The sequence below is a fragment of the Mustela nivalis genome (assembly GCF_964662115.1).
Source record: "Mustela nivalis genome assembly, chromosome: 15".
NCBI lineage: Eukaryota > Metazoa > Chordata > Mammalia > Carnivora > Mustelidae > Mustela > Mustela nivalis.
The window spans coordinates 80639820-80928177 of record NC_139034.1 but is presented as its reverse complement, the minus strand read 5'-3'; the positions used below and the strand labels follow the sequence as shown (position 1 = coordinate 80928177).

The 288358-nt window shown below is 41.0% G+C and overlaps 6 protein-coding genes and 2 long non-coding RNA genes across 16 annotated transcripts; 4 read left to right on the top strand and 4 right to left on the bottom strand.

The window, feature by feature from the left end:
- Positions 1-105311: 105311 nt before the first annotated feature.
- On the bottom strand, positions 105312-119668 carry LOC309849128 (protein-lysine methyltransferase METTL21E-like). The gene is made up of 6 exons (XM_082701443.1): positions 119399-119668; positions 119014-119234; positions 118242-118321; positions 108234-108394; positions 107395-107512; positions 105312-106156 (listed from the first exon to the last, which is right to left on the bottom strand). The coding sequence occupies exons 3-6, from the start codon at positions 118309-118311 to the stop codon at positions 105753-105755; spliced, it is 753 nt and encodes a 250-aa protein (XP_082557569.1). The 5' UTR covers positions 118312-118321; positions 119014-119234; positions 119399-119668; the 3' UTR covers positions 105312-105752.
- Positions 119669-123944: 4276 nt separating this feature from the next.
- ERCC5 (ERCC excision repair 5, endonuclease) lies at positions 123945-153088 on the bottom strand. 2 transcript variants are annotated; one of them, XM_082700291.1, is made up of 15 exons: positions 152565-153088; positions 148917-149092; positions 146732-146847; positions 146182-146268; positions 144747-144807; positions 142311-142454; positions 140600-140807; positions 139074-140165; positions 136111-136358; positions 133224-133343; positions 132842-133055; positions 131939-132083; positions 127786-127986; positions 126560-126644; positions 123945-124636 (listed from the first exon to the last, which is right to left on the bottom strand). In XM_082700291.1, the coding sequence occupies exons 1-15, from the start codon at positions 152650-152652 to the stop codon at positions 124034-124036; spliced, it is 3588 nt and encodes a 1195-aa protein (XP_082556417.1). In that variant the 5' UTR covers positions 152653-153088; the 3' UTR covers positions 123945-124033. The 2 variants fall into 2 exon arrangements, with proteins under 2 accessions (XP_082556417.1, XP_082556416.1); XM_082700290.1 differs by having other exon boundaries at positions 126560-126634.
- Positions 153089-153134: 46 nt separating this feature from the next.
- LOC309848563 lies at positions 153135-176056 on the top strand. 2 transcript variants are annotated; one of them, XR_014303124.1, is made up of 3 exons: positions 153135-153386; positions 173406-173498; positions 175020-176056. It is a non-coding gene; the product is annotated as an uncharacterized lncRNA (long non-coding RNA). The 2 variants fall into 2 exon arrangements; XR_014303125.1 differs by lacking the exon at positions 175020-176056 and having other exon boundaries at positions 153301-153386; positions 173406-173696.
- Positions 155877-196782, bottom strand: BIVM (basic, immunoglobulin-like variable motif containing). 6 transcript variants are annotated; one of them, XM_082700296.1, is made up of 10 exons: positions 196695-196782; positions 190248-190847; positions 184305-184431; positions 177553-177648; positions 176836-176940; positions 176519-176613; positions 162904-163036; positions 161241-161327; positions 158526-158622; positions 155877-157542 (listed from the first exon to the last, which is right to left on the bottom strand). In XM_082700296.1, the coding sequence occupies exons 2-10, from the start codon at positions 190723-190725 to the stop codon at positions 157252-157254; spliced, it is 1509 nt and encodes a 502-aa protein (XP_082556422.1). In that variant the 5' UTR covers positions 190726-190847; positions 196695-196782; the 3' UTR covers positions 155877-157251. The 6 variants fall into 6 exon arrangements, with proteins under 6 accessions (XP_082556422.1, XP_082556423.1, XP_082556419.1 ...); XM_082700297.1 differs by lacking the exon at positions 196695-196782 and adding an exon at positions 196228-196637 and having other exon boundaries at positions 161241-161324; XM_082700293.1 differs by lacking the exon at positions 196695-196782 and adding an exon at positions 196228-196636.
- A 292-nt stretch (positions 196783-197074) lies between these two features.
- Positions 197075-208406, top strand: POGLUT2 (protein O-glucosyltransferase 2; the record flags this gene model as incomplete). Its single annotated transcript, XM_082700292.1, has 10 exons — positions 197075-197256; positions 198610-198815; positions 198938-199143; positions 199586-199663; positions 201996-202168; positions 202290-202527; positions 204077-204286; positions 204977-205066; positions 206270-206377; positions 208172-208406. The coding sequence occupies 10 exons, from the start codon at positions 197075-197077 to the stop codon at positions 208187-208189; spliced, it is 1509 nt and encodes a 502-aa protein (XP_082556418.1). The 3' UTR covers positions 208190-208406.
- Positions 202508-208828, bottom strand: LOC309848562. Its single transcript, XR_014303123.1, has 3 exons — positions 208705-208828; positions 204371-204550; positions 202508-202599 (listed from the first exon to the last, which is right to left on the bottom strand). It is a non-coding gene; the product is annotated as an uncharacterized lncRNA (long non-coding RNA).
- A 14529-nt stretch (positions 208829-223357) lies between these two features.
- TEX30 (testis expressed 30) lies at positions 223358-230014 on the top strand. Of its 2 annotated transcripts, XM_082700299.1 has the most exons (6): positions 223358-223511; positions 226653-226726; positions 227204-227434; positions 228198-228249; positions 228733-228938; positions 229542-230014. In XM_082700299.1, the coding sequence occupies exons 2-6, from the start codon at positions 226712-226714 to the stop codon at positions 229713-229715; spliced, it is 678 nt and encodes a 225-aa protein (XP_082556425.1). In that variant the 5' UTR covers positions 223358-223511; positions 226653-226711; the 3' UTR covers positions 229716-230014. The 2 variants fall into 2 exon arrangements, with proteins under 2 accessions (XP_082556425.1, XP_082556426.1); XM_082700300.1 differs by lacking the exon at positions 226653-226726 and having other exon boundaries at positions 223379-223511.
- Positions 230015-235326: 5312 nt separating this feature from the next.
- CCDC168 (coiled-coil domain containing 168) lies at positions 235327-263745 on the top strand. The gene is made up of 5 exons (XM_082700301.1): positions 235327-235784; positions 235915-235948; positions 236047-236080; positions 242106-245525; positions 246717-263745. Exons 1-5 carry the CDS (start codon positions 235557-235559, stop codon positions 263659-263661), a joined length of 20661 nt encoding a protein of 6886 aa, XP_082556427.1. The 5' UTR covers positions 235327-235556; the 3' UTR covers positions 263662-263745.
- Positions 263746-288358: the final 24613 nt, after the last annotated feature.

The window sequence follows — 288358 nt, the reverse complement described above, 5'->3', positions numbered from 1 at the left end:
TCTTTCTATTATTCTCATAAGAAAAATTGTTAATCATGACCAACAACAACAAGCATGACCCATCCACTGCCCATCTTTGTAACCTCATATCCAACTACTGGCATGCGGTACTCAAACGACAATATTCTACTCCCAACTATTCACACTCAGCTCTCACCCTCCTTTCATCCAAATCTCCACCCAAATGCTCCTTTAAAAGACCTTTCCTGGCTACCTCCCTAAACTACCCACCTGCAATCTTTATTCTATTACTCTCTCTGCCTTACCCTCCCTGCTTTGAATATCCTGGTAGCCCTTATCACTATAACACATATATTTGCTACTGTCATCTGTCATTCCTGCTAGGGTGTTAATTCTATGAGTGTAGGATCCTGGTTGTATTCACAGATGTATTCCCAACCTTCCAAGATGGACCCAAACCACAGTGTCCATTCAACAAATATTCACTGAACAAATATTCATTGAAAATCCATACCAATTAATGAAGATAACTACACAAAGTGGGTGAGAACACTGCAAGCTTTACTGTTATCAGCTAAAATCCATTCCACATAGAAGATGTACCTTGATCTAGAAAACATGTGAAAATAAGTACCAAAGACTAAAATGTTTATTATATCAACCTCATTACCTTATGGTCATATACTATAATTTGTGTGTAATGTAATTAATATATACAATGTCAATTGCATTATATTTTCAATATCCGTAGCTATCTCTTTATTTTTTATAATACATTGTGTATGTGCTGGCTCATTTGAGCCAGAAAAATAAATGTTTATTTTCACATTGACATAATGAAATATTTATCCTCCTTAGATTTGGTATTTCAAATTCTGGGAATTTGTCTTAAGGCAACTTTTCAAAACTTGAGCAAAAATGTAAGCATAATGAAAAAAATGTATGAATGATTTTAAAAGAAAATCTAAAAATACCTCAGAGGTTTTAATCTTCATCCTCAACCAGCTAAGATGTCCCAACAGGATATCAGCTGTTTTAACTGGTCAGGGCAGTCCCTACACTGCTAGATCAATCCTTTATCATTCCACTGAACCCAAATTAGGATATCTATGTCTTTCTCCTTTCGAAAGGTATGTATGCATACGTTTAATAGGAAATGAGAAAGTGTTATACCATGAGTTCATGAGGGAGAATTCTAAAGGATTTTGTTGTGGGGTTATTCCTGCTATTAGAAGAAGGAAACAAAAATACAAAAAGATATTAGTGCCTATTCAAGAGAGAAAATGTCACAAATCTTGGGAACAGTTACTAATTGGTAATAACCTATTTCTGATTAAAGGCTAACATGAAAATATATCCAGAACAAAGATATGCAAACAGTTCAATGCAACAGAAGTGAGAATCCAGAAATAAACCCTAACATTTATGGTCAACTGATTCTTGACAAAGATTCCAACCCAGTTCATTGGGGAAAGAACAGTCTTTTCAACAAATAGTACTGGAACAACCATGTGACACATAATAAATTTAGGCCCTTAATTCGCACCCTACACATACATAATTTACACATTTACTATCTACTGATCTTTAACAAGGGCAACAAAACCCACAGTGGGGAAAAGGGAGTCTCTTCAATAATGGAAATGGATATCCACATGTAGAAGAATGAAATTGGTCCCGTAACTTATACCATATATAAAAATTAACTAAAAGTTTATTAAAGACTTAAATGTAAGACCCAAGACTGTAAAACTATTAGAAAAAAAAATAGAGAAAAGGCTTCCTGGCATTGGTCTAGACAATGATCTTTTTGGATATGATCCCAAAAGCACAAGCAACAAAAGCAAACATAGACAAGTGAGATTTCATCAAACTCAAAAACTTCTGCACAACAAAGGAAACAACAATCAAGAGACAACCTGTCTTACAGAATGGGAGAAAATATTTGCAAACCATACATCTGGATAAAGGGTTAATTCCAAGCTACAAAAGGAACTCAACTCAATAAAAAAAAAAAAAAAAAAAAAATTCTATTAAAAAATGGGCAAAATATCTGAATAGACAGTTCTCTAAAGAAGACATACAAATGGCCAAAGGGTATATGAAAGGTGCTCAACATCAATAATCATCAGAAAAATACAAATCAAAATCACATTGAGAGATCAACTTACATCTGTTAAATGACAATTATCTAAAAGACAGGTAAGTGTTGGCAAGGACACAAAGAAACATGTTGTGTACTATTGGTGGGACAGTCATTATGCAAAACAGTACCAAGATTCCTCAAAATATTAGAAATAGAACTAGATCCAACAATCCAACTTTAGGTATATGTTCAAAAGAAATGAAATCACAGAGATACATTCACTCCTACCTTCATTGCAGTACTATTCACAATGACCAAGATATGGAAACAACCTAATTGTTTGTCAGCAGATGGATGGATAAAGGTCACTAAATTTTTAATCCAGTCTTAAAAATAAGGAAATCCTGCCATTTGGGTTAGCATGGTGGAAGCTGGAGAACATTATTCACTTTTATGTGGAATCCAAAAAGTCAAACTCCTAATATCAGGGATAAAACAGTGCTGGCCAAAGGCTGAGAGTAAACGGAAATGGAGTGATATGGGTCAAGGAGTACAAAGTTTCAATTATATAGCATGAGGAAGTTCTGAAGATCTAATGTCCAGAACTAGGACAGTAGTCAATAATGTATTGCATACCAGAAATTTGCTAAGAAAGTAGCTTATATCTTCTCACCACAAAAAAAGAAAAAAAAAAGGCACACACACCTCTGTGAGGTGATACAAGTGTTAATTAGCTTGATTGTGGTGATCATTTCACAATGTGCGCATGAATCAAATCATCACATGTACACTTTAAACATAGACATTTTTATTTGTCAATTATACTTCAATAAAGCTGGGGAAAACAGAAAATGAAATGATCACCAAAAAGTAAAAAAGAAAAAAAAAAAAGTAACAAAAATGATTTCTTTGTGCCAGCTGTCACAGTGCCTCATCTGACTCTCCAAACTTGACTTGGATGTTCCTGTCATGTAGTTAGATACTCCTATCAAGTAGAGTATAAACTAATCATCTCTGTTTGGTTGGTGCTAAAGAAAGAACTAGGGGTCCAGATCTGACAGTCTCTTCCAGAGGGCTTTGCCATATAGCTGCCGGCAGGATGAGAGTGAGAGTAACCCACCCCTTGAAGACTGGAAGTGATGGAATATGTTACTTAGGATCCTGCCAACTCCCCTATCACTTATGTATAATGAATGATAAGGAAACACTCTAATTGTTATGATTATCATTAGTATGTCTCAGATATAATTCTGTGTTTCATTTACAAATAAAAACTTGTCAATTGGTATAATTTACCAAGTACAGATGCTTCCAGTGGAGAGAGCTCAATGCCCTCACAACAGCCACTCCATGTAGTGAGATAACATAGGTAGAACCATAATCATGTAGCCATGTCATAGAGTGACATTATTCATACTTACATGATAGACTAACTCTAGCAAGACACTAGAGGATACAGTTTGCTACCAACATGGCCTGACTCTTTCCTCATACGGCTGAGTCAGGAGCTCAAAACCGTTACAACAGAAAACGTGATGTTGAGGTAGTATTCTAGACTGTGTATCAGGGGAGCCAACCCAGCTTCAGACAGACTGATTAAGTAATATGTGACAGCCTGGTACCCAAGTCAGCACTAGCAAGAATATGAGTTCTGGATCAAAGTAAACTATAGAGTCTCCATAAAACAGAGCAAAAGCAGGGACTGGTCCTAGAACCTTTCTTACCCTAAAGAAAGTCAAGAGGATATTTTTTAATCTATCTTTCTTTATCTAGAGACAAAGCAGAATGCTCTGATGTGGACAATCTGACACAAGCATTTCAATGTTTCCACATTCGTGCAGTTGCATAAAAACGAGCATAACAAAATGTTAAAAGCACTATTTCTTTTTTTACTCAATAATGTAAATCACAGGAATTGAGCTCCCTTCCATCCCTGGCTCTATCCTCAATCCCCACCCCAGGGGACAGATTCAGTAATAGGATAAGGATCAGGGATAGAGTAGGAGGTCTGCTTTGCACATTACTTCAAATAATTTTTTAAGTGGAACATTGCATGAGTTCTTTTAAGGAGCCTGAAGACATTTACAAGTGGCCACACTATACTGGTACATAACCAACCACAGGACACGAGCCACAGCAGTGCCATCAGAAACTGAATCTCAGAATTTCAGGATGCAATATCAAATCAATATATACCTTGTAACCTTGTTCCAGCTTCCTTCCTGACCAAGGGATGAGGCATTTGAATTTGGTGGAATGAATCAGTACTGAAGACAGTATCACCAGAGATGGACGCTTTGTGATTGGATTAAACAATATCACCTGCCATGAGCTAAAATGGCTTATCTGATAAAGCACAAGATTCCGATATTGAAAGATGATTAAGGAAAGCAGCAGCACGTTAAATATTAAGCATTTCTTGGAACGTGATCACTGTGCTAGAGGTTACCGCTCCATAGAAAATGAATCTTAAAAGAACCTCAAGGTCTTTAGCTCTGAGACTCTGTTGAAGGATAAAAATGTATCTAAATGGGTCCAGAACTGATGCGAGAAGGAAACACAACTGCTTGAGGGTGCTTTACTTCTCAGACTCCCAAATATTTTCTTCCCGCCTCCGATGCTGTTACCCTCAAATACCATCAGCTCCTACGGAAATACGGTTAAATGTATCATCTTGGCGACCTTCAAATTATGATACTCTTATGACTTTGTATATTGTTCCTATTTGAACAATTATGTATTGTTCATATTTGAAAATTTGCTCTTCTACCTCTATAAAATCTCTGGCCTTTCATAATGCTACAACAAATGCTCTATTTAGTCTTTAAATACTTATTGAATACCTACTGTGTGCCAAGTTCTGTTTTAGGCATTAGAGAGGTAAATTCATGATTAGCAGGCCTTATCAGCACTTGTGAAATGATTAGAGCCATGATTTCACCAGTATTCTACTTCTCCTGCTTCAAGTCCATATGTCTCCTCAATAACATCAGGGACCATCTAGTAGCCCACCACAAGTTCCCTATAACCCATATTCCTCTAGCCTGCGAGGATCTCCACACCCATAGCACCTGATTGCTTCCCCTCCTCAAACAATAATGGTCAAACTTATCAGTTTCCAATCAGAAATTTCTATTTTCAACTACTAACCAGTATAGCCATCCCCTATCCTATGCAAGGTCCAACTGACTTCCCAATTTCTCAGATGTGCTCATTTCAATTTTCTACCACTGTGATCTCCAAATAATTCATGATTGAATAATATTAGTTTAAGGCACAATTAAAGCTCATAAATTATGTTATTTATAATTGACCCTAATAACACTAATAATATGACCATCCACTTGTGGCTCCATTTATAGAAAAATGTTTGCTCATCATTTTAACAATCCTTCAAGCACTCTCTTCTTTTTCTTCTTTTTCCTCTCTTCTTCTTCCTTCTTCCCCCCACTTCTTCTTTTTCCCTTTCTTCTTCTCCTCTTCCTCCTCCCTTTCTCCTCCCCTTCTTCCCCCTCCCCCTCCTCCTCTCCTCCTCCTCCTCCTCCACCTCCTTCTTCTTCTACTTCGTCATCTTCTTCTTCTTTTCTTCTTCCTCCTCTTCTCTTTCTTCTCCTTCTCCCCCTTCTCCTCCTCCTTCTCTTCCTCCTCCTTCTCCTCCTTCTTCTTGTTCTCGTTCTCCTCTTCCTCCTCCTCTTTCTCATCCTTCTTCCTCTTCCTCTTCCTTCTCTTCTTCTTTTTCCTCTCCTCCTCCTCCTTCTTCTTTTTCTTCTTCTTCTTCTTCTTCTTCTTCTTCTTCTTCTTCTTCTTCTTCTTCTTCTTCTTCTTCTTCTCCTTCTCCTTCTTCTTCTTCTTCTTCTTCTTCTTCTTCTTCTTCTTCATCTTCTTCTTCTTCTTCTTCTCCTTCCCTTTCTCCTCCTCCCCCCTCTTCTCCTTCCCCTCCTCTCCCTTCTCTTCTCCTTCTTTTCCTCCTTCTTTGAGAATATCCTGAAAGTCCAAATTTTCTATAGAAGCTTTTACACTACCTCTAGAATTATTTTTTTAAGATTTTATTTATTTATTTGACAGAGAGCAAAAGGGAGAACACAAGCAGGGGGAGGAGCAGCAAAGAGAGAGGGAGAAGCAGGCTCCCCACTGAGCCGGGGGCCTGATGTGGGACTCAATCCCATGACCCCAGGATCATGACCTGAGCCAAAGGCAGTGACTTAACCAACTGAGCCACTCAGGTGCCCTCTAGAATTATTTTTTAAAAAATAGAATTATTATGGAATCAGCACACTGTCCAACATGCTTAACATTTTGAAAATGCATTTTATGTGTTCATATACATGAAAGAAAGTTCTATGCTTCTGATACTAATTGAAGTGCTTATGTTCATTACTCCACTCTGTATTATTATAGACAGTTTCTTGTAAGATTACATAGTAAGTGGTAATCTATATTCATTACTTTCAGCATGAAAGGTAAGAAAAGGACATAAAGGTAGAAAAGGGCCACTTTCTCCTTACTCTACCACCTCTGTGAACATGATGACTTGGAAGGGAAAAGAGACTCTCCAGAAGAAAAAGAAAAGAAAGTAGCAAGTGAAGATTTCTCATCTTGGGTTCAGTTGGTGTTGGATTGTTGGCTTTAGGGAGAAGGGAGTTGGAGGAATTTCTTGACAAGTGAGAGGTTCTTTTATTTCTATTAGATAAAACACATGACCCAGAAAAGTTGGGTTTAGTCATGGATGATCTGCTAGGACTTGGCACCCTTGAGAAACCACACCATATCTCTGCAACTCAACTCTTTTCACATGCGAAATGAAAGGGTTATGCTAGGCAGTTCTCTGACCCCCTCAGAATAGGGCTATTATTCGTGGTCTCGGGTGAACCGTATATCTTACCTATATAATGACATAGAAAGGTCTGCCTACATCATAATCCCCTCATCTCCAATTGGTACCTATTGATATTCCAGGAGCTGGAAGATGTTCTGAGGCCTTCAGAATACTCTACCGTGATAAGCAGTAACAAAAAGCAGTATGAATAAAGGGTTTTGTTTCACTGCTAAACCTTAGCACATACCTTATGAATCACTTAAGATACTATTGGAAGCTCTACTTAATGGACAATAAATTATATTTCATTCCCTCCCAGGTAACATTAACAATTAACAATGTAGAAAAACAACCAAATATTCAGAATCACAGATATTTGCAGAACAGCACATTAATGCAGTTTAGATTAATCCATATGTAAGTGGACATTGAGGACATTAAAGATTAATTCAAGTTTTCACCTAATTATTACATAGGGTCAAAAAGGCAACCAAGATAAAGAAGAGGGTGGGCAGGTGAAATAAATTACAATCCTTGCTTTAAAGTGCAATTTGGATTTAAAGGTACAAAGGGAGAGAGTAAGATATTTATGTGGAGGATGTATGTGTTGAAAAGATAAAGAAAATGGAGCCAGTCTCATCTAAGGGTATTCTTCAACTGAGAATGTAGTGAAACCCCTCATGTATAGGCACAAACCCCCCACTCCCACATAGAAGAATGCCCAAAATATGGGTCCATACATTCTGCAAGTTTATAGTCAAGTTGGTGAGAAAACGAACTACTACTCAACCCACAGTTAGGAAAACTATAAATGGTAGACCCTTGGAGACTCAAAAATTCATATAAATCGAGAGAGAGAGAAAAGTTGCCTACAGTCTGGAATTATTGGATTCCCTAAAGAGCAGCAGGGTAAGTCAAAGCATCAGTATTGGAACTCTGACTCTAATTGTGCACTTGCCGTTTTAGTGCCCTGGGTTGCCTTTGTGACAGAATGGACACCTTCGAGAAGCCCAGAAAATTTCTATATTGCGAGTGAAGTATATGAATATACAAGTTGAGCACATGAACATTTTAAGTGCTTATGGAAAGAATAATAACATTTTTGGTAATAGAAATGTTGGTAACCAAAGGAGAAAAGGGTCGTCATTTTGCCATGAAGAGTTCCAATTTAGGATGGTTTTAGTCTAGCAATAATGTCAGGCTCTTCCCACAGTTAAAACACAGACTCAATTAGGAATATGCCCTGTGGGCATTAGGTGCAATTGCCATCCTAGGGACAAACTGCTCTCAATCAGCACAGAAAGAATTGCTGCTGTGCATCAAGCTTACAGCTCCATTCACTAACCTAGTAAAAGCTCCATGAGGAGCAGCATCTAAAACACAGGCAGATTCCATTAACAGTTGGATCAGACACATAAAAAGTACTAAACTTTTTAGTTAGTGGTTCTGTGCACAGTCTAATAGAAGAAAGAGAATAGCATTTGCTTTAGAACCATCTTCCAACTATCTCCTTCTACGTCCATTCCCCTGAATAACCAGAATGGTCTCCTATTTGGTCCCCTCTTTCTGACTCACTGTGAGCCCAAACCTTCAGTCTTGCTGTTAGACTGGTCTCCCCAAAACATAGCAGTAATCGTGCTTCCTTACCCTGCTCAAAAGCCTTCCATGATTCCCAGCCCACGCTATGGTATCTAACATACCTTCCATCTGCATTTGCTATCTTGTTTCCCAAATAATTTTAGTTTAAAACTCATGTTCTCTGCATAGATCTCTAAATTTTGACCTTTGCCATGATCTGCTCCCTCCCTCACGTTGGATGCTCTCTCGCCGTCTTCCTCAGTCTCTTTGTGAACGTTTTAGAAATATGTCCACAAATTCTTTGACATTCCTCCCTTTGAGAGGTAGGACCCAATCTCTCTCCTCTTGTATTTAGAATTGACTTAGTGGCTCACTTCCAACAAACAGAATGAAGCAGAAGTGATGGTATGACTCTTGGCCCACCTGCCTAGAAATGTATCTAAAATCATGTAATTTTAGATCCATATCTGTCTTGTAGAATTTCATATCTCTATTATAATGATACATATAACTTGCACAAGTTTTTCCCTTATTAAAGGTTAAACTCCTTGAGGAATTGGCTCCAAATTTTTCCTCTTATAAAAGAAGTTAGGAACACACACACACACACACACGCACACACACAGAGACATGGTAAATATTTGTTGAGAGAACAACCAGCTAGATTCTAATCTAAAGCTTCTTTCTTTACTTGAAAACCTATTTGTGTTTGTTGTTCTGATTTTAATAAGGAGTTATATATAACTGAAGAAGCAAGATACAGTATAAGAAATACTTAATTCTTTTTTTAATTTTATTAACATGTAATGTATTATTTGCTTCAGGGGTACAGGTCTGTGAACTGTCAGTCTTACACAATTCACAGCACTCACCGTAGCACATACTCTCCCTAATGTCCATAACCCAGCCACCCATCCTTCCCGCCTCCTCCAGCAATCCTCAGTTTGTTTCCTGAGATTAAGTGTCTCTTATGGTTACTCTCCCTCCCTGGTCCCATTTTGTTTCATTTCTTTTGCCCCTCCTGTCCCCCCAAACCACCTCCCCCACTTCTCAAATTCCTCATCGTATGATAATTGTCTTTCTCTGATTGACTTCAAGAAATACTTAATTCTTTCATAACTTTGACAAAAGAAGAAAACTGCTCAGAGAGAAATAATTAGCATATTCAAATTTACCAAGCAGATGAGGTAAATGGAGTTAAAATATCACCATTTCGATGTTAGTCCTTGTCCAAAGCAAGGTAGGAACTTAGAGGTACGGAAATCAAGAGACAACCACATTCCTTGCCAAATAACAAAGTGCTCACCAATTTTTCTTTCAAACTGAAGACAGAAACTTTGCTCTTCCACATTGTTTGTGAGCTGACATCATTCCCTAGACCCCTTCCAGCCCCCTTGCTGTGGTGTCCGATTCGCTGTACCATATTAACTGAGAATCAACAGCAACATATGAAAAGTGAATAACCATTTTTGATTGTTTGTAACTAAAATCCAGGCTTCCCCCTTCCTCTGAGTAATGGAAAATGTGAAAACTGATTATGAACTGAGCATAAACTGTTCAGAGCATTTGGCTTTTAAAAATGAAAGCACAAAAATCATTATGCTTTGTTGGAGCTCTCCACACAGAAGTGTATAAAGGGAAGGATTCTTCCTGCCAGCCCTTGTCTTTGCCACTGGTAAGACGACATGCTGTCAGAGCCATCTCTCTGTTTCTTTTGACATATTTCCAAAGTGTCTATTATCAACCAATGTTCAGCCGTCAGGGCAGCACAGATTCGGGCAGTAATAGCCTAAGTAGGCAAACCGTACCTACCTCTTATGCAACTAGATTTGATCCTTGATCTGAGGCAACCACAATAAACCTATTGAGACCTTTTGTACAGGGATAATTGTTTTTATAGTAAATCAGTATCCATTTACAGGTTATTATATACTGTAAAACAAGGAATATGCTGTTTATATGTGGACTATTATGCATTCCTGACGTGTAAGACATCAACTCAGCTGCCTCCCCTTTCCTAAGCAACAGTGACAACAACAACAAAAAAACAGTGAGTTCCTGAGTTTCAGCTGTTTCCAGCTTGCTTTCAAATGTTAAAATAACATTTTTTCAGTTTAAAGGTCTTATAAGGATTTTTTTTTAAGTGTCATTTTCTTAGTTTCCAAACTCTAGTCTATGGTTTTTGACTACCTCTATTCCTACCCTCTGCTCTTGAAGTAGAGGGAGAATTTTAAGAGACTGAAAGCCTTTTGAGTAGCATTGAGTAGCATTATTCCCACTCCCAAGCATCAGACTATAGAGCACCTCTGCATTATTTTCTATACTAAATAAATGAAATAAAGATTTAGGCAATAATTCAGAGAATTTAATCAACATTAGCCGTCAATATGGGTGATTCAAAACAGTGTAATCTTAGACCTTGGTAGTAAAATTTTTAGCCTGGATTTTCCAGATAAATAACACTGTATTTCCCTTGGTCAGTGTGGACAAAGCTTTAAGGTAAAACTTCGCTTTTTGTTTTTTCAGTAGATATACCTGCCTTTCAAATTGTCACTCTCAAAGCAGCATATTCTATCCAAACCAAACTAATGGACTCTAATGCACTGGTTGTTGCTAATTTTCCCTATGGGCAGCGAATATAGGCTCTTCCACATCCAGCATCTTGGCTGTGTTAATCAATCTCACCTTAAGCCCTATTGAATTTTAACCGGCCAGAGAATGACAGTAACAGCATAGCCATAGATTAAAGCAATGCTCATAACACGACCTCCTGAAATGAGAATATGAAGAGCTAGGACAGCAGAGAAACAATCACACAAAGGTAATTCAGGTGGAAGTCAAGAGGAAGAGAAAAGTGGCAGAGGAAACACAAGGAAACAGTGTGGTAATACGAGTTTCCTGTGGGTGTGTGAAAAACACCGTGGGAAAGCAACCATGGGTCCCTAACATACAGAATAACAGATGTGGTTCTGAGGCTGGTTTTTTTTTTTTTTTTTAAACCAGGCTTTGTGGAAATGATAAACCTAAAATATTTTCAGGTTCAGAAGAACTTCAACATCCCATTGATCTGTTGATTGGGGCACACACAGATCCGTCGCTCTCAGAAGAGGCCTAGATATCTTGACTTGCCTGGATCATAGCTGCAGTCCTGAATAATAATAGTGTCCTCTTTCGCCTCAAAAATTATCTGTTTAGAAAATAAATTATCTGATCACCCTAAGTTACCATGGCTTAATATTTAGAGAGAAAGAAAAATGACATACTAAATACATGTATAATCTTAAAATCATCTCATCTACCTTCCTCATTCTCATGTTCCTCAGACTTGGTGAAAATAACCAGTAAATATACTATTTCTCAGAAAGCTTCAACCTGACACTTCTAATCCAGCTAACACACACACACACACACACACACACACACACAGAGTCTTTTTTGGTGGTGCCTCTTTGGAGTTGTCCAAACTATTCCACAAACAAGAATTGGCTCTTGTCTGACAATCAGTGTATCACTTTAGCCAACACCAAGATCGAGACTCACTGACTCATTTTGTTTTACTCACCCCACTTCATTCTACCTCAGTAGAGGCAGATCCTACAAGCAAAAGTACCTTATTTAATGTTCATTATATCAATTTGCTCAGAAATAGCTATAAGTTGGATTGAATAAAGATAAACAGTGACAGAATACGTTGTCCACACCCTGGTGTGCTTGAGAAGACTCTGGCTGTCTGCCAGCAGCTCCACTGCACTGGGCTGCAGAAGCTGGAGAATATCTCCATCCCAGCAGCTCACAATACCCCCACCCCTCCACTTGAAAGGCACTGGAAACTCTCAAGTTACAAAGAAAATTCTTGGCTTCGTTTTTTGCACCTATTTTTAATTTCTTTTCTTTTTCTATAAACTCTTGTGAGTCTAGTGAGTCTTCTTAACTTCTTCTGCCACCATGTGTGAAACATACAAACAACCAAAGATGGTTCTTGCCTGCATAGATCTTAACAGAAACCATGGAGCTATAGTACTGAGCACGATCTAATAACTGATATGAAGTAGAGACAAAGTATTATTACTGTTCAAAAGAAGGAAGAAATCATTTCCATGGCGGGGGGAGGCAACTAAGAGAAGAATTGGCACTGGTTCGTAGCTAGTGCTGGAAATGTTTTGGGGAGTCGTATAATCAGGTTAGAAAATGGCAGAGAACTTGAGGAACAGGGACAGGAGATCGGGTGGGAACAGCATCAATAAAGGACTGGGGGTTGGAAAGTGGACATTAGGATTGAGATAAAACGATAACGCAAACTAGCAGAATGGCTATGTTGGGGTAAGATGTGTCGCATCTAAAGAGGGTAGACTTTTGATATGCCTGTTGCATCTGAGAAGATACAGATCATCAGGGTTGGGGATAGATACCTGTGATGTTATTGAAAATGTACACGATTACTAACTGCTCATACAAGTGCAGGCATGAATCGCCTCCTACGGAATACATTCATTCACACAATGGCTGCTTTTTGCTCAGACAGAGAAAATCAGCCAGGAGCTCCAAGGAGACCCCTCTCCATTACAGCTGCAAACCCTGAGAATCAGAAGACAAACAGCTCCTGTAGAATTCTGTGCTCGTTCAGGCAGCTGTGATGGAGGATCACACATCCCAGCTCGGATCAGCGGCATCTGCAGATCTGGTGCGTAGGAGAGAAGCGGAGGACAGGAACCGCATAGGCTCCCCCAGCCTCAGTGACAGCCCCATTTTCCCCACTCTAGGTCTCCGTCAGTGTGATTGACATACAGAACTGTTCATCTCTCTCCTCCCCGGGGAGGGAAAGGGGGAGACCGTGCAATATTGTAGAGTGAAAAGTGGTTTTATACGCATCATCTTAATTTCCAGTGATGGAGAAAGAAGAAAAAAAAACAAGAATTCTAAGTAGCAGACAAAGGTTCAAGGTTAATTTGATTGGCAATATATGAAATGCCACTTACCTCAGGCCATTTCAAATTGCCCCTCATTCTCTCCACAGTGAATGAAATGATTCTTTCCAAAGACAGGGGCATCAACTGATAATGGCTGCTATTACATATTCATATGCCACTTTACATTCTGTAGCTTACTTGGCAGGAATTCTTACAAGTCCCTCTTCACAGATGCCATGTCAGAGGTGAGGTGGGGATGAGGCGCGCTCCCGCAGGCACTTGCAGCGGACAGAGGAACCAAGCCTGAAGGGCATGTGGGGAAGCGAACCACACCTGGCGTGCTGGTAGCCTCTGCCTCCTCCGCTTGCCCTCCCAGCCCAGCACATACTGGGAGATGGCTTTCAGAGCCCTGGGACTTTATACAACATTAAGGTCCATTGGCAGAACACACAGTTTTAACAACCAAGAGTACTTCTCAGTACTGGGAGGAAGATGAAAAACAGCATTTTGTGCCTTGAAGAATTCTCTTTTTACATGACGGATAATTGCCTCATCCAAGAGAAACTAAGAAAGAAAGTTTGGGGTTTTTTAAGTTTAAAAAAAATAAACAAAGAAGTCATCTCGTGAGTTGCTACGTAGAGTTGAGATCCCCAGTTACGGTGGAACCAACAACACACGCCCCTCGATCCTGAGCCCAGTGAAATAGAGCTAAGTCGGTTCTACACACATTTGCTGTCTAGTGGGCAGGAGGTACAACATTGGCAATTTTCATCCCCGCACAAGCCGGTTTACCCCACACAAAGATACAGCCACAGAGTTCCTAAAAAAGCCCAAGGAAATCTGAAGGGAAAATACGGATGGCTCAGTGCACGCCCATCCCAACGTCAAAAGAAACAAAGCACAGGGAATATTTATACAGAATCATTAGCTTCACATTTTTAAACCATACTATTTCTCTCTGTCTCTTTCTCCATCTCTCTGTCTCTGTCTCTGTCTCTGCCGTCTCTCAGTTATTTAGTGACACGGCCAATTGCTAAATTGCTTTCCGTGATTAACTCTCTTCTTTCAAGGTCAGTGATTGCCCTTAGCGTGATGACAGTGCTCAAGGTTAACGCACAATTCAGATAAACCCTGAAATGTTGACCTATCATAAGCGCAGTGTAATTAAAAGGTGTGCCTATGCCTGAGCCAACTGTTTGAAACATGTTTTCTAGAAACCTAATGTCTCTGAACTTACCCAGAACATCTGTTCCTGAATTTCCTTCACAGGCCCATTGTTCAGAGCAATTTTCATAAAGCACTAAAAATCTGCATAAAATTAAGGACAGCAAATAAGCTTGAGCTTACTTTTTTAACGATCTTTAAATAACAGTTTCTGATTTAAAATTAGGAGGAAAGGACTTTCTATTTACATATGGCTGGAAGAGATAAGGTAGATTTGAATACTTTAGGAGTAAATGACTGCCCTGTTAGTAGACTCTGAGTTTTGACACGCAGTGGCATTTCTTGAAGGATTGTTCCTTAGAGTTATTCTGACCACAACTGTTTTCAGCGTGATTGATTTTTTTATTACTAATGGGACTAGTACTCCCAGATACATAACCTAGAGAGAGAAGATAAGAGAGAAAGAGATATTCCCACTGAAACTGTTCTAGAATAATCTTCCCTCCCTGCCTCTGAGCATCATTCCAGGATGCCAGGATACATTTTTGACCATGAAAGGATCAGGAGGTGCTCAGGGGCATTGCTTAAGGAACAAGAGGCAAAATTCTCATCCTGAGAGAACAGCTGATTCATCCAAGTTCAGCAGTACATCAGAGTGGAATCGTTGAAATTGAAGAAGGAAACATGCTAAGAATGAGAAATCCGTCTGGATAAACTAAACTCATTTTGAAAAACAGCTATCAGCTATAGAAAAACCTAAAATAACCACGTCATCCAGAGTAAAGCCAGGAATTAGTGCCCAAATAGACCTAAGTTCTGAGAGAAAAGCTCGGCCAGCTAGTGACTATGGCAATCTATTCTACGTCTGTCAGATCCAGAGGCAAGGAAGGAAGCGTAATGACAGTCACCAAACCCATTCTGGAACCTCCAATGTGTGAGCTCAATTGCAAAAATAACGTTATCTTTCTGGATGTTCTCCAAATTTTAAAATACTGTTACTCATCTGTAAAATGGAAATCGTCGTAGCAACCTGCTGTGGTCGCCATGGGAATTCTGTGAATAGAAAACGTAATGCCATGCCACTCAGTGAGCCGTCAACAAATGGGTTTGCCACTGCTGTCACACGTCTCACATTTCACTCTTCAGCATTTAACCATGAGAGGATTTTACTTGGAAAGAAGTATGTTTGATCATAGCCCCTTTTTTCCCATTTACCCAAAGAGTATGTGTTTGAGTACCTTCTCTGTTCTAGGCTCTGGGCAAGGCAGAGGGACTGAAGTCCCAGGTGATCAGAGTCAGGCAAGTGTGTGCTTTACCTGGCCAGGCAGCATCAGCTTACAAGTGGGGAGGCCCTGCAGGCCCAACCTTTAGACAAAAGTGGTTCTTTCGGCAAAACATAAATAAATAAAAATTTGATTTTAGTAACCTAAATAAGGTCTCTCTCAAAACCATCCAGGTGTACTCCAAGGAAGTATGCACTGAACAGGAATGAAACCAGTCAGTTTGCGAGAACCTATAAGCCTCTGAAAGTCAGGAAAATGAAAAATATAAACTCACATAATGGAAAGAGAGCCTCAGGCAACACTAAGCCATTAGGACTGATGGTTGTTCCGGTGCCAAAGACTCAGATGATGAAAACGTCATCTTCCAGCCCTGTCCTGTGTTCAGTCACATTGGCCCACAGCCACACCCCTGGTTCTACTCCCAGGCCGGCCTGCAATGCACATTTGGCTCAAATACTGATGCATATGCTGCTTCGCCAAGGCCTTTAAGTACATGTGTGGGTTCTAAGTGATAAGCAAGTGCTTGCATTAGCTTTAGCTAACCCATTAAGCCTTAAAGAAAAAAAATGCAAGACTAGCTTTTGTGGTCTTCAATCCTGACCATGTTTTTCCTTCCTTTAAAACATTCTTTTTGATATCATTCCCTAAAAGAACCCAATTTTATTCACAATAAAAATTTGCTGTGCACAATATCCTTGCTTCCTAATAATTATTCACAATCTTTTGGAAGAATTTTTGTTGCTCTTATCATGAAGCTAAGCCTCCCCAACCTCTCATTTTTGCATTTTGAATATGGTTGCAAATTTTAAATTCATCAAACCACCCATGGCTGAACAGAGCATTGCATTAAAAAGCTTGCACCTCCCCTTTCCATCAGTTTACATGTCCTTGTTTTGTCATTTGTATCCCATACCTTCCTAAATTTCATGCTTCATTTGCATTAGTACTAACTTTTCCACTTAGATTCTGCTTTTGTAAGTACTCAGAAAAAAGAAAAAAAAAAAAAAAACTCCATAGTAACACCAAAGCAGGAGCTCTCTATGAAATGAATGTTACCAATAATGTGGATGAAAAATGAAATCTAATAGTGAATTGTAGGACTTTGTAAGTACCAGGTAGGAAGGAAAGCATTTTATACATCTTACCTTGTTTAATCTCTAAAACAATGCGATAAAAACCTGGTGTCATCACACCCACTTTATAGATGAGAAACTGAGGCTGGGAGACACTAAGCCATTTGACAAAGGTCACAAAACTAAGAAGAGACCAAATTCAGAGTCCCATCTGTCTAGTTCCGCGACCTAGCCTTTTAAGCAATACACCACGTGTAGAAAATTTTATGTGCACTTTTATGCATGTGCTTTCATGCAAAATAATTTTCATTGTTGAGGCAGCCAAAGGAAATCCCTACACAATGGAATAAAGGCTTTGGCACTTTTCAGCCTCTTTAAACTTTCATTTTTTTTTTCCTTCTAATGGACCCCTTGCTATTGCTTGGTTTCCATTCAATCACAGTTAGAATGTCATAAAAGTGGTAATAATACAAATGGTACTGAAGGGACACATGCAGCCCTAACAAAAATCCATGGGGAAAACAGAACAACAGGAAAGTCCAGTCAAAAGGCCCTCACCTCGCAGTGGCTGCTGCCTGCCCGGCACCCTGGCTTTGCAGCCATCCACTGCACACAGCAGAATGAAATTTTCCATCTCGAAGATGTCATTATGGGCCTCCTAGAACAATCTGTGTAAGGTCATATTTGCATAAGTCAAGTGTTCCACAGTCTGTACGGCATCTTTACCTAATGCAGGACTAAATCACTGGCGTAGACCATAATTAACCCTCCAGATTGCCTTAAATGCCAGCCAGCTTTCACTAAAAGAAGTAGCCAGAACATGGAAGGAGTGAGGTGGAGAACAGCAGTCAACACACAAAAGTCACCAGAGCTCAGAAACCATTCAAGAAATCCCCTTCTATGCCCCATACCCTTTTGTTTAGTAAGTTAGTACAAACAAGGGAAAAGTAAGTGTGTGAGCTGGCAACAGAGGACCAGGCATGAAATTGCCAGACTGCCATCAAGGCAACACAGATGTCCTTTAGGCTGGTAGCTTCCCAACTGAACTTCCAGAAGCCCTGGCTTCCTGACTCACAGCTGCCTTAGGAGTAAGAGCAAAAGGTCCAGTTAGGGTGGCAACAGTTCTTCAATGTCTCCCTCAACCAGTGTGATTTCACTTGATTTCACTTCTATCTGTTAGGCATGCTGAGGTTCCATGTATGACCTGACTAGAAAGAGAATCCGATGCTACACATGAAGTTGGAACACCACTAATTCAGGGCAACCTTGACCTCACCTACATGCAGATGGTCCTGGTGAAAGATTTAGTATCCTGCTCATTGAGTGAAAGCTGGAGTGTGGCAAAACCTAGACTGGAAACTAAGTATTTGAATTCCTGCTCCAGTGCTCAACCCACCACACCTTGAATCTTTGGTCCTGCCTTCTGTTCTTTCTACTCCTGCCCTGGGACATCGAGGGTTATCTTTTCCAATTTGGGTAAATGCATAAATGTGAGAAAAAGACAGGTAGTTCCTTCATCAAACCTTTAAAAAGTGGGCAGACCAATGACCCATGAAAGGACATGGTCTTTGGAGCAGGCATACCTTCAGTGAACTATGTGCGCCTCCAAATCCTGTGTTATATGTCTGAGCACACGCATATGAATCCATCTAGCCGTATTCCTTCAGCAACTACATTGTATAGTGCACTAAGCTTTACCAAGCACATGTGCATGTTTTGTCTCTACGTAGAAACTGGCCCTTTTGGGCGCCTGGGTGGCTCAGTGGGTTAAGCCGCTGCCTTCGGCTCGGGTCATGATCTCGGGGTCCTTGGATCCAGTCCCGCATCGGGCTCTCTGCTCGGCAGGGAGCCTGCTTCCCCCTCTCTCTCTGCCTGCCTCTCCATCTACTTGTGATTTCTCTCTGTCAAATAAATAAAAATAAAATCTTTAAAAAAAAAAGAAAGAAAGAAAGAAAGAAACTGGCCCTTTTGCAGAGAAGTGGGGAATTATTTATCCTACCGGGAATGTTGAAATCTACAGTTAGACAGGGCTTTACAGATGACCCAATCCAACTCTTTCAGTCTATTAGTGAGAAAACTGAAACCTAGAGAGGTTAAATGTTAAATTAAATGATGTCATTAGGCCAACACTGAAGACCAGACCAACTGATTCGTAGCACCCTCCCCACTATACATTCCAGTTGTGTGCAGTCATACCTAGAGACTTCAATGGCCTTAGCACTCCTTGAGATCTTGTGGTCCCTTCATAGCTGAACACATTACCTGGCATACAGACACTTGATTGCTCAAAGCAAAGTTATTTGTGTCCTTGTAGGAGTACCTGTAAGGAACTGTGGGAACATTTCCTATAAATTATCATAAATCCTCATGATTTCCCTCATAGTACCTATCACAGTGTTGTGATAGTCATTCCTTCATTATTTAAGTAAATGTATTTATCTCATGCCTGCCTGTCTTCCTTCCTCCCTTCCTTCCATGTCTTTCTCCCACATGAAAATAAAAGTTCCAAAAGGGAAGTTACTAGTTCTGTCTTGTTTATCATTTATTTCCAGACACAATTTCTAACACAATGGCTAGAATATCGTAGAAGCTGAATGAGTGAATGAATGAATGAATGAATTTCACAATGCCATAGAATATTTCTCTTGCTATACTTCTAGTATTTAAGCCATGCATGCATGGTGTTAATAAGTTAGGACCTTCCTGAGGGTTATGTTTGTGCCCTGTTGTGTTGACAATACCTAGCTTATGTCTTATCAAAACAAAGAAGGTTGTCAATAAATATTTGCCAGATAAATTTATTCATCCATCAATAAAATCCAACAGTCTTAGGTAAATAATAGGTACTCAGACACACTTACTGATTGCTAACTGATTAGTTGGTTGGCTATTTGATTGATTGATTGATTGATTGATAAAGATCCATAAAAATCACATGTTTTCAGGGTGGTGTCTTTAGGGAGCCATCTTACCATCACAGAAAAACCTAGTGTTTTCATGAGAACCAAAACATGTTATTTGAAATATGATTCCTCTAAATTTCATTCTTCTATCCTCCCCTTTCTTCTCTACTAGCCAAAACAGAAATATATCCCTTTTGTGGAATAAGTTTTTACTCCTATTCAGGACACTGTACAAAGGTAAATCATTCAAGAGCAGGTTAGAGCAGCCTTCCTCTATAGACGTCACTTCAAGTTCATTGAATCATTACTTTGAAAACCAAAAGGGGGCCAAAGTTCAGGGTAACCACTTATGACTGTGAGCATCATGGCATGTAATAAAATAGTCATAGAGCTACCGTTTATTGGATTTGAGGAGGTCATTCTGAGTAGGGCTCAAGGCTAAGTGCCTAAGTGTATCACAGGTAATGCCTTTGATTTGTCAGTACCTTTTAAGAACATCTTTGCAAAGCAGATGACAGCCATGGAAAAGAGAATACACACATACACACATTCACAGAGACCTTTTCCATGAACATCTTGGCTTTTCTTTTGAAATTTTATGTCTATTCTATAAAATGCAAACATAACAGAGGCAGTTGCTCAGCAGCTACTGAGGAATGAAAAAACAACAGGAGTTGGTCTTTGATCTTTCCACCATATTCCAGGTAGAATGAAAAGAACACACTCTACTTGGAACCTGGTGTGTATGTGGACACACAAGCACATATATTGTATCTGCTATTAGCCCTGCACTCAAGGGAAACTAGGGATCAGTTGGTAATTGAGATCTGCTACCGATTTCAAACATTTCATGTAATCATTTTACCCTCTTCCTTCCCTATAAGTCTTGTTAAAATATTATTTAAGCTGCTTTTTTCCCTGTTTCTCCCCATCTATTGATACAGGAGTTTTAAAGGCATGAACTCACTAAGAGGCAGGCACCATGACATAACACAGCAAAGGATAAATAAAGGTCTACATACTACACAAACCATCCTTCAAAGCCTGCATCATCAAAGGCTACTCATGGCTAGACTTTGATGGCTAGGTCACCTAGTAGATGGGTCAGTCACCTACTAGATGGCTCCTACGTGAAGGGTTCAATATCCAGCATGCTCGATACTCCATGTATTTTGGGTCTCAGCAGGAACCTAAGGTAATAGACAAACGTATCTGGACACATTCAGTGAACTGGTATGGTGAGCCCATCAGGAGCCTATTTGCAAGAGCCACTAAGGTGCTGCCTCTTAGCGACCTCACCAAAGAGAAGAGGAAGCAGGCAGGGTGTGCATGACCTGAAGGAAAGCCTCAGCATCAGAGTGTTTTCAGTTGGACTGAGGCCTGCAGAAAGAAGGCACTGTTGTGGGGAAGGAAGGAAACAGAAAAAAACTGTTTCTCGGGGCGCCTGGGTGGCTCAGTGGGTTAAGCCACTGCCTTCGGCTCAGGTCATGATCTCAGGGTCCTGGAATTGAGCCCCGCATCAGGCTCTCTGCTCAGCAGGGAGCCTGCTTCCTCCTCTCTCTCTGCCTGCCTCTCTGCCTGCTTGTGATCTCTCTCTGTCAAATAAATAAATAAAATCTTAAAAAAAAAAACTGTTTCTCGAAAACTACACTGCTTAGGCAAATACCCCTTTTCCTCCTTCCAGAACTGACAATGATGATGATAAAGATGGGGGAAGAGTGATCCAGAAGCCAGTTGAGAGCTGTCATTTTCTACTTCACAATAAAATGAAATGTGGCTCCCATGACCCCAGAATTCTGATCTGCAAATATAGCAAAGCCCAAAGGCTGCCTTGTTAAAGTGGGGGGGTAGCTTTAGCATCTGGCAGCAACATCTGGGGAATTTCTGAAATAGTCAAAGTCCTGTGTGAGCATCTTGGGACAAGTGAAATTTGGGTCCGCATTCACAGCAAAGTGTTCACATTTGTACCCACAACACAGGGAGGTCGGAGTCGTCTCAGGACATATATATCTCCCTTCATAATACCTTAGAAACGTAAATAACCATCAGATATAGGTGAGTTGAGATCTATAATCAAGATCTCACATGATCAAGTGCAGACTGCATTTTCACAAAGTTTATTAGCTGTCCACTACACATGAGGACACTCAGCTAAGTGCTCTGACGCTGAATCACAGAGTTTAAAAGATTTTTAAAATATGGTACTCTTTGATACCGAACACAATATATTACTGATTGTATATTTGCATACAGTCAAATATAAGAACCCCACCTCCCCAACTTCCACTTTGATGTCTGCCAACTCCAGACCTGCACGTCCCTTCCGTCAACCAAGTAAGTCAGTTACAAAGGAAAATGCTGTTCAGTAAACCTATGCAATTTACTCTCAAGAGGAAGAAATTAAGGTACCCTCAAGGGAGAACTGCAGGCTTAGTATGATAAACAAATTTAGGGTCATTGATTTCAAGTTTAGCTACCTGCTTTCCCCCTAGCAAACAATAGCATAAGATGTGACAACTGACAGCAAAGGGAGACCAAGCTGAGAAACTAAACACTATGACAGTCCCGTGTCCTTGATTGAGGTGATGGGCTAAGGTACCTCCAGGACCCAAGGGCACATGCATGTCAAAACATGTCAGCACAATGTCCTATGTTTGGCCAACATCTCCAAGTCATTCCAAGGAGGGAGGTGGGGTACCTTCTGTCTCTTTTGGTGACCTGCATGACATGTGGACGCACCACCTTTATGATTCTCATCATATCTTAAATAAATAAATAAATAAATATTCTCATCATTTCTCTAAAAATATGTGCAGTAACTTACAGACTAAACCCAGGATTTCTTTCACAAAACTACCGTGACATGCAGAGAAACGAAGACCTAGACCTCCTGGCCTGAGTTAAACAGAAAGTTAGAAATAAAAGCAAATGAGAATCCACGTTCTGATACCTGAGTGGGGCATGAATGGCAGTGACAGTGCTTAGAACCTGAACAAGGTTGTCATCTCCAGCCGCACATTTGGCAAGTGAAATAACTGAGATCTAGAGAGAAACGGGACCTGCTCAAGGTCACAATTCGGTGAACAGTAGAACTGTGATAAGAACGCAGGTCTCCAGAATTCTGGTATTACATCCTCTTCATCAGAATATGCTGTCTCTCTTCTAACAGAGTTTAATAGAACTTCCATTCCACAGGCTAAAAGCTGTCATTCAGGCTCCCTCTCGCAACTGGCATACTATTTGAAGTAGCTACTGCTTCAGCTTGCCTTCATCTAAGTAAAACCAGAGTAAGGAAATTGGCTGGATTGACTCACTATAAGCAAATGTACGGCTTTCAATACCTGAAGCAGATATTTTAAGCAACTGCTTGCCACATATGTCTCAATTTGAGAGATTTAATGAGGAGAAATCATGCCCTACCCACAAACTATGAGAACAAGAGTCTTAAAGGAAATGGGAGACAAGCATATATACGTCTTGCTTTTCCAGTGTTCAAACATTTATCAAGAACCTACTATGTATCAGGGCTCTGCCTATAGTTCAAATACGCTAAGATATTAAATGGAAATGGCTCAGCGTCTCAAAGGGTGACCCCAAGTCTTCTAACAGAGCCTGTGAAATTTAATAATTGGGAGGCTATCACCAAATCTCATTTATTGCTGCTTTAAATGAAATAGATCACAGTTAATAAAGAGTCTGCAAATTAAAGTAACCCAGCAGTCTTAACTAGCAATTAAAATGACTTTTTTTTCCCTATCAAAGGTGAAACCATATGCTGGAGCAGATTTTGTCACGTACAAGATAAATGAGCAGTTTGGCTCAGCGGGGAATAATTCCAGTTCATACTGAAGGATCACTCTCAGTATCAAAATCTTGTTCTCTCAATGTCAGGATCCAGATACTGATTACCTGAAGACACAGGGGCTCAAGGGCCTTCCCTGGGGGAATACAAGCACAGATATGCAATCCCCCTCATTCCTCCTCACACCCTCAGAGCCGTAAAGGGAAAAATGGAAGTCTGATACTATCTAGGTTGTGTTCAGAACCTCAATGCCATCAAAAGCTTCACCTTCCTCACTGCTATCTATGGGAGCACCCAGCGCTGTTCCAGATGTTCATAGGGAATGGGGAGCAAGCTGGGAGGGACACATGCCTGCCAACATCGACGCCACATGGGTGCCCATTTTATTCTGCCAAAAGATCCCTAAGAACATGATGGAGGGAATAAAATGAACTCTGGGAAGTGCTAATCATCTTCTAGGAGAGAAGAAGTTAGAGGCCCATGAAGCTGGACATGATGCACACGTAATATTAACGCAACAACATGCAATACTTTGTGAGCTCAGCTGTTTGGAACATTTCTTCCCAAGAACCTGATTTGCCTCTATGTCTTCACTTTTCCCAGGTAGGAAAGAGAGTAGAAATAATGGAGGTGGCCTGATGGAAAGACAGGAAACGATTGTTGATAGAAGACAAAAAGAAGAGATAAGTAGAAAAAAAAAGATGATAGATAGACAGATGGATGGATGGACATAGAGACAGATTTGTACACATGTACACATAACTGGGATTGGATGGACGGATGGATGGATGGATGGATGGACAGACGGATGGATGGATGGATGGATGGACGGATGGACGGATGGACGGATGGATGGATGGATGGACGGATGGATGGACGGACGGACGGACGGATGGATGGATGGATGGATGGATGGACAGACGGATGGATGGATGGATGGATGGATGGATGGACAGACGGATGGATGGATGGATGGATGGATGGATGGACAGACGGATGGATGGATGGATGGATGGATGGACGGATGGACGGACGGACGGATGGATGGATGGATGGATGGATGGACGGATGGACGGATGGATGGACGGATGGATGGATGGATGGATGGACAGACGGATGGATGGATGGATGGATGGATGGACAGACGGATGGATGGATGGATGGATGGATGGATGGATGGACGGATGGACGGATGGATGGACGGATGGATGGATGGATGGATGGACAGACGGATGGATGGATGGATGGATGGATGGACAGACGGATGGATGGATGGACGGATGGATGGACGGACGGACGGATGGATGGATGGATGGATGGACGGATGGACGGATGGATGGATGGATGGATGGACGGATGGACGGATGGATGGACGGATGGATGGATGGATGGATGGACAGACGGATGGACGGATGGATGGATGGATGGATGGACAGACGGATGGACGAATGGACGGATGGATGGATGGATGGACGGATGGATGGACGGACGGATGGACCAGTGAACAATCAGCATGAAAGAAGATGACACCCTTCTTGGACTCCTACTTGCTTCTGGTCATTGAACACGGAGCTTCCTGTGCATCATCTCATGCAAAGCATCTGTGATGGCACAGCCACTTTACTTATTTCACACATAAACTATCAACACAACTAATAACATTGTCAGGGTTAGAGTTAAAATCTGTCTCTATGTAGCCACAAAACCTTTGGGTTTTCCACTATCCACGTTGCTTCTTATTCAAGGTCAGGCTGAAACTCAGAAGACACTATGTTAGAGAAAAGAATGCAAGCAAGCCCTATAGACTTGTTCTGTGAGTGCATGATCATAAACTAAACTGTCAAGTCGACACAATTATTGGACACGTGCATTCTACTGAACGCCAAGATAAAAAGGCAAGAGAACATAAGAGATTCCTTCCAAACCTCTCCCTACTTGATGGCAAGCAGGTGAGAAGCACATTTCTGTCCAGTATTGTCTTTCACCACCTCTAGCCTCCACACCCTCGCAGTGCCCACACCCCACATCCCCCAGCAGTTTTCACATTTTGATGTATAGGCAAATTGCCCCAGGGTTTTGTTAAAATGCAGATTCTGGTTCAGAAGATTTGGAATCGGAGACCCAGCAGTGCTAACAAGTTCTTAGGTGATGTCAATGCTTCTTGTCTGAGAACCACACTTGAGGTAATTAACCTACACTCTATACATCATTGTTAGAGAAAGGCAACAAGTTAACTATAAAAGGGTATTTAGCATCATTCTCCGGGCACTAACAATATTTAATAAATGTAATAATAAGAAATGTGATGTGGACAGAGATTTGGGATATCCATATACTTAAAGGTAGAGCATCTGTAAGTCATAGAATCCGTCCAACTATTCCCCCAAATTACTCAGCTGCAGTGTTATGTTAGCAAAACCAAGAAATGTACAGTAAAGAAAAGACGCCATCTTGATGCTATTTAAATATATATTTACTTTTTATTCATGATCTTTCACCCATTTAATTTTCTCTGAGAGATTATTCAGGTCACTTTTTAAATGGGTTTCAATGTTTCCAGGGCTGCAGCTCATTATAAAAATGTTCACAGCAGATAGAATCTTGCTTCAGCACAGCACTATTTTCAAGCTGGCAGACACAGAAATCGGTATGCAGATATTGTACCACAAACATTAATTTAGTATTATGTGGAAGGTTGATTGATTAATAAATACATAAGCCAGGAAGCCTAATTTAACTCTTAATTCACTTTTTTTTTTTATTTCACAGAGAGGGAAAAATTAATCTAGAAGTGTTGATTGATTGAGAGTTTTAGTCTCGTCTAGACAGCAATGGAAAATGACTATGAACCTGGGACTTTGCAAACTGCATCATTTGCAAAATAAACCCAATCAACAAATTTCATCACACAGTGATTGATGGTCAGAAAGGAAAGGCTGTAGCGATCATGGAGGAAAAGAATATGTAATCATCCAAAGAAGCAGCTCACCATACAGAGTGGATAAAAGACAAAGAATTAGCAAATATTTTCAGTTTAGAGGTGGACACAAATGAAAGAAAATACACTTGAAGTGTTTTGTTTTTTTTTAATTAATGAGCATTAGAGCACTCCAGTAGGCTAGCAAATTAGAATTAGTACACTGCATTCTTAAGAATGTACAGAACGCAGACGTGTTTTAGCCATTGCGGTCCCACAGCAAAGACTGCATGATGTAAAGAACCAACTTACACTCTTGCTATGATCAAAAGGTCATGTTTAGAATCAAATGTTCTATATCGAGATTTGAATAGCACTGAATTTTTTTCTAAAAACAAGGGAAGCCTGTTCATTGTTCTCTTTTTGGAAGAGTAGCCATTAAGCTGAGCAAGGCAATTGCTTATAAATTAGACCTGCATCTCCTTCCTGTGATTCTGGTTTTCCTTTCCAGCTCCTATTTACACAATGACAGTCAAGGTCAAGTTCCAAGCCCTAAGCCCCAGCAAGCTGACATCAGAATCATCAATACCGTTTGCATTTAGTGGGTCCATGGAAGAAAATGGGAGGAAGGAAAGAAGGCAACATGTGAGGACCGACTATAATAAGAACTGATAAATACTCTACCAGAAACTCTGAACAAAGCGCTCACATCAACATTTTGTTTTGTTGACCCCATTTTACAAATAAGGAAACAAGATCAGGGATGTTAGGAAGATTGGCCAGTGATGCAACCATTCAGGTTGGGCTCTCTACGTGAGAGAGCAATGCATCAGAACGACCCGCAGAGCCTGTTAAAGCACATTGTTGGACCCTATGCTCAGAATTCCTGATTCCGTCAATGTATTTCTTTCCTATTGCTGCTGTAACAAATTACCACAAACCTAGTGACTTTAAAATACAAGTTTGTAAAAAAAAAAAATACAAGTTTGTTAGTCACAGATCTGTGAATCAGCACAGCTCAAGTGGGTCCCCTGTTTAGGGTCTCTGATGACTGAAATCAAATGATGGCTGGACTGAATTCTGTCTTGGGGCCTCGGGAAAGAACCTGGGTCATAGGTCATTCAGGTTATGGGCCAAATTCAGTTCCTTGTGGTGGTAGGAATGAGGTCTACGTGGCCTTGCTGGGAGTCAATCAAGGGCCAAGCTTTACTTTAGAGCATGCCTGCATTCGCTCCTGTGCTTTCCTCGCAGGCCACTCAGCAAGGCCAGTCCCTCTCACACTCTGAACCTCTCTGACTTTTCCTCTTCCAAAACTCTCTAACTTCAGCCAGAGAAACCTCTCTGCTTTTAAGGACTCATTGTGATTAGACTGGGTCCACTGGATAATCCAGAATAAGCTTATCTTAAAAGTTCATAAAACTCAATTGCACATGCAAAGTTCCTCTTGTATGTGATACAGTCACAGGACCCATGGATGAGAGGGTGGACATCTTTGGTGGTCCATTCCATCTATTGTAGTCGGTCTGGGCTAGGGGTCCTTGAATTTCCATTTCTAACACATTGCTAGCTGATGCTGATGCTGCTGGTCTAAGACCATGCTTTGAGAACCCCTGCCCTAGCTTCTTCTACTTCAAGCATGGTCCATAACACCAGCACCATCTAGGAGCTTGCTAGAAATTCAGAATCCTGGGCCTCATCCCAGACTTCATGGATAAGAAGTTACAATTTAACAAGATCCCCAGGTAATTTGTGTGCACATGAAAGTTCGAGAAGCACTGTTGGAGGGCCATGAAAAACAGGGCAGAAAACATGGGAGTAAAGTGTATGTTTTACTTATTCCCAAAACATTTTGGAAATATACAGCTCCCCCCTTGCCCAGTTATTGCCTTTAATCTTTTCTGGGCAGGAATGGAGTGATTTATCTTACCTATGAAGTTACACTTGTAGCGAAGTCCTCCAATTTCTCTCTCAGTGGCTTTAATATGCCTGCCCCTATCCCCAATTTTAATTCAACAGAGGAAAAAACATCTGCCTGTGAACTGAACCCCAGAAATGTTTGGCTACCTGGAAAAATTGCAGGTTGGATTCGACTCTTCATTGGGCAGCCCTGATAGGGACATTCATCCTTAGTTCATATCCACGGTTTGATGGGAATAGATTTCCAGTGGCAACCAGACGGGGTCCAGGAGGGAATGTGGTACCGGCCATCATCCATGATCAGAGACAGGGTGAGCACCGAAAGTCTCAGCATACTCTACTTTTACCATTAATAGGATTTCCACAGTCTTGGGAAAAGATTCAGCAAAATCGCAGGGCCCCAGAGGAGAAGGAAATATCATTAACCCTTTTATTGAGGATGTTATTGGCTTTCTGTGAGTTACCATTAGCAGAAAGTGACTGCAGTTAGAATACATTGAAGAAGACATGGAGTGATGCAGACAGCCTGGGACCAAACACTCAGCTAACTTCTATCTCTGGCTCAAAATGCCTGAATGTAATTACTGGAATCTAATCGTGAGACAGCCAGAGAATAGTGGAATATGTTTCAAGATGTAGACATTAACTGAAAATTAATTATCTCAAACTCCCCTGCTTTTTCTTAATTTAAGGTAAGATAAAGAGAACAAAACAAAAATGGACAGATGTTTGGGAGTGAAAATAAGAATATATGAGTACTGTGAAGTGCTCTTAAGTTAACTCCATTAGTAAACCACAAACTGACTATCTCTCTCCTCCTCCTCCTTCCTCCCCTCCCACATACACACACTATGCTGTTTCTTTTTTAGTGTGCCAAGCTCCAGGTAATAAAGACCCATATTGTCTGCTTAAAATGGCCCTTTATTCCAAAACGAGCATGAAGAATCATGTAAACCATCTCTCATTCCCAGTGCACTCTCTACCCTGGCACACACTCCTCTTTGATCAGATAAGGAGACTGTGGCAGCATTTTCAACACTAAACCAATCCCCTAAAACATTACTAAATTCTCCGGGATACTCAATAATAAAAGTGTCATGTATTGACAAAGGATGTCAGCGGTCCAGAAATGCTTAATGAGATACCTGAAAATGTATGCAAATTATACCAGCAAAGAGTCAATGAGGCAACAGGCCATTCAGGCAAGATACGGGACGAAAGCCAAAGAGATGATAGAAACCTTACAGGCGAAAACAGTTCCCACCTCCCTGATCAACGCCACTCCTCCACCTCCATTTCTGGAAACTATTTACCTCAAGAAGCATTTACAGAAAAAAAAAAAAAAAAAAAAAATCAGTTTCCTGAAATCGGAAGAGTGTTTACCTTTGAAAACCACCTGGCAAAATAGCTTAGCTTTCAGTCCTTCTATGATGTGCTAGTGTTCTTTTTGATCTGTGTTTAACAGGGGTGGGAGAAAAAGTAGGAGAGAGTCCAGATCAAAGGTAGGATCTCTCTGAAGTCACTGGGGGAACACCAGATGACCCTACACTGCATTTCCCACCCCACAGGCAGTCATCAGGGGTTGGAATATAGCCAACGAAACTCTGATTTTTGTCCTGTATGTGAGTTTGGACAATATTCTAATTCTGTTTGACAAATGGTTAGTCTAATGTATCTCTTATTTAAAGCCTAGGACATAATATTTGCATTTGTTTGGGATATTGCTATTCAAAATACTGCTACTCTTAGCCAATTTCTTCTGTATCTTCAACTGTGAGCTTCATTGCAGTGGAGGTCAGCACTGCAGTCTTCCATATAAGCACCATCCTGGGAAGGACTTTCCAGTTCCTATCATGGTCATTCCTCCATTCCTTCCAGCTTTCCCTCAGCCTAATTGTTCTTCCTCTTCCCCTTCGCTTCCCAAGCAGTTGATTCCTGAAGCCATTAGCTGGGGCAGAGCAAGGCGAGAATGTACAAAGAGGGGGACGAGACAGGACCTCGGTAGCCTGAAGTGAACTGTCATAGCCCCAGCAGGGTCAGGAGAGGAGAGTGCTGACCCGGGGTGGGTGAGTCAGCGCAGATGTGGGCATGGGCCATAGGGAAGGAACCTGCAGGGGTGATGGAGATCATTCCGTACCGAGGGGTCGACCCACACACTGATGTACTAAGAGCAAGGGGAGTCGGGTTTCTCACTGTTGGAGAAGGGGATTACAAACGCACAAAGGGAGAAAACGAAAATGAACACTAATGTGGGACTGGAAACGGAAATATTCGCGTTAACTTGTGTTTTCCGTATATAAAGATGGATTTTACAATATGGATGAAAATGTAGAGGGGTGTGTGTGTGCGCGTGTGTGTATATGTTTGTGCATGTGTGTGTGTGTGTGTGTGCGTGTGTATACATTTCCTAGTTCTAACCACTGAGATAGCTCACAAGGAGTAAGAGTCCAGCGGCAATGAGCCTGCTTGGCACCCAGATCCTGATTTCTAAATACCATTCTCCAGGGGCGCCTGGGTGGCTCAGTCCGTTAAGCTTCTGACTCTTGATTTCAGCTCAGGTCATGATCTCAGGGTCATGAGATCAAGCCCTGCACTGGGCTCTGCACTCAGCAGGGAGTCTGCTTGAGATTCTCTCTCTCCCTGTCTTTCCGCCCCTCCCACAACTCATGTTCTCTCTCTCTCTAAAATAAATAAACAAATCCTTAAATGAATAAATAAATAAAATACCATTCTCCACTAACAAAGAAAAACAAAACCCAGGGCTCCTTGAAGTAATGACTAATTCTAGGGCAGGGCCCAGGAAATTACAAGGTGAGCCTCTGCTACTTTATCAGACTAGTGAGCAATGGAGCACTCAAAGAATGCTGGAGCCAGATCAAAAGACCACGAGGAAGCTTGCCTGAGCTACTACCAGCCAAATTAGAGACCCTTTGAGCATCAAAATAAATAATGATAATACCAGATTATAACTCTCTCAATAAAAGAGGAAACCGATGAGTTCATATTGATATAAAGTTAAGACACTGAGGAAAAAGTTTGGTAAGGAATGGGTTATTCCCATGATTTCAAAGTACCTGCCCAAAGTACTTATTCTTTACAAAAGGCAAAACAGTAACTTGACAGTGGGGAAAGTTGGCAGACACAACATTAATCAACTGATCACTGTGAATATTATCAGTAATGGAACATTACAAATCATTCACAGCCTTTGTAAGATGCAAGGAGCAGACAGCACCCCTTCCACAATCCTCTTCCCTGCAGTGTGGAACCTGAATCTGAGGAGAAGCATGGGACAAGCTCACATAGAGGAACATATTACGAAATAGCTGTCTTGCAATCCTCCAGGAGTCAAAGTTATCAAAGCCAAAGAAAGGGTGAAAACTGGCTCCAGAGGAAGGAGAGAACAAAGCCAAGACAACCAGAGTCAACACGTTATTCTACACTGGACAGCTTTTCTGTAGCAGGCATTATGGGGAAAACTGGAAAACTTGAATAGGGTCTAAAGATTTGATGTTTTAAAAAAAAAAAAAAAAAAAGAGGGGCACCTGGGTGGCTCAGTGGGTTAAAAAAAAAAAAAGAAAAGAAAAGAAAAAGAGGGAGAGATTCTTTGTACCATCCTTGCAACTTTTGTAGGAGTTTGGGGTTCTTTTCAAGTAAACAAACAAACAAAAAACCTCTGAAAGAAACTTTAAAATAAATCACTTGAATTGTTATAATTCTCTCCTTTGGTGATTGCATTCACTCTGAAGTCTGCACAGTCTTCCACTACCCCAATAACAAGATGACTTTCTGCATTAGTGACCTGTTCGTACATGACAAACCACCCCAAAATATTGTTGCTCAGAACCACCATCGACTTAGGTCAGTATTCTGTGGTTCAGAAATTTCAGATGGGGTCAGCTGGGATTCTTCAGGGAGTTGGGGCTGGAACTACTCACACGTTTGCAGTCGGCTTCCAGGCCTCCAGGTAGGTGCTCCTGCTTTGTGAAGTTAGTGGGCGTCAGCTGAGATGACAAAGGCAAGCAGACACGTGTGGGTCAGGATCTAGCCAGCTGGGCTGGGCCTGTTTTCCATGGCTACTCCAGGCTCCAGCAAGAACAGGACAGGAAGGATGATTTCCTCCTCTTGGCAATAAAAATAAGAATAAATATTCCATAGGATTTTTATGGAGATTAAACAAGATAATGTACTGTTAACCCTTAACACACAGTAGGCATTCCATAATTTTTTCATACTCTCTACCCCCTCCCTAAGCAAAACCTACTCCCCTCTAGGAATTTCTCTCTTGACATATTCCCAATGGTCCTGGTTTTTGGAAACACTGTGAACATTTCAAATGTTCCTTTTGCTTTATTCCTTTGTATTCAGCCTGCTCACCTAAAGCAAAGGGCTTATATCACAGTCCTCGATAACTATCTTAAGTTTGAAAAAGCTTTTAATCATCAAATTCAGTTCACTCCGTTTCTGCCATCTTATTCAGCAAGCTATGGATGAACGTCTCACCTTTCCAGCCCTGTGCCAGAGCTGCTCGTCTGTGTCCGACCCCTGCACTGGCTTGTCAGCCCACAGCCAGGTCAGCCAGGCCACACACCTGAGCTCTCCTCCTCAGGACGCCGGCCACTCCGCTCCGATGATTCATCTCGAGGTTTTGGCCTGGGGGAATGACCCAGGGCTCCAGCTTACTGGACTGCCTGGATTCAGATCTCCTCTCCAGCACGTCCTGACCATGTGGCCATACACAAGCTCTGCAGTTTCTCTTAATTTGTTCATCTGTAAAACGGGATTGATGGCCACAGTGCTGCTTTATGAGGTGTTGGAGGATAAATGAAAAAACCTACAAAAAGCACTTAGTCTATGCCTGGTACATACCAAGGGCTTTAATAAGGGTTAGCCATGCCTACTGCCTCTTGGCCCAATCCTTTTCTCATCAACTATGCTTGCCCCTCCCTTGGTCCTGATCTCTACCCTCCCCTGGGGCAGCAGCACCATCAGCAGCTAACTGAAACCCAGCCTCTAGCCTGGTCTCCTCGAATCCAGCCTCTCCTACCCCCGCCCTCCCCCCCCCCCAGAGAAACCAGGGCAAGAGAAAAAGGCCCAGGTAACTTCTCCCTACTAAAAGCTTCACCTATCCCTGTCTTCCCAAACTATTTGGGATTAAGAATCAGTGTATTTCCTGAGCGCCTGTGTGGCTCAGTGGGTTAAAGCCTCTGCCTTCGGCTTGGGTCATGATCCTGGGGGCTCTCTGCTCAGCAGGGAGCCTGCTTCCTCCCCTCTCTCTCTGCCTGCCTCTCTGCCTACTTGTGATCTCTGTCTGTCAAATAAATACATAAAATCTTAAAAAAAAAAAATCAGTGTATTTCCTAACCAAAGATCAATAATAGAACATATCTTTGTAAAACACAATAAAAACTAATTATTGGAAAACTTTCATGTAAAAAACAAACAAAAAGTACAAGCCCAAGATTTCTATTATTAGATCTATTTATTAGATTAAGAGGCATAAATGCTCCCTCAAATTGCTTTGACAGTTTCTAAACACTTATTCCCAATTTCATTCATCTCTCTTTGGGCTCATGACAAATAGTTGCTGAACTCAGATGATACTTTCTCTCTTCAGAAGTGCTGTCAGGAGACCTACACCTCTTAGGCTCTGGTTAGTCCCCTGTTGAATTACCCCCAACTCTATATATACATATATAGATATATATATTTATGCACATACATATATATATGTGTGTGTATAAATACACACACACACACACACACCCCTATGTTATATATATATATATATATATATATATATATATATATATATATATAATTCCTTGGGGTTCCCCCAACACACAACGTTCCTATCTCTACTCCTTCCCACATGTGATTCTCTTTCCCATTTTTATATCCAGAAAACTCCTAAACATCTTTTGAGACTCTATGCAATGTAGCATGGCCTGAAGTCTTGCTTATCTGCTGCTGGTGCTGACTGAGGCTCTGTCCCTGGTGCTGTGGCTAATTGACACCACTGTCCTGACCTGCTTCTTGTTTGACGGCCAGCACTCCAGTCACTGGGGTCCCACTCCGTCTTAATAGCTATTGATTGCTAAGTCCTACAACCTCTCCCCAAAGCTGCCACAGTACTACTGTTATATATTAAAGGAAAACCTCCCTCTGAGTGACTAAAGCCATTTGAGGCTTTCAGTGAATCCTCCTTACTCTGTTTATCTGTCCCTTCTCCTAGAATAACTGGGGCAATAAATGTAAAGACCTACTCAGAAAATATTTCAAGGACACCAGCCTGTATATCAGGATCTTTGCCAAATGCCTGCTCTGTACCTGACTGACACCCAGATGGGTGTGGTAAATACAGAAGTAAAGACAAGGTCCCTTCAGAAAAGTAACACATAGAGCAGGTCAAGAAGCGCTATAATCACAAAATGTGGAAGTGGTTACAGTAATTCAAGGGACAGCACATAAGCGGTGATACAGATTTTAGCGCTGGGTCTGCATGAGTCTCATTTGTGCACATCTTCTGCACAGAGGCACTGACAACCTTTCCTCTCTTTTCAAAGATGTTTGTACAGTGAACAACCTTGAAAGAGAGAAACAATGTCTCCTTCTAGAGCAGAGGGAAATGTTTGTTGTGCAGTAGAACAAAAATAGTGTCTCCCTCCTGGGCAAAAGTTGGGCAGGTTTTCTGGCATTCCATTTATTGAAAAGAGGCTTTCTAAGGTCAGGTGTCCTCAGCTCGAAGCAAACCCAGTACATACGCAGCATCTAGGACCATGTGATGCCCCATGGTGACTGGGGGAATGGTGGTAAAAGTAGGTGACATGAGCATGAAGTGCCTGCCGCTTTCTCTGTGGGGAGTAATAAAATCCTGGGTCTCTTACCCAGGAGTGTCACGCTTTCTATCAGATTCATGAAACCATGGTGAACTAACATGTTAGCTTGAAAGTAGGATAAAATCAAAGAGCCTTCAGAGTTCTTGACATTTAGATGGGGTCAGGGAATTATTTCAGGGTCCCAACACCCACTTGAGCTAAAACATGTAGGCTTTGTATAAGTTAACCTCCAGGGCATTCTAGAACACAAATTAAAGACCATATGGAAGGGCAAAAGGGTATATAACCACATAGTGCCTTTAGGAAAATTCAAAAATAACAGGTTGACCAGGTCACCATCAAGGGTTTTACACACAGTCGTGAAAGTAAATCAGCATATTCAATTTAGTCTTAAGGTCCACTTTGAGATAAAACTTCTAATAATATTAACCATAGTCTTTGAACTAGCTAATACAGTACTTCTCAGCAAAACTGATGAAGAAAAACTATTCTGTGTCATGTTAATTGCTGTGCCAATAAAAATAGTCTTTCCCTACACAGTTTAGGGAAATAACATTTCCCTAGATTCTGAACTGCACGCAACTTCGATAGGTTTTGGTGTTTTTGCTTTTGTTTTTGTTTTCACTGAAGCCCTTCTCAATATTTCAATATAGAAAAAAATTTTGAACCACCAAAGGGGAAAGTTAGCATACAGGGTAGGCCCTGCTAATCTGATCAGATATCCTTTGTTTGAGGAACTCTGATTAATGTTTCCCATAATCATTATTCTGTTCCTCCTGATATGAGTAATGTTTGTATAACACATTGAAAAATCACTATGGCATTATAAGCAAACAAATGAAATGATAATTGAAAAAAATTAATCTTTGGCTTGATTTGCTTTAAAATGTGTCTACGGGATTAGGATTCTGTGGTCCTAATCTTTCATAACCTAAAACAAGATAAAATTCTGTAACGGCTTAAGTGCATCTGTTCTCTGCTCCAATGGCCTACAAATTAATAAATCACGCTATTAATTACACAGGGATATTTAAGTATTTTGGTCATACTTACTCATCTCTAGTTGACTATTCCAAGATCAATTCACACCATATATATATATGTCCAATATGCATATTTGAGACCTACCTTATATAATTCAAACATTATCTAGTTTGCCAAAAGAATGCACTTGAGGTTTTATTATGCTCCAGGTCACTGAAAATGAAGCATAACATACTTGCATTATTTCAACGTGGACAGATATACAATATATATCATCCTATGTGTATTATATCATAAATATACATTTCAGAAATACCTATGCAAATTCTTTCAACCTAAAAGTAAAGGGATTAGGAAACCAAGTAAAACCAAGTTGATAACCCTCTGATTATTGACCACTTTATAGCTGAAACAGTGGTTTAACCATTGCTACAAGCACACACTACAATATAAATGTAAGCATCATTTCCTTAAAGTTGTAGGGGAAATTGCTATTTTTCACATTGAAAAGCTCTCTTAGCTAAATATAATTGGAAGGTTTTTCATCATCTATTGCATGGCAAAAATTCAACGTGTTGGCTCTCTGCGGTCTACAAATCCATCCTTGAATCACCCCTAGTATGGAGCTATCATACAGAAAAGTCAATCAATATTTATTAAATAAGTAAATGAACTTTTCACCTTTTAGTTGATATAACTAATATTATACAATTTTAAGTACATTTGCTGATTTCTACAAAATTCTCTACCACCAATCCATTTTATCCAAATGGATTAAAAAGTTCATTAGTAAAAGAGATAAACAATGAAATGTCTAAATGGTTTATCAGACATAACTGCTAAATTACTAAAATCCTGAGGATGACATGAAAAATTAAATAAAACAATACAGTGGACATAGATTATATTCTGCTTATATAAGTTATACGTTTAAGTTGAAATGTAAACATTCGTCATTATAGTTTTTTAGTGAAATCATTAATATGACAATGTTCATTTATTTCGATTTTTTGAGCTTCTTATGGTAAGTAGCATTTATTTCATATAATCCCCTGGATTTTATGAATTTTGAAAGGGGTTGTGGGCTTTTTAAGATTTGATTTATTTATTTGGAGAAAGAGAGAGTGAGCAAGCATGAGTGGGGAAGACACAGAGGCAGAAGGACAAGCAGACTCCACACAGAACACAGAGCCTAACACCCTGAACCCTTGGGACTGGATTCAATCCCAAGGCCCTGCAGTCATGAACAGAGCCAAAATCAAGAGTCAAATGCTCAACCAACTGAGTCACCCAGGTGCCCTAATCCTCTGGATTTTAACAAAGTAGTATTTTGTTATTTAAAGGTCATGCCAAGAAGTTAGAAATTTATACTGGAATCAAGAAGAGAATTTAAACCACATAGGTGACTTTCCTGTCCCCATCTCCAAATGACTTCCATGTCTCTCTGGCTCATGGGCCTAGGTTCTTCATTTGTGTGAGTGTTCGTTTTGGTGTAGCCAGGATAATTAATCCTCAGTGGCAAAGCCCTCTGCACCAGCATGCATGTATGAGGACTGACCACCACACATATCCCTACATTATTGGTGCTTATTAGGCTCACATCTGCCCTACAGAAAGGTGAAAAGCAGCAATTCCCAACCTCAATGAATATATGATTTATATGAAAAGACAGTCCTATACAAAATTAACTGTTCTAGATTCTGGGGATGATGGCAGAGTAGGAGCACCCTAAGCTCACCTTGTCCCACAGATACAAGTGGATGACACCCAAATCAGTGTAAATAATCCAGAGAAAACCCAAGGGCTGGCAGAACAAACTCTCCACAGCTAAATGTAGAGAACAGTTCACACTGATGTAGAACGTTTTTTCACGTGTCTGTTGGCCCATTTGTATGTCTTCTTGGAAGAAATGTCTATTCAGGTCTTCTGCCCATTTCTTGACTGAATGATTGATGGATACCTACCATTTACATCCATGTGAATAGAACTGGAGGATATTATGCTAAGTGAAATAAGCCAATCAGAGAAAGACAATTACCATATGGTTTCACCCACGTGAGGAATATAAGAAATAGCACAGAGAATCATAGGGGAAGGGAAGGAAAATGAATGGGAATAAATCAGAGAGGTAGACAAACCGTGAGAAGCTCTTGTCTCTGAGAAGCGAACTGAGGGTTGTAGAAGGGACGGAGGGGTTGTGTAACTGGGTGATGGACATAAAGAAGGGCACGTGTTGTGATGCGTGCTGGGGGCTATATGCAAATGATGAATCACTGAACACTACATATGTTGACTAATTAAATTTTTTTTTTTTTAAATGTTAACGCAAAAAAGAAAAAAAAAGAACAGGCCACATTTCAAAGGGTAAGAAGGATAGAGGCACAGTCGGAGCTAAGGGGCTTCACAGGACTGTCTGCAGGAGGGAGAAGTGACAGGGTGGAGAGGGAAAGAAACAGATACCCATGCGCCCCAGACACGGGGAAAACCAACCCCATAACATTTGGCTTTGAAAACCAGAGGAGCTGGAATTTCAAGAGTTCTTACAATCAGCAGGTCTTAGCACCTGGAACTTTAAAAATCAGCAGGCTCTTGGAAGAGCCTGGAGGGAGAGAAGAACCTAAGTACCCACCCTTAAAGAGACAGTACAACAAAGAACCCTACAGAGATACAGCAGAGAAGCAGCAGTTTGAAAAATGCAGGTATACAGAAAGGAGAATTGCTTACTAATACCAGAGCAAGTCCTGGAGGGGCAGGGATCTTGGGAGACTTCTCCAGGCACACAGGAGCTGATGAGAGCCATTTCCTTCCCTATACCCCAGCACTGACACACAGACACCAGCCAGAACTAGTCAGCTCTTATACTGGCAACCTAATTTGCTAATAGCCCAACCCATGCCCACATTCTCCTACAGATAATCCCCCTCCAGCCAGACCTCTGCCCCAGGTCCCCTCCCACAGGGACAACACAAACTTTGCTAACACCATGTGTCCCATTCCCCACATAGCTTCTGCAGACCCAACCCCTCCAACCTGGCCCGCCTCAGCCCATAGCATTTTCCTTTCCACAAGCCCACAACTTGCTGGCATCACAGGCCCCAGCACTGGGGTTCTCCTACAGACCTGCCACCTCCAATATGCACGTGGCCAAAACCTATTCAGAGCACAATGCCACAAGCCTGGCAGTGTGTAAGGAACCCCAACAGGGGTCAGCACCACTCCAAAGTAACTCTTGTTCCAGGAGGAAGGAAAGAAAACCACAGACAGAGGTCCCACTGAGGTCCCACCAGGGGGCTGTGAGACAGACATCTGGTCTAAATGTAGACTGGCCTCCCAATGAAAGCTTCTCAGGGGACAGCACAGGGAAAGCACCTTGCAGTTCTGTGTTATTGCATCTCTGCAAACACCTGCCTGACTCAACTCAACCCAGTGTGGTCCCAGACTGGCCCACTAACAACACAGGCAAAGAGAGCCATTGCAGAGGACTGGGCTGAAGAGGAAAGCAGCTCATCCACAACAGCAGGACACATGCAATACACACAGGAGACAACCCTGAAGCACCAGATTCTGGGTAACAGAGGACATCACACTGCAAGGCATAAGGGGCCTCTTCTTTGTAAGGCCATCAAGAGCAAGAGACATAGTTGATGTTCTTAACACAGAGAAACAGACAGAGACTTAGACAAAATGACGAGACAGAAGAATATGTCCCAGATGAAAGAACAGGACAAAATCATAGCGACACAGAAACAAATAATATGCCTGATAGAGAATTTAAAGTAATGATCATAAAGATACTCACTAGACTTGAGAAAAGAATGGAGGACCTCAGTAAGACCCCTAACAAAAAGATAGATAACATAAGAACCAGTCATGGATGAAGAATTCAATAAATGAAATTTAAAATACACTAGATGGAATAAATAATAGACTAGAAGAGGCAGAAGAACAGATCAGTAACCTGGAGAACAGAGTAATGGTAAATATAAGAAGAAAAAAATAAAAATACACTTATGGAATTCAGAGACAACATCAAGAATAATAACATTCATGTTATAGTGATCCTAGAAGATGGGTGGAGGCAAAAAATTTATATGAAGAAATAATAGCTGAAAACTTCCTAAATCTAAAGAAGGAAATAGAAATCCAGGTCCAGGAAGCACAGAAAGCCCTCAACAAAACCCAAGGAGGACCACATCAAGACATATATTAATTAAAATGCCAAAAATGAGTGACAAGGAGAGAATTTAAAAAAGGAGCAAAATAAAAGAAAAACATTACATACATGGGAAACCCGAAAAGGCTATCAGCTAATTCTTCAGCAGAAACTTTGTAGGCCAGAAGGCATGATATATTCAAAGGTGCTGGCTGGGTAGCGGGGACAGCCCACAACCAAGAACACTCTATCCAATAAGTCTAGCATTGAAAATAGAAGGAGAGATAAAGAATTTCCCAGACAAACAAAATTAAAGGAATTCATGACCACTGAGCCAGTCTTATAAGAAATGTTAAAGGGAACTCTGATTGGAAAGGAGAGGCCATAATAAAAGTGACAAACGTAGGAAACACACAAGCAGTAAAAATAAGCATATCTCTAAAAATCAGTCAAAGGATTCACAAAAAAAAAAGTATATAAAGCCTGACAACACATACATAAAATGTATTTTTTGGGAAGGGAGGAGTAAGGAATGGGTTCAAATTTAAGTGACTATCAACTTTATAAAGATCCCAATATGCATAAAAGATGTTATATACAAAGCTGATATCAAAAGCCAGTAATAGATATGCAAAAATTAGAGAGAAAGGTACCAAGTATATCACTGAAAAAGGCCAGCAAACCATAAGAGAAGACAGGACAAGAAGAAAGAAACAGAAAAGGGAAAAAAAGAAAAGAAAAGAAAGAACTACCCTCCCTAAAATAAAACCAAAAAAAGAATGGCAATAAGTACATCTCTATCAATAATCACTTCCAAAAAAATTACTTTCAATGTAAATGAACTCAATGCTCCAATCAAAAGATCTAGGGTGACACAATGTTTAAAAAAGCAAGACCCATCTATATGCTCCTTACAAGGGACTCATTTCACACCTAAGGACACTGCAGATTGAAAGTGAAGGGATAGAAAAACATTTATCATGCAAATGGAAGTAAAAAGAATGCTGGCATAGCAATACTTATATTGGACAAAATAAACCTTAAAACAAAGACTATAAAAAGAGACAAATAACAACACAATATAATCAAAAAGGGAATAATCCAATAAGATGATATAATAATTATAAATATGTATGTATCATCATGGGAGCACCCAAATATATAAAGCAGCTAATTACAAACATAAAGGCAGTAATTGATAGTAATGTGATAATAGTAAGGGACTTCACTACCCCACTTACATCAATGGTCATCCAAATAGAAAATCAATAAGGAAACAGTGGCTTTGAATGGCAAATTGGACCAGTTAGATCTAATAGAAAATCCACAGCCTTCCATCCTGAAACAACAGAATACACGTACTTTTCAACTGTATGTGGAACATTCTCCAGAATAAATCACATATTAGACAACAAAACAAGTCTTGAAAAATTCAAAACGACTGAAGTCAGGACCTACATTTTTTTCTGAACAAAACACTCTAAAACAAGAAATCAATCACAAGGAAAAAAAGTCTAGAAAGAACACAAATACATGAAGGTTAAATAACATGCTACTGAACAATGAATGGGTCAACCAAGAAATCAAACAGGAAATAAAAATATATATATTTGGAGACAAATGAAAATGAAATCTTTGGATGTAGCAAGAGCTGTTTTAAGAGGAAGTTTATAGCAATACAGGCCTACCTCAAGAAGCAAGAAAAATCTCAAAGAAACAATATAACTCTATACCTAAAGGAGCTAGAAAAAGAAGGGGGGGAAATGAAAACTAGAAAGAAGAAAATTTTAAAAATTAAAGTAGAAATAAACAAAATAGAAACTGAAAAAATAATAGAATGAAACCAGGAGATGGTTCTTTCAAAAGATCAACAAAATTGGTAAACCTTTAGCTAGACTCATTTAAAAAAAGGAGAGAGAGATAAAATCAGAAATAAAAGAGGAGAAATAACCAATCCCACAGATATACAAAGGATTATAAGAGAATATTATGAAAAATTATATGCCAACAAATTAGACACTTAGAAGAAATAGATAAATTCCTAGAAATATATAACCTCCCAAAACTGAATCAGGAAGAAATAAAAAATTTGAACAGACGAGCAATGAAATTGAATCAGTAATCAAGAAACTCCCAAGAAACAAAAGTCCAGGACCAGACAGTTTCAGGTAAATTTACTGGTGAATTCTACCAAACATTTAAAGAATAGTTAATACCTATTCTTCTAAAACTATTCCCAAAAATACAAGAGGAAGAAAAGTTTCCAAAGTCATTCTATGAGGTCAGCATTATCCTGACACTAAAGCCAGGTAAAAGGGCACCTGGATGGCTCAGTCAGTTAAGCATCTACCTTTGGCTCAGGTCATTTATCCCAGGGTCCTGGAATTGAGGCTTGCTCCATGTTCAGCAGGGAGCCTGCTTCTCCCACTCCTCTCCACTTGTGCTCTCCTGTGCTAACTCTAGTGCTATCTCTGTCACTATCTCTGTCTCTCTTTCACTCTCAAATAAATAAAATCTTAAATAAATCAATAAATGAATAATAGATAAAGATACTACAAAATGAGAGAATGAGAGAGAACTACAGGCCAATATGTCTGGTAAACATCAATGGGAAAATCCTTGACAAAATATTAGCAAATGAAATCCTGCTAATGGCCAAAGCAATCTTGAAAAAGAACAAAACTGGAGGTATAACCATCCCAGTTTTCAAGATATTCTACAAAGCTATAGTAATCAAAACAGTGTGGCACTGTCACAAAAATAGGCACACAGATCAATGGAACATAATAGAAAGCTCAGAAACAAACCCATAATTATATGGCCAATTTCAACAAAGGAGGAAAGAATATGCGATGGGAAAAGACACAGTCTCTACAACAAACAGTGTTGAGAAAACATGACAGAAATATGCAAGAAAATTAAACTGGACCACTTTCTCCCACCATATACATGAATAACCTCAAAATAATTTAAGAACTTAAATGTGAGATCAGAAACCATAAAAATCTTAGAAAAGAGAACAGGCAGTAATTTCTCTGACATCAGCCATAGCAACATTTTTCTAGATATGTCTCCTTAGGCAAGGGAAACAAAAGCAAAAATAAACTACTGGGACTTTATCAAGATAAAAAGCTCATGCACAGCAAAGGAAACATCAATAAAACTAAAAAATAACATACTGAATGGGAGAAGATATTTGCAAAGATATATCTGATGAAGGGTAAGTATCCAACATATATGAAGAATTTATACAACTCAACACCAAAAAAATAAATAATAAAGATTAGGCAGAAGACCCGAACAAACATTTCTCCCAAGTTGATATACTGATGACCAGCAGACACATGAAAATATGCTCAACCTCACTAATCATCAGGGAAATACAAATCAAATCCACAGTGAAAGATCACCTTATATCTGTCAGAATGGCTACCATCAAAACCATAAGAAAGAACAGGTGTTGGCAAGGATGTGGAAAAAAAGGAAAACATGTGCACTGTTGGTGAGAATGCAAACTGGTGTAGCCACTTTGGAAAACACTGTGGAGGTTTCTTAAAAAGTTAAAAATAGAATTATCATATGATCCAGTAATTGTACTAATGGGTATTTATTTACTCAAAGAAAATTTAAGTATGAATTCAAAAAGATATATATACCTCTATGTTTATTGCAACATTATTTGTAATAACCAAGATTTGGAAGCAAGCCAAGTGTCTGTCAATAGATGGATGGATAAAGAAGAAATGATGTGGTATAAACAGGTAGATGGCAGATGATAGATAGACACAATGGAATATTACTTAGTCATAAAAAAGAATGAAATCTTGCCATTTGCAACAACATGTATGGATCTAGATGGCATAATGCTAGATGAAATAAGTCATCTAGTCATCTAGTCAGAGATAGGAAAATACCACAATATTCCACTTATATGAGAAATTTAAGAAACAAATGAACAAGGAAAAAAAGAGACAAAGCAAAGAACAGCCTTTAAACTCTGGAGAACAAACTGATGGGTACCAGAGGGAAGGTGGGTAGGGGGATGGGTGAAATAGGTGAAAGAGATTAAGGATATGTTTATCATGATGAGCAGTGAGTAGTGTATAGAATTGTTGAATCACTATATCATACACCTGAAATTAATACATAACATTCTATGTTAACTATACTGGATTTTTAATTAACTGGACTACAGAATGGAGTTCATTTACTCATCCATTCACCTAGTCATTATTCATTCACTCAGCAACATTTATTTACCACATATTATGGCCCAGGTCTTGCAGAAGGTATCACAGGTACAGAAACTAATAAAATACTGTAGTCCAGTGTAATGCTTCTTACTCCCCTTACATTACTTACATTACTTCTACCTCACATTTTCCAGGCCCTATAGCTCCTCAACTACCAAAGAAGGCTACTGTCTACAGTTTTCTCCAGAATCCCCAGCCAACAGACAGTGGTTCAATCCTCCTAGTGCACAAATTAGTTTAATTAACTTCCTTCTTCAAAAGCTTTTAGTTGCACCCCCTAACCTATGGAGTAAATGATAAATTCCTTAAATGACAATAATTTAAGGACCTCGCTATCCTGGGCCAAATCTATCTTTCCATTCCTAAGAAACTAATATGCTGAGGAGTGATTTACATTACCCCAGCCTTTCTACATATACTATTTCATACATATATTACCCTAGCCTTTTCACATATATTATCTTCATAATGACACCAGAAATTCACAGAGCACTGTTGTGTACTCCCCTACAACATATCCTTTTCCTCCTGGGCACACCACTGATTTGTAAGCCCCCAAGACCTAGGTGGAGTCACATGACTAGTTCTGACCAATGGAATGAGAACAGATTTCTGAGCCTGGTACTGAACAATCTCTCTTCCTCTCCCTTCCCTTCTGCAGTGAATGTGGGGACCAAATATTAAGGACAATGGCATCCCAAGATGGAATCCCTAACAATCATCCTACATAGAGCATCTATCCCCACCCTGCCTCTCTGCCACCCCCCAAAAACTAAATTGGACTAAAATGTTAGGAAACATTCAATTTTTATTGTTTTAAGTCACTGAGATTTCTGAGTTTACTTGTTGTTACAGCATACGCTATTTTATTCTGACAATGCAGCCAGCATTTGATATCTTTTTAGAAATGAGGAAACTAAGATTCCAAAAGGCAAGTGATATCCAAATTCATGTAGCTAATAAGTAGAACTATAAATTCAGGTCTCTACTTTCTGTAATGGTTTATTTTATATATCCACTTCACTGGACTAAGGAATGCCCACATAGCTAGTAACACATTATTTCTGGGTTTTTCTGTGAGTATGTTTCTGGAAAAGATTAGCATTTGAAGCAGTAGACCAAGTAAAGATTATCCTCACCAGTGCAAGTGGGGACCAGCCAATTTGTCAAGAGTGTGAATAGAACCAAAAGGCAGAGGCAGAGGGAACTTGCTCTCTGTCTGAGCTAAGTCATCTACCCTCTCCTTTTCTTGGGCTTCAGTGCTATACACAGGGTTGGGTTTATATTACCTTGCATATCAGTCACCCAATAATCATGTTGGATGAATAAATGTGATGGTTTAACTGTTTAATCTATCTTCAGTACATACATAGACTTAACAGCAAATGTCAATGAAAGTCGCTTCTGATAATAACAAAGAAGGATAATTTATGCAAAGGATCTTCTGGATAAGATGTCCACTTTGATCTCCTTTTTAAATACAGGACATTAGTTCTGATTTATAAAGTGTACTTTGAAATCCTCTGATCTTCTCTAATGAGCCACTTGATTATATAAGGCTGTGCCTCATGTTTCAGAAATGAATCGGTACTGTGTTAGCCAGAGCTGGGCTTAGGAAATTTGAATAGTGGAGCAGACTATGAAGAAGCAGTTCTTCCTGTGTTACTTTTGTTGCCACAAACCAATTTACTTCAGCAAATTTTACCTACTTAAAACACACACACACACAAATTAAAACATGTCTTTAAAAAAAAAACTGCTTCTAAATAAACCTTAGATGCAATTAGAATTATGATACTTATTATGAAGAGCTATGTCTCCTTCCATGTGGTGCTAGTGACAAAGGTTAAAAATACCCTCCTACAAAATACCACATAATTAAACAAAGCAATTTTGTAATTACCCACTACACAACTGGATAAATTCCAAGTGTCGTAATTGTTTTAACCTATAGATGATCTACTTGTACAAAAAAATAATAATAATAACAAATACGTCCAAATGGTAGAAGAATAGAATTTCTTTTCAGGATTATTTAATTTTGGTTCTATTCTCTCATTTGTTATAAGTTTCTCTTTTTAAAAAAAAAAAATTTAAAAATAGCAAACCATTTCTGCTCCTTGCATCACCCTCCACAAGTAACTATGTATAGATATGGGCATAGAATGTTGAGCTTTTGATCTTGACGAAGTCCCAAAAGTTTATTATTGGTTTTGTTTCCTTTGCCTTTGGAGACATATCCTGAAAGAAGTTGCTGTGGCCGACCAATGTCGAAGAGGTTACTGCCTATGCTCTCCTCTACGATTTTGATAGATTCTTGCCTCATGTTGAAGTCTTTTATCCATTTCGTGTTTATCTTTGTGTATGGTGTAAGAGAATGGTCAAGTTTCATTCTTCTACACATAGCTGTCCAATTTTCCCAGCACCATTTATTCAAGAAACTGCTTTTTTGTACTGTATATTTTTTCCTGCTTTGTTGAAGATTATTTGACCATAGAGTTGAGGGTCAAGAGCTTCTGCACAGCAAAGGAAACAGTCAACAAAACAAAGAGGAAACCCATGGAATGGGAGAAGATATTCACAAATGACACTACAGACAAAGGGGTGATATCCAAGATCTATAAAGAACTCCTCAAACTCAACACACACAAAACAGATAATCACATCAAAAAATGGGCAGAAGACATGAACAGACCTTTCTCCAAAGAAGTCATACAAATGGCTAACAGACACATGAAAAAATGTTCATTAGCCATTAGGGAGATTCAAATCAAAACCACATTGAGATACCACCTTACACCAGTTAGAATGGCCAAAATCAACAAATGTTGGAGAGGATGTGGAGAAAGGGGGACCCTCGTACACTATTGATGGGAATGCAAGTTGGTGCAGCCACTTTGGAAAACTGTGTGGAGATTCCTGAAGAAATTAAAAATAGAGCTACACTGTGACCCTGCAATTGCACTACTGGGTATTTACCCCAAAGGTACAGATGTAGTGAAAAGAAGAGCCATAGGGTACTCCAATGTTCATAGGAGCAATGGCCACAGTCACCAAACTGTGGAAAGAACCAAGATGCCCTTCAATGGATGAATGGATAAGGAAGATGTGGTCCATATACACTATGGAGTATTATACCTCCATCATTCACCCGAAAGGGTGAATACCCAACTTTTGTATCAACATGGATGGGACTGGAGGAGATTATGCTGATTGAAATAAGTCAAGCAGAGAGAGTCAAGTATCATATGGTTTCACTTACTTGTGGAGCATAAGGAATAACACAGAGGATACTGGGAGATGGAGAGAAGTGAGTTGAGGAAAATCAGAGGGGGAGACAAACCATGAGAGACCGTGGACTCTGAGAAACAAACTGAGGGTTTTGGAGGGGATGGGGGTGAGTGTTGGTGAGCCTCGTGGTGGGTATTATGGAGGGCACATATTGCTTGGAGCACTGGGTGTGGTGCATAAACAATGAATTCTGGAACACTGAAAAAAAAATTAAATAAAAAATTTTTTAAAAGAATGTCAAGCTTTCTGCTTGAGGATTTTTAAAACCTAGCACTGGAAATGAGACATATGGTGGAACGTGGCATATTGAAAACTCAAGCCCCACCATCAATAGGTGTAAGAATAATGCCTCAGGACAAGTTGAAGGAACTCATTATAATAATCTGATAGAGACAAAACTCTGTAAAATACAAATCCCTGTTTCCCTAGGATCAAATTACACCATTATGTAGGCAAATCCCCACCATGCCAACTTCCTGTGTTGAGCTTCTAAAAGTTTCAGTCTAAACTGCACGCCATCCCCTCATCTTTCCAAAGTGCCAACGGGGCAGGGTCTTTCACCCAGCTCCAAATAAATGTCCAGTGACCTCACAGTCCACCCCTACTTTCCCTGTCACACTAAGATGAAGGACAGCTTCTGTAGGTAATTTTAGAGAAGGAATCCATTCTGCACAATCCAACACACTCTGAGATGACAAAGGGGAAAAACTCTTTTTTGAAACCATCCTTCAGAATTTCCAGGTCACTGGCTGGATTTTAAAATCACAGTGATGACCAACCACTTTCATCAAATATCCATGATACACCTTAGGCATTTTGCAAAGTACTAATCCTAATACTCTTACCAAATGTCACCATGGAGTACGTACACTTGTTAATTATTTAGTCGTTTTATTTTGAAAGTCGTATTATTGCTTTAGACTCGGACCACTTCCCCACAGTACATTGAGCAAGTGTTCCTGGGGTTCAGGAGGCTGGGTGGAGTTTCTCTAAAAGAAAAGTCTAAAAACTGATGGTATCTGATGAAGTTGCATTCAGCTCTCACTATAAGAGCCTGATAATAACTTTTCTGGAAGACTACTTTTACCTTCTGGAAAAGTGCACAACAGGAGCCCCTGGGTGGCTCAAAAGACTCTTGGTTACAGCTCAAGCCATGATCTCAGAGTTCTGGAATCGAGCCCCACATCAGACTCCGTGCTCAGTGGGGAGTCGGCTTGAGGATTCTCTCTCCCCTCTGACCCTCCCCCACTTGTTCTCTCTCTCTCTCTCTCAAATAAATAAATAAATCTTTTTTTTTTTTTTTAAGTGTACCACAGAACATGTTAACCAATGAGTCACAGGGTCCAAGTTCAATGTTCTTTGGAAACTCATCTCTCAGTTTGAGCATACAGACTGAGGAAGGACAAGGGTCATGAAATGACTACAATGGTCCAGACAAAGTAGCCTGGATTTGTCCCCCAGCCTCTCTTTTTTCTGAACTTTTGTATGAAAATAAATGTCTAAGTTATCTGATCTCCAGATATATTGAGCATTCAGTAGAAAACAACTTGAAGCAATACAAAGAGAGCATACATTTTCATCACCTATGCTAGACACATTGCTAGGTGTATTATAAAAATTATTTTAAGTCCCTATGACAAGGTTTTTTTTTCTGCATGAGAACTCTAAGGTTCTAAGATTTTAAGTGACCTTGTCAAGGTCACCTAATAAGAAAGTAATGTAACAGCATTTGTCTCGGGGCACCTGGGTGGCTCAGTGGGTTAAAGCCTCTGCCTTCGGCTCAGGTCATGATCCCAGGGTCCTGGGATCAAGCCCTGCATCAGGCTCTCTGCTCAGCAGGGAGCATGCTTCCTTCTCTCTCTCTCTGCCTGCCTGTCTGCCTACTTGTGATCTCTGTCTGCCTGTGCTCGCTCTCTCCCCCTCTCTCTCTCTGATAAATAAATAAAATCTTTTAAAAAATTTTTAAAAAAATAAAAATAAAAATATTTTCTAAAAAAAGACAGCATTTGTCTCCATAGCCTACTGTCCTTCTACTATAGCATATTACCTCATTGATTTTAAGTTCAAAATGTTGGGTTTCTGTTTCTTAACCTCTAAATCTTTTTTTTCTATGAAAAAATTGTAATGTTCTTAAAATCACATGGCTTATAATTGATGATGATGGGATTCAAATGTTGGCTTTATGTTTCTCTCCATCATACAGCATTCAAAATAAAATGAACATTTGGTCTTACTCTGTCAATTCTCTTCTTCCTCTGGTCTTCCTCTCCAAACCTGGGATCATCTTGAAAGCGTTTTTCCTCTCAATGACACACATCCTATACCTCAAATGGATCTGGTAATTTTACCTTCAAAATCCTACTCAAACCCCCCACTTCTCTGTATTTCCATCTCTACCTCCAGAACGAGTGTCCACCATCTCCAGCCAAGCACCTGTGCTCGCCCCGATCTAGCCAATCATTCCAATAGAGCCAGAAACATAAAGGAGACCAATATATTATATTATATTCTCAGCACTTAAAACCCTTCAATGATCTCCTAAATTTCACTTAGGATTACCTCTGGTCATTTCTCCCCACATTCCTTACTCATTCTTTCTGTTCTTCACAAATATCAAGCCATTTTCTGTTTCCCCTCCAATAAAATGTTTTGTTTTGTTAATTAAACATGGTCCGAATGTGACTGAACATGACATGGCCAGATACTATTCTGTATCCTATGAGCCAACCATATGATCTTGGTTGGTACAGATCCTCCTAGGAGGTCTCCTATAAAGCATCTTTTTTCCTCTGGCATTTTTAAAGTATCATTGACGTATAACATTCTGTCGATGTCAGGTGTATGATATAATGATTCCATATTTGTATACACTGTGAAATTATTTCCACAATAAGTTTAGGGATCACCTGTCACCAAAGTTATAATATTTTTTTCTCATGATGAGAACTTTTTAGATTTATTCTCTTGGCAACTTTCAAATATGCACTACAATTTTATTAATTCTAGTCACCGTGCTGTACATTCCATCCCCGTGACATTTATTTTGTAACTGGAAGTTTATACCTCTTGACCTCCTTCCCCATCTCACCCACACTCCCACCCCCAGCAACTACCATTCTGTTCTCTCTATCGCTGAGTCTGGTTTTCAAATTTATCGAGTACTTATCCGCTTCAGGGGCTTCGTCCAAGCTGATCCTTCCACCTGGAGCACTCTTACTCTCCATCATCCTGCTCCACAGATACTCCTTCCCTGCCCCTCCCTCTCTCCTCCCCCTTCTCAGTTTCCTGTAGTAAGGCCCTGGCTACGTTGCAGTTAAAAAGGGAGTCCAAGAAACAATGGCTTAAATAAGATGGAAGCTCATTTTCTGTAATTATAATCCACGAGCCCAAGGCTTTAACAGAGATCCTGCCACCTTCAAACTATAGCTTCCATCTTGGGATCAAAGGTTTTCATTTCATTTCTCGTCATTTCCAGCCCACAGAAAGGCAGAAAGGGCCCAGGAATATACATGATTCCTTTTTAGGACACACCCCAAGAGTGGTTAAGAAAAATTCTTCCTGTTTTTATCCCACTGGCCAGAACTTTAGTCAGGTGGACAAGCTATAAGAGATGGTCAGTGTTTGGTGGTGCTTCCAACCAAAACTCAAACACTGTTATCAAAGACAGGCAGAATAGACATTAGAGAAAAACAAGCAGCCTCTATACTTTCTCTTCACAGGACTTACTTCAGTCAATAATTATGTATCTATTTAGTTCCTGATCTGGTCAATGTCTGTCTTCTCTTTTAACCATAAATTTGATGAGAGAGAAACATTGTACCTGTTTGGATCACCACAATGTTTACCATGCCTAATACAGTTCCTGGAGTATACTAGATGAATCATAAATGTTTAGTGATTGAGTGAGTAGACAAGAATTATTTTTTTTAAGACTATTTATTTATTTGACAGAAAGAGATCACAAGCAGGCAGAGAGGCAGGCAGAGAGAGAGAGGAAGAAGCAGGCTCCCTGCTGAGCAGAGAGCCCGATGCGGGGCTCGATCCCAACACTCTGAGACCATGACCTGAGCCGAAGGCAGCAGCTTAACCCACTGAGCCACCCAGGTGCCCCTAGACAATAATTTTGTAAGAGTTGTGTAAATTAATATGCCTACCTTCCTCTGACTATACTTCTCAGAGGACAGAATATACACTCTGTTATGTGAGTATGGGTATCTCCATCAACGCTCCCAACTCCTATGCTGCCTCTGCTCTTCAGAACCCATTTCTTCCTTGTACACCTTCTCTGGAGTTTATTAACACTCCACTGGAACGTTTTACCTGACCTAGTTTGCATTTGTCACTGCTGATCTACTCCCTATGTTTCTTATAATTCTTTCTGTCTTGGATTTCTGTCCTGCGAACCAATGTTACTTCTGACCACCTCTCCAAATCAGAAAGCCAGCTATCTGCTTTTAAGCCTCTACCACAATGAGGCTTTGCTCACTGATACCACTTCCTTCTTTCATTCAACAATTATTTGAATCTCCACTCTGCTTACTATGCTAGTCGCCAAGACCCAACCTATATAATATAACCTCATTTCCCCAAAGAATCTACAAGTCTGTTTCGGAGATAGACTAGAAAATAAACAATTCTAATCTAAAGCAACAAGTACCATAAAAGAGACTTGCTTAAAAAAACAAAGGAACACATTTATTGAGTACCTGCTACTACCCCATTGTGTCTCATATTATTATCGTCAGATCATCCAAGCTTTAAAGATAAGGAAGCTCAGGCTCAGAGAGTTAAAGTAGTTTGCTCAAAGTCAGACATCTCAGAGACATAAAGTAGAACTGCCAGTTCAAGGTGATCTGAGGAAGTCACCATCTTTTCCCCTGGCAAGTTCTAATACAATTCTCCTCTACTATGCTCAGCTCTATTCTAACCTATGCTCTTAACATGGCTCTCAGATGTGCATCTTCTCCTTGTCCCCAAGCATGCAGAGCCAAACAGGCCCCCATGCATCTGGGGTAATGGCCTCTCATGTTCTTTGCCTCAGTCCAGGATCTTGTCAGAACAGTAGGCACGACTGGATGCTAGGCAGTACAGAGAGAAATTACTTTGTTTGTTGAGGTGCCAATTATATCTTGCTGCAAATGACGTTCAAACAACAATGTACTCTTATTTCTTGTGGTTCTGAGGGTTAACAGGGCTCAGGAGGGTATTTCTTGCTCAGGAGCTCTCATGGCATTGCAGTGAGATGCTGGCTGGGACGCGAGTCATCAGACGACCTCCTCGCTCACATTTCAGGTTCCTGGGATAAGATTGCTGGGAAAATGGAGAGTGGGCAGGCCTCCCTATGGTTACCTGAGGTTACCTCACAGCATGGCAGTCTCAGAGCAGCTGGACTTCTCATGTGACAGCAGGCTTCCCCAAAAACATGCATTCCAAGAGGCCTGGGAGAAAGCTTTAGGCTTCTTTTGATCTAGCCTTATAACTTCCAGAATGTCCTTTCCACTGAATTCAGATAAGTGTAATTCAGTCAAAAACCTCAGTCCAGATTCCAGGAGACCGGTTAGACTCTACTTCTCCATGAAGGAAGAAGCAAAAAACTGGTGGCCTTCTTAATCAACTTCATGTGGACTAACACAAATCCGAGTTTAAATCCCAGCTCTGCCACTTACTAGCTGTGCGGCCTTAAGCCAGTGAATGAATCTCTCTGAAACTCAGTGTTCTCACCTGTAAAACACTGAAAACAGTATTTATCTCACCAGGTTGTTGTGAGAACAAAGAGAAATCCAGTGTGTGAAATGCCCTGTGCCAGGCAGACGCTCAGTAGGTGTTCGTCTTCTTTCCCATCATGTTCCACCCTCACTCCCAAGCAGGTGGCAGAACAGGGTTTCCTATTTGAATTCCTAAATGAATGAATGCATGAAACCATGCAATTCGTGGAGCATCCCAAGTATCTTCCGATATGCTATTCCTCATGTCACTCTCACACTTAAGAATACAAAGGATCTTTTAATCACTACAGAGTAACCCCAAGTTCCCTGCTGAGTGTCTAGAACCCTGGGATCTCCTAACCTCTGCTGCCCCATGACTGATCTCAGGGCTTGTCTGGGCAGCCTCCCAGACCTCCTGCTAGCACAGAGCTCAGCACCCACATATAATGTGTGCTTAAGAGTACCCCTTGCTACCACAGAAGCCAAAGGAAAGAGCTCCCACTTGCCAAAGCTAAAGCAATCTAAACAGGAAAATGAGTAAAGTAATATTGGGTCATAACCCAAATTATAAAATAAATATTCTTGAGACCATACAGATATAAATAAATGATTAAATGATTAAATCAATTAATAAATGGGGAGAAGAGAAAAATATCCTGTGCAAAGAATTCCAAATAATTTAAGTAAATACTCCCATCTCAAGAAAGGGAACATTACACCCACCTCCCAATGCCTCAACTGTGGACTGAGCATAGTGACTTCTTTCCAAAGACTATAGTACAGAAAGGAAGAAACTTGACCAGCTCTACCTCAGCCAAGTGATCAAGGTCAGCATCAGTAGTAATCTGTCATGTTGATTGTATGTGGTTGATACGATACGGTGAAAAGGGCACTCCACCTCTGTGATCTTGTTCCAAACATCCATAACCGCAGTCCAACCATGAGGAAAACATTACACAAATCCTGAGATGAGTACTGGACCAGTACTTCTCAAAACTATCAAGGTCCTCAAAAACAAGGAAAATCTGAGAAACCATCACAACCCCAAGAGGAGCCTGAGGAAAGATGACAACTAAATATGATGTGGCATCTTGGATGAGATCTTGGCACAGAAAAAGGATATTAGGTGAAAACTAAAGAAATCTGAATAAATTATGGTATTTAGCAAATAGAATGTATCATTGTTGATTCGTTAATTATAACACATGTATCATACAAATTTAAGAGGTTAATAATTAGAGAAATTGTATTGGGAGTATTGGAAAACCTCTACATTATCTTCCCAATTTTCTATAAATCTGAAATCATTCTAAATACTAAGTTCCTATTGTAGAAAAAAATAGTCCTTGCTGAACACCGAAATGACTGACGCCTTTTGAGGTGCTATGATCTCAGTGGTCCTGCCAGGGGCGGGTCCAATCCCGAAGTCGACATGTTTCTCGATCTAGGTTAAGCTGGAATGCGCGCTCCCCGGTTCGAAACCTCATCTCATACTAACTCAATGCACTTGCTCCCTCCCTTACCTCTGTTCGTGGCACAGCCACCATCCTGCTCCCTAAGTTCAAGACTTCAGAGTCAGTCTTTCATATTTTTTGGTCCCACTTTCTAAATTCAGTTGCTTCCAATGACCTCCAGTTTGTTCTCTATAGTTAAGAGTCTCTAATGATTTGCCTCCCTTTTTTCCCCTTCCAATATGTTCATCTGTTTTGTTTCTTAAATTCACCCAAATGAGTGAAATTGTATGGTATTTGTCTTTCTCTGACTTATTTTGCTTAACAGAATACACTCTAGCTCCTTCCACATCATTGTAAATTGCAAGATTTTGTTCCTTTTGATAAGTAATATTTCTGTGTGCATGTGCATGTGTGTGTGTGTACCACATCTTTATCCATTCATCAGTCAATGGACATTTGGGCTCATTCCATAATTTGGCTATTGTTGATAATGATGCTGTAAACATTGCCCCTTTGAATCATTATTTCTGTAACTTTTCGGTAAATACCTGGTCGTGCAATTGCTGGGTTATAGGGTGATTCTATTTTTAACTTTTGGGGGAAACTCCATACTGTTCTCCAGAGTGACTATAGTGTGCATTCCCACCAACAGTGCAAGAGGGTTCCCAGTTCTCTGTATCCTTATCAACACTTGTTGTTTCCTGTGTTGCTAATTTCTGGATGCTTGTTCTACGATTCAACCCAGCTGTTCTGGGCCACACTCCTTGGGGTCTCCTTGCTCCCATACCCCACCACCACCTCCCACCCCCATTAGAACTCTCTTTCCCAGATGACGATGTCCCTGTTCGTTCAGGTGAGGATCAGCCAGGACTCTGCAGTGAGAATCAGCAGAATGGGAAAAGAATGGGCACCTTGACCTTAATCATGGGCAGAAAACCAGGAGGCGACCCAAATGGTGACAGGCTCTCTCCTCTCCCATGAAATATATTTCCTTGTGTTGTTGTTATATCCTGCTGACTCGAGATGAAGCAGCTGCAGCCATGAAGGGGCAAGGGAGACTGCTTGCTTTTCCTAAAAACTACAGCCTCCCGTCACTGCCTCCCTGCCTAATCAGAGTCTCCGATTCCAACAGAGAGCATGAGAGTGCCTCCTGCCCAGTCCCAAGCCCATAGGCTGGTGTCCCACTAACCTGAATGACATGTTCAAATCTCAGCCTTCAGAATCTGAGAGACACTCTCCTAAAGCTGAGACACCACAGGAACACAGGTGCAAAAAATGAACACTGAGTCGTTAGGAACCAAATTAATAAGACAGAGGAAATTATAAAAATAAATTTCCCTGGGGCACCTGGGTGCTCAGTGGGTTAAGCCTCTGCCTTCAGCTCAGGTCATGATCTCAGTGTCCTGGGATCAAGCCCCGCAGCAGGCTCTCTGCTCAGCAGGGAGCCTGCGTCCCTTCTCTCTCTGCCTGCCTCTCTGCTTACTTGTGATCTCTATCTGTCAAATAAATAAATAAAATCTTTAAAAATAAATAATAAGTAAAAATAAATTTCCTTGCATAAAGCATACAGGAACTCAAACCCATTCACATAAATTAGTATTTAAAAAGTAAGCTGAGGGTGCCTGGGTGGCTCATTCGGTTAAGCATCTGAGTCCTGATTGTGGTCCAAGTCGTGATCTCAGGGTTATGAGATCGAGCCCCATGTTAGGCTCCACACTGGGCATGGAGCCTGCTTAAGATTCTCACTCTCCTTCTCCATCTGCCCCTCCCCCCACACCACATACACACATACATGTGGGTGCATGCTCTCTCTCTAAAATAAATAAATAAATCTTTTTTTTTTTTTTTTTAAGTAAGCTTAAGGGGTACCTGGGTGCCTCAGTGGGTTAAAGCCTCTGCCTTCAGCTCAGGTCATGATCCCAGGGTCATCAGGCTCTCAGCTCACCAGGGAGCCTGCTTCCTCCTCTCTCTCTGCCTGCTTCTCTGCCTACTTGTGATCTCTCTGTCAAATAAATAAATAAAATCTTTTAAATAAATTAATTAATTAAAAGTAAGCTTGAATTTGGACCTCTGGCTACTGAATACCAAATGGATATCAAAGGCTACATCTGGATATTTTCTAAAGTTCCTTTCAAAGAATTCTGTTCTATCACAAGGAAGCCATTTCTACATTTTGGTACAGTGTATCTAATAAATTATAAATCACATGAGCTTTTCCTCTTGTTTTTGTTTGTTTTTCATATATATTATTTCTTCATAAAATCTTGACCTTCAAAACACAATAAGGTCAATGATGAGGGATGGGGTTTGAGGTCTGGCACAAAATTACTGGAGACCAGTGCACCTGTAGTTGGTGCCCAGCTATGCTGCACATTGGTAAACTTCCTCTCTTGCTGAAAAGCATTATTTTTTTTCCCACTGGAAACAGACCTGTTCTCTATGATCCTAACACCAAATGTGGCTCTAGGCCCAAAGCTGAAATTCAACAAATGTTAAAGGTTAGCATTGTTATAGGCTACAATTTTCTTAACAAATCCTTACCCAATTTTATAAATAAGTGAAGAGTAACTAATATACTGATAAGAATCAAAATCACAAAGACCGTAGTTTTTTACCTCAGTAGGTCTATGTTTGATCATTAGCTAGCTGTGATGTAAAAAGGTTCCTTTTTTTTTAAATTCTCCAAACTGATATTTGCATCAGAGTTAGCAGCTGATAACAGAGAGATTATGAAAATTCTGGCTAAAATTAAAATGCCAAAACTGGATCTTCTGGATAATGAGAAACTGATTGCCTCTATTACTGGAGAGGAAATGAAAACAGCAATAGAAAAATTTGCAAGTAGCAAGCCTCCTGTGGTGATGAGTACCAATTGGAATAGGATAAATCTTTTGAGGGAGAATCAAAAGATCTGTTATGCAGGATTTATGAGGACTGTCTACTTATGAGACCCATGAAAGCTCCAACGCAAGAGCCTTTGTTCTTATAAGCTGTCAAAAGTACCAACGTTGGTCCCGTTTGCTTAATTAATTGCACTGGAGAAGGAAAAAAAAAAAAAAGCCTTCCAGGTAGGAACTGGATGAAATAATTCAAGTTGAGATCAGTGGTGGTTTCTTGCATGGTTGCTCTTATTACGCGTGCAAAATTTCTAATTTACAAGTGCCAGTAAATAGATTTAGACCTTTTTATTGCATGGAAAGTCTTTATCATGTAGAAGAGGAATATTTACAAAGGCTTTTAAATAAATTTCGCTTTCAAGAACTTTAGCAAATGACATAGAAGGCATGAACCCCTTTGTGAATACTGCATCTGTTACCAGTGAGAGCGCTTCCTTCTCCAGAGGAAGAAACGTGGGATAGATAAGTGCCTTTTTGCTTCATTTCAGCTGTTCACGAAAGTTGATATTCGATTCAATAGGGAAGTGATTCGAGATAAAAGTTAAAAGCCAACCAGTAACAGAGGACTTCATTTTAAAGTAATGTGTTCAATCTACTTTTCAAATTACTTTACAAACCTCACCTCATCAAAACTTCCAGGATCTACAAGTAAACACTTAACACAATGACCAGAAAAGACAAAGAGACAAAGGAACTGTGTTCAACAGCACCTAGCAAGTGATAAAGAATAAAATCCAAATCTCTCCAGCTCTAAGTAGCTTTTTGACAGATGAATATCCAAACATTCCTTGGAAAGTTTATACTTGGTCACTTGTTTATTCTCTTTGTTTTTTCTCAAACTAGAGCCCCACACTACCTGGAGGAGAAGAGAAACTTTCATGTTGTTTCAGTTATTTGGAAATCATCCGATGAGACCTGAAGGACCTGCTAAGGGAGATACCCAAGCTTCTCCCCCATTTTTCAGCACCTGTTCTTTCTGCTTGACCCAAAAAAATCTTTGATGCACACCATCAGGTTCCACTTAGGGCAAGAATTTCCAGTCTGGTAGCTTATTTGACCCAAAATATTTTCTTTCCCTTCCTTTTCTTACAATTATTAAGTTTTTTTTATGACTTATTTCCTAATAAAGTAAAAGGTAACTATAACATATTAAGGAGTCAGGAGCACCCCCATGTTTCCTGCAGCCTTATTTACAATACGCAAGACATGGAAGCAACCCTAAAATTTCATCAGTGGATTAATGGATAAAGAAAATGTGGTAGAGATACACAAGGAGTCAGCCACAAAAAAGAATGAAACCTTGCCATTTGCAAGAACATGGATGGACCAAGAGGGCTTTATGCGATGTGAAATAAGACAGAGAAAGACAAATACCACAGGATTTTACTTATCTGTGGAATATAAAAAAACAAACAATTAAAAACAAACTCATATATATAGAGAACAAACTGGTGGTTGCCAGAGGTGGAAGGAAGGGATTGGGCAAAAAAAGTGAAGAGAATCCAAAGGTACAGCCTTCCGGTTATAAAATGAATAAGTCTTGGGGCTGTAACATGCAGCACGGTGACTGTCGTCAATACTGTGTTGCATATTTGAAAGTTGCTGAGAAGGGAAATCTTAACAGTTCTCACAATAAGAAAAAAAATCGTAACTATGTGTGGTGATGGATGTTAACTAGACTCCTTGCGGTGATCATTTTGCAATACATACAAATATTGAATCATTACGTTGCACACCTGAAACTAATATAATGTATGTCAATTATATCTCAATAAAAAGAGAGGAATTAGTAACGCTAAGTATACTTAAGGGTCCTTACTGAAAGAATCCTTTAAAACATTAACAACCTTGTTATAACACAGATTTGACTTATAAACTGTTTTTTTGACATTTTCTTATCCTCTGTTTGCATGTGAAATTAATATCTCTACTTTCCAAATATCAAAACCAGGCTAACTAAAGAACCATTGTAGATTGTTATGATTATAGAAATACATTGTTATTTCGCTTTGCCAAAACTATTGCAGGTTCCTGGAGAAGTCATAACAAGAAACAAATTGCTGAGGAAGCTATTAACTATTTAGTATTTCCAGACCATATGGAAATATTCATATTATGTGTCCATGAGGACATGAGAAGCATACTTAGTATAAAATTAATATTCTCTCAGTGCAATGTTTTGGGTCTTGTTTGTTTTTGCTTTTGTTTTCAGTATTTTGGTCAGATTCTCATAAATGCCAGTGCCTTTCAAAGTTAGCACAGTGAGGCCTTTCTCCTGTATACATCTATATTTGGAAGGCTACGTTCCAGAAGAATTTATTACAGTTGTGAGAGCTGTTTCACCTCATCGGCAGACCCATCCGAGAAGGACTTTGCCAGGCACAGAATGGTAACAAGCCATTGTTCAAGGGGTGGCCGGCTTTTTAGGGATTCTCTAGGGTTTTACTGGGCCCCACACTTATGACCCAGAATGACTGGCCTCCAGACCCCAAACCTAGACGCAATCTAACAGGACTCAAGCCAGGCTGACGGTAGAACAAGAGGGCCATCACCAAATGGGAAGTGTTGGAGCGCAGGGCTGCAGGCGTGTGTATGTGTGTACACAGCACTGGTGTCTAAGTCTGTGGGGAAGGTCAGAGAAGGTGACAAGTGAGTAACAGCTTAAAAGATGCCTCGTAGGGCACCTTACAAATAAGGAGGGGAAAGGCATGCTGTAGGAAGGAGGTAAGGAGAAGTATAGAGGCACAGAGGTCTGAGAAAGTCCACGGAGTTAAGGGACAGTGAGATGCTCACTGGGGCTGGATTGTAAGGTGCAAAGCGGGGGAGGTAGCGGTGTCACATGAAGTTGTGGGTCTTCTTGTGGGAGAGCAGAATGAGACTGAAGGAGCACCCTCCAGGACTGGAGCAGAGCCACCAGCGACCATTTAGTTTTCAGAAGGCAACAGCAGAGCTCAGAACGATAGAATGTCAGCCAAGATGGTAGCTCAGATACTGGCGTGTTCTCATCCTGGCTTTGCCCCCTTCCAGCTTTGTGACCTTAGGCATGCTACTTACTCATCTGTAAAATGGGAATAGTCACGACACCTTTGTGTCCTTGTGAGGACGCAATGAGTTAATTATGTGTGAGGCATTTTGCATGCGTCTGGCAAAGAGTAAGCATTACTCATGCGCTAGGTAAACAAAATAATGGCTGTAGCCATTAAAGAATCAGCTCTTTACCAAGAAAACCTGCTCTGGGCTCCAGGCTTAAGGCGAGTTATACTTATTTACAAAAAGATATTCAGAGGATCACCGAGGTCTCCGACTCTGGAATCTTAACCCAATAACTTGCTCTAAGGAAGAAGTCTAGTCCGGCCCCCGGGGTTCATTGAACTGAGTCTTATGTAAGAAGTTATGGGGTTCATCCTAAAGGGGTAGGTACTGAACAGAAATCAAGTATGAGTCTCTTGGTTTGCTTTAGCAGGCAGGGGGAAGAAAGGCAGCAGATGGATGAGTCCCATGCAAAGCCAAGAGAAGAGATTTGTCCCCCTCAGGGCTCTATGATTATCCTTTGCCTCTCTGAAAAGCAATCATTCCTTTTTATAGGTTCTTCAGAAAGAAATACAAGGTTATTACGAACATTTTTTAATTCACATTGCCCAGATATTTTTGGGTAACTGTGTCATAATTATTGAGTTATGTGTCCAGATTGTATATAAAATAAATTGCTGTATATATATGAGCAAATGAAAAATGAACTACAATACTCCTTATAATTGCAGCTACAATCACCTAAATGGATCATTAAAATTTTTACAGGAACATTCCGGGTGTACTGTCTTCAACTTAAGCCTGCATGGTATAAGGGTCATCAAGCCTCATTCATACAGATAGAAATACAATTTGCTTGCTATATTCTTTTAGATTTGGATTGCAAACTACTGACCTCTACTCAAAATAATGAAAGAGAGAATATGCAGTTTCATCAGAATAAAATAAATGCATGTATACATGTATCTAACACAAAAGGCTGACTTTTAAATTCAGTCATACTAATTAATAATATGTCAGGACCAGAGTTTATTAAAAACTAATTATTGTAGTTAACAGTGTTAGAATAAAAATCTCTTTCAAATGGTAACAACTCAGCCACTGAACACTTCTTTAAAATGCAAATCAATTTGAATGCACTGCATATGTCTCCCCCACCACACCATTACCCCTGCCTAAATGTAACTTTATGCATAAAAATAAGGGGCAAGAAAACCTGGGTAAAATATAATTTGTATGTAACTTGGGCTGGATGAGAACCACAAGAGCCTGTTATAGCTTTCTATGGGATTTCTGGAAAAGTAAATGCATCTAAAAATGTTTCATTTAATTAAATAATAAACTTTCTTTAAAAAAAAAAAGAAAATGAAGTTGAGGAAATAAAAAGAAGAATGCTTTCTAAAAGAGACTAACAAAAGGCTTCTGATGTCACAAATTATATGACCTTTCAATACAACTGTGCTCCCTAGTGGGGACTTCTAAAAGGTTTAGTTTAAATTTTTTAGAAGTTTGTTTCATGTAAGCATCACCACATATGCCAAATGATCCATTAAGGATGCTCCATTGTAGCTTAAGGAGGTTTGAGTTAAAGACATAGGGTATCGTGGCCTTAGATGCTAAGAAAGTACATAGCTCAATTTCCATTTGATGTAACTCTGCAGGAAGATATTACCCACGGAACATTTGCTGCATTAAGGCAAGCATTTATACAATGCCTTCAGGACTATTTGGATGCTTCTGACCCCTCCCGACAAAGTCCATCTGTCTTAGGATTGTGGAAAGTTAATCAATTCCCATGATTCCTATACAGGATCTGCATTTACAAAGCATGGATTGCAAACATGCCTAGAGATCTAAATTTTATCTTTGTGTTCTCATGAGGAATTTATTCCACAGAGCTAACCCACTTTCCTGGCCCACACCCCCAAGACCTTCTATCTGGGGTCTTCTTCAAGCTAGCAATTTCAGAGTTTAAAGAAGGGACTGTCCATTTTTCTCTAGTTATCCTGTTGTCACATGTACCATCCCACCAATGGGTAAGTGTCCCAGAAATACCTTTGAGACCAGAATTTCGTAAGTTGTGCCGGCAAACTTAGAAAGAAAACTGATAGCCGCAAGTCACCGAGAATGTCCTGGACTCCAGACCGAGAACATGCCTTAAGAATGTTCTACCACATGAGCCCTTGAAGTCTGTTCAAAGTCAATGGTGCAAAAATATCCCCAGTGGATCTTGAGCAAGCGCCATGTGGAGAGACAGAGCCATCTGATACTCAATACGCCAAAGCAAAGGATGCATGTTCAAAAGTCCTTGTTTCTTGGAGGAAGACTAGATCACTTACTTCAGGAAACTACATTTCTTCCACACTGTCCTTTTATATTTTGCTTTCTCTCTCCCCAGAAATCACTAAACCCAGTTAGATATTATGGAAAGAAATCCAAGAACGCCACTGGTCTGAAAGAGGTTGAAGAGTGGTCGGAGAAGACTGTATGGAACAGGCCGGGTTCCATTTTAGAATTTCGTGTAGGTGGAGGGAGTGAAGGAAGGCATTCTTAGTGGGTGATAGCAAAAGGAATAACTCATAAAGATAGAAATTGCCATGGAGTAGTCAAAGAACAGTGAGCACACTTGCTTCACTGGGTCCCAGATCTGTGTGGTGGATAATGAGGTCGGTTGGGCCAGATGGTAAAGGTTCCTAAATATCAGCCTAAGTGGGTTGGAATCTATCACACAGAAATGAGAAGTCATTAAAGTCTCATCAAGATCATGAAAACCACATTCTAGAAGCTTTATCTGATGATGATGTGCAGAAGAGACCTGAGGGTACAGGATGAGTTATAGAAAACTGGAAAATGGGGCGTATCAGGATTTCCTAGGCCAAATCTTCCCCTTCAGCTCCATATGGTGACTTGATCTCAGAAAGAGAAACCCAACAGAGGAAAAATGAATGAACTGCTCCCCTCATCCAATCTCCCTGTCTCTCCAATTCCCAGAGCTAATCCAGAGACATCTGCTAAAACAACATCTCTGAGAGAATCCCAAGGCCAGCTCTGCACTCCTCCCCTCTTATTCACTTGCTGAAGACACAGAACTAGATAAGGAGAAGCCTTTCCTTTTAAGGGAACTGGATTCTCCTTAGCAGATAAGGGAGCTTTAATACCAGTGAATCTCTACCTGGGACAGAGCCAACGGAATAGATCTGAATTGCCCTGGATGAAAGGCCTTAGTCTACGGAGGCTCCCTTTCAAAGCTACTACTCTTTCTGCATATTCTTCATGCTATTCCATTCCTGTTGGAGCTTTCTGCCACCTGCCTATCAAGTTTTAGGTCCACAATGCTGCCTAATGCAAGACCAGACCTGCCTGTCTGATTCCCAGCATGGCCTGCCCACCTTCTCTCCAGCAAGACCTGTGCTGACCTCAGCTTACTTGACACGAGACTGTCTCTGCAGCACTGCTAGTCGCTAGCTGCCACCAGGGCCCTCAGCCTCTCTCCCATAGGGATGCTGTCACCTCAGGAAGTCAGGGAGGGATTGCAGCCAGTCAGTCAAGAGGGGGTGAGGGTCTAAAACACACTGAGAGCAGTGGAAAGAAACAGGAAGCCATGAGCCAAAGCACTCCTGGTTTGTCCTTTCGTACACTGTGAGAGGGCTATCGGCCAATTTGCTCCAGAAGACAGCACAACATACAGATCATTTCCAAGGCATCTTGTGATGGTAAAAAACACATCAATGAAATTCAATCTCAAAATGCCCTTATGGCAGTGATACTGAGTCCTGAGGCCCAGGCGCTCAGTAATTATCTACAAAGAGGCAGAATGAAAAAGAGACTTACTTCTTTCCTTCTCTTCTTCCGAAGTGATTTAAATCGGGTCACTGAAGAAAAACTCCGGATGCTGGCTCTCAAGCATTCTTCATGGCTAAACCCAGGTCAATTTCATTCCTTTCCTCTAGTACAAACTTGAAATGTTTTTGTCATCATCTGTTTTGTAAAATATTTACATTCTAAATGAAGATGAGAGAAGGGAAAAAAAAAAAAAACAGAGAAATGGAATTGTTAACAGGATGCAATACAAGGTAACACAGTTACTGAGAAACTCTGCTGTGGTCACAAAATGTGCAACATATAAACAGCTTACTACACAGAAGCCCGGCCCAAAGTCCTCAAAACACAGATGTGTCTGGCAGTAGTACCCGGGAATGTACACCACAGGGCCTGAGTTTGTTCTTTCATCAAACAGGTATGAAGTATGTCCAATATAGCGGGGACTTATTAAAGTTTAAGATTATCAAGGGAATTTCTTAAAACTGTTTTTTTAAGAGTAACAAAACAATCTCTTGTGAAAAGTGCAATACACAAAAAATGCCATAGAAAGACCCAGAAATGGCACTGAATTCAAAAGTGGAGTCAGGGCGGACTTCCTGGAAGCAGTGTCTCCCAGGCTGCGATACTGAGGATGAGTGGGAACTGACGGGGCACGTCAGCGGACCCTGCAAGGGAAAGCAGCTGCAGGTGGGAAGACACAGGGCTGTGATCACGCGTGAGACCCACAGGGAATCAGAGATAGTCCTTCTGAGGAGGGCACAGAGGTCAAGGAAGGAAGTGGGAAGAGAAGGGCCGAGGACAAAGTAGACAAGGTCGTGCCTAAAGGATTTGAATTTTGTCCGGAAGGTATGGTTTCGTCATGAAAAACCTTGAAGGGATTTTAGAGGGAACAGACATTATCGGGTTTGCTCTGAGAACCCCTTCATGCAGGCTTCAGAACTGAGGGTAGAGTGGGGGGGGGGGGCCCTTACCATAAGCTTCTGGAAATTACTGAGAATCTTACTGTTTTGATTTCTTAGTCAGAGGAGGGGCGGGACTCATTTCTCCTACTCTTCTTCTAGTTTGTAAAAAATCTCCTGCCCAAGGTACATCTATTTTTAATAGCTTTTTGTACAAAACATTGTCCACAACTTTTTGAAAAGCCCAAATATTGTCTCCTAACATCTAAACTCCTTCAAAATCCTCTAATAAATTACTCAGATAGGATGCTTCTTGACCAAATCCAGGAAGGATTCCTTCCACAGAGCCTATGGAAATGCAGCCAACATGACTGAATTCCTAGCACATCGGGTGTAGGAAGCAGGCTCATGTAAAACAAAGCAAGATTTCAGTCTCAATGGAGCTGATGCATTGTCCTTACCCAAAAAGCCTCCCAAATCATTCCCCATATTAAGACTTTCATAGAAGCATTTCCAGAACATTCCCGGGTCATATGTTTCAGGCCGCATTTGACTAGGATTAGAAAAGCGCCATTCCCTGCACAGTTCTGATGCAAGCCTGGGGTAATGTCTATCGACCGACTTCTCACAGGGCCCATGCTCCCCCCTCTGCCTCCCGCGGGCTCACCGCAGCCTCTCCCCTCCGCCCCCGCTGTTCGCTCATCGACTCTCCACACAGCAGCCAGGGAGCCTCGGATACAACTGAGCCCAATTATATTCCTCCTCTGCCCCCAAACCCTCCAATGGCTCCCTCTCTCATCCAGAGAAAAAGCTAAGTCCTCAAGGGCCTCTGGTGCCCTACAGACCTCCCCCCTTCCTAACTCCTGCACCTTCATCCCCTGCGACGCACCCCCTTGCTCACTCCAGTCCTACTGGCTGCTACACCTTCGAAACAATAGTCCTTCCCTCGGACCTAGCGCTGGCTGTTCCCTCTGCCAGGAATGCAGGTACACCTATGGCTCGTTCACCTCACATTTTCCCTTGACGGTCACCACCTCAGTGGTGGGGTCACCACCAGTGGGGTCTCTCGTGACCCCTCTATTTAAAACATGCATGTACCACTCTTAACCCCGAATTCCCAAAGCCCCTGACACTGCTCTGTTTTTATAACACTTATTTATTTATTTATGGCATTTACTGATTATAAGTGCATAGTAAGTAAATTCTCTATTACCAGCAAGAGTTTCCTGTGTTCAGGTCTTATCCAGAAAGAAAAATCTAAGGTCAGAGAAAGAATGGGTAGGTAGGCTCAGCGACTGTTTTCCAAAACCATGCACCAGCGGCACACGTTGGGGTCCCCACCAGCAACCACACGTCAGATCCCAAGGGAAACCACCTTTCATTCTTCCTTTCAACCATTCACTCATTTCTCATGTGTGCATTTCCGGGAATCTTTGAGTGAAAAGACTTTTTTTTTTTTTTTTAAAGATTTTATTTATTCATTTGACAGAGAGAGATCACAGGTAGGTAGAGAGGCTGGCAGAGAGAGAGAGAGAGAGAAGCAGGCTCCCCACTGAGCAGAGAGCCCGATGCGGGACTCGATCCCAGGACCCTGAGATCATGACCTGAGCCGAAGGCAGCGGCTTAACCCACTGAGCCACCCAGGCGCCCCAGAGTGAAAAGACTTTTAAGTATCATTCACTTTATTGTTGATATTTACTTAAATATAATTTGAAAAAATAAAACACATTAACTTCTTTTGTGCTAGACATCATGCTAGGTGGTACAGAAAGTTTGTTGAAGATGGAAAGTCTAGTTTTGGTGCTCAGGGAAAACCCAGCCTGGGTAGGAAGACCGGAAAGTGATTACATCTGACTAGGGGGTGAGCTAAGAGCCACCTTCACAGAGAAGGAACCTTGCATCTCAGTCTTGAGCATGAGAATGTGTTTGGCAAGTGGAATGTGAGAGGAGAACATTTCAGAGGAAAGAAGAAGCTTTAAGGCCTGAGGCATAAAGAGGCAGGAGTCTCGGTCAAGTTTTCTTAGCCAACTATCTGTGTTTGTTTCAGTGGAGGTAAATGACTTTTGAAAACTACAAAGAAATGAAGAAATGTTAGGAATACTACAATCATTTTCATCCTTTGGAGGCTTGATTTATACAATCTGTATTTCATTCCAGAGATATAAAAACAATTGCATAGGATATTAGGGGCATTTTCCCTTTGGTTGACCATTGAGAAACAGTCTCATTTTTTCCTACTCTTGCCTTCTCTCTCTACAACATTTCTCAATTTTGGTAGGTTCTGGACTCTTCTGAGAATCAGCAAAAGTTGTAGACACTCTCTCCAGGACATTGCACATAGAGACCATTGGTCAGAGCTCCAGTCAAAGAACAGAATCCACTCAGGAATTACAGGTTTTTTCTCTGCCCCCAACACAAGAAGATGTGGTGGAAGGAAGGAAGGAGGAAAAGAGGCATAGAAAATTGGTGGATAGAAAGCAAACACACCTATAAACCGATTCATGGGCTTCAGGCTCAAAACTTCCTAGAAAATAGAGCCCCTAAAGCACCAAGCCAGGCACGAGAGATAAGATGTGTAGCACTCCGCACTGACCCCCGAGGAAAGATAGAAGATGCCTCTTCTCTCACTCAGCCTTTCCAGCTGATAAGGCACCGTGCAAAGGCCAAATCACAAAACCAGCAGGAGACTTCAAAGTCAGAGGATACCATTGTGTAACTTGATCTTCAATTTTCTCATCTGCAAAATGGGTATAAAATCATATCCTACCCACATCCTAGCCTTGCTGTGAAAATCAAAATAGATAGTATATATGGACAAATTCACATGTTCTCAGTGCTTCCAAATGATGGCTATTATTATTATGTCTGATTCAATATGGAGATCGCCCTAAGGAGCGATCGTGGACCTCTCTAACTCACTTGAAAGGAAAGGCTCTTACCTACCGAAGGGCTTTGATCAGTTAATAACAAACTGTGCCTAATGAAATCAGCTGCTTCGATATGAGCCCCCTAAATACCATCTGATTGATCAGGTGACAGTTCCACTAAAAAATGTCTGTCAAACCCAGGTGAGTCTGCAATGTTATCATCATATCCAACGCCAGAAGGGCCAGAATACGACTCACAGAAAACAAGCATGGGCGCTCACATTCAGCTTAGAATACGAGAAATAGAATTCTAGAAGAGTGGAAATGCACCATAAACGTGACAGATCTCACCGAACTCATGCCCTCCCCTCTGCCCAAACACTCCCCTGGCTGCTTTCTGCCGTAACCATTTCTTGCCTTCCTGGCTGGCTTCCACCTCCACATTCTCTCCTCTAGCGCTCATGCTCAGTAAGTAGCAAATCCTATTATGTGAACCCCATTTCTGTCCTCTGGACCCAGTAATACTGCTTTTGTCTAGACCACGTTCATTTCTTGGAGAAATCATTGGAGAGCCTTCCCTGATGTGAGCTATTTATACTGGGAGCAGGGATGTTAGATCAAGATTTTTAGCTTGCTGCTCAAATCCACTATAACCTTACCTATTTTTATATTGTATGATCTAGCAATTACGGACAGGAGTGTGCTACCAATCCCCCACTATGATGCTGGATGTGTCAATTTTGCCTTGTAATTATGTCTGTTTTTGCTGTTGAAATATAAGCTGCATTACTAGGTGATTTACAAGTTTAGAGTTGTTAAATTCTTGTATTTTCCTCCTGAATTGTTCCCTTTTGTCAAAATGTAGTAATCCTCTTTAGCCCTAACAATGCTTTTTGCCTTAAGGCCCATGTTGATTGCTATTAATATAGTTAAACTGGCTTTCTTTCCGCTAGTATTTAGCTGGTACCCTTTAATTTCCAATTGTTGTGCCCTTATGTTTAGACATGTCCCTTACAAATTACACACAGCTGGCTTGGTGTTTTATTTTTGCCTTTTGACTGTAAAGAATTTTTTTTAATATTTATTTATTTATTTGAGAGAGTGAACAAGAACACGAGTGGGAGAGGGGGAGAGAGAGACTCCGCACACAGCTCAGCCTGGCGTGGGGCTCGATCTCATGACCCTGAAATCATGACCTGAGTGGAAATCAAGAGTCAGATGCTCAACGGACCGAGTCACCCCGGTGCCCCACCTGTTAAGAATTTTCTAATCCATTCTGACAAGCTCTGGATAATAAGTGGTAGAAGTAACGTTATTATATTTACTCTGCTCACTTCTGCCATCTCACTGTCCGCTCTTTTCACCTTTTTTCTATATTTTTCCTCCTTCCCTGCTTTTTATTGTTCTCATCAAGTTTTACTTATTCTTTTTCTCTCCTCTACTTGGAAGTCACATGTTCAATTTCTATTCTTTTAGTGTTTAGTGTTTTCGTATTTTCAAAAAACTGGTCCCTCCTTCTGGGTACACAATAACAGGGCAGTTAACTGGAATAAACAGGAATGCTATCCTGACAACGTGTGAGGCGGGAGTGAGGCGGGTGTGAGGCGGACGTGAGGCGGTCCACTGCCAGGTCTGGCCACACTCATCCCGTATGACACCTCAGCCTCTTTCCCTTTCCCAGTGTGCAGAGAAGCCATGTGCTGAACGCAGGGCTGTCCCCAAGTCAAGGAAGGCAGGCTACTGAGTCATCACCTCCCTGGAAATCACCTTGAAATTTCAGGGCTTATTTGTTACCTCAGCAGAGTCAAAAGCATATTTAAGGTCCAAAGATAATCAATATCTCCAACTTCAGACAACATTGGAATGATTTATGTCCAGACACTCCCTCCCCACCTGTAAGGTTATGACTGTGCAGTAATTTCAATCCATCCTGAATCTGAATTCTCTACCCTTCAAATTCATCACCGTGTTTCTTGCTTGTACATATAAGCTTTTTTCTTTCTCTTTTTTCTGTGATGGTGGGGATGGGGGAGTAAGCGCCTGAGCAGAGGTGGGGAGGGGGAGTTGGGCAGAGACACAATCGCTCGCAGACTCCCCACTGAGCCTGTTGCCTGACCTGAGGCTCAATCTCAAACTTTGACCATGACCTGAGTGGAAACCAAGAAACGACTCAGTCTTTCTCTACCTCTAAATATCTTTATTTTGCCCCATCCTTTGAGTACAGAGTTGTTGCTAACCATTATTTTCCCTCAGCACTTTAAAAATATCGTTCCTTTATTCAGCTCAGTACACATTGAATTTCTTAATCTGAAGATACATGTCTTTAGTCGATTCTTCCAAAGTTTCAGTCATCAAATCCTCACACATCTCCTTCCCCCTCATTTCTCTTCTTTCACTCTGGAATTTTTACTAGAAATTCGCTGGACCTTCCCGTTCCGTAGCTCACACCTCTACACTCCCTCTTAGCGTAACTTCGCCTCTTCCTCTTGTGTGGCATCCCTGATAACTTCCTCAGATCAAGCTTCTAGTTCACAAATCCTCTCTTCATAGGATCCCTGCATTTCTTTAGCTCTACTGGACTTTATTTCTCTTACCTGCTGAGACTTTTATCTTGGTAAACTATGTTCTTTCATTTTAAGAAATTCTATTTAGTTCTTTGTCAAATACTTCTGGGCCATTTTGAAAGTATACTGTTCTCATTTTCATCACAAGTTTTAGGCCTTTAACTCTGGCATAATTGCTGTTTGGTACTTTCAGCACCTTACGTGTGTGGAGTTGGAGCCCACTGCTTGTCTTCTTTGTTCACTCCTCAGGATATACTGTTTTCTAACAGGTTTGAGTCCCAGTTCCATAACTGAATAGGCATAAACCTTGAGTTTCATGAATTATTTAACTAAATTCAAATTCCTACTCGGTGAGATAGAATGAAGGGGTAAAGCACCTGTCCCACCGCAGTGTTGCAAGTAGCAAATGAAATAATATGTAGAAAGCTCTACACTCCAAAAACATAACTATTTTTACTAGCACTCAGCTCTGGATTTTCCCTAGTACCTATCACAAGGTCTGCTCAGTAAATGTCTGATGAAATAAAACAAAATGTAGATGAAAAAAAAAAAAAACTTTAAAACATAAAAGCAAAATGTAGATGAAAAAAAAACCTGAAAGTTAAGTCAATTATGGTAAATTTTACTCCAAATGCTAGTACTCCTTGGCCTATAAATGGCTAACTTATAAATATGTCCAACATGCATGCATTCATTCATTCTCTCTACAAGAGCAGCCACTGTTGTCAAGATGAGATAAATGGCAATGAATGATACAAAGTTCCTGCCCTTACAGAGTTTGCATTCCAGGGGGGAGGAACTGATAATGCGTAGATTATCTATCAGGTAAGGAAGGAAATAACAGAGAAGCGAGCTAGGGAGGAAGAGACGAAATAAATTATGATTAAGACTTCGAGAATCTTAACTAAACTGATGGAAAGTCATCGGGTTAACACTTTAGACTGAATGGATTTACTCCACCATGCCACTGAGCTGAGATTTCAAAGAAGGACCAGCTGCTCAAAGATATAAATAACAACATCTAGGCAAACAGGACAATGGATACAAAGGTTCTTAGGGAGCAAGTTCTCTTCTTTCAAAAAGAGCAGAAGCTAGTCGGATTAGAAGACTGATAAGGCTGCGGCCATATCTTGTAGCCCTTTGTAAAACCAGGGTAAGGAGTCTGGGGTTTATCCCACCGGTGCTGGGAAGCCATTGGAGAGTTTTAAAGCCATTGGAGAGTTTTGAGCAAGAAAATGCCCTCATCTGAGTTGCGCTTCTAAAAATCTCTCACACTGGCTGATCCAGTCTCAGGTGGAGAACTCTTTGAGGAGATGTTCAGCACATGCGTACTTTCTGCCTGATCCCAACCTGTCCTAAAACTGTTGTTGCTGCCACTGGCACTGACCTCGCTAGCATCCCTGTAAACACGCACAGCGCTGGTCTCATACTGCCATCTGGTGGCCGTCCTAGGAACTGTCTGGGCCGTCACAGGGTCTCTGGCCTCTGAGGGTATATACCCTGATCTCCCCAGAAAATCCCCCAGTCTTCTAACTTCTCAATCTCTAACCAAATTCTTTCCAGTCCCACTTTTAAAAGCATGTGTTATTCAATTTAGTTCTTTTTTGTTGTTTTTTTTTTTCAAATAAAAAGTCAATATGATCTCTTATTATTTTTCACTGTAAGTAAAAGTCTGAACTGCACTAATAGATTAGGTTATAATCTTATCAGTGGAATTTATTACTAATTAAAATAGGTTTCATGGCAAATGTGAGTATCAAGTTACCCTCCACCTTACGAATCACTAACACTTCTAGAACATAACTATGGGGTAAGTATGATAATTTGTGATGTTACTTTACTCAAGAGATTGGAAGTCAACCTCCTATATACATTTTTAGTTCAGAATTTGGTCCTAGATTTGTAATCTCATAACATCTGGAACAGCTGGTATGAGCTCAAAGAAGTTCACCATTTTTTTTTCTTTCTTTAAGAAAGTAGCAATTTGAAAGATGAGGCTTTGTTTCAAATAGGAAAGCTATTTATAACTGGCAGTTGGCAATTGTTGAAGCTTGCTCGGATATATATATATATGAAACAAACTGCCTTTTTCAGCAGTATAATGGTCAAATCTGAAATCTGAAAACTCTCCACTTTTTCTTGGCTAATACAAAGCAGCTCTTCTTATATTAATTTAAAAATATGACATCAGGGCCACCAATCCCCTTTGAGAGGATTTTCCACTTGCAATAATGTGGCTAATTGCAATGATATAAGGAGACCTACTTCCCTACACTGATATTTTCTTATCCATCAAATTGAAAGATCTTAAAAGCAATGCTTACTCACTCAGCTTTATTCAGGAAACTTTGACACATTATAGCAAGTCTGTTAAACATTTATTTCACTGGGCATAAAGATCTCCTGCTGCTTTGCTAGGCAGAGTTGAGGCCCTGAATTTTTGCCCCAGACATAATTAGATTGACTCTTACTTTGGGGATACTTTTGGGTCCTTCTACATCAAAGTCAGATCTGTATAAGAAGTAGCAAAAATTCCTCTTTCTGGGAAAATTAATTAAAGTGTGATTTCAGTAGCTGTTAGTGTACTGTAATGAGACAGGCCTCTTGAAAACCCCTGTGCTCTTGGTAATGATCTCCTTTTCCCCAGCCCAGCCTTATTGCTGTATTATCCCAAAGTATCTCCTCTCTTGGGCATACTCTATACAAAATGAGTTAGGGGTCTTAGCCCTCTTCTTAGCAGAGACTTGTCGCAGAATCTTTCACCACCATCGACAGCAATTAGCACTAATTGGTACCCTGAGCGGCAGTCGAAGGGAAAGGTCAGTGATGGAGTGAGCGAGCAGAACGAATTACCCTTTCGCCTCTGGAAGTGAACTTCTTGGTTCTGCGCGGAGCTGCTCTCTTCGTGCTACCTCTGCCCGCCGAGGAGGTGGATTAAGGAGGAATTTGTTCTCTGAGGCTGTCAAACAAGACTGTTCGGGAAGGCCAGTTCACTGAGTGGCCAAAACAAAGCTGCTGAGTTATGACCACTGAACAGCCATAAATAGGGACCCCCTCTCCACCCCATGTTACCTCACCCCTTCCTATCTCTCCCTCCTGCTTTCGGTTTCTTCCTGTAGTCCTATAAATCCAATCAAAGCAAGTGCTCTGTCAGCATTTTCCTCTCCCTTACCACGGAGCCCGCACTGTTTATGCCCACTCCTGTGTACCCAGGTCACTCGGGGGCTGCGAAGAGATGTCATTTGTCTTAGCTTTGCTTCTCTATATATTCATCCTACCTACTTCATGAGAGATGAGAGGGATCAGACGAAAATACGTAAAATAAGGCCAGTGCAAAACTTTCTCTTTGTGGAATAGTAATTCTACTAAGTGCCTTTGTGTTTGTCATTCGACTCTCTTTACCGTAGCTACTTTAAGTCAGCGGTTTGAGAAATCCTTGAGAGAATTGTCAGGGAACAATTAATAATCTTTTCCTCTGCTACAAGTAGCCACCACATGACTTGGCATCACTTACAAGACAACAGAAGGCAAAGGAATGTTGGCGCTTGGCCATTTTATAAAACTTGCTCCTCCCGTTCACTTAACTCAGATGCCAGCACTATTCTGAAGGCCGAGCAGACAGGAATATAGAAAAGGGAGTGAGCATTTGATTAACAACATCACAAGTAAACGGGAATATTGGCACATAAGTCAATGCCCTTCTGTCTTCCTAAAAAGGAATCTGAAATTCAACAAAAATTATGCCTTCCCATTTTTGCATTACCTAGGAAATACTTCTTATCCAACTTTTTAAGCGTTCATTTGGAGAAAAGAACCAAGAAATGGTTGACCTAGAAATAATTCAGCCCTGCAGAGATGCCTGAGTTTAGACGTGAGCCAAACCCAATAGGAATCTATCAGGATCATTTATAATGAGATCAGTATGTCAACCAGCCCAGTCCTCAACTCACTCAAGTGTTTGTTGGAATTGGAAGATGAGCCCCAAAACGAAACTACCAGAAGAAGCTCGGAAGGAAACACATTTGTTCCACTTAGTCTTCTGTTCCCTTCCTAGAAACAATCCAAAATGAAGTTAATGAGGTACCTTGTCAGAACATCATTCTGTTCTCAAAGGCTGGCAAACCACCAGAACGTAGAAATGTTCGATACTGTTTGTGATATGAAAGAATGGATACATAACTGGACGGTCACTTAAAAATCTAGTAAGGGAGTAAATTTTATGGCAACTAATTGACTTCATTCCATTCAGCCAAACTGATGTTCTTGGCCAAAGTCCAGATTTAAAGTGCCTGAAGCAAAATGAGAAGTGTGTGGCACTAGCTAGAGAGGTGGCATGCTTTCATTTATTCAATCAACAAACATTTATTAACACTTATGATGTGGCAGACCCTGGGCTAGGCACTTGGGCACAATGATGAAAAGCATGAACTCTGCCCCAGTTTAGCACTCAGTTCATTTGAGAGAGTAGAGACATCAACAAATAATGACAAAGCAAGTGGCGTATCTATTCTCAGCTGCACCAGCAGACAGAGAGAAGCACCAGCTCTGGGGAGTTGATGCAGGAGGGACATTTGAGCTGGGTTTTAGAGAGGGAGCAGGAAACCAAGATGGGAAGGGGAACAGTGTTCTGGGTTGAGGGCAGGCAGAAGAGCAAGGAAAGGACTGTGAGAGATCACGTGACCCTGGGACGTGCAAGCAGTTGGGTGTCGGGTCCATGAGGGAAAGGGAAGAGGGTAGAGAAGAAAGGAGGCAGAAGAGGAGAAAGGAAAGGGAAAGGAACATGGCGGAGACGAGAAGAGTGTGCATGGGAAAGTCTGACAGGAGCCCGCGTGCTACTTAGAAATGAGTCTGGACTATAAGCAGCAGGTGCACAAAAGAGCTAGGTAGGGAAGTGACCTGATCAGATCGGCTGAAGGGCAATTCACCCAGGTTGATCAGTGTTCCTTTGGCTCCCTGTTTACTCCCTGCATGCCCTTCTGGATGTTCTGAATAAATAAATGTTTGCAGAGGAGATACTCTAAGATTCTGGGATTTTTGTTGTTGTTGTTGTTGTTTTTAAGATTTACTTACTTTAGAGAGAGTGCGTGTGTGTGCACGAGTAGGGGCGAGGGGCAGAGGAAGAGGGAGAGAGAATCTCCGGCCAACTCCCCGCTGAGCGTGGGGCCTGACACGGGGCTCAATCTCATGACCCTGAAAGCATGCCTGAGCTGAAATCAAGAGTTGGACGCTTAACTGACTGAGCCACCCAGGTGCCCCTGTAAGATTCTGTTCCTTAAAAACAATACAGTTGAGGAAATCACTTGGGGTTGAAGAAGAAAAATGTCAGGGAGACTGCTGGCTATTTTAAGGGCAGAATTTTGAAGGTAAAATTGATATGCCTTCATGATTAAATGCCCCACAAGTAAGAAGATAGACTAGAAAAGGATCCTGAGGTTTCTGGAGGGACAATGAGGTGGTTGAAGATATGCTTACCAGAAGAAGACCAGAGCCTCTATTTTTAACTCCAAAAAAGAGGCACTTGGCCCTCAAAATAGTCTCAAAATTTCCATCACTATGTTGAAGGACTATATCTTTAAACGCATGAGCAAATGGCATATTTCCTATCAGTGCCGGAAAACAGCAAAAAATACTTTAACCCAGATGAGCCTCATAAAGATCAAGGGGAGTATTATCTTAAAATATTATATTTTAGGAAAGGTACAGTTTGTGCTTCAGGTGCCTATGGTTTATAAGAAAGCAAATGCAACATTTGAAATAAAATGCATTTCAGTGATAAAACCTAGTGTTCGTTCACTCCTAACCTCCTGATTTTAAACGCAATCTCAAATTCATCTCATCTGAGAAGAGGACGCATTCGTTTTCCTATTAAAGTGGGAGATCAGAAACCCGTGCTGCCACCCACAGTCCAGAAGCAACGCATCAAGGATGGAGAGGTGACCCACGCTCGCGGTGCCTATGAGGCCGACTACAGAGGCCCACGCTGAGCCTTTCCCTCAGCCTTGCAGCTGCCTTTGCCTGCTCTGCCTCCTCCCTTCAGAGATCCAGGCCTGTCCATTATTCATGTTGCCTTTGGCACCCAGAGCACACACTTTCATATACTTGGACAGATGGATGGACCAGCTATGCAAATAGTCTCCTCCCTTTTGCAAAATGTACCTGAAAATCACATTTTCCCAAGCTTCCCCTCAGGCGTTTTAAATACTCAAAACCAGATAAATTTACCACTGACTCTGAAGTTCACAAGTCCTTCACTATGCAGGAGTTGTACTCCATTCCAAAAGGAAAAGGTATTTTTTTTTATTAAGATATAAGCCACTTAAGTATGGTTTTGCATGATAAGTTATTTCATTTGGTTTCAAATCTTTATCAAAACTAGGCGGGAAAATTATTACTACTTCCTAGCTGGTGCCAGCAAAGGTTTTATGTTCTGTTCCTTCTCTTCCTTTTCTTCATAGTCCCAGGAAATTAAGGATAAAATGTCTGTTAACAAAGCTCACGTTATAAATGTACACACAGGGAAGTCAGAAAACATTTGAATAAGGTTCTGAAATTCATGTAATTCATCCATGCTGCTTTCATGCAAAATCATATATCCTTGTCCTCTTTTCTAAAGATATACTTTACTGAGGAATGCATATGTGGGGGTAAATCCCTGTTTGCAAAGAAAAATCTTTATTTTTACTTTTGTTGACTTAGATTTGTAATTCAAAGAAACTTAACTACTAAATTGTTTTACCTGTGCTCTCAGGGAAGAGAAAAATTTTCCTGATTGTCTTGGTAACACCTATCAGGACAGTTGATCTAATCAACTGTTCATAATCTACTCTGCCTCTGCAAAGCTATGTTCTTTTTTCCCTCCAATTTACTCTCTGAAACACACGAAAGATTATCTGAAGCATGAGTGAATTTTAATCCCATAAGAATGGTGCCCAGCATCTGTATTGCACCTCTGTTTTCAAGAAGAGCTTTTCCGATGAACTCTCTTATGAGACTTTGAAGAAAACAGAAGCAAGAGGTACCACACTGAGTGCCTACAGAGCCCTCTCTAACAGCGGACCGTGGACGCCGTCTTCTGACTCGGTGCTGCGTGGACAGGATTTGCTAGTGGCAAACGATTTACTCTTCCTGAGCCCTGCATGAAACATTTTAAGGCTCTAACTCCTGAGACAACAGATTATCTAACACCGAATCACAGCTACCTGCTTGTATTGCTGCTAGTCTATTAAAATCCCAAATCAGCTTATTACTGTCTCTGTGTATTTCTTCAGTGAATAGAAACAAGAATTCTTTTTTATTTTTTAAGATTTTTATTTATTTGACAGAGAGAGACACAGAGAGAGAGGAAACACAAGCAGGGGAGCAAGCTCCCTGCTGAGCAGAGAGCCTGATCCAGGATCCTGGGATCATGACCTGAGCCAAAGGCAGGCGCTTAACAACTGAGCCACCCAGGTGCCCCAGAAAGAAGAATTCTAACAGAACTGTCTTTTTAAGTCAATAGCAAAGCTGGAAAACATCAAAATGATAAGGCCCAAAAGCCTGGAGAATTCATTTTAAAAAGGAAAGGAAAATAAAAAATGGAGGTCATGTGACATAACAACCTCTCTCCTAATAAAAAAGAAAACACCATGTGTGCAGACACTGACCAAGACAAAAGAGAAGACTTATGTCTATTAAAGATTTTTCACCCAAGTACCCATTTTCATTTTATCCTGAGCATTGTGAGAAAATTAAGTAGCTTCAAGGCATTGCACTTGTACGTGCCTATTTCCATGAGAGGCTTAAAACAGTTTAAAACAAGATGATGTGGTAAGATGATCTATCAAGACAAATAATTTCTGTGGCACATTGGTGGCTCAGTGGGTTAAAGCCTCTGCCTTTGGCCCGGGTCATGATCCTGGGGTCCTGGGATCGAGACCCACATCAGGCTCTCTGCTCAACAGGGAGCCTGCTTCCTCCTCTCTCTCTGCCTGCCTCTCCAATGAACTATGATCTTTGTCTGTCAAATAGATAAATTAAATCTTAAAAAAAAAAAGACAAATAATTTCTTTAGAAGGAACTGTAGATAGAAAACAAAAGTTGATCTCGGAAGGAGCAAGGTGGCAGAGGAGTAGGAGACTGAGATATCGTCAGGTCCCAGGAGTTCAGCTAGATAGATTTCAAACCATTCTGAACACCTACAAAGTCAACAGGAGATAAGAAAAGAGCAGCAATCCTAGGAACTGAAAAGCCACCACTTTCTGCAAGGTAGGATGTCTGGAGAAGTGAATCAGAGGCTACATACAGGAAGATAGACCACGGGCAGAAGAGCCAGCACCTGGCAAGCAGTAGAGCAGCAGAGCACAAAATCAGAATTTTCAGAAGTCAGCTTCACTGTGGGACATTGCTCCAGAGGCTAAGTGGGGGGTGGAGTCCCGCAGAAGTAGTGTGGTCTCAGGACCTGCGGGGTCACAGAAAGACTGGGGGTGTCTGAGTGTGGCAGAGCTCACAGATATCATAGCGGGGAAGCCAACTACAGAGACAGAGCCAAGGAGTGGGCTCTCATCTCAGGGTACCTTAAATCATGATCCAAGGCACAGTGGGGCCACTGCTCTTTGAGCAGGGACCCCACAAGCAGTAGATCTGCTTGTAGATCAGTAGATCCTTCCTCCTTCAGGAGGAGTGGCACAAGGATGTGGCAGGAATCTGCAGGGTTTGGAGACTCCAAACGGGGCCATGCACAAGAAATAGAAATGCTTGGTCACAGGCCAAGTGAACACGGAGAGTGGCCAGAGACCAGGGAGACAGGAGGGATTGACTGCTTTTCTCTGAGGGTTCACTGAGGAATGGGGCTCCAGGCTCTCGGCTCCTACAGGGCCGGAGATTGGGAGGCCACCATTTGCATTCCCATTCTCCAGACCTCTACCTACGGAAAGCATTCAGGGAACAAAAGCTCCCAAATGAGCAGATTACTTAGCCTGGCCCCTGGCAAGGGAGGTGTAATTCCACCTAGGGCAAAGACATTTGAGGATCACTGCAACAGGCCCCTCCCCCAGAAGATCAGCAAGAACATCCAACCAAGACCAAGTTCACCAATCAACAACACTGCAGAACTCCAGACCTAGGGGAAAGTAACACAGAATTCATGGCTTTTTCCCATGATCCTTTAGTCTTTCAAAGTTAAACTTTTTAAACTTTTTTTTTCATATTTTATTTTTTTCTTATTTTCAAAATTTTTCCTCTTTCCTATTTTAATGTTTTTTTAACTATTTTATCTTATTAATACTTTTTTAAAAATCTTTTTAAATTTTCATTGTTATGGTGGTATTTTATCCCTTCATTATATTTAACCTTATTTCTTGTATACATATAGGGTTTTTTTTTTTCTTTAAAATTTGGGATACAACTTCTTCTAATAGATCAAAATATACCCTAAATCTTGTGCATAGCTTTGTTCTAGTCTCCAGCCTGATCACATTCTCTCCTTTTTTTTTCTTCTTTTTTCAACCAACTTCTTATCTTATCATTCTTTTTTTAGAATCTTGTTTAATTTTCATCTTTATAGTCATATCCATTCATTCATCACGTTTACTCTTATTTTTATATATATGTAAGTTTTTCTTTCTTCAAAATTTTGGGAAGTAATTTCTTCTAACAGACCAAAATACACCCAAAATCAAGTATGTGGCTCTGTTCTATTCACCAGTCTAATCTAATCTGTGTATGTGTGTGTGTGTGTATACACACACACACACACACACACACTTATGTTTTCCCCCCCATCTTCTCCCCCTGGTTTCAGGTGTCTTCCGATTTGGTTAGTGTATATTTTTCTGGAGTTGCTGCTACCCTTTTAGTATTTTGTTCTCTCATTCATCTATTCTTATCTGGATAAAATGACAAGGTGGAAAAACTCACCCCCAAAAAAGAGAGAGAGAGAGAGAGAAAGAGGCAGTACTAATGGCTAGGGACCTAATCAATATGGACAGAATGACAATTATCAAGGTGCTAGCTGGGCTCAAAAAAAGCATGGAAGATATTAGAGAATCCTTTTCTGGAGAAATAAAATCCCTTTCTGGAGAAATAAAAGAACTAAATCTAACCAAATTGAAATCAAAAAAGGTATTAATAAGATGCAATCAAAATGGAGGCTCTTACTGCTAGAATAAGTGAGGCAGAAGAAAGGATTAGTGATATAGAAGACCAAATGATAGAGAATGAAGAAGCTGACCAAAAGAGAGACAAATAACTACTGGACCATGAAGGGAGAATTCGAGAGATAAGTGATACCATAAGATGAAACAGTATTAAAATCATTGGGATCCAAGAAGAAGAGAGAGAGGGGGACAGAAGGTATATTGAAGCAAATTATAGCAGAGAATTTCCTAATTTGGCAAAAGGAACAAGCATGAAAATCCAGGAGGTACAGAGAACCTCCCTCAAAATCAATAAAAATAGGTCCATACCCCATCATCTAATAGTAAAACTTACAAGTCTCAGTGACAGAAAATCCTGAAAGCAGCATGGGACAAGAGGTTTGTAACATACAACAGTAGAAATATTAGAGTGGCAACAGACCTATCCACAGAGATGTGGCAGGCCAAAAAAGACTGGAATAATATATCCAGAAAGGAACAGAAACAATATACAGTCACCTTATAGACAATTCAAAGGCACTAAATTTATATCTTTCAATAGTTGCCCTGAATGTAAATGGGCTAAATGCCCCAATCAAAAGACACAGGGTACCAGAATGGATTTAAAAAAAAAAAAAAAAAAAAGACTCATCAATATGCTGTCTATGAGAAATACATTTTGGACCCAAAGACACCTCCAGATTTAAAGTGAGGAGGTGGAAAACAATTTACCATGCTAATTGACATCAAAAGAAAACTGGAGTGGCAATCCTTATATCAGATAAATTAGATTTTAAGCCAAAGACTATAATAAGTGATGAGGAAGGACACTATATTGAACTTAAAGGGTATGTCCAACAAGAAGATCTAACAATTTTAAATATCTCTGCCACTAACATGGGAGAAGCCAATTATATAAACCAATTAATAACAAAATCAAAGAAACACATCAACAATAATACAGTAATTGTAGGAGACTTTAACTCTCCCTACCCTGAAATAGATCATCTAAGCGAAAGATCAACAAGAAAATAAAGGCCTTAAATGACACACTAGACCAGATGGACATCACAGATATATTTAGAACATTCCATCCCAAAACAAGAGAATACCATTCTTCTCTAGTGCACATGGGACATTCTCCAGAATAGATCACATCCTGGGTCACAAATCAGGTCTCAACTGGTACCAAAAGATTGGGATCATTCCCTGCATATTTTCAGACCACAATGCTCTGAAGCTAGAACTCTATCACAAGAGGAAAGTTGGAAAGAACTCAAATACATGGAGGCTAAAGAGCATCCTACTAAAGAATGACTGGGTCAACCAGGAAATTAAAGAATTAAAGAATTCATGGAAACAAATAAAAATGAAAACACAACTGTTCAAAATCTGTGGGACATAGCAAAGGCAGTCCTCAGAAGAAGGTATAGAGCTATACAAGCGTTTCTCAAGAAATAAGAAAGGTCTCAACTACACAACCTAACCCTACACCTAAAGGAGCTGGAGAAAGAACAGCAAAGAAAGCCTAAACCCAGCAAGAGAAGAGAAAGAATAAAGATCAGAGTAGAAATCAGTGAAATAGAAACCAAAAGAACAATAGAACAAACCAATGAAACTAGGAGCTGGTTCTTCAAGAGAATTAATAAGATTTAATAAGATTAAACCCTTTGGCCAGACCTATCAAAAAGAAAAGAGAAAGGACCCAAATAAATAAAATCATGAATGAAAGAGGAGAGATCCCAGCCAATGCCAAAGAAATACAAACAATTATAAAAACATATTATGAGCAACTATACACCAGAAAATTTGACAGTCTGGAAGAAATGGATTCCTAAAGACATATAAACTACCACAACTGAACCAGGAAGAAATAGAAAACCTGAACAGACCCATAAACAGTAAGAAGATTGAATCAGTCATCAAAAATCTCCCAACAAACAAGAGCCCAGGGCCAAACAGCTTCCCAGGGGAAGTCTACCAAACAATAAAAAAAGAATTAATACCTATTCTCCTGAAACTACTCTAAAATATAGAAATGGAAGGGAAACTTCCAAACTAATTTTATGAGGCCAGCATCACCTTGATCCCAAAACCATACAAAGACCCCATGAAAAAGGAGAATTACAGACCAATATCCTTGATGAATACAGATGCAAAAATTCTCATCAAGATACTAGCCAATAGGATCCAACAGTACATTAAAAGGATTATTCACCACAACCAAGTGAGATTTATTTTAGGACTGCAAGTTTGGTTCAACATTCACAAATCAATCAATGTGATATAATACATTAATAAAAGAAATAACAAGACCCATATGATATTCTCAATAGATGCTGAAAAAGCATCTGACAAAGTACAGCATCCTTTCTTGATCAAAACTCTTCACAGTATAGGCATAGAGTGTACATATCTCAATATCATCAAAGCCATCTATGAAAAACCCACAGAAAGTATCATTCTCAATGGGGAAAAACAGAGCTTTTCCCCACCCATGGAAGGGATGTCCACTATCACTACTGTAATTCAACATAGTACTAGAAGTCCTAGCCTTAGCAATCAGACAATAAAAAGCATCTGAATAGGCAAAGAAGTCAACTATCACTCTTTGCAGATGATATGATACTTTATGTGGAAAACCCAAAAGACTTCACTCCAAAACTTCTAGAACCCATGCAGGAATTCAGTAAAGTGTCAGGATATAAAATCAATGCACAGAAATCAGTTGCATTTCCATACACTAACAGCAACACAGAAGAAAGAGAGATTAAGGAGTCGATCCCATTTACAATTGCACCCCAAACCATAAGATACCTAGAAATAAACCTAATCAAAAAGACAAAGAATCTGTACTCAGAAAGCTATAAAGTACTCATGAAAGAAATTGAGGAAGACACAAAGAAATGGAAAAATATTCCATGCTCATGGATTAGAATAACTAATATTGTGAAAATGTGTATGCTACCTAAAGTAATCTACACATTTAACATAATCCCTATCAAAATACCATCCATTTTTTCAAAGAAATAGAACAAATAATCCTAAAATTTATATGGAACCATAAAAAACCCCGAATAACCAGAGGAATGTTGAAAAAGAAAACCAAAGCTGGTGGCATCACAATTCCAGACTACAAGCTCTATTACAAAGCTGCAATCAATAAGACAGTATGGTACTGGCACAAAAACAGACACGTAGATCAAGAGAATAGAATAGAGAGCCCAGAAATAGATCCTCAACTCTATGGTCAACTAATCTTTGACAAAGTAGGAAAGAATGTCCAATGGAAAAATGACAGTCTCTTCAACAAATGGTGTTAGGAAAATTGGATAGCCACATGCAAAAGAATGACACTGGATCATTTCCTTACACCACACACAAAAATAGACTCAAATGGATGAAACACCTCAATGTGAGACAGGAAGCCATCAAAATCCTTGAAGAGAAAACAGGCAACAACCTCTTTGACCTCAGCCTCAACAACTTCTTCCTAGAAACATCGCCAAAGGCAAGGGAAGCAAGGGCAAAAAATGAATTATTGAGACTTCACCAAGATCAAAACTTTTGCACAGCAAAGAAAACAGTCAACAAAACCAAAAGACAACTGACAGAATGGGAGAAGATATTCGCAAATGATATATCAGATAAAGGTCTAGTATCTAAAATCTATAAAGAAATTATCAAACTCAACACCCAAAGAACAAATAATCCAACTAAAAAGTGGGCAGAAGACATGAACAGACATTTCTACAAAGAAGATATCCACATGGCCAACAGACACACGAAAAAGTGCTCAACATCACTCTGCATCAGGAAAATACACATCAAAACCACAATGAGATACCACCTCACACCAGTCAGAATGGCTAAAATTAAGAAGTCCGTAAATGACAGGTATTGGCGAGGATGTGGAGAAAGGGGAACCCTTCTACAATGTTGGTGGGAATGCAAGTTGGTGCAGCACTCTGGAAAACAGTATGGAGGTCCCTCATAAAGTTGGAAATAGAGTTACCCTACAACCCAGAAATTGCACTACTGGGTATTTACCCTAAAGATACAAATGTAGTGATCCGAAGGGGCACATGCAGCCGAATGTTCATAGCAGCAATGTCCACAATAGCCAAACTATGGAAACTATAGCCACAATAGCCAAAGTATGGAAAGAAGCTAGATGTCCATCAACAAGCAGATGAATGGACAAAGAAGATGTGATATATTTCATATATATATATATATATATACATATATATATATATATATATATACATGCAATGGAATACTATGCAGATATGAAAAGAAACGAAAACTTGTCATTTCCAACAATGTGGATGGAACTAGAGGGTATCATGCTAAGTGAAATAAGTCAATCAGAAAAATAAAATTATCATATGGTCTCTCTGACATGAGGAATTTGAGAGGCAGGGCCAGGGGTTGTGGGGGGTAGGGAGAGAAAAAAGGAAACAAAGTGGGAACAGGAGGGAGACAAACCATAAGAGACTCTTAATCTCACTAAACAAACTGAGGGTTGCTGGGGGGTGGGGGTAGGGATAGGGTGGTGGACTGACAGACATTGGGGAGGGTATGTGCTATGGTGAGTGCTATGAAATGTATAAGCCTGATGATTCACAGACCTGTACCCCTGGAACAAATAATACATTATATGTTAGTTTTCAAAAAAAGAAAGAAAGAAAAGTTTCTCCCCAAGGACATCATGGGGACCTAGGCTCTGCTGGGAAGCTACATTGTCAATAAAAATACAGCTACGAGGGGGGGGAGGAGTCAAGATGGCGGAGAAGTAGCAAGCTGAGACTGCTTCAGCTAGCCGGAGATCAGCTAGATAGCTTATCTAAAGATTGCAAACACCTGAAAATCCATCGGCAGATCGAAGAGAAGAAGAACAGCAATTCTGGAAACAGAAAAACAACCACTTTCTGAAAGGTAGGACCGGCGGAGAAGTGAATCCAAAGCGACGGGAAGATAGACCCCGGGGGGAGGGGCCGGCTCCCGGCAAGCGGCGGAGCAACCGCGCACAAAATCAGGACTTTTAAAAGTCTGTTCCGCTGAGGGACATCGCTCCAGAGGCTAAACCAGAGCGAAGCCCACGCGGGGTCAGCGTGGCCTCAGGTCCCGCAGGGTCACAGAAGGATCGGGGGTGTCTGAGTGTCGCAGAGCTTGCGGGTATTGGAACGGGAAAGCCGGCTACAGAGACAGAGCCGACAGTAAGCTCACAGCTCCGTGTTACCTTGAACCGGTCGCAGGCTCGGTGAGCTCGGAGCGCGGCCGGAGGTCAGGCAGACGGGAGTGACTGGGCGCTGTTCTCTGAGGGCGCACTGAGGAGTGGGGCCCTGGGCTCTCGGCTCCTCCGGGCCGGAGACCAGGAGGCCGCCATTTGTATTCCCGTCCTCCGGAACTCTACGGAAAGCGCTCAGGGAACAAAAGCTCCTGAAAGCAAACCCGAGCGGATTACTCACCCCGGCCCCGGGTAAGGGCGGTGCAATTCCGCCTGGGGCAAAGACACTTGAGAATCACTACAACAGGCCCCTCCCCCAGAAGATCAATAGAAATCCAGCCGAGACCAACTTCACCTACCAAGGAGTGCGGTTTCAATACCAAGGAGAGCAGCAGAATTCCAGAGGAGGAGAAAGCCAAGCACGGAACTCATGGCTTTTTTCCTGTGATTTTTTTAAGTCTTGCAGTTAATTTAATTTTTTCTTTTTCATTTTTTTTTTTTTCTCGCCTTCGGGTAAATTTTTTTTTTTTTTTAACTGTTACCTTTTTCTTTTTTAACGATTTTTTACTAGTTTATCTAATATATATATTTTTTCTTTTTCACATTTTTCTTAGGTGTTTTCTTTTTTTAAAAATTCTTTTCTTGTCTTTTCTTTTTTTTTTCTTTTCTTTTTGTTTTTTTTTTTTTCTTTCTTCCTTTTTGAACCTCTTTTTATCCCCTTTCTCCCCCCTCACGATTTTGGATCTCTTCTAATTTGGTTAAAGCATATTTTCCTGGGATTGTTGCCACCCTTTTAGTATTTTACTTGCCCCTTCATTTACTCTTATCTGGACAAAATGACAAGACGTAAAAATTCAACACAAAAAAAAGAACAAGAGGCAGTACCGAAGGCTAGGGACCTAATCAATACAGACATCGGTAATATGTCAGATCTAGAGTTCAGAATGACAATTCTCAAGGTTCTAGCCGGGCTCGAAAAAGGCATGGAAGATATTAGAGAAACCATCTCGAGAGATATAAAAGCCCTTTCTGGAGAAATAAAAGAACTAAAATCTAACCAAGTTGAAATCAAAAAAGCTATTAATGAGGTGCAATCAAAAATGGAGGCTCTCACTGCTAGGATAAATGAGACAGAAGAAAGAATTAGTGATATAGAAGACCAAATGACAGAGAATAAAGAAGCTGAGCAAAAGAGGGACAAACAGCTACTGGACCACGAGGGGAGAATTCGAGAGATAAGTGACACCATAAGACGAAACAACATTAGAATAATTGGGATTCCAGAAGAAAAAGAAAGAGAGAGGGGAGCAGAAAGTATACTGGAGAGAATTATTGGGGAGAATTTCCCCAATATGGCAAAGGGAACGAGCATCAAAATTCAGGAGGTTCAGAGAACGCCCCTCAAAAGCAATAAGAATAGGCCCACACCCCGTCACCTAATAGTAAAATTTACAAGTCTCAGTGACAAAGAGAAAATCCTGAAAGCAGCCCGGGAAAAGAAGTCTGTAACATACAATGGTAAAAATATTAGATTGGCAGCTGACTTATCCACAGAGACCTGGCAGGCCAGAAAGAGCTGGCATGATATTTTCAGAGCACTAAATGAGAAAAACATGCAGCCCAGAATACTATATCCAGCTAGGCTATCATTGAAAATAGAAGGAGAGATTAAAAGCTTCCAGGACAAACAACAACTGAAAGAATTTGCAAATACCAAACCAGCTCTACAGGAAATATTGAAAGGGGTCCTCTAAGCAAAGAGAGAGCCTACAAGTGGTAGATCAGAAAGGAACAGAGACCATATACAGTAACAGTCACCTTACAGGCAATACAATGGCACTAAATTCATATCTCTCAATAGTTACCCTGAATGTGAATGGGCTAAATGCCCCTGTCAAAAGACACAGGGTATCAGAATGGATAAAAAAACAAAACCCATCTATATGTTGCCTCCAAGAAACACATTTTAAGCCCGAAGACACCTCCAGATTTAAAGTGAGGGGGTGGAAAAGAATTTACCATGCTAATGGACATCAGAAGAAAGCAGGAGTGGCAATCCTTATATCAGATCAATTAGATTTTAAGCCAAAGACTATAATAAGAGATGAGGAAGGACACTATATCATACTCAAAGGGTCTGTCCAACAAGAAGATTTAACAATTTTAAATATCTATGCCCCCAATGTGGGAGCAGCCAACTATATAAACCAATTAATAACAAAATCAAAGAAACACATCAACAATAATACAATAATAGTAGGGGACTTTAACACTCCCCTCACTGAAATGGACAGGTCATCCAAGCAAAAGATCAGCAACCAAATAAAGGCCTTAAACGACACACTGGACCAGATGGACATCACAGATATATTCAGAATATTTCATCCCAAAGCAACAGAATACACATTCTTCTCTAGTGCACATGGAACATTCTCCAGAATAGATCACATCCTCGGTCCTAAATCAGGACTCAACCAGTATCAAAAGATTGGGATCATTCCCTGCATATTTTCAGACCACAATGCTCTAAAGCTAGAACTCAACCACAAAAGGAAGTTTGGAAAGAACCCAAATACATGGAGACTAAACAGTATCCTTCTAAAGAATGAATGGGTCAACCGGGAAATTAAAGAAGAATTGAAAAAAATCATGGAAACAAATGATAATGAAAATACAACGGTTCAAAATCTGTGGGACACAACAAAGGCAGTCCTGAGAGGAAAATATATAGCGGTACAAGCCTTTCTCAAGAAACAAGAAAGGTCTCAGGTACACAACCTAACCCTACACCTAAAGGAGCTGGAGAAAGAACAAGAAAGAAACCCTAAGCCCAGCAGGAGAAGAGAAATCATAAAGATCAGAGCAGAAATCAATGAAATAGAAACAAAAAAAAAAAAAAAACAATAGAACAAATCAACGAAACTAGGAGCTGGTTCTTTGAAAGAATTAATAAAATTGATAAACCCCTGGCCCAACTTATCAAAAAGAAAAGAGAAAGGACCCAAATAAATAAAATCATGAATGAAAGAGGAGAGATCACAACTAACACCAAAGAAATACAAACTATTATAAGAACATACTATGAGCAACTCTACGGCAATAAATTTGACAATCTGGAAGAAATGGATGCATTCCTAGAGACATATAAACTACCACAACTGAACCAGGAAGAAATAGAAAGCCTGAACAGACCCATAACCAGTAAGGAGATTGAAACAGTCATTAAAAATCTCCAAACAAACAAAAGCCCAGGGCCAGACGGCTTTCCGGGGGAATTCTACCAAACATTTAAAGAAGAACTAATTCCTATTCTCCTGAAACTGTTCCAAAAAATAGAAATGGAAGGAAAACTTCCAAACTCATTTTATGAGGCCAGCATCACCTTGATCCCAAAACCAGACAAGGATCCCACCAAAAAAGAGAGCTATAGACCGATATCCTTGATGAACACAGATGCGAAAATACTCAACAAAATACTAGCCAATAGGATTCAACAGTACATTAAAAAGATTATTCACCACGACCAAGTGGGATTTATTCCAGGGCTGCAAGGTTGGTTCAACATCCGCAAATCAGTCAATGTGATACAACACATCAATAAAAGAAAGAACAAGAACCATATGATACTCTCAATAGATGCTGAAAAAGCATTTGACAAAGTACAGCATCCCTTCCTGATCAAAACTCTTCAAAGTGTATGGATAGAGGGCACATACCTCAATATCATCAAAGCCATCTATGAAAAACCCACCGCAAATATCATTCTCAATGGAGAAAAACTGAAAGCTTTTCCACTAAGGTCAGGAACACGGCAGGGATGTCCATTATCACCACTGCTATTCAACATAGTACTAGAGGTCCTAGCCTCAGCAATCAGACAACAAAAGGACATTAAAGGCATCCAAATCGGCAAAGAAGAAGTCAAATTATCACTCTTCGCAGATGATATGATACTATATGTGGAAAACCCAAAAGACTCCACTCCAAAACTGCTAGAACTTATACAGGAATTCAGTAAAGTGTCAGGATATAAAATCAATGCACAGAAATCAGTTGCATTTCTCTACACCAACAGCAAGACAGAAGAAAGAGATATTAAGGAGTCAATCCCATTTACAATTGCATCCAAAACCATCCAAGACCATTCTGTGTCTACAGAATCTATACTCAGAAAACTATAAAGTACTCATGAAAGAAATTGAGGAAGACACAAAGAAATGGAAAAATGTTCCATGCTCCTGGATTGGAAGAATAAATATTGTGAAAATGTCTATGCTACCTAAAGCAATCTACACATTTAATGCAATTCCTATCAAAGTACCATCCATCTTTTTCAAAGAAATGGAACAAATAATGCTAAAATTTATATGGAACCAGAAAAGACCTCGAATAGCCAAAGGGATATTGAAAAAGAAAGCCAACGTTGGTGGCATCACAATTCCGGACTTCAAGCTCTATTACAAAGCTGTCATCATCAAGACAGCATGGTACTGGCACAAAAACAGACACATAGATCAATGGAACAGAATAGAGAGCCCAGAAATAGATCCTCAAATCTATGGTCAACTAATCTTCGACAAAGCAGGAAAGAATGTCCAATGGAAAAAAGACAGCCTCTTCAATAAATGGTGCTGGGAAAATTGGACAGCCACATGCAGAAAAATGAAATTGGACCATTTCCTTACACCACACACAAAAATAGACTCAAAATGGATGAAGGACCTCAATGTGCGAAAGGAATCCATCAAAATCCTTGAGGAGAACACAGGCAGCAACCTCTTTGACCTCTGCCGCAGCAACATCTTCCTAGGAAAAACGCAAAAGGCAAGGGAAGCAAGGGCAACAATGAACTATTGGGATTTCATCAAGATCAAAAGCTTTTGCACAGCAAAGGAAACAGTTAACAAAATCAAAAGACAACTGACAGAATGGGAGAAGATATTTGCAAACGACATATCAGATAAAGGACTAGTGTCCAGAATCTATAAAGAACTTAGCAAACTCAACACCCAAAGAACACATAATCCAATCAAGAAATGGGCAGAGGACATGAACAGACATTTCTGCAAAGAAGACATCCAGATGGCCAACAGACACATGAAAAAGTGCTCCATATCACTCGGCATCAGGGAAATACAAATCAAAACCACAATGAGATATCACCTCACACCAATCAGAATGGCTAAAATCAATAAGTCAGGAAATGACAGATGCTGGCGAGGATGCGGAGAAAGGGGAACCCTCCTACACTGTTGGTGGGAATGCAAGCTGGTGCAGCCACTCTGGGAAACAGCATGGAGGTTCCTCAAAATGTTGAAAATAGAACTGCCCTATGACCCAGCAATTGCACTATTGGGTATTTACCCTAAAGATACAAACGTAGTGATCCAAAGGGGCACATGCACCCGAATGTTTATAGCAGCAATGTCCACAATAGCCAAACTATGGAAAGAACCTAGATGTCCATCAACAGATGAATGGATCAAGAAGATGTGGTATATATACACAATGGAATACTATGCAGCCATCAAAAGAAATGAAATCTTGCCATTTGCAACAACATGGATGGAGCTAGAGCGTATCATGCTTAGCAAAATAAGTCAAGCAGAGAAAGACAACTATCATATGATCTCCCTGATATGAGGAAGTGGTGATGCAACATGGAGGCTTAAGTGTGTTGAAGAAGAATAAATGAAACAAGATGGGATTGGGAGGGAGACAAACCATAAGTGACTCTTAATCTCACAAAACAAACTGAGGATTGCTGGGGGGAGGGGGTTTGGGAGAAGGGGGTGGGATTATGGACATTGGGGAGGGTATGTGATTTGGTGAGTGCTGTGAAGTGTGTAAACCTGGTGATTCACAGACCTGTACCCCTGGGGATAAAAATATATGTTTATAAAAAATAAAAAATTAAAAAAAAAAAAATAAAATCCTTTAAAAAAAAAAAAAAAAGAAATACAGCTACGAGAGGTATCTGCAACAACCGGACATGGATCAGAGACCCCTGGAACCCTGGCCTTACACCAATATTATGCTTCATGTCTGTTCCCTAGTGGAATATAAACAGACCTAGAAAATTCAACTCAAATGAAAAGTTGACATAAATATGCCAACTCTAGTGGTCAGTATGCCTATTTTTGGCTCTATGCTATTTTGAAATGATGAGTCTGTGTTGAATGCTAAGTAGGACTTTTTAAAAGGAAAGTTCCAAAGCAGGTTTATGACTGTGACTTGAGCTTCCTGAAGAAAACAAATAGTTTTAAGAAAATATTGAGTGTGGCTTTCAAATTCCCTGAATATATCTACATAGATAGGAAAAATGCTTCATGTCAAGTATAAGGGTTCTATCTCTTCTTGACCCTTCAGTCGGGAGCCAAGTTCAGGGAGGTACTTGAAATTTCCCAGCTCTTCCAGGACAATAACCACTCCCTCCCACCTATTACTCAACTCCTGCATGGGTTTGGGTAATGTCATCAGTTACTCAAAGGGAAACACTGGACCCTGATCTTGCAAAGCAAGTGATTCTTTGAGTATATAGAGGGTAGGAATTTCCACAGGAAATCCCAGATATCATACTCTCTTGGGTAGACACAGGTATGAACACCAGTGCATTCCAGGACTGTTATTTCCTACAGACTGAAGTCTGATTCCTAGAAGCAAGGGTTCTCCATCCCTACCAGTTCTGTGAATTTCAGCCACTGCTTATATGCCATTGGTACGATATTAAATATGTCTGGAAAAAGTGCTCTCCGTCTTGGTCAGGCCACCCTGTAGCTCTGCCTCAGGTTTGGGGGACCACAATTTAAAAGGAGGTGTTGAGTGACTGGAGTATGCCCCCAAGGGATATACTTAAAATTCTCAAAGTAATGTCGAATGACAGACGATTGAAAAAGGACTACAGATGTTTAGCCTGAAAAAATACAGACTACTACTCTTCTCATTACAATTGTGGAGAAAAGTTTTATTTTGTTTAGGAAAGGCTTACTTTTTTTGTTGGATATAAGAGGCAAGCAGATTTAAGCTCCATATAAGGAAGTACGTTTTTAGAATATACTGCCTTGTCAGAGATTAGGGTCCCCCCCCCGAAAAAATATCCCTTCACCATCTTCTAGCAATACTTTAGAAGACTATTTTGCACTAATTAAGAGGTCATACTCCTAACCTCCAAGGTAGCTTGAAATTCCAAGTTTCTAATAGTTCATATACTTGGTTAGTTCATAATATACTTACAAAAAAAATTTTTTGCAGAATTCTGAATCATTTCTGGAATCAGTAGTTTCTTCTAAAGCAGCTCAATAAACCAAAAACACTTGATATGACGCCAGTGGGTATGATTCACATTACCTTACTGATAGGGTAGGAGATAAAACTGTGAAAGCATAGGCTTCAATATTTGACTTAAGTTCAAATCTCTACTCCACAATTCGTAGACTTTTGTGACCTAAGCAAGTCTCTTAAGCTCACGAAACTTTAATTTCCCTCATCTGTAAAATAGGATAATACTATTTAGCTACAAGATTGTTGTAGGGATTAAGTGGGATAATGAATATAAAGAGCTTAGCAAGGTCCCTGGCCCAAGGAAACTCAATATAAGGCAGCTGTTATTATTAGACAGCTCATATGCCGCTCAATACCCTGGTGCCTGAGCGTTGCTCTGTTTGGAGACTTTCCACCACACCATAGCCCTCCGTGTGCAGAAGAAGGTGAATGGAGCAGGGAGACGACAAAACCTTTTGTGTGCATCGCGCATGTATAAATAAATACACCTTAACATATGTCTCTTTAAACTTTTTATTTTGAGATAATTATGGATTCACAGGAAGTCGTAAGAAATAATACAGAGACATCTCATGTGCTCTGTACAAATTACATGCCATTTTATGTAATGTTATTTTTTTTTTTTTTTTTTTTTTTTTACTGAAGTTGGGCTTTGTTGTCAGGTTTTTTTTCTCCATCCAACTTACTGACACGGAGTAGAAATAATAAATGTTGCTGAAAGCCCAGAGAACCTGGGAGAGCTCCCACCCTTGGGACCTAATGCAGTCGCTTTTGATTTTTCCCTTTAGCTTGACACATCTCACTCCCTGTTCTACGTAACACCTGTCCACAGCTTTGTGAAAAGCAGAACCCCCATTCTGGGAGACTGAACTTGGGATCTTAGAAAATGGTGGTGTTGTGGTTCATTGAGCAAGGATGTAGTTTTTGTTTAACATGGCAATATTCCAATTTCTATTGGTTAGATCAATTAATATTCCAGTGCTGAGGTGAGGTAGTATGTTTTCATTCATAAAGAAACAATTAATTAATTAATCTGTATTGACTGAGCTCCAGGGGAAATGTATCTTAGGATATGTCTGGGGTTGGTTTCAATACAGTTAGAGGCTTTCAGGTGGAAAATTCTGTATTTATCAATTACATGCAATGAGAAAAGTCGAAATTGATAAGTGATTCAGGAACTCAAAAGTCATGAAGAGTGCAGTAAGAGCCAAAGAGGGACAATCTGGGCATGACAGTCAATACACTAAACCAAGAGTTCCCCCGAAATGGCCCATCAACAGGATCTCGTGGGAGGGTTTTTAAAAATACAGATTTCTACAACAAAATGCACCCGCCTCAACCAGTGGGTTGAGGTAGGGCCAAGGAAACATTTCTGATTGACAACCAAGGTTGAGCACTACTGCTCTGAGCAGGCGTATTTCAACAGGACAAGCATGTGCTCATATTAGGAAAGAGAAAATACACTTCTTTCCACCCCCATTTCCAGAATGTTCTGATTGCTTTTATTTTTAAATTATTTTTTACAATGGTGATGATGAAGTTTTTCAAGTTCTTTTATGGACAGTATCTAGTTGGAGGTATTAGTATGCCAATTTCATGGAAGAATAGGACTCTAATTCATCACAAATTTGGGGGAAAAAAAAACTATACCCTACTAACAGAATAATTCACTTGTGGTTTAAAAAAAAAAAAAAAAAATCTGACCAATGCCAACATCTACCTTATCCAGAAGCTGGTAATAGTAGGTTTATGACCAAAGGGGTGCTCAGCCAGGTACACTTCTTTTTAAGATTGTATTTATTTATTTGAGATAGAGAGCAAGAGAGAATGCACCAGGAGGGGAAGGCCCAGAGGGCAGAGGGAGAAGCAGATGCCCCGCTCAACAGGGAGCCCAATGCGGAGCTCAATTCCAGGATCCCGGGATGATGACCTGAGTCAAAGGCAGACTTTAACTGACTGAACCACCCAGGTACCCCGGCAAGGTACAGTCCTACAATGACGAGATCAAGAACTCTTCTTGGCTGAGCTCTCCCCACCCCAACCTCCCCCTGACAAACTGCTTAGCACCACCACAGATCCTGCCCCAAATGCCCTCACTATTTGTGTATATGGAACCTCCCTGTAAAGACAATATAAGGGTTGGGAGTCAAATCTCTAGTATGAGAGCATCAACACATTGTTTAATTAAAAGCCCATCTGAATATGGAGCTATTACATGCGGCAGCAATAAAATTAAACATTGTCACTGTCTGTTCTTTAATAGCTTACAAGCATTTTATATTCAGAGTCCCCAAGCTGGAATTTCAAGAAATATCCCTTTAGTCTTTGACTGTGAAATAATCTGTGTCATTTTTCTCATTCCCTCTTTTCTTCAGTCTATTTATAACTAGGCCTGAAGTGTGCAACTCAAAATGGACATAAATGGTGCATCAACATAAAAGAACAGTAAGCACAAGCAAAAAAGGTTAGTCTGTAATTTGTAATGTTGAATAAATGTGCCCTCCCAACAACTTAGAAAGGAGGGAGCCTCTAGGGATTTACCTAGGGGGTTCATGGAGGGCTTCATGGGGAAGAGGGTTCATTCCGGGAAGAGGGTTTATTCCAGGAAGAGGGTGCATTTTAAGATGTGAATCACCAGGTACAGAAGACGAGTTGAACAGAGGATACACAGAACACCTAGATGGAGGTATCGCCCTCGTATGTCAAAAGGCCCTGGTCTCAGATGAAGACCTCCAAAGGTTGCAGTAGAGTGTATGACAACAGTGATTCTCAGAGTAGGGTCCCCAGACCAGGACCACCAGCATCACCTCGGAAGCTGTTAGAAATGCAGGTTATAGGGGGGAGGGTCGTGTGGGTGGCTCAGTCAGTTAAGTGTTCGACTCGTGATTTCAGCTCAGATTATGATCTCAGGCTCATGACCTTAAGCCCTTCCTTGGGCTCCACATTCAATGGGGAGTCTGCTCGGGATGCTCTCCCTCTGCCCGTCCCCCCACTCCCTCCTTCTCTCTCTCTCTCTCTCCTTCTCTCTTAAATAAATAAATTTTTTTTTTAAAAAAAAGGAAAAAGAAAAAAAGAAATGCAAGTTACCCAGCCCCATTCCAAATCCACGGAGTCAGAAACTCAGAGCCCAGCTAGTTGTGTTGGATCAGCTCACCAGCTGATACAGATGCATGCAGGTTGGAGAACCAAAATGAAATCAAAATCTGGCAAGTCTGGCCAGATATTGCCTCTCCTCGGGCTGCAAGAACCGGAACCTGTCTTCCCGCTGGGGCCCAGTCTCTTTCAGCTCCCTCTCCCCATTCTCATACTCTTCTCCACCCGCTCCTCCCGCCCCCTCGCACACGCACACGCACACACACATGCACACGCAGCCCGGTGAACACCTGTACGGCATTCGAAGACCTGGCAGCCAGCCCTTCCTTTCCTTTCCTTGGAGAGTTTGTTTCCTAACTGTGCACAGCGCTGAGGCGAGGGTGGAATTTAAACAATCCCTAATTAAGGAGGACGGCACCACATATTTATCACATTATACTGTTGTGTATTTACCCCTTGCCGCTCTTAATGCATTTGCATATAATCTTTCATAATTCAATTCACTTGTTTAAATCATTCCTTTTATTTTTACTTCTTTATTTGGCAGGGAATGTTCATTTTACAGAGCACTGGGGCCTCCCAGTGGCAATCTTGGGCAATTTCAGACTCGGCTTTTGTTCTGGAACCTTTGGAGGAATGGCTTCCGAACCCTTAAGTTTTCAGCTACTTGTTAGAACAGGATGGAATCAAAGGCAGCTTTTGATCTGCGGTAGGTTATATCGGCACCCGAGCTGAAATGTCCTCAGATGCTGGCCTCAACTCCTTCCATCGGTCAGACTCCTCGTCCAGCCACTTGCTTACTAGAGACGTCCATCAGCAGGCGTCAGTGCGTCTGGTGGGTGTAAACATCAACCAGGATTACACCCAGCAGAAAGACTACCAGAGACAAAAGTATCCTGCAATTCCTCTTCCTCAATAACCTGAGGTTTGCTCCCTAGAGCTTCTGTTCCTACCATCCTGCCTTTGAAACTAACTGCCCAGGAAGCCCCCACCCACCAGGATGCTCAGATACATCATTTTCCCTCCTCTGGACCCTGGAACGTTCTGTGGCTACCCTGGCTCACATCATTCGTCAGTAGCACTCAGCACAGTCCTCGAGCTCACACGACTGCCTCTGGGAGTGTGCCCTCGCCTCTGACATCAGGGAAACACACACTGAACAGCAGCGGCTCGTGTCCCGGCCCCTGTCCAGGGTTCCAGCCAGGGTGTGAGGCTGGGTCAGCAATCTCAGCCTCCCAGAAGTGAGGTGCCTGTCATCGGATGAACCCCGGGCCATTTCCACTGAGACAAGCACTTTGCCATGGAGATGCTGGTAAACTTCCAGCCTCCCTGTCAGAGTCCCTTTGCCCTCTCTTTGGCTTTAAAAGGCTCCACTGCCTGAGTCAAGCCTGGCCTCACCTTGAAAGATTGCTGAGAGGTGGTTTCTGGGAACTGGTGCGCTCGCATCGCCCCGGGGGTTAGCTCTGTGCTGATGCGGTGAACGTCACCACCTAGTAACAGGCTTGTAAACACCAGCATCACAGACAGACAGATCGGATGATGTTTTAAAGTTCAGCCCCACCCCCTTGGCCTCTCCTGCTGAAAAGTCACCCGAGGGCACCTTCATTCGGCCTGTGCCATCTTGCAAGAACAAGAACACCTTTTGCTTCCTGCTCAAGCTACCTTTTATAAAAGAGGGTCCTTTTTTTTTTGTTTTTAAGATTTTATTTATTTGTCAGAGAGAGAGAGCACACAAGCAGGCAGAGGGAGAAGCAGGCTCCCCGCTGAGCAGGGAGCCTGATGTGAGACTCGATTCCAGTACTCTGGATCGTGACCTGAGCCAAAGGCAGAAGCTTAACCGGCGGAGCCACCCAAGTGTCCAAGAGGGACTTTTCTGACCCCCACACTACATACCTTTAATTAATGTAATATTTGATCAATATTCCTTGCAAAGAATAAATTATTTGCTGGGTATACAAATACATTTATAAAATTAGACTCTTCTTGATATATTGGGAAAGAGAGTTTATCTCGGTAGTGTTCCACTAAAGCTAATTTGTGCTCAGGAGACAAATAAAGACAATATTCAGTAAACTGGATTGCTCTGAATTCACTAGACTAAAATTAAAATTCAGGATTTTCTTGCAGGGCTGAGAGCGGAAAGGGGGCACAAAGCAGTACCCTGAAAAGAGCAGGAGCTTTGGTGCCACGGGACGGGGCGCAGCTATAACCTCTGCGAAGCTGTTCACCCCCACTGAGACTCGGTTTCTTCGTATATAGATTGGGCTAATACCTCTAGGGTATTCAAGGTATCCAGTGAGATGCCACATGTAAACTATCTAAAACACAGCCAGAAACATAAATGCAGTTACTTCATCGAGGGGCAGGAGAGGCAACCATTTTTCCAGCGAGTATTTCACTGTCTCTAAAGCTTCCCACCTGGTGTTCCTTCTGCCCAGAATGTGTCCCCGCTTCCTTCTCTCCAACTCCTTTGTGCAGCTATGCAGTTGTCTTCTCCAGAAGCCCTCGCTGACTCCGTGGTGGTGAATGAGGTCCTCTCCTGCCGGGGTGGTTCGCTTCCCCCATCACACACCGATTTCTCCGTCGGTGCATCACCTAACCGGAGGTCCCCAGGAGGAACGGCCCATGACCCTCAGTCACTATGTGTCTACAGCCCCTCCTTGGCATTTTGTGGGTTTTCAACAAATACCGAATTGATAAGCGAATGAATGACAGCCATCAGATGTCTTCCTAGAGAAGAATAAAATCCAAACAAAGTGAAGTAGTTGCATTAGCTATTTTGCCTTCTTCTAATTGCCTTTAACCCTCCTTGAATTCTTTCAAAAATAGAGAATCTGTTCCCAACCCACAGTAGCAGTTTGTCCTCCCCACCCCAAGAATGTTGTATACTCTTATTATATGCATTTATTATAATAATTGTATAATAGGGGCACCTGGGTAGCTCAGTCATTTAGCATCTGACTCTTGGTTTTGGTTCAGGTCACGATCTCACAGGTTGTGGGATCAAGCCCCTCGTTGGGTTCCATACTCAGTGGGGAGTCCATTGTGACTTTCTCCCTCTGCCCCTCCTCCACTTGCACATGCTCTCTCTCTCTCTCTCTCTCTCTCTAAAATAATCTTTAAAAAATCATAATTGTATTATAAATAATTATAACCTTTGTATAATTAGTCCATAATTCCTTTTTAATACATGATTATGAAATCTGTTTATCATGTTTGACATCTAATTCTTAAATTGACTACCTATAAATCACAGAGATCCTAAGGAAGGAGGAAATCTTTGGTTAGAAAAGTGTTAATAATTTACTAGATGCGAAGTGTACTTTTACCTCTGAACACCAGGTGGGTAGAAAACATTACTCATGTTTTTTAATCTAAGAATTTCTTACATTTTTATGGCCTGTTCTTTGGGCTTATTTATGATGGTTTGTGACAAAGAGACAACCTTTGCTATCATGATTTATATTCTTCCAACAAAGGAAACACAGAAAGAGATAAGAAACCCAAATTAAATCATGGCACTAGATAAGAAAACCCAAATTAAATCATCACACACACACACACACACACACACACACACACACATAAATCCAGTGAAGGTAAGGAGCTACTCATAAATTAAAATTATGGCCAATGAAAATATGAAAATTCTCAAACCCTAAACTACAAATCTAGCATTTACCAAATAAATATTTTCAGAAGCCTTGTGTCCTGTATTTGCAGCATGACGAAATAACATCTGACTATTAAGACATTTTTTAAGAGACTGTTTTAATTTTATGTGGCTGTGCTTTTGTTTGGGACACCAAACAATATTTTTTGGTATGATAACATGTTTGTGGTTAACAGCAGATATCCCGTATTCTTCTATTTTTTTCTATTAATGCCATTTATCACAAAACTGACCTGGACATCTGTTTTCGTTTCTAATGATGCTTTTGAATTCCTAGATGTTCAAGTACCAATTCTAAAACTTGATTGGATTTCAGGGCAAGACAACTGCCTTCGAATCAAGGAAACTAGGAGAACTGAGGAGAAACAATGTCCTGCCTCTCTGAGCCATGCCAATCAAAGCACTGTTCAAGACAGAGGCCAAAGGTTAGTTGGGTAGAAGAGACACGTGGGGTGTATGCCCAGCAATCTAAGCATTACACAGCCATACATGAGCTAAGGACACACCAGTGTCCAGACTGCGCCCTCTTCATAAAGGAATTAATAGGAACTAACTGATACTAGCTAAAGCCACTGCGGACACAACGGCCCCATTAATACAGCCCCATAAGAATACAGGACACTGTCTTTGACCTTGTGTGGAACTTGGAAGAAGAGCAGACATTGAAACTGGGCTTGCAGTAAATATTCTAGACTGACTGTCACATCACAAACTCAAAAATATCAAAACCTGGTTGTAGAAATCATTTGTGAACTATCTCCAGGCTTCATAAAGAAAACCTAAAGAATTAGATATACAAACATACTCACAAATGTCCATGGTTTTTAAATTTACTTTGCCCCGATCCCCTACACTTTGTGAAATTATTTGTCTGTTTCAGGCCCAAATTTGTTTCTTATTATTGCCTTACACTTCAGTGGAGAAAGAAATGCACATATTTGACAACTTGTTTTCCTCTACATGCAGACTTCATTGAAAACCAAGTTGAAATGGAGTTGAAAAGAGGAGGCACAATACATTAATTTCCTTCTAAGCTTCTCAATAAGAATCCTTATGTAGATCAAATACTTTTATTTCTAGACTCCAAGGTTCCCAGTTTGCCTTCAAAATTCATATGTGTAAATATTTTCTTGTATGAAAGTCCTACCCCGTGAACATATTTTAGCTCCAAAGGATATTCAGAAATTATATATCTGTCCCCACAACAACAGCACAGTTTAAAACAAGTGGGAGATGGTCTCTGTCTCTAAAGACCAGGCATTTACAGAGAACACCATGCTCTTCAAAAAACAAAAGAAGATTCCTAAATAAATAAATAAATAGATAGATAGATAAAAGAACATTCTGTCATGCTTCCTCTCTTTTTTCTTCCACAACAGTGGATTTATACTACTGGCTCCAAACCTGTTAGGAAGTTACCCAGTGTCACAATTCTTTACCCAAAAAAGAAACAGAATGTAAATATGGAATAAAAACCAATTTTTAAAAAATTCTGGTTGATAAAAATTGGTACAAGTGAAATAGGATATATTAGTAAATTCTAGGATAGAAGATCTTAATACAGTATTGAGTTTTTTATAGGTGACTGATACAGCCTGGGGCACAACTTTCATGGTTACATGTCTATAACATGGACACTTTAAAAGTACCACTGGCAAGTTGGTACGTCTACCGTGAAGCAAAAACTATTCTGTGATAACCTCTATTAAAACCTTGACAGGGCGCCTGGGTGGCTCAGTCGGTTAAGTGGCTGCCTGCGGCTCAGGTTGTGATCCCGTGGTCCTGGGATGGAGTCCCATATCGGGCTCCCAGGTCCACAGGGAGTCTGCTTCTCCCTCTGACCTTCTCCCCTCTCGTGCTCTCTGTCCCTCTCTCTCTCAAATACATAAATAAAATTTTTAAACAAAAAACAAAAACCCTTGACAATCAGTGTGCTTAGTCTATTAGAAATCTGGGAAGTTACTACAAGAGTTGGGACAGGTTCTCAGTAGCATAGTTTAACCTGTCAACAAAAGAACACACACGCCACACACAGAGAAAAAAGTAGAGTAAAGGCAAATTTCACAGTAAACGCCCTTGCACTAAAGTTAACACATCAACTAGCCATTAAAAAAAAAAAAAAGCCTACTCAAATTGCATCTTTTGAAATTAAACTATTATGAAATTGAATCTAGACAAATGTGGCAAACCTACAGCAAAAAGATAAAAGTAGATGTGCACACAGTGTGTGGGGGTGGGTGTCAAAATCTGCAAGTGAATGCTATAAACAGAATAAAACAATGGCTGTGGAAGCCCTTGTGTTTGACAGATTGACACCTAGAGAAAGAGGAACCATATGGCTGGTTTGGTTCTAACACAGTCTTTGAAAAGGATAGTTTATCTATTCTACCTAAAAATAGCTTAGTAGTGATATTCAAACGTTTAGCAGAGGAGCCACCCGTATTCATTCGTTACCCTTAAAACACCCCCAGAAACCCCCCAGTCGGCTGTAGGGAAATTTAGAACTCTACCGACCAGTTCAAAAACCGCTGTGGTAGTAGTAAATTCAAATCTTTCAAAAGTCAACAGATACTAACATAACTTGTGGGTGAGGGGAAGAACCTCAAAAAACAAGTCTCAAATATACTCGTCTGATCTTAATGCTGGCCAGCCTGGGGGCTCCATCCTCGTCTTATTCTTGTTCCTCTGGCTCCCCCGATGAGCTTTACAAGCCCCTTCTACACCGATGACTCTAACCTGACATCCAGCAGCTGGGATCAAACACAAATTAAGAGTCAGGCTGGACTCCTGAACATGGCGGGAAGGTCTGCTGGCTCTAGCTTCCAAGCGTGCAGAAAGGACGACTTCTCACCACCTCTAGCGCCCACTCCCTGCTGCAGGCTCCTCCTCACCTACCTGGACAGCTGCCACAACCTCCTCACTGGTCCCTTTGGCCCTCTGTAAGTATTCTCAAAGCAGCAGCCAGAGCGGTCCTCACGCAGAGCGAGACTGTTTCACTCAACTCCAAATCATCCGCTGATTCTCCCCTTTGCTGGAGAAAAAGCCAAAGTTCTTTCAATAGCCCTAGGGGCAGTGCTGCACACTGTGATGTTCTGCGCAGATCCCCTTCAGAAAAACTTAGTACCTGGCTGCTGCTGCAAGACGCCCTCCGCTGAAGAGTCACCTCATGCAAGGTCACAGAGCCTTCCCCGGGCAGCCCATATCCAGGGATGGAGTGACATGGGTCCTCAAGGCCAGAAGGCTTACCCCAGCACAGGACCACTCAGAAAGGCCACTCTCAGCTCAGGGCCCCGTGGGGTTGGACCTGCACTGCAGTTCGACCTCTGCCTCTGTCCCCCTCCTCCGCACAGGTCTCCATCCGAGAGGTACTCCCTCCCTGATAAACGACCAGACTCCACCTTAGAGTCTACTTCTGAAGAAGCCAGATAGCAATAAAGATCGGATGTGACCTGGCCCCCTTTGAGACGAACCAGTGTCCCCTGCTCACCCCGCTCCGAGACACACCGGCCTTCGCTGTTTCTGCTAGACGACGGGCCTGCTCCTGGGGCACGGCTGTCCCTTGGCGTGGAGCACACTTCCCGCTTCCCGAGACACACACGCTGCTGCTCCCCTCATCTCCCTCCTGCTCTGCTTACGCGTCACCTTCCCAACGCGTCCGCCCTGACCACCCCGTTAAAGCCAGAAACAAGAGGGAAAGGAGGCGCGATTCGCACTTCTCCGGATGTACTTGCTTTCCTTGGTGGGTACTGACCCCTTTTTGAAGAGAGGACGTCACTCATTTCCAAAAGAGCTTGAGAACTGCTGCTTTAAAAGCCTAAAAGCAGTGCGGTGGTAAGAACACAGGCCCCAGGCCCAGACAAGCCCTGTGCGCCCAGGTGCCCGGGCCCAGCGACCGCCCCCTGAGCCCCAGCAGCGCTGGTCGTGAAGAAGGGGTAGGGATGGATGTTCCCTCAGCTACTTAGAAAGGTCGTAGGGTCACATGCCTTCCTGCAGTACCGGGCTGTGAAAACCGGGCGAGAGCGCGTCAGTGCAGGAGGCACTGGACGGCAGCCCTAGCGCCCACACAACCCGAAACCTGCTGGGCCTACCTCTGCCCCCTCCTCACAGCCCGGGACCTGCGCAGTCATTCTGCCAGCTGTGCTGGACCCCTGAGAACCTCCAGCAAAGCACAGGGCTGGGTTTAGGAGAATAAGCACCGCCCCAGGGCTCTGTGACAGCCTAAGAACACTCCAGGAGTAGCCACCCACCTAGGGAGTCTGAACCACTGGGACGCAATCCTTATTTTTCCCCCTCCTTGCACTGACTTAATTACTTCGGTCTTTGTTCTAATCTCTAAGGTCCATGTGAAGAAAATCACACAGGATTTCAGATATCTCGGTCTATATATGTGCATCACAAAAGCTTTCAACTTTAAAACCAGTCCTATGTCTGGTTATTAGAGATTAGAGGCCTGAATCTTTTCATGGGTATTTTCAACCCAAAGTTTTTATATTTATCTCTGTTTCTGTTATATAACATAGCTGTACTTGGCTTAAAAATAAAACAATAACTCCTCCAAACTCTCAACTGTGTTTATGTTTGCTTCCGTTCATTTTTCATGTACTAGAGTGAAATGTCCTTGCCCATAACCTCAAATCCACAAGCGTGATTGATTTCGGAGGTTGCGCTCAAGGCCCGCCCCACCAAGCAGAGACAACAGACCACCTAAAAACTGGCACTGATGAAAACCACAAAATGTAATCTCACGTTTGCCATCACATTATGCATCTGCCTTTTCAGATTTACTTGCAGATCCCATTATAAGCTCTTTCTTTATTCCTAAAGAGAGAACCAGAGAAGCTTACATTAAAAACAATAAGAATGTTCATTTTAGAGATATTAAAAATTATCCTATAGTTCTACATTAAAAATAACAGTATCATTTATTAGAATGATAACAATAATAATAAACGGTGCTATAGAAGGATAAGGGAAGCAGGCCTTGTCCTGATCAGTCACTACACGCTATGTATGACTGGGCCACCCTCCAGAACCAGGTGCTGTATCTAGGAAACTCCCTGTCTGGGGTGAGGCAAGTTTGGGGGTGCGAGGGGGTACTTGGGAAAGGCAGTGCTATGTCAGATCATCCAGGATCTTCTTTAAAGGAACACTCTACTAGAAATCCCCTTTGCTTTCGAAGCCCTCCTTTGAGGGTATCATGCACTCCTCCGACTTTTCTTCATAGCTTTAAACAACGTAATATTCAGGCTAGGGAAACTGGAAATCTCCTCCAGGTCAAACAACTCCTTAAATCTATCTACAAATTTATTTTCTTTCTCCAGCCTGAACTTCATGACCCAGAGGATGATGGTAGATTCTTTGCACAGATGGTCAAAGGTAATGAGGAGTTCTTCCAGGAAAGGGTGGGCGTAGACCACGTCAGCTGCCAGGAGATAGTCAAAATTGTTGGAAGACCTGGGGAAGTTCTCATCTAAAGCTACACCCCAGGAGAGTTCTTTAACCTGAGGCAAATGCTTACATTTCATTTTGGTGTTTCGGGAAATATTATATTGCAGGTTTCCAAGTAATTCAGGTAAATCTGTGGCGGTCACGTGTGCACCTATGAAACCAAGAACAGTAGGAAAAGTAACCCTTGAGGGATAAGGTAAAGCAATCAGGTTTCAAGCCAGCATGCATCTGCAATTCTGCACAATGGCTAACCCTAAGGAAAGACTGGTCAGTACACACAGGAGGGAAATCCCTTCAAAACAGATGCTAAAGCAGCTTTATGCCTCCCCTTAAAAAAATTTTAGATTCCCATAGCACTTCTTAACTCCCTTGCATTTTTCTGTTCTCCTGGGTTTTCTGTTTGTTTGATTACTGTTGCTGTGGCTATTTGCTATTTATCTACTACCTGCTAACAGAAAAATACGTTAAAGAAAGAGAAAATTTTGGAACCTTCTGTGGAGCAATCAGAAGTCACTGTTGAAAGACGCACCTGTTCTTCACTAAAAGAATTCTGAGCCCAAGTCACATGAGGCCAAGTGAGTGTAGACTGCGCCAGGCAACCTGTTGTTGAACAGGAGGTGCATGGCGTGGAAAGAGGGCTTTTCAGCAGAGTCACACTGGAAGTGTCACGACATCCATATTTATGTCCAAGTTTTCAGCTTGACCCCCTTACAAGTATGAATATTCCCACCAAAAAAATGTTTAAAACCTAGCCACCATGTGAGTGTAGTGTTCCTACAGCCAAAGACCACAGACGCAGGAAAGACTACTTGGACGGAGAAGATATGAACCATCTCTGAATTAAAAGTGAATAATAGAAGGAAGAAATTAGAAGAGGCAAAGTTGTAGAAACCAATAATCAATAAAATTTGGCCCTTAAAGTAAACTATGAACTGTGGCAAAGCCTGAAAATACTGTGTAAATAAATCTAGGATTGGCCAATTCCATGTCATCAGGCAAGAATAGACTGCAGTAGGGGCGCCTGGGTGGCTCAGTGGGTTAAGCCTCTGCCTTCAGCTCAGGTTATGATCTCAGGGTCCTGAAAGAGAAATCCCGGGGAGAGAACTAAGGGGCTCTCTGCTCAGCGGGGAGCCTGCTTCCCCCCCCCCCTCTCTCTCTGCCTCCTTTTCTGCCTACTTGTGATCTCTTTATCTCTCTCTCTCTCTCTCTCTCTGTCAAATAAATAATCTTAAATTAAAAAAACCAAAACTGGTAGTGTTTCTGATGAAGCCCATTCAAACAATTAAGGAGTTAAAAATAGGCCTAGGGTCAGAGTAAACTGGAAAGTAAAAGCAGCTAATAACATCTGTTCGTTGAATTCTCTGACCCTATTGAATCAAAAATACTTACCAAGTAAACTCGCCACGATGGAGACTAGCCCTGTTCCAGCTCCGATTTCAATCACATTTTTGTCAACCATATTATAGTGCTTTGCATTTGTTTCCAGAAAATAGCATAGAACAAGGGCCTATGAAAGTTTTAAAAAAGAAAAGAGTAGTGCTTTGCAAGTAATATCAGAAACTAAAATTAAAGTCTATTAGATAAATCATATACACTAATGTTATGACGTGTACACGTGTGAATATATGCATGAATATGTACACACCACTACAGAAAATTATCAACAGATGCACATCCTCCAACAGGATCAACATTTAGACTAGAAAAAGTCCTTGGGGATTGTGAGATGAGAAAACAGAAACTATGGAACTCAGTTGCTTAAGTTTGATTGTCTTTAAAGAAAGCAACTTCTAAAAATAATCATTTAAAAGAAGTGTGTGGGATTGGGGCAGACAGTGGAGGGAAGGGGGGTTCTGCACCCTTTGGGACAACTGGTAAAGGATTGGTGGCCTTGTAGAACATTTTGCATGTTGAGTGATAGATTTCATTACGATTATTTAACTCAAATGGAACCAGCTGAACGGGAAGTAAAAACGTTTGCTATTCTAAACTACCATCGTCACAAAACACTGGAGGTTTAAACAGCAATCTCTATTAACCCTACAAGTCAAAAATGGGATTCATTGGTGGAAGCATTTTCCCAATTTTGTGATTTACAAGTTTTAGCATTATTTGAATTCACAAAATAGAACCATGGGACCTATTTCTTCCTTCTACATGGTACACAACAAGGAACAAAACTGACTGGAAAACCATTGAAATATAGAAAATTTTGTGTGAAATTATACCGATGGCCAAACAACAGCACCGTAACAATCCATGGCTTCAGTAATCCGAATCTCATGACCGACAAAGTGAAATTCCTCCCAGGGGGTGGTTGTTATTAGGCTTGGGACAAAACATCTTGCCATGATCTCTGCAACCACCTTCTTGTCATCATCTCTCTTCACTGAAAGGAAAAGAAAAGGTCAATGGTTGTGGTTGTGTTGGTAAGAATCGGAAAAAAGAGCCTGGTGGAAAGGTAGCATTTCTACTCATTCTAAGTTACTTCTATTCATTGACTTTAGGTGCAGCGTAAGAGTAAGGTAAACTATTTTAAAATAACTCATACTATAAGCATCCATTTCTTCCAAGCTAAAACCCACAGCTTTCTGATTTTTACCAAAGTGATTTCCATTTCTGCAAAGCCACGTGAAACAAATTATAACTGGTATAACTTTTTAAAAAGCAACGTATTCCAAGGGCTACCAATCTCTTCATCTAGAACAAGAGGAAGATTGATGATGGAACATATTATCTTGACTGTTCAAACTGACTACATAGTATAAGCCGCTATGTCAATAATGTATTGTAGTAAACCCTTTATGATCCACCTTTACCCGGGCTAAAGATATTTAATACCATCTAACATGATATCTTTGTATTATTTTATTATTACTTATTTTTATACTATTACTTTGGGGCAACTCATGGCATCTTAACACCTGTGACATCAAGTCATGTTCATAAGCAAAATTACCAATTACTGAGTATATAGTTAACACACTAGACCATGTTAAATATATTGTATATGATATTTCATTATTACATATTTATTTCAATATGTATTTCATTTTATTTCATGTAATTTTTTAACAGTTTTTGGAGGTAGGCATTATTATTTGCACTTTTATAGGTAACAAAAACTAAGATTCAGTGAGCCTTATTAATTTGACCAAGCTCATGCAACTTATAAATGAAGGAGCCAAAATGTGAGTTCTTTTTTGATTGTTCCAAAACCTCTTCTCTACTCCTAAAAAGCTAGAATGTAATTTTTAAAAACTAGTTGTCTCTAAGAATTACAAACTAGTTATGGAGCAAGATACACATCTTTCTCTAAGTCTCTGTTAACTCCTTTGTAAAATGTGGAAGATAGAAGAAACTCCACCAAATAGTGCTGGAAGATTTAAACAAGATGCTGTATGTAAAGTGCTTCACACCTTGGCTATTACATGGAGCTCAGTAAATCATTATCGTTATTATAATTCATTATATCTTGGTCATGAAACTAAGTAATATAACAAGATCACCATACAAACAAAAATACTGAATTGTGAGGTCCCAGATTGAAAATTCTATACTTATTCATAGAGGCAGAGAGTAGAATGGTGGTTGCCAGGGGCAAGGGTGGAGGAAATGGAGAAATGTTGATCAAAGGGGGCAAGGTTTCATTTACATGAGATTAATAAGTTCTGGACATCCAATCCATAGCATGGTGATTATAGTTAATAATAATGTATACTTGAAATTTGCTAAGAGAAAAAATCTTAACTGTTCTCATCCCAAAAACAAGAAAACAGTAACTCTGTGAAGTGATGGATAATGTCAATTAGCTTGATTGCCGTGTTCATTTCTATGTATCTATACATCTGTCTATATATATCAGAACATAATTCATGCATCTTAAATATAAATAATTCTTACTAGTCGATTATGCCTCTAGAATAAAAGAAAATTTTAGAGCTAAATAAAGAAGGGGGAATGCACGGTGTGAAGGTCAATAAGGAAAGGCTTCAAGAAGGAATTGTGTCTTAAGTTTAAGCTTTGATCAATGATTTGCATTAATAGAGAAGTTATGTACTTCCTATACCAATCCTTAAAGCCCACTGACTTCAAGTCTTGCTTCTGTTCTCTGAGTCTGGCTAGATCCTGCCGGCCACTTCCCCGACCCCGGCACTGAATCCAGGCCCAGTTCTCTTCAGCATGGTTCTCAATACCTAAAAGAGGCTGTAGGGAAGCGCAGGGGAGAAGAGGGAGGAAGGAAGGAGCATGCAGACAGATATACATACAACAGTGGGGTCTTGCCTGATGGGAGTGCATCATGACCTGACGGGGATGGTTAACTCACACCTCAGTCCTGAGATCCAAAAATAAGCAAGTAAATAAACAAATAACAAATACAAGTATTTCCAAGAAATTTGGGAGCAATACCAAAATTTCTCATTCTGGTCTTCATGGGAGAAAAGTTCCTCCTAGAAAACTTATTTCCCAAATCTCAAAAATCAAAAACTTTCAGTTTCCAACGTTGCAATCATCAAAGCTTTAAAACAGATGCACCACTCAAAACTAAAATGTCAGCGAATCCTAGAATGTCAAGGTGGAAAACCCTTCAGGTACCTTCTAGTCTACCCTTGCCCTTCACGTTCATGCTGGGTGTAAACTACATGTCCAGCTTCGTCAGCCTCTTTGGATATTTCCAATGAGGATAAATATGTTATTTCACAAGGTACATTCAGAAAATGATTATTGAAAATTCTTCTCAATACTAAGCCAAAATCTGACACCACTGGTTTTTTGGTCTATCACTCCTAAAAAAAGTAAGCTCCAAGGTGACCAAACTTTCATTTTTAAAACATGTTCCAAAATTTTAGGATAGAGGAAAATGTAGGGGGGGGGAATATATATATATATATATATTTACATTTATATATAAATATATGTATATTTCTCCAGTGCCAGTCTTTTTTTTTTTAAGATTTTATTTATTTATTTGACAGAGAGAGAGATCACATGTAGGCAGAGAGGCAGGCAGAGAAAGAGGGGAAGCAGACTCCCTGCAGAGCAGAGAGCCCGATGCGGGGCTCGATCCCAGGACCCTGAGATCATGACCTGAGCCAAAGGCAGAGACTTAACCCATTGAGCCACCCGGGAGCCCCTCCAGTTCCAGTCTTAAAAATTCTGGACTCAAGAGCATGTGAAAGCCTCAAGAGACTTTCAAACTTTTCCACAGCATTGAGGTAAGAATTAGTGGAAGTGACATCTTAAGTCCTTAAGTCCTAAGAGATGTTATTTTCAACTCTGTCCTAGGAGCTCCGATAATATCATTCCCCAGTATTCAGGGAGCAAAATGGCTAGATGGCGGTAGATCAAGTTTGACACTCAGAGGCCCCAGTCCCAGGGGGGCACTTCCTGTCAACAAGATTTCCTGTCCTGGGTGCCTGGGTGGCTCAGTTGTTAAGCGTCTGCCTTTGGATCAGGTCATGATCCCAGGGTCCTGAGATCGAGGCCCACATCGGGCTCCTTGCTCAGTGGGAAGCCTGCTTCTGCCCCCTCTCTCTCTCTCTCTCTCTCTCTGTCAAATAAGTAAGTAAATAATCTTTAAAAAAAAAAAAAAAAGATTTCCTGTCCTAAATTCTGCGATCCTTCTATAGCATCCTTCTAAGGATCCACACAGAACCAGGTACTCCTCAAAAAAACTCTAACTTGACTTCATGCCATAGGAAGGGACCAGTGTACACCCGCCCCACCACCAGCACAAACACTGACACCGGGCAGAGATACAGGAAAACAAAGAGATGAAAAACTGATCATCTTCAGCAAGAGCCACCTCTTCAAATCTATGTCACTGTACTTCTTCAACTATGGCATCTGTTCACATGCAAGAAGAGCTCTAAGAACCAAATAATATTGGTAATGTGTCTTACTGGAAAGTGAACTTTCATTTCATTCCATTCACAGGCCTTGCTAAGATGAGGTGGGGGAAGGGGGAAGCATTTGCTGTGGAAGTTTTTAAGGGAAGAGCAGGAAACAGTAATTGCTTCCTTGACCTTTCGCTGAATGTGCCCTCTTGGGCCTCCTTGCATACTCTTGGTAAGTGGAGCACTTTTTGACAAGCCACCCAAGGTATCAGGGATTAATAGATGTTAGAGTACACTAAATCCCAGGAGCATCTCCTAAAGTTCCAATCTTTGATATGAAAACTTTGCCAGTGAATATTTACGGCTACAGTCTGACGCCTCTGACTTTGCAGTTTCCTCTAAAGGTTAGTGGACCAGATTAGTGCTATGGTCCTAACAACAGTATAATAACAGACGATTCCTGGGGTTTTTTTACTCTAAAGAAACAAAACCAGCCATAATTTTTAGGATGGCCACATCTTTACCTTTATAAGGAAGTAAGATTTAAAAACATATGAGTGAATATATTATTATATTCAAAAATTACTTATACTATCCTCCCAATAAAGGATCTTTGAAGAGATTTAATGAAACAACAATAGCCACTATTAACTGCAGATACACTTAAAAGAGCAAACTTTATCCATCCATATGTGGTCATTTAAAATTAATTATACACCTAAGATGACTATGTATTATACAGAAAATATGATCAGGTTGAATAAAATTTAATTGATAATGTTTCATATTAATATTTTCTTTTGCATTTAAATACTATATAAACACTACAGGCATTCCTGAAGAAGTCAGTCTGATAAAAAGATAACATCATTTATAACAGGAAACCAAAATGTACCAAACTTGGCGGCTTAAAATAATCTGTCTAGATATAACATGTAGGATTTTAAAAGCAAATACACAAGTGCAGTTATTTCTATCTTAAAGCTTTGCTGCTTTTTCACCATTAACTTTAATTTTAAGATTTTGAGGTAACAGTTTTAACAGTAGTTAGTTATTTACATTGTTAGTTATTTAACAATTTTAACAGTAGTCATTTATTTATGTCAAAAGACATGTTTAATATTAAGTTTTAGCAATATTCGACAAGCACCTCTGAAACGAATCTGTAAGATGCACCATAGAGCCTTATGTGAGCCTCGTAATAAAAAGGAGAAATCTAGTCCCCAAATATTATTCAAAGAATATGTTTCTTAAAATACATGCTTAATTATTTAATGAATATGGGATTGAATCTTGAGAAGATTAATGAATGAGTAGATATTCTTTGACCTTTCATTAAGATTCGAAGAACAATTTCCTGCAAAAATTAATAGCATTATCATACAATGGAATTCTAATTTGCATTTCTAAAGAATATTTTTGCCACACACATATTCTGTCCTTGTTACCTAACACTTAGGCCCTGAGACAAGTAACTAAAACTGAGTAATTTCACACAAAACATTGAATCTTGACTTTCTCATATGAAAAGCAGAAAGCTGATATCTGTATCTTTAGATAAAAGCCATCTACTATAATCTTAGAGCATTATTTTATTAATAAGTTTGATATTAAAACATAAATTTCAAAACAAACTGTAAATAAGGCATAATCAAGACAATATTACAATTACATTGCTGTTTTGGGCTCATCTTATTTTAATGTTCTTTGATACAAGAAAGATTTAACACCATTTTCCTTCAACTAATCTTTGCTGATAGTGAATAAAATCTACCAGGTGTTCTTGTTCTCCCGAGAATTAACAATTTCAAGCATGAAGGGAAAATTAGCAGGATTCTGGTATGTTATGATGATGCTTTTCTTAGAATGAAAATCTAACAGTGAATTCACTTCAGAGGCTAGATTGCCACAAGACTTCAAAAACAGAAGCACTCTCTACATTCTTCTCTTCTATACTTTTAAGGTCAATAACAACAATAATAAATGAAAGGGTCAGATCATAGAAATACACTGAAAAAAAAAATGTCTTTAATAGCTATGACAGGTGAATTTAAGCTTCCATTTGAGGGCTGTCATGGAAAACCTGTCAGCAAAATCTAAAGTAAAATCCCCTCTACTAAATGAAAGAGACTTGTCATTCAACTGAATCTTCTATTCAACGATGAATGTCATGTGCTTCTTAGAAATAGCTAGAGATTAAAAAAAAAAAAAAAAAAAAAAAAAGATGTTAAAGGTATTTTCTGATTAGTAAGTGGTCACAGGCTAACCTGAAAGATAGAATTCTGAATGCCTCAGCAATGTCAAGGCCTTGGGCCTGACGTTAAAACTAATTCCTAAAAAGAGTTCACAAATACTTTTTGTCTGGAGGTCTGCTTAGTTTCAAGAATATACAGAGGCTGTCTCTTTGACCAAGTGAGTCAGACAATGTTACATTTACAGAAGAAAGACAAATCATCTTTTATTGGACTGCTCAGCATCCAAATAGGAAAGAAAAAAAAAATGAGTTGTACTCAGAGTCTGCTGCTGGGATTGTTGTGGGGACAGACACCTAAACAATTGTGAAAGAAGCATGATAAACATCGTCAGAGAAGTATTTCTAAAGTGCTTTGGGAAGCACCACTCGTTGGTGAATCAGGAGAAGCGTTCTTAAGGAGGAGATATTTGAGTATGTGGAAGGTAGAGGGAGGTTGCCAGGCAGAGAAGGGAGATGAACTGACTGCCACCATGGGGAGACGGGCCAGGGGAGTGGTCAAAAGCCCACGGAGCTGGTGTACAAGGTACCTGTTGGGGTGTTGTAGAAAATAAGCCCAAGGAAGCAGATTGGGATTGCACTTGTGGGAACAAACAGAGCAAATGTTGACCCTTGTCCTCCAAGGTGAGGAGTTTGGGCAGGAATTGGCATGAGCAAGTTTGTCATTGAGGCGCTCACCTCTGGGCAGCAGCTAAAGGCTGCTCTTGGAAGACTATTGCAATAGTCCAGGCAAAAGATGCCAGAGCTGAACTAAGGCAGCAGCACTGGGTCTAGAAGCCAAGTATGAATTTCTGAGCATGTGAAATAGTGGTAAGACCTCTCCTCCAGGGCAAGAATCAACATGCAAACTTGACACTCAAACTTGTGTTCTGAAGACCTTTAAGGCAGACTGATATATTTAAGAGTCAATTTATTCAATATGTGGAAAATGTATTAGTTTTTGTAGGTAGTTGTTCAGGTTACTTTTTAAACACATACCATGTGTTGATGAGTGAATCTCACATTAGTAATTAGACATCCTGTAGTCCATCAACTATCACATTAAAATTACTGCCTCAGACTATAGTTTGATATGTCCCTTAAACAGCAACAGAACTACTCAAATAAACTTTCTTCTTCATAACCCAACTCTGTAAAGATATATAAAGATGCTTGAGAAAGATTTTCATCTGATATCCCTAAATAATACGTTATACTAGATGCTGCGAAGAGCCAATGGACTGGGGACAAGAAACGTGAGATCATTATCAATGAACAAATTGCAAGACTAGCCAACAGGCCTCAGTTACAGCTAATTCATTTATTCACTCATTTTATTGAGTATCTGGGCACTATGAATATAAAGATAGAGCAACATAGATAGATAGCAACGAGATAGACTCAAAAGTAGAAAGAGAGAGCTCAGGAAAGAATCACATAAGCCCTGACGATGATGAGTCTGCAAGTCAAATGAGAGGACAGGACACTTCGTGCAGAGAAAACAGCACGGGCAGAAGCCCATTGGCAACAAGACTCTTGACCAGTTTTCCAGTTTGGGAAATTCTGAGAACTAAAATGTAGGATAAGTGGGGGTTGCAGCATGAGGTAAAATACTTATGTCATGCTAAAAAGTCTTGAGTTTGTCTTATTAGAGATAATGAGGCACAGAAGAATTTTAGGCAGAAGGCGAATGTGACCGGATTTGAATTTTTGGAAAGATCATGCAGATACAGAGTCCGACAAAGAGAGGATAAACAAAGAGTGCTGACCCCGAGCGGGGGCAGCCAGGGAGGTAGGAGATACTTACAACAGGCACTAGAAGAGACGATGACGATCTGAAGGAAGACAATGGTGCTGTCAGAGGGAAGGAGGGTCAGAAACACGAGTCGGTAAAAACGCGCGGGATGGAACGATGAATGGCATGAGGAAGAGGGACTAGGATGATTCTAGCCTTCTGGGCAGCCGGAGACATGTAGTTGCCATAAACTGAGACAGAAAATATAGGTTGTGCAGAGGTGTACAACTGCAAAGGGAAATTATTTTTTTAACGTGTGTTACTCTGTGGTATGACGTGCTGGCCACAGAGGTGTGCCGTTCGGATTAAGGGAGGGTACCGCTGGAAGCACAGCTATGCCACGTCTCCAGCTCTGTCCCTTCGGCTCCTCAGAGGCCCTCCCTCCCCGGGGGCTGCCCGCTAATGTCACTTCCCTCCCATTTCACAGATGACACGCAGCTAGCAGGTGACTCGCCCCCTCTCCTCTCTCCCGTGTCAGACCTGCACCGTGATCTGATGGCTCTCCCCGCCCATTTCTGTCCCTTCTTTCTTTATCGTCCACAAGCATTTCCCCCCATAAATCTCCTGCACATATAATCCCACTTGAACATCTGCTTCTAGAGGACTCTGGACAGACGCAAGGTAGTACAGAGGATATTAAGTAAGCAGGGGAAGATCTGGGAGTCATGCACAGAAATCACTGAGCCCGGGGCTCGGAGGAACCTGCTCCAGGGCCCCAGACCCTGTGGAGCTATTTTATAACATGGGCTAATGGCTAGAGAGTAACTGTCACCAGGAGGTCGGCAACACAAGATACTCATAATAGTTAATGTGGATAAGGTTTTAGAAGCTTAGACTCTTAATGCAGGATTAGAAACTATACACAGAGGACTATTTGGTATGTATCATAGTCCTAACATTAATCTGTGTGTAACTTAGTGATGTCGTATAATTCTTGGACCTTCAGGCCAAGGTGGAAATAGAAGAACTGGACTATAAGGCTTGTCGCATCTTTTTCAAGCGCAACATACTAAGTATAAGAGTTAGGAGAGGTAAGGTCAATAGCCTTCAGCACTGAAGAACTGAGTGTTCCTCTGGTTAGTGGAAGTCTTTCCAACAAAAAGCCATCTGATCCTGCCCCAACAGCACACACTTAATCTGCCTGCGAACATATTTTTAAAGCTTTAATTGGCTATCTAGATGATGATGGGGTGTGCTTTCTTGTGTTATAAAATATTTTAATACTAGTTCTGTTTCAACCGTACCTTGAACTTCTTCCATTTCCTTTGTAATCTGCCAAATTATTGTATGCACAGTTGAAATCAAGCATTGTTACTAATGATAATGATAATGGTGAAATTTTATTCATAAACTGCACAGAAACTGAATCTTCATTCAAAGCATCTAAATGGCTGGATTCTCTAAGTGATTACGACTTTAAATGTTTAGGTTTGCAAAAATCACTACAGTAAAACCATTGTGTCGAAGACATGTAGGCTGCCAACACTGGGCATACTCCCAGCTCTCTTGGCCTAAAGATATGCTTACCTAGGTAGAGGCCACCTGGTATGCCTAAAGAAGGAAGCGGGGGGAAAAAGCCAGGACTACATTTCTTAGAAAATGTCCATGTGTGGATAAAGGAAAAAGGAGAAGAAAGAAGCCAAGATAATTAAATTTGTACAACAAATGTTCTACAAAAACGTAGTACCAGCTCTTCAGGCAGTGTGTGTCTGCACTTTTTATCTCAAGACAATGGGGCTAGTTACATAATCCATGCAAAGTCACTCCTGATATTAAAAATGATGTAAAAATGGGAGGTCAGTTTCAAATAACTACAATTAGAGCAGAATTCAAACTTAAATTCTCCTCATACTGAAAGGTCAAGTCACATTATATATTTGTCTCTATTAATACCTCAGAGGAACCGTAAACATAGGCTAAAAACATTTTTATAGTTTAAAAACATCTTAAATGCAGGCATTCATAAAAACTTGTAGCTTTACACAAAACTATTTTTATCTCCCTTCCTATCTTAAAAGAAATATTTTAGAAATCACCGTCATGTATGTAGTGTATAGCACTTGGGGGAAAAAATCTATTCTTTTTCATATTTAAAAAAAAAACTCTACACACTTAGCTAGCAAGTCTATATATTTAATTTGTTGGTCAAAATAATCTCTAACATACCATCAGGACCATAGGTATAGCAGTAGACATTTCACATTATAGATATTTTCAGGTTAGGAAACACAAGCCAAGATACAATATGCAACTGATAAGTCCTAGCTCTGTTTAAGACATTAGGGAACACTGAGAAGGTAAGCACTTATATTCTATTAGTTGTCTGTCTTCTTAGAATTTGTCAAATAATATAAAGAAACATAAAATAATTTACCTTTTTCAGCTCCTGGATCCATTAAGCAGTGAACTAATCGATGGCTATATATTGATGTTTTCTTGATCATTTCTTGAAAACTAAGCGAATAACATATTAAGATGTCAAATGGTAATAATCAATTCAAAAGCACAAGTTTTAAGTGCTTTTACATTTACCTAATAAAGCTTAAGTAACATCAAACATAGCATAGAAAATTCTATCAAAATTTTGTATATTAATAAATCATGATTTAAGATAGACCCCCCAAACACACAAGCTATCCAATACAAACCAAAATTCAGACAAAGGCTTCAGAGTCAGAGGTCTTAAAAGCTACTGGAAGAAGCAAAGACATTATTTCACTCTAGACTACCTCAGCTATCACCAAGAAAGACACCATCTTTATAATGACTGGTCAGATAGCAATCTTCATCTTCACATTTAAGAGGTGTTAAAACATTGGAAGAAAATGAATTTCGTTCAGTGTAGTGAAAAAACCATAGGATTAAACTAAAATACACGCAAAGTTCACTGGTTTCCATCAGCACATCATTAGTGAGTACCCAATGTCTAACAGCCCCACCACCAAATGGCCTTTTGAGGAGCTTTCCCTTTAAAGAACCCATATCATCTCAGCAAATACATTTAAAACTGAAATTATTTTGTCCCTCTCAAATAAAGCATATCATGCAAGTAAGTTTAAATGAGCAGTTATTCCAACATTGGGCAAAAACGATTTGATAATTTACACCTCAGTTTTGGTTCATATTATAAATAATCACAGTACTACCGTGAATTTATATAGCACTCCTTTCTTCCAAGGATCCCAGAACACTTTTCACAGCCACCGCATTGTTCTTTGCAGTATGTCTCAGTAGGTCAGAAGACAAATCATTGTCCCCTGCAGCTTACAAGTGAGGAAAGCGTCAAGTTCAGTAACACCCGGTCCGAGGTCACTGGCTAAACAACAGCAAACGTGGTCACGCGCCTTTTGTTCCCAATTTAGCTCCTCTTCCATTGGTTAAAAAAAAAAAAAAAAAAAAAAAAAGAAGAAAGAAAGAAAAGAAAAGAAAGAAAGACAGAAAGGAACAAAGAAAAAAAGGAAAAAAAAGCAGTCTTCATTACACCTGTCTACCTTAAGGTCAACATTCTTTAAAGGTTAAGTCCAGACATACCTAAATGGGTTAGCTGAGTTTCTAGAAGCTTAAAAAGTGTCATTCACAACTTTTGTTTTGCTGGAGAGACCTCAGAGAGTGCTGGAAAGGTCAGCCCGAAGCATGCCTGCAGTTTACTACTGTACACGCTGGCAGCCGGTCCTCGCAGGAGGGATTAGGATCCTGACAGCTGCGGCTTCCCAGCGTCCGGTGCACAGCAGTGGAGCCGGAATGCCCATCAACGAGGGGGCTGCGAGTGTCTCCTGAATAGACATAGAGCCAGCAAGTGAATATAAACCACCCCTACACGCGAGCGAAGACTATCTGAGCAAAGTGACCCCTTTTTTCACTTCAGTGCCAAGAGTTATTTTGGACTCCACAGCGATGACGTTCAGTGAAATGGAGGCAGCGCACTTTTTATGTCACCTGTCCGGGTATGAATATCATTTTTAAAATCAGGCAGCTGCACCAGTTAGAAAATGTGTGCAATCATGCTCTGGGCACAGGCATCAAATTACAGTTCCTTCTACTAGGACTGGGCCGAGGGTATCTGTTACCTGGACACTGGCACGTATACACACACAGCTGCGTCTCACAGCATGTATAAATCTCCCTGGTCACTGAGAAGGTCCTTAATAAGAACTTATTACAGGTAACAAAATTGAGCAATATTGTAAAGTTAAATAAACTTAGAGGAGGGTAGGTACAGCTTTTAAGAAATACTTTATACAAAGTTGACTTCAGGTCACATTAACATATTGGATGGGACTAGCAGTCTGGGGGCCTGATTTTAAATTTGCTTGTGATTTTAGGCATTTACTTAATGTGCTTCTTGGCTCCCTCATCTATAAACAGGGATATAAAAGGTACTCAATATATATTTGTGGAAGGAATAGGGTAAGTAAAAAAAAAAAAAAATTCTACAAACTGCAAAATCCTAAACAATGAAAACTATTATTCATAGGCAGTTAATTCTGGGAAGAGTACATTCTCTTTATTTTGGCTTTCTTTAAAACAAGAATAAAGAATCATTTAGTGAATAAAAGTTACCTGTCTTTCAAAGGAGTTATTTAAAAGACCATGAAACCTCAGGGCTAGATTTCTTAAGAGGCAGAATCCCCAAATTGATCACTTAAACTGACAAGACAATGATTATTTCAGTTACACTGAACTGTTTGAAAAGTACATAGAGACTTCTGTCTCCACCTGTAAGTAGCTTACAGCACACCTCTGCTTCTGAGAACTAGAAAAGCGTATTATACACACACACTAGAGGTCAGGAGAGAGCTGCCAAGAATTCCATGTTTTTGCTGATTATAGATTTTAAAAAAGAGGCTGAGGGTTGCTGGGGGTGAGGGGTATGGGTAGGGTGGCTGGGTTATGGACATTGCAAAGGGTATGTGCTATGGTAAGTGCTGTGAAATGTGTAAGCCTGATGATCACAGACCTGTACCCCTGGGGCAAATAATACATTATACGTTAATTTAAAAAAAAAAAAAAATTTTTTTTTTTTTTTTTTTTTTTTTAAAGAGGCTGAGAAGCCAAAGGGAAGACAACAAGGAAGGATGCCAGCAGAACTTCAGGTGATCGCACAGAACTGGGAAGACAAAGAACAGGGTTTGGAGCTGGCAAGGCTGCCAGGAATTAGGAGCCCAAGATCCCAGGAAGCAGAGAGAAATAAACCCCACACTCAGCACCAACTCCTCACTCAAGACATTTACTCAATAAGATGTTAGGGCAAGAGGCTGATTTTCCAACGAAGAGTATCTGAAAGCAGAGCAAAGCTCACAGTAAGAAACACCCCAGCTGTCAGCTGGTACCCCTGAAAAACTACTTTTTTTAGTAAGGGGGAGAAACGGGAACATGAAGTCTTACAAAGACTGCCAGCCAGCCTGGAACCCACTTGGTTCCAGTCAGGCGATCTTCCCCTCCACTGCCTGGCAGAGTACCTTCTGGAATCCTCTGCAGAGGAAGAGCCAAAATAGCTACAATCTTTTATATACAATGTCCAGCATTCACTCCCAAGTTTACTAACCACACAAAGAAACAAAACATAAACAAACCCACAGGTAACCCAGATATTGGAATTAACACACACTTTAAAGTAACTGTGATGAAGATACTGAAAGAGTGGATGACAAGAATTACACCAAAGAACTCGAATCTATCAAAATTAGTCAAGAGAATAGAACTGAAAATACATGAAATAAAGAACCCAACAGATGCGTTTAACAGCAAAGGTAGAGAAAACTGAAGATTAGTAAGCTGAAAGATAATTTTATAGAAAAAGTGTATGATGGGCGTCATCCTACATCATACCCATGAGTACCCAACTCTCTTTGAATAGTGATAAATTACTTTGCTGCTGATAGTTTTAAACAGGCAACCTATTTTATGGGTAAAATTGCACCCTGAATTACAGAAGAAGATTTGAGGGGGAAAAAAAAAAAAGACTTGGGTTCAGGTCACGCTTTCCTACTGGATGGGTGAATTTGGTTAAGTCAATTAGTATCTCCAAGCTGGTTTCTTCAATGGTAAAAAAGAATATGCCTTGGTCAGAGGGTTAAGAGAAAAAAAGGACAAATATCAAAATGTTCTATAAGTGCTATATTTATGGCACAAGCTTTGTATCCACTTTTCCTTTTCCTGGGTACATAGCCCAGGTAGAAATTACACTGCAGTGTATTCCTAGCATACTCTGAAGAATATGCTCGGTTCAGTCCAACAGGAGAAATGGTTTTTTAACAAAGGACATTCTGCTTGCTAGGGCTTTGATGCTTTCCTCTCCCAGCAGGTTGAAATGCAGATACAGCAATGACCGAGACATTCAAGCAAGACAGCAGCCTAGGAGATGGCTGAACTCGGGACCCTGAATGACCTCATGGTGGACAGCTGCCTAACCAGCTCAGACTGGCCAACCTGTTGAGTAAGAGATAAATAACGACCCAGCTTATGTAGAACATTGTATATGAACATCTCTTTGTTACAAGCAGCTTAGCCTTTACCCAACTAGTGTAGTGCAAAACAAATGTAAACTGTCTATGAAAGGCAACACAATTCAATCTCAGCAAGAGTATTACTTACAAACATATATGCAGAAAACTCCCAATTATAAGTAGCTTTGAAAAATGAGAATAAGATGAAAAAGTTAATGTCTCCCTACTCCATCCCCCCAAGAAAAGTGTTCTGCTTCAAATACCTCCAGAGAGAAGCAACATTAAAAAAAGATCTGAGTTTATTTACATGGAAGTCATTGTCAACTCTAGAAGCAAGTTGCTAGAGAAGACTGGTACAAACAAAGGAGATATTTCCAATTAGGAAAGAATAAATAAAAAAGCAAAGAAAAGCGCAGCTAGAGACCAAGTATCTGAGAAGTTGGGCTGAAAAGTAAATATAAATGAAAGCCTAAAAAAAGGCATCCAGCAGTCAGTCCAAGGTTGTCTGAAAGGTATCTGCATTTAGTACTCATGGGGGGAGAGGGGCGTACGGAAGATTTTCAATTATTTGGAGGTGGAGGGAAGTAAATCAGTAAAGATGGAAATACCAAAGATGTCAGAAAAGGCACAGACGTGGGTAGACAGTCGCTCTGAAGGCCGAAGAACCCAAGCTCAAGGTAATTGGCAACGAGCTCCTCAGGCTGTCCGTGACTGTAAGCAATCAGAACTTTGGGAATTGCTGTTCTGAGAGTGGGAGCTGGAGGAAGAATAAACTAACCCAGGCTAGGCCACTCGGAATGAACGTCTCCGTTAACAAGAACCAACCCCTGGAAGCCGCTCCTGACAGTGGCCGGCCTGCACTGGTTCAACCATGAGCCCCCCACAGCCATTTACAGAAGTCAGCTCATGACAACTAAAGCATTTTTTTTTTAAGATTTTATTTATTTATTTGACAGAGAGAGATGACAAGCAGGCAGTGAGGCAGGCAGAGAGAGAGGAGGAAGCAGGCTCCCTGCTGAGCAGAGAGCCCGATTTGGGGCTCGATCCCAGGACCCTGGGATCATGACCTGAGTGGAAGACAGTGGCTTAACCCACTGAGCCATCGAGGCATCCCAACTAAAGCATTTTAAAAGACAAACATTACGGTACAGAGGTTCTGTGTTTGGTTAATGCTCACAGGGGAAATCACGCACCCCATCTAGGTTTCCTAATTATCTTGCTAGACCCACAGCAAACATACTCTTCAAGGTCTATTGCGGCAGTGAGCTTCCCTCCTGCTGTCCTTTTAAGTGGACCCTGAGGAAAAATGGGAAGCAGCAGGGGGCAGGACTTCATGTAGGTGTGAGAAACAGCCACTCTTACTGAATAAGAAATTCGGATATATCCCTTCTCATCTGAATCAGAAAGTCAGAGGGAATGCTGATTGACAGTGACTACTGATGAACAGAAATCCTTTTTTCTTTTTGTTAATGCAGAAAGCATCAGACGTTGTACGATAACAGAAACACCAGCAAAGACTAAATACAAGGAAATAGTCAATGACACATAAAACACTAAAGAAGTGTAACACGTGGGAAAATAAATGTCAAATTTTGCATCCATAGTTTAAAAAAACACACAATACAAAAATTGGGCAAATGCTTTTAATTGTATTATTTCCTCACAACAAATTCATTACAAGATGTTAGGTTGCACCAGATGATGGGAGAATACATGATTTTTAAATTAATTGGCTTTTCCCCTTTCTTCCTCTTGTACCTCTCCGCTTCCCCTTTCTCCTCCCAAACACAGATCTGGCAGTCACCAGCACTGGTGCGACTCTCCCGCCGTCATCATCACTAGAGCTGCTGCTGCTGCTGCCTTCTTGGTCCCTGGCAGGAGCAGGGGTCGCTGTGCTCTGCAGACCCGGGCGGCTAGCGGGTACCTCGGGGGCCGCTCTCTCCTGTGGCACGTTCACTGAAGACACACACTCACAGTCCTCCCCCGAAGAGGTCCCAGATGACGGCGAGAGGCAGGCCCCCCCCAAAAATCCGCCACATTTACTCTCTTGCTTAGAATCTGAAAGCCTCTTTCTTTTCAGGCTTGATGACTCTTTCCATTTATTTGCTATGCTTCTCTTCTGGGTTTTTCCTTTTGCCTTATCAGGGAACTCAAAATCGTTCTCCATGGCAACAGACACTGCTTCTATTTCGCTGGCTGCGGCTTCTCTCTCTTTTCTCAGCATACATGTCACAGCTCTGTTAAGTCTCTGGCTCCTAATACCCTTAGCATCTTGTCTCTCCTGTTGAGCTAATCTAAAGAAAGAATCAATTCGGAGCTGAGTCTAAAAAAAATGAAATGAAATAATAAAAAAAAAAAAAGTCAGGCCAGTCAGTCAACTTTCTGAAGCAAATCAAAGAGCACTCCACCTTGAGTCACTAGCTTTGGATAACTCTTTCAGAGAATGTTCATTCCCCATCTCTCAAAAGCCAGATCTCTCCCCCAGGATTTACTGAGAATAAATTTTATTTTCTAGACCAGACTTGAAACCCTGTGTCCACATCTCCAATAAGAACCCCCTTCCCAGGCACTCAGAGAGTCAGTCAGGTGTTTTTCAGTAGACAAATGTGCCATCTTCTTTTGGAGCAGCACAATTTCATGGGGTCTGTTTCTAAATTCCACTCTTCCCTTCTCTTAAAAACACGGTCATCACATGGTACATTGAGAAGGCAAACGCACTGCATGCTGGGACATGGTCATGCCCTTTGTTTAGCAAATCCACTTTAAGCAAGATGTTATTAAAATAATAGTTATATGTGAAGAAAGTTTTATGCCTAATGTTCATCACAGCATTATGTATGAAAACCTGAAAATCAAGGGTCCACGTAAGTGGACTGAACCCATAAGTGAAATCTCTTTGATGCAATGTAATCTGGTCATTTGAAATTATGAAAACCATGCAATATAAAGAAAAAAAAGTCTTAATGTTAATAAGTACGAGAGGGGAGTTAGATCAAATTGTATTTATGTATGATAACAAATATATGTGCAAAGGAGGGGGGAAATAAAAGAAAATAAAGCTAAATGTTAATATCTGTCTCAGAAAAAGTAAATAATGGATCATCTTAATTCACTTTTTTCACTTCCTAATTTTGGGGAAATAAATTTATATTAACTTCTTTAATGTAAAGGAAGAAACATATTACAAAAAAACTTATCTGAAATTCAGGAGTAATCAGTCACGAAGCCAATAAGCTTTCCTTGGCTATTTGTATACAATGGCTACATTATAGAAAGTCATCAAATAAGCAAAGGAGACTTGTTCAGAGAGGCCATCCACCTCAGTTTTATTTTTTTCTAAATTAACAAAACCTAACCATAATAGGTTTAAATATATCTAATTCTATATTTTTACCAAAAAAAAAAAAAAATAAAAATAAATAAATAAATATATCTAATTCATAGGATATGGTCTGCTTTCTACTAAGTGGTTTACCTGTACATACATTTTGGAGTTTGTTCCTGGGGTAGGAACATACTCCTAGATAAAGAAAGACACAATTACCTACACCCACCTCACAGGACAGAGCCATACAAAGGCCTCATCTCTCCTCAAAAATCTCTCCTCAGGGCACCTGGGTGGCTCAGTGGGTTAAATCTCTGCCTTCAGCTCAGGTCAAGATCCCAGGGTCCTGAGATCGAACCCTGCATCAGGCTCTCTGCTCAGCAGGGAGACTGCTTCCCTTCCTCTCTCTCTCTGCCTGCCTCTCTGGCTAATTGTGATCTCTGTCTGTCAAATAAATAAATAAAATCTTAAAAAAAAAATCTCTCCTGCCAATGTGCCATAGTGATGATGATTCATTTATAGAATGAAGGCACATTTGCACTTGAAGAGAATTTAATGATCAGGATTTGCTTTGGACTGGACACTTCCTGAAATTTTTTTAAAGGAAAATAGCTCTGAAAAACTAAAATAGTCAACCATAAACATCTCAGTATGCAATCCATTACTAGCCTGTTTTTTTTCAAAGTCAGAATAAACACTCACAGATCCCGAAGTTCAACCCTAAGAGTGAAATTGAGAAATGGAGACAAAGTGCCATTTCCCCTTCTTCTGTTTTCCTCTGTTCTCTTATCTAAAAGTGTAATAACTTTAAAATGTATGTTATATGCTCTAAAATAAAAGAGTAAAGGATCTTTCATAGCTGCCACTAGCAGTCCTTCTATGTTCACTCCTCACCCTGAACTTAGGAAAAGAGCTGATTACCTGCTGGGCGTTCAGTTGCTTTAATACTGGAAACAGAGACTCATCTGTCTTCGTCCTGTTCCACCCAAAATAACGCTGACAAAATATGCAGGCAGTTAAGGCTTCTACATGTTTTTAAAGATATTTAAACAAGTGATAAATAAAAAGGTGCAAAAAACTCACCCATAATTCCATTCCCTGTATCTCTAAAGATTTTCATATTTATAAAGAATAAAGTGGTAAGAGAACAGAATGACAAAACAAATTACTGCAACATAATCCTGTGGCAGTGTCTCCTGTTCAATGTCCTCTTAAGATGAGACATATTCAACTCTCATTTTAAGATATCATAGACTCGTTACTCTGAGAAAAGGTTAACCTTTTAGAATAAAAACAAGTTTCAGATATCATACATACTTCAAGAGAAAACTGTACTAGGACTAATACTATTGCAAACATTTAAGTATCTATCGAAATGATGATTTAAATATGCATGAAGGAAGATATAAACAATAGTAAAGAATAAAACTAATCATGTCTTCTATCCTTTCAGAATGAGTAATAATTAGTGGTTGTATCTATGCATGCTTATCAATACCTAGTTCAAATAAAGATCCTCTCCACTCTAAAGAGATTATTCATAATAGCTAAAACATGGAAGCAACCCAAGTATCTACCAACAGAGGAATGGATAAGCAAAATGGGGCATATCCACACGATTGAATATTATTCAGCCTTAAAAAGGAAGGACATTCTGACATGTGCTACAGCTTGGATGCGCCTTGAGGACACTGTGCTCAGCGAAATAAACCTGACACAAAAGGACCAATACAGAACGATTCTACTGGAATGAGGTACTCAAGTCTTCAAAACCCTGGAGACAGAAAGTAGACTTGTGGTTGCCAAGGACTGAGGGGAGGGGAGGGGGAGTTGTTGTCAATGGGTCTAGAGCTTCAGTTCTTTTCACATGAAAAGAATGTGGAGGGATGTAGTGACTGGTGATTGTTGCCCAACAATACGCAAATATTTAATGCCACTGAATGGTACACTTAAAAATGTTAAAATGACAAATTTTGTTATGCGTAATTTACCACAAAACAAAACAAAAACAAAAACCCTAAGGAGAGGAAAAAAGGAGCATCTTAAACAAAGTTATTAAGAAAAAACCGATCTAAGTGTTCCCTGATTCAAACAAAGCACATTATTTGGCTCAGTGCTCCTTTATGCTTTAAGGAGTAAAAGGATACTCTCTAATTTTGTCCAAATCCGGCTTCCCCCACAGAAATGCCCCCCTGGACTCATCCACCACAGGTTTGAGGTAAGCGTCTGCAACAGCTGGGTTAGGAAAGCCAGGTGTGAGCTGCAGCTTGCGCAATTTTTTTTTCACTTTGGTGTCATAGGGGTTAGGTCTTATCTTCTTATTTTTTTGAGCTTCGTGCCACCACTCTCTGTAAGGCAAAGGAGATGAGACTTCAGGACATTATGGCAGATGTGCTGCAGATAAACGGCCATTCTTGGAAGGTGTAAACTGAAGCCCCAGAACAAATCCCACGAGCCACAGAGTAACCACGGCAAACACTGACTTACTCCGCGCCTGGCTACGTGTCAGCTGTCATACACCCCGATCATCACCCGAGCTCAGTCCTACCACCGGCCTCACCCCACAGGGAAAGAAACCCACCCCAAGCACAAGTCACCATCTGCTCAAGATTTCACAGCTGGCACTGGCGTGCTCAGACCCTGAGAATCACTCTCACAGCCCACAACTTCTCTGCGGCTCTTTTCTCACCAGGAAAATGAGGTCAAATATCTGTATCATTACCTCAAATCAACTACAACAACAGACCCAAGAATATTTATAATATGTAAAAATACCAAGAACATCATGTCATATCTTAAAAATGCAGAACATGATTCTACAGAAAGTAAAATCTCAATTTTGGAGAAGACGCATATATGTAAAGAAAGAAAAACAGGCAAAGCAATTTAAAATAATAAAAGCAACGACAACTATTATTTTGCTGTGTTAGGCAATGTTCTAAGCAAGAATACAACTGTACATTTTCTTCCTTATATTTTATTACTTTTTCAGTTTTTCCATCGTGAGCAGAAATTACTATGGCAAATTAAAGACAGCCGCACATTCTGTGCTCCTCCCCCCATCCGGAAGTGGGGCCCACGTCCCCTCCCTTGAGCCGGGTGGGCTCTGGGATGGAGGAAGGGAAGCTGTGCCTGGTCTTCAGAGCCTGCGGCTTCCACATCCAGAACCTCGGAATATCTGCCTCGGAAGCAGCTGACATGCTGGGACGAAGCTCCAGCTGGTGAGGGGGTCCAGATGGAGGGGGCCCGAGGCCCCGCCCACAGCTCTGGCTGAGCTCGGGGCTGACGTCAGCGCCCCTGGCCAGACAGGTGGTCCCTCACCAGCGGATCCTCTAGCCCAGCTCAGCGGCCCCCGACAAACACGGAGCCTGACGAGACGTGCCCACGCAGCCTCGCCAAACTGCAGATTCACAGGCAAAACCAATGACTGCTGGAAGCCACTGAGGTTTAAAGTATCTTATAATGTGGCAAGAGATAACCAGAAAAATTAATACAATAGGAAGAATGAAGAGCATAAAGTTAAAAACAAAGAAAACCCTCACTAATCAATGCATTCATGAAACGTTAAAAAGAACAAAACTCTCTCTCTCGTTGCTCTGCTTCACATACTGGGGGGTATCGGACACAGACGGAGGCGCTGGGTCTCCCCTCGCCGATGCAGGAGCGCCACCTAGCATTGGAAAAGACTAACTGCAGTCGTCACGCAGCATCCAAAGGCCAAAAGGAACTCCGATCTACCTTCGGTCAGTTCTACAATACCGTCTCCAGGAGTGCACTAAGAGCACAGCTAGCATTCTCACCTACTCTCTTTTGAATCTCCATCTTCCTGACAAGCAAGCAGGCCTATCAGCGAGGACGACCAGCACAACATGCCCAGCGTTCATGGCACTAAGAGAGTCTCCGCCTCCACAAAGCAGGAGGGCCGGCCACTGCCATAAAGATGACAGACGGCATCTGCCCATCAGCTGAGCGGTGGGGGGCACGACAGGGAGTGGGAGCGACTGTGCTAGGACTGAAGGAGCTGTGCCCTGGCCAGGTCAGTGGGGTGACTGTGTTCTCTGTCCCAGTTCCTTCAGGGTTATCTGAGCAAGTGGGCCCAGTGTTTTCAGATCTCATTTCCCCCAGGAGAACCCAAAATGTTCTACGAAATCTCCCCTAATTTAAAGGTCGGTAGTCAATTCACAGTGAAGGCTCCACAGACGAGCCTGCGCACTGTGCAGGCCTGACCGAACACAGCTGGGCTGAATTCAGCAGGCAGGTCCAGCGCAGCTCCACCTAAAAGGCGGGTGACGAGCCAGAGTCTAGCTAGGGGAAAGGAAAAGCAGAAAAGAAAGCAAGGAAACAGCCTCCATGTCACTGCTCTTCCACCTCCTCCCGCTAACTGTGCGTCAGTCTTCGCGTTCCGGGCCCTGCGCGGCTCGGGCCGCTCGCTCTGCCGGCCGCCAGCTGGCTAAAATGTAAACCACTCGGCTAACAACAAATGAGCAACAACTGTTGAGAGCAAAGAAATATGGCATAAGTAGGCATTCACTCTACCAGAAATGCACATTTTCAACAAACCAGAAAATTTAGGATATCAAATTGAAAATCTAAATACCATTTATCCTAAAATAATAATCAGATAAGAACCCAAAGATACGTCTCTGAAGACACTCAAATCGTGTTTGTTCAGACTTAAAAAACAGAAATAACAATAGGCATATGACTAATTAATCATGATACATCAAAAGACTACTATGGAGTCATTCAAAACTGTTACTCATCTCTACACTGTCGGTAGTATGCCTTGTTCTATCACCACATGAGTTACTGGTAACATAAAAAGCATATGGCTTCATCCCATTCTTAAAAAAAGAAACAATACACACTTGCATGAGTAAAGACGTATACACATATATGTTTAATATAAGCGTATACTATGCATAGAAAAGTCTAAAATTATATAAACCAAAATGTTAACTGTAACCATCTTTTTAATTCATATTTCATAATTTTTCTATTATTATTTATACAATAAAGTTATCTGTAGTTTTTCAAGTTATTTAAATACCATGACCTATGAGCTACCCAATAACTTACTGCCACTGTATTATTTCATCAATAATATGAAAATTATGAGGAGAGAGATAAAGAAAACATAAAATAAATACATTGGTATGTGTGCTACAGCTGGAGAAGAGCAAACATTAAGACCACTTATGCATTTAAGTTTTAATTGTAGTAACTGATTCTTATACCAGAACATCTGAGAATTTTTCAGACACAACTGGAGATACAACTGGAAAGAACTTCAAAGAATCATTAAATCAGCTCCTACCAACTAGTATCTCATGACAAGCTGGTGGTTAAAAAGTGCCATCGCAACCTTGTGAGTAGCCTAAAAACCGCTGAACTGTGAAATATATGGTAGGTGACTTACATTCCAATTTTTTAAAATGCCATGGAGGACCAACCTTAAGACAGAACCCCTCCATAGACATCCTCGTGACTACCACTGTCCCAGAACCTTCCTAACTGAAGTGCACCCCAAGGGCAGCAGAATGGTGGGTTCGGGTGGGATGCACCAGCACTAAACACATCAGAGTACACGCAGCAACAAAGGGACAGCAGGGCACAAGGTAAAGTTCTTAACATTCTATTTCCATGCCCCTTCTGGCCCCTCTTTCAGCCCCTCAACACATAGAAGTACAGGGATGTGTTTGCTTCTCTAGCTCCCCCAAGCGTGAAGCTCCTTGAGAATGCAGCCTATGGCTTAGTCAACTTTCCTCCCCCAGCCTAGCAGGGCGTCTGACACACAGCAGTTACTCACTCGATCTCTGAATGAATGAAATGAGATTTCCATTTGCCTGTGAAATCCTACAGACAAGTCTATGTACCCTTGAACTAGGATAAGCCTAGTGCCTCAGATTGTCTCCGATTTCACTGAAGTCTAGAAAAGGGAAAACAAATTTGGTAACCCTATCAATTCTGGTGATTTGTGACAGTTCATGAGGCAAGTAATAGTTCTGTTTTAAACTGGGTATTTTTTTTAAAGATTTATTTATTTACTAGAAAGAGAGAGAGAGCAATAGAGTGTGCCTGCCTGTTCCAGGGAGAGGAGCAGAGGGAGAAGAGAATTCCAAGCAGACCCCCATGCTGAGCACTAAGCACGACGCCCAATGTGGACTTGATCCCACAACCCCATGACCATGACCTGAGCCAAAACCAAAAGTAAGACACTTAACTGACTGTGCCACCCAGGCACCCTAAATTGGGTATTTACATAAACACCTGAGTTAAAGAAATGAAGAAAGAACTTACGAGAATTTTAGCAGAGGTTCCAGGCCAGGTCCAGGGAATTCATTGAGAATTTCCATGGCTGTAACACAACCTACAGTTGGTATTCCTTCTGTATAATCACTTCCAAGCAAATAGGCCAAATTTATTAATTTGTTTCGGTCTAATCCTAGAAAAGTAAAAACATTTTATATTTTTTAAATTTTTATTAGAACACACCAAGCAAAATTCTGCCTCTGGGCCTTTACACTCTCCAGGCCCTTTGTCTGACATGCTCATCCCTAAGGATGTACAACACTCATTACCTCTTCTCCTTGGGCCCTAGCCCAAAACGACCTATTAGTGAAGACTCTCCTGACCACAGCTCCATATACAACGGCACACACCCATCCTGTGACTGCAGGTCACCCTCTCCTGTTTTCCAGCTTTTTTTTCTATATGGATTATGTTTATTATTTCCTTTTCCTACTAGACTTGTATTCTCCCATTTCCCCACTGCCAAGAACGAGAACTGGCATACAGGAATCACACAATATGTATTTGTTAGATGAATGGGAAAAAAAAGAATCACTGCCAGAAACACCACCACGGGGCCATGGAGCTCGTGACTCCAGCAGGACTGACTCCGCCTGCCTCTTCTCTCCACCACCTTTGGTTTACTCCAGAGATCTAGGATAACTGGTCAAAGTCTAAGCAGGTCAGGTAATTAATTCTGCAGGAAATCCCTACATATTTCTAGGGGTTTAATTTCTTAATTCTAATTTAAAAATCCTATTCCTCTCTAGAAACAAAAGATCACTTACATGAAAACGGTAGAGACCTACCATTTCCCAATTAATACATCAATGAGTTCCTTGGAAAGGAAAAAATTCATAATACATATTCTAAAGGTAAATCTCATAAAGTAATCATACTCTTAAGTCTTACCCAGTTGGTTGTGAAAGTCCACATACTGGTAATACTCTACAAACTTGTTTTTATTAAAAAAGTTTTTATAGACATGCCGTGCTCCAAACAGCCAAATATCACTATCATCAGTGATTGTTCCAGAAGTCTGATCGGTCAGATCCAGGATGGCGCACTGTGCCTCTGCTTCCATGGGAGCTTCAATGTAGGGAATGCCAAACAGGCGAAGAAGTTCCTGGAGAGTCAGAGACACGCTGTGACCCCCGTGAAATGCGGGAAATGGGCCTTGACCAGAAATGGGAGCAGTGTTGCACACATTTCACTGAAGACATGCCGTTGGGGAATCAGATTAAATAAAACCAGCAGTGGGAATTGCAAAAGGAGGCCTGGCCGGTACACCTACCTGGCTTTCCAGGAACATCTGCCCCGTCACAGTAGCAGCAATCCGTTCTTGCTGCTGTTTTTGTGCTTCCAGCGAATTCTGCTGTGTTAACAGGCTGCTTTCCAGAGTTTCCAGCTCCTCCTGCAAAATAAATTTCATCATTATATTAATGATCCAGTTGAACTCATTTGTTACAAAAAGCCTGCATTTAGTCTGACTCAATTACCAAATAAGCGTTCCTCCTTATGAAATTTCCCATTTGCATTTCTGAGCAAGTCTGTAATATCTTCAAAGTTCCCTCACAAAATCACCCATGTTTTAGTTTAAACAAATTGAATTTAAGAAAACAGTGAGGGACACCTGAGTGGCTCAGTCCATTAAGCATCATCTGCCTTCAGCTTAGGTCATGATCCCAGAGTCCTGGGGACTGGGCTCCCTGCTTAGCAGGGAGCCTGCTTCTCCCTCTGCCAGCTGCTCCCCCTGCGTACGCTTTCTCTTACTCACTCTCACTCAAATAAAATCTTTAAACACACACACACAAACACAAAGAGTGAGATACCACTTCCCACCCACTAGAGCGACTAGAATCAAAAGGATAGATACAAATAAGCGTTGATGAGAATGTGAAAAATCGGAACCCTTATATACTATTGGTGGAAATGGTGCAGCCACTTTGGAAAACAGTCTGACAGGGACTCAAAAGGTTAAACACAGCTACCTGTAACCCAGTAATTCTATTCCTAGGTGTATACCAAAGAGAAATGAAGATATATTCCATCCCACAAAAACTTGTACATAGATGTTAATAGCAACATTATTCATAATAGTCAGAAAGTATAAACAACCCAAATGTCCATCAAATGACGATGACTGAATCAAATATGGTACCTATCCATACAATGGAATACTATTTGGCAATAAAAAGAAATAAAGGACTAACACATGTTACAACATGGATGGAGTTGAAAACATTCTGCTAAGTGAAAGGAGCCAGAAAAAAAGGCCACAGGTTGTATTATCCCATTTATATGAAATGTCCAGAAAAGACAAATCCATAGAAACAGAAAGAAGATGAGTCGTCAAAGAGGTGGAGAGGAAGGTACAGGGAGTAACTGCTAATGGGTTCCGGGCTTCTTTTTCAGGTGATGGAAATGTTCTAAGATTGCAATAGTTGTAGGACTCTGTGAATTACACTAAAAGCTATCAATTGTAAAAAATAAAACATCAATTTCTATAGTCTTAAAAATATTAAATACTTGGGGATAAATCTGACAAAGGATGTATAAGATTTGTATAGTGAAAACTGCTAAATACTAAGAAAATTTTAAAAGATCTGAATAAATCAGGACATATCCTGTGTTCAAGGATCAGAAGATAGAGTGTTGCTAAGATTTAATTCTCCCCAAATCGATTTGTATCTTCAGTACAATCTCATCAAAACCTTGGGCATTTTTCATCCAAATTGAGAAACTAATTCTCAAATTCATATGGAAATGCAGAGGATTTATAACAGTGAAACAACTTTGAGAAAAACAAAGTTGGAAGATTCACACTCCTATTGTCTTGTTTCAAGAGTTAACGTAAAACCACAATATGTAATGTGTTTTTTTTTTTTTTAAGATTTTATTTATTTATTTGACAGAGAGAGATCAGGAGTAGGCAGAGAGTGAGAAGGAAGCAGGCTCCCTGCTGAGCAGAGAGCCCGATGCAGGACTTGATCCCAGGACCCTGAGATCATGACCTGAGCCGAAGGCAGCAGCTTAACCCACTGAGCCACCCAGGTGCCCCTGTAATGTGTTTTGAGTTGATTTTGGTGTATCATACACAACACCAAAGTTGCCTTTTTTCCTAGCACCGCTGTAAAGACTCTCCTTCCTCCATCCAACTGCCTTTCTAGCATTGTTGAAAACTTGGTTCTCCATATATGCATGGATCCATTTTTGTACTTTCTATTATGTTCTATTGATCTATTTGTCTATCTTTATGCCCAGAGCAAACTGTCTTGATCACTGTTGTTTGCTTCCGCTGCAGGACTCTTGTTTTGTTCTCGTGATCTATGTATCCATCCTTTAGTCAATATCATACTCTCCTAATTAGTTATATTTATAGTAAATCTCGATATCAGGTAGTATAAGTTCTCTAAATTTTTTCTTTTTCAAATTTGTTTTGACTACTCTAGCTTCCTTGCTTTTCCATGTAAATTTTAGAATCAGCTTGTTAATATCTATCATTGGTTTTTTTATTGGAATTCCATGAATCTATGGATCAGTATGGGGAGAACTGATATCTTAATAATATTGTATCTTCCCACCCAAAACCACATCTACTTAGGTCCTCCCTGATTTCTAGCATCAGTGTTTTGTAGTTTTGAAATACAAATCTTTCACATGTTGTAAACCCTACATATAAGTATTTTATGCTTTTAGGTGGTATTGTATGTGGCTCTTTCTGTGGATTGAATTGAGTTCCCCAAAAATTTCTATGTTAAAACCCTAACCCCAAATGTGATTGCATCTGGAGATGGTGTCTTTAGGAAGTAATTAAGGTTAAATGAGGTCATAAGGGTGGAGCCCTAATCTAATAGGACTATAGCCTTATGAAAGAAAGATACCTCCTTCCTTTCCATCCTACCCTCTCCCCCTCTCTCCCCATCTCCACCCCTCTCCCCAGCACCTGAGGACAGCAGGAGGGCAGCCATCTGCAAGCCAGAAAGCTCTCACCAGGAATCAAATTAGCCTGCACCTTGATCATAGACTTCCCAATCCCCATAATGATGAAAAAATAGCTAAGAAATAAAAAAGCGTGCAAAAAGCTAATACATGTTCAACCAGAAACTCCTTAAAGCTCAAAAGCTATTTAACTTGGCTCTTTTTTAGCAGTAGGTTAAGACTTGATCTCATATTATTACCAAATTAATATCTTGCCATTCATTGAGTGAACTGTCTGTATCTTTTTCAGCTTCTTCACATGGCTCAGCATCCAAAGTCTCTCTTCCAGCGCTGAGTCTTAGGAGGCCCTCAGAGTCACCAGTGGCTTCATCCTTCTTAGTTCCTATCAGTTCTTCTTCATCTTGTCTGGAGGGAGATTTAGAAGCTTCCTGTAATTCAGCTTGAAGTTCTTCATTACTAATTATACTCCGTACTTCGATGAAACTTCCTGTACCAAAATAACAAGGTCACTTTGTTTATAAGTGAAACATTAAAATTATCCCAAAACCACTGAGAGCATTCCAAAGTATCCTGAAAAATGTTTTACCCCCAAAAGATCTGAATTTACTAGAAAACATGTAAGGGTAAAACATTACTATTAAATAAATTTAATATAAATGCCTATAACTTCAAATTAAGACTTTTCCATTAAACTGGCACTACCTTTAAAGTTAGGAAACAAGCTTTCAAAGATTTGCATAAAAGCTTTATACAAATACAATAAATTAACTACTATTGTTTTGGAGTTCAAAAAGGAGAATTATCAGAGGATGTAAACAGTCACGTAGGTTGTTATATGTTCTCATGCTATTTCGCTATGAACATAGCAAAGAATAAAGCAGTGAATTAGTGTAAAGGATCCGAATAAGCACTCGGGAGAAATAGCTCTTCTTTTCCACCTTCCTTCCCTCCTCTCCTGTGTCTTGTCTTTTCTTTAAAAAAAAAAAAAAAAAAATTGATTCCCTTCTTTTGCTTCAGGTGGAGGAGCATGAATTTCAGGATGCAATCATGATGGACAGAGTGGGCTCGAGATCTGAGTGGGACTGGGGCCAAGGAGATAGCCAGGACCAAGGAGAACACCAATGGGATCAGGAGATGGTTACAAATTAAGAAAGAATAAGTAATAAGTCATTATATTAGGACAATGGTAGTAAGGTTTCTCAGTGTTAAGAAGGAAAATTGTAACAAAAGTGGAGGCTAAAAGGAAATCTGTGATGTTGGATTGGAATCAGTATCAGTACGAATTCAATAAATTTTTATATATGAATCATTTATACATAAATATATATTTGTAGAGAAGTAAATACAGGTGGGTGCGTGCACATGTTTGTGGGTATATACATAAATATACTTCCTGGCTCTGTCCCAGAGAGGGCCTGAAGCAATGACACCCCAGTACCAGTGAGCACACTCAGGGTCCAGATCTTGGTTTCTAAACATCATGCTCTATTCCAGGGAACTAAAGCTGGATCCAGGGATGGGGCAGGGCAGGGCAAGAATAAGATAAATCTGGAACATCTTGACCAGAAAGTAAAGAAATACTCAACATATAAGGGGGAATTGTCAAGTCCCAGAAGCCAGCCTGAAGAGGGGCCCCCACTGGCCAAAGCCAGGGCAATTCCAACCATAAAGTACAAAAGCACCATAAATCACTAAATAAAATATGAATTCTTAAATCCACATGATATAAAAAAGTAGTAAACAGGGAAGAGGGGAAGAACTTCCTTATAAGAGGATATAAACTGAAAAATATATAAGGAATAATGGAACTAGAAAACTGCCATTTGGCAACCATCATAGTGATCATTTATTTAGGTAAAAATCATCAATGAATGCTAAAATAAGTGGACAAAGGTTTGCTCAGGAACAACATATTTACACAGCCTTTCCATAAAATACTAATTACAAAGAGGAAAAGGTAACTTTAGAATGGAGAAACTCAGAAGACATCAGGAAAAAAGTTAGCTTGTGTATGTGTACAAGCAATTCTTGTTATTCACAGCAGTGTGTTCTATAAAGTCACTGTGAACAATGAATCCACATCCACATATACATCCTTGTTCATAGAATAAATGTATTCATAATCATAAATCCTACAAACAACCCATCCTGGTAAATTCTAACTTCTTTATCTTATAAAGGAACAAATGAGATTTAGGAGTGTTAAAGAGACTTGCCTGAGGCTGCCCCACCAACAGGTGCCAGAATTGGGATTCAAACCCCATCCAATTAACCTAAGCCAGAGTTTCTTGATCTAGACCACACTGCTCTCTCCCATATTCACCTTCTGGTCACCTCTGTGGGATAGCTAAAACACAAGGCAGACACCTTGCTCAGCCTTAGCTGGGAGCAGTACTGGCAATTCAAACTTCTAGCCACTTTACTCAGGTCCATGAATGACCACAAAGATCCTACTTCTGAGTATTGATTCTGGGGTTATAAATAAATTTCAATAAGTAGGCAATTTCACAAATAAGAATAATCTGAATAATGAGAATCTGAATAATTCTCTGAATTGACTATATAGAAGTCTGTATAGTGGGGTGCCTGGGTGGCTCAGGGGGTTAAAGCCTCTGCCTTCAGCTCAGGACATGATCCCAGAGTCCTGGGATCAAGCCCCACATCAGAATCCCTGCTCTGAGGGGAACCTGTTTCCTCCTCTCTCTCTCTCTCTCTCTCTGCCTGCCCCTCTGCCTACTTGTGATCTCTGTCTGCCAAATAAATAAATAAAATCTTTAACAAGAAAAAAAAAAGGTCTGTATAGATATAAATATACAGTAAACATGTACATGTATATAAATATGTATAAAGAGCTATGATAAAGAAAACGTGGTAAAATGCTAGCCATTGAGGTACTGGGTGAAGGAACCAGAATGTTCTGTAATATTCTTTCAACTTTATTAAATTTGTAATTATTTCAAAACAAAAAGTTAAAAAAACTGGAAGACTCATTTTTACCTTTTCCAACTGATACTTCCCCCTTTTAAAAAAAACAACAACAAAGAACCAGCTGTGTGTCCTTGGGAGAGTCATTTCACCTTTCTGGGCTCCTAGTTCACCATCTGAACAAAACGGGAACTAGACTACACTGAAGGATCTCCGTTCCTGGAGATATGAAACTGTACAGGAAGTTCTGTATCTCTGAAAGAGCACAAGCACCTACCATCAGATTCACTTTCTTCAGAGTCTACTTCCATTGGCTCCATGGACTTTGGAACTGAAATTAAGTCCTGGTCTACAGAGTCCATTCTCTCATGTTCTTGGATGGTTTTCAGGAAATTCTCATGCTCTTTAGAAATAAAGGATACTGCATTTTCCAAGTTACTTACTGCCTCTGAAGGGATACTTTGTGTATTACTCGTTTCTTGCAAACTGACAGTGTCAATGATTTCAGAAACGTGATTTTTTTCACCTTCTGTTTCATCATCAGTTGAAAGAACAGAGGAATCATATTTGCTGCCTGATGGACAAAGGTCCGGTTGTAGCTCAGGCTCTTTGGTGTATGTTTCATTCCTTGATACAGAACTTGAAGTCATCAAAGGTACTGGTGTCAGTTCTCTCCCACTCTGGAGCCCAGGTGCATCGCTGTGCATCACCACTGTGCTTTCTGAAGGAATGGGGTCTTCTCTCCCCTTAACCGGAGACTCACAGCTTTTCTGAAAGGCTTCACTCACCACACGAATAAGTGACATTTCTTCTTTTGGAACACTAGATTCACTGCCTGGACAGAAGACGGGATGGGACAAACGAGCTGAGTCTGCTAGCCTCTTGCCGGTGTCAGGGCTGGTTGCATGAGCAGAGTTCACATGGGTCAGATGGGGTCCTGCTGGCAACAGCATTCCTTCTCCACCTCCTTCTTGAAGGCCTTCAACAGCTTCTTCGTGGCAACTGTTCCCAAGCAGCGTTTTCACTGCTGACCCTCCTATCTGCACGTCATTTCCAGCATGTGCTTCCATGTCTTCATCATCGTCGAGAACCTTCTGAATAGCTAAGAGAGTAAGCGGGGACACAGGTGCGTTCTTCGCATCAGACTGCTTTTGATTCTCACTCTCCGGCTCCTCTTCCGAGCTGCTTCCCAGCATGGCAGCCTGCATAGCCAGGGAAGTTCTTGGAGAAGGAGGGGTAGCGGCAGGCTCCTTCTCTGGCTTCAGTGCCTCACATGGAGATGACTTCGTGTCAGACAACCAGCTGCGCATTTTGCTGGAAGAAGGAAGAGACTCTGAACCCACCTCTGCAACTTTCTTAGCTTGAATACCTTAAGGAAAATTAAAACATTTCTCATTATGCAGTTATATAGTGAGACAACATACTTCTAGTAAGATGAATAAAAGAACACTGGTTCTCATGCAGGAAGTTATAAATTTTCCTTTAAACGGCACTAAGAGTTAATTTGTTATTTAATTTTAAAGTAGGTTTGTACATGAGCACTGAGTAATCTACAGAATTGTTGAATCATTATACTGTAAACTTGAAACTAATATATAACACTATATGTTAATTATACTGGGAGTAAATAAATAAATTTTAAATAAATAAGAAAAACAAAGAGGGTTGGTACAACAGCAGGTAACCCATTAATAGCTATATATAGAGCTTTATTATTACATGAGTAGAGTGGTAGCTCCTAGAATTCAGAGACACAACCTATTTTTGGTTTTTAACCATTAGGTAAGTGATGGTACTAAATACCTCTTATTAAGATGTAATGTGAGGTATCTTCAGAGACTACTCTCCTTGACTCTACCTCCTTCAAAAAGCCCCCTTCTTCTTCATATTGCCTTTGGATTTGTCCTGACTGTTGCTGATTCATTTCCTTTTGGACATTTTCTATGTGCTGGTTTAGGTAGTTTTTTTTAAGCAAGCCTTTGAGCTGATATTGTGAAAAGTCATTAGACTCCTAAAATGAAATAAATGAAATTATTTTTTTGTATTAAATACAGATAATATTCCCACACAGATAACATTCCCAAAGGATGAAGGAACAAAGAGCAACTTATTTTTTTTCCACTGGAGACATTTTCGTATTATAACAGTAAAATCTGAAACTAGGAAAAAACTGTAGCTGCCTTATTAAAAAATAACCTTTAAAACAAAAAGACTTAGGCAAAAGAAATCATGGATAATGTTTGTGACTTAATCATTTACTCAAAAAACATTTATTAGGCAGTAATGCCTACCGGCACTGTGACATTTTGATTGTAGCTTAATAAACGGACAACCTTCTGGAATGCAATATGCAAGTAAAGTGGGGCGCCTAGTGGTCCAGCCGGTTGAGTGTCCGGTTCTTCGTTTCAGCTCCGGTCATGATTTCATGGGTTGTGAAATCTAGACAAGCCCTCGGGGCAGGAAGTCTGCTGGAGGATTCTCTCCCTCTGCCCCTTCCCCCTGCTCATACTCTCCCACACGCACTCTCTAATAAATAAATACATCTTAAGAAAAATATATCCAATAGAAAGGAAAACAAAGCTCATTCACCTGCTAAAAGTAGTAGTAATTAATGGTATAGCAGGAGACAAGGCCTGACCACAACTCTGCACACCACCTGCTCCAAGTTTCTGTGGCTGTAGAGCCAATAGCAGATGCTCCAAGTGGAAGAATTTACCACTCAATCCCCTATGGCCACTGTCTCGAAAGAGGAAGAGAGAAGGTGATGGTCCAACTGCATTTCTAGGTCTGCACCCAAAACAAAGAGACACCTAGAATTTTAAGTTAGATTAGACTCTATATTACTATTAGTAATCTTCAGGCAAGGTATATTATGGGTTAAAAAAAAAAAACTTTCATGAACTAACCTAAGAATTGAACCCCTAAGCATCCACTGAGCACTTACTATGTGAAAGATACTGAACTAGGTGCTGAAAATACAGAAGTGAGAAAAACAGGCACATCTGCATGCTAAGAACCATAGACATTACAGGGTGTTATGAGAACACAGAGCAGGAGTTTTTTTATTATAGTGTTTTTTATTTTTTTTTTTTTAAGACTTATTTATTTTGGAAAGAGAGAGAGAACACACACGCAAGGGAAGAATGAGAGGGAGAGAAAGAATCTCAAGCAGACTCCACGCTAAGCAAGGAGCCTAAAGCAGGGGCTCAATCCCATGACCCCGAGATCATGACCGGAGCTGAAATCAAGAGTCAGAACCTTAACTGAATGAACCACCCAGGCATTCCAAGACCTGGTCTCAAGTGAAAGTCGAAAGACTTCTTTGAAGAAACGTGTAAGGTCAAACTTACAAATATATGATGCCTCTCAGGATCTCTGAGACACAAACGACGTTTACTCAAAACAGAGACCATGTAAGTAATACTTATCGATTTCCTTTTTTCTAATAAAAAATTTTGCTAAAGCTCTAAGCATGAGCACATTCTAAGCATTAATGTGCTGATGTATGTTTCACCTCTGGCATTGCTTCAAATAAGGTTCGTCTTCGCTTGGTAAATTCCTTCATGTCAGTCAAGATTTCGTGCTTTATTTCAAGAGGCAGGCTGCTGAAGTCTTCAGACTCAATATCTATGGCATGAGGATTATGAAAGAACTCTTCCTGCAAAGAGTAAAAACGTAACCATGAAATTTACATTGTGTACACTTACTCTATTTACCCTGATATTTACTACTGATGTAAGTTTATTGAATTTATGATCGTTCTACAAAATCTACAACAGACTAAACCCAGTTGCACATAATCTGCAACAAGTATCAGTGAACAGGCAGATTAGGGAAGAAAGCCATCCATCCACTGGCTCACTCAAAAGAAAAAACACCTATCAGACACCCCAAATGTGCCAGGCACTGTTCTAGATGCTAGGATATCGTGCCAGATCAAGTCCCTACTCTTAGGGGTAGAGTAAGACATAGAATAACCAAATAAATAAACAAATGAACAAGAAAATAAAGCAGGTTAATCTGATAAGAATAAAAAATGACGGTGAGCAGAGACTTGAAAGACACCAGCGAGACTGATCACGACATCCCAGGCTGCAGGAACAGCAAGTACCAGAGCCCTACGGTAGGGATGAGCCTTAGGAATTTGAAAAATATCTGTAATTCTCATAATGAGTTTTGTTTTGCTCTTAACCTATAATCAAAAGTTAAGACAAGTGAGAAATTCACAGGCATGAAAAAGGATAAACTGGGGTGCCTGGGTGGCTCAGTGGGTTAAAGTCTCTTGTCTTTGGCTCAGGTCATGACCCCGCAGTCCTGGGATCAAGCCCACATCGGGTTTTCTGCTCAGCGGGGAGCCTGCTTCCCCCTCTCTCTCTGCCTGCCTCTCTGCCTCCTTGTGATCTCTGTCTGTCAAATAAAATCTTAAAAAAAAAAAAAACAGAAAAAGGAAAAACCTTTTCTAAATTTTGACTAATTACTGAAAGTACTTTAAAACTCTTCATTAGTAATACAATTTGCTTTCCCGTAGGTAGGTATGTTGTATGTATATGGGCAAACCAGCCAGCACTTAGGACAGTCATGCTCAGAACACCCCACGCTTTCGCTATACGAAGGGAACACCTTAATGCTCCATCAGCCCTCTGAGGAAGGCATCATTATGATTTTTGTTTCACAAAAAAAGGAGGTAGGGATGGGAAATAAAGCTTAGAGAAATTAATTTGTCTAAGATCACATGGCTAGTGCACAGGAGAGCCCGTACTTAAAGGCAGGGCTTTCTGACCAAAATGTTCAGAGTCTTTACCATGTTCACAGTCTTTACCATGATTGCTGTCATTTTCTGAATTAATAATGCAGAACCTCTATAAGTTGAAGGATCTTGAGGTTGTAGCTCAAGTCTTTCTCCAGATGCACCAAATTAGGAACATAAAAAAACCAGTTAACTTGGGAATCAAAGAATATTATCCACTATTAAAAAACTTGAAAAAAAAACTCTAAAAACTTGTATATTATAGTACCACCTCAATTTGTACAAATGTCATTCATTAAAATATGTGTGGGGGTTGTTTTAGGACCGCAGGTTCTCTGACCCCTCTTTCCACCTAATCCCCTCCCCTTAATTAAGGGCTGGGCTCACTGACCAGCTTCTCACAGACAGAATGTGTAGGAAGGGGGGCTGTGCTACATCCGAAGCTGGCCGGAAAAGACTACGGGGTCCCGCTGGGCACCTGCTCTCGGGATGCCTGTCCATGGAACACAATACCATGCCCTGAGGGAGCCCAAGACACACGGAAAAGCCACAGGCAGGTGTTCTGACAACCAGTGCCAACCACCAGACGTGGGAGTAAGGAAGCCTTGGAGGGGACTCCAGCCCCAGCTACAACCGGCCTGCATTTACAAGGGAGCCGCGCAGGGACGACTGCCTCACTGAGCCCAACAACCCCCAGAACAGTGAGAGGATGATAACAACCATTTTCATGCCACCACGTGACACAGCAATGGGTAACTGGAACAGAAGCACAGACATACGTTTACATACATATGCATACATGTACTAAAATACACACGTGGATATTCAACCATAAGGGGTGGGGGGAGAATGGGCTAATGCAGACGAAAATGTTACTTGAAGTTATTTATAGGTGGTACGTTTTCTGAATTTTTATAGAAGTACATATTACTATTTATACTTACTTATTGTTTGTTTCGTTGGTTGGTTGTAAAAGATGGCTTGTTCTGGATGTCTAGACACACACAAAGGCAAATGCCATACAAATGTGGATGGGTCCCTGGGTATTTGTACAGATATACACATGCACACACATACACACACAGCACAATAAAGAAGGTGTGTGTCTGTATTTTACCAGGAACTTCATACCACATTTATTCATTTTCATGTTGTTCATTTCAAATAACAATATACTCTGAATTCAAAAATTACGTTAAGTACCTGTAATGCCTGTTTTTGACTCATTCTTTCTTGCCATTCTCTTTCATCTTCTTCTTCTGAACTGAAAGTCAAGCATATATTTACAGTATCTATGACTTAATGACAACTTATAAAAATATCTCTGGAGGCAAGGGGCCACTAGTTCTAGGGGCTACGATGGTGAATCAGATGTTATGAAACACACCCTCGTTATTCCCACAGTTGGGAGGGGAGCTGTGCCAGGGAGCGATTACAATATGTTCTGATGACCTCCATCACAAGGGGGCATCAGCATGCTCAAAAGTAGAGTAAGGGGAGTCACCCCTCTCTAATCGGGGCACAGGGGGAGGTCTGTAAAGTTTCTTGGAATCTCTGGCAATTGCACTGCTTGGACTTAGCTGCAAATGAGAGAGAGGTCTAGCTGTAGGGTCTGAGGAACGTTCATGAAGACAAGTGTTCCAAGCAGAAACAGTGTGTTCCATAAACATCTGGAAACAAGGGAAAGAAAGCCTGCCTGGAGATGGCATAAAGAGGGCCTGATAATGACAAACAGAGGGCTTGGTAAGGCTGGAGAAGCATGGTGAGTAAGGGGCTAAAATTCTATCCTAAAGAAGTTAGAAGCTAGGAAGTATTTCAAGCTCTGAAATGACATGATCAGGTTTGGGTTTTAGCAGATTCTGCACCACAAAGCAGAGACTGAACTTGGTGAGTAGGAGTTCCAGCAAAAGGGGAAGAGCAAAGACAAAGACAGAGAAAGAAGTGTGAAAGCCTTTCTGGTACTTCAAGGTAGCAATGAAAAGAAACAGAACCGGCCTGATTCCGAAGCCACTTGGTGTCTCAGGAGCCCCTGGGAAAGGAATGTGGGCAAGTGGGGGCACACACACACTGCCGGGCCCCGCCTACGTTTCAGCCACGGAAGCAGCTGAGAGTGAACAGTGAACTAGAGAAGAGTCCACAGAGGAGCCTGGGAAAGAGCAGCCAGAGAGGGTCCCAGACAGCCAGACAGCAGGATAACGCAGGTGCCGAGTCACGTGCAGCTAAAAAGTACAGTAAGCTGACGCCTGCCGAGTGTCTACTGGATTTAGCAAGGAGGAAGTTGTGTGTGGTCTCGCCATGTGCTGGTGAGAGACAGAAGACACAGGCTAAGAAACAGGCAGAGACAGCATGTGTAAGCAACGGGGAGGAACGTGAAAATCCATTCGCTTCAGGAATCACACACGAATGGTGCTACCACAGGGCCTGCAGAATGAAGAGACAAAGGAGCAGAAACTACCAAAACACAAGGACAAGGGAGTTACAAAACAATTTAGTGTTTGAAAAACACTCTAAAAGGTGTCGAGAATACATTTGCAAATGCATTAATTCCCACATGCCTTATCATGTAGCTAAAAACACAAAGGTCTGAATCTGTCTGAAAACACAGACAATTACTATTTTTAAATAGTTAAACGTTTACCTGTTTTTTTCTTCCTTTTGTAAAGGTGGCAAAACATAGATGTCATCTTCTCTCTGAACTTGAGTAAGACTGGGGAGCGCTTCACCTCTGAAAAGCACACACAGGGGTAAGCAGAGGTAATGGGAATCAGGACGCTGAGTGAGGAAGACTCCCCTACTCATTACACAAGCCTGCTGAGGGGGTGAGAAGGGGAAAAACACGGGGCTCTAACAGGTTTCTCCCTGCCGCCCGGGCTGCCCAGGCCGCTGCTGTGGGAAGCCAGTGAGGGCTCGAGAGAAACCGGAAGCTCACTGCGGCTCCCCGCACCTCAGCCAGGGCCTCAACTGCAGGCAGGGAGATCCGCCTTACAAAAGTACAGTGTATCTAAGCTGACTCTCACCGAACAGGGAATTTGCACAACTTCCAAGAACTGGGTCAAATGGACAGCCCCTTACCCCTCTGATTTCACTGTGTTTTTTGCAGAGTTAAAATCAGGGAACGGGAACCACAAGAACCCAAGGCAAAAGTTAAAAGCGTTTAATCTTTAAAATGAATGGAATTTGCCTCTTGCCTTTTGCTTTTCAAGGCAGTTTTGATAGCCTGTCTTTTCAAAAATGTTTTCAAAAGCTTCTCTGTAGTTTTTCTGGAGTCAGTGGCTGCCAAATCCTTTCTGTGCCTTCTCTTAGCCTGTGAAAACAAAGGACACAGGATTCTGTTTCAGGGTATTAGTATATTAAAAACATTTCTGTGACTTTTTTCCATAGCATTTGGTTGGTCTGAGTTTTCAGGCTACGACTGCTTTAGTATTTCCTCCCAACTGTCACATCAGTGAGTATGTGCAGGTTTCTGCTACGCAAAGAACATGGAATCTCCATCTGCCTACTACTAAATGGACGGGCTAGGACATGGTATTTGACAAACTATTAATTTACTTTCAGTTTCTTTTAAATAGACTTTCATGTCCCCAAGAAGCCTATAACTTAATAATATGTAATTGAGTAAATGTTTCTTAAAAGGGATTATTAATGTATTCTTTAAAATTGTCACTACTGTGCCAAAACCAATTTCTGATATTGGTCTTTATAAAAGTACATTAGTTGGGGCACCTGGGTGGCTCAGTCAGTTAAGCATCCGATTCTTGACTTCAGCTCAGGTCATGATTTCATGGGTTATGGGATCAAGCCCTATGTCGGGCTCCATGCTTGGCGGGGAGTCTGCTTGAAAATCTCTTTCCCTCTGCCTCTGCCCCTCCCCCTGCTCTTTCTCTAGCTCTCTCTCTCCCACAAAACATAAAAATAAAAATAACAGAATACATTACTTACATGTCACTATGTCCCTCGACATTTAAGATTATATCATAAGAAATTCTCAAATGTATTAGAAGTGTCTTGTAAGAAATGTCCATGTAGGAAAAAATCACTCTCCATGCTGATGGTAGAATATAAGGAAGAAATACCAAAACATTCTTTTCCTTTTTTTAAAAATTAAGATATAACTGACCTATAACACTGTGTACAAGTTAAGGTGTACAACGTGTTGATTTGGTGCATTTACATATCACAAAATGACTACTACAATCATGTTAGCTAACACCTTTTAGGTGGGGCTGGGGAAGTGGGGAGATGTTGCTTCCTTGTTAATAAATGAATTCTGGAGTTCTTTTTTCCTGTCTATTCCTTCCAAGGAGTACCTGATAGAATGTGCCTTTGATAACTTAAAACAGCAACAGGCAAGTCTAGACCTCTTCCTGAGGGAACAAATGTCCCCAAGCATTTACCGATCCTTACTTTTACCTACATCCTCACTTAGTTAGTCAATGTCTATCTGGGACTACGAAGTGATGGGGTGGCATTTTCAACACGTAACAGTCCTACAACCAAATGGGTGCTGTCACTTGGAGGGGGTACACAATTACTCCAAAGTTCACAACTTTGTTCCTACACTGTTTTAACCTACTTTCAGAATAAAGAAACTCAATGTTACTCTTTTATATCCTGGCCATTTTCCTTCCTCAATAATCCACATTAGTCACATCTAGCACCACATAAAATCTAATTACTCTTTAAACAGTGAGGACCCGCGATCTCAGATTCAAGGAGGCGTGCTCTCCAGCAGGCTATCAGCTCGGCAGCGTAGCTGAAACATACATAGGACACCTGAGAAGATAGTCTACAAGGAAAACTCGAACTTCTAAGAATTTTAGTAGGTTTTTTTTTAAGATTTTATTTCTTAGAGAGAGAAAGAGAGAGAAAATTTCAGTAGTTCTATTAAAAGCTGAATTGTATCGGAACGCCTGGGTGGCTCAGTCGGTTAAGCTGCTGCCTTTGGCTCCAGTCACAATCCCAGGGTCCTGGGATGGAGCCCCGCACTGGGCTCCTTGCTTGGCAGGAAACCTGCTTCTCTCTCCACCTCTGCCTGCCACTCTGCCTGCTTATGCGCATGCGCTCTCGCTCTCTCTCTCTCTCTCTCTCTCTCGCTCTGACAAATAAATAAATAAAATCTTTAAAAAAAATAATAAAAATAAAAGCTGAATTGTATCATTGCACCCAGGACATAGTCTCAAAAATAATCCTTTTTTTAAAGGAAAAAGTGTGACTGTTCAAGATAAACTTTAAAAAAGCTGAAATTTAGTTGGATATATGTCAAAATAAGTCTTGGCTTCCAAAATTCTAAAGAGAAAATTAAAATTCTACATGAAGTTTTCCTTCCTTCTAATAACACAGAAAGAAAAATAAACAAACAAACGTGATTCTTACCAAGGTTTGTTTCTTCAACAGCGGAGCATCCCCATCAAACACAAAAATAGGACGAATTCGAAAAAATAAGAGTTTGCAGAGCCGATGAAACAAAGTGAGAAGATGGGCGTTTTCTATTGAGTTTCCATGGCGATCCCGGACTCCTCTTAGTGCCTGGTTTAACCAAATGCTGATATCTGGTAGAATTGTTAAAGGAAACTATTTTGGCATTTCTTCCCTCATCACCATGATTTCAACTTCCCAAAAACTGATATCATCTAAACATTAAAACTAAGTCCTCATCACAGTTCATGTGGAATTGGAAAAATGTTAAGCCCTGACGGAATCTGCCTAAAATCCATTAACATTATTTGAATCCCTGTAACTACTTCACAGACTACAGCGTTACATCAACAGATGTGTCCTTTAAAAAATCGAATTGCAGGGGTGCCTGGGTGGCTCAGTGGGTTAAGCCTCTGCCTTCAGCTCGGGTCATGATCCCACGGTCCTGGGATCGAGCCCCGAATCAGGCTCTCTGCTCAGCGGGGAGCCTACTTCCTCCTCTCTCTCTCTCTCTCTCTGCCTACTTGTCTGTCAAATAAATAAATAAAATCTTTGGAGCGCTTGGGTGGCTCAGTGGGTTAAAGCCTCTGCCTTCAGCTCCGGTCATGATCTCGGGGTCCTGGAATCGAGCCCAGCATTGGGCTCTCTGCTCAGCGGGGAGCCTGCTTCCCCTCCTCTCTCTCTGCCTGTCTTTCTACCTACTTGTGATCTCTCTCTGTCAAATAAATAAATAAAATATTATATATATATATATATAAAATCTTTAAATAAAAATAAAAAATCTAATTGCAAACAGTTGCTTCTTTAAAAAAAAAAAACTAAGACGTCCTACAGAATTTTAGCAAATTATCACAACTCTCTGGAAACTAGTTTGGCAATTCATAGAAAAAAAAATGTAAAAACCAGCATTCTATTTTACTATTTCTATCTCCAGACAATTATCAGAAAATCATCACCAATTTACAAAAAAAGTTACTTCTAAGAATGTTTGCAGTGATGAAAATATGAGAAACGATGTAAAAGTTTTCCAACAGGTCTTTACTTAAACTAAATTGTGATATACCAATTTGCTGGAATATCAAATAGCCCTCATAAAAGGAAGCTACTGAATCATCTATAGTGATAAGAAAGACAGTCACAAAATATTAAAGGGACACAAAACAGGTTACAAAACTATGGAATGCATAATTATGTTTTATAACATGTGATATGTTAAATACAAAAATACTAGAAGTTCAGATGCCAAAATATTAACAACAGTTAGCTCTTCTGTAATTATAAGGAATTAATGTTTCCTTGGAGCTTCCTTATATTTAACTTTTGTAAAAAGTGCTTCTTACCAAATTATTTCATATTTGTCCATAAGAGGAACGTGGCAACACTGGTTCTCCCGCTCTCAGTCTCTTCGTCCCCTCCTCTAACTCACCACTCAAGCGCGACTTCAGCGGAGTTCTCCTGCAGGCCCTCCCCAGCTCCTGCTGTACTGGCTCCCCAGGCTACCTGAGCACCCCACACCACACCTTCCCCATCCGTGCGGGCTGCCCCCCACGGCTCCGTCCTGAGTCCCAGACTAGATGGCCTAGACTGTATAAATAAACAAGGCACTCACCTATAGATGGGTTAAAAAAATATATTTTAGGGATCCAAGAGTAAGTTATAAACCTCGTATATAATGGATAATTTCTTAACAAATAAGGCCAAAAATGGGATATAGATCAGATATTTGAATTCGAATTCCCATGAAAACGAAACAAAGCAAAACCAATTATAAAACAGCAATCAAGTATTTTTACATATATATTTATACAGATAAATACATATGAGATTGTAATTATCACAGGAAGATCTTTGACATCCTCTTTAAATGATTTGTTCTTTCAGAAAAACTTAATAACCTCATGAAAATTACTTCCCGTCCCAAAAGAGCTCCTGAGTCATCTAAAAATAGATAATCTAAATTTTAAATTAAATGCTTTAACTTCCTCACTTTGGACAACTTCCTAAAAAATTAGAATGCTGAAATTCACGCATCACCTTAAAGATTTTTACAAATTACTCATTCTTCATCGGGGTTACAACATAAAATGCCTAAGTCTTTGCTGAGGTCTGAAGGGCTGCTGTTCCTGAACACTGGGCTTGCTCCTTCACGTACAGGTCCATAAAGAAAATCTTTAGAAAGCCGGGATTTGAAGAACCACTAGAGGGCAGCAATAGCACACGTGCCCCGCCCCCCACCCAACACACACACACACACACACACACACACACACACACTCACTCACTCACTTTTCCTCTCCCTACACAAGGTATCACGCATAAAAACTTTCAACCAAGCCAAAACTCATTATAGATGCATTTCAAGATTATTCACACTGAAGAAAATGCCACCACCATGTACACTTTCTTTGAAAAATTACCAGTGTCCCATTATGTGTAAGTCGTCTCCATAGCAAACAGTGGTTCCTCTCAGTGGCTCCCTGCGCAGAAACCCCACCTAGTCTTAAAGTGCATTTACCACCAGCAGCAGTTCCCTGCACGACCCTCTTCCCCACCTCGCTCAGAACTCCTCGGCTCTCAGGTGCGCACGCAGGGAACTGGCCTAAGCTACCACCCGCTTCCAGAACAGCCACTCAAAACAGGAGGAGATGGAGGAGAAGGTTTAATGAATAAAAAATGACCAAATTTCAGAGACAGTATTCACACATGTTGATAAAGGAGAAAAACATTTCATTCCGAAAACACCAAACCAACCAGACGTAGACACAAATGACAGTCCTTTAAAAGTCCATCCCAGGGGCGCCTGGGTGGCTCAGTGGGTTAGGCCGCTGCCTTCGGCTCGGGTCATGATCTCAGGGTCCTGGGATCGAGCCCCGCATCGGGCTCTCTGCTCAGCGGGGAGCCTGCTTCTCTCTCTCTCTCTCTCTCTCTCTCTCTCTCTGCCTGCCTCTCTGCCTACTTGTGATCTCTGTCTGTCAAATAAAAGTCCATCCCAGAGGCTGGGAGGAAACAAAACGAAACACTGTGGACCTTCTGAAATCTTTCCGGTGTGGTACAGCAGTTTCCTATTCCAAAACTCACAATAAATAAATAAATAAATAAGTTACTTTTTAAAAAAGAGAAAAGGTCGAACACCTGCCCGCGCCATCCTCCCAATGAACGCGAGCGGCGCAGGCCTCGGGGCCGCGGGCAGAACGGCCGCTGGGGGTCGGCCTCGCCTTCCCCGAGCTGACCTCCCGGGAGGGAGGACACCTGCAGGCTGGGCGGCGTCAACCGAGCTCCTTTTCCTTACATGACTCCTTTATTCCGCACACCAACCCCGCGCGTAGCGACGACGACCGCCCCCACTTGGCCGACGAGGGAACGAAAGCACAGAGCGGCGTAAAACGCCGCCCCTCGGGCACCAACCGCGGGGACTCCGGCCCAGCGCGGCGTGACCGCAAGCGGGGACCGGCCGACACTCCGAGAGCGACGACGTCGGGAAGGGGCTGCTCCTACCACCCCGAGGGGGACTGTCATCTGACCAAGGCCACTCGGCGCCCAGGGGGCGGCCGCGAGGGAGCAAACGCCCGGCGCGCATCCCGGCGCCCCGGAACACGGGAAGGATACCCACGGCGAGGATCTTCCCTTCCAGCGTCTCCGGGCTCACCTGCCGCCCGGAGCACTCCAGCAGCTTCCACAGCCCGTGCACCCCCATGACGGGCCCGGCGACAGTCGCGGGCGAGGTCGCGCGAGGCCTTCTATTCCAGTTCTACCGCAGCCTGCACCACCGCCGGGCCCGGCAGGGCTCCCCCTGCTCCCGCCCGGGGAAGGCGGACACTAACTCAGAGCCCGCGGTTTTCCAGGGACGCCGGCGCCGGCGAGAACGGTACTTCCCGGCGGCGGACGCTGCCTCCCGGAAGAAAGGCAGGACCAGACAATGGCCGGCGTCGGAAAGGAGCGAGTCCTCCTCAAGCCCAAGCTTTGGCCCAAATGTAAACACTCTTAACGGAAGAGCAGGCTGACAGGACAGCGCAGGCGAGATAAACGGCCGGAAGACGTTCCCCCGACACCGCCTGATTCTTGAGTTAGCGAGTTAACCCACGCGAAATGGGGCCGCTCGGCTTCCGTCAAAGACGAGGCTCGAGCCGGAAGTCCCGCCTCGCGGCGTGACGTATATTCGCTGCGCCTTTCCATTCCGGAGGCGAGGGGGCGGATCGGCCCGTGCGTCTGTGTCCAGTTATTCCCGGGCTCGCTCCACGCTGGCGCTCTGTCGCAGCCACACGCCGCAAGTATACGCAGAGAGCCTTCTTGCTGAGGTGACAGTTTGCGGCGTCTCTTCTGCGTTTCATTCTCTCCGCACCAGCCGCTACTTCTGCACTCTCAATACCCAACGTTTTACGTGAGAGGCGGCGACAGAAAGGTGGATGCTTTGCTGGTGTTTTTAAGTCAGTAAGTGTTTTGTCTGATAACCTGGAGGAGCTAGATGATAATAGGGCATCATCTTAAGTGAAGCCACTTTTAAAAGCCTTTACTCTTGAAGTATAGTTCGGTTTTCTCTGGCGTCCAAATGTAGGATTCCACGGCTTGTAGGTCAGAAATGGCAAGAAACTTCATTACGGGAGTAGCTTTGGGGAAGGCGCCCCAGAACTCTCGGGCGCAGAGTCCGATGGCGGCCACACCACCCCGTCTTAGTGTTCAGTGTTGTTAAGTAACGTTTGTTCCGAACTGGTTTCTTCCTCTGCAAACTGAGCACGAAACCAGTTTGGGCAGACTTTGAGCAAGGTTGGGAGGTGACGTGCAGACCATGCATCACTGCTGTTCATTAAATGACAGCCGTGTCGTACACACGGGTTCGGATTTGAAGTATTGAAACGAAATTCAAGCTCAGTGGAAAGGTCTGATTTAAATGAGGTGGTTTTGTTCAAGGAGCCCTTTATGACAGAATGTCAAATATTCGTTTTTAGCAAAACCATTGCACGAAGTGCTTTTTTGCATTTTCTCCATCTATGGAGTCATTCCCCAAAATAGTTACTAGTTGTATTTTACAGAGTTTAATAAAATTGCTTATTCAGTTTTTGACGGTCCCCGTCCCCGACACATACACACACTCCAGACACTCAGCAGGTATTCCAGAAATACTGCCTAAATGACCTCTTTTAGCCTCTAGTGTAAAGCTGTCCCTTGAATCTCGCACCCTCCTGAAAGAATTTCCTCCCAGCTCAGGCAGCCATTGGTCCAAACGCAGTCTGAGCCACATAATAACCCTGTGTTCGTGGGCTCAACTGCACTCAGCTCCAAAACTGATGTTAAAGCCCTAACCCCAGCACCTCAGAACGTGGTGATAGGAGATGGGCCTTTTAAAACTGATTATTTTAAAATGAGGCTGAGGGTGAACCTAACCCAATCTATTGTCTTTATGAGAGAAAATTTGGGCACGCAGAGGGATGTGTGCACAGAGCAAAGACCCTGTGGGGACATAGCTAGAAGGTGGCCATCTGCAAGCCCAGGAGAAAGGCTCAGGGAAAAACCAAACGGTCAACATTCTGACCTCAGACTTCCAGCCCCCGGAGCTGTGAGAAAATAAATTCGGTTTTTAAGCCCGCCAGTCTGTAGTATTTGTTATAATGGCAAGTTTCTTCTATGATCCTAAGCAAGTTTCTTCACCAATGAGAGTCTGTAAAAAAAAAATGGAGATGCCAACTTCTTCTTGGGGTTGTTCCAAGATCAGTGATTTAATGGTTTCAAACTAGTTTGCTGCGTGAATGACTGAGGGAGAAGATGCTGTGGGTAAAACGGATACACAAACGATGGATCCTAGGGCAACTTGCCTGCGCCCCTTTAGTGTCTGGGAAAAAGCAAGTTTGGATGTGTTTCAGCTGCTGCACCAACCTGGCCTCCTGATGGGCCAGCATAGTAGTGGGGAAAGGAATAGTTTCAGGATTTGATCCAAATGAACATTTTTTTTTTAATGCCTACGAGCTGGGTAAAAACAAATAGCCAATGTAGGCATTTGAGCATTATGAGTGCTTTTAAAGCCAGAGCAACATGTCTTGAATACAAAATATTCTTTTGAAGATGTGTATATGACTTATAGCATCCTTTAGATGCTGCTTAAAGAGCTCTCAAGATTCTGAACAGAAATACACATCTTTTGGAGTAACAGTTCCAAGCACTATCTGGAAAGCACCGTTCTAAACACTGTACATACATTAACTTATTTATTCTTCAAAACACTTTATAAAATATATGCTATTATCCCCACCTTACCAATGAGAAAATAAACACAGAAACATTAATCTTAACTTGCCCAAGTGAAACAGCTAGCAAGTCCAGAGCCAGTATTTGAACCTTCATTGCTTCTATGGAGACTCCTAAGAAGAGTTGACCAAAAAATCAAATATGACAGGAACGTTACTAACCTTGAAAGAAAAGTGTGCAGTAACTTGCACATAATTTTTGGAAAATTAGTCTCTATAAACCTCATTCTGCTCTTAATAACAGCTGAACTTATATGTCAGGTTATTAAGTAATCATATATTTCAAGACTTTTGTAAAAATTATTAATGGCCAATAGGCAATCTCTATAAATTCATCCTCTTTCGTAGGTGTCACTGTATTCTTTGTGTTGCATTTGTCTCCCTTCCTCTTGGTTCTTCCTATCTGCCTCTTCTCTGAAATGTTTCCTTAAACTCTATGAAATTGCTGATAGTCAACTATGTTTGACCTATAAAAATGACAACTTCATTTGGTTCAAACTAATTAAATTTTCTATCTCAGAATCTAAAAGTATAGTCATAATGTGTACTGTTTTGTTGATTATAAAAGTCTGATACATGATAGTTTCTTATAACACACTACTCAGGAGCTGTTGTCACATACTTCACACAGATTTCCAAGGGTAATCCCTACCTAAAATAAACGTTCAAAACATCCACATCATTAAAAGTAGAAAACAAAACTTTATTTGATGAAAACCTCTTAAAAGTTCCAGTGTGAAGTAACAAAATCAACAACCTACAAATCTCTTTCAGTCCTTTGCATTTCACGCAAAATATTCTCTTCAGAAAAATGACCATTTCATAATATATATCCCTGTCTGTAGGCTAGGTATGTCTGAGTGGATAAATGGATATAAAATTCAAAAGAGAAGAAAATGAAAATATTTTAAAAATAAAAATCTGAACCCTCTTCTTGAGGTGTATTGCAATATGGTTACCAACATATTCAGCACCTTGTCATAATCAAGTTACTGATCTGAGTCATGGAACAGCCCCGAAATGAAAGAACAAGTCATAGGTTGGCAGCAGAAGAAAAACTGACATCAACCAGAGAGGAGCTCAAATACATGAAATCCACTCTTTTGGAACTACTTAACACTCACTTCAAACAGCTAATTGTACAGATTTTTAAAAGAAGCAGCTCAGAGTTGGGAATATGGATATTTGCGCTCTGAGTGACATAACATTCCTAATGCATCTTTAATGCTGTTAACAACATAGGACTCCACGCTGAGGGACTAATCAAATATCACAAGATCTCATTTCACAGATTACCTTGGAAGTAGAAACTTTGGATCCCACTTGTTTTTTTTATTCTATCTCAAAACAAGGTTCACTGTAGAAAGAAAGCTCTCAAGACCTGAAAATCTTGCCAATATTGTACACTAAGATACCAAGTCAAAAAAAGTCAAGAATATCCGAATCAATGCACCAATAGAAAAGATGACTTTCTTGAGTCTTCTCTTTTGCCTCTTTATTGAGGATCCTGAGAAAGTTAGTCAGGAAACAAATGAGGCGGGCAAGATACTGCGTACAAGTTAAAGAATTCTAGATTCACTAAATTTTAAATGAGCTTTACCATGAGAGGAAACTAGAAATCAACAGCCCCAATTTTGTTTAAAAGGGCAAATGGTGCCTTACATCTTGAGTTTAGGAATCAAACAGTCTGCAACAAATGTCTGGTGATTAAGTCATAGGAAATAATTTCATGCTTAAGTATTGCAAATCATGATGCTATTAAGTAAATTTGTGTTTGATTTCTTTATATGCAATTTGTTGGATTTTGTAAAATTGTCCATAATGTTTGCATACTCTTAACTTTAAAAGGACAATAATCTGTGCTTATCTGCTTATGTATCTGAAATCTCCCATCATAATCATATACAAGCTTATTTACTGGAGAACTACAAGGGTATGTTTTATACCACAAGATCAGTTCCTATTTAGTGTAGACTTAATAAAACTTCTACTGTCTTAATGCAGTCTTGTATAGACCAGTCATGTGTGTAACACAAAATTTTCAGAACCCAGCATGGTTAATCATTCCCATCATAATCACTGTAACCCTGATAGCCACTGTTCCTTCTCTCATGGATACTGGACATCTTTTTCCATGCTGAGTCCTGATGGAAACTGGCACTGAAAGACCGGCCCAGACGCCCATGCTGCTTCTTGGAGATATTATCTTCACTCTCCGATTTGGCAATGCCCTGGGCATGTGTTGGCTGTGATTCTTGTCTCACTGTTCCAAATGGAAAGTTCCAAAGGCCAAATCTTTGCCAATTAAGTCTCTGGAATGCTATGATGCAATGCAAATTTCCCCCAACCTGAGAAGAAAAAAAAGTTGGGTTAAGAAAATAAAAGGAATTATGCTTATAATGTGGATTTCTATGATTTCCCTTATTTTTCCTCCTTCACCTGCCTCAAAACAGACATCACCAGATCGCCTTAACCTGCATCTTTCTTGACCAGCTGCCTTTACAAAAATGTAACAGTTCCCCTCATATGCCTCTCCACCACTCACACACACTGTTACCTCCCTATTTGCCTAACCCAAACTCCAAAATTTGGGGCGCCTCGGTGGCTCAATCGATCAAGCAGCCAACTCTTGAATTCCGCTCGAGTCATGATCTCAGGGTTGTAAGTCTGAGCCTCACATCTGGCTCTGCACTCAGTGCAGTTTACTCGGGATTCTCTCGCCTTCTGTCCTTCCGCCCTGACTCACGCTCATAAATAAATAAATAAATAAATAAAATCTTAAAACACCAAGATCATTCCTCTTCCAGTCTCTTCTATGTTCTTGATGTTAGTCGTATCATATCAGTGGCATATCAATCCGCAGAATCTACCTTTCCTTGCGAATCTCCCCCAGCTACCTTGTGCACACATGGCTCTGCCTCCTGGCCACAGTTCACAGGGCTCAGGAGGGAACACCTGACCCCAACTACGCCAGAGGCAGGTTGAGTCTCAGTCTAAATGGCTCATCTGAAAGCGAGATAGAAGTTGAAGTTCCTGATCTTTTGGAAGTCAATAATCAGATAAGAATAGCATACAACTCCCAAAAGAATGAGACAAGTTAGCTCCTTGTCCTCTGATAACATTCTTTAAGCTGATACCAGTCTGTTTTGAATCCAGGCTATAGTCTTTGCTTTTCATTCCAAAGATACTCCTCTGTCCTAAAATTAATTCTCGCTTTTCTATCTAAAATAATCTGAAGTGGATTTCCATTATTTACAACCTAAAGAGTGCTGAATAGTATACTGCATACTGGCTGGCTGGGAAATATCTTCAAATACTATTGTGTTCTTACCTTTTTTGTTTTTCGATACTGCAGCCCCCTCTCCAAGTGTCGGATGTCTAGATATTCTGGATTTTGAGTGTTGAGATCAGTAACAATATCTGCCCACCTATAGTGAAAAAGGAAGGATAAAGCACATTTTAAGTACAAAATACCACTGTAATAGAATGTTTTTAGAGGATGAGTGGGGCAGAGGGACAAGCAGACTCTGCACTGAGTGCAGAGCCCAATGCAAGACTTGATGTCAAGACCCCCAAGATCACAGCCTGAGCCGAAATCAAGCGTTAGACGCTTAACCCACTGAGCCACCAGGTGCCCCTGTAATGGAACTTTTCACATGAGCAATTTGCTACAGTATTACCATGATAATAATTCTCTTGTCAAGGTTGTTCTACCTACTAAGCTTTAGTTCTTTTTTTTTATGACATTTTTGTTTAACCAACTACTGCCAAGATTCTGGGTTTTAAAATGGCTACTTTCACAAAGAAATACATATGTATCAACCTGTTTGTTACATGACATCCTGCAGGCTAGAGTAGAAACAGTCCATATTTCCTTTTTAATTAAAGTCAAGTTTTCAAAAGATTTAAGTTACATGAGGGTGCCTGGGCTGCTCTGTCAGTTGAGTGTTCCACTCTTGGTTTTGGCTCAGGTCAGGATCTCCTGGTTAGGTGATGGCCCCACCTCCAGCTCCACACTCAGCTCAGTGGGGAGTCGGCTTCCCCTCTCCCTCTCCCCTTACCCCTCCCTCCCACCCCTACATGCTCACACTTTCCTCTCTCTCTCTCTCTCCCTCTCTGAAATAAATAAATCTTAAAAAAAAACAAAGTTAACGTGCATTTATTCACAGACAACATGACTGATTGTATAGAAAATCCAAACAACTACAAATTACTTTGGATTATAAAACTACTATTGAAATTAATGTGTTTGATAAAAATGTGGTATTGAGGTCCTATGTATATAAACAAATTGTATTTTTGTACACTACCAGAAAATAATTAGGAACTGAAATTTTTGAAGGAAAGTGCCAAAAGGTGCAAACTTCCAGTTATAAGATAAATAAGTACTAGGGATATCATGTACAACATAGTGACTTCAGCCAACACTGCTCTATGATATATAGAGAAGTGGTAAGAGAGTAGATCCCAAGAGTTCTCATCACAAGGAGGACTTCTTTTTAACTAAACCTGTTGTGGCCATCATTTCACTATATATGTAAATCAGACCATCATGCTGGACACTGTTAGCTTATATAGTGGTATGTGCCAGTTATTTCTCAATAACTAGAAAATAGACATATTTTTCTAAATAAAACTTTTTAAAAACCAGTTTACAATACCATTAAAACACTTAGGGATCTGTACAGCATGGCTGTACTTAATACTGTACCATATTATACTTATACTATACTTAATACTGTACCATATACTTGAAATTCACTAAAAGAGTAGATCTTAAGTATTATCACCACATACACAGAAAAGGTAACTATGTGAGCTGATGGATATGTTAATTAAGACTTGATTGCAGTAATCGTTTCACAAAATATACGTCAAATCAGTACATTGGACACTTTAAATATATACAGTTGTATTTGTGCATTATACCTCAATAAAGCTGGGAAAATTTTTTTAAAAAGTAAAAGAAAAAAGGAATAAAATATCAAATATTGTTGAAGATATGAAGAAACACCAGACTGTCCATACAATGCTGGTGGGAGTATAAAATGGTACAACCCCACAGGAGAACATTCACCCAGTTTCTTAAATATGCATCCACCCTATAATCAGCAATTCCATTCCTAGGTATCTACCCAAGAGAAACAAAACATAGAAACATGTTCTTAAAAAACTTGCACAAGAAAATGTGGCATATCCATACAGCAGAAAACTATTTGGCCGTATAAAGGAATGTAGTCCTGGTCCATGCTACAACACAGATGAACGCTGAAAACATTATTCTGAGTGAAAAAAAACAAAACCACACAAAAGGCCACACGTTTTATGATTCCATTTATATGAAATGTCCATATTAGGCAAATGCACAGGGATAGAAAGTAGATCAGGGGCTGAGGGGAGGGGGCTGGGGAGTGACTGCTAATGGGTATGGGGTTTCTTGTGGGGGTTATGAAAATGTCCTGGAATTAGATCATGGGGACTGATGCTCAACTCTAAATATACTAAAATCCATTGAACATTTTTTACATTTTTAAAGGGCGCACTTTATGGTATGTGAATTTTATTTCAATGAAGCTGTTACTTAAAAATTTTTTAAAGACATGTACATTAATGTTCCCAACAGCTTCACCCATAATAGACCACACTTAAAACAATCCAAATGGTCATCAACAGGGATACAGATAACAAACTACGGTATACTTACGGTACCTAAAACCACTCGGCAATAAATAAAGAAGCATGACATGCATGACAAAGTGGATAATCTCACAAGGCCAGACAAGAAAGAATATTGTACGACTCCACTGACGTGAATTTCAAGAACATGCAAAGCAATTCCACAGTGATAGAGGTTGTCTCTGGGGACTAACAGGAAAAGAGAATAAGGGTACTTTCAATGCAATGAAAATCTTCCTTATCTTGACTGGGGTGGTGATAAACAAGTATATTCAGTTACCAAAATCCACCTAATGACACAATTAAGATCTGTGCATTTCACTATATTAAATCTCACCTAAATTAAAGAGAAAATGGGAAATTAACGTACTTTTTACAGTGAATAGCAGGATGTTTTCTACTTGATTCTCCAATTAAGATCCAATATTCTACTTCTTGTTGTGAGAGGGGGCCCCTGCTAAATATAAAATTCATTCATAGTAAGCTTAATAAAGGCCAATCACTCCTTTGAAAATACCGCTTCAGCTATGTTAATAAAAGATATACTAATGTTTATTCAAATACGACATTCATTAATGCTAAAATAAATACTGGAGTTTAGGTTTGAACAAATTTCTTAAGGCCATTAAAGAGAAAGCATAAATTACACTTAGGTTTTAATCTCTATTATAAAATATAGGACTAGAAAAAAAAAAAAAAAGAACATACCTCCTCTCTCAGCATCTAAAACGAAGAAAAACATCCTAGCATGCTACCAGCATTCTCCAGCCACTCATCTCCTTTCACTGTGCATTTAAAAAGTTTCAAAAGGCGTTCTCCGGGCACGTGGGTGACTCACTGGGTTAAGCCGCTGCCTTCGGCTCAGGTCATGATCCCAGGGTCCTGGGATCGAGTCCTGCATCAGGCTTTCTGCTCAGCAAAGAGCCTGCTTCCCCTTCTCTCTCTGCCTGCCTCTCTGCATACTTCTGATCTCTGTCTATCAAATAAATAAATAAAATCTTTAAAAAAAAAAAAAGGCATTCTAAAAATAAAACCCTAAAGTATACCAATGCCCTAATCCCACCTCTGGAAACTAATCCAAGTAAGTCTGGAGTCAAGCAAGGGGAGGGATCTGCCCAGCTGTAAAGGTATCCAGGTGATCGTTAGAGTATGGTACAGAGGTGTACCATAATGGGTACAGAGTAGGAGGACCTACTGTTGCACATTTTATATTTGATAGATGTCAGGAGTAAGGTGAAGTTGTAGAATGAGACCACAGAAGAAACAACATAATTCACCTCCAGAGAGATGAATAAAACATTTCAGAATTTGGAGAGATCAAGTAGTTTCCCTGTTGTTCCTCATTCACAAAAATACAGTGGTCAGCTTCCTGGATCTCCCAGGTCCCAGGATCCTGTCCCAGGACCCTGCAATCCCACAGCGCCTTGAGAGGGGAATCATGTTGCATGGCTTCCAGACTCAAAGAACCCATCCTACCCCCAGATGACCGAGTCATGCTCTCCCTGCCTGACACTCAGGTCTCACTGAAAGAGCAATGCTGCCCCTTCCTCCTTCTGAAGTACCAAGGCCACTCTCCCAGGACAAAGGGGGCCACACTGACAAATTCCACATTTTTTCACTATGAGGAAGGAAGAGGATGCTTAATGGACTGAGTTGGGACAATTTTTTGATACTAGACTCCATATTTCATTTTCCATGTGGCACAACGGATGAAAACCCAACGACATAATACGTGAAGTCCTACACAACCATTTTACAATAAACATTAAGAGTGAGTTTTTCAAAAGTCTTTCCCTTTATGAGTCTGAACAACAGTATCTAAGTGGTAATGTAAAAGCACAACTAACCAAGTGCCATTCTGCAAAAGAACTAGTTGAAATATAAATGAAGAGTCTACCATTTAAAAAAAGAACAGTCTAACTTGATCTAAAGAAACCAAATCTTCCAATTGCTGAGCAACTAAATATTTCTTAAATGCTTTCTACCACGTATTTTCTTGGGGAATTAGTCACAAAAGATATGTAAATGCTTACCTGAATGCTTTATTAGCTTTCACAGGGGTTGCTTCAAAGCCAATTGGACAAAAATAATGATTTTGGCAATGATAGATATAAGCCAGCGATTCATCTTTCAATCCATGAGTTAACTTCGACAAGGCCCCTGAAGCTACACAAAACAAAAGCAAACAAACTGAAGAACCATAAAACACTGTCAATGCTTTACACGAACAACTAGTTAAGGACTGTTAAGACGTGACTCGGAACACACTGACATTGCCTAGGAAGAGTGAGAAACTATTGACAGACACAAAAAATATTAATACATTTACTTTCAGTTTTACCCTTTTGACTGAAATTCAGATAAACTGAGCAGCAAACTAAAGACCTGAACGAAGCCCTTGTTTATCAAAACGTCCTAATACCACATACTTGTCTACAGGATTTAATTACCACATAAAACCCAATACCTAGTGTATACAACAATGGTCTCAACTTTTCTGGTTGTGCACATCTGTCACTGGAGATGTCTGAAGAGACATGCCCATGAGAAGCACTTTTGTTCACAGACTATATAGACTACTGTCTAATATGACTTCGCAAAAGATATGCAAAAGGTAAGAATTTTTTAATTAAATTAAAATACTGGCATTCTAGCATGTTCTTCCCATTCCACAGTGGTCATCTTGCACAGCTCCGGCGGTATGTACACTGATGTGGATGGGTAAATATAAACTCCAGATAAGACACAAACCCCCAAAATGCAACACACACTTTAGTCTTTCTACAGAAGCTACCCAGACTAGAGGGACAGCTTTCATAAGCCAAGTGATGAGATAAGAACATCTCTCAGACAGGCTGCTCATACCACAGAATCCTCTTATAACCGATGCTCCTTTTAGACTTCCCACAGCTCTATTAGTTGTAAAGTCACTTCAAAAGTTTTACCATAAGCAATAAGTCTTTACCAGCACTCGATACTCAAACCCATTAAGTGAGGTTTCATTAACTTGCATCCCCTGGCAGAAACTGAATTATTCATGAACAAATAGCCCGTTAAAACTAGAAATCCTAAAAATAGGCAAAGTCGATGAAAGGTGGCAATTTACGATTTCCCTGATTGACCTTCCGGCCACTGACATAGCTGAAGACCAGTAAGAACAGCAGGTCAATGACTGCAGCAAAGCTAAGGCAGCAGGACGCCACCCCACCCCTCAAAGACACCGGGATTTGTGAGCTGCATGGGGATGATAACATTTCTAGCTTCAATTCCTTCTCCAAGGCTTCCTCGAGGTCTTCCCCGTAGACTTTTTTACTTCATGGCCTACCACCAGGACATATCTGCATGGCAAGGTGAACTTTTCCACTAAAATTTCTATTTCATAATGACAAGGGATAAATCTTTCTGGGCTTTTGGTTGACTTCCCTGGACAATTTAAAAACGAACATTCGGGGCACCTGGGTGACTCAGTCGATGGGGCGCCTGCCTTCTGCTTGGGTTGTGATCCTAGGGTCCTGGGATGGAACCCCTACTGGGCTTCCTGCTCTGTGAGGAGCCTGCTTCTCTCTCTGCCTCTCTCTGTCTCTCATGAATAAATAAAGAAAATCTAAAAAAAAAAAAAAAAAAAAAAAAACTAACACCCAAGGGCAGCTCTAATGGATGAACTAAAGTTCAGAAGAGGATCCTTATGTCATTACCATAGTTGAATGTCATTGTAGATAGGCTCCAGGATCGTGAGCAAATGTAAATATTAGCATTTGGACTCCTAACGAATTCAATAATTACAAAAATGGTTATACATAAAACTGGTTTAGAAAAAACTCAACATCTTTTTAAAATTGTGAAAATGTCAAACACAAAGTTTTCCCAACTAACTAAAACTTTTACTAAATAACTAAAGCTTATAATAAAAGGGATTTTTATTATAGCTTTTTAATGGATATCTTTAAGTATTTCACATTTTCCTTCTTTAAAGTCAAATGTAATACAAAACACCTGACTTCATTCGTGTGACTGTGAAGAGTAATGACTCTAATGTCCAGGAATATATTCAAAATCTTAGGGGCAAATGAGATAGGTGAGAACATCTGTTCTCATTAACCTTCACATCTTTCTGTCTGCTGCACTCTTTTTTTTTTTTTTTTTCCCCAAGAGTACAGGTGCTACAAACACTCTTTGACCATGTCCTCATTTTCCAGAATAAGACATGAGGTGGGGGGTGGGGGGTTCTATGGAGTAAAAATTATGGGCTCGGTGCTAGTCAGGGATGTTCATGCTCTTTACTTCAAGGTTCTAACTGATTTAGATTAGGGATTACCAAAATTTTTTCTTAAAGGGCCAGAGAGCAAATATTTGAGGCTTGTGGGTCATGAGCTTCCCTGTACTAGTCCCCTCTGCCATTGCAGAACGCAGCCAGCCACAGGCAATGTGTAAGCAAATGGTTATGGCTGTACCCTCGTCAAACTCTGTTGACAAAAAGGACTACACTTTGATGACCCCTACTTTAATAATAATTTTCAAAGTTTTGGTTATAGAAACTTTCTGCAAGGGAAGTGGTCATGGCAGGCCGGTATATTAAAAGGCAAAAAGCCACGGCCAAAAAGGGAGTAGGGACCCTGGATGCCTAGTGCTCGCCACTCTTAGCACCAAGAGTGCCATGGAAGTCCCACGGCTCAGCTGAGCCCAGTTTGAAAATCACTCAATTTCCTATCAATGGAAGATCCATCTCTTGATAGAAAGACTACAGCCTGACACACAGGGCCCAAGGATCCCATTTGAGACCCGGTCTGGAGTTAAAGGAAAACTCCATTTAACTCAATGCAGTAGGAAAGCTGTGAGCACCTACTAACTATACCACGAACGCAGGAAAACAGGAGGCAAGTAATGCACAGTACCTTGACCGGCCCTCCCAGAAGATAAAACAAGTAAGTTCACTACAGAGTGTAATAGGACAGTACCACAGAAAAGGGATATAATTCATAGAAGAGCACATCGGATCAAGAAGGGTGGCATTCAAGACAGAACTTAAGGAAGTGGTAGGATTTCAACAATCCAGACAGAGGGAAAGCCAGGAGGAGAAAAGGCAATCATCGCAGGGAAGGGATGTAATCAGGGAACAGCAAGTGGGCTAGTTTGGAGCAGAGGGTAGACGACAGCAGAGTGCATCCTACCGTAGGGCACCCTCAGAATTTCAGGATAAGGTCAAAAAAGATCCCCCTCTGAAATAAAAGACAGTAAACACAGTATTTAATACATTAAGGTCATCATTCAAGGAAGTACCAGGCAGGAGAAGGCACAAAAATGTGTTACTGATAGAAAAGAAATTCAGCACGATGCTTGGCCTAAACCAGAGCATTTCTCAAAAATTCAAAACCTCAGGACAAAGCAACCTCTTCCAACTGCAGGCCGGGCCTGATCTGTATGGTGCACAAGGAGAAAAGAACTAGCAGAATCAGCTGGCCCGCTATCCAGCAAGGAGGAGCACACCTCCTGGGCCACCAGCAAGAGAATTCTGGTCCCTTTGGTTATATATTCCTCACTCAAAGTTAATATACAAACAACATTTTGGTATTCTTTGAGTCTGTTTAATGCAAGTTTGTTCAATAGAGCCTGATCATCTATAGGGAAACCATAGAGAATTCTGGAAGAATGTATCATAATGTATTTTACACCTTCAAAGACAAAAACCAGATTCTTTAATCCAGAAACATAACATTATCCTGCAAGGCTCGTCCTCCCTCGACATATTTTAAATACAACTGGTCCATGTAGGACAGCAGTGGAAGACCCATCTGCACTGGCTTTGAATGATACTAAGGATTTTATGCCTTAAGCAAGCATTGGAGAGCTCCTAAAGTAGAAGGATCTACCAGCACTGCACATTGAGAAGTGCCACGGTGTCTAATAAGAACTGGAGGGGATGAAGGAAACAGATTATTACTGTGGAGCCACCTGAGACATGCTAAGGCACTGTGGTAAGCTCATAAGTGGCCACAGTGAGGTTATATATGTATCCTATTGGGAAAGGGTAGAGGTAGCTATTCTTGGTTAAGCAGAACTAAGGAGTATAATACATACTACAATAAAAATGAAATACATGGGGGCACCTGGGTGGCTCAGTGGGTTAAGCCTCTGTCTTCAGCCCGGGTCATGATCTCAGGATCCTGGGATTGAGCCCCGCATCGGGCTCTCTGCTCAGTGGGGAGCCTGCTTCCCTCTCTCTGCCTGCCTCTCTGCCTACTTGTGGTCTCTCTCCCTCCGTCAAATAAATAAATTAAATATTTTAAAAAATGAAATACATGAACATTGGTATAATTGTTAGGCTACCTGATCAAAAAAATTAATCTAGGGGCACCTGGGTGACTCAGTCAGTTAAGCACCTGCCTTCAGCTCAGTCATAATCCCAGGGTCCTGGGATCGAGCCCCACGTCCTGCTGCCTAGGGAATCTGCTTGTCTCTCTCTCTTTGCCCCTCTCCCTGCCCCCACTGGTGAACTCTCTCTCAAATAAATAAATAAAATCTTTCTAAAAATTTTTAAAAATTAATCTAGATTTCCCTGGCACAAATGTTGGTGGCTAAGTGAACCAACAGTTTTAAGTTAACTGAATAATAATAATAGTAATAAAATAATAATAAGTGCACCAATGTTCGAACTAGTTGTTGACCCACTTACCACACAAACTTTTATTATGAGTAATTAAAAAAAAATCGGCGCCTCAGTGGCTCAGTTGGTTAAGCGACTGACCTTCAGCTCAGGTCATGATCCTGGAGTCCCAAGATCCAGTCTCACATCACACTCCTGGCTCAGCGGGGAGTCTGCTTCTCCCTCTCTCCCTCCCCACTCTCATGCTCTCTCTCTCTCATTCTCTCTCTCAAATAAATAAATAAAATCTTTAAAAAAAAATACTTCTACTCATGTTAACAGTTAATCTGTTAATTTCAACAAAACCCCTATATTTTTTAAATTTTTTAATTTTTTTATTAACATATAATGTATTATTAGCCCCAGGGGTACAGGTCTGTGAATCGCCGGGTTTACACACTTCACAGCACTCACCATAGCACATACCCTCCCCAGTGTCCATGACCCCATCCCCCCACCGACCTCCCCCCAGCCACCCTCAGTTTGTTCTGTGAGATTAAGAGTCTCTAATGGTTTGTTTGTCTCCCTCCCGAGCCCACCTTGTTTCATCTATTCTTTTCCTACCCCCAAAACCTCCCATCTCCACTTCCTCATATCAGGGAGATCATATAGTTGTCAGATCAGATATAGTTGTCAGATCATATAGTTGTCAGGGAGATCAGATAGTTGTCTTTCTCCGATTGACTTATTTCGCTAAGCATAATACCCTCTAGTTCCATCCACGTCATCGCAAATGGCAAGATTTCATTTCTTTTGATGGCTGCACAGTATTCCATTGTTTATATATACCACATTTTCTTTATCCATTCATCTGTTGAAGGGCATCTAGGTTCTTTCCATAAAAACCCCTGTATTTTGTTTTTATTCCCTGAGTGAGCTTGGTTTCCATTTACTGAGGGAGCCCTGGAAATGAGCATCTCAGCAAGCACTGGGGCATTCCAAAGTCGAAGAAGCCTCGTACCCAGGAAAACAGGCCTAATAATTCTTTTAAAATAATTTAAACAGGGACACCTGGGTGGCTCAGTGGGTTAAGCCTCTGCCTTCAGCTCAGGTCATGGTCCCAGGGTCCTGGAATCGAGCCCCGCATCGGGCTCTCTGCTCAGCAGGGAGCCAGCTTCCTCTTCTCTGTCTGCCTCTCTGCCTACTTGTGATCTCTGTCAAATAAACAAATTAAAATTCTTAAAAATAACAATAATAATTGAAACAAAAAGAAGGGGCGCCTGGGTGGCTCAGTGGGTTAAGCCTCTGCCTTCGGCTCAGGTCATGACCTCAGGGTCCTGGGATTGAGCCCCGTATCGGGCTCTCTGCAGGGCGGGGAGCCTGCTTCCCCCTCTCTCTCAATGCCTGCCCCTCTGCCTACTTGTGATCTCTCTGTCAAATAAATAAATAAAAATCTTAATTAAAAAAAAGGAAACAAAAAGAAAATATGCATCTCAAAGTGTTTTTCAAGGGAACAGAAACAAGGGACAATGAACATCCCAGTTCACTACTGAACATCCCAGAGACAAATGAGAAAAGCAGGTTTTTCAACTCTTTCTTCCACGAAGAGGGAGAACAGAAAGGTCTTTTCCTCTGAATACGGTCAGAAGTTGGAGGGCAGCTCCTGCGAGGTCATGGTCACCATATATGGACCCAGGGCTATTGAAGGCTACAGTTAAGGAGCTACACAGACACACTGGAAAGATGAAACATAAGGCTGCATAGGCCATATGACAAACGACAAACGACAGACGCAAATAATCCACCTTGTAGGAATGAAGAAAGACCAGCACGCGAAGCGGCAGGGAGAGCTCAGCGATAAAGCCGGGATTGAGCAGGACAACTCATTATTGAGGAGGAAGACAAGAAAATGCCAAATCCTCCAGGAAATACACATAAAAAAGACAAAGTCAGGAGTCACATATTGTAATAGGAAAAAGGAAAACAAAGAAAACTGGGAAAATATATTATTAAAATTTATTTGAAGAAAAGGCAGCAACGGAGCTCCCCTGCCAAGGAAAGGGGGTTGGGCAAGGGAATAGGGAATGCGTAGTTCATTCTGCTCTCAGTGAAAAAGACGTGGCAGATATTGGAGAGAGTGTGGACATATGGGTAAAAAAAAGTCCGTAGGGGCCGGCGTCACACAGCCCAGATGACTAGGGACACTGGTGAATCTCCACATCAAATCATTAAGTTAAAAAAGTCATGAAGAACTACTAGGCTGTTAGGATATAAAACAAAATACAAACACTGAAAAGATCTGCAAATGAGGGAGTTTCTAATAAAAGTTGGGCAGCGGCTCCTGAGTGGCTCAGTGGGTTAAAGCCTTTGCCTTCGGCTCAGGTCATAATCCCAGGGTCCTGGGATCAAGCCCCACATCAAGCTCTCTGCTCAGCAGGGAGCCTGCTTCCTCCTCTCTCTGCCTGCCTCTCTGCCTACTTGTGATCTCTGTCAAATAAATAAATAAAATCTTAAAAAAAAAAAAAAAGTAGGGCATAAAATCTTAAAGTTGAACAGGATATTTGAGCAAAACATGTTTAAAATTCCAGAACGGTGGTTCCTAAATCAACTGTCTCCAGGGCCCTATTAGTATTTTCCCACATCCCATTAATAAGTAACTACATTTTCTTACTCTGGGAATTCACTTAAATTTATATAACTGATGCTTCTGCTGTACTCAGATTTTCTTTGATACCATATTCTTTCTGATATCATATTTTCTTTCATATTGGAATTTCTGAGTCTTGGGGACTCTCCTGATTTCCTTGAATTTTACCGACCCTTCTCTGCATAGGTCCTGACCTTCTATACCTGGATGCCTCTGACAGTAATACAACAAAAATGCACGAACTTCTCTGATGAAATCCTCTTCTGATTGGAAGGCAATAACACAAGCAAGTAAAGGACTCGTGAGTCTTAGGCTGGTGTCTCCTGGCGGCCCCGCACATAATGCAGTCCTGGGACAGCAGCCCAAGGAGTATATCACAGCACTTTTCCATCGTCTCAGACATATCCATGTGACATCCTCCCATTAATTACTGTATTATTTATAGAGAAGTTCTGCCAGTTGCTCTTCTGGTTTATGATGCTCAGCATGGATACACCCAAGTGGTTACACAAGACCCCTTGGGGCACAGAAACAAAATATTAGAACATTTATTTTTCTTTATTGTCACACTAGAAAAAATTAAGTTTTTACTAATATTTATTCTATAGATTGAGCATGCATGTCATGAAAGGTCACATGTCATACACGCAGTCACCAGAGAAGGGTGGGTGTCCCACAGGGGAGGTCTGGCTCACATTACTACTTACTGTGCCGTGACCCCCTTGCTCCAGCAAAATTCCATCTTCAGTGTAAATTTTTTAAGAGCTTTAATGAATAGAATCATTATTTCACTTTGTAATAACTGGAGCACGATTAAGTCTTTGGGGCCAGGAAAACATTCTACTTACCCTATGAAAATAAATGCAGAAATCTTATAATAAAATCAAGGTCTGGGGCACCTAGGTGGCTCAGTCGGTTAAGCCTCTGACCTCAGCTCTGGTCATGATCTCAGGGTCCTGGAATCAAGCCCAGTGGCTGTCTCCATGGTCAGCAAGAAGTCTGCCTGTCCCTCTTCCCCTGCTACTCCCCCACCTACTACTCACAAGGTCAAGCACTCTCTCTCTTTCTCTCTCAAGTAAATAAATAAACAAAGTCTTTTAAAATTTTTAAAAATAAATGAAATGACCCTCAAAAGCTAAGACATGAGCAAGATGACAATGGTCAATATGATCTATAAAACAACCACAATAATGATGAGAGTCTTGTTCTGCAGGCTGATACTTTAAGCTACCATCATCGTCAACTAAAATACACACCTGGCAAGGATAAAAATCTAGAACCAATGTAATTAATACTATTTTCCTTTAATTTGAAAAAATAAAGTATAAGATGTCTCTTTCCTAGAACAAAACATATATACTTTCTTAGCAAATGTGTCTGGGGCTAACAGGCAGAAATGACTAAATATGAGTAAAAGTACATTAAGGAATCAGCAGGGTTACCGAAGATGCTCCTTACTTGTCAATGCTGATTTTTAAAAAACAAAAGCAAATAAACAAACAACAACAACAACAAAAACAGACAAAGACCTTAAAACCCCAAAACTGTATAAAACATTCGGTATTAAAGCAGGAATAATCAATATACCAAATGAAAGCCAAGCCACTAATCTGAATGATAGCTTATGGAAAACTCTATATATATCTATAACTGCTACTGATATGAGAAACAAACGCAAAAGAAATGTAGCTTAAAATAAAATCTCCTTAACAGTTTGCAGCCCACTGATAGACACCTGAAACATGCAGAGTGTGACCTTCCTCAAAGAACACAGGGCTGCCTTAGTGCATTCATGATTAAATGGAACTTTATTTATCTTGGCACCAGCTGGCCACTCAAGGTCCAGAAAGCCTTACTTCCAGATCATGGAGACTTGTACTATCCCTAACCCCCACTAATTAAAAAGTACACAATCAGTCACTCCTCACAATCCCAGGATAGCTCTTTCTGCCCACAGGTCCCATCCCAAGAATAGGGAAGGGGTAGAGGTCTAGGCAGGAGAGACAGGAGGCCCCTGACTCCCCTAACTGGGCTCCAGAACTATTCCTGGCAGGTGGAGATGCCAACACAGAGAAGAACAAGAGATAAGGGAACAAACCAAGATGGCAGAAGAATGTCAAGGCCACAAGCTTCCTAGTCAGTTCTCAAAAGCCCACATTCAGCACATTCAGGACCCCTCTCACTCCAGAGAGTTGTTCTGTTTCCCTTCTGCTCTCACCTTCACTTAATAAACTTTCACTTGACTTTACCCTTTTGTGCCTCAAGATTCATTCTTCGACTCCGTGAAACCAGAACCCCAAAATCCTACAACAGTACAATTACACAGTAATTAAACTGTGACTGGTTTAGTTCCTATATTTTATCTACAAATAAATGTGGCTTAAAGAGATAGACATTGATCATAATACGTAAGCTTAATCACAGAAATATTCATAGTATTCATAGTCTGTTGTTGTCTAAAGAATTCTGAGTTTAGGACTATTTCATACAATAGAACATAAATGTGAAAATAAATACAATTACATAAAACATTAAGTTTTTAAATTGATCCATGGTTTAAATGGTTTTTCTTCCTTGGGATACAGAGACCCTAAAAAACCCTGCCAATGACATAACAAAAGTACTAGATAAAATATTTAAAAGATCTGTTAAAATATGTAACTGAAGGATTTCCAGAGATTAAACAAGAAATAAAAGTGGAGGTCTTACAAAAACCTTTGTGCTGAGGGTTTCTGCTAAACCCCATAGAAGGTAAGCTTCTACTGATTTCTGCAGGAGGTCTGCAGGAAATACGGCTGGGGGTGCCCAGGACCGAGCGGGAAGGAAACCAAAATATGCCTGTCACCCAAAATATGCCTGTCACCCAAAATATGCCTGTCACCCAAAATATGCCTGTCACCCAAAATATGCCTCTTGGACATAAAAATTATTTTGAGCTGAAGACAATTAAGAAGACACAAATGCAGGGAAAGCTTTCTCAACCCTCCTCTTCCTTACCTAGAGGCAGGATGTAAATTCTTCTTTTACGGGAGACAGGACTCTCAGCCCAGATATGGCACCAGAGGAATCTGCAAACAACCTTGTTCCGTTAGTTCCCTCCCATATGAGTAAGCTTCCGTGGGAAGCCCTGGGCTCCCAAAATAACCTCCCTTTGTCCCCTCGCTTCTCTACAAATGTATTGTTCTTTGTTGCAGATGCTAAGTAAGCTGTTCTAAGCCATCAGGCTGAGTTACTTTTCACTGAGGTTTCTCCCACCTGAAGTGTGCTGTACATGTAAATAAACTTGTTCATCTGTCTTTTTGTTACAGGTCTCAGCTGAAAACCCAAGACAGGTGGAGATAAGGTTTGCCTTCCCTTGCAAGAGGCCATGCAAAGCTAGGGCAACACGATGCAATTTAAAGGTGAACCAGAAATAAACTGACTTCACAGAACAGAGATTGAAGAAATGTGCCTGTCCAAATTTTGGAATGATAGTGGAGGAAAGATTTCCCCTAAGAATTCAAAAGCATAAGCCAGTTCAAAATGATGTCATCAGTATCATCACAACAAAAATCCTCACTTAGAGGGTTTAAATAAAAATTGTCCCTGTCTCCAGGAAATGGGCAAAAACAAATACAAATCTCTCAAGATTCTTAAATTCAAACCAAGCCCCAACCACTGCCACAGAAGTAGATCCAACTAAACAGATCACAGTTTTTAAAAATTAAACACACAAGGAAACACAGCATCTCAAGTGAAATCCAAAAGAAACAAGAGAAAGTAGAATCAGACAAATTTTCAATATTAGATCAAATACAGGGGGGGGAAAGGCTTGATGTATTTGGAACAAAAAAATAAAGGGGGCTTGAAACTGTAAGAAAAAAGAGACCTTAAAAAATAAAATGGGGGGGGGGCACCTGGGTGGCTCAGTGGGTTAAAGCCTCTGCCTTCAGCTCAGGTCATGGACCCAGAGTCCTGGGATCGAGCCCCGCATAGGGCTCTCTGCTCAGCCGGGAGCCTGCTTCTCCCTCTCTCTGCCTGCCTCTCTGCCTACTTGTGATCTTTGTCTGTCAAATAAATAAATAAAATATTTAAAAATAGTAATAATAATAAAATAAAATGGGGAAGGTGAAATGTGTGAAGGTAGTTAAAGGTACAAACTTCCGGTTATAAAATCAGCCAGATATGGGCATGTAATGTACAGCAAGGAGACTCTGGTTACTGATGCTGTATTGTAGAGTTGAAAGCTGTAAAGGAAGTAAAGCTTGAAAGTCCTCATCACAAGAAATCTGTAACTATGTGTGGTGACAGATGTGAGCCACACCTGTTGTGTTGGTCATTTTGCAATGCATATAATAGCAAATCGTTATTATGTTATGGAGTCGGAACTAATATCATGTCATATGCCAGTTATACCTCAAGCTTAAAAAGAAAAAAAAATTTAAGCAGGTTTGAAAAAGAACTAGGTATTTCCGGAATGAAAAATATGACATTTTTTTAAAAACTGAAATTCAATGGACAATTTCTTAAAAAAGCCAACTAGACAATATTGGAAGAGAAAATTAGCAAACTGGAAAGTATTTCCTTTCACAGTTTTTTTTATTATTATTAACATATAATATATTATTAGCCCCAGGGGTACAGGTCTATGAATCACCAGGTTTACTTTCATAATTTTTAATTGTCTGACCAGTTTCTGAGGGAGTTGTGCTGACAGTCTCACTAGAAACAGGGGGGAAAAAAAAGAAACACAAAAAAAAGCCAGAAACAAAAAAAGAAAACACACCATTCATTTTAAAAGCTGCTTTTTCCACAGGGACAGGTTCTCTGAAAATGCACAGAATTCAGGGAGTAAGAATAAAAGCTAACATTTACTGAGTCCTGACTCTGTGTCAGACAAGGAACTAGGTATATGACAAATACGTCTCTTTTTATCTTCACAGTGACCCTATGGGATGGGTACAGGTATAGAAAGATGAAGATCTACACTGGGCTCAGTAGGTGGTCCTAAATGCCTTGTTCAAGGTCACAGAACCAGTGTGTGTAGAAACTGACATGTGAACTCCCAATCTGCCTGACTCAGAACCAACTTGATACACCTGCTACAGGTCAACAGACTATATCCTACTCTCTGTTCAGTCCTTCGCCATGATAAACCACGTACCCTCTCACTTTGACCAGACTGCTTAGGTTTCTTGGAGCCTTCTTCTCTACGACGTCTCCACCCCAGGCTTCTGCGTCTATGCTTGGCTCGTCCAGCTTCCACAAGAATCCTGCTCAGCCAGTTTAGAGAGACTCTCACCCGCCATCGCTGACCAGTTTCCTCATCCCCCGCTGTTGGGTGTCCAAGCCTGTAGCCTGCCCTTGGCCTGCCTACCATTAGAATCCTCTCAGACCAGTCAGCAAGAATCCTCCTAAGCCCCCTCATGTCCCCTTACGGTAACCTCCCATCCGCCGACCATCCCTCACTTTGCTAATTGACAAGAAATCCCCAGCAGTCTTTGCTGTTCTCAGGGTTGAATCCCATCTCTGTCCCCATGATAATAACCCATTACGACAGTCTTGAAGGAAGACTCTCTTATCATTTTAACAAGTGTCAGAATAATTTTTCTTTAACTATAATCTTCTGGTTAGTAAAGTCAAACGCCTATGATGAAATGTGAAAGACGGAGATTGTCAATATAATTAGCATATAACCAAAACAATCCTGAAGATCAATGCCATTACTTTGTTATAACCAACACTATTCTGTAACAGAACTACGTCACTTTCAAAATCCATTGTTCTGGGGCCTCTGGGTGGCTCAGTCAGTGAACCGTCTGCCTTCGGCTCAGGTCGTGATCCCTGGGTCCTGGGATCGAGCCCCACATCAGGCTCCCTGCTCAGTGGGAAGCCTGCTTTCCCTCTCCCACTCCCCCTGCTTATGTTCCTTCTCTTGCTGTCTCTTTGCTAAATAAATAAATAAAATCTTAAAAAAAAATAATCCATTGTCCTGTTGTTAGATGTTAATATGCGGGCCTAACATCAAATATTCTAAAATCCTGGCATTCCTTTTTAGGAAGAGGAGCTGCACATTCCATGTTGCTTCCTGAAGCAATTTTATTGGCATGCACTCACGTGTGCACACACACACACAGGCATGCACGTACACACACCATAGGTCCAAACAATTCAAGCAATGCACCAAACTAGTGTTTAGGACACACTTTTAAATTCTAAAAGTTCTGCATGCAAAGATGAGAAGAGCTAAAAATATTCACCCATGTAAAGAGAAGTATCCTACAGATCTCTAGTATGAGTTCCCCCTTAAATACAGACACATAAAAGTAACAAACTGTGTTTAAGGTTTGCATAAAGCCCTATGAACCAAATCAGCCAATCTTTGAGATGGATCCTAAAGCGTGTGCGTGTGTGTGTAAAAATCTTCTTCATATTTACTTACCAGTTTCCCCAGCTGTCTTATTCTTCCCATGAGGCTTATATAGAACATACGAGCATCCTTTTACGTGGAAGTGGTCATTAATTTGTCTAAACCACCTAAAAATGACAAGTATGAAAATCTGCTCATATACCAGTTCCATAGCTCAGATGCCACTATTCCAATTCCCGCAAAATTTAGGCAGCACCCAAGTTTGGCATCTCTACTAGAGGCTGGGGCCCAGCAGCTGGAACCACAGTTTTACTATCAATACATATCTACAGCACTGTTATTTTGCAGAACTAGAAAGAAGGTATTGTCTCGAAGCGAGGACGTCATACCTCATAAGTGTTGTATTTCCGGTGAAGGGGCCAAACCTAATATCTTCAAATGGTGGTTGAAAGCCCAAAATATGTAAAGCTTCTTCTTGGGTAATAGGTGGAAGACTACAAAAGAAACATCACCTTTCATTTTACAGTTCCAGTCATATGCAAATATAACCTGTCTCAATGCTGATATGTCTACCTGATTTACAAACAATTTTAGGAATACAGTTACCTCTAAACAACATGGGCTTAAACTGCACGGGTCCACTTATACACAGATTTTTTTTTTTTTTAATAAAATGTAGTACTTTAAATACATTTCTCTTCCTTATGATATTCTTAACAACATTTTTTCTCCAGCTTACTTTATTGTAAGAATACAGTACATAACACAAGCAACATTCAAGGCATGCGTTCATCTACTGTTTATGTTATTGGTTAGGGTTGTGGTCAACAGGAGGCCGTGAGTCATTAGATTTCTGGGGAGTCAAAAATTATATGTGGAATTTAGACTGCCCTAATCCCTGTGTTTTTCAAGGGTCAACTATATTCTTAATATTTATTTTGTCAGAAGGCATGCTTATTTTTAGCTAAAGGCTTATAACAAAATGTAGCCATTTTTTTCTTGATGTATGAAAAATTTATTCTTAAAAATCTTTAACCACAGAAAAAGCAATACCAAATAACTTTTGAATTTGAAATTTAGGGATACCAATACATTAATATACTTACTTTCCAGCTCCCATTGTGCTATATAAAAAATTCCAACACGAAATTAATGAGGAGATACCACAAGAAGTCTTATATTGTGGGCGGCTTATGCAGTACCTGAGAGAACAAAAGACTGTTTTCTTCACTTGAATGAATACAAAATATGCATACAGAAACACAATACTCATGGCAGTTAAATGTATTAGCATGATGAGAACTTCACTCATCTAAGCCAACGTACAATCTTTACTCAGTTAAAAGATTTTCAAACTTATTAAATGTATCATCAATGCGAAACAACAATAAACCATCCAGTTTAATAAAGTTAGCTAACTTTAACTAACCACTAGTTAAAGTGGATGTTACCTAAACTGATGGGAAAAAAATAATGATATGTACATGTAGACAACAACTACTAAAATTTTAGTGTAAGCTCCTAATTGAGCTACATCCATGATTATTTGCAAGTTCAAAAATACTGGGAAAACAAGGGGTGCCTGGGTGGCTCAGTCAGTTAAGCAGCTGCCTTTGGCTCAAGTCATGATCCCAGGGTCCTGGGATTGAGCCCAGGGGCAAGCTCCCTGAGCAGTGGGGAGCCTGCCTCTCCCTCTCCCTCTGCCTGCTGCTCCCCCTGCTTGTATTCTCACTCCCCGACAAATAAATAAAATTTTAAAGAAAAAAAAAATACTGGGGAAACAAAACAAAGTACTGTCCCATGTATCAATTTTTCAGATTCTTCAACTCAAACTAAAAAATATCCATTTATCACACACTATGTCCAACTAAAACCTCTGGGTGAGAAGCAATGGTTCCAGCGTCAGGGTGAGTTTTAAAGTGTGACGCAAAAACCTTCCATGGCACAATTTTGTTGCACTGAGTAATCTAGACAATGTTCCAAATTGTCACGTATCAAGAGAAGTGACTGCAGCTAATGTGAAACAGAGGAGAAAAGAAGCAGACCATTCAATCAGAAAAAAAAGAAATAGTATTGGCTTTCAAATTGCCTTTTCCCAACTGCTTTCTTTTTTTTTTAGATTTTTTTTAAAATTTTTATTTATTTGACAGAGAGAGAGAGAGAGCACAAGCATAAGCAGGGGGAGGGGCAAAGGGAGAGGGAGAAGCAGGCTCCCTGCTAAGCAAGGAGCCCAGTATGGGACTTGAACCCAGGACCCTGGGATCATGACCTGAGCCGAAGGCACATGCCCAACTGACTGAGTCACCCAAGTGCTCCAGATTTTTTTTTTCTTTTTTTAAGGAATCTCTACACCCAATGTGGGGCTCAAACCCAAAACCCCGAGATGAAGAGTCACACCTTCTACGGACTGAGCCTGACAGGTGCACCTCCCAACTGCTTTCTTTTTTTTTTTTTTTTTTTCCTATTTTTTTTTCCAACTGCTTTCTAATAAAGGGGCTAACAGTGGCCAAAACAAAAAGGAAAAATAAGACTTACCACTAAACACAGTTTAGTCTTACCTTAAAATTGATTACAAAAATAAAAATTACAGATCTATGTATGTAGGTTTGCATAGGTACATACAATATGCATAATGGCACATATACAATCAACAACTCAACTTGTATCTATAGACTGAACCAGGACCTTTAAGACTAAGACACAAAATGTTTATGGTCACTCGATTATATGGTTAGCATGTAGCCACATAACACACTAATAGTTATGGAATGAACTTCACCTCCCTAAAAAGATATGCTGAAGTCCTAACCACAGGTACCTATAAATACAACCTTATTTGCAAACAGGATCTTTGCAGATGGAATCAAGTTGTTAAGATGATGTCACACTGGAGTAGGGATGGGCCCCTCATCCAAGATGACCAGTGTCCTTATAAAAAGAGAAGAAGGACACACAGAGACGAAAATGTCGCCGGACAAAGACCCAGACACACGGTGGGAGGAAACACGGATGGAAGCAGAAGTGTCGCCTTAGCAAGCCTAGGAATGCCAAGGGCTGCCATCAAAGCACTGGGAGGTAGGATGAAGCAGAAAGTTCTACCCCACAGATTTCAGAGGGAATGTGGCCTTGCCAATAGCTTGACTTCAGACTTCCAACCTCCAGAGCTATGAGAGTTTCTGCTGTTCTAAGCCACCAGTTTATGGCACTTTGTTGTGGTAGCCCTAGGAAACTCTCACCCTAATCACCCTCCAGGAAAGACTGCAAACTGGTTTATAACCACAAAAGAAAAAACGAATGAACACTTGATGAACGTTTATATCTTTTTGCATAGAAATGATCCTGGCTTGAGAAAGTGTTAGCATTCCAGAACTCTCATTCCAGAAACTCTCGTTTCAAACTCCGAAGCTAACTTCTGGACGTGCTCAGGTCTTCACAGCTCCCACCAACATTCTCTTCTGCAACTCAATTTCCTACAAATGGACTTAGCAGTTACCGTGACTTTTTTCCTACTGCTTTCCATTCCTTTTCTTCCCCTCCAATACTTTGAGTGGTTTATATTCCTCGTTGAATAGGTACGTGCTCATGAGTCACTGTAGTCACTGAATTCTCACGTGATGGGAGTCTGCTGCTTCCACACTTGAGTGACAATGTGAACGTGACATTTGGTGACTTTTTCTCTCCCAAGAAACATGACTCCACTGTAGCCTGGTCGCCAGCGCTGCCATGGTGAAGACCGAGACCAAAGGGATAATTTCCCTTTGTACAACTGGTTTTGCCCAGGACTCCTTATGCTTGACCTTCAGTAACTCCCCTAGAACATGCCTTGGTGCTAATCCATCGATTTTCCTTCCTAATTTACCCCTTCAAATCCGCAGACTCCAGCCTTTCCTTATTTGGGGAACATCCCTTCCACTTGTGTCTTCAAATTATTTTTTTTTTTTCTATTTGTTCTGATCTCTTCCTCGAGAATACCAGTTAGTGCTATTCGGAACCTCTGTTAGCCATATTTATCTGCTCTTGTTTTTGTTTTTGTTTTTTAAGATTTTCTTTTTAAGTAATCTCTACACCAATGTGGTGCTCAAACTCACAACCCCAAGATCAAAAGTCACATGCTCCACTGACTGAGCCAGCCAGGAGCCCCAATACTTATCTGTTCTTTAATCATTTTTACGTCTTTGTTCTTTTCTATGTGAGTTTTGTGCGATTTCCTCACACTGGCTCACCATTGACTTGATTATGTTTTTCACTGGGTTGGGTTTTTTTCTCTTGCTCCTAATGTGGTTTTCACGTCTACAATGACTTTTTTTTTTTTTTGGTCCTCTACTTCTTTCCAAGGGCACATCAATTATCTCCTTCTGTTGTCATACAATCTCTTCTTTGACTTCATTTCAAGAAAGTGTGTAAGTTACCACTTTTTTGATATAAAGGACTTATTCTGAATTTTAACTTTACTTCCTAGACTAACGCTTCCAAAGATGTATATGCCTTCTGCAGTTATCCCTGGTTTTGCTTATTTGCAACTTTGATATACATATATCAAGTTGCTTCCTCTCTGATTTTTACTCGTCCTTGAATAGAGCTGATTATCACTGAAGAGTTGTCTCCTATCTTCGATCCCCATGGTCAAATCTGTCCCCCATTTTTGTTGACTATTTAAAATAATTTTGGTAGAAACACAACATAAAATTCACCATCTTAACCATTTTTAAGGGTACAGTTGAGTAAAGTTAGCTATATTCATATTGTTGTGAAAGAGATCTCTAGAACTTTCTCACCTTGCAAGACTGAAACTCTACACCCACTGGACAACACCCTTTTCCCCCTCCTGTCAGCCCTGACAACCACCATTCTTCTTTCCATTTTTATGAGTGACTACTTTACACTTCATATAAATGAAATCTACAGTATTCATCTTTTTGTTACTGGCAACCACCATTCTACATGCTGTCTTTATGATTTTGATGACTCTTAAGTACCTCTTATAAGTGAATCACACATTACTAGTCTTTTTGTGTCCAGCTTATATCATCTAGCATAATGTCCTCAAAGTTCATCTATGTTGTAGCATGTGTCAGAATTCCATCTATTTTAAGCCTGAATAATATTCCATTCTATATAGCACGTTTTCTTTATTCCTTCATTGATGAACACTGGGGCTGCTTCCCCCTCTCCACTATTGTGAATAATGCTGCAGTGAAGATAGTATGCAAATATGTCTTCAAGATCCTGCTTTCAATTCTTTTGGATGTATACCCAGATTTGGGATTACTGGATCATATGGTGTAGCTCAGGTTGCCATAATAAATTACAACAGACCTGGTAGTTTCAACAATATTTATTTCTCACAGTTCTGGAGGCTGAGAAGTCCAACACTGAGATGCTAGCAAATCCAGTGTCTGATGGAAAACTGCCTCCTGTTGAGCATATGCCTATCCTCTCATTGTATCTTCCCATCATGAAGCAGAGACAGAGAGGAGAAAGCAAGTTCCCTCTTCCCCTCTTCTTATAAGGCACTAATCCCATTCAGAGGAGCTACACCCTCATGACCTAATTACTTCCCAAAGGTCCCACCTCCTAATACCATCACCTTGGGGGTTAGGATTTCAATATATGAAATGGGGGGAGATACTATTTCCTATGGGTGTTTCCACTTCAACCCTAATCTTGTAATACTCTCAGTGGGATATGAGCTTGTCATCCTGGCAATTTTTCCCTCAAGTTATTTCTCCCATCTGTCCTCCTCATCCAAGCCTTTATGGCTTCACATGTTACACTATTAAAATACAATTATCCAAATTTGTTCTTAAAACATATCTTAAATCTAAGGGATTAGAAGCAAAAATGGACAAAGAAGCTAAAATTACTGGTTTTGATTATAGTGTCTTTCTCCAACACACTCTACAAACTTATTACTACCAGTTTATTGTAAAATGCCCTTTTGTTAAGAAATCATCAATGGCTTCTCTCTACATCAGAATGAAAAAAAGCTGAATCCTTAGCCTAGTGTCCAAGACATAGATCATGACAGGTGTTACAAAGAGAGAAAATAAACGTTGGAGTCTGGCTCTCTTCAGTTTCAATACAAGATCTACCTATTCACCATATGATGTTGGGCAAGTTTCTTATACCTCTCTGAGCTTCACTCCAGACAAGCTTGTCTGATCTTCATTATCAAAAAGCAATACACTGGGGCGCCTGGGTGGCTCAGTGGGTTAAAGCCTCTGCCTTCAGCTCAGGTCATGATCTCAGGGTCCTGGGATCAAGCCTCGCATCGGGCTCTCTGCTCAGCAGGAAGTTTGCTTCCTCCTCTCTCTCTGCCTGCCTCTGCCTACTTGTGATCTATGTCTGTCAAATAAATTAAAAAAAAAAAAAAGCAAGACACTTTCCTACCATCCATTCAAAGACCTCTGGACCCTCCATCCTCTCAGATTTCCTCCCTGACGACCTGGCCCCTCAGTGAAGCATGTCTTAAGTTCAAGCTCCTCACTACCTCCTCTCGTGCTGGTAGTTTATCCAGACTCACCATCTGACAGATTTCCTGATATATTTGATATTTTTCTGCTTAGTTCCCATTTCTCACCTAGATTTTAAACCTTGAGAAAACAAGGACCATGTTTTGTACCTCTCAGTATTCTGGACCCACAGTAAAGGGTCCAAAGCTCATTAAATAAGTGATAAAATCTAACGTTTTTTAAAATCTCATACAAATAATTTTTCAGACTTCAAATCACAGACTAGTAATAGTTAAAAGCTATCATTAATTAAATATTTTTTTCTTTAGAATAGGAACTATATTCTAAAGTAACCAAATAACCCCAGTTGGTGAGTGAAGGCTCTTCTTATTAGAAGAATATCAGCTAGTAAAAGGAGAAAAAAATAATGGAAATTTGAAATATCACCATTTTGCAACAAGGATTCAGGGAATAATTGTCAACAGGTTTGGCTAAAGCCAACAGGTGGAAAGTTAATGGGGACAGGACATTAGCATGATACCACTGTCACCCCACTGATTACACGACAGTTTTACAAGGGGAACAAAAAAACTCGGCAGTGTGGGCTAGGCTGTCACCAGTGAAATCCAGTCATCACTCTTAGAATCTCATACTGGATGACCAGATACTATGTACCTCCTGATGCGATGCAATATGGAGGCCACAGGATCCCACGTGGGCAGTATTCTTGTCTTGAATGTTCAACCAGAATCTAAACCAAGTCTTTATGTCTAGTTTCCAGCTTTCAGGAAATACTGGGGTTATAGACGTAATTTAGACAACTATCAAGGGAAAAAAATTAGACAAATCCAGAAGATAGGACATTCTACAAGTTATCTGGCCAAGTCTCTTTAAGAAGTTAATTTCCTGGGCACCTGGGTGGCTCAGTTTGTTAAGCGTCTGCCTTTGGCTCAAACTGTGATCCCAGGGTCCTGGGATGGAGCCCCGCATCGGGCTCCCAGCTCGGCAGGAAGCCTGATTCTCCCTCTCCCACTCTCCCTGCTGTGTTCCCTCTCGCTGCCTTTCTCTGTGTCAAATAAAAAAATAAAATCTTAAAAAAAAAAAAAAAGAAGAAGCCAATCTTCTAGACTTAAAACAAAACAAAACAAACAAACCAAAAACTGGTAAGAGAAGTGAGGTAGAAACTATTCTAGATTAAGAGAGCCATAAAGGCCACAACAAGCAAACACAAGGTGTGGCTCATGGTTGGGTCCCACTGTGAACAACCAAGTGTTAAGATACTTCAGAAAAATCTGGGAAATCTAAATTTAGCCTGGGAATCAGGTACTATGGAAATATTGTTAATTTTATTAAGTATGACAATGGTACTGTGTGGTTAAGGAAAAAAGTCAATTTTCAGAGATTACCATCTTCTGAGATCTAGTACTTTCCGCTGCTTAATATCTTCAAGAGGAGAATACTGAGGCCACTCCCTTTGATGTCTTCCTTTTTTATCTGAAGTTTTTTTCTTGGAAACTTGTTTCTTTACATTGCCTAGAATACAAGAATACAAAATAAGCAAAATGCTCAAGATGAAATAAACTACCATGGCAATACAATTAATTATGTAACAAAACTAAAAAGCAATGCCACTAGTTCTCAAAATACTTGCAAACATATTGAAGAAATACATGTAAGTTCAAGAATATTCCCCTAGCTTAAAGAGAGAAAATAAAAACAAGTTTAAGCAACCACAAGTGTTAGTTCCTATCAGATACTTATACTCCAATTTCTGATCTAGTTGCTTAGCTAGTAAAAGACTCAATCACAAAATCTTTGGTTTAGAAAATCAAATTACCAACAGTAAAACATTTAACTAGGCCACTTTCCAAAAATGAATCCTTTCTACAAAACTATAAAAACACAGTAATGTAACTCTGTTGAAAGATTAAAAGCACTAGATCCAATAATGCAATGATGTGATATTTAAAAATAACTCCAGGCCTTGTAGATAACACAAAATGAATTAAGAATGATGCTTACATGTACATTATTAAAATGCAACTTTAGTACCAGGAACTAGAATGGAAAACAAAGTCCCCTTTCTCTGTGTGTGTGTGCACTGAACAGCGAATGCACACACACATGCACACATGCATACACACACACCAATCTCTCCAGAAGACACATAAGGCAAATAATGGTAGTTACCTAAGGGGAGGGGAATTGGGAGCTAGATAAAAAGAAGACAAAAATAAAATTAGACTTTGCTCTGCTTAATGTTTACACTTTTTTTGTAAAAGATTTTATTTATTTATTTATTTGACAGATAGAAATCACAAGTAGGCAGAGAGGCAGGCAGACAGAGAGGAAGGGAAGCAGGTTCCCTGCTGAGCAGAGAGCCTGATGCGGAGCTTGATCCCAGGACCCTGGGATCATGACCTGAGCTGAAGGCAGAGGCTTTAACCCACTGAGCCACCCAGGCATCCCAATGTTTATACTTTTTATTTCCAAATAATGCTAGTGGATTATTCAGGCCAAAATTATTTAATTAAAACCTTAACTATAGAGAACAAACTGACAGTCACCAGTAGGGATGGGTGAGCTAGGTGATGGGAATTACAGAATGATCTTGTGGTAAGCACTGGGTGATGTATGGAAGTGATCAATCACTATATTGTACACCTGAAACTCATGTAACACTGTATGTTAACTGATGAATCTAAATAAAAACTTTAAAATACATGTTAATAAATAAAATTCAAGCTTCACATCACTTAAATACCATTAACATTTCAGACAGCTATGCTCTCTATACTTACTACTTTTCACACATACTAGATTTTCAATGAAATAATCAAATCTGTTATAAAAATCAAATAAAAGTTAATATTTTATTTTTATGAGTCATGATAATTATAAAACATAGACTATATAGATATACGCCTAGAAAACAGACACGGAAAGGGGCTTGTTTCATTCACTCAAATTGCTCTACAATAAAACCCAAACCTCGGAAACTCTTGTGACACAGGGGATTTCTCTGATTTTTATAAGATGTCATAATGACAAACACTATAATATCCAGAAACAAGCTTCTCCCCATTTCTTCTAGCTATTGCCTTTAAGTCTTCACAGAGAACACAAATTTTTACAGAGCTGAACAACCACTGGCAAACATAAGTTAAGTCTCATTCTGAAAAGTTTCTTTCACTAACAAAATATATTTTAGGGTGTAAGAAGATGGAAAATCTACTTCCCATGTCTTGGCTGCCCAATAATCCCTAATGCCCTACGTAGTTTTCCCACCACTTAAAATCTTAGAGGCTAATGGAGCCTGGTGATCTGTGACTCCAGCAGCGCCCAGAGTGGTCTGGACCCGCATACTTTCCTCTAAAGCTTACCCGAGCATACCCTCTGTCCCCTTCTACTCTACTCCTAGGAGCCCCCTGGGCTAAATAAGTGTGTATTCCAAATGCGCACCCTTCATGAAATCCCCACGTGGCCACAAGAAGAGCTGGTCTCACAGGCAAAATTCAACGCAGTTTGAGAGAGGGATGCTCTGGCAAAGTAGAAGCTAAGATTGAGAGAGGAACGTAACAGACCAACAGCTAAATACTCTGTCTCCCCATCTCATCAACTCCAGGAGGCTTTGCCCACCTTCCCTTGTCATTGTCATATTCCTTCTTCCAGTCCTCATCTTCCCCCTAACACACCATCTAGCCCCAAACACAAAGAAACATCCATACATACACACCTACCTCTAGTCACCACACTGGCTTTTAGAGAAAGGTCTGAGGATAGCAAATATAAGTAGAATATCTGTCATCTTTTTGACTTGAGGAACCATGGGACAGAGTTTTGGGCAATCATTGTCACTGGAAAGTGAGGTAGGTGAGGACCCCAGAAATAAAACAGCCAGAAAAGGGGAGACTCAAATTTTATGTATACTTTTGGCCCAAATCTTAGGCTGATCCTGGAACCATGCATGCACAGAGAAGACCCCAAACAGCACAGCTAAGGCTTAAAAAATCAAACAGAGATTTGAAATGTCCTCCAGAGACCAAATTGGCAATTTTAGTCAAACCAAATTCAATGCTGCTAAAATTAAAAACAAACAAATGAACAAACGTAAAATAAAACACTCTTAGGAGGAATATATCAGAATCAAAAATCACCACAACATTTCCAGTTCCTTGGGTGCAGTTCAAAATTATTAAACATGTAAGGAAACTGAAAAATGTGACACCTTCTCAAGAAAAAAAAAAGATAAGACCAACTCTGAGATGACCCAGATCTTAAAACTGGTAGACAAGGGTTTTAAAGTGGGTATGATAACTACGCTTTATGAGATAGACACAATCTTCCAGTAATTAATGAAAATGAAATGAATGAAAAAATGGCAAATCCGGGGAGCCTGGGTGGCTCAGTGGGTTAAGCCTCTGCCTTCGACTCAGGTCATGATCCCAGGGTCCTAGGGTCAAGCCCCACATCAGGCTCTCTGCTTTGCAGGGAGCCTGCTTCCCCCCTTCCCCTCTGTCTTCCTCTCTGCCTATGGTGATCTCTCTCTGTCAAATAAATAAATAAAATCTTAAAAAAAAAAAAGATGGTAAATCCAAGATATGAAACACAAACTACTTTAAAAAATGTAAATTCCAAAACTAAAAGAAACAATACCTGAAACAAGTAATTCATGGACTATATTTAAAAGCTATCTTTAAGAGAGGCACTTCTTTTTTTCAGTTATAAGATTTTTATCAAGAGGAAGATGGATCATGTATTTTCTTTTCTGAGTGGGGTTGACACACAATGGTACCTTAGTTTCAGGAGCACAACATAGTGAGTCAACAATTTTAGGTATTATGCTCATCTCAAAAGTAGCTACCATCTGTCACTACACAACCCTATTACAGAATCACTGGCTCTGTTCCCTGTGCTGTATGTACCTTTTACTCCCACGAGGTGTTCATTCCATAACTGGAAGCCTGTATCTTTCACTCCCCTTCACCCATTTTGCCCATCCCCCCACCCCCTCCCCTCTGGAAACCACCATTATGTTCTCTATATTTATAGATCTGATTCCACTTTTTGTTTGTTGGCTTATTCATTAGTTTCGGGTTTTAGATTCCATGTACAAGTGAAATCATATGATATTTGTCTTTCCCTGTCTGACTTACACCCTCTAGGTCCATCCGTGTTATACCAAATGCCAAAATCTCATCCTTTTTTTTATGATTGAGTAGGAGAGATGGACTTTAAAGACAAAAAGATACAAGTTGAAAATATATGGCTGGAAAAGGATATACCATGCAAACACCAGTCAAAAGAAAGCTGGAGTAGTTAGATGAATATCAAAGTCACTTTCAGAAAAACAATTATTACTAGGAATAATGAGGGACATTTCATAACAACAAAAGGTCAATGCAACAAGAGGAAATAAAAATCATAATTGTGTGTGCACTAATAGCAGAGTTTCAAATTGCATAGAAGCAAAAATCAACAGAAGTAAATGCAGAAAAGATGACAATTATAATTGATTTTTAACACTCCATTTTCAGCAATTGATAGAGCAAGATAAAAATTAACTGAAGTGAAAACTAAGAAGATGTGAAAAACATTCTCAAACACTAATCCAGTAAATATTTATAGAACGCTACACCCAGCAACTACAGAAGAGGCAGATAGTCTTTTCAGATGCACATGGTACATTCACTAATGCGGACTGTAGTCTGGGTCAAAAAAACAAGTCTCAGCCCACTCTCAAAAACTGAGGTCTTATGTCCTCTGTCCATAATGGAATGGAATTTGAAATCAACATTAGCAAAAGCACCCAAATATTTGGAAATTAAGCAGCACAGTTCTAAACAGTAATGCATGTATCAAAGAAGAAATCACAAGGAAAATTAGAAAATACTTTACATCAAGTGATAATAAAAATAAGGCGGGCCAGCATGTGTGGATAGTGGCTAATACAGTCCTCACAGAGCAGCTTAAAGCACTGAACGCTCATAGGAGAAAAGTCTTGAATCCTAAAGTTATAGTAAACCCAAAGTAAGCAGAAGGAAGAAAATAATAAGCAGAAATTAGTAGAATAGTGAGCAAACAACCCAGAAAATTAACAAAGCTAAAAGCTGGTTATTTGAAAAGATGGACAAAACTGATAAAGCTGTAGCCAGAAAAAAAAGAGAGAACATATATGACCAGTATCAGGAACAAAAGAGGAGTTATTACTAAAGACCCTGTAGATATTAGAGGGATAAAGGGGACTATTAGAAATAACTTTATGCCAACAAAACCAACAACTTGGATAAAATGGACAGACTAAAACTGGACAGAATTAATGGGAATCAAGACAACTCCATAACCACATTATTAGAGATTTTTAAGACCCCTCTGAAAACCCCTCAGAAAACAGGAGAGATCACTTCCCAACTGGTCTCAGGAACCTGTATAGCCCTAATGCTAAACCTAAAAAAGATATTATGAAAAAATTATAGACCAATCACCCATAAAAAATAGACACAAAGTGAACCACCCCAACACACTGAGAATTACAAATTTACCCAATATTCTGTGAAACACACTGATCTGGCAAATGAACAAGAAGTATGGAGGTTTTACCAAATGGTCAGAGACACCTAGGAGTACAATACAAACACTAGTTCTGCCTCATACTAGCTATCAACTTTCCACAAGCAACTTATCATCCCCTCTGAGCCCCAATTTCTTTACCTTATATAAAATGACGATAAGAGTACCTACCACATAAAAATCCCGTATTACTATGAGTTCAGAAGAAAGAAGTGAAAAGCAGCAGTTTCTGCCACAGGGCCACCACACTGCAAATGCAAAGGCTGTGTATTGCAAGCTAGGTGAATAGCCCTCTCTTAAATTGTGCAGTACACAACCTACTCAGAAGTACCTAGAGACCTTGCTGGGTGCTCAAAAAATTTTCACAAGAAAAAGCCACAATGTTATATGGTAGAAAAGAAAATGAAATGTTTAATTGGGAAAGATGAGTTCAAGTCTCTGCAAAACCACAAAATAATATGTTATTTTAGCCACCTCATGAACCATTTATAAGCTACCACATACTTATCTGTAATACCTGTATTTTACAGGATTCTTAGATTTTTCAAAGCTCTCAAAATGCACAGGTTATGTGTGAAGTTTGCAGTGGTAACCTATTAAATGAACTAAATGTCTTCTGCCCAAAGTTATTTTTTAACTACAACGACAGATGACAGACAACAGATGGCAATGTTCCTTGTTCGGCATTATAAAAGGAAACCATGTTAAATGGCAAGCTCAAACAAGCTATGTTGTTTTCTGATTATTTTCACATGTGAAATTCAAGCCTCCTTCCTTACCTGATTTGTGTTTCAAATTTGTGGTCACCCCGTCAAATTCAGTTTTATCGATTTCCCATGCAAGAGGTAGCTTGCCCAGGCTACTGGATAAATGTTCCAAGCTATTTTCTTCATTGTAGATGATTTCCGATGCACTCGTTGGGATGCCAATGTATCTTGACGGATTATTTCCAGCAGGTAAAGAGGTACTATCAGGGAGGCAAGAAGAGCGGGTTGAATTTGGAGTTTTATAGATTGAGGTTGCCTGGTTGAGAAACGCATAGTCTGAACAGATGGCATAAATTTTCTCCCGAGTGTGGGTCACTGGACAGCTCCACGGGTAATGACCATCTCCTTTGTGACCCAAGGGTGTCCCCGAGGCACGAGTGCAGAAAGACTGAACAGCACCTTGTAGATCCTCTTCAGGAGACTTTCTCTCGGATTTGTGCTCACCATTTCCAGAATCATTTGCCCTTTCTGCTTCTGCAATGTTAGGCATTGAATGCAACCAGAAAAGTTCTGTTACAAAGGAGAAGTTGCAGCTCTTTCTACGACTTGAAGACCAACTGTGACGATCGTTTACAGCATTCTACAGAAACCAGAGAGCTGCAAGATGGGCTCCTAAGAAAAGAAGGAGGAGAAAGAAACATCAACAATCCACGAGAGACTCCAAAAGCACTGAAAAATGGATCAAGTGTTTCATGTGCCTTCATCCAATAAATATTTTACAACATTATACACCTACAGCCACAATCACTGGCCACTGTCTTATTAAAACATTATTTTACAATAATGCTTCATAGTAACAAAAAGAACTCAGTGAAAAATGGGCAAAATATCTGAATAGTGACTTCTTTAAAGACAGTGTAGAAATGGCCAAGAAACCCATGAAAACATGCTCAACATCATTAGACATCGAGGAAATGCCAATCAAAACCACAAGACAGGGACGCCTGGGTGGCTCAGTGGGTTAAGCCGCTGCCTTCGGCTCAGGTCATGATCTCAGGGTCCTGGGATCGAGTCCCGCATCGGGCTCTCTGCCTAGCAGGGAGCCTGCTTCCCTCTCTCTCTGCCTGCCTCTCCATCTACTTGTGATTTCTCTCTGTCAAATAAATAAATAAAATTTTTTAAACAAAAAACAAAAAACAAAACAAAACAAAACAAAAAACCACAAGACATTATGTCACACCCAGCAGGATGGCTCTAATCGAAAAGATAGATCATAAAAAGGATTGAGGATGTGGAGAAACTGGACCCCTCCTACCCTTCTGATGGAAATGCAAAACAGTTCAGTCACTTTGGAAAACAGTTCCTGGAACATTTACAGTTACCATAGGAGCAAGCAATTTCACTCCTAAGTACATATCTAAGAGGAATGAAGACATACATCCACACAAATGTTCACAGCAGCATTATGTACAATAGACAAAAAGGAGAGACAACCCAAAGGCCTATCAACTGATGAATGAATAAATAAAAGGTAGCATATACAAGCAATGGGATATTTTTCAGGCAACAAAAATAAAGGAAGCACCCACCCGCGCTACAACAAGGATGAGCCTGAAAAGCATGATACTAAATGAAGGAAGCCCATCATCCCAGAGCCTAATAATGTGTGATACCACGTATATGAAATGTAAAACAGGCAAGTCTCTAGTGACCGAAATTAGATTCGTGGGTTGCCTAGGGCTGGGAGGGAGGTGGAGGTTGAGGATGATAAGGGTTTCTTTTTGGAGTAATGAAAATATTCTATAATTGACTGAGGTGATGACCATACAACCTTGTGAATATACTAAAAGCTACTGAATCGGACATTTTAAACAGGTGAATTGCACAGTGTGTGAATTTCATCTCAATGAAGCTGTGCATTCATCGCCATGACCGATTATAGTTAATAGTCACTAATTTCTGCTCAGTCTCAGGAAAAACTGATTTTTAAGTCTACACCAATTCCTTTAGGGAAGAAAACAGAGAACAGTTCAAAAAGCAAGCAAGGGCATTTGAGGAAGCTGAAGATTTATACAAAAGCAAGACCCTGATAAGTCAGACCATTACAGGTGGTAGAGGGTACTCGATGCAGGCACCTGGTGGAGTGGGCCCACTTCACAGGGCTCTAGAGATGTGGTTCCAGAGACACAACCCACCCCTGGGTGACCAGTTTGATATTTACTACTTATTATCTCCACCCATTCACTTATTTAAAAAATTAGAATAATATTCATAAGTTCCAGAAAAATGATTCTATAAAACCCATCACACAAATACTGAATGATAAAAACCACTGAAGCAATAAGAAAAAACAGAAGAATGATTGCCACAAGGGCCAAGATCACTCTAAGTCTGTGAGGAGAAACCAGTAAAGGTAATGCCTATCCTTCGTGTAATTTAAAGCAACGGAGCTCAGTACAAGGGGGAGTCCATATATCCTAGAAAAGATCCCATTATCTTTGTTTTTAAGGAATGCTTTCCTTCTATTCAAACCTTCACGTAGTGATTTTTTTAGTAATTGGTGCCGTTTATACTTCTTTGCAGGAAGAACTGGCTGGAGCTTCACCATCAAAGATGGAAACCCCAAATGTATCATTTTAGAAACTTTTTTCAAGAAATCCTAGGAGTACTTATAGGGGATCTATAGCCAGGAAGCTTTTATGCCTTCTTCTTCCTCATCTCCTGGCGTCATGGTCATGTTGGAGGAAGATGCAAAGAGAAGGTCAGTGCCTGAGGTCACACAGACCAAACTGGGCTTTTCTGAGGAGTCAGTTTCTGATTCTTAGCAGATGACCTCACAGAGCATTTTCTACTGACCTGTTACCCTCATGCCTTTCTCTAAGAGCCAGCATGGTGGGCAGAGGTAGCTATTATCTGTGGCGTTGGGGGTGTATGGATGGGTTATGGTAGGGTCAGGCATGAAAGACAGCATAGGGTCCTGCTAAGTAAGTGTGGGAGACCCAAGCGTGTTGGAGTCAGTCTGGGTCAGGTGGGAGAAGAGGGAGATAGAAATGTTCCAGGGACTATTCTTATCTCTTCATCTCCAGCTTAGCTTCGACTTTGCCAGAGCGTCCATCCTCAGATTTAATGGAATTATGTCCACGGGCCCAGCTTCTGTGTGGCAGTGTAGGCACGAAGGATGCTTCACTTGGAATATATATTGAATATGCTTATCAAAAACATAGGCAAAAGAAATCAGTGCATTTGAACATAAAAGGTAAGAATGAGCTCTCTGCAAGCTAAAGAAAAAAAATATAACACTAGATGAATAAAAAGTTTAACAGCCTGATTTTGTTTGCATTTGGACTTTGCTATTAAATAATAGTCACTAAACAAGAATGATCTCTTTGGTTGTACTCTACCAAAAAAAAAGTGAAGATCATCAAAGTAGGGATATATTTTATACTGATTGTCAATAAAAGCCACCAGTGGTCTGAAAACTTTCTCCCTTGAACCACTGTTTAAGGAAACTTCTCTTTGAAAAACTGTGTAATATGTCTAGATTTTTATCATAGAAGTAAAACAAATGACAAAAAGATATTGCAAAGTATCAAGATATTACACAGAACGTGAAAGTTATCCAAATCCCATGACCCAAGCATAGCTGGAGTTTATTTCCTTTCCTTATTCTCTGCCGGATCCCTGTCTGTTCTGCTCGTGTCAATGACAGCGTGAGGCTAAGGGTGCCAGTTACCATGTCCCCAGGCTTTCCTACAAGTGAACTGAGCACAAGGTATTACTGATAACAGAATCACTAGAGACAGCAATTACTGTATTATGTTGTAATTATAGCTTCAGGAAATACTGAGTTATAAGGCCATCAGGTTGTCCCTCCACTAAATAGCCTGCAGCTCCCACCATTTTGTCCTATCTTGTAGCTCCTTTTGTTCCTAATTTTGTCAACCATTCCTAATTCCATCCCCACCCTAAAACCTTCTGCTCTTAGAAAAAAGCCAACAGCTTGTCTGGCCCAGGGTCCTTCCCTTTAGCATCTCCTGATCACTCCTCCCCCTTGCTCTTTCCAACCTTCCATTCTCCAGAGGTCTTTCTCAAGGTTCGCCAGGGTTATCCTTAGGGATGATCATTTGTGAAAGTCTCATCAACAAATAATTACCCTTAAGTGCCTACATCATTCCGGGCATTATTTTAAGCTCTGGATTAGGAGCTTAGATTCCAGGATTTCCGAGGAGAGGCCTTAGGAATCAGGAGCCGGACTATTAGCCAAGAGGCCTCTTTTTCCCCCTCCCCGGTTCTCATCTGTGAGATCTGAGTTTCCAGAGAGCCGATGCTCTATTAAAATATTACAAGTAATGATTGATTGCAGGACCTAAGTCTGAATTTAATGATGCATTCTTCCGATCACGGGGCAAGCAACTCGCAGTTTCACTGTGAGTGAACGAAATTTTATAAAATACACCACTAGAGTAAGGATTTTTAGAAGTCACTAGAAGGAATTGTTCTGTAAAATAAACGTTCCATTTTTAAGGTCAATATTCATCGCCTAGGCTACCTTCTTTTCGCTTTGTATTTTCAAGCCGTGTGTTGAAATATCAAGTTTGCTTAGGGAACGAAGATCTTACGAAGAGTCTCCTGCGAAGCCTCCCCCATGGGACAACTCTTACCATCTCTATTCTGCACGGAAGGCCGCGGAGACGCAGGAGCCTGGAAAGGGACTTACTGATGGTGAAATACGCGCCCCGAGGCTGGGCCAGATCCGCGAATCCCCAGCGGGTCCGGTCTCGGTCCTTCTCCCCGGTGTCAGCGCCACGCGCTCCGGGCCCCTCGCCGGGCCGGACCCGAGCCCCTCGCCCGGCTAGACCCGAGCCCCTCGCCCGGCTGAGGCCGCGGGCCTGCGAAGGATGCCGGGTCCTCCCGCGCGCCGCGGCCGCTTCCAACCCAGGCTCTGCGCAGGCGATCGGAGCTCCCCGCCCCGACTCTGCGAAGCTCGCGCGCCGCCGGGCTCGGAAGCCGCGGGGACCCAGGCCACAGTCTCGCGGGCTCGTCCCCGCCGCGCCCCGCCGATGTGTGCGGAGGCGGCGCCGGCCGACGGCAGGAGCGAGACCGCGCTCCCTGCCTGCACGGCTCCCGCGGCCTCCCTGGCCCACGAGCGCTCCCCGGAGCCGGGCGTCCCCCGTCCGCGTCCCCGCACGAGGCCTCCGGACCCCTCCGCTCGCCTCCCTCGCCGGCCGGAAGCCGGAGTTCGCCGCTAGAGGGAGCGGGCGGAGGCGGCGGCAGTGACCGCCCCCAACCAGCCCGGGTCCGGGGAGGCCCCCGGCGCCCGAGGCTTCAGGGCCGGTGACACGCGGGCAGTGACGGCCCCCGAGCCGAGGGGGAGCAGCCGATTCGAGCTTTGAATGCACCCGTTGATATCAATACTCAAGACAATTGCAAAAAAAAGAAAGAAAGAAAACAGAAAAGCCCCGCCTGGGCCTCCACCCAGGGCAGCTTTGGCCGGCGGAGCCGACCGGCCGGTCTGGGATTTCGGAGCAGCTGGCAAGGGTCCCGAGAGGGAAGAGGGAGGAAGAGCAGGAGGCTCTGGGTCCGATTCCGGAGCTGACCGTGACCCCTCCTGTGAACCCCTGGCCGCAGAGCGGGCATCCGGGGAAGAAGGGACGGTCGCCGCCCGTTCCGGTCCAGGCCCTGCCTTGCGTGGCTTAGAGACCCGCGCCGGGCAGGAGCCACCGGCATCCACGCGGGCATCTCCAATCAGGCTTTGTTCCCCAGCACACCCGACCCTTGTTTCCCTAACACTTGCCCCATTTTGCGGCCCAGCTCTTCAGCCGACTTTTTCCCGGGCGGAGGACGGGCACGGATGCAGCGGCCTCCGCTCGGACGGCCCCGGGGCTCTCGACAGGCCGTGGCCCCTGGCCCTCCCGAGGCAGCCCAGGCGGCGTCCAGAGCGGGCGGGCAGGGCAGGCCCGGGCCGCGGCGCGCGGGCGCCAGGTGGAGGGCCCCGCGCGCTGGGCGCACAGCAGCGGGCCGCCACCCCCGCCCGGCCCACAGCCCCGGATACCTCTGGCCTGTGCGGCGGGGTCGAGTCGCTGCGGCCGCCTCAGAGCGGGCACCGGTCCCGGATCACAGCTTCCCGCGCGCGGCCCGCGACGCGCCTCTGGTTACCCTGGGGCTGGCGTCTCTCGTCCCATTGGAGCGCGCGGGGACAGCGCCCTGCACGGCCGTGCCCGGCGACCGGTTGTCAGATATCATGGACAACACCTTCCTCTCATCGTATACCTGCCTTCTGCACGTGCGGAGGCTATGGTGACAATTTTTTTTTAATCTTAGCTGTGTCCCCGCATGCCACTCTATTGGGCATCTAGCATATAACTGGTCCCTGAAAGCGGTGACCGCAAAGTAAATAAACGAGTGAGAGGTGGTGAAACCTGGCAGGATTTCCGCTGGTCCTGGCGCGAACTACATGTCCCAGGAAGCCTCTGAGCACGGGCGCCGCCGAGCCAGCCACTTGGAGAAGGCCTTACTCACCCGGCCGACGCGCAGGCCAATCCCCTCGCCCCGCACCTTGGGCTGGAACCTGAGACGGATTCGCCCCCAATGATGCTCCAGTGGCAGGAGCAACAGAAGTTTATCTTTGTCCCGAGAAGGAGGAGTAGCGTGCTTCCTGCTCCTTGGAGCAAAGCGACGGGCATCCATCAGCCGGACAAGCCCCGGCTCCGCCTGTGATTTTCCTGGGGGAAAGTGGAGACCCGCGCGCCTGCCCTGCACAGCAAGGGACATCTTCTGGAGTCGAGTTGGCTGCGGCGATCAGCCAACGTGCCCCTCCTCCCCCGCCCCAGGCGCGGCTGGTTCCGACCGCTTCTTACCCTTCATTTATCCGTGCGTCATTTTGAGAGTCGGTCTTGTAAATGTTTAGCATTTTGCTGCTTTACTGCTTCTTTCTGGGGACAGTGCCAGCACTTGCCGAGACCGGCGGAGAGAGGCGACTCAGTCCGGAGAAGAGCGAAGTATGGGGACCCGGGCTAAAGGCTGCTGTCGTCCTTCCCGCACGCTATTTCTACATTCAGGCGGTGGATACATCAGGAAACAAGTAAGTCGAGAAACAGCTCCCTAACTCCTCTGGAATGCAGTTAAAATGTACTGTTTCTCCTTTTAAGTTTTAGCTGCCCAAGAACTCTTTTTTCCACAGCAGTTTAAATTCCAGGCTATTTGGATGCTATCCACATCTGGTTTTAACAGCCTTTCCCCGTCCTAATCACTTTTTCTCTGTAGCTTTAGAAGTAAGTCCAGATTAGCTCTTCTCCTGGCTGTTCTGATGGGATCTCACACAGGGACTGGAGATACAAAGCCCCTGCCCTTTGCTGGAAGTACTATTTCCACCTACTTTTGCATAAGCTGTTGTAAGGAATGTACACCCAGTTGTTAAAAACTTAGTTGGTTCATCTTTCTTTGGGGCTACCCTCTGTTTTTAGAGAGACATCTGCAGATAAGCATGATTTGAAATGCAGAAAGAAAATTGAAGCGCTATTTGAAACTTTACAGTTGAGAGGGAAAGTATCAAAGTGTGAATTTCCTTCATGTTTGTAACGAACATTATTTCATTCCACTGAATTCCAGCAATTAAAATAACTGAAGGCTTAGTTTTAGAATTCACATACTCCTGAAACGATTGTCTTTTTTTACTGGTGGATTCTGACTGTGTATATTTGGTGGTGGGGGGGGGAGGGAATCTTGGGTATTTTAAGAAAAACTTCCAGGAAGTTTTCCAAAGCAGAGGGGGGGAGAGTTATCAATTTTGTCACTTGGTTATAACAATTGGGGGAACTAAATACCATCTTCAAAATCTTCATAGCAAAAGCACTCACTTAAAAAAAAAACACCTTTTATACAGTGTTACTTAAATGATACACAATCTGCTGGCTTTTGCCTATAGATTGTGTATCAATCTACACAATTGAGCATGATTGTGTAGACTGATACACAATCATGCTCAATGATTGTGCTGAGCATGATTTGTAATACTGCTCTTTTAAAGAATCTTTGAGAGAGATTTTTCAAAAAGTCATTATCTTTAGAGGCAAATTCCCAGTTGCATGAAATAAATAGTAGATTGATAAGAATATTTGTATGTATAAAATGCATAAGTGGGTTCTAGGTTTATATAAATATGTAGTGTTTACATATTCCCTTGCAATTTTCTTTTTTTTTCCCCCCTTGCAATTTTCCATTGAAATGTTCATGTGTGGACATTTGTCATCCTCTCCTTTTTTTAAATCTCTGATCCATCACATTCATTCTGGTACTGTAAGCATGTGAGAAAAGCAGCAGACATATTAGGGGAAGAGTATGGAGGAAAGCACTGGGACTCAAAGACTGGACAGCACAATCTTTGTGCACTTGTGCCTTGAAATCATCTCTGTATCTCGCTGTTCTTCCCTGACAGGTTCATATCTTCTCCGGGTGAAAAGGTGTTCCAAATTAAAATCTCTGCACCAGAAGAGCAATTCACTAGAGTTGGAGTCCAGGTTTTAGACCGAAAGGATGGGTCCTTCATAGTAAGATACAGAATGTATGCAAGCTACAAAAATCTGAAGGTAGAAGTTAAATTCCAAGGTCAACATGTTGCCAAATCTCCGTATATTTTAAAAGGTAACTTGTAACATAATTTTAAAACATCAGTATTTATGAAGACACACGATGGGTATGTCTTAGGTGTTCTGAGTGCAGAGTGAAATTGTTACTGTGATATTTTGTTACTTTTGTGTCATCAGGGCCAGTTTACCATGAAAACTGTGACTGTCCTTTGGAAGATAGCGCAGCCTGGTTACAGGAGATGAACTGCCCGCAAACCATTACTCAGATTCAGAGAGATCTGGCATATTTCCCTGCTGTTGATCCAGAAAAAATTGCAGAAGAAATCCCAAAAAGATTTGGACAAAGACAAAGCTTATGTCATTATACCCTGAAGGATAACAAGGTACGTTTTGTGATTAAGGTTTGCTTGTTCGATTGATTGATTGATTGTTTTGTTTGTTCTGACCATGTAGCTCTAAGTAGCTACCAGTGTTTTATTAAAAATCATTTTGTGGAATGCCTGGCTGGCTGAGTTGGTAGAGCGTGCAACTCTTGATCTTGTGGGTTCAAACGTAAAAATAAAATCTTTAGAAAAAAATCATTCTGAGGATCATTGTGATAAGCTTTATCTCAATGAAACCTGCCAGTACTTTTAGATAATATTTGTTTAGATAATAAACAAAATGGAAATAAGGGCGATGGAAAATAAACCATTAACTTAATACAGGTTCTCAATGAAACCTGCCAGTACTTTTAGATAATATTTGTTTAGATAATAAACAAAATGGAAATAAGGGCGATGGAAAATAAACCATTAACTTAATACAGGTTCGATTCTCTTTTAGGTTTATATCAAGACTCATGGTGAACATGTAGGTTTTCGAATTTTCATGGATGCCATACTGCTTTCTTTGACTAGAAAAGTAAGTGTTTCTTGTCTCTTAGGTATAATAGACAGTTTCAGCCCAGGTTTTTCCATATAATTAAAAGAAAAATAATAGCATCAGTGGTATTTTATTCTGGAACCTTATTATAATACTATTCTGGAGCTTTATGTCACATAGGCTACCTGTATGAATTTTCTAGGGTTACTGTCACAGAGTTCTGCAAACAGCAGAAATGTTTGTTCTTTCATAGCTCTGGAGGCTACAAGTCTGAGAGCAAGGTGTCAGCAGGGCCACGCTCCCTCCCCCACTGCCCAGAAACCTGTAGGGCAGGACCCTTCCTTCCTGTCCCTGCTTCTCACCACCTGCTGGCCCTCCTTGGGGCTCCTTGACTTGCAGCCTCCTCACCCCAGCCTCTGCCCCTCATCACACGGCCTCGCCCTGTGTGTCTCTTTGTTCCCTTCTGGCAAGGACACTAGTCATATTGGATTGGGGCCTGCCCCCCCTCCAGTATGACCTCAACTTTACTAATTATATCTGCACCCTAGTTCCAAATAAGGACATTCTGAGATACTGGGGTTTTGGACTTCAGCTTATCTTTGGGGGGGGACAGAATTCAACCCACAGTAATACTTTATAAGGGAGAATGTCTTCAAATAAAATTGTTTCAGTACTAAATCTACTTTGAGCCCAGAGAAGGCTTACTATATGCTGAATCCTGTTCCTTGGTATTAAGTGATTTTCTCAGGGCTCTAGTGTGGTACCTCTCAGTGATAGTAAACTGGCTGATTGGGAAAACTATACCCATACCGTTACTGGTTGCTTAATAACAATTTATTGGATAATCTGTGTCTATAATTTGACTGAATTACTCATGGAAAATCAGTACCTTCTCAAGCTTGAGAGCACTTAGACTGAGTTTATTTTGAATATAGGAAGCTACTAAGCATCTGTATTCTGCCTCCTTCGGCGAAGACTTCAGGGTGCTGGCAGGTTTTCCTTGCTCATCTGTGTCAATCCATGGAAAAATAATACTTCTTCAGGATTCCAGTTTCTCGAGATGCTTCTCAGACTGACCAAAGCCCCAAACATTTACCTATGGCTTGATTTAAGAAAAAAAAAAAAGAACAGGTTCTTTGAACACACTTGTGCACTTGTCAGTGGAGGTAGTCTAGCTGGGAAATCCCTAGAGCTGGCTTTGGTGTTGGGCTTCCAGAGTTTAGGTTCTGGTCCCTCCACTGTCTGGGTGGGGGGTGTATATATTTTAATTGGGTGCATCTGGCTCATTAACCAGGAACTAGGGTTAGAGTCCCAGTGCTTTGAGCTGTAACTATTTTCCAGTAATTCCCTTTCTGTCTCTGATCATCCTCGAGTCTTTTGGCAGCATTAGAACCAAGATTATCTTTGTCATTGCATCTCTTTTGGAAGCCAGTCTATTGGCCAATTTGCACATCCACGGAAAGGATATCTAGTATGCATATATATATATATATATATATATGAAAGTATTCTGAAAAATTACCCACTATTCAAGTTGAGGTAATTATCATCACCTGAAGCTTTTAAAGTTGGTCTTTCGTTTAGTACAAGTTCTCATTTTTCTTGGGTTTCACCACTTACTGGGTGGTCGGCGGTGCTTCAGGGGAGGGTATTATGTGAATCCAGCTAAAGTGAAAAGGTAGGTAAATGCAAACCAAGGAAGAAACCCGTGTGGGGTTCGAGGTTGCTGAGAACAGACAGCACACATACACGCCTCAAGGGCTGTAGTACTTACTTAGAGCAGAGGACAAGGAACAGGATCCGGTCCCTTGCTGTGTGCCCCTGGGCCTGCACATCAGCTCCCCCAGCCCGCCCTGCCCTGGGACCCTCCTGTGGGGTCTGAGATACAGCAGGCTGGGCTACCTGAGGGCCATGGACAGCTGCGCTTAAGCAGAACAAGAAGTACAGGGGCACCTGGGTGGCTCAGTGGGTTAAAGCCTCTGCCTTCGGCTCAGGTCATGATCTCAGGATCCTGGGATCGTGCCCCGCATCAGGCTCTCTGCTCAGCAGGGAGCCTGCTTCCTCCTCTCTCTCTGCCTGCCTCTCTGCCTACTTGGGCTCTCCGTCTGTCAAATAAATAAATAAAATCTTAAAAAAAAAAAAAAAAGAAGAAGAACCAGAAGTACATTCGCTCACAAGGAGGCGAGCCCAGCCCAGACTGCGAGGCTCTGTCTCTTGGCAAAGAAGTGTTCCAGACCTGGGACCCATTCTTACATGGCCAAGCAGGGGTGGAACTACTGCATGCACGAGGCTGCCTTTCCCACACACTGACCCACAGAAGGGATTATCCTCTACAGCTCCCGTAGAGAAGCTCTTTACTTTCTTTTTCCAGGTGAAGATGCCAGATGTGGAGTTTTTTGTGAATTTGGGAGACTGGCCTTTGGAAAAGAAGAAATCCGGCTCACACATTCATCCCATCTTTTCCTGGTGTGGCTCCACCGATTCCAAGGATATCGTGATGCCAACCTACGACTTGACGGACTCTGTTCTAGAAACCATGGGCCGGTGAGCGATGGGTCTAAGGCGACCCAGAGCCTTGGTTTTCTTTCCTTGTTGAGTTCTTTCTCAGCCACCTTTGCGCTGGGATGGTCTGAGAGGGAAACCTGTTGCACTTTCTGTCTTCCAGAGTAAGTCTGGACATGATGTCTGTGCAAGCTAACACGGGTCCGCCCTGGGAACGCAAGAACTCCACTGCTGTGTGGCGAGGGCGCGACAGCCGCAGAGAGAGGCTCGAACTGGTTAAGCTCAGCAGGAAACACCCGGAACTCATAGACGCTGCCTTCACCAACTTCTTCTTCTTTAAACATGACGAAAGCCTGTATGGTCCCATTGTGAAACACATTTCATTTTTTGATTTCTTCAAGGTATGACATCAGTTGTGTCCAGTCCTTTTTGTTTTTCCAGATGTCCTCATTTGGGGGGAGCAAAACTGAGGCCTATAAACGATAGGGGGCGAGAGAGGTGAGCACAAAATTTAGTGAACATCAAGGAGTGAGGCCCCAGGGACTGCTTTGGCCATGTGGGTTATACAGAGCACCCAGACTTGACCTTAAATATGCAAGGCTTGGGGCCTGGGTAGAGCTAGAATTTTTTTTCCCAACTGACCCTCAAGGTAAGCACATTTCAGCCCCAAATCGTTTATTATTAAATACATGTATGTGATTTTACAAATACTTCTCCCAAAACATCACAACAGTCTAAAGAAGATTTAAACCAGGTGTCTCTTCTCAGACTTTCTGATAGGGAAATGTCTTGAAACCCATCCAAATTATTGCCAAGGAGTTCTGGGGATTAGGGAGGGCTTTCTGTATCTAAAATGTGGATTACTCATGTTTCCTGGGGAGGGATCCTTTTTCTTTTCCTTTTTTCTTTTTTTTTTTAAGAGATTGATTTATTTACTTATTTGACAGACAAGAGAGGCAGGCAGAGACAGAGAGAGGGGGAGGCAAGCTCCCCACTGGGCAGAGAGCCCGATTCGGGGCTTGATCCAGAACCCAGGACCCTGGGATCATGACCTGAGCGAAGGCAGAGGCTTTAACCCACTGAGCCACCCAGGCGCCCCGGGGGTCCTCTTTGCACTGCTGGGCCGTGGAACATTGCCCTTTTCTCCAAACCACTAAGGATTTTCTAAAGACCCATGTCATGGAATGAACGGTGGACAAAAGGTAGTCACCTGTCCTCTGTATGTGGGAAGGCAAGTGATTAGCAAGCTCTGTCTGTGCCGTAGATAGCCACGGTTTCTTCTGCTGGGTTACATGCCCGCAGGCGGACCGACACAATGCTGTAAATTGAATGGTCAGTGTTTCCTCCATCTGCATATCACAAAGACTTTTGAAAGAGTTGGTCATAGAACCCGAGGGAGCTGTCATTAGCCATCCCCCTTCAGAGAATGTTCTGTCATGCTTTGCTTTATTCCCACCTGTGGCATTTGCTACAACTAAAGACTAAGTGATTACCAACAGTTCTGTGAATATTTTTATTCATAGAAGCTCTCACCCCAGAGCTTGTTAATTTCCTCAGGACTTGCATGTGGCCATCTGGTGTGTAAAAGCGGTGGTTAATATGGCCTAGGCTGCCGACCTCAGGTGCTTGCTCATAGGTGATCAGTAAAGCAGTAGAGGGATTACAAAAGCACGATAAATTTGTCTTTCCTAGGACAGCAGTCTTACTATTTTATTGTCTGCTTTAATGTTAGACGCGTGGCCCCTTTGGGACATTTAGGAGAGCACGCAATAAGCCTTTAGCTCTAGGTCAGCTGTGCTATGATAGCATTTACTCCATGGCAGGGAAGGAAGGCAAAATCTGGCCAGTTTGTGCCTGACGATGATGAGGCTTCAAGTTAGAGAGAGGAGGAGAATCACCAGTGGAGAACGGCGATCTAATGACGGCTTTTATTTTACCGCTGTCATGCAGCATAAGTACCAAATAAACGTCGATGGCACTGTCGCCGCCTATCGCCTGCCGTATCTCCTCGTCGGTGACAGCGTGGTGCTAAAGCAGGACTCCATCTACTACGAGCACTTCTACAACGAGCTGCAGCCCTGGAAACATTACATTCCCGTCAAAAGCAATCTGAGTGATCTTCTAGAGAAGCTCCAGTGGGCCAAAGATCATGATGAAGAGGTAAGGTCCGTCTCTTCTACCCGTTCATTTTAAACGTCTTGTTCCTGAAAAGCATTCAGCATATGCTCAGATATGGACCCTTACCTGTAAATGAGACGCCGCCTCCCCACGGCACACATCAGCCCCCTCGGGGTGAGCACAGACGTCTGGGCTTGGGTTCACTGTCCACTCTGCACTTGAAACGAAAAGCTGCAATGTTGGCCTCAAGGACACTCTCTCTTTGGGGCAGGTTGGTCAGAGCCCCCAAGCACTGCCTCATCTCTGCTAGCAATATGAAAATTAAGAATGGCCAGTCCAGCAGGAAGAAAAACTAATGGCTGTAGATTAAAAGGCAGGATTGCATGAAGTACACTTCAAACGAATTGCTGAGAAGTGTTAAAGCAGTGCGTTAAACTTTGTCTTGCATTTACTTTACAAGGTCATTGTCACTCCATTTATGCCCTCTCTGCCAGAGAGGCTTAATTCTAGAAGGTCTAGTATGATTCCTCAGACTTTCAATTCTTAAAAAAAAAAACTCCTTTAATCTGAGCATACCCTCTTAAATGTTCCTTTAACACATAAGATTACCCTCAAAGATATTCCTCCTGCCTTTGTCCCACTATACATGGATTCTGAACATCAGTTTGCATATGCCTGCATGGGGAAAAGAATGTGTTTCATTAAAGGCTTTTGTTGTCATTGTTCCCATAGGCAAAGAAGATAGCAAAAGCAGGACAGGAGTTTGCAAGAAATAATCTCATGGGAGATGACATATTCTGTTATTATTTTAAACTTTTCCAGGTCAGTACTTTCTAAGAGAATAGACATACAATTTGTAATTGGACATGTTAGCAACAAATAATATTTCACTTAATAATTTCTTAAAGTATATTAATATAACGAGAGATATGTATATATACTTATGTGGGCAAAAACCAAGGATCAACATGAAATAGTAATGAAAACACTGCCGAACCAAAGATTAGCTAGAGGAGAATGCTACAACATGGGGAAAGTGTTTATGTTCCCACTCTGGGCTGTGTGGTTGGAAATTGGCCTCTCGTCCTGCAAAATTACTGTACGTAGATCAGTATCTTCTCTGTGTACTCTCTTGCCTTACTGGTCCTTGTCTAAATGGTGCCTAGTGTCTTCAGACCTACAATGCTAACCCCCTATGAGCCATAGCGTTTTTTGGAAAGAGTATTCCTGGACCTGAGCACTTAGGAATAATCAGAGTATATCTGATCATCTGATCATTTAAAAGGCTTTTTTTTTTTTTTTAAACACAGTAGTAAACAAGTAGTTTGCTAATAACACTACTGGATGTAAATTAAGATTTTTGTTTTAATCCCAGAATTGCTGGTATTGAGCACCAAATCTTAGACTCTGCTACAGAACAAAGTTGGTCTGTTTCTGGTCTGCACTGGCCCTTCCCGCCTTTTTCACCTCCCCAGGGAACAGTGAAGGGATGGAGATGGTGAAATGTGTAAACTGAAGGATCAGGGGATTTACTGCCTGAATTCTTATAGATGCGCGGGCTTGTGTTCGTTCACTCTGACTGGAACTAGAGCATCATCACCAGCCCAGGGCAAGTGCATTATAAACGAAGGTAGAGGCTGTGCAGGCCATGGTGGGAATATGCTCTATCCTAAAATTCCCAGTCTACGGGAGATCATGTGCACAATTATTTTCACTTCAAGACAGACGGTGGTAAAACCCAAACCCTACAAGTCATAGAAATAAAGGATAGATTCAGAAGAGGTCCATTAGCAAGAGGCAGCCAATGTCCAAAGGACAGTCACCTCTCAGAAGCTCTGGTGTTGGGGTTTTTAAGGGGAATGTGAAGAATTTTGGTTATCAGAACTTGTCACATATGAGTTAAAAGGAGCATATTCTAGCAAATTCTAGTGCATCGAATTTAGTGAATGTACTTTAAGTTACAAGTATGTAACTTGTAAAGTAAGAATGTACTTTAAGAACACTTTTGAATTGTTGCTTACACAGGAATATGCCAGCCTGCAGGTGAGGGAGCCCCAGATCCGAGAGGGCATGAAGAGGGTAGAACCACAGGCCGAGGAGGACCTCTTTCCTTGCACGTGCCATAGGAAAAAGGTAACCAGAACTGGCCAATGTCCAAGTAAGAACTGTCAAAGTAAGAGTAAGTCCTCATTCATTCCTTTAGATATTCAGTCAAACAACAAGTATTTGAGCTCCTCTGGGGGCGTCCGTACAGTTCAGTCCACCGGGCAGAGGCCATGGACGACCAGGCCGAAGAGAGGCCATTGACATGCAGAGAAGAGAGAAGACACAGGAACCCCCGCCACCCCCTCCAGCCTGGCAAAGTGGAGGAAACTTAACTTGACTACATGATCTGAGAATTCAGATCACGTAGCATTTGAATAGATGCTTACAGTTTGAAAAGTATTTTCACATGCATCACGTGAAATAGGTGTGGCAAAGTTCATTACCTGGGTTTAGAGATTAAAAAATACATGACCATGATTATCAGATTATTCATTTAAGAAGCAATCTCTATTAATAGCAGCACATACTGATTTCATTTATAAAAGGCCGATTCACATAGACTTATAAGGCTAAAAAGGACCTTAAGGACCTTAGGGGTCACCCAGTAAATGCCTTCATTTTACGGTTAAAAAAGTGAGCCTGAAGAAGAATTTAGCTCAGAGTCCTCTAGCTGGATTATAGCAAAGTTAGGACCAAAAACCAGTCTCCATCATCAGATTGTGTGTCTGGTTGTGCAAAAGACATGATATGGCATTATACTTGTTTTTTGTTTGAATTGAATGAACATATTGTATAAAATTATAATATATATTACACACACATATCTATGGGTTATAGATATACATATACCTGGATAATATACAGACTTGACGTTATTCTAAACAATATCCTCATGTCTCTAAATGGACAAACTCAAAACTGGTATTGTGACTAAAGATGAGAAGGCAGATTTGGCAATTACTATGCCTGTCTCACAGGGAGGTTCAAAAGGAATGAAGTGACCACTATCTCTATATAAAGTGGTGTGATGGAAGCTCACTGACTGACACATTCAGGAATCTTACACATTGGTTAATTTCCAGTAGCTTGGAATCTGCCTGTTGGGAAAGTCACAGGGACAATAGCAGGTGCTACAAATCAGTTTTGGTTATTTTGTTTTTGTTTTGCTTATTGGGAGTACTGACTTGCCACTAAGTAACTAACCCTTAGAGAAGTGGTACTTCACCAGTATTAACCCATCAGTGCTGAATGTTCGTGAAATGAATTAAAGCCATCAAGCAAACAAAATTGCCAGAATCGGGGGCGCCTGACTGGCTCAGTCGGTAAAGCATGCAACTCTTGATCTCAGGTCTTAAGGTCAAGCCCCACATTGGGTGTAGATAACTTAAAAATAAAAATCTTTAAAAAACAAATCGCCAGAATTGAAATGTACCTCCTCATGAGATTTGTGATTTGCAGCTCCTTTCTCCAGTCCCTTCACCCACCCACCCCCTTTTTTTTTTTTGCTTTTCCTTTGTCTAAGTGATTTTGAGGAGTAGAGTGCCGAATCAGATCTTCCCCTGACTGGTGCACTGAGGGGCTCTGCTAGCTTCCTCCTTGTCTGCCCTAGTCCTTCACTGACCTGATTCACAGCACAGGGCACTTTACGGGAATGCCGACGCTTAGATATTCGTGTTGTCCATCAGTAGTCCCATAAACCACAGTGTGACTTTCCCCAGGGGTGATTCCTGGCATGGTCCTAGGTCCCACAAGCCTCTAGCACCAACTTGCCTTTTTTCCTCCTCCCATCTTTAGGGGAACAGAATTAATAGACTAACGTAAGTTTTCTTAACTCATCTACGACTTCTTGATGGCACTAAATATGTTGCTTCTTGATTGCAGACCAAAGATGAACTCTGATATGCAAAATACCTTCCCTTCACATAATGGTGCTCTGAAGACTCTTAACTGAAAAGAAGAATGTTTTTTTTAAATATTAATTCCATGGACAGTACAAAATCCACTGTGTGATTGTCTGGATTATGAACATATGTTTCTTCTTATGATGCAGTATTCCCAGGACGATCCTTTAAAGCACAGTTTTAAAATTTTGTAATAAAACCACTTTTATTTTAAAGGCCTGTGTTGTGCTGATTATTTGCTGTGTCTGGACCATGGAGCAGGCACACAGGGGGCCTGGACCCTGGCCTCGGTGTGGAACATCACAACAGCCACCACTTATCCGCACACGTGGTCTATACGACACAGCAGTGAACTGCGGTCTTCATGCCACTGTGATTTTGGATATTTAGCCTCATGGCCGAACATAACTCTAACTCCTAGACCTTACAAGACCTTTCATAACCGGCCTCTACCTGCATCTCTAATCCAGTTTCTTACCACCTGCTAACATGTACCCTGAGGTCCAGGAACACCAGCCCCTTACCATCCTCTTGCTCTGGAATGCCAGGACTCTTCTGGCTTGAGTACCCTCCAGTGCGCATCTCAGGAATCCCTCTTTTGAATCTCCCCTGCAAACTTGTATCACTGTTGTTACCCCGTGGTGTGGTAGCGATCTCGTCATCACCAGATTCGAAGCAACTTGAGTACAGAGATCATGATCTCCCATGTAATCTACTAGGGTGCCTGCAACTAGAAAGGCTCAATACCGAATGGGTGGATATTGAAAATCACTTTGAAATGTGATTAAGAGAATGAAAAAGGAGTTAGAAAATCTAAGACTGAAACCATAATATAATGACCTAGAGATTCCTTTACCCAATAGTTTCCCTTCCGTCTATCTGCTGGTTAAGTAATCTATTGCAATTTTTTAAAGTTGTGGGATGTATCCTATACACAGAAGAATATAAAAAATATCTGCATCTTGAATATAATTAGAAAACACCCATGTAATTACAAAGATTCAGCTTGACCAAGCTCTAATCAATCTCCTGAGCCTTCAAGGGCCATCCGCACTTCCTTGTCAAGTCTGGTTTGGACAAGCACTCTGCTCAGTCCGTTTAGAGAGAATCCCCGTCCTCCATATCCCATCACTCTTGTTCTCTAACTGGCTTCCTGGTCCTCCACCATCCCCCCGTGACTGATGTGTTCTCAGCAAGAACCTATTGGGTCAGATTGGCCAGAATCCCTCCAGTCATCCCCGATGATGCCTTAGTAATTTTCTATCCAATGACCTCCACCCTGCCCCTTGGCTGTAAATTCCCATTTGTTCATGTGGTATTTGGAATTGAACTGTTTTTATTCTGAGATCTCTTTCCCCCTATTGCAATAGTCCTGAGTCATATGTATGTATGTCTGTCTTTGTGTATTTTTTTTTTTAACTACCTTACTGTCTGGCTCTGATTTTGCTTTGATATTTATTACCACTTGGGTTCAAAAATGGAATGCTGCTGGTTCCTTAGAAGTACCTCTGTCTCACCCCATTATCTCCTCACCGGCTCCCGTGTAACCCCTACTGTGATGGTTGTAATCATCTTTTCTTTGCACTTATTTACGGTTCTACCACCTACATATACTCCTCTAAGCGATGTAATTGAATCTTGTATATTTTTACATTGACATAAGTGCGATTGTACTGAACGTATTTTTGTTGTTACTTGTTGATGCATATAGTGGCAGTACACGCATTTATACACGTACACATGATTTCACTGTGAACAGCATCACTCTCTTATCCACTCTATTGTAGAGGGACATTTGTGTGTTCCCATTTTTGGCAATTCCAGTGAAAGCTACTATGAGCATTCCTCTTCATGTTTCCTGGTTCCATTTGCTCAGGAATAAAATTCTGAATAAAAGAATATGATGGAATGATAATGAGGAATAAAATTCTGGGTTATAAAGTATATATATATACGTCTGCAATTTTACTTGGCAGAAAACTCCAATCTACAGATAAATTATTGGAATTAACAAGAGAATTCTGCATTTGCTAAATACAAAACCAACATATAAAGGTCAGTTGCATTTCAACATACCATTCAGTAACAGAAAATGAAATAAAAATGTTTAAGATAGCACTTAGAAAACTTAAATGTCTAAGATAGCACTTTGAAAACTACAAAGTATATATTTGAGGAACTGATTCTAACAAAAATGGAAAAGACCTTTATAGAGACTATGAAAACTTAAAAAAAAACTAATTAAGTTTAAAAATATACATGTTCAGGGGTGCCTGAGTAGCTCAGTGGGTTAAAGCGTCTGCCTTCAGCTCAGGTCGTGATCCCAGGGTCCTGGGATTGAGCACCACATCGGGCTCTCTGCCCACTGGGAAGCCTGCTTTCTCCTCTCTCTCTCTCTCTCTGCCTGCCTCTCTGCCTCTTGTGATCTCTGTCAAATAAATAAATAAAATCTTTTTAAAAATATTCCTGGATTGGCAAAATCAATGTAAGAGATGTTATTTCTCCCCCACATGGCATATAAAGTCAATGTAACCCCAACCAAAAATACCCTGCCCCTTTTTATGTGGAACTTTACAAACTTTTTCTTTAAAAATGTACAGCTTTGTGATGTACAGAAAAATTAAACACTCTTTTTTTTAAAAAGATTTTTTTAAACTATTTACTTGACAGAGAGATAGAGAGAGCCAGAGAGCACAAGCGGAGGGAATGGCAGAGGGAGAGGAAGAAGGAGGCTCTGCACTGAGCAGGGAACTCGATGTGGGGCTGGATCCCAGACCCCTGGGATCATGACCTGAGCTGAAGACAGATGCCCAACCATCTGAGCCACCCAGAATTAAACACTCTTGAGGAAGGATGAATTGTAAGAACCTTCCCTACTATGCAGCCAGACTTTTTTATAATGCTGTAGTATTTAAGTCTATGTGATATCGATGCAGGGATACAAAATACAGAATAGTAACAGAAGAGTGCCACATAAACAGATGCAGACCCATGTGTACATGGAAATTCATTCTATAGTCAAAACTGCAGGAGCTGGAGAAAGGTTGTACATTTCAGTGCAAGGAGCTGGGACACTTAGGTTTAATGATTCTGGTCTGCATTCCAACGTGGAGAGGGTTCCCCACGCTACCAAGCAAGTCTCAGATACCAGCTGGGTGTCCTATAATTCAACTCCATTCTTTTACTGTTTGCTTAGAAATGGCATCAGGTTCCACAGGTTAAAAGCTCCATCCCAGGGCACCTGGGTGGCTCAATGGATTAAGCCTCTGCCTTCGGTGCAGGTCATGATCTCAGGGTCCTGGGATCGAGTCCCGAATCGGGCTCTCTGCTCAGCAGGGAGTCTGCTTCCTCCTCTCTGCCTGCCTCTCTGCCTACTTGTGATCTCTGTCTGTCAAATAAATAAATAAAATCTTTTAAAAAAAAGCTCCATCCCACAAGACTGCCCTCCACTTCCCACCGCAGTCTCATATCCAGGTTGTTACTTGTGCTTCTGATCAATGAGCTATAAATCATAGATTACCATGACCCCTTCTTTGGTTTCAATCAATTTGCTACAATGGTTCACAGAAATCAGGAAACCAGTTTACTCACTAGATTACTGGTTTGTTACAGAAGATACCAAAGGATATGAATCAATAGTCATATAAAGACATACAGAGGATGAGATCCCTGACAAAGGAGCTTATGTTCTTGGGCCCAGGGGCACATGGTTCTGGCTCACCAGCCTGGAAACTCTCTGACCCCCATCCTTATGGGGTTTTGTGGAGGATTTATTACAGAGACATGATTGATCAGATCATTGGCTATCAATCTCAAACCCCTCTTCCCTCCAAGGGAGATTGGGGGGTGGACCTAAAAGTTCCAACCCACTAATCACCTGGTTGGTTCTCTTAGCAACCAGCCCCCACCCCTAGCTACTCTACAAAAGTCAGCCCGTTGCCATTACAAAAGACACATTGATCACTCTCAGAAAATTCCAAGGGTTTTAGGAGCTGAATGCCAGAAATGGGGATAAAGATCAAATTCATATATTTCTTATTATAAATCACATATCACAGGAAGCCATAAATGGAAGAAAAGCAATTCGATCCCTAGCATACACTACATGCAAAGATCAATTCCAGAAAGATTAGTGACAAAACACAAAACATAATATTTTTAATCAGCAAAGAGACTATCTCTACATTATGCTAGTACTATAAACTTTAGCAGCTGAAATGGCTAAAGAATTATTATTTCCTTCACTTTATGAGTCTACTACGAGTCAGATAAAAAAAAGCCTTAGGAGTTTTTACCAAAAATTCTAGATGTTTCTGGGACATGTGCTTCTCAGGGCATGAGTGTTTTCTCCCCTCAGCCTGAGAAGTTTGCCATTTCAATCTATCACAATGACAGTGGCCCTGATGGCCTGTGTGTGTTCCCTGGGCCTCAAATGACATGACAGCATAGCAAGAATTCCTCTTCTGAACACCGTGTCTCATTGTAAAAATAAGAGAAAAGTAGGTGTTGACAGGACGGCATTCATAATATATCTCTGCTTGTCTTATAAATCTTTTGTTTAAGCGTAAATGAGGAGAGTGGAGATTCCAATAAGGAATTCAGGGAGAGTGACTCTGACTGTTGAGTGTGGAATGTGTGACCTGTTGACGGATGGTAACCTTGGCAAGTCTCATGGGTCAGTGTCCTTCCAAGTCTGGTTTAGAGAACCAGACTTAGGTTTGAACATTTGAGTTAGGGTATGAGAAATTGAACTGAAAGCCTCATATGCTCATATAAATGTATATAATTTTTTCCTCTCCAAAAGACATTTTCTGCAACCTTTTCACTTTCCTGCAATTTTTTTTCACTCAACAAGACCTCAAGGATCATGGGAAGATATGCCTGCAGTTGTAGTGCTCCTCGTCGTGTGAGAAGGAGAAGGAAGTCTGGCACGTGCCCAGACTTATCCGACCCATCAAGTGTTCATAGTAAAATAGTCCTGCCATTGATATCACCAAAAAAAAAAAAAAAAGAAAAAGAAAGAAAGAAAAACAAACAAACAAAAAATAAAACCATAATACATCACGGAGCTATTTCTGTAAGAGGACTTTCCCTTCCCCCATTTGGAATGCAAACCTAATGAAGTTCTTCTTTCCAGTTTTCTCTTATCTTAGGGAAAAGACCCTAGGGGCAAAGCATCCTCTGAATGGAACCCAAACTACCCCTCAGGCAATAAGAATCATCCTGAGCCAACAGGGCGCCCTGTGATTGACTTCTCCACAATGACCGACCTGATCCTCAATGCCCACCTGCATGTACCCACTAACCTTTGCCTCATATTTTCCTTATATAAACCTGGAAGTATTTTTGGCACTTGGGAGAAAGTCTTTGAGATGTTCTGTCTTCTGGGTGTTAGGTTCACTGAAATAAATTTTCTTGTGTCACCACCACTTATCTCTCTGCCTTTGGATTTTGTCAGGGGGAGCAGCTGAACCTGGTCTGTTTGGGACCCCGGGGCGGCAGAGGCTCTTGCACCACCCCCACCTACCTTTCCATAGTCTTACATTTTTCTTAAAAAACATACCTTGGAAGATATGGAGAGAGGATGTAGCTATAGAGAGTAGCGTGAGGGATACTTGTAGGGCTGGATCAGCCTGTATTTGATCACAGTGCCGGGTAATGGAACATGGCATGTGATAAAACTACATAGAGCCACACACATGTGCGCACACACACCCACAAATGAGTGACAGGAAAGAGGGCAGTTACCCCCTGCACTGGGCCTGGGGTAGATTTATTCATTCCAGAAATATTGATTTGCCAGGAATGATTCTACACACAGGAGACTCAAGGTAAAATGACGATGACAAAATGCCCTGCTCTCAGTTCAGTTAGGCGACAGACGCATTCACAATATATTAGGGGACCAGGACAGGAGGATAGGAAGAGATAGAAGGATATTCACAATATATTCACAATATATTAGGGGACCAGGATAGAAGGATAGGATTAGGGAAGGCCACACTGAGAAAATGCCACGTGAGTGGAGACCCCAAGCAGATGCAGGGTTAGCCACTAGAGGAGGAAGAACCAGGGCAAAATTCCTGTACTGGGACCATGTCTGGCAGGTTCGAGTTTGAGGATCGTAAAGAGGCCTGGGTGCCTAGAGCTGAAGGAGCCAGGGAAGATGACCAGTAGGAAACAGAAAGGTAAGAGGTGACCGGACTGATCATATTGTTAAAAAGAAAACCATAGGCGGGCGCCTGGGTGGCTCAGTGGGTTAAGCTGCTGCCTTCGGCTCAGGTCATGATCTCAGGGTCCTGGGATCGAGTCCCGCATTGGGCTCTCTGCTCAGCAGGGAGCCTGCTTCCTCCTCTCTCTCTCTCTCTCTGCCTGCCTCTCTGCCTACTTGTGATCTCTCTCTGTCAAATAAACAATAAAAAATCTTAAAAAAAATATTAAAAAAAAAAAAAAAAGAAAACCATAGGCTCCAAATGGAGTCACTTACGGTAAGACCCCACATCAGGATACCAAGACTTAATACGAACTTAACTGCAGTTTCCACCCCCACCCCCACCACCAATGTAACCTTTAACCAGTCAACATGGAATTTCCTGGTTAGCATACAGCGCTAGGACATAAACGGATAGACCCCTTCCGTTCCCCTTCAAGGAGGACCTTGCCTAAAACAATGCATTACTTGCTAATGATTTCCTTTCCCCCAACACCCCTCCCCCTGCCTTTCGAAAACCTTTCTTCTTCCACAGCTTGATGGAGCTCCCTTTTATTTGCTAGATGCTGCCCAATTCATGAATCATTCAGTAAAGCCAATTTGATCTTGAAGGGGTCAAGGGCAGTCTGCCTTAAAATGTGCCACTTTGGATATTGATTATTTTAAATAAAAGTTATTCATGTGACAGGCCATGCAAGGACACTCTGACCCTCTTGTGTCCCCCTGAAAGCAGGAAATGAATCTCCCCTGCAAAAGGTACTCTCTCTGTACTAGTAGGTATCACCAGAGATGGAGAATTTAGAGCTGAAAAAGCTGTATAAACAATCTTTGTTACTTTTTACTAATTTGCTTCCACAACCCAAATTCTGTATAGAATTCCTTACAGATTGAAGCCCCCTGAGTTTTCTTCATTCTGTCAACTCTTCACAGACTTATTGTCTCTGCCTAAAAAGTATAAAAATTACCTGTCTAGATCATTTCTTTAGATCTCAATTTCATAACTGGGCCACTGTGCATATGTAATAAAACTTTGCTTTTTTTTTTTTTCCTCCTGTTAATCTGTCTCATGTAAATGTAATTCTTAGTCTACCTGGAAGATCTCAAAAGATAGAGAATTTTTTCTTCCTTTCAATCTGTTAAATTGGTCACTTGAGTTTTTGTTGTTTGACAATATAAAACCACGGAGCAAAGATGGCTGACTAATAGGAGGACCTCAGGCTTGCCTCTTCCCTGGAACCCAGCTAGATGAATATCGACTCATTCTGAATACCCAAGAAATTGATCTGAGGACCAACAGGACAAACTGCAAACTAGAGAGAGAGAAGAGGCCACATTATGGAATGTTGGAGGTTCAGAGACATGATTTGGGGGAGAAACAGATCACAGGGGGAGGGAACCCTGTCATGGAGAGTGGTGAGAGAGAGAGAGAGAGATTGAGAAGAGAGAACACACAGGGAATCGCATAAGGAAAACATTTCCCCAAAGCCATTGCCTGGGAAAATGAGAGGGGCTGAGTTTTGTGAGTTTTTATAACCAGCAGGGCTCAAAAACTGGAGTTTTAGAGGTCTGTGGAATGGCTGGCGTGGAGCCCTGAGGGAGGTAGCCTGGGAGCAGACTGTAGCAATCTTAGGGTCCCCTGGGATGCCCTGGGAGAGATGGGTCCCCCTTCTTGGAGTGCATCTGGGACAGGTGCCATTGCATCTCAGACAAAAGAACTTGAAGGTGCCATTACCCACCCCTGTCCCCCAGCAAATGCACGGGGACATCTGCTGACAGCCGCTAACCCAGACACGGCTCTTTCCTGCACCTTACTCCAGAATCCACATCCTTGTGCTTTGGTGCAACTGCCCTTCTGAGACAAACTGGTACTGGCCCAGGGCGTAAGAACCTCCCCCAGAGGGTCTGTGTGGGTCTGTGCTGCACTGGTTGCTAAAGTTTGGAGTTGTGAAACTCAGCCAGCCTGCCAGAGATGGAAAACAGGTGCAGGGCCCCGCTGGGTGGGCAGGTGGCCTGGACACAGACAGGGTGAGGCAGGTTTCTGAGGAACACCTGGGTCACATGAGGTGGGGATTGTTCACTTTTCTGGGAGGGCTTCTGGGACACTGGTAAGGACGAACACCCTCTCTGGGAACGAGGAAGAGGGCCAGTGCCATTTATTTCCCCTGCCCCCAGTGTAAACTAACTTCAGGAAGCAGCATAGTGCCAACTCTGGCGGCCTAAACTGCTTACACAAGCCCCACCTGCCCCATTCTGCAGATGCTGCTTTTCTCAGGCAACTCTGCCCGAGAACTAGTATAGCGGGCCCCTCTCCCAGAAAACCAGCACAACCCCACCCCCCTCACCCCCCGCACCCTGGGTCTACTGACCATAGAGTTCTGCCAATCTTCAGCTCCAGTAGAAATAGCATCAGGTCTCTTTCCACAAACAGACCAGGGCACACCTAGTTAAAACCTGTCACAGTCTGGCTAAGGTCCTAACACTCCCCACTGCAGGCAAGGACAGACTCTGCCAAAGACTGACCGGAGGCAAATAGCAGCCAAAACACAGCAGCAGCGTGCATACAGCACACCCCAGAGACACTTTCTAAAGCACCAGGCCCTGGACAGTATACGACGTCTTCTTTATAAAGCCATTACTCTCAGGGGCAGGAAACGTAACAGGCTTTCCTAACACAGAGAAGAAGACAGACCTAGACAAAAATGCCAAGATGGAGGAATTCATCCCAAAGGAAAGAAAAAGAAAAGGTTATAGGAAGGGATCCAATCGAAACAGATAAAAGTAATATGCCTGATGCAGAAGTTAAAGCAACGATCATAAGAATACTGGCTGGGCTTGAGAAAAACATAGAAGGTACTGGGAGACCCTTACTGCAGAGATAAAAGACCTAAAAACTCATCACGCCAAAATGAAAACTGCAATAATCAAGATTTGAAAGTAACTGAATGTAATGACCACAAGGATGGAAGAAATAGAGGAATGAATAAGTGATACAGAAGATAAAATTCTGGGGGCACCTGGGTGGCTCATGCATTACGCATCTGCTTTGGCTCAGGTCATGATCCCAGGGTCCTGGGATCAAGCCCCGCATCAGGCTCCCTGCTCAGCAGGAAGCCTGCTTCTCCCTCCCCCCAAACTCCTCCGATTTGTGTGTTTGCTCTCGCTGTGTCTCCCTCTGTCAAATAAATAAATAAAATTTTTAAAAAAAGAAGATAAAATTCTAGAAAATAATGAAGCTGAAAAGAAGAGGGAAAGAAAAATATTCACAAATGAAGACTTAGGGACCTTGGTGACTTCTTAAAGAATAATGACATTTGTATCATAGGAGTCCCAGAAGGAGAGAGGGAAAAGGGGGCAGAAGTTTTATTTGAGGAAATTATAGCTGAAAACTATAAGGAAACAGACATCCAAATCCAGGAGACACAGAGAACTCCCTCCAAAATCAACAAAAGCCGGCCCACACCAAGACATAGCATAGTCAAATTTACAAACTATAAAGAAAAACTCCTAAAAGAACCAGTGCAAAAGAAGTCCCTAACCTACAAGGGAGGAGAAATAAGGTTAGCAGCAGATCTTTCCACAGAAACTTGACAGGCAAGAAGCCAATGGTATGATATATTCAACATGCTGAACAGGAAAAATATACGGTCAAGGATACTCTTGGCTAGCAAGGCTAGCATTCAGAACAGAAGGTGAGAGAAAGAGTTTCCCAGACTAAAAACTAAAAACTAAAGGAGTTCATGACCACTAAACCAGCCCTTCAAGAAATATTAAAGGGAAATATTGAGTGGGGAAAAAAAGACCCAAAGTGACAACGACAAGAAAAAAAACAGAAAATCTCCAGAAACAACAAAACAATAAAATGGCACTAAACTCCTATCTATCCATAATGACCCTGAATGTAAATGGACTAAAATGCCCAATTAAAAGACATAGGGCATCACAATGGATAAAAAAAACAAGACCCATCTAATCGCTGCCTACAAGAGACTCATTTTAGACCTAACGTCACCTGCAGATTGAAAGTGAGGGGACGGAGAACCATCTTTCATGCAAATGGATGTCAAAAGAAAGCTGGAGTAGCAATACTTTACACCAAACAAACTAGATTTTTATTTATTTTATTAAAAAAAAAAGATTTTATTTATTTATTTGCCAGAGAGAGAGCAGAAGGGGAGGGAGAGGAAGGCAGAGGGAGAAGCAGGTTTCCTGCTGAGCAAGGACCTTGATGCAGGGTTCAATCCCAGGACCCCAGGATCACGACCTGAGCAGAAGGCAGATGCTTAACTAATTGAACCATGCAGGTGTCCCAGAAAAATTAGATTTTATTTTATTTTTTAAAAGATTTTACTTATTTATTTGACAGTCAGAGATCACAAGTAGGCAGAGAGGCAGACAGAGAAGAGGAAGCTGGCTCCCTGCTGAGCAGAGAGCCCGATGTGGGGCTTGATCCCAGGACCCTGGGATCATGACCTGAGCTGAAGGCAGAGGCTTTAACCCACTGAGCCACCCAGGCGCCCCGAAAAATTAGATTTTAAAACCAAAAGCTGTAACAAGAGATGAAGAAGATTACTCTATTATAATAAAAGGGTCTGTGCAACAAGACGATCTAACAATTGTAAATATTTATGCCCCCAAGTTAGGAGCACCCAAATATATAAAACTATAGTGAAGGAACTCATTGATATAATATAATAGTAGGATACTTTAATACCCCGCTTACGTCAATGGATAGATCATCTAAACAGAAAATCAACAAGGAAATAATGGCTCGGAATGACTCACTGGACCAGATGGACTTAACAGATAAATTCAGAACATTTCATCCTAAAGCAGCAGAATACACATTCCTTTCAAATCTAAGTGGGATATTCTCTAGAACAGATTACATTCTAGGTAACAAATCAGGCCTCAACAATTACAAAAAGATTGAGATCATACTGTGCATACTTTCTGACTACAGTGCTATGAAACTTGAAGTCAGCCACAAGAAAAAAAATTGGAAAGACCACAAATACACGGAGGTTAAAGACCATCCTAGTAAAGAATGAATGGATCAACTGGGAAGTTAAAGAAGAAATAAAAAAAAAAAACATGGAATAAAATGAAAATGAAAACACAAAATATTTGGAATGCAGTAAAAGCAATCACAAGAAGGAAGTATATAGCAAACAGGTCTACCTCAAGAAGTATGAAAAATCTCAAACATGCAACCTAACCTTACACCTAAAGGAGCTAGAAAAAGAACAACAAATAAAGCCTAAAGCCAGCAGAAGAAGACAAATAATAAATATTAGAGCAGAAATAAATGATATAGAAATAACAAATCCAGAACAGATGAATGAAACCAGAAGCTGGTTTTTTGAAAGAATTAATAAAACTAGCCAGCTTTATCAAAAAGGAAAGAGAAAGGACTAAAAAATAAAATAATGAATGAAAAAGGAGAGATCACAACCAACACCATACAAACAAACAAACAAAAGAAATACTATGAAAAATTATATGCCAACAAAGTGGGCAATCTGGAAGAAATGGATAAATTCCTAGAAACACATAAACTACCAAAATTGAAACAGGAAGACATAGAAAACTTGAACAGATTGATAACCAGCAAAGTAACTGAATCAATAATAAAAAATCACCCAACAAATAAAAATCCAGGGCCTGATGACTTCTCAGAGGAATTCTACCAAATATTTAAAGAAGAGTTAATATCTCTTCTTCTCCAATTATTCCAAAAAATAGAAATGGAAGGAAAAATTCCAAACTCATTCTATGAGGCCAGCATCACCTTGATTCTAAAACCAGACTGACTCCACTAAAAAAAGAGAATCATGGGTCAATATCTCTGATGAACAGGGATGCAAAAATTCTCAGCAAAATACTAGCAAATTGAATCTAATAGTACATTAAAAGAATCATTCACCACAGTCAAGCGAGATTTATTTCTGGGCTCCAAGGTGGCTCAATATTTGTAAATCTATCAACTTATACACCACATTAATAAAAGAAAGGATATGAACCATATGTTCTCAATAGATGTAGAAAAAAATTTGACAAAGTACAGCACCCACTCTTAGCAAAAACCCTCAACAAAGTAGGGATAAAGGGAACGTAACTCAACATCATAAAGGTCATATATGAAAAACCCACAGCTAATATCATCCTAAATGGGGAAAAGCTGAGAACTGTTCCCCCAAAGTCAGGAACAAGACAGAGATGTCCATCTCACCACTGTTATTTAACACAGTACTAGAACTCTTAGCCCCAGCACTCAGACAACAGAAAGACATAAAAGGCATCTAAATCAACAAGGAAGAAGTAAACTGTTACTATTTGCAGATGACATGATACACTATGTGGATAACCTGAAAGGCTCCATCAAAAAAATTGCTCTAACCGATATACAAATTCAGTAAAGTTGCAGGATATAAATCAGCATACAAAAATCTGTTGCATTTCTACACACCAGTAATGAAATAGCAGAAAGAGAAATCCGATCCCATTTACAACTGCACCAAAATGCATAAAATACCTAGGAATAAACCTAACCAAAGACCTAAAAGATCTGTACTCTGAAAACTATGGAACACTTATGAAAGAAATTAAAGTTGACATATAGAAATGAAAAGACAGTCCATGCTCATGGATTAGAAGAACAAATATTATTAAAATGTCTATACTACTCAAAGCAATCTACACATTTAATGTGATGCCTATCAAAACGCCACCAGCATTTTTCACAGAGCTGGAATCCTAAAATTTTAATGGAACAACCAAAGACCCCAAATAGCCAAAGCAATCTTGAAAAAGAAAAGAAAATCTGAGGTCTTCACAATCCCTGAACTTCTAGGTATATCACAAAGCTGTAGCAATCAAGACAGTATTGTACTCGCACAAAACCAGAAAGATAGATCAATGGAACAGGAACAGAAAACCCAGAAATGGACCCATAACTATATGGTCAGCTAATCTTTGACAAAGCAAGAAAGAATACCAAAGGAAAAAAGGACAGCCCCTTCAACAAATGGTGTTGGGGAAAGAGGACAGCAAATTCAGAAGAATGAAACGGGACCATTTTCTTACAAGAAATTCAAAATGGATGAACGACCTAAATGTGAGACGGAAACCATCGCAATCCTAGAGGAGAACACAGACAGCAACCTCTTTGACATTGGCTATTGCAGTTTCTTATTAGGTCTTTGGAAGCAAGGGAAACAAAAGGAAAAATGAACTCCTGGGACTTCATCAAGATAAATCTTCTGCACAGTGAAGGAAACAATTAACAAAACTAAAAGGTAACCTTTAAGATGGGAGATGATATTTGCAAATGACATATCTGATAAAAGGTTAATATCCAAAATCTATAAATAACTTAATAAAGTCAACACCCAAAAAAACAAATAATGCAGTCAAGAAATGGTTAGAGACAGGAATAGACATTTTTCCAAAGAAGGCATCCAGATGGCTAACAAACACATTAAAGAGATGCTCACCATCATCATTCATCAGGGAAATACAAAATTAAAATGAGATTCACCTCACACCTGTTAGAATGGCTAAAATTAACAACTCAGGAAACAACAGATGTTTCCCGCAAGGGCGCCGGGAAACGGGAACCCTCTTACAGTAATGGTGGGAATGAAGGCTGGTGCAGCCACTGCCTGGAACTTCTTCAAAAAGTTCAAATAGCACTACCCTAATTCAGCAATTGCACTACTAGGTATTTATCCAAAGGATACAAAAATACTCATTCAAAGGGAAACATGCACCCCAATGTTTACAGCAGCATTACCAACAATAGCCAGATTATAGAAAGATCCCAAATGTCCATCGACTGATGAACGGATAAAGATGTGGTGTACTGGGGCGCCTGGGTGGCCCAGTGGGTTAAAGCCTCTGCCTTTGGCTCAGGTCATGATCCCAGGGTCCCCGGGTTGAGCCCTGCATCGGACTCTCTGCTCAGCACGGAGCCTTCTTCTTCCTCTCTACCTACCTCTCTGCCTACTTGTGATCCCTGTCAAATAAGTAAAATCTTAAAAGAAGAGAAGATGTGGTGTATATATACAATGGAATATTCCCCAGCCCTACAAAAGAATACGCTCTTACCAACGGCGGTGACATGGATGGCACTAGAGTCTATAACGCTCAAGGGAAGTCAGTCAGTCAGAGACAGGAGTGAAATCATACGTGGAATTTAAGAAACAAAACAGACATATGTAGGGACAGAAAAGGAGGGAGGCAAATAATAAAAACAAATAATAAAACAGATCCTTAACTAGAGCGCTGAGGATTGCTGGGGAGGAGGTGGGTGGTTCGGTGCGTCCCCGGCGTTCAGGAGGGCACTTGAGATGATCGCTGGTCTTTGTGCACAAGTGTCCAATGACTAAATTCTGCTCCTGAAACGAATATGACTGGAACGTGAATAAAAACTTGAAACAAACACAAAAGAACGAACAGTATAAAGCCTTGGTGGTCCCCGCAAGGGCTTCGGCTTTGGTTAGGAGACGTGGGGAGCCTCCGGAAGGCTTCGACAGGAGGCGTTCCCAGCTCAGCCAGGTCCAGCTGGTTGCTGGGCTGACCGAGCAGCCAACCGTGGAGGCCCAGGCGGGACCAAGAGAGCATTTAGGAGGCTTGTTTCGGCACTTCGGGCAGCGCTGACTCGGGCTCTCCAGCCAGTCTGGTGGAAGCAGGAGAGGCGGCTGCACTTTGTATTTGCGAGCTGCAAGATGGACAGACTGTGAGTGTGAAAAAAAGAATCATCAGAGATGACCTCACAGGAATGGACCTGCGCAACGGCTGGAACGAAGCTGCTGGGATGGGGAAGGGTCCAGCTTGAGCGAGCCGGGGGTGAGCAGCGACCGGACTTGGCTCTGGAGCCACCCGGCGGCCGCTGAGCACCGTCCGCCCGGTTCCCCAAGGCAAGAACAGGAAAACTCCCGCTCCCAGCGTGCCCCGCGCGCCGGCCCGCGCTCGGGGGCGGGGCCTGCGCGCGCGTGCGCGGAGGCGGAACGGCTGGCGGGTGCGGCGAGGCGGCCCCTTCGAGCGCGGTAGTTTGTTCCGTGAGGAGAGTGAGGACGCTTAGGCGCTCTCGGCCACCTTCCCTTCCCGGGTAAGAGCGGCAGCGGTGGTGGATGCCGCCGGCAGGTGGGGGCGGCATCCGGGGGAGGGTGCTGGCGCGCCTGGGGGCCCCACCTGACACCTTCCGAGCTCGCGGCCGTCGCCCCTCGGGGGGTATTGGTCGCCTCCGTGAGGCGGTCGGTCGGTGTGAGCTCGGTGCCCGCGGGCCCGGCCGCCGGGATTTCGCCCGCCCGGCGGATGGGGAGGCGGGAGTGAGGGGGCGCGGCGGGCGGGGAGCGGCGAACTGCGGGGAGCCGTGAGGGGTCGCGCGGAGCCCGGGGCACGGCCACCCAGCCCCGCGCACGCGCGCCAGTGGAGCGAACGCGGGGAGCCGCCGGTGCCTTCGAGTCGCGCACTCTGGGGGACTCCGCTCCGAATTCGGCCGTGCGACCGCTCGCTGTCTGTCGCGGACGCGGCCGGGTCCTCAGCCGCCGGGAGACTTGAACTCTTAGCGCTTTTGTTTGCCCGCGACGTGCAGCGTGCGGCTGTGGGTCCGACCGGCCGTGGCCACGCGGGTTTCTGGTGGAAGGTGCGGTGCTGGTGGCGCGTCGGTCCTGCGGCGGGAGCTGCGATCGCTCGTGGCACGCTGGGCTCGAGGCGTCGTCGTGCGGGTCCCCCTGGAGGCCTCGCGATGCGGGGACACTGCCAAGGGAAGGGACTAGCGGCCCGTCGGCGCCGTGTCTCCGCGGCTCCGGGTTTGCAGAGCCGGACTCTGGGTCGAGACCGGGTTGCGGTGCGGTGCGGTCCTGCTGGGAGCTGTAGTGAGGACCGCGACACGTGCGCCCGTCACGGGGAACAGACTGTTCCTGGCGAAAGCTGGGAGTAGAGGTCTTTCTGGACCGCCCCTCCCCCAACCCCCCCCCCCCCCCACACACACACGCAAACCCAAGTTTCCGAGGAGAAGTAGAGCATTCTGGGCCAAGATAGTGGGTTGAATACGTGTATCTGCTGTTACTCCCTCCGGAAGTCTCACCCAACTTACAGTAAAGAGGATTTTTAAGAGACGCGAATCCAGGTGATGGAGAGAACGGGAAAGCAAACAGCAGGAGTAAAACACTGGGGCCTGGAAAGCAAGTGTTCTCCGCAGAGCTTTAGCTTAATTCTAAACCTGCAGCAAGAAGGACTGTTGAACGAGTCTCCGAACCACACCGACACGGGCAGCTCCGGGCACCTTGGGAACTGGCCGTGAAGGGAACGGTGTTGGGGGTGGAGCTAGGGCTTAAGTAAAGCTAACTTCGGGGAGATCTGTTCCACAGGCAGTGGGATATCTCCATCTCCTTCCCCGTTTCACGCTCTCGGGTGACCGCCTTTCTCCCATTAGAAGGCAGGAGGCTATTCTCTTGAGAACATAGAACAGGATCTTTGAACCAGGGGACCCCAGGCACACTTAATTATGGGGCTACATTTATGAAAGCAGGGACACTGAAGGCTGGGGTACTGTATCCTCCTCCTCCCACTCAAATCTCAGAAGTGTTGTAGCTAGACTAATTCCCCTCATGTTCAAATCAGCATTTTTCTGCACACACATACACATGTATGGAAGGCCGGTAAGTTGGTCACAGTGGTTGCTTCTGGGAAAGGAAAGAACTGGGCGGCTGGGGGAGAAGGATGTGAGGAGACTTACCTATTTGCATTTTTGTTCTTTTAAAATTTTGTTCCATATGCAAATACATTGCCTATTCAAAAATTAAATGTATTCCTTAAAAAATAGAATTTCAAATGAATACATCATTTGATACAGCAATTCCTCTTCCATGAATTTATTATATGGGTTTGTCTACACATAAGAAAATAAGTACATGCCATTCATTGCAATAGTTTAGCAAAATATTGGAAATCATCTCAGTGTTCGTTAATAGATAATGGTTGGTGAAATAAATTATGTAAGACCCTTCCTTGGAATATTCTGCAGCCGTAAAATACAATGAAAGAAACTCATTGTATAAAAAAAAAAAGTAAACACAAAATGTATTTTAAATGGTAGGGGATTCAGAAAAACACGAGTTTATTTTGAAAAAAGGAGGGGTATGTGTGTATATATGTATAAAATATCTGGAAGTACCTGTAAGAAGCAGGTAATACTAGCTGACTTTGGAGAAGGGATCTGGGTAATGAGTCAAAAATGGAGTGAGGGAGGCTTTTCACTGTATATTTTTGGCATCTTTGAACTTTGAACCCTCTTATTGTTACCCAGTGAATGAATAAGTAAATGTTAAGAGGTAAAAATAGATGAATAATGGAGATCTTGATGTTGGTAAGATCCTGAACAATAAAAGATTTCTCAAAACAAGAAAGAATGCTGCATAACAATCCCAAAATCTCAGTGGCTTACATTTCATGCTCTTCGTTCTTCAGTGGCTTAGATCTTGGCTGGATTAGGCTGGACTCCAGACTTTAGTTCTGGGTTCGTATCTGCAGCATGTATCTTCGATCTGGGACCCAGACTAAAAAAGCAGAAATACCTGGAACATGCTTTTCTGATGGCTGAAGGTGGGACTTCAAGGGAGGCTTCTTGAAATTTGCCATGTTTTCTGCTCAGAAGTGACACATCGAAACCTTTACGTATATTCCATTATTTAAAGCAATGTCACAGAGTCAAGTCCCAAATCAGTGGGGTAGAAATGTATGTACACTCTGTCTACTGGGAGGCTCTGCAAAGGCACCTAACAGAGAATGTGGATATATACTTCTGTTGTGGGGTAAGAGGAGTTGGACAGAGAATGTTGGAAAGATGATGAAAGAAATGGGTTAATAGAAAGCTACTGTGAAATTAAATTGAAGATAGTTGGTTGAGAATAAAGATGCTTAGGAAAAAAGATATGCATAATATATGCCAAGATACAACATTTTACTCCGATATGAATTTTCTTAAGGTTTCCATGTCAAGGTATCATATTGGCTTTTCTTATGTAACATCTGCCATCCCCACAACTGGCCCTGCAACCCAATTCTGAGTACCATGGTTTTAGAAAGCTTGAAAATAATTAATGAAATAATGCACCTGTAAAGGCACCAGTTCTTAGAGAAGTAGTTCTAAATGTGTTTATTTCAGCTACTGAATGTGTTCATTCATAGTTCTATATGTCATATCCATGTCTGCAACCCACCTTTCACGACAGAATCTTCTTTTCAGGGAGATGTCCTTTGCTTCTCAGATGTAATGCACTTTAAGTTTGTTATTCAACAGTGAAAATGAGTCATACAGAGGTAATACATATTTTCGTACGTTCTGCATCTTCAGGGTTCCTTTTTTTTTTTTAAGTCATGTGGCTCCAGAGTAATTTTCTTATTTTCAGCTTGTACAGTGAGAGACAGTATAGCATTAGTGGTTAAAAGGAAGGACTTTTAGAGCAAACTGCCTAAGTTTGAATCCTAGCTAGTGGCTGTATAACTTTGGGCACAAAGTTACTTAACCTGGTGTGGCTCTGTTTTCTCATCTGTAAAAAGGAGGTGATGATAGTACTTCATAGAATTATTAGGAAGGTTAAATAAGTTAATACATATAAAGCACTTAAAATAGTACCTGACACACAATAAATAAATACTTAAATACTAGCTATTGTTAATATTGCTTTTTATTTAGTGGCCATGTGAGTCATGGTTCTCACAGAACAAACATAGTTATTTAGTTGTCTGAATAGGCAAGGAAGTAATTTTTGATCCCTTTATTCTCTTGAATTCCAGGTTAAATTAAAAATACCTTTTGGAAATAAATTACTAGATGCCGTTTGTTTGGTACCTAACAAGAGCTTAACATATGGAATAATACTTACACATGGAGCGTCAGGAGATATGAACCTTCCTCATTTGATGTCACTGGCATCCCATCTTGCATCTCATGGGTTTTTTTGCCTGAGATTTACCTGTAAAGGCCTTAATATTGTACATAGAATTAAGGCATATAAATCAGTTTTGGTAAGAAAATTTCTTTATATTTACTTATAACAGAATTTTGTTTTAAAATTCTTAATACATTTAAGACAAATTCTATTGGCAGTTGTTAGATTTATTTAAAAAGCTTTTAATGAATATTCTTAGAAACTCAATAGTACATGACGGCTGTATAGTAGTCAGATTTTTCTTTTTTGCTCTTAGTTTCCATGGAGATGAGTGCTCCCATAATAAATGTTCTTTCATGGTACTACTAAGGAAATTATTTATGATGTAATTTTCTTAGTGGAATTATTTAACTTCAGAATACAGTTCTGGATATTTGCCTACTATACTATGAATGTATAAGTATAGCATTTTGAAGCTGTAAAATCCCTGGATAACACAAATTTGAAATTTTTAAAATCCAGATTATTTCAAACTTGCTAAGTTTTTCAGGGCTTTAAATTAGATTTTAGTACTATTCTATATTAGTTGGAAGATTTTACTGGCTTTGTTTTTAATGTAATTCTTTAAAAATAATTTAATACTTTTTTTGAGACAGGGAAAGTGATTTTTTTTTCTCATTTATTTGCCTGTATTTACCCAGCTATGATTTGGTAGTGATAGTATGATCAGAAGAGCAAAGAACTGGTTACCTCTCTCAAGAAGAATCCCTTGAGATTTTATGGTTGTCTTTGCAAACAGAATTTTATACATTTCACTAATGATGAGAAATATATGTTGGTTTTTCCAGTGGTGTATTTTGTAGGAGAAGAACTGATAATTTTTTGGTTGGTTTTTCTAGAATTACCTAAAGACCTCAGGAGAATACAAACTGGCAGGTGTTTTCCTTGGTGGTAAGTTGCAATACTTGCTTTTTAAATCTACTTATATTAATATAGGAACAGGTGATCACCAATTAAAATTAATTGGTGATAGTAAGCTAATTTAAGGATTTTTTTGTTTTGCTAATTCACTTTCTTTTATAATATCAAGGCACTTTATTTATTTAAAGCAAATTTAAACCTCATACATACATTTGGAACCCAAAGATCGTTCCTTTTATTTATATCCCTGAGTCACTGTCTCTCAAATGATTCTTTGGTCCTTACCTCAAGTATTCTTCAGAAAACCTTTTTCTGACTTGGGATCAATTTTTAGCATTTCATGAAGTTACAGATGTCCATTGTGGATATTAAAACTTGTTAATTGCCACCTTTTGGAGTTAAGTGATAGAGTGATGAATGAACAGTAAATGAAATCTTACTTGCCATATTAACACCACTTCTATATATGAATGTTTGTATTTCAAACTGAACTTAATTTTAATTGATTTTTAGGTCGTTCAATGGGCTCAAGAGCAGCTGCTTCTGTAATATGCCATATTGAGCCAGATGATGCTGATGATTTTGTTCGAGGTCTCATTTGTATTTCTTACCCACTGCACCATCCAAAGCAGCAACATAAACTTAGAGATGAAGATCTCTATCGTATAAAAGATCCTGTATTGTTTGTGTCAGGCTCAGCGGATGAAATGTGTGAAAAGGTGAATTATAGCTTGATGTTTGCATAAATGAGAGAGTGAATGAAAGACACTGTCTTGGGAACAAGATATTATCTGCAACTTTCAATCTCTTTAAAAGGTGCTGATTGGACTAATGCTAGTTTTGTGACTTAGTTACCTGTTACTTCAGAAAACTGAAAAATACAAGCATACTGACAGAATTCATCTCCTTGGACAGAGTTGCTAAACGGATTGACTCTTATTTGGGAATAAAAAGATTAATATCTGAATCTTGTGATTTGGGGATTTATACTAGGCTGTACATTTGGTTTATCATTTCAACATTTAGGCGGATTCTTCAGTTTGTTATAAAATTGACTTGAGACAGAGTAACTTAAACATGTTACTATAGATGGTCTAATGGATGCTTGGTCTATTCTATGATATTGCTGTATTTGAGAGATGTGGACTGCCACTTCTGCGGACATTTCTTTGCATAGTCCATTGCCTTGAATGTAGTCTATAGAGTAGATATTAATGAATATTAGTGAATGGATGCCAGTATAGGTGGTGCAGGGAGAGAGAGGGTCTTTATTAAACCCTGAAAGAGCATTAGTCTAGCATCCTTTTCTTTTTTTCCTTTAGAACTTGTTGGAGAAAGTGGCGCAGAAAATGCAAGCTCCCAATAAAATCCACTGGATTGAGAAGGCAAATCATTCCATGGCAGTGAAAGGACGATCAACAAATGATGTTTTCAAAGAAATAAATACACAGATTTTGTTTTGGATCCAGGAAATCACTGAAATGGACAAGAGATAATTGTATCTAGCTACAAACTACATTATTTTTAATACAAATACAGTTCATTTGATAAAGAACAGCATACCTCTCAGAATTTTGAGATATTTCAGATGAAGTTAATGTTCTTTAATGTTTCCCCCATTTTTAAAACACATTTCAATTGTGAAATTAATGTCCTTTATAAACTGTCTTTTGAAAGCACTGTTATAGTTGTATAAAGATGATGTACAAATATTGAAGTGGTCTAAATATAATTTATTTTCATTAATATAGTTAAGTTTTGAAAAAAAAATTAAACATTTGAATTTTGTTACAATGGAACTTTTGTCTTATTTGCTATGCAACTGAGAAAGTACTCTAATTTTGCAGAGTAGTGTCTTTAAAAAAGGAAAACAACTGTTTATTATGGTAAATTCAGTGTTATATAGAATGTATGCAATCATTCACCTAATCTTTTAATCTCAAGGGATAGGAAGGAAGATACATTTTCAAATTTGGGGACTCTGAACATTAGTTTTGGAATGAAGTAACTTCATTCAAGAAATGTTTCTTGAAGGCTTGTTACAGGCAAAGCCTGATTAGGTTTGTGGAGATAAGTAAATACTTAACAGCTTAAATGTAATGGAGGAACTTGATATCTAGACCTCTCTCTCTGATTAAGGGGAGAATGAAATAAGGCCTAAATAGTGGGATTAACATCTGTGCTGTATCTAGGTGGAGTTAAGGTACCTAATTTTGGCCTGGAAAGTTCAGTTAATACTTGGACTGGACGTTGGTGGTGTTGAGTTACATATTAAAAGCATAGTGTCTGTATTTCCTACAAAGGACACAGAATGTGATGGGGCTGATCTATATGTTTGTAGGAAAGGGTAGTTTTCTATAGTAAGATATTAACTCTTTTTCCTGGCTTCTGTACTGCTTTATTATTAGGCCCTACAGAGAACCTCAGGGTGGCCCAAGCCATGCAGGTTTTTGAGGTCTCTCATTCTTCCTTCTCTGATAGAGTCCATGGATTTTAATTATTTGTTAATTTTTTCTAAGTAGTGCATAAAGAACAGAAGCCTAGATAACAATGTCTAAATTGTTTTATATTATAGAATGAAACTATGAAATCAAATTTTCTGTATAACTTAGTATATAATAGTTACTTTTTAACTAAATTTCTCAAATGAGGCCTAACATTTAAAAATAGTATATATTTAATCATTGATTAGCATTCAGAACTTTAAAACAGTACTGTTGTCAAAATATAAACATGTTAAAAACATCCAGAGCTGACAAATAGAATAATGGTGTATAAACTAATATAAATCAATTGGGAAATACTAATACCATAAATCAGAAGTAAAACTAATGGGAAAGTGGAAAGGAAAACTTACTATAGAGCAGACTAATACAGAAGTACAATGAAAAAATAGATTTAAAAGATTATTAACCAGGTTATATAGTTATTATAGTCCAGTTTGCAAATTAAAGTATAGGCATGATATAGATGACCAAAGATACTAAATCAAATATAGAGATAATATAGAGGTTTAAAGTTGATTATTTAAAATAGTTATTTTATTTATTTATTTTTTAAAAGATTTTATTTATTTATTTTACAGAGAGAGATCACAGTAGGCAGAGAGGCAGGCAGAGAGAGAGGAGGAAGCAGGCTCCCTGCTGAGCAGAGAGCCCGATGCGATGCGGGACTGGATCCCAGGACCCTGAGATCATGACCTGAGCCGAAGGCAGCAGCTTAACCCACTGAGCCACCCAGGCGCCCCTAAATAGTTATTTTAAAAGTTATTTTAAATCAACTTTAAAGAGGTTTAAAGTTGATTATTTTCCCTGAGGGGCCTGTAGGAAACTTCCTGATTGATGAAAGGGCTTGTCATTTGAGACCTGTGTATCTAGTCAGGGATGGGGAACATAGAACTCCTAGAGAGATATGAGTGAGCTGGGTAAGGCTGAAATAAACATTTGTGAAAAGGTCCCAGCTGCTTTCACAGATTTCCACATCTTGCAGGGAAAATGTGCAGCCCCTTCGAGTTTGAGATTATGGTCAAAGAGTTGTCCTGGCACCTCTTCTGGTAGGCACCCCTGATTAATGGCACAACCATTACCTAGACCAATAGTTCCCAACTAGTGATTTTGCCCCCTGAGGGACATTTGACAGTCTCTGGAAACTTGGTCAGCACAATGGGGTAGCAGTGCTACTAGCATCTGATAGGAGGAGGAAAGGGATGCTGCTAACAGTTACAATGCACAGGACCACCAGACGTAAAGAAGTATCGGATCCAAAAATGTCAGTAGTGTCCAAAATCTTGTCCAGGACAAACTTTACCTGTGGGGATACCTTGAAATCCTTTCTCCCTCACCATTAGCTTTTCTACCCCCTTCCCAAACCATTTGCTTCCTTTTAGTTGTCAAACACTGTGTTTTCAGTCTCAAAGTCTGATTTTATCCCCTCTTCTGTTTACACTGTAATCACTCTTATGTAGGCCTTTATCGATTCTCATCTGCATAATTACAGTAACCTAACTGATCTTCCTCTTTTGTGGTGGTCTTGCTTCAACAAACCAGTTCATACCTTCAATCAAAAGCTGTTGATGGATCTCTAAAAGTGGCTATTAAGGCCAAAGTCTTGAGTTCAAGGCTGTACACAACAGGCACTACCAACTTTTTAGCACATTTCCCCATACTCTGAATGTGTACAGCACAGTGACTCCAGTTAACCTGGACTGTCCAAGTTTTGGAACAAAGTGTTTCTGTGTCCTCTTCCTGAAACTTTCCTGTTAGTCTTTGTCACCAAATCTTCCTCATCCGTTAAGACCCTTAAATTCTTTTCCTCTTTACAGCTTTTTTTTGAGTTGCCACAACCAAGTATCCCTTCTTGGAATACATATAGTATCTTTTTTTTTTTTTTAAAGATTTTTTTATTTATTTGTCAGAGAGAGAGAGAGCGTGAACACAGGCAGACAGAATGGCAGGCAGAGGCAGAGGGAGAAGCAGACTCCCTGCTGAGCAAGGAGCCCGATGTGGGACTCGATCCCAGGACGCTGGGATCATGACCTGAGCCGAAGGCAGCTGCTTAACCAACTGAGCCACCCAGGCGTCCCTACATATAGTATCTTACTTCCTTTGTAGTTAATCACACTCTGCCTTCTTAAATACTATTATTGCCATATTTGTGCCATATCACATGTTAAATACTCCATGTCAGGGAATGGTTTTTACTGATCTTTGTATCCACAGAGCACTTTTTAATTAGTTGTGTTGAACCAAGATACTCAGAGGGAGAATTTTTAACCATTATGAGCAATCCTTGCTTTTTTGTTGCTATTTTATACACATATTATTGGGACTTTTTCCCCGATACATAAAAAAAAATGCCTAGTTCACAATGTCCAAATAGTATAAAGAATGTAGCATTCGTAGATATAATTGGTCTTAAAAAGCGAAACAATCTTTTGGTGTATTCTCTTACAGTGTCTATATTACTGTTAGTGATGGGGTTTCTCTGGTGTTCATTATTTTATTTTTATATATATTTTAAATTTTTTTCTTAGATTTTACCCATTTATTTGTCAGAAAACTAGCAGGCACAAAGAGGGAGAGCAACAGGCAGAGGGAGAAGCAGTCTCCTTGCTGAGCAAGAAATCTGATGCAGGACCTAGTCGCAGGACCCCGGGACCATGGCGCAAACTGAAAGCAGACACTTAACTAACGGAGCCATTCAGCCTTCCCTGTTTTATTTATTTATTTTATATATATATATATTTTATATATATATATTTTTTTATTATATTATATATATTATATATATATATATTTATTTCTAAGAATAAATGCAGCTTAGCACTTTTGCACAACTTACTTGAGATTGACATGAGAGGAGGTTTCTGGGATAAAGAACAGAGGTGTCTACGCTGAGAACTAGGTGACTGTACCTTTTTAGTAGACAAGTGCATAGGTAACAAACATGACAAAGCCCTAAAGAAAGATATGCTTTTCTTGCCCATCGGCAGGAGTGGTACACAGAAGTTCCACTTCAGTTCTTACAGAGCTGGTCTGTGGTATGCAAATCAGGAATTCAGTGCCATAAAGCTCTGAAAGGTCTAAGGAACTGTAAAGTGTTAAAATATATTGAATACAGTAGTTAACATTAAATGAATTAGAGAACGCCTGCTATCAGGCAAGAGAAATGGAGTATTTTGCCAGCTGCATTAAATTCTATAGAAAAATCCAGCAGTATAAAATCACCCTGATTGTGTAGGTGGGTTGGGGGGTTGGAGAGGAGGGTGTACTTTATCCTACAAAAATCCAGAGGAATTGAAGTTTCTTCAAGAGCTAAGGAGTGCCTGCCCTGCATTCTGGAGAGCTATCCTTTTTTTTTTTTAAGATTTTATTTATTTGACAGACAGAGATCACAAGTAGGCAGAGAGGCAGGCAGAGAGAGAGAGGGAAGCAGGCTCCCTGCTGAGCAGAGAACCCAATGTGGGGCTCGATCCCAGGACCCTGGGATCATGACCTGAGCCGAAGGCAGAGGCCCTAACCCACTGAGCCACCCAGGTGCCTCTGGAGAGCTATCCTTTACAAAGGCAAACCCCAAGATCGTAGTTAAACCTAAGTAAAGATTGTAAATACCTGTAGGCTATGGTCTGGTAGACTGGAAGACTATAAACCGATGCTTAGGCTGTGTCACTGAGCTCATTATTTCCAATAGTCCAAGAAGGTAAGAGCTCAATAAATCTTCCTTTCACTCAGTTATATATAATATGACAGAAGAGACCTGAAGAGTTAACTCTGTTGTAAAGAATAACTTCTTTCCTCAACCTAACTGGAATGAATAAAGACAAAGAGAGAATTAATATTCAAAGAGAAAGTACTCTAAATCCAAGGTAGTATTAACACTTTTTTTTTTTTAATAGTCTAGAGTGTCTTGTGTTTGCTCCATAAACTTTTACACCTACTCTCTAGACTTGGAGGGAAAGTGAGCAGTACTTAAAGCTGGCTCAGCTCCATGCTAATTTGGACATTAAGAAGCCTCAGAAGTAGCTGTTCCTTGGAATCACCAGAGACAGGGCAAAAAGGGAATTCATCCGGAGACTATTCCAAAATCTAACCTGGGTTTTTAGCATAACAGCAGGTTCTTAAGGAACATTGCTAACAGACTCCTCTAGCAAAAAGAAGAAAATGAGACATTCTATTAAAAAAAAATCAGGCTGGCCTATAAGAGAAAAACTATCATATGTCCTATGTCCTACATAGTAACAATGAGACATACCAAAAAATTATTTGGTATTTATCTGAAACTCAAACTGGAGCATTTCGTTTCATTTTTTATTTTTTTTTAGCTAAACCTGGCAAAACTATATCTTTCCCTTATCACAGGCATAAAATACAGTATTTCTGGTGGTTATGTCTAATTCAAATTTGTTCTACATTTTTTTGAATTCCAGGGTAGTAATAATCCAACTGGCTAAGGGATTGTTGATAGAATTATGTTTTCTTTTTGTGAAATTAATAAAGGATTTAAAATTTTTAAATGAAAAAAAAACTACTAAAGCAGCATACATGTCTCATCAATGAACTTCCATTATTGCTAAAGTAAGTTGACATGAGCTCAGTCGAATACCCACTATGACACGTGGTATTACTCAGGCCCAGAGCAGGCTCTGCTTTACTCCCTTTACTCAGGCCCAGAGCAGGCCCTGCTGCACTTGACCAAGACACTAAGCAGCACCAAATTTTTTTTCTGGCAGAGCATTGCATGTGGCTATGAAATGGGCATACCACCTTTTTGTGTTTTGGGGCATCTGAAATCGTAAACTTAAGAATGAAACATCAGTCTATCTCATATATTATATTAAAATGGCAAAGCAATTTTATTTCTTTAAAAAAGCAGGGCAGAATTGGCTGGAAGATAATACATTTTGGACATTGTGGGAACTTTTGGAGTCCTGGACTCAAAATGATTGGGTGGCAATCTTTTTCATAATTTTCCTAGGGATTATTTTTGAGATCATACTCATAAAGATTTGTTCATCCTTTAATAAGAAGCCTACACTTCCAGAAAAGGGTAGTTCAAGTGCCCAGAAGGTAAGAACAGATGGTTGATTTCTTTCTTTCCTATTTTTCAAAATCATACATAAGAATATCTTACTGAATTATAGAACTCTGGTATTTGGATTCCTCCTCTAATATTTGTTATTAATTTCCCTTGAAATAGAAGGAAGACAGTTGCCTGGAAAGCACGAAATTTGGTATGTTATAAATTTCATACTTTAATATAAAACTTGCTCAACCTGAGCCTCTCCTATTGGTGCTCTGACTTTTTTTTTTCATTCCCTCTTATCTCTAGATAACTGTCCAACTTCTTCATCTTCTGAGGAAAGGTAAGTGGTATATTTTGAATTTAAGTGAAACAGATTGGTTTTGTGCTATGCAAAATTGCGTTTACATCTGAATTACAGAAAAGTATTTTCCCATATGTATAGAGGACCGCAGGTACTTGATATCGTAATTCAACTTAACATTGATTTTTATTTTTTCATTTTTTAAAAATATAAATTTATTTAGCCAACATACAGATGTAGAGTTCAGTTAATCATCACTTGCATCTAACATTGATTTTAATGGTTGCTCTGTTCCAATCTGTATTAATGGCTTTTCATGTACTATTGAAATTCTCCTTCTAAGTGGGTAGTATTATTACTGTTTTTACAAATGAGGAAAGTTTAATGAGGTTTAGTAACTTACTTCCCTATCCAACCTTTCTCTCCAGTACCTACTGTGAACCAAGTAAACTCTAGGTACTGCAAGAGTGACTTTCTGGGGGCGCCTGGGTGGCTCAGTGGGTTAAGCCGCTGCTTTCGGCTCAGGTCATGATCTCAGGGTCCTGGGATCGAGTCCCGCATCGGGCTCTCTGCTCGGCAGGGAGCCTGCTTCCCTCTCTTTCTCTCTCCGCCTGCCTCTCCATCTACTTGTGATTTCTCTCTGTCAAATAAATAAAAATAATAATAATAAAAAAAAAAAAAAAAAAAAAAAAAAAGAGTGACTTTCTGTCTATAGAGTCAGAATCCATCAGCATCCCGAAGATACACTAGTGCAAGGGATTAAATATGACATCACTACTCTTGTTGCATTAATATTTTAATTGCTCGTATCAAAATCTATTCAACAATCATTAGATATCTACTCTACAGTGGACATTGTGTTTGGTACGGGGATACAAACAATAAGACAGTCTCTGTTCTCTAGAAGCTTATATGCTTGTGGAGGGGATTCATGCATAAAGGATGATTGCCTTGCAGTCTGCTAACGCAGTGACAGAAGCATTAGGAAAACATTTAGGAGATAACTAAGCCAGCACAGGGTGTTAGAGATGCCTTCATGAAGAAGCTTATGCTGAGGTGAATTTTAAAGGATGCATGAAAATTAGAAAAAGACAGCAGGTTAGGAGAATAAGGAGGGTGTCCCAGGACACGAGTAGAGGCAAGTAAATAAGAAACAGCAGGGTATGTGCAATAAATTGTGACTACCTATTAGGGAAGAGATAGGGCTCCTATGGTGGGCAGCATATTATAGTGAAAAAACACAAATTTTAATTTAAAAAAGTCTAGGTTTATGTCATAGTTCTGCCTTTTAATGACATTATAGCCCTAGGCTTAAACTCACCAGCCTGAACTCCATTTCCTTACTTTCAAAATAGCAGTTAGAAGAATTATCTCTTAGAAAATCATGAAGATTAGCTAAAATGATATCTGTAACAAAGCAAGAATACGTTACCCTCGTACCAGAATTATTTTTGAGGGCAGAACCATATTTGGGAGAGCATCTTAGATTATTTTGAAGTGAACCTGCTTGAATATTGAGGGAAGCCCAGGCATCACGCTGGTCAAAGTGGACTGCATCAGACTGCGTGATTCTGTCTTGCTTATGAGGTGGGAGAGAAGAGAAAGGTGGAGGATGGGCAGAGGGGAGGGAGGAGCAGGGGAAGAGACCCGAGGCTTCGTACTGAAAGGCATCACGGACATCAAAGGATGCGACCACCACACACTATCTGATATCAGGGAGAGTCTTGCTGGTCAGGTGTGGTCTCAGTGAGCAAAGCAAACTGCTCCTGTGCATCGATCCACTTTCGGGGAATGGTTTGTTTCAGGGTTGACATCAGCCTTAGAGGTGTCTTGGGAAAGCCTGCCACCATTGTATGACTTTCAAAGCTTGGAGCTGTCATTGGTTGGTCTCAGAAGGGTGTTTCCTCAAGGGTGCTATCATTGATGAAAATGTTTAAAAACGGAATTGGTTTTTATTTGTTACCATGACCTTAAGACTATACTGACTGTATTCCACTGAGTGGTTTAACAGATCTACAGTTATTTCTGATGTGTCCTTGTTACCATGGCTGTAGAACTGTCAGTCTTTTCCCAGGAGTGCAGGGACTTCTTTTTAAATTTTCCAAGGCCCGGGCACCTGGGTGGCTCAGTGGTTGTCTGCCCTTGGCTCAGGTCATGATCTTGGGGTCCTGGGATCAAGCCCCACATTGGGCTCCCTGCTCAGCAGGGAGTCTGCTTCTCCCTCTCCCTCTGCCTCTTCCCCTGCTTATGCACATGCGCACTGTCTGTCAAATAAATAAATAAAATCTTAAAAAAAAAAAATTTCCACAACCAGTTGAGGTTGCTGTGAGAGGCCAAAGGACATTGCAAAAATGGGGAAACACAACCAGTGTTTAAGTGGGTATTATTTGTATTGCTGTAACCAACTCCCCTCCATTTCCGCCTTCAGTCCTGAGCCACTGCTATGGATGTTTTGTGTATATGGATTTCCCCCCCCCTTACTGAACTAAAAGAAAAGGTTGGGTTGTATGTCTGGGTCAGCTTGTTGTGGATGAAAGTTCGTAATCAGAAACCTACAGTGAAGAGCGGTCACTCAACAAATATTTACCAATGTGCCAGGCATTACTGTATGCCCTTGAGATATATTAGTGAACTAAAAAAAACAATGATTCCTGCCTTAAGGTTTAGTTGGAAGAAAGTCTGATAATAAAACACAATAGGATAAATAAAGAAATAATGTGACAAAACATGATAGGATTTATGGTAAAGCAAAAGATAGAATAAGGTAAGAGGAATGAAGTGCCAGAAGTAGGGGAGGAGAGGTAGGTTGTAACATATATGGTGGGTTTTCACTAAAGCCTTGAAGGGATATGGGAGTTAAGCAAACAGTTAAGGTAGAAGAAGATTCCAGATAGTGGGACCAACTAAATCAAAAGACCCTAAGGGTGGGGGGGTGCCGAGTGTTTTAGATACCATAAGAAGGCCAGTGTGGCTGGTGCAGGGAGTGGGGGGCTGACGTATAGAGGATGGGGTCCGAGAAGTAATCGGTGACCAGATCATGGTTGGGTCTCTTAGGCCATGTTAAGGACAATAGCTTTTACTCTAAGTGACAATGGAGAATCATTATAGAGTTTTGCATAGGGAAGTGATTTTTTTTTTTATTAACATACAATGTATTATTAGTCTCAGGGGTACAGGTCTGTGAATTGTCAGGCTTACACACTTCACAGCACTCACCATAGCACATACCCTCCCCAATGTCTATAACCCCACCCCCCTCTCCCTCCCCTCTCCCCTGGCAACCCTCAACTTGTTTTGTGAGATTAAGAGTCTGTTATGGTTTGTCTCCCTCCCGATCCCATCTTGTTTCATTTTTTCCTTCCCTGCCCCCCAACCCCCCAACATTGCCTTTCAGATTCCTCATATCTGGGAGATCATATGATAATTGTCTTTCTTTGATTGACTTCTTTTGCTCACCATAATACCCTGTAGTTCCATCCACATTGTTGCAAATGGTAAGATTTCATTTCTTTTTAAGGCTGCATAGTATTCCATGGTATATATGTATACCACATCTTCTTTATCCATTCATCTGGTGATGGACATCTGGGTTCTGGGAAGTGATATTTTTAAAGGACTATTCTGCCTGCTGTGTTGAGAGTAGACTATATTTGCTCAAGGGCCTACGCAGATGGCAGGCTATTCCGAGTAACCCAAAGTGAGAGAGAAATGTGAATGACAGCAGGGTGGTAGCAGCAGAGGTGGTGAGACGTGGTTGGTTTCCAGACATACTTAGAAAAGGAGAGCCGACAGGGTGTGGATGGCAGAAGTGAGTCCTAGGAGTTTTGGCCTGAGCAGGTAGAAAGTGCAGCTGTTGTCAACCCAGATAAGGAAACAGTGGGTGAGGCAGATTTTGATGGGGAGATCAGGAATATTGTTTCCTATTTGTTGAATTAGGGGTATTGATTTGATATCTAATAGAGGTAGTGAATAATTGGTTTGGGAAAGGTGTCTGGTAGAGGCAATAAGTTTGGGGGCTGTTGGCTTATGGACAATATTAAAAGCTGTAAGATAGGATGAGATTTCAAAGGGACTGTGAGAAGGGCAAAGGAACAAGGACTGAGCCCTGAGATACTCTAAAAGAGTTCAGAAAGAAGAGGAGGAGCCACAAAGGAGACTGGGAAGGAGCTACCAGGGAGTGAGGAGGAAAACCAGGAGAGTTAGGATGGCCTGGAAGCTTGCCAGATGAAGAGTATGTGGAACTGATGTACAAGGTAGATATCGGACCCAAATCCCTTATAAAAAGAAAAGCAAAATCCTTAACAAGATACTAACACACCAGTCCAGCAGCATATTAAAAGGATTATACACTATGATTCAGTGGGATTATTCCTAGGAATGCACAGTTGGTTCAACATATGAAAGTTATCTAGCATTGTTTTATTATGTCTAAAAACACAGTATTACATTGCTGAAATACCTGTCTTGCATTTCAGCTTTCCTCTTTTTCCTGAAATACGCAAAAATTAATCCTTTTTATGTATTATATTTTCACTATTTTTTCTATTTTTTAAAGTGAATAATCACATTCTTGTCCTGATGAAATTTTATCCTAATTATGTTTGGACACTGCTATTTTATTGGGGTCACTTGATTCCCCAGAATGTTTGTTTATCTTACCTTTATCAGTTTGGATATTTTAATTCTCAGGTAACAGGAAACCATGATTCAAACTGCCATTCTAAGAGAATTTATGGTATCATATGATAGGAAATCCTGAGGTAGACTAGGCTGTAGAACTGGTTGATAACATGCTCAACAACTTCATTAAGGTCCTTTCTCTCCTTTTGCCTTTCTCAGTTTTAGTTTTATCTTGAGGTGAGTAGAAAGGTGGCCCCTAGAGTTTCAATATCAGAACTGCAATGTCCAGAGGAAGTAAGAGGTTATTTCTTCCTGTGTCTTTCTTAGAAATGGGGCAACTTTTCCCACAAGTCTTCAAAAATCATTGCCTTATGCTAGGACTAGTTCATGCCCATTCCTAAACTAGTTACTTGGAAATAAGATTACTATTCAATTTAGCCTGATCATTGATGTAGAATAGATGGTGGAGAGTCCACTTTCATGATCATTATTCCAATTCAAAGTTGTGCTGAGAAGCACTACCCTAAAATGTAGGCCTTTCTCTCGATCAGAAATAAACAGCTATTAAAATAATCTGGATATATTTAAAGAAAACACTTATTTATGGTACTGGACCTTCTTCTGTTGTATCTAAATTTTCACAAGAATATTTTTATCCGTGTCAAAACTTTCAGAGAACAGAAACAAACTGATATTCTTTATAAAATGATATGATCTTTTAAAAAAACATTTTACTTATTTGAGAGAGAGCATGAGAGCAAGTGCATGAGCAGGGGGAGGGATAGAAGGAGAGGGAGAAGCAGACCCCCACTGAGCAAGGAGCCCCATATGGGGCTTGATCCCAGGACCCAAAGATCATGACCTGAGTCAAAAGCAGATGCTTAATCAACTGAGCCACCCAGGTGCCCCTGTAAAAGGCTATAATCTTAACCTGCAACTTCTTTTTTTTTTTTTTTAATTTTTTTTTATTTATTTGGCAGAGATCACAAGTAGGTGGAGAGGCAGGCAGAGAGAGAGAGAGAGAGGAGGAAGTAAGCTCCCCGCCAAGAAGAGGGCCCGATGCAGGGCTCAATCCCAGGACTCTGAGATCATGACCTGAGCTGAAGGCAGAGGCTTAACCCACTGAGCCACCAGGTGCCCCTTAACCTGCAACTTTGACTCACTGTTGTCAAAATTAGACTTCGGATGGGTTTTGAGATTTTAAAAAAATCCCTGATTCTCTGAGAAATGAAACTAATTTACTTCATTTTGTCAGTATTGATTTATGAATGAATGAAACTAGGTTATGAATTATTTTATAATGTGGATAATGGCTTTTCAATTTACCCTTCTGTTGAGCTATGTTTTCATATACTATATTGGGTTTCTGTAAATCTAGAGAGAGTTCTTATCTGAAATATGTCCTAAGTGACAGCTCATTTACATACTGTTTTCTTATATTCAGAATTAAAGACTCTTCAGAAAGAACAATTTCTTCATCACTTACCTCTGAAGAAAATGAAGGTAACTTTGAAGATAGAGTTTCAACATCAAATGAAGTAATATGGTCAAGTACCAGTGGAAGTAAATATCAAGTAAGTCACTTTAGTGAAAGTCATATGATATCTTCAAATGGGACTAGTTCATCTTTGTCACTGTTTCATTCAGAAGTAAAGAAAATTTTTCCAAGCCATGGAGGGTATCCAGAAAATGAACATGAAACAATACAATTTTCATCCAAGAAATTATTTTCAATAATGAAAACCAACAAAAATAAAAATTTAGTATTTTCTTCTGACTTTAACTTTTCAAGAAGTTCTAGAATCACTGTAGAAAGTGAAGATATCGATGTGGCACCATGCCCTTCTGCCCACTTATTTCTTTCTAGGGACCAAGTCAGACTTCTGGAAGAAAATGTGAGAAATCAAATTGCTTTGAAATCTAAAACTACATTAGAGAATAAAATTACTTATCTGTACTCAAGACTTCAAGAATCCTTGATCCAGAATCAACGTTCTGTTAGAATGGGTATTTCTGCCCAACCACAAGATTCTTTTTCAGGACAGAATCCTCCTCAGAATCAAGATTTTTATGAAACCAGATTTACTAGTCAAGCCCAACAATTTGTTAACAACCAAGAATCAGTTAATAGCCAGCCTGATATCATGGCCAGATACTTTGCGCTACCTCAGGATTTGATAAGGAAGCCATTTTCCAGCAGCATGCAAGACTCCTCCCAGACCCAAGATATGGACAGAAACCAACATTTGGTGGACGTCTCATATTCTGTTGAGACTCAAGATTCAATCAAGGGCCAAGAGTCTGATAAACACTTCAGTGAGGCCCAGTATTCTGTTTGGCTTAAAGATTCAAACAAGATTAAATATTTAATGAAGGGGCAAAATACTATTTTTAAGAATGCCAGATTTCTAGTTTTAACTCTAAGTCCAGATTCACTTGCAGAAGGGGTGCTGCAGATGGAGAGTGTAAAGCCAGGGGGACAGAAACAAATCGCTTCGTCAGAATTAAGTCAGTATTCTGTATATGGCTCGGGGCTTCTTCCACCTATCCTTAAAAGGCAGAAAAACAGGCAGAAAAACAGTACGAGTAAACTTAGTCTCAAAGTTCCATCTCGAAAGTCAAAGAAAACACCAACTCCGTGGGTATTTCAAATGACAGTGTGTCACACTTCAAAACCTAGCAAGTTAGGATGCACGCATAATGCTGAGGAGAAAGAATCACATCAAAGGAAAGGTCTATCAGACATGGCTTTGCATCTTACTTATGTTTCCAAGCTCATTCCTCCCTATGTTAAGAAGTATTCCAGAAAAAAACTCGTGAAAGTCATGCCAGGTGTAACAGGATGTGGACATTCTCTGTCAGCAGATGCAGAGAATGTTGATTACCTGGGGTCTCTTGAGAAAAGAGGAACCTCGGGCAGCACTAAAAATATAAAGCAGCATGACGGAGAAAATGAAGGACAAAAAAACATTTTACCAAAAATCCCACCTCAGCTAGAACCGTCTTTCATGGTCAGTACTTTTCAACTAAAATCACCGTGTTCTTCCTTGATAGAAACGACCTGGAAGAATAAAGAGCTTCTTAGCGACCCAATTATACGAGCAAAGGAAATTGGTATTGCAGATTTTCATGCCCCCAATAGTAAAAAAACATCTGACCTGCATATTCCCAAGCAGGAGGCCCCTTTAAAAGAAGCTTTATCAGAACCTTGGCAAAAATATGTCTCCTCTACGGAAGCGGAATCAAACAGGAGAATGAAAACGCAGGAAGAACTAAAAAATACAGAGAATTCCCATCTTCCACTTTCAAGTGGAGAGAAGTTACCAACTAGTTCACCAGAAACGAAAAGGGACTTTCCACATGGAAACATACAAAAGCAAAAAGATTTTCTAGAAATTGTTCTGGAGACCTCAGAGGTTAATCTGCTAATTTCACTAGGAATCAAAGAGCATAAAAGCAGTGAACAATTAACAAGTGTAAAAACTCAAGAGAGTACAGAAGATGTAATTAGGAAGGAAAAGAAACCACGAGTAACACTTCATATTACAGAATGTGATAACCTGAGTGAAAGCGAGGGACTGGAACATGACACGAGAGGCAACATAAAAAACATGCAAGGTAAAAGAATATCTGCTACACTTCACAGTGCCACTGACACTATCATTTCTGAACCATTTGATATGGAAATGCACAGCAGATTAAAAGCCAAGATTGATACATCAACAACAGGGGTTAGTCATTCAATGGCAACAAAGAAATTACCAGATGAAAAGAAAGCCTGGGATGCAAAATACATTGGGAAGAGATGTGTATCTAAAAAGCCACAAGAACATGACAGAGAAGAACAACAAGAAACTTGTCAAGAAGCATTTCCACAGCTGACACAAGATTTCAGCCTCAGTGTGCAACTGAAGCAGAAGCCCAAATATGTCAGATTTAAAATAAAACAGAGCAGTTCAGAAAGTAGAAAAATGCAAAATAAAGAGCAAGAGGTGCAACCACAAACTCTTCCTACAGGAACAATTCTGGGAACTAGTCCATGCCCCACGATGGGTCCAATTCAAGTTGAGGTTAAGCAAAGCAGACACAGACCTACAGGCAGAGGAACTGCAGATCCAGAGAATCCTCTTCCAGGGCTGGAGAACTCACGAGCTGGCAAAGTTTTGACTGAAACAACAGAATGTGGTGTCCCCTTTGGTGGAAGTCCCAGGAGGATAACGGAGGATCATATTACAGAAGAAAAGGCAGACCTCCAACAAGTTTTACCCACAGCTGCTCTGAGGTCCTTCATTATCCCTATGCTTCCTTTCTCATATTTAAAAAGACGGCAAATCAGAAAAAAATTATCAGGTGCAAAAGGGGTACTTCGTCCCCAATCTGCAATTATGAAAGTAAAGAAGCCAACAAATTTACTGATGCCTAGTATTAGTAGGCATGGTACTGCAAGTCTTAGGAAAAGATTGAGCGGCAGTTTTAAATCCTTAATTAAAGAGATGCTGCAAGACAAAATTGTGGCAGATGAGCTTGTCAATGTGACTTACCCTCACATGTCTGTTTTGCCTTGGATTAGAACACAAAGCAGATTAAATGCAGAGAATCTCAGTCAGACCCAGCTAAAACAAGAGAAATCAGAAGAGGAACGGATAGAAAAGTATTCAGATTCTATTAATAAAGGCAGTGGCTCCGGCAGCAGCACACTAGAAGTTAAATTGCAAGATGAAGTGAGAGGAGACAAAGCAGCTCCACGAGAAGCCGCCGTCCTGCACGAGAGCTGGGGCCTCCCATCGGACGCCAGTCCAGAGAAGGAATTCAAAACAGAGGAAGCAATACCTCCACCAGTTACATCCTTGGAAACACTTATGGAGTCTGTTTCCTCTCCCGTAAGAGATCTATTTCATGTTGAGAATATGAAGAAAAGCCTAACAACACAAGCCGACGTACAATGCAGTGCAGATTCTGAGACGCCTCGCCCAACATCAGAGACACCTCTCCTAACATCAGAAAAATCACTGGCTGAAGACCCTTCAAACCAAACCAGAGAAAGTGATGTTCTAGATTATGGAAGTGATACAAGGGAAATGGGTTACTTTTCTGCAGAAACAAATTCTGCAGAATTACCAAAAGATTTACCAACAACCTTTCCAGAGACTTTTAACTGCCACATGCCTATTGCAACTCATTCCAAAATAAATAAAAACAAAGTAAGATTCTCATACACAGAAAGTTCGGTGAAGTCTAGACCTGTAGATTTGAAGACTGTGAAGCCATCAATTTCACAAGTATTTAATAGCACAGGTCAGAGAAGGACACTGGACTCCAAATGTAAGGCAAAGTTGGAGAAGATCAACCAAGCTAATGGACTGGTCTATGAATTTTTAAATACCCTTTACTCTCCCATGCAGAGCTTCTGTCCTGCTCAGTTAGAGCAAGTGAGACCACGGTATGTTGATTTCTTTGACAAGAGCTATGCATTCCATAACCAAGAGGAAAAAGTGGAAGATGGAGAGGAAGCAGAGCCAAAAACTTTGCTAGAAGCAGCTTCACCGCATACCCAGGATCTCTGGCCCAATGCCTCTCAAGGGAAGGAGACCCACCTTGGTGAATCAGACTCAGCGCTGGACTGTTTAACGCAGGAGCTTCCTGTTAGTGAGCGAGGTGTGCAGCACCAAGCATGGTTTGCACAAACTGCACTGCCTACTGGCCCCCAGATGGGTCCTAGAGAAGCTGAGGAACTCAAGAAAGTCAGCAAAACAGAAGATGACATAATAGGCCCTATGGGTCCAAAGATTCCACCTCCCAAAGCAGAGAACTCATCATCTGATATACGGTTGAACACCATGACAAAGGGTGGCTTACCATATGGTGGAAACCCTGAGAGGGTACTAGATTCTTATTTTGTGGAAAACCATTCAGAGTTACCTAAAGATTTGCAAGTGACATGCCTGACTTCTTTTGATTCTATTGAGCCCTTTGTTTCTAAATCTGAAAGAAAGAAAAACACATTAGAATTAGGAAGGAAGCATATAGCAGCAAGTCACAGATACAGAACTATTAGGGGGAAAACGCCATCAGTTTTACATATGCTTAAAGGCACACAGAGCAAGGGACTGCGGTGCAATTTTAAAGCAAAGATGAAAAATCCACAACAAAATAAAAACAGGGCAGATGCATCTCTCAATGTCATTCAGTCCAACATGCCTATTTTGTCCAACACCAAAATGAGTAGCAGGTTGAATGTAGAGACAGATATGCAGAGGATAGCAAGACTTGATTATATGCAGCCAATGCAAGACAAATTGCTAAATGGAAGGAAAGTGTGTTGCCCAGATCATATTGTGAGTACTTTAACTGACAGTGTGAGAGATGAGAAAGAGGAGGAAGGGAAACATAAAACTTTACCAGGTCCCGAGAGTAGCCGAGACTTTATATTCAGTGCATATCAGAAGAATTGTGACCTTGTCAAATCAGATGAGGAACTGAAACAACCGCGAAGTATAAATACTCAGGTACAACCACGAAAACATGGTTCACAAACTATTTTAGGTTCTGCTTCATGCCCCATATTGGATCAGTTTCAGTTTTTACCTCCAAAGTCAGGGGGAGCAAAGATGGATGAAAGCCTTTTTTCTACAAGAAAATACGACGTCCCATCTGATGCGAATCATCCAAAGGAAGACACTGGTGACATTGAAAAGAAAGACACGGTGACTTTGGATTCCCGCATTCCTGCTTTATCTACATTCAGACGAAAGAAAAATTTTAAAGAATACTCAGACAGGAAAACTTTCGTGAATCTCAAATGTGGAATTTTAAAAGCAAAGAAACCGTCAGTTTCATACATATTCAGTATGAAGGGTGGTGCTGGCCCAAACCACAGAAAAGAATTGGGCTATAGCTCTACAGCCAAAATGGAAGAGATGGCTCAAGGTGAAAAAGTGGCGGCTAAAATATATTCTTTCATGGATAGTACACCTGAGGTTAATATGTATAGCAAGACAGAAAGAGGAAAAGGTATGTTAGGAGAGAGAAGTCTCAGTTCTAAACAAGTAAAGCAAGTCATATCACCACAGGAAGAGGATATTACTTCAGATGACACTAAAGAGAACAGTCTTCAGGAGGCAGAAGAAGAAAATGAACAGGAGCCATTAGAAGTAATTCTACAGCACAGCCAACACTTCGAATTCTGTTCTGGCCACAAGGAAGAACTTGGTTTTCATCAATCAGAAAACCAAGGAAGTGGGAAAATTCTGTTTGTCACTGAACGAGACATCTCACAACAAATGCTGCCTCCAGATTCAGTGCAGGGACAGAAGCTGAAGAAAAGCTACCAGACACAAAGTGGTGCAACATATACAGTAAGTTCACAGCTTCCTTTTCTAAAGTCAAAGAAATCACTAACTGATCAAGTTTTAATGGATCCTAAGTGTCCACTTAGGACAAGTGACCTAAGTGTTGGGAGCCATAAGGAGGAATTCTACAGTCATGATAAAGAGGAAAATGCAAATGTCCTGGAGTCTTTGGTTATCTCCACACCTGGTCTATCTGACTCTAAACTGCAGAGAAAGACATTTACATGTAGAGCTTTAAAAAATAAAATTAGTCCCAGATGTGTGATTATGAAGGCAAAGAAGACACCAGTTTCACCAATATTTAATATCTCAGGGAGTGGTTGTCTAAAAAACCTACATCCAAAGACCCTGAAATCACAGATTATTGACTCGCTAATTCATATAAAATGCTCTGGGATCCTGGAAGATCTTATTGAAGAGAGAAGGAAAGGGTTAGCAGAAGAATTACCAGCAACAAGTCTGGAGTCTTGGGATTTATCCACACTTGCTTTACCTGCATTAAAAAGAAAGAGAAGCAATTTAAAGTATATAGACAAGGGAAATAAAATGAGTCTTGAATGGGTAACTTCAAAGACAAAGAAGGCAGCGGTTTCTCAGACACTCACTGTCACAAAACGTGGCACACCCAGCCAGAGAAGGCAAGTCACATGCAACTTCAAAATCATGATGAAACAAGGGAAACCCACGGCAGACATGACCCTAAAAGCCACCTCCTCTCCTGTTCCTGTTTTACTTGATGTGAAAATGCATAACAGAATAAAAGCAGAGTCTGATGTGTCCTGGAAAATGAGATTCAGTCACAAACTGCAACAGCAAGAGGAATCACCAGACGGAGAGAGAGCCTGCTATGCGGACTCCAGTGATCGGCGGGGCCGCGCCTCCAATGTCACGACGGAGGTCAAAGACCCGTGTGAAGAGGCAGCCCCGTGGAGTTCTGAACACCCCAGCTTCATTGCTGGTAAAATGAAGGAGCTTTACGTTGTGAAGTCAGAACTAGAACTAAAGAACTCAGCAAAGATAAAAATCCCAGAACCACTTAACACAGCCCTGGAGCTGCAGCAACAAACATTTCTCACACAAAGTGTACTACAGTGTGTTTCTTGCTCTATTTTGAATTCACTTCCCTTTGAGAAGCAACCAAAAAGAACAAAAACACAAAAAGGCTTACAATATGCAGAGAGTCCAAAGATTTTATCTCCAATGCTAGAGAAATCAGTTCCTAAATCTTTAACTGTTACAGCACAGAGTGACAACCCAGCTGAAAGAGGCTCTAGAAAGGAACTTGCTAGATCTCCAGAGGAAAAGATAAGGTTGCGAAAGGATTTACAAGGGAGAACCCTAAAGGGCTTTGATTTCTCCCTGCCAGCACCATCTGAATTTGAAGATGGGAGAAATGCAGCAGGAATCCCCAAGTCTAGAAATGAGAAGGCAAAAAGGGCATCAATTTTAAAGACAATCAACATTGCTAGGTCTGGTGCTCTTAGCCACGGAAAGGAACAGGACGTCGCCTTGGAAAACACAGCCAAAGAAACACCTCAAAGTATGTCAGATCTATTTTTGAATACCTTCCCTTCACCTATATCCATTTCACCTGCCATCAAAACACATAAAAAAGTAAAAAAGAGAGACCTATTAAGAAATAAAAACAATATCATACAGCCAGAACAACGTGAAGGGGAAAGACTCTGTCCCTATTCTTCTAATAAGTGGAGCAGCTCAAGCAGCACATCAGAATCAAGATGGCAAAATAGAAAAGAAAGAGAGGGCGACAGAGTTTTATTTGAAGCAGGTCTACAATTCCTGTATAATACAGGAAGGAGAAAAGATCAAAATATGCTTCTTATGGAGCAGGACGTGCGGCAACAAACACTGGTGTCAGAAAGTCAATTGGAAGCTACTTGTCCTCCTCCGATTCCATTTCAAACTGAGGAGCTGAGCAAGACTATCCCACCACGAGAAGACATACCAAATGGAACAGGGCAAAATATTCCATTTCCAAAATCAGGGAAAGCAACATTTGACTACTTAGTTGATGAAACAGAGTCTAGTACTGTGTCTGACGGGAGCCCTGCAAGGAAGCTAGATGTTCATGTTGCAGTTTCCCTACAACCTGAAGAAGAAGAAGATGTCATAAAAACTCCAAAAGTTATGAAACAGAGAGTTGATCAAAATATCTTACCTACCAAATCAGGGAACACAGTACTTGGAGATCCAGGTGATAAAAGGTCTAGAAGGAAGAAAAGTGGTCCCATTGCCAAGAAACATAGAATGCTGCAGAGAGATTTACTAACAACATCCACAGTATCTCTTTTATTTGACTCCGAAAATCAAGAGAAGATATTAAAATTTCCAAGAAGGAAAAATCGTAGGGGTCCCAAATGTGTAACCAGGAAGGCAAAGAAGCTTCTTTGTTCACAGATGCTTAATATCACTGAGGACGATAATCTCTACTGTAGGAAGGAACAGGACCACAACTTAAAATCTATAATAAATGACATGCAACAGAATAAAAGCACAACAAATGCATTTTTGTCTCCCATGCCTGTTTCAACTGATAACAAAATAGATATTGAAATGCATATCACATCAAAAGCAGCGGCGGGTCAACCAAGAGTAATACCATACAGCTGTACTTCTGCAGAGCTAGGGAAATCAGCATGTGATGGGGAAGTGTGGAAGGCCAACTCAACTGATCCACAAAACAGATCAAGCAACACAATGAAAATGAATGTGCACCATGAAAAGGAAGAGGAAAATACCCAAAAAATATTATCGGAATCAGTTCCACACTATAAGCAACACTTCAGTTTCAGTGCCCATCATATGAAATATCCTGGTTCTTACCAATCAGAATCTGAACTGAATAATTTAGAAGTTAGAAGCACTTGGAATTGGTCTTGTGCAGCACAAAAAATGAGGCCAGAAAAACGCTTTAGAGGAACTATTTTGAAGCCCTTCTCTAGACACGTGATGAATTTTCAAGTTGAAAGAGTGAAAAAAAGTCTTCATACTCAAGAAGGAATTAAACGTATGGGAGGAGGAAAGACTCCATTTCCGAAAGCAGGGAAATCAGAGACTGGTTCGACACAGTGTGTTCTCTGGGATGGAAATCCTAAGAGAAAATGCGATAGTTGTATTTTTGAGGAAAAGGCAAAGAATCAAAATGACTTAGTAAGAACAGTCTTAAAATATTCAGATTTTCCCAGCTTTGATTCATATGAACCTAAAAGCCAGTGCTACAAATTAGAGTTTTCAGGCAAGAAAAGTATAATAAATCCCAAGCATGTAACTTTGAAGGCAAAGAAACAACCAGTTTCACAGTTGCTTAATATCACAGGATGTTTTATAGGAAGCCATAGAAGGATGAAGCGGTGCAAATTTCAGTACAAGATGAAAGTGAGGCATTGGTTTGAAGGTGTGGGCGAGGCATCATTCCTTGCTACTATGGGAACTAAGATTCCACCACCCAAGTCAGTGACTGATAAACACCTCTTCAAAGCAACAGCAAGGGGCACTTTGTATAACAAAACACTTCACAGAAATCTGCACGGTCGTATTACAGAGGAAAAGGTAGAGTTACAGGAAAGTTCAGCCACAACTTTCCTTGAGCCTATAGATTTCTTTTCGCCAATTTTATCAGACCCTGAAAGCCAGATAAGCACAGTACAATTATTAGAAGAGGAAATCACATTGAACCCCAGACATTTAACTCTGAAGGAAAAGGAGCCAGCAATTTCACAATTACTTAAAATCAGAGGGCGGTTTACCACAAAATGCAGGAAGAAACTTGGATCCAGTTTAAAAACCAAAATGCAACAGATACATCAAGGTAAAAATGTGGCTGATACATTTCCAAATACCATGTACTTCACATCAGACCCCTCTGACATTGAAAGACAAAATAGATTCAAAATAGAGATGGACAGAGTATCAAGGTTTCGTCATGTACAACCCACACAAATGCAGTTGCCAGTTGAAGGGCTACTGATTTCACAACCACTTAATCCCACTGGTCATGCTGCTTTAAGCATTAATGAGCAACAGGAAAAGAAGAGAGACAGAAAGAGAGAGAAGACTGCATTAAATGTGGACCTAAAATTTGCATATGAGTCTATGCCTATTTTATCACACATCACAATGGAGCAGTCACCTAGTACCTGGGGTATCTATGAAGACTCTTCTGAAAAGACACATGCCCTAAATAAAGCAGGTGCTAGTTCTGCTTATGCCTACACACCTATGTATCCTAAAATCATAAAACATAAAGCTAAGGCAAAAACAGCAGATGTGACCAGCACTGTGCATAGCAAACGGATGAGACTGAAGGCAAAGAAGCCACCTGTCTCCCAGCTGTTTCATACTATAGGTTGTGGAATCAGAAGAAACAAAAAGGAACCGAGACATGAAATGAAGAAACAGAAGGAGTCCCAGCAAGATAAAACCATAGCAGATTTGTTTCCGAACACTGTTTGTGATTCTGGATCTCTTTCATCTCAAATTAAACAATTTACAGAAGGAGAAAGGGAGAAAGACGGGCCAAGAAAGCCGATTTACCTTCTTCCACAGGTAGAGCTGGTGACGCCACTAAACAAAAGAAAAATGTCATCTTCACAGTCCACTGATATAAAGAGTACTATATCAAGAAATATCAAAACACTGAAACAGTGTATTAGAGAGCAAAAAGAAAAGGGCCGAATCGTTTTACTCGACATTCTCCCAGAGTGTAGAGATCAGTTAGTGATTAGCCAAGAAGTGAAGAAGGAGCTTGACCACGTGAAAATAGGAGTAGCTTTGAACAGAGAAGTCCGCCGTGGTCTAGCTTCCCAGAAGAGGGAAATCCGTTACACTGGCTTAGACATCCCAAGAATCAGAACACGTACAGAATGTGAATTCCTTGTTGCACAGAGAGCACAGCACAAAGATGCAGACGTAGTCAAGCATCCAGTTTCAGTTCCAGCGGGGAGAAGAGTATCCAAGAAAACCAATGTTTCAGTAAATTCAAAAGGACGGAATATATTTCTTAAAGAGTTGGATGCTTCTCAACAGATGACTCGCAAGGAGAAAGAATTCTGGAAACAAGGAAGTATTTCACTGACAGTTTGGGGATCTTTTGCCTTCCCCATTATGGAACCTCCTCATTTGAAAAACACAGGAAAGGTAGCTGAGGAAGATACGTCCACTAACAAAAGGACTATTTCACATCTATTGAGAAGAGAAGGCATAAAAGAAACCGATACCTCACGAGGTTCAAAAGGACAGAAGTTTCTTTGCACCAATCGGCTGGTCCGGCAAACTATGTCTGCAGTGCACAAAGGAGAGGGAAAACCAGATGGCATTCCTGAAAGTATTGTGGATTCTGTGTCTCGTCCAAATAGAGAGCGTCTTCAGGTAACACAGGCAGTAAATACAAAGAAAGAAGACATAAGCACTCCTATAAGTTTACATGTAAATCCATGGAGAAAAGAGCAATCAAAGTTAATGGATATTCCATTAAGATTACATGGATGGAAAATGACTTTTTCTGAAAAACTGAGGGCGAAGCAATTCCATAGTTCTAACCAGAATAAAGAAAATATTCTGGAACCCGTTTCTTCTTGCCCATTGGATCAGCTCTATAATGGAAGGCTAAAGAAAAAAGTCTCAGCAAAAGGAATGAGTTCAAAAGTTTTGAGTTCAGTGGTAGACAAAGCATTGAATGAAGTAGAGACTCCAGTAGATCAACCTTCTATTAACTTGCATGACAGAAGAAGAAAGGAACATCAAAAAGAGAGTACGTGCAAGGTTCTCCAAACATCAGTTTCTCTTTCCCCGATGGATATACTTCAGATTAAGTTGCCATGTGTAAAAAAAACACTGAAGGCTCCAACATACCACACTGCAAATACAGAAGGGATTGGCTTGCATGTGGAGGGAAATGAAGAGCATCCAGAATGTATACATCATACTTCTCCCAAGTCTGCGTTTCACTCTTCGAGGGATGTATTTCAGAGTAAGACACCATCTGAAGAGGAGGTATCAGAAGAAGTAGTTGGCACTGTGGATTACATTCCAAGCACAGAAAAAATTAGCTCACTCTTTACAGGAAAAGAGACCAAGGTGCAGACAGATGAATGTAAATCAGCTATAAAACTGTCAAGCTCGTGTACTTCCTTACCATCTCTGTCACATACTAATGTGGATTCGAGAATAAAAGTAGGGCAAGAGAATTCAGGAATACCAAGGAGCTGCCTTCCACCGCTAAAGCTCCAGGTATCACCAAGTGTCAGGAAGACTTCATTTGCAGAGTCCATTAATAGAGGTAGCTTAAGCAATGTAAGAGAATCAGAACATTTGCCACAGGGAAAAAAGGAAGATGGAAAAAATGTAGTATATGTGAAAGACATAATGGGCGTCCAATGTGTCGCTTTTAAAGGAAAGAAAACACCTTTTAAACACACACTGCATGGAAACGCACCACAGTGGAACAACAAAGAACAAGAGGAAATGATGCAGAAAGATACAAGCGACCTAGAGACAGTTCAGAGCAAACGCCATGCTTCCATTCCGCCTTCACCTCGCGTGGAATGGGACCCTGAAATAAAACAGGCGCTCTTGCGAGGGATCGCAAGATTTTGTCTTCCATCACTGCCGCTCCAGAAATTATCAGATGCAGTGGGAATGTGCGAGGAGCCGGCTGGTGACATTTTAAGCAGCATAAGAAAGGCAAAATACGTGCCACAGAAAGGTAGAGGGGAAATGGCCTTGGAAGCAATCGGGCATCCCAAAAGAATAGTTTTGAAGGCAAAACAGAGTTCAGTTACACAGGAATTACAGTTGGACGTCAAAGAAAAAGTGAAAGAGATGCCGAAAGATAAAGATAAACAAGATGGGATTTGGAGCAAATCTTGTGTTTCCATCTCTATTCCTCCTGACTCAGACGTGGACACAAGAATAGAAGGGGAAGATGCCTTGCTCATAGAAGCAAGATCTTCTTTCCTACAAACAGAACTCCAGGAGTCCTCAGCTGCAGGAACAAGAGCATACAAACAGGCTATTTATGGTGATACCTCAAACAGTGTAAAGGAAGCCAAGCAACAGGGTATCATGCAGGAAGAAGAGGAGGGAGTAAGAATGATTAAAGTCATACTTTGGAGGAAAAAGAAATCAATTTTACAGGAAATCCAGCTGGACATCAAAGAGCAAGAGGAGAAGAGACAAAAAATTAAAGGTGAGCCGGATGTCCTGGTGACCGATACTAGCACTTGCATACCTGCTCCTTCTCATCTACAACTGGATACAAAAGTAAAAAAAGCAGACTATGTAACTGAAGTGACAAGATGCTCTCTTCCAGCACTGTCACGGCAGAAATCATCAGACGCAGTGAAAAAAGCAAATGAAAAGTCCACTGACGGTGATCTCACAAGTGATGTACAAGAAGCAAAAGAACACACGCCACAGAAAGAAGAGACTAAGGCAGAGAAATCAGCCAAGAGAGACCTGCGGCACCCAAAAGGGGAAGATGTAGAAAGGAACAAAGCACGAGTACAGGACGTCCCGTTGGATCTTAAAGAGCCCGTGAAAGAGGATCCAGAAAGCGAAGAGCAGGGGAAAGTGGGTGAAGGAGGTAAGTGTGAACAGGAAGTAGTTCTGCCCACGAGCCGGGCTTCTGAATCTCCGCTAACTCACCATGAGCTGAACACAGGAATAGGAGGAGAAGAAGGGATAACAAGATCTGCTGTTTCACGGCCCCAGCTACGGAAGTCATCTGATGCAGGGAACGGAGTGTATGCAGAGTCCGCTGGAGATGCTATTTCTAATGATGTCACAGTAGTACCAGAGTATGAGCCACAGGAAGGAGAAGATAGAAGAAAAATAGTAAATATAAAACACATAATGTATCCCAAAGGCGCAACTTCCAAGGCAAGGGTATCACCACTTCCACCTGTACTCAACTCCTCTGGGGGTTGTGACCGCCGAGTTTCAGAAGTACAGACAAGCATGAAAGAAAAATCAAGATACATACACGGAAGAAGTGAGCTAGATAAGGTTCTGACGAGACCTTCTCCGCCTCAGTTTAAATTAAACAAAGGTATAGAAGGCAAGGAAGAGAGACGAGTAACAAGACCCTTTCTCCCACCCTCATCATCACATGCAGAGAAACTGCAGTATACAGTACTACCTTTGAGTGCTATTTCCAACGATTCGAAAAGAACAAAATACGTGACACAGAGAGAAGAGGATGAAGAGAAAACTTTTGAGAAAGACATCATGCATTCCAAGTGTATAGCTTTGAGGGCAAAGAAATCACCCCTTTCCCTTATACTCAAGACAAAGAAACTGCAGGTGAACATCAAACAACAAGAGAAAGCGGGACAAGAAGATAACAAGCAAACCGTTGTGCTTCTGAGCGAAATCCATCCTTTTCTCACTTCCTCAGCTCGTCTTAAGAGGGACACAAAAGAGGGGGAACACGAGCCAGAAGTAATAAGAAATGATGCGTCCCATCTCGAGCTCCAAGAATCGTCGCCCCCAGGGCAAATAGCCTCTGCAGAGTCCCCCGATGAAGAAGCCCTCGTGGAGAAGGGAGTACAGTGCCCACAACAGGCAGAAGGGGACAGAGCACAGACAGAAGCCAGGAATGACTCAGTGCAGCCGCAGGGCTCAGATTCGAAGGCAAAGACGTCACCACCTCCTCATGAATTCCGTGTCCCTGAGCGCAGTGCTTCGACCGAGAGAGAGGAGCCTCCATGTATAAAGGAGACAGTGGAAGAGGAGCAGCAAAGAATGGGAGATCCCGACGCGGCTCTGACACAAGCTCCTCCCTCCACACCTTCTCCATCTTACCACAGCTTGGACACAAGAACCAAAGTCGACAAAGACTTGCTGGCAATGACAGGATTCTCTCCTCCACAACTGCTGTGCCCCAAGTCATGTGCAGGAGAAACTAGATATGCAGATTCCAGTGAAAGCACTAGATCATGTAATATAGTAATACAAGCATATCAACATGTGCCAAAAGCAGAGGTAAGGGACAGAGTAAAAATCAAAGGTGGAAAAGGTAGAAGATTCCCCCGAATAATTACCTTGACAGCAGAGATGTCCCCATTTCCACATCTACCCAGTAGAAAGAGGCTACCTTTGAACATTAAAGAGCAAGGAAGAGAAGTGCCGGAAGACAAAAGTGAGCCAGAAACGGTTCTGAAGGAGACCTGTGCCTCCTTACCTTCTCCATCTTCTCCGAAATGGGACACAAGGATGAATGAAAAGGAAGACACGCTAAGAGTAACACAATCCTGTTTTCCACCACCAAAGATTCGAGATCCATTCAGTTCAGGCAAAAAGCCATATACTAAGTCATTTGATGTTTGTGGGTTAAAAGAGAAGGACAGACTCAAAACAGATACTGAAAACAAAGTGGTCCCAACACCTATGGCTATGAGGGTAAAGGAATTACCACTTTCACCTGCACTTGATACCAAAAAATTGCCGTGGAAATTTAAAAAGCAAGAGAGCAAGGTGCAGAAAGATGAAGAGGACCTCGCTATACATCTGGAGGACATTTGTACTTCTTTACTTACTCTGCCATACCTGAAATTTGGCTCAAGGCAAGGAGAGGGGTACATGGTGAGAATTACAAAACTGCCTCTCCCCCACCTACCGTGCAGGGAATCACAAGATGCAGTGAAAACAGCATATGCAGAAACAACTGAGGGAGAACTTTCAAATGCTGTAGAAAAATGGAAAAAACACGCATTACAGAAAGAAGTGAGGGATAGAGAGAAAAGCGTGGATATGGATAGTAGCGTGGATCCCAACGATAGGTATTTAAAAGCCAAGAAATTGCCTAATTTACTGAGATACAATCTAAGTGACCTTCGATGGAAAACCAAAAAGCAAGAGGCAATGGCTCAGGAAGGTGAGCGTGAGCCCGGTGCGGCGAGGCTGACCAAGACTTGTCCTTGGCGAGCTGCCCTCCTTCCCTTCAGCGCGCGCCCCGGAGAGGGGGAAAGGCCGCCGGCACCCGCGGCGCGCTCTTCGTCCTCCGGCAGCTCCCGGGAATCATCAGACTCTCAGGACAGGGAGTGCGCCGAGCCCATTGCCGGTGATGTTTTGTTCAGTCCACGAAAAGGAGAGCATCATGTGCCCCAGAGGAAGGACAAGGAAGAAGCAGATAGAGGGAACCTCGGGTTTCCCAAACATCCAGAAAAAAGGATGCAGGAGAGCGCAGATGAAGCAGGTGTGGCAGTGTCCGGCTCTTCCTCGTCTTTATCATCGGTCCCGCACCTGCAGCTGGATAAGGACAGCCAGGTAGGTGAGGAACTGCCGGGACCTGCAAGGTCTGTTGCGGAGCGAGAATCAAATACCAGCGAAGTAGTACATACAGAAGCAGTCCGTGGGGACGGCACTCCAGACAGTGAAAACGAGAAACAGCGTGTGCCTCGGGAAGAGGAGCAGGACAGAGAAAAAACAGCAGATAGGAGAAATAGGACACAGATCACAGATATAAGTGTGAAGTCCAGGAAATCACCTCCTTCCCTTAGGCTCCACAGAACAGAGCTGCATCTGAACCTTGGAGGGCACGAACAAAAGAAACAGGAACGTGCAGGTAAACCAGCCTGGACACTGCGAAGAAAAATTTATGTTTCCAAACCTCCAGCTGAACTCACGCAGGATAAAGGTATACAAGTAGATGAAGGTGGGCTTAGGATTCAAAGACCCTCTCTAATTCCACAAATGCTTTCAGCAGCATCAGATAGAAAGAGGAGAGCAGACACAGGGGCAATTTGTGCTGTGAGGGAGAGAGAAAACAAACAGATGTCACAGAAAGAAAATAGGCGTGAAGTGAAAACAGTAGATGTGACCATCAGGATGCATCGCAGGGAGGCCCGGCTCTCGTCGATTTCACACGTCTTTCACACGAAGGAGTTTGTGTTGAATATTAAGGAGCTAAAGGAAAATGTGTGCAGAGGTAAAGATGAGCTACCTGTGCTTTTGACAAGGACCTTTTTTTCTGTTCCATCAGCCCCTCCCCTGTCTCTAGATTCAGAGAGCACAATAGACAAAGATGTGCCAGGATTTACAGGATCCTCTCCTGCACAGCGAAATCTCCAGGAATCCTCAGGTATCCAGAAAACAGGAGTTACGGAGGTAGTTGCTGGTGATGGGGAAATTGTTAAAAAAGCAAAACACTCCATACCCCAGGAAGAGGCGGTGCACCAGTGGGCCTCAAACTTCCTGATCAGTGTACAGAGAAGGAATGATCCTCCCCGAGTCAAATCCGAAGGAGATTTGAGTCAGTTAGTTTTAAATTCACAGCATGAGGATGTTTATTTAACAGGATTTGGTACCAGAAGTGGGAAAAGGCTGGAGTATTTCTTTACAGGGCAAGAGGTGCAGCCAGAAAAATACAAAACAGAAACTTTCACTACATTTCTTTCCTACCCCACCAGGGAGCCCACTAAAATTGGAAATCTGAAGAAACAAACTGAAATAATGAATAACTTAAACCATAAAAGGAGTCCTAAGGTTTTAGTTTCACCACCAAGGAAAATATCCAAGGAAATACATCTTACATTTGGTACCCCTGTAAGTGCAAAAGGATTTTCTGTTTCAGAGCAAGTTGCCCACCAGCAAAAAACTTTATCAAAAGCATCTCCAGGATCTGCAGATTCAGATAAATTTGGTAAGCCAGAGAACGATGTACACAATAATGATAAAGGGAGCAGAGTGCTCTCTCCCAGAGTCTCAGCCGCACAGACAGAGGGATCACCTGAGAAGTCGAGAATCACAGCGACAGATGCCTCCCCAGGTATAGAGAAACAAGAGATTGTTGTGAAAAAGCAAGTGGTGCTACAGTCGGACAGTGGACATAAGACCTGGCTGGACTCCAGCTTTTCTCTTAAGTTCCCATTTCGAAATGGAAGGCAGAAGGCACCACTGGAAACAGATGTATGCGATGAAACTACAGTGTATCCTAGAATACAAATACTACCAGGAATACACGTGGATATTACCGTGTTTGATACCATTGGAGGGAAAAGAGAGCAGGGATTGCCAGGTCCAGAACAAGAGGAATGTATTCTAGACTCACTCCAGGAGTCTCTTTCTTCCCACTGGACTTTTCCACTTCAGTCTGGAGACCTGGAGGGAAAAAATCAGACGGACACAAGCATTACTATAAATCTGGAGCAAAAAACATTAGAAGTGGAAGAAGGGGGATTAAAAATAGACAGAAACATAGCTATCCGCCTGGCAGTGGACAAAACAGAAATGCATAAACACACCGTGGTCAAGCTGGAGGAGAACAAGAAAAGGGACACAAGCAATACCGTAAACCTGAACATTCCATCTCTAAAGGCACAGAAATCTCAAATTAACACTCAGGTGATAACTCAGGTAGAAAACACCTGCCCAATCAGGCAAAAACATAAAAAGGAGCTAGAAGTCTCAGGTGCAAAACAAAATATTCAGCCACAGAAATTGTTTCAAAAACATGTTCTGGATTCATTTTATGCCTATATTCCTCTTTCTCTCAAATTTAAAGGCTGGAAAGGCAGATTGACAGTAGCAGATTTGAAAAGAGAATTGAGCCCCAAATATTTAACCATGAAAATCCCAAATCATCCAATTTCACAGATTCTTCACAACACGGGACATGGCACTCCAAGCAATAGAAAGAAATTAGAGTATGACTGGAAGAAACCAAAGAAAATAGTTTTACAGAGTGAAGATGCCTCAGGAATATTTATCAGAAATCTTTCTATTTCTGCAATGAGTTCATCTCAGACAGAAGAAATAGTAGACTCTGAAACAAATCGAGGAAGAAAAAAGATACTCTGTCTCTCTGAATTCCAGCAGAAATCGCCAAACACTCAGGGGAACAGCTCAAGCACTGTAAAAGAAGGGGACCAGCATTTTATAAACACAGCTCCACAGGATTCCCGGCCCTTTGTGGTGGAGGGGCAGCGCAAGCAAAAACCCCCCAGTGTCAAAAGAGAAGCAAATCTCCGCAGCAAAACAAAAAAAAAGATTTTCCTTCCACAAACAAAAGGAAAAAGGGTTGTTCCAGGGCATGATAGTTCAAGGACCATGAAAGAACCTGACGCGCTTATGACTGAAGATGAAGAAAAGGCACCAAAACCCATTCTGACACCAACAGAGGGTCTACTCACGTCTGACCATCTGAAGGACAATGCGGACACCCACATGGAGAGTACCCTAATTATGGTTATATCCCCTCCAGGTCTAGAAGTACCACAACATGGGATTCACCCATTCAGAACCATGGAGAGTGGCTCACCCCCTCAACAGGGGGGTCAGAGCAAACCCATCCAGGACGCAACCACACAAAAGGTCCAGCAACAAAAAACTTTTCCAGGAATTGGGCCTATGGTATCCCAAGTTAAAAGTAATGAAATAGAAGGAGTGGCACATAGTATAAGTACAGAAAGTTTACTTCCTCTTTATGAAGCAATTAAGAGTGTCTTTGAATCCCAGATAAAAATTATCCATGACAAAATTTGTGAAGATATACTGAAAAAGGTAAAAGCCCCAAAACCCGATGATTGGAAGTCACCGCCATGTGCAGGGAGCCCAGACACAACATCCACAATGATACCTCCCAAAGTGCAGCCAAAGCCCATTTTAAAACGTTTTACTCCCAAAGAAAACAATAAGCTCATTCATCATTTTGAGTCAAAATCATTTGAAATAAAACTGAATCTGATGCCAGAGATGGCAAAACAATCCTTCCAAAAGCTTAATTTTCATCTAAAACAGTCTGTTTCAGAAGATAACCATTGGAGGCTATATCCAAGACCTAAAAACATGTGCTTTGTGTCTCTAGAAGGGATTGATAGTATAAAACTTAACTTAAAACAGAAATACACCAAGGATTCACTGCCTGTCAGGGGAATGAAGACATTGATTGTCAGTGTTTCAAGAGACAGCAAAGAGATCATTACAAAGCTGAAGAGTATCAGTAAGCTAGAAAGTAGAGCGTCTTCAGTGACTTCCGCTAAGCAGATGCCATTGCCTCATATTCTTCAGAACTACTCAGTAGAAGAAGAAGACAAGCTGTGCATACACTTTTCTATGAAAACACTGGAGATTCAAATGAAAGCCTTTCCCAGAATTGTAAGAGAATCTTATGCAATGGCCAGGGCTCAGAATATAAGGAAGCCTTTATCTAAATGTATTCATTCTGGTTTCAAGGTACCAAAACGAAAAAACAGAATTTTGTTACTTTTTGAGGAAAAGTCTCTTCATCAAATAGATCTTGATTTACAATATAAATACCTTCGTTTTCTCCTGGGGCTTCCGGTCAGACATATATTCCCCAAACCAGCTGCACTTCCCAAACATACTCTTAAGTTAAACACGGTAGCAATATGTGAAAATAGAGGTAACAGGGGAGAAAGTGATGGTGGTCTCTGCATTGATAAAGAACTGTTAGAACAGCATATCACTTTCAAGAAGCTAAGTCCTCATGAAAATTCAAAATTGAGAAAATTCCTGGAGCCACCGCTTGTGTGTGCTCCTGACCCCACAGTGGCGAGAGACACTACAGCTCTTCCAGAGTTAAAATCTCACAGGACTCTGGAAAAAGATAAACAATGTCATGTATGGTTTCAAGAAACAGATACATCCAAATCTTTTGATTCAAAGACTCAGGAAAGCACTCCCAGTTTAGTTGATTCCCATTCAACTCAGATTTCTGAAGATTTTACCCAGAGTCAGACAAATATTGAGAGGTCAGCCAAATCGGAGGAATTCTTAGCTCTTGAAGCACGTGAGAGTGAAGAATGTATGTTTTTAGAAGCCAACCCTTATCTAAGTCAGGAATCACGAAGCATTCTATTTGAATTACAGAAAGGCATTCCTTTGGAAAATCTGTACAAGACGAAAAAAAGGAAAACTAATTTGAAACCATTGTGCAGGGAAGATTCGGGTTCCCAACATGTAAGAGGCTGCAGAAGACACTCCTCAGTCGTCACACCTTCCTATGAATCCCACAAAAGCAGGAAATACAGGTTGTCCTCTAAAATGCCATCTCCTGACTGGTTGTGCCATGGTTCCTTAAATGCTGTAGAAGTTCCGTCTAGATCATCTGCTCCATTCAGTGGAGAGAAGGCTTCATGGACTGCAAGGGGCAGAACCAACCATTCTTTAGCTCCCTTAACAGAATCAAATATCAAATTACATCTTGAAAAAGGCCAAGGCAGACCTCACAGGCATATGGAAAGCAAAGAAGGAAAGAAGGCCAAAATTGACTTATTTAGAAAGAACAACGTTCATTGGGACTGTGATTACAGTTATACACGGAATAAAGAGAAATGCACGAGAAAGAAGAAAGTCCGTAATTATGAGTCAGAAAGACCAAATTACTGCCCAAGCAAACCTAAGTTACCATCAAAGCTTCCTCAAGAGGATATCAACTTTCATTTTGAAAGAAGACAAAACCAGCCATTTTTTTATGCCTGTATACCAGCAGACTCACTGGAGATTGTGCCCCAAACCATTCGCTGGACTATTCCCCCAAGAACTTTAAGGAAAACAAACTTCAGAGCTCCTCTGGTGGCAAAGCTTTCAAGCTCTTTCAATATATGGACTTCACCCAAAAAGATTTTGGAGTCCCTCCTGGAGTCCTTCAGTCCAGTTCGTCCAAAATGATATTAGCACATCTAGATTCATCTGAAGTGGAAAACTGATTGCTATTGTGTTATTCTGTGAAAAATAAAACCACATAAAGTCAAATGGTTTCCTCATGAACTGTTTTCTAAACTGGTATATTTTATATTTTATTTCTGCAGTAAATTTTCACAATTTTTCTGGAGGACAGGTGGGAAGAGCAGATGACTTTGGGCTTGATCCCACCATGCGGTGAGATCTCCTTTTAGTTTAAGCTGCCTCCTCGTGGTCCCCCAGGAGAGGGGCAGGGACGAAGAAGCCCTCTTTCCATCCCACATGATGACTGAGGGTGCGTCTGAAGAAAGGGACCCTGTCAATGAGATTGAGAGAGAGTGACCAGAAAGTTGGGAGGGCATAGAAACCAAAGGGAGAGAGTTTGAAACAACAGTGTGAAAGGTTACAAAATACAGGTCTAAGTCTTGGTTTTGAGGGACCGTATTCCTGTGATGATTTTGTCCTCCTCTTGGACCTGATCGGCAGCTCATTGGCCTGCACCTGATCACCGTCTGCCACCACTGGGCCACCTGGTCATTTCAGGACTTCAGTCCGGAGCACCTGCTGCTGTGCAGGAACGTCCTCTGAAGGGCAAAAAGTCATCCTGCAGAACTACCAGGGGAAGGGAGACTGCCTCCCAGGGCACCTGCACGACCTGTCTGCCCAGGGCCACCTGCCCATGTATTTCCCTGCCCTGGGCTTCAGGGCCCCTGGCTCGGGGGTACCGCAGGCTCACCTCCTTGTGCGAGTGACTGATTTGTGTCAAAATGCTAATGGAGGGGCACCTGGGTGGCTCAGTAGGTTAAGCCTCTGCCTTCGGCTAGAGTCATGATCTCAGGGTCCTGGGATCGAGCCCCGCATCGGGTTCTCTGCTCAGCGGGGAGCCTGTTTCCCCCTCTCTCTGCCTGCCTCTCTGCCTACTTGTGATCTCTGTCTGCCGAATAAATAAAGTTGAGAGGTAGATAAGACAAGTTTGGCCATAGATTGAAGTTCGAGGGCTGCATGAGGGGTCCACAGAGGCCCATCCTACTATCCTTGTGTGTATGTTCAATATTTTTTATAATAAAGACTGTTAACATATTCAATCTGATTGTCAAACCCCACGGACAGATCTCATATATAAGACACCAAGACCATCATTCTGATGACAGAATCTATTAAATTGGTTGTAGTACATGTCTTGGGAGGTAAAGTCTTTCTATTGTTAAATATAAAAAACATAATTTCATTATTTTTATTGTTAACATAAAAGTTGTATGTAAATTATATAAAATTAGGTACTTTGCTTGGTTAAAAAAATGGAACATTTTGCAATTGTTTGTTTTATTAAGCATGCCAAAATATTCCAAGCATAGTAAATATGTGTTCTAAGAAGATCAAGTAGCATTTATAATAAAAGAAGCATTGTTATTCTATCATGAATATAATGGTGATATGAAAAATGACCATCATAGTATTATCTACAAATATTTTCTGTATCTCCACAAGATACCTATTTTTAACAAAATCATTTCACATCTTAAATAGTAACATTGATTTCTTAATATCAATTATTCAACCAGATGATTTCCAATTATTTTATAAAGTCACTTTCTAAGTTTGTTCGAATTGGGGTATCAAGAAAGTTACACTTTACACTTGGCCTTCTAAGTCTTTTTTAATTCATAGGCTTCTCATTCCATTGGGATTTTTTCCTTACAATTTTTCAAATTGACAAAACCACGTTTTTTGTTCTGTAGAGTTTCCCATGATCTGTGTTTTGCTAATAGTGTCCCCATTGGCAGATTGAAATGATTAACTACGGATACCTAATTGTTCCTTTAAAAAGTTTTCAGAGAGGTTACACAATTTGCAGCATTTGAAATAAAATGTGTTTACTTTGGAAGATCAGCTGTCACTGTGGCAATGCAAACCAGAAGATGTTAGAGCTATAGAGCTCTTAAATAGTTAAATGTTACATAGTTGGAGTGCGCCTGGGTGGCTCAGGCATTGAGAGTCTGCCTTTGGCTCCAGATCATGATCCCAGGGTCGTGCCCAGTGGGAAGCCTGCTTCTCCCCCTCCCACTCCCCTGCTTATGTTCCCTCTCTTGCTTGACTCTCTCTGTCAAATAAATAAATAAAATCTTTTTAAAAATGTTATATAATTAGAGCTCTTATGGCTGAAATAGCAAAATGTCCTCCCATAAATAATAGGGGAGCGATCGAGTGATTAGTTCTTGCACTGTGACTAGTTTTTACATCATGAGACACCAAATGTCTATTTGTTAATAGAGAAATATTGTAAGATTCTGAATGCAAAAGTAAATATGAAAGGGCATCTTCAGAGTAAGGAATCAATACATAGATCAAAATTTGTAAAGCTGATCAAACCCAAACCATCCTAATCCAGAAAAATGACATTTTTGTTAACTGGTTAATGTACTTTTTTCCAACATTGTTTGGGCTGCACACTCTTTGATTACCTCTTGGAAAAATAATTTTTTATAATTTTTCATACAGAGATCAAAAGTAAACCAATCTTCTAGTGGTTGATCAAAATTTATTTATTACTGACAATGTAGAAAATGCAGGCACTTTTGTTGACTCAGTGGCCATTTTGCTCATCATTTCATTTGGAACCACCAGACTTCATCAGAACTGGATACATCAGATCAGGAAGATGCAAGCGAATAGACTAAGATGTGTGACGTGTTACATTACACACAGATGTCCTTGCTGTTTGTGGTACTGGTATTGGGTCGTACTACAGCAGCAAATGGTGGTAAACTCTGTATCATGCAACCCCTGTGAAGAAAGGAAGTATGTATCCTGTGTGCTCTGCTCTTTTGAGTATATTCTTGTCAGAAAAGAACATCCTTTTTGACTAGGTGTTGTGGAGAATGACTCAGCAGCTTATTTGTTACACATTTTTACATATCTGATGGAAGATTTTCTATAGACCAGTTTCCTATACCTTCTCTCCATGTCCCATTTTTCCTCTGTAATGGACATTCCTGCAGCAGGCACTGTGGAAGGCTTTCACGAGACCATACCCCTGACTCCATGTCTCAACCTGGGATGTGTCCTTCAGAGTGGACAGGATTTCTACACGGGGATGGCTAGCATAGCTATAGACAAGAGTGAATGTCAATCACATTTAGCTCCTTGAACCCAAACGAAATACACCCTAACTCCACTTCCTCTGAGCTGGATCCAAAAAATATTTACAGCCTTTCTGATCTCACCAAACATGAAGTCAAATATGAGAGAGGCCAAAGCAAAGTAGAAAGAGAAAATATTTTGAACTAATTACAATTAAAATACCTCAGATATTTTTAAATCTTTGGGGACCCTACAGCTTAAGCTTCTTCAGTTTTTTTGGTACATCTGCTTATGCAAATCAGATAACAGAAATTTATTAATAGCCACATTCTTTTTTTTTTTAAAGGTTTTATTTATTTGTTTGACAGACAGAGATCACAAGTAGGCAGAGAGGCAGGCAGAGAGAGGAGGAAGCAGGCCCCCTGCTGAGCAGAGAGCCCAATGTAGGGCTTGATCCCAGGACCCTAAGATCATGACCTGAGTTGAAGGCAGAGGCTTAAACCACTGAGCCCCCCAGGTGCCCTAACAGCCACATTCTAACATCAAACATTATTCAGTGTCTGCCATGTGCCAGGCCTTGTCCTGGGTACTGAACTTATCAAAAATGAAGAAAGCCCAGTCTTGGCTTGGGAAGCTCACAGTTACAGATCAAGAAGAGAAGGTCTTTGCAGAGCCCTGTAACGGGCTCCCACGCGCACACACACACAGCTCACTGGCCCGCGCGCACACACACACAGCTCACTGGCCCGCGTGCGCACACACACAGCTCACTGGCCCGCGCACGCACACACACAGCTCACTGGCCCGCGCGCGCACACACAGCTCACTGGCGGCTCACTTCCCCGACACACAGGCATTTGCTCCTGTGTCCTTGCTGGAGAAAACAAAAGCAGTTCTGAGGCCACAGTTATGTGGCTTAAGCCATCTCTCATGAGTTACCCATTTGCAGTGGATGTTGGCAAAACAAGTAACATCCAAGCCAAGTCTTCTGGTGACCCACAGGGCTCTGGGGGAGCTGAGAGTCCTGTGTTTCCTTTTGGCTTTAAATACCCAAGTTCTAGCAGATGTTGATGGTGCAGCCAAGTGCCATTAAAACCAGGTGGAGAGATTTCCACTCAAGTCTCAAGGTAATGAGAGAGGGGGGATTTTTCTTACGCTATCCCATGTAAGATTTAGATGTAGGTGTGAGAATTTCCTAGTTCTACTGCAAACAACTACATCCTTCAAGGGCCTTGACCCATTGCTTGGAAGAAATACAGGAAGCAACAAGAATTCATCCTCAAATCAGAGGCTCCCAAACTTTCTCAGTGCCTACGGTGTCTCTGATTATACCCCTAGACCAAAATAAATAGCTAATAATTCTTCCTATTAAGTAGCTTAGGTCTAAACAACCTCATTATTATTCATATATTAACAACTTAGAATTTGTTTAAAAAAACATAAATGTAAAATTTTAAAATTTTATTCTTAGATAACCACAATTGCTTGCTAGAGGGTTGGTTGTAGCTGTTGGGCACTGCACTTTTCAAACTTCAGAATCAGATTGGATACTCCAATTGATTTTTGTGCAGTGTTTTATCTCAGCAAAAGCTAGAAAGCTCAGCTTCACAAATAAATTAAGGAATGAACAGAAATATAGAACCATCAAGTAATGTAACTGTGAACTACGTTGAGCTAGTAGTTTGCACCATGTCCAACAGATGTCGCTGTGTTTCCCTCACAATTTAAAAATACTCGGTGTGGCCACAGGGCACTTTGCAATTGCCACCTTAAGTTTGTTGCAGTGCTCTATTTCTGTAGTTTGTTCAAGGGCAGGTCTTCAAGAATATCAGGACAACGAAGGTGGTGTGAATGGGACAAAGGGACAGATTACTGAGCGACTAAAGCTGGATGGATTCATTTCTTTCTCCAAGCAGATTACCCTACATACACAGTCACTCTAATTTGTGTCATTTTTGCAACAACAAAACTGGTGAGCCTTAGTATGTTTCCATAATCCATTCACTCCCAGCTCTCTTAGCTAACTATTTTACGCCTTTACTTCTCACACCTCTAATTCCTACCCTATCCTCACAAGCAAATGACCTTGCTTTGTACTTCATTGAGATGTGAGGATACTTTTCACAGACTCTTGCCATTTGCACTGGCCATGGACGGACGATCCCTGATGCTATCTGAAGCCAATGCCTCTGCCCCTTAGATCCCATTCCTTCCCGTCTATTCAAGGGGTCATTTTAACATTCTTCCCTCTTTGTACTATGTCACTGTTTTTCCTTTTTCTACTGGATCATATTATTTCTTCATCTAAAGACAAAACAACAACAACAACAAAACGGGTTCCCCATGGGTTCAGTCGCTTGCACATCCAACTTTTGGTTTCAGCTCAGTTCATGATCTCTCAGTGGTGGGATCAAGCTCCGTGTTGGGCTCTGTGCTCAGTGAAGTCTGCTTCAGATTCTTTTTCCCTCTCCCTCCTGCTCTCACTCATTCTCAAATAAGTAATCTTTAAAAAAAATTTTTTTAATTAACATGTAATGTATTATTAGCCCCAGGGGTATCGGTCTGTGAATCGCCAGGTTTGCACACTTCACTCACCATAGCACATACCTTCCCCAATGTCCATAACCCAACCACCCTCTCCCTCCCCCCCTCCCCCCAGCAACCCTCAGTTTGTTCTGTAAGATTAAGAGTCTCTTATGGTTTGTCTCCCTCCCGATCCCATCTTGTTTCATTTCAAATAAATAATCTTTTTATTTTTATTTTTTTTTTAATCTATTTATTTATTTATTTATTTGACAGACAGAGATCACAAGTAGGCAGAGAGGCAGGCAGAGAGAGAGAGAGAGGAGGAAGCAGGCTCCCTCCTGAGCAGAGAGCCCGATGTGGGACTCGATCCCAGGACCCTGAGATCATGACCTGAGCCGAAGGCAGCGGCTTAACCCACTGAGCCACCCAGGCGCCCCTAAATAATCTTTTTAAAAAATAAAATAAATAAAAACAAAAACCCAACAGATCAAAGCTCTGAAATCATCTTTTAACCTTCCTTCTACTGCCAGCTACTTCCCCATTTAGTTTCTCCTCTTAGCAAGAAAAGTCCTCAAAAGAATTCTTCACTCACTATCCCGTTCCTGTATTCCACTGACTCATAAATCCACACCAACCATGTTTCCCCCCCACCACTGCACTTAAACTTTTCTTATGGAAGCCATGAGAAACCCCTGCACTGTGAAATTATAATGCTTTGAATCCAAATTATAAAACCTCTTCCACTCACAATATCTGAGCCAGGTGAGCTCTCCCTTTCTCTTGAAACAGTTTTCTTCAGTTGGTTTCCATGATACCACAGACTTTTGGTTTTCCTCCTGCCTCACTCGCTCCCTCTTCTCATCTGCATCTGCTCATTCATCCTCTTTCCCCTCATCTCTTAAGGTACTTGGTTTCCTTTCCACCTCCTTAGTGATCTCATTCAGTACCATGGTTTGAAAGATCTATATGTTTAGTTACATCAAATTCATATCACTGACTCAAACTCTCCCCGAAATTCTAGACTTAGTTATCTAATTGCCCTCCTCAATTTTTCCCCTTGTTTGAGTAGTAGATGTTTCACACTCAGTATAACGAAGACTGAAGTCCTGAGCTTCCTGTACAAACTTGTTCTGTCCATAGCCTTTCTCATCTCAGCTGAGGTCGACTCTAATCTTCTGTTTGTTCAGGTCAAAAACCCAAGGGTTTGTGTCTTCTGGTTCCAGATAAGGTGGAGTAACACATGCCCTCCTACTTCTTCCTTTAACTATAGCTGAAAACTCGGGATGAAATAGAGAAATAGCAGAAGACTCCGAAAGGTGGAAAAAATAAGGCAAATTAACCAGGGACTTTAGGACTCAAAAAAGGGTATGGAGGTGAGTTCTCTGTCTTACTTTCCACCTACTTCTCCTCTCTGGGGACTAGAGAAGGCCAGCACCTAGAAACACCAGGAGCAGACAAAATAAAAACTTCAAAAAATGACTTCTCCCTGTAACCGAAGGACCAGGAAAGGGGAAGCTGAGCAAGGCAGAACCCTTTTGACTCTACCTGACCTACTCTACACAAATACCACAAACTATACCCTTTCCTCTCTCCGCTAAGTATTGTAGTCCCCCCACTGGCACGTGGGCCGAGCCTTAATTCCCTCCCTGTCCTCTCGTAATGAGGTGATACATCTTCCTCTTCCTACCAGAATGTGGGTTAGGTTTCCATGGAGACTATAGGTGGCCCCCAGACTTTCACTTGCAGTAATGAGGGGGTGCTTCAAGTGGGGAAAAGATTTCTTAGAGAAAGATGCGTGGGAAGAGAATTCCTTACATACACATATGAATCAGTAGGTCAAGAAACCTATGCACGAATGTGCCCGAATCAAACAGCAAAAGGTTTTAGAAGTGCATTCTACTGTGAAATGCTAACTGGGATTCAGACTGTCCTCTAAGTAGCACACAAATAAGCAGACTAAAATAACGGTGCAAAACCTTTGAACGCTAAGTTGACATTTCAACAAAAAAAGAAAAAAAGGAAAGTAAGGAAAGAAAAATAAGAAAAGAACAAACAAACCAAAAAATGGAACAGGATGTATGTGCTAAAGGGTAGCTACCTGCCAAGTTAGAAGAGTTAAAGAACTAGATTCTCAGGATATCTAAAAAGTTCAGAACACAATCAAATATTAGTCACCACACCAAGATCCAGGAGCACCTGACCCCACTGAGAAAAGACAATATCTGTCAAAGGTTTTAAAACAATCATCACAGAAATGTTCCACTAAGCAAGTAAGAACAGATTTAAAAAATGAAGTCTCAGAAAAGAAATAGAAGATAAAAAGAATCAACCGAAATGTTTTAACCGAAAAATGAAATTAGCAACTTCACTGAATGGGCTCAAGAACAGAATGGAAATGACAAAGGAAACAGCATGTGAATTTGAAGGTAGATCAGGAATCTGAGGAATTCCTAAAGAAATTCTTGCCAAGATATATCATCATAAAAGTTTTGAAAACAAAAGACAAAGACAAACATTAAAAGTATTCAGAGAAATGAAACATTTCCTATATAGGAAAAGAAAATAAGAATAACAGTATATTTCTCATCAGAAACCAAGAATCCTGGGGGGTGGGGTTATGGGCACTGGGGAGGGTATGTGCTATGGTGAGTGCTGTGAAGTGTGTAAACCTGGCGATTCACAGACCTGTACCCCTGGGGATAAAAATATATTATATGTTTATTAAAAATAAAAAATTTAATTAAAAAAAAAAAAAAAAGAAACCAAGAATCCTGAAGAGAATGGCCACATTTCCTAAGTGCTAAAAAAAAAAAAAAGGAGCTTTTAATAGAGAATTTTATATTCAACAACCTTTTCTTTTTTTAAAGATTTTATTTATTTATTTGAGAGAGGGAGGGGCAGAGGGAGAGGGAGAAGCAGACTCCCCGCTGAGCAGGGAGCCCGATGCAGGACTCGATCCCAGAACCCCAGGATCATGACCTGAGCTGAAGGCAGACACTTAACTGACTAAACCACCCAGACGTCCCAACAATATCTTTTAGAAATGAAGGTGAAATCCATTCTCAGATAAAGGAAAACCAAAATAATTTGTCACCAGTGAATCTTCCCTAAAATAATTAGCCAAAGGGCATCCTTCAAACAGAAAGGAGATGAGAGCAGAAGGAACCGTGGAACATTAGGAATGAATAAAGAACAATGGGAGAGATGAATATACGAAGAAATACAGCAGACTAACCTTTGATGGTTGAAAGCAAGACGTGATTCTCAATGTAAGAGAAGAAATATTTAAAAGAAGTATATTTTAAAAAGGGGATTTGCAAAAGGACCTAAATGGTAAGGTTTTTTTTTCCCTTAAGACTGATTGATTGATTGATCTGAGAGAGAACAAGTCGGGGGAGGGGCAGAGGGACAGAATCTCCACAGACTCGCCACTGTGTGCAGAGCCCCAAATGGGACTTGATCTCGTGACCAAAATCAAGAGACAGACATTTAAACAACCGAGTCACCCAGGAGACCCCTAAATGGCAAGGTTTCTCTATTCTGCTATTAACTACTATTTAAATATGTTCGTGAAGTTCCAGGCAGACTTTCAAAAGACTAGTGCATGAAACCAACCAGAATCAACCCCAAAAAGTTTTAGAAGTGAACTACAAACACCCAGAATCAGATCCTGAAGTGTATGTGTGTGTGTGTGTGTGTGATATTTATATATATATATATATATATATATATATTTTAAAGATTTTATTTATTTATTTGACAGAGAGAAATCACAAGTAGTCGGAGAGGCAGGCAGAGAGAGAGAGAGGAGGAAGCAGGCTCCCTGCCGAGCAGAGAGCCCCATGTGGGACTCGATCCCAGGACCCTGAGATCATGACCCGAGCTGAAGGCAGCAGCTTAACCCACTGAGCCACCCAGGCGCCCGATACTTATATTTTTAAATTATATATACCATAATGTATTTTAAGTTATATATATGCATATACATACACATATATGATATATTCAAAGTAATCTTTGGCGGAATCAAAAAATCAAAATTGATCGCCAAATACCTTCGCGTAATTCCCTAGAGGATGCAGGAAAAGGGAACATGAACAAAACCCAGAGGGAGCAAACATTTCCAAAACACAGTAAAATGGTAGACTTAAGTCCTAACGTATTATTAAGTCCATAAAATAGAATGAAATCTTACTGTCGGTGACAACATGAATGTTAAGTGAACTAAGTCCGACAGAAAAAGATAAATACTATGTAGTCTCAATTATATGTGGAATCTGAAAACAAACAAAAACCAAAAAAGGAGCTCACAGATACAGAGGTGGTGTTGGTGGTTGTCTGAGGTGTGGGGGGGGGGCAGTATGGGTGGAGGGGGTCAGAAGAAATCCGACAGGAAGAGGAAGATGCCCAGAGACCCACCGTCTTTCTTACCGAGCCCAGTGACAGCTCGACGCAACTGAACATTCCATTTCTTCTAAAATTCCCTACCACCAAAGCTAGGTTCCTATACTTTCCCAATTTCATTTTAAGATGCATACAAATTTCTTATTTAAGTTGTTTGCTGGTTTTCTTAAAATACTGTCAAATACCTATTCCCAATCCCTTCTGCACAATATATAAACAATTCCATGGCTTTTCCAGCAAGTCAGATATGCTCCCTAAATATCCAGAAAAGCAGATTACCCCCTCTCAGCCAACTCATGAGTAGATTTAGAACATCCATATCATCATAGGATTACCAGGATTATTACAAAACAAGCCATATCACCTCTCCTTGCTGACAAAAACAGACTGGAACTCTGGAAAAGAAAGCTTGCCCTTCTGCCAAGAATCTCAACTGATTGTGAGCTCCCGCCTGCAACATTTACCAGGCCTCAGCATTACTCTGTGCTCATTCTAAGTTAATGTGTCATCAGTTCTTTAAAACTCAGCTGTTGCTGGTGTATCATTTTCCCAAGGGAGTAAGTTGCAGCATACACTCTAAACACTAAATAATACCATCCTGATGTACAAAGCAAAGCCGTGGGACCACCCACCACACCATGAGTGACCGTCTCATTAGGGAAGTTCTGGCCCCTCACGTGAGCCAGGGAGAGCTCATCAGCCGGCACCTATTAAGCACAAGGGATGCCAGGTACACATTATAGCATTTATTCTCCACACAGACCTGCTATTACTACCCTCTCCATTTTACAGATGTGGAAACTAAGGCTCAAAGTTTCAATATCTTGCCTAAAGCCACTGGTTAAGGGACAGCATTAGAGCTGTACACACAGTCTAATTTTAAAGTCTCATTAAAGAAAAAAAAATATTTATATTACCTTGAAAGATGAGATTTCCAAGGTGGCTCCCTCAGGCTGGTTCACCTCTGGGTATTAAAGTGTGGGGAGCTCCGGTCTCCTCTCTGTCACTCCCTGAACCGGCGCCCCGACTCCACACTCTTGTTTTTCCAAAGCTGCTGCTCATCCAGGGCCAGCGGAAGTTAATGGAGCTGACGAACCAGGAGCCATGGGATCGGCCCCTTTCTGCTACGATCGCGGAACCTCCATGGCCTCTCTTCTATTTGGGATCTCTATATCCAAGAGCCTAAAAAAAAGATGCTTGACTTTTAGTTAGCTTTAGCTCAGCTGTCTTCTTTCAGCCTAACCAACCATGAGTTGCAGTGAATTCTCACGAAGCTTTTCCTGACAGGTGACACCAGCCCAAGTGATTTCTTCCTTCGCTGAATTCATGGCTCATCGTCTGCCATGGCTCATGCTGTCCTGACATGATTCTTGCCCCAGGACCCAGGAAGAATACAAAAAAGACCCATGTGCCGTTTGTCTAAATATGGAAAGGTTATAAATCAAACTAACAAGCTGTTATAAAAAAGTGTTATATCCTTCGGCTGTGACAAATCAATCTTCATAATACCCTAGAAGCCCAGGCTCAAATTCAGGATTCTCAGACTTCCTGGAGATCTGCTCTGGAAAGCGACAGTGCAGAGGGAGCTACTCTTGGTGGAGGACGCTGGCCCACAGTCCACCCCCCTTCCTTCCCAACCTGGCTCCATTCCCACAAGGAAGGGGAACATCGTGCTCACGGGTGTGACACACTTGCATACACAGCCAAGCTTCATCACACACACAAATACACACACACACACACACACACACACACACACACACACACACACGGAAGTCCCTTGCCCACCACTGGGTCCTTCCTTGTGCATTCATTCCCAGACTTGAGAAGAAGCACGTTCAGATCCTAGGAGTTCACTCAGGTCTGCCGGGAACCTGCAGCACAGTCCAGAGGAAAGTGGGTTGTCATGACCCTTTCTCCCCACTCCCATATCACACCCTGGATACTCCTTGCCTAAAAGGTGGGCTCTGCATGGAAGAAAGTCGGGTGCTCTAAGACCTGGGTGCAGAGCAGGGTACCCTCTTGTGGGCGTCTCCAGGTGGTACTTTGTGGCATTCTTTTTACTCCTTCTGTTATCTCTCCTATTTCTTCTTGTCGGAGAAGTTCTTCAGACAGTTTTGCTTCCTGTGGGTTGCAGAATTTTCCTATCAGCCTATTGACAGGGATTTCTTTGCACGAGGCCTTTTCTAACACAAGATTCCTTATTTAGCATTTATACAGAATTCTAGAAACCTAAACAATCTGTCATCAACCATTTTCAGTTAACCATATGTCTCTAGAGTCATAGTTCAAAAGTATTCTCCATTTCATATTTTTTCCATCTTGAAGTCGATTTTCTAATTATCATTTATTGTAGCTAGCTTTCTGCAGTCTATTCGCCACATGGAGTGTGAGTGTCACAGTCTGGAAACCACGCGTGTCCCCATCTGTGTCTCTGTTGCCACCTGGTTAAGTGCTACTTTGGCTGGATATGGATTCTTGGGTTGAAACCTTTTTTTAGCTGCAGTTCATAAATACTATCTGTTTCCTAGCCTCAAGTGATGACAGAGGAGATATTCAATAGTATTCTCAACCTTTTTCTTCTGTAAGTTTATTTTTTAGTGGAAGTTCTTCAATTTTCCTTTATCCTTGGAGTTCAGAGCTTTTCCAGGACTGGCCCGCATCTAGGTCTGCAGTCTTCCCGGGAGTAGGATAGTCCTTTCAGTTCCCAACTGGGGTCGTTCTCTTGTTTAAGGGTCTCAGTGTATTACTGTTATTGCCTCTCTCTTTGCTCTTTATCTCCTCTGGAAAACCTAGTGTTTGCACGGAAGGTCTTCTAGATAGGTCTTCCATGGTTCCCATTCTTCCCTTCATGTTCCAGACCTGGTTTTGTTTTTTTTTTTCAGACCTCTTTTTGAGACTATCTTCCACGTGATCTCCTGGGCTACAGTTGTGTGTCTTAGCCATGAAAAACCTCTCCTTTAATGCATCCACTGATCTTTTTTTTAAAAGAATGGTTATTTTTATTGATGGATTTTATAGCATTTTAATTGACGGATAACACATAAACAGGCACAGATCCTAAGTGTCCAACTCAGACATTTTGGAAAATATACTCATCTAACCATCACCCAAATTGAGACACAGAAAGTTGCCAGCATCTCATGTACCTCCTTCATGACCCCTTCCAGAAATCACCACTCCCACATGAATCACTGTTCTGACTTTCATCACTATAGGTTTGTTTTGACTTATTTTGAACTTCATACAAATGGAGTCATAGTAAATATGCACTTTTTAAAAAGTCATCTTTATACCCAGCATGGGGCTTGACCTTACAACCCCAAGATAAAAAATGGCATGTTCTACTGACGGAGCCAACCAGGTGCCCCATAGAATATACACTTTCTGTGGGTGGCTTCGCTTGTTCAGCATTTTATTACTCCATTCATCCATTTAGAATTAGGTCATTTATTCATGTTGTATAATTTTCCATTGTATGAATGCACCATAATTTCTTTATCCATTCTAATACTGATAGACAAACATGTTGTTTGCACCACTTGGCTATTTCAGTCTTGGGAAACATGCTCTTACAAGCATGTGGATAGGGGTACATGCATTTGTGCACATCTGTAGTGTATACTCTTAGGAGTGGAGTTCTGGTGCAAAGGGCACACATGTGCTCAGCTTCATTAGATGCTGCTAAGCAATTGTTCAAAGTACTTATACCAGTTCAGACTCCCACAGCAGATTGTGAGAATTCCTGTTGCTTCACATCACTGGTAGCACTCGTATATAATAATTTTTGTCCCATTATACCCATTCTGTTGGTTACTAGCAATATGTTATTGAGACTTTAATTTGCCCACTTGTTTCTCATTTAATAAACTGCTATCCACTAAACTTACTAAATTCAGTTATTAATTCTAGTACTCTGCCTGCAAATCCTTTTGTTATTTTTTTCCCTCGCATACACCATCAAATCTGAAAAATAATGGTAGTTTTATTTCTTCCTTTCATTACTACACGCATTTAAAATTTTTTCTTGCTAGAACTCCTTGTTCAGTGATGAGAGAAGTGGTGACAGCTGGTCCACGGTCTCATTCGCAGTCGCAGAAGGAAAACCTTCAGTACTTCAGCGGGAAGTATGATGGATGCTGGGAGCTTTTTGTAGACGCTTTCTTTGAGGCTAAGAAGTTTTTGTTCTATTCCTAGTTTCCAACAGCTTGTTTAATCATGAATAGTTGTTACTTGTTATCAAATGTGCTTTTCTAGATCCATGAGATGATCATACAGCTCTTCTCCTCCCCACCCCCTTCCTAGTAATGTAATTTTGAGCATTAAACCACCCTGAGATTCCCGGAATAAAACCCATTTAGACATAACATATGCCCTTGTCGTGCATAACTTGATATGCTGTTATTTTGTCTCCTTCAATTCCCTATTGAATTTTTAAAAGTGAATTCATATGTTATGTTTAAGTCTCTTTGAATGTTCTTTTTTATGCACTTATGCTGGAGTTACCATCTGGGCCTGTTTAGAAATAGCGTCACTAGGCCCTGCAAGCTCAGTGCATTCTGTTGCATCCATAGTGTCCTCTTTTGCTCCTTTGTGGCTCTCTTCATCCCAAGGGGCTCAGTCTTAAATTTTTTTTTTCTAATAATGTATAATTAATGTTGCTGGTGTGGCTGCTTTTACATCTGGATGTCCGGTAGAGATTTCTGTGGCCTATGCTTGTATTTCCCATCCCATAAGTACCAAAGGGGATGGTTCTGGTCAGGAAGAGGTGATACAGAGAAGTGACGGTGCTCTTGGGGACTCACACACCTAACTCCTATGAACTATATGTCCCTGTGACCAATGGTTCTGTCCAACGGGCAGAGGGACACAGCCTCCACTTCAATGCAAAACCTAAGGTGTGGGACTGTGACTTCCCTGGTGTGACCACCAAGCACACCCCTTTTGAAAACTGCTATTTATTACTCTTGGGCTCTGACTGAATGCACACCTGACTCACGGAGGCTGTGTGACCTGATATCCCCGTCACGGGGTGGGTAAACTCAGAGTCAGTGACTAACACAGTGGGAAGGACCCAACGAATCTCACTTGAAAAATGGCATCTGGCCAGCCTGACCCCAGCAGCACCTTGGCTTTATAGGAAAAGGTGGCTTCTAGTCCCCCGAGTAAAATGTCATCGCCCACTTCACCACTGAAGCAAGCCTTCTGGCTCTGTAGGGCCCTCAGCTCATAAAGGGGCACAATTAGGGGGATAAGAAGCATAAAATCATTTAATTCACTCAATGAGTTGAATATATGAGCAAGCTAGAGAGAGAGACTTAAGTCATTGGACATCACTGGAAGTACCAGAACCCCAATTTCTTCATCTGAAAATTGGCAATTAAAAGGAAAGAGTTAAGCACTCACCTTGTCTTTCAGAATAATCACATAGCCCTAGTAGAAGAGAGAAAGTCCCTTGCTTATAGGAATTCCAGCTAATAATTGTAAGAAATGATAAAATCAGAAAATCACCATCACTTTGTCACCCTTAATGAAATAACTGAGTCATGCAACAATCATCAAAGGATATTATCACATGACCAATGATTGGTGGAAAGCTATAATGGAGAGATCAGGCTGTTACCACCCGAACCCTTTGATCAATCTTAACATCACTAAAAATAGAAACCAGATGCCTCCTGATGTAATTCAATATGAAAAACACAGCACCAACTGTCATATATTCTTGCCAAAAAAAAAAAAAAAAGTTAAATCTGATCTAGTCAATTCTCCTCAGTGAGCAGGAGGAAACACAGGGGATGGAGAAAATATTCAAGTAAAATCACAAAGCAGCAAAGAAACGAATCAGAATGTGGGACATTCCATGGGACAACTGATCTAACTTACTGAATAGGCTGTGGTAGGAAAAAGGGCAGGGGGGGAACTCCGTTTGATTAAAAGAGACTAAGAAAGCACAATAACCAAGTAAAGTGAGTGGACCTTGATTCTGTCCTCATTTGAATAAACAATCTGTGCAAATATTTTTGAGACAATTGGAAGAATTTGATCATGGTCTTTATTATAAAAAGATTCTGAAGAATTATTGCTGATTTTATTAAGTGTGATAATAACATTAGGGTTAAGGAAGATAAAGTTCTTATATGTTAGAGACTGAAATATGAGAGAGGGAAACGACATATTGCCGAGGATTTTCTTGAAAATAACAAAGAAAAAGGAATATGGAAATAACATGAGACGAAAGTGGGAAATCTCAGTGGCTGCTGAACCTGGATGAATGCTACGTAGGGATTCATTGAACCATTCTCTAATTTTGTGCATATTTTATGACAATATGATTCAAAGCCTTTTAGACACTAGATTAAAAAACATTACAAAATAGAAATTAGAAACCATGAAAATGAACAGCAAGGAAACCAAATATCAAAATTTCGGGGGATGCGGAAAAATATTCATAGGAAATCTTGTGGCCTTAAATGTTGCAGTTATGAAAAAAAAAAGCAAAGAGTGAGAAAAAAATAGGGATTTAAATGAAAAACTTAGGAAAAGGCATTCTTCTGCAGCTGGCCAAGACAGAGTAACAAGGAGCTGGATTTGCCCTTCTGCCTGAAACAATGAGTGGCTGCCAAAATAGTGAGCATCAGGCCATTAAGAAAAAAAAAGTAATCCCAGAGAGACAGCAACCAAAGACATGAGCGCTCACTTCCTGCATCAGACTTCTAGGCTGTAGGGAAGGGAGAGGGGCCTGGGAGGAAGAGCACTCCCCACCCCACCCCATCACCCAGTCTCCATGAGTTGAAGAGACAGGTGTCATTGTCGCAGACAAGACAGCCAAAGCTCAAGAACAGAGAGCCAAGAGAGAAGAGAGTGTTTCTTGGAGCTGACAGGGGACAAATAAAATAAAGCACCCACATCCTTTCTCACAGAGCAGGTAAAAGTGGGTGAATTTGAAGCCAAGAGGCAGAAAGTCCATGATCCGCACAACGTATCTGCTGAAAGGGATCTTTTCTTGTATCTCGATCTTTGAAAAGTACGTAGGAACAAATATGATAAAAGGTTAAGTTAACTTTCTAAGTGGTGGGACTTCCAGTGTTTGTGATATCAGCCCTGTAACTTTCCATAAATTTCAAGTTCAGCAAAGAAGTCTTGGTGAGAAAAAGGGATTGATCTATTACTTAAGCTTGAGAAAAGCTGAGCTGGTAGTTCAATCCCCCTACCTCTAAAGAAAGTGGTCTGCCTCGACTGCTTACACTTGTGTGATCTGAAATGTGTTGAAGAAATAAGAAAGTTCTTTCCAGCGTTCACTCATCCATTCATTTACTCATCAAACAGGGAATGAGGATCTTCTCAATGCCAACGATCAGACCAGGTACAGGCTCTCTACCCTCAAGTTCCTCACAGTCCAGTGGGCAAGACACAAATCTCAGACAGTTGAACGGGACCATAACCAAAGAGAATGTAAGTGAGATTATTTACCAGGAAGGGGTTCTAGAAGTCTTCCTGGTTCAGGGATTTCTGAGCCGTGCCGAAGGAGAGAGATAAATAGAGGCAGGAATGATTTTTTTAGAGACAAAAGTTGTTTGAAAAAATAAAAAGTCCAGTTCAGTCTTCACCTATCAAATAATTAAACCAAGAGAATGGAAGAAGTGAGGCCCTATGTAAGAAATATCTTCAAGAAAAAACTATCTTCTAAATAAAATAATTATTTTGATGGAGCTAAGGCATTTATAAATAACCTGTAATCCTACGTTTCTCCCTGTGCCCACAGAGTTTTTAAACTTGGGGGCACAGTTAATTTTCTGGCTATCTGTGATGCTGAAGGTTTTAAGCAGTCGGGATAACGCGGCATGCATTTCAGACTGGAGTCAACGTATTCTGGGACAGGTGACACAGATATTGCTCATGAAATGTACATTTCAGCACCTTTGTCTTTTCTTAAGTTAAAGTAGTACAATCCTTGCATGTTCTCTCCTGTTTATCCTGGGATTTTCGAAGAGATACTGCAACGTAAGATTGTTGTTTTCCATGTATGTACAACTGAGTATTTCTGATCTCATTGTCTATGTGTTAAGGCATGCTGCAATTCTCTCCTTTGGGAGAAGTCACTGTGTTGTTCCAATACCTGAAGTGATTCACATGGCTGGAATGACAAGATGATCCCGTATTGGTTCCACCGATAATGCCATCGTGATTGCTGTGCTGGGCAGACAACCAAGTCGGTAACTAAATCAGCTAATCTTTGACACATGTGTAAAGCACTTAAGCTACCCTGCAATTCAGGGTTTCAACTTGCACTGACCTGACGATTGAATTCTGATTTCCACTCAGGGAAAACAACGTTGTGAGAAGCAATTGTAAAAGACTTGTTAAATGTCTTCTCACAAAACTAACATGGAACCTAGTGATCATAATTAAAGTCTCTTAACTCATGTTATATCTGAAGGATTTCTGCTGCCATTTACTTTTATTAATTAGTAATTTGGGGGGTACTTTTAGGTTCACAGCAAAATTGAGTGGCAAGTACATGGAGTTCCCAAATACTCCTGTCCCCACAGGTTGCGTTGACTCCCCTACTGTCACCATCCCCACAGACAGTTATGTCTACTACAATGGATGAGTCTACATCCACCCTTCACTACCATCCAAAGCCCACAGTTTACATGCTTGGTGTTGCAAATCCTATGGGTTCCAACAAACATATTGTGGCATATACCCATTGTTGTAGCATCATACAGAAGAGTCCCATTGTCCTAAAAATCCTCTTCCCTCGGCCTTGTCCTCCAATCCCTGGCAACCAGTGGGTTTTTTTTCTTTTTTTTACTGTCTCTGTAGTTTTGCCTTTTCTAGAATTCATGTAGTGGGAATCAGATGATAAGTAGCCTTTCAGACTGGCTTCCTTTACTTAGTAATAAACATTTAAGGTTCCTCCATGGCTTTTTAAGGCTTTGTTGACAGTTCATTTCTCTTTACTGCTGAATAATATACCATTGTCTGGATGTTTGTCCATTCATCTATGGAAGGACATCTAGGTTGCTTCCAGGTTTAGGCAATAATGAGTTTATGAGTAAAATTTCTATATGTATCTGCAGGTTTTGTGTGGACACGTGTTCAATACCTTTGGGTAAATACAAAGGAGAACTAACAGATAGATAGCATGGTAAGAATATGTTTTGTAAGAAACACCACACTGTCTTCCAAAGTGGCTGGACCATTTTGCATTCCCAGGATTCCTGTTGTTCCACAGTCTGTCCAGCATGTGGATTTTGGCCATTCTCATTGATGTGTGGTGATATCTCATGTATAGTGGTTCTAGTGATCATTTCCCTGATGACATCTGGTGTGGAGCATTTTGTCATAAGCTTATTTTCCATCTATATATCTTCTTTGGTGAAGTGACTATTTAAGCTCTTCAGCTCATTTTTAATCAAGTTGGTTTTTTTGTTGTTTTGAGTGTTAAGAGTTTTTTGAATATTTTGGATAACAGTCCTTTATCAGATATGTCTTTTCCAAATATTTACTTTAGCCTATCATCTGTCATATTTTTTGACATATATTTGTCTTTTCCAGGGTAGAATTTTTAATTTTAGTGAATTCCAGCTTATTAGTTATTTCCTTCATGTTCAGAATTTGTTTTTATTTGACTAATTATTTTCCTTTTTACTCTAATAAAGATTACTGTCCTGTAAGCATCCTGCTGCCCTCACAGAGATAACTGAAAATTTCCTCCCCTTATTTCCCCTAGTATCAATGCTGGTGCCTTTTCTGTAGATCTCACAAAATTGTTCTTAGCATTAACTGAGATGTTTATGAATAGATTTTGAAAACTGAAAGCAGCTGTACACATCAGGCGGCATGAGCAGTCTCTTGAAAAGGCACACACACTGACACGCAGGTACATACATGCACACACAAGCACACACATATTTTTTTTCCTTTCATGGCACCAATTAAAAAGAGAGTGGCTTCTGGGTGGTGGTGGGGGGGGGGGGTCCAAGATGGCAGAGGAGTAGAAGACCTAAATTTCATCTGGTCCCAGAAATTCAGCTAGGTAGTTATCAAACCATTCTGAATACCTACAAACTCAACAGGAGATGGACGCAAAGATAAGCAACAAGTCTATGAATAGAAAAGCGACCACTTTCTGGAAGGTAGACATGCAGAGAAGTGAATAGGAGGCAATATTTGGGAAAATAGACCACTGGGGGAGGAAGCCTTGGTTTGCTGGTTCCCAGCAAGCAGAAGAGCAGCGGAGCACAAAAACAGAACTTTTAGAAGTTGACTCCATGGAGGGACGTTGCTCCAGAGGCTAAGCAGGAGGTGGAATCCGTGGTGCGACAGTGTGGTCTCAGGACCCTCAGGGGTTACAGAAAGCCTGGGGGTGCCACAGTGTGACAGAGTTCCCAGGTATTGGCGCACGGAAGCAGGCTGCAGACACGGAGCTGGAGTGGGCTTTCAGCTTGGGTTTGCCATAAATCGTGAACTGAGGCACAGTAGGACCACTGCTCTTTGAGCAGGGACCCTTCAAACAGCAGATCTGGGAAGACCGGCCCCCCCACCCCCAATTCCTCCAACAGAAGAGCAGCATAGGAACACACCACAGGAATCTGTTGGGTTTGGAGACTCCAAATGACGCCAGGTGCCAGAGACAGAAACAATCAATCACAGGCCAGGAGAGTACAGAGTGTGGCTGGAGACCAGGGAGGCAGGAGTGATTGACTGCTTTTCTCTGAGGGCTTACAGAGGAGGGGAGCCCCTGAGCTCTCGGCTCCTCTGGGGCCAGAAATTGGGAAGCCACCATTTTCATTCCCATCCTCTAAAGCTGTTCGGAAAGTGTTCAGGAAACAAAAGCTACCAAGAGCAAACCCTAGCAGATTACTTAGCCTGGCCCCTGGCAAGGGTGGTGCAATTCTGCCTTGAGCAAAGACACTTAAGAATCACTGCAACAGACCCCTCCTCCAGAAGATCAACAAGAACATCCAGCCCAGGCCAAGTTTACTGATCAGTAAAAACCGCAAAACTCCTGTGCTAGGGGAATATAGCACATGGAATTCATAGCTTTTCCCTCATGATTGTTTAGTCTTTCAAAGTTAATTTTTTTAATTTTATTTTTTTCTTTGAATTTTTCTTCTTTCCTATTTTAACCAACATCTTATCTTATCAATCCCTTTTTAAAAACCTTTTAAATTTTTCACTTTTAAGTTATATTCCATCTCTTCATTGTATTTAACCTTATTTTTGTATATGTGTTTTTCTTTCTTCAAAATTTTGGGAGGCAGTTCCTTCTAACAGACCAAAATATACCCAAAGTCTAGTGTATCTGTTTTATTCACCAGCCTGATCATATTCTCTTTCTTTTTCTTTTTCTTTCCCCCTAGTTTCACCTCTCTTCTGATCTGTTTAATGTATATTTCTCAGGGGTCATTATTACCCTTTCAGCATTTTGTTCTCTCATTCATCTATTCCTCCCTGGACAAAGGACAAAACAGAAAAACTCACCTGGAAAAAAAAAAAAAAAAGAACAAGAGGCAGTACCGACTGCCAGGGACCTAATCAATATGGACATTAATAGGATGTCAAAACTAGAATTCAGAATAATGATTATAAAGATAATAGCTGGGCTTGAAAAAGAGCATAGAAGACACTAGAGAATACTTTTCTGGAGCAGTAAAATCTAACCACTTTGAAATCTAAAAGGTTATTAATGAGGTACAATAAAAAATGGAGGCTCTAACTTCAGGATAAATGAGAAAGAAGGGAGAGTTAGTGATATAGAAGACCAAATGATGGAGAATAGGCAAGCTGAGAAAAAGAGAGATAAACAACTACTGGATCATGAGGGGGAGAATTTGAGAGATAAATCATAGCATAAAGTGAAACAATATTAGAATAATTGGGATCCCAGAAAAGAAAGAAAGAGAGATAAGGGCAAAAGTACATTGGAGCAAATTATAGAAGAGAACTCCCCTTATTTGGGGACGGAAACAGGCACCAAAATCCAGGAGATACAGAGAACCCCTGTCAAAATCAATAAAAATAGGTCAACAACCTGTCATCTAATAGGAAAACATACAAATCTCAGAGACAAAGAAAATCCTGAAAGCAGTGCAGGATAAGAGGTATGTAACCTAAAATGGTAGAAACAGATTGGCAGCAGACCTATCCACAGAGACCTGGCAGACCAGAAAGGACTGACATGATATATTCAAAGTACTAAATGAGAAAAATATGCAGCCAAGAATACTGTATCCAGGAGCGCCTGGGTGGCTCAGTGGGTTAAGCCGCTGCCTTCGGCTCAGGTCATGATCTCAGGGTCCTGGGATCGAGTCCCGCATCGGGCTCTCTGCTCAGCAGGGAGCCTGCTTCCTTCTCTCTCTCTCTCTGCCTGCCTCTCAGTGTACTTGTGATTTCTCTCTGTCAAATAAAAAAAAAAAATCTTAAAAAAAAAAAAAAAAGAATACTGTATCCATCTAGGCTGTCACTGAAAACAGAAGGAGAAAGAAGAAGCTTCCAGGACAAACAGAAACTAAAAGAACTTGTGATCACCCAAACCAGCCCTACAAGAAATATGGAAAGGGGTCCTTTAAGCAAAGAGAGAACCTAAAAATAACACAGACCAGGAAGGAACAAAGACAATATAAAGTAACAGTCACCTTACAGGCAATACGATAGCACTGAATTCATATCTTTCAATAGTTACCCTGAATGTAAGTGGGCTAAATGTAGAAGGGCTAAATGCCCCAATCAAAAGACACAGGGTATAATATGGGATTAAAAAAAGCAAGACCCATCGATACGCTGTCTGCAAGACACTCACTTTAGACCCAAAGATGCCTCCAGATTTAAAGTTAGGGTGTGGAAAACCATTTATCATGCTAATGGCCATCAAAAGAAAGCTAGGTGGCAATCCTTATATCAGACAAATTAGATTCTAAACCAAGGACTGCAATAAGAGACAAGGAAGGACACTATATCATACTTAAAGGGTCTAATCAACAAGACCTAACAATAGTAAATATCTATGCCTCTAACATGGGACCAGCCGATTATAAAAGCCAATTAATAAGAAAATCAAAGAAACACATTGACAATAATACAATAATAGTAGGGAACTTTAACATCCCCTTCATTGAAATGGACAGATCATCTAAGCAAAAGATCAACAAGGAAATAAGAGCTTTAAATGCCACACTTGGATCAGATGGACTTCACAGATATATTCAGAACATTTCATCCCAAAGCAACAGAATACACTCTTCTCTAATGCACATGGAACATTCTCCAGAATAGGTCACAAATCAGGTCTCAACTGGTACCAAAGGATTGGGATCACTTGCTGCATACATTCAGACCACAACGCTTTGAAACTGGAACTCAGTCACAAGAGGAAAGTTGGAAAAAACTCAAATACATGGAGGCTAAAGAACATCCTAATAAAGAATGAATGAGTCAATCAGGAAATTGAAGATTTTATATAATTCATGGAAACAAATGAAAATGAAAACACAACTGTTCAAAATCTTTGGGATGCAGCAAAGGCAGTCCTAAGAGGGAAGTATATAGCAAGAAACAAGAAAGGTCTCAAATATACAACCTAACCCTACACCTAAAGGAGCTGGAGAAAAAACAACAAGTAAAGCCTAAACCCAGTAGGAGCAGGGAAATAATAAAGATTAGAGCAGAAATAAATGAAATAGAAATCAAAAGAACGGTAGAACGATCAATGAAACTAGAAGTTGGTTCTTTGAAAGAACTAGCAAGACTGATAAACCCTTGGCCAGACTTACCAAAAAGAAAAGAGAAGGACCCAAATAAATAAAATCATGAATGAAAGAGGAGAGATCACAACCAACATCAAAGAAATACAAAAAATTATAAGAATATATTATGGGCAACTATATGCCAACAAATTAGACAATCTGGAAGAAATGGATGCATTTAGGAGAGCATTCCTAAAGATGTACAGACTACCAAAACTGAACCAGGAAGAAACAGAAAACCTGAATAGACCCATAACTAGCAATTAAATTTAAACAGTAATCAAAAATCTCCCAACAAACAAGAACCGAGGGCGAGATGACCTCCCAGCACAATTCTACCAAACACTTAAAGAATTAATATCTATTCTTCTGAAACTGTTCCAAAAATAAAAATGGAAGGAAAACTTCCAAACTCATTTTATGAGCCTGGCATTATCTTGATTCCAAAACCAGACAACGACCCCATTAAAGGTGAATTATATACCAATATCCCTGATGAACATGAATGCAAAAATTCTCTCCAAAATACTAGCCAGTAGGATCCAACAGTATAATAATTTAAAGGATTATTCATCATGCCCAAGTGGGAATTATTCCTGGGCTGCAAGGTTGATTAAACATCCACAAATCAATCCATGTGACACACATTAATAAAAGAAAGGACAAGAACCACATGATACTCTCAGTTGCAGAAAAATCATTTTACAAAATATAGCATCCTTTCTTGATTGAAACTCTTCACAGTGTAGGGAATAGAGGGTACATACCTCAAAATCATAAAAGCCACCTATTAAAAACCCACAGCGAATATCATTCTCAATGTGAAAAACTGAGAGCTTTTCCCCAAAGGTGAGGAACACGGCAGGGATGTCCACTATCACCACTCCTGTTCAACATAGTACTAGAAGTCCTAGCCTCAG

What these genes read in the sequence shown, in the direction of transcription:
- BIVM (XM_082700296.1), bottom strand. Translation starts at nt 190,725, where the DNA reads ATGCCTAACATTGCAGAAGCAGAAAGGGCAAATGATTCTGGAAATGGT. An exon ending in AAATTTGAAACACAAATCAG is followed by an intron (nt 184,432 to 190,247) that starts GTAAGGAAGGAG and finishes CTTGTATTCTAG; the next exon opens with GCAATGTAAAGAAACAAGTT. An exon ending in CCTGCTATTCACTGTAAAAA is followed by an intron (nt 158,623 to 161,240) that starts GTACGTTAATTT and finishes TTTTCACTATAG; the next exon opens with GTGGGCAGATATTGTTACTG.
- LOC309849128 (XM_082701443.1), bottom strand. Translation starts at nt 118,311, where the DNA reads ATGATCAAGAAAACATCAATATATAGCCATCGATTAGTTCACTGCTTA. An exon ending in GTGCTGTTGTTTGGCCATCG is followed by an intron (nt 107,513 to 108,233) that starts GTATAATTTCAC and finishes AAACTTTCATAG; the next exon opens with GCCCTTGTTCTATGCTATTT. An exon ending in CATCGTGGCGAGTTTACTTG is followed by an intron (nt 106,157 to 107,394) that starts GTAAGTATTTTT and finishes TTGGTTTCATAG; the next exon opens with GTGCACACGTGACCGCCACA.
- ERCC5 (XM_082700291.1), bottom strand. Translation starts at nt 152,652, where the DNA reads ATGGGGGTGCACGGGCTGTGGAAGCTGCTGGAGTGCTCCGGGCGGCAG. An exon ending in TGAAGAAAGTGAATCTGATG is followed by an intron (nt 136,359 to 139,073) that starts GTAGGTGCTTGT and finishes ATTTTGGTACAG; the next exon opens with GAAGTTTCATCGAAGTACGG. An exon ending in AGATGTTCCTGGAAAGCCAG is followed by an intron (nt 133,056 to 133,223) that starts GTAGGTGTACCG and finishes CTGACTCTCCAG; the next exon opens with GAACTTCTTCGCCTGTTTGG.
- TEX30 (XM_082700299.1), top strand. An exon ending in AGGCATATAAATCAGTTTTG is followed by an intron (nt 227,435 to 228,197) that starts GTAAGAAAATTT and finishes TGGTTTTTCTAG; the next exon opens with AATTACCTAAAGACCTCAGG. An exon ending in CGGATGAAATGTGTGAAAAG is followed by an intron (nt 228,939 to 229,541) that starts GTGAATTATAGC and finishes TTTTTCCTTTAG; the next exon opens with AACTTGTTGGAGAAAGTGGC.
- CCDC168 (XM_082700301.1), top strand. Translation starts at nt 235,557, where the DNA reads ATGGCAAAGCAATTTTATTTCTTTAAAAAAGCAGGGCAGAATTGGCTG. An exon ending in CCTGGAAAGCACGAAATTTG is followed by an intron (nt 235,949 to 236,046) that starts GTATGTTATAAA and finishes TCTTATCTCTAG; the next exon opens with ATAACTGTCCAACTTCTTCA. An exon ending in TCTTCATCTTCTGAGGAAAG is followed by an intron (nt 236,081 to 242,105) that starts GTAAGTGGTATA and finishes TCTTATATTCAG; the next exon opens with AATTAAAGACTCTTCAGAAA.